The sequence below is a fragment of the Xiphophorus hellerii genome, chromosome 4 (assembly GCF_003331165.1).
Source record: "Xiphophorus hellerii strain 12219 chromosome 4, Xiphophorus_hellerii-4.1, whole genome shotgun sequence".
Taxonomy (NCBI): Eukaryota; Metazoa; Chordata; class Actinopteri; order Cyprinodontiformes; family Poeciliidae; genus Xiphophorus; species Xiphophorus hellerii.
Genome location: NC_045675.1, coordinates 14869315 through 15157672, shown reverse-complemented (window position 1 = coordinate 15157672; position 288358 = coordinate 14869315). Strand labels below are relative to the sequence as shown.

At 40.0% G+C, this 288358-nt stretch overlaps 6 protein-coding genes across 13 annotated transcripts; 2 read left to right on the top strand and 4 right to left on the bottom strand.

Annotated features, from left to right (window-relative positions):
• Positions 1-54830: 54830 nt before the first annotated feature.
• irf8 (interferon regulatory factor 8) lies at positions 54831-58401 on the bottom strand. Its single transcript, XM_032561567.1, has 9 exons — positions 58271-58401; positions 57872-58083; positions 57456-57639; positions 57242-57342; positions 56958-57015; positions 56465-56512; positions 55968-56360; positions 55720-55835; positions 54831-55595 (listed from the first exon to the last, which is right to left on the bottom strand). The coding sequence occupies exons 2-9, from the start codon at positions 58040-58042 to the stop codon at positions 55398-55400; spliced, it is 1269 nt and encodes a 422-aa protein (XP_032417458.1). The 5' UTR covers positions 58043-58083; positions 58271-58401; the 3' UTR covers positions 54831-55397.
• Positions 58402-62557: 4156 nt separating this feature from the next.
• On the bottom strand, positions 62558-77554 carry dusp22a (dual specificity phosphatase 22a). Its single transcript, XM_032560271.1, has 8 exons — positions 77443-77554; positions 77259-77355; positions 76407-76440; positions 74625-74707; positions 74217-74266; positions 69858-69932; positions 68486-68657; positions 62558-63740 (listed from the first exon to the last, which is right to left on the bottom strand). Exons 2-8 carry the CDS (start codon positions 77277-77279, stop codon positions 63570-63572), a joined length of 606 nt encoding a protein of 201 aa, XP_032416162.1. The 5' UTR covers positions 77280-77355; positions 77443-77554; the 3' UTR covers positions 62558-63569.
• A 1799-nt stretch (positions 77555-79353) lies between these two features.
• cox4i1 (cytochrome c oxidase subunit 4I1) lies at positions 79354-83699 on the bottom strand. The gene is made up of 5 exons (XM_032560273.1): positions 83592-83699; positions 82803-82879; positions 80144-80308; positions 79802-79933; positions 79354-79684 (listed from the first exon to the last, which is right to left on the bottom strand). The coding sequence occupies exons 2-5, from the start codon at positions 82876-82878 to the stop codon at positions 79548-79550; spliced, it is 510 nt and encodes a 169-aa protein (XP_032416164.1). The 5' UTR covers position 82879; positions 83592-83699; the 3' UTR covers positions 79354-79547.
• A 48-nt stretch (positions 83700-83747) lies between these two features.
• emc8 (ER membrane protein complex subunit 8) lies at positions 83748-86622 on the top strand. The gene is made up of 5 exons (XM_032560270.1): positions 83748-84249; positions 85053-85129; positions 85222-85291; positions 85365-85459; positions 85550-86622. Exons 1-5 carry the CDS (start codon positions 84037-84039, stop codon positions 85707-85709), a joined length of 615 nt encoding a protein of 204 aa, XP_032416161.1. The 5' UTR covers positions 83748-84036; the 3' UTR covers positions 85710-86622.
• A 1359-nt stretch (positions 86623-87981) lies between these two features.
• On the top strand, positions 87982-90983 carry gins2 (GINS complex subunit 2). The gene is made up of 5 exons (XM_032560272.1): positions 87982-88171; positions 88411-88525; positions 89638-89737; positions 89834-89960; positions 90614-90983. The coding sequence occupies exons 1-5, from the start codon at positions 88082-88084 to the stop codon at positions 90740-90742; spliced, it is 561 nt and encodes a 186-aa protein (XP_032416163.1). The 5' UTR covers positions 87982-88081; the 3' UTR covers positions 90743-90983.
• A 965-nt stretch (positions 90984-91948) lies between these two features.
• On the bottom strand, positions 91949-276078 carry gse1b (Gse1 coiled-coil protein b). 8 transcript variants are annotated; one of them, XM_032560137.1, is made up of 17 exons: positions 273191-276078; positions 221879-222011; positions 120911-121108; positions 112380-112588; positions 106459-106625; positions 105972-106172; positions 104438-104605; positions 103949-104319; positions 102394-102724; positions 100493-101136; positions 99483-99595; positions 99116-99386; positions 98076-98189; positions 97523-97897; positions 96165-96509; positions 95585-95688; positions 91949-95242 (listed from the first exon to the last, which is right to left on the bottom strand). In XM_032560137.1, exons 1-17 carry the CDS (start codon positions 275699-275701, stop codon positions 95102-95104), a joined length of 6396 nt encoding a protein of 2131 aa, XP_032416028.1. In that variant the 5' UTR covers positions 275702-276078; the 3' UTR covers positions 91949-95101. The 8 variants fall into 8 exon arrangements, with proteins under 8 accessions (XP_032416028.1, XP_032416034.1, XP_032416030.1 ...); XM_032560143.1 differs by lacking the exon at positions 273191-276078 and adding an exon at positions 224323-224400; XM_032560139.1 differs by lacking the exons at positions 221879-222011; positions 273191-276078 and adding an exon at positions 169920-170081.
• Between the last annotated feature and the right edge of the window lie 12280 nt (positions 276079-288358).

Below are 288358 nucleotides of genomic sequence, written 5' to 3'. Positions count from 1 at the left end.
GAAGGCTTGCAGGGTTTCTGCGATAGCGCAAAAAATGCAGCTTGTTCCCTCATGAGATGAAAGCCAGATGCAAAGAGAAGGCAACCCAAGCTACCTGTCATTCGTTATCATAAATGTGGTATTAAACGAGAAAGATAAGCGTTGAAAGAAGAGGAGGCAGGGTGCCGAGGATTACCGCTGCACAGGAGGGCGGCGTGTTGTGAGCGAGCAGATGGTGCGGTGCGGCGCTGCTTGGCCTGATGCTTCTGACAGCTGCACTGGATACTCTTTGGAGGTGAGCTTGGACTCACAGAACATCTTGTCTTTCCAGTGGAAAAGCTGACCTTGTCTTTTCTTGTTTGCGAGTGTGTGCGAGTGTGAGCGCTCACATGGTAAGATGATGTGAGGCAGGCGGCATGACTGGTGGCAGCGGGGAGTAATTGTGATTGAGAGCGCTACTCCTCACCCCACCCTATGTCAGAGTGATACACACAAACACATACACACACACACACATGCACAGGCTCTCCCATGGGTCATTCTGACACTGTCCAGATAAAGAAAAAGACTGATGGTCATGTGGACTTGAGGAAAGTGAGAGAAACAGGGTGTATGTTGTGTGTGTGGGGGCGTGTGTGTGTGTGTAAGAGAAGGCGAGTGGGTGTGTTTGTGTGGTACACACTTTATTTATTTGGGTTTAGCCTTGGAGTGTTAATATGTTTGCCAAGCTCCTAACTTGTGTGTTCAGAAGATTTGTGAAGCATGATAAGCTTTTTTTTCCTGCCGTCTCTGACAGCCTGGCTTTTTACATCACAGCTAGGTGGTTCATTTCTTTACAGTCAATGTGATTTTCTATTAAAAAAATGTAAAAGTACTTTTTTACCAACAAAAAGATGTCTCTTTTACAAAAATTTAAGGGTACTCATTAAAGCAGACAGTTCATATAAGAAAAAGGTTGCTTTAGGTCCAAATTTTAGGCATAACATGTTATATATCATATTAATGACAGGAGAAAACTACTTCAGTTTTACGAAGACAATTTAACAATTATTTATTTTGAACCCATCTCCTAGGAAATGTGTGTTTCATCATAGCTGAAAATGCTCCTCCACCATTGAGGTGGACTCACTCTCCACACTGCCCTTTAAGATTTGGCTAGGAAACAGCAGCATACTTGTGATTTTCTTCCTGTTTGTGTTTATGGCGCTGCTGCCTAAAAGGGATTAAGTCTGCAGTCAGCGGGTCGGGCGAGCCAGTTCTTCTCTCACGCAGAGGCCTGTGTCAGGGTTCATCCAGGCTCACTGAGCCCAGGTCTGTGCCAGTCTGTTGTTTCTCCATGCCGCTTCGCTGTGACCTGCAGTGTGTTTTTGCCCACAGGGGAACCCTGCCGATGGGGCGTGTGCTAGCGTGTATAGGCCCCTATGCTCTGGCCCCTGTGTGGTCTGGTTGTAAGTGTATGTGTGTGGTCTTCCCGCCCCCTGCTCATCTGTCCGAGGCCTGCTAACGGCCTGCCCAGTGACCACGGCTGTTTACTTTACTTCTGTCTGCACCAACTGAACTCTGATGGCCTGCTTCCTCCAGCTGGGCCAAATCAGGCCCCAGTTCAGGCTAATAGCGGAGCATGGAGAAGCCCTCATGTATAAGACAAGACAGGAGACTTGGTCCTGGTGAATTAATTGAGGCCAACCCACTTGTCCCATCTCTACTTCTCTGTTGACTCTGGTTCCAGACTTTTGGGTAACTGGTGGCTGTAGCCAGGCATATGGTTGCTGCAGGGCAAAGCTGCCTGTAATTATGCTGTCAGAGGCCCGTTCTCATTGGTCAGGATAATTGGTCTCTCTGTAACAGTCAGTATCAGTTCAGTCTGTCTCATCAGTGGAAAGAGACAGACTGGCAGCTTACTTAGAACCAGGCGGTCATATACTCAGTGTTTCTTTTGCTTTTTCCACTGCGCAGTCCTGCAGAGATTAGCATCACCGTGGGGATCCATTATCACAAGAGGCTAAATGTGCTGGAAGTATTTTTTTCGTAATGTGAAAAATGTCTTACCAGAAACATTAAAACTGAGCACAAATTAACTCTTATCCTGTAGTTTTAGATGGTGGTGTAAGAAGGTAGTTTTGCATTATCTAAATCAAATTATTTACAGAGCGGGTCAAGGAGTTAAGCATCCTTGACCCGCCACTATGCCACTATGCAAGCAGCATATGATCCTACGTAAACTCACAAAGTAATGAGGCAGGGATGACAGCGTACATGCTTCCCCCCTCTCCTGGATTTTTAGCCCCTGCTGGGGTAATTCCTCTTATTAAGGCTGGGCTGGTGTTGAGCGTGTGCATTAAACTGATGGGTCCTGGTTTTTGGAGCAGGGAGTTAATGGGAAGACGAGGCGCATCATGGGGAGGCTGGTAGTGTTTAAGACCTATGTTTGGCCAGGGAAGCCAGGAGAGGCCCTTTGGGGTCACCCTCTCCTGCTTTACAAATTGAGGGCTGTGCCGCCAGGCGCCAGCGCAGAGCTGAATGAGTGAGCCTGCTGACCTGTGACCCCTGTCCAGTCCGAGTGCAAGAGCCCCTGTAACCTGGGAGAGGGGACCACTGACCTCTGAGGGTCACATTCTTCTTCTTCCTCCTCCAAAGCTGCAGGGGATTCCTGGGTCTCCCAGCACCCATCCTACACAAATTAGATTTAACACAGACCATTCCAAAAATAAACAGCTGGTTTCAGTATGTATTTGTTCTGAAGACCTTCGTTGTGAGAAAAAATAAAGGATTTTAGGAACTAGCATCAGTGATAGAATAGAAAGACAACTAAAGAATGTGTTTTAGTGTTTTGCCCAAAGCAACCATCACAAGCGTTTACCGATTTTCCTAAATATACTGTAAAGTACATCGGTCTGGAAGCTCTTGCATGCAAAAAAAATTTAATGAACAAAATATTCCAGGAAAACAAATCTTTGACAACTTCAATAAATTGCTTTCATAAAGCACCAGACTAAAACTGAGAAACAGTACAAAATTAAAATTACAGTATACTGGGAGATACCACTTAAGAGATTTAACAAAAAAAATATATTAAACTCAAAAACTTTATAGTGGAACGTCTGAATGTAAATTTAAGTTAGGAATGTGTATATTGAAATGTAAAAGTGGAGACAAGTTTCTAAATAAGAGAATTTTTACATGTTTCAGTTCTGAGCAGCAGAAATGACAGAACTGCATTCTCACACTGCAGGGAGGCGTTTTCTGTAGCTTCTGCAAATCTCCATTTTCATTGTGTGCATGAATGAGCATAAACATAAATAGAATAATTGCTGCATTTATTTTAAATGCATAAAATTAACACTTAAAATCAAACCTTGCAGTAAAGTGGTCTGACTGGAATGCACTTTATTTATTCTGCAAACGGTTGCTGTATTGCAACTCAGAATTCTGTTCAAATTAACAGAATTTAAATGTTAATTTAAATTAACATTTAAATCCCAAATTTAAATGTTAATTTCAAGCTTAAGAAAATACTGGCTTGGTGGATAATGAATCCAAATTACTTCATAACATCAATTACTTCCATTGATGTTATGAATCTCAAATTATTATTTTTTTTACCAAACAGTTTTTTAATCTTGGCTTCTTTCCTCATTTTCCTCATTAAGCATCTAGTACACATCCTCCAGTTGTATATGTGTTTTCTTGCAGTCAGGATCTGATTGCTTATATCTCGATGTCCTACAGAAATCTGTACCTGCACATCCAACTGACCCCAAACTCTCTCACCAACCTACTGACATCGTGGATATTTTCTGGTGTGTCAACAGAACTACAAGTAAACAGCCTTTTTACCTCTTCAGTATATTCCATGCTACATTCTCTAGCGACAGCTGTTTAATAGTAGTTTCTTTAGGAAGTGCGATTTCCACGGTTCATATAATCCCTAATTCTATCATAGGGCAAAAAGAAGGGTGGGGAGGAGAGTGGGAGACAGGGAGATAAATAAACACTCTGTAAGAGGCAAGGAAAGAAAAAAGGAGAAAGAATGGAAAGACGTATCGCTGTATGATGACAGAAGGATTGTCACAGTCCATTAAGCACTGAAGTCATTCATAATATCTGTCAGAGGGAACCTACATGTGGTGGAATGGGAACAATTAAAATGCAGATTACTTTTAAATATAAATGACTGATGATTTTATCACAGACTTATATTTAGAAAGCAGCAGGGGGAAGTCATAACCTTCGCAGTTAAACTGAATGAATCACTCCTGCTGGTGTTATTAAGCTGTAAGACAACCACAGGGACTTTTATTGCTCCAGCAGATTGCCAAAGAGTGTTTGCACAAACAGAATAAAAGCCAAATAAAGAGGAAGAATAAGGCAAACTGAATGGTAACAGTTTGAACTGAATATGACATACCAGGCATATGTTCATGTTTGGCCAGCTGGAGTACACCTTTTCTAAAACCTAGGACACGAAGAGGCCAAGGGGTGCTGAGAATTTCCTCCACAGGTCTTTGAGCATGACAGCATGCATGGCTAAACCTCTCCACTGGAAACACATGCTCTCCCATCACGTCACTCCCTGACCACAGCCCTCCTGCACTGCCGTGTTTCCCATGGCTGACAGCAACACGCAGACAGCGAGAGGTGTGCAGCCGCAACCCTTCGGTCAGCCAAACGCAGACACTGCGAATGATCCCCCATTAGATGTCCATGTCAGTTTGTAAAGCATGTGTGCTACTCCAGTGCTTAGGTGTTTGTGTGAAACGAAAGTGTGCGAGTATGACAGTACAAGTCTCTCACCAACAAGACTCCTGTAAGCACCCTGTGCAGAAGGCCTGGTGACATATATAGAATAGCAGGAAGAGGGGACATCCGAGTAAAGCTGCTGGAATTTTGCCATCATGTGCGACTTTGGATGCTCCTTCGCTCCCACGTTTCATCTGTCACAGTCAGGAATAGGAAAAGCAGGTGACGGAAAACATCGTAGCCTTATTATAACCTGACGAAACCAATGTGAACCTGCAGGAATTTGTGTGGATGTGAAAGGGGTCAAATGACACAAAAACAAGTCTTTGTTCGTTCAGTATTTTTCCAATTTTTTAAGGCTTGCTGCAGATCTTTGATCAGATTTAAACTTCTTCACAACTTTATCTCTGACTTGTCTGATGTCCATCCATCCATTTTCTAACCCTTGTCCCTAGCGGGTACCAGTGCTGGTATCTATCTCCAGCTAAAGTTCCGGGTGAGAGGCGAAGTACACCCTGGACAGGTTGCCAGTCTGTCGCAGTTGTCTGATGTCCTTCAGCCTTTATGATGCTATTTGTTCCTTAAAATTCTCTAGGAAACCTCTGAGGCCTTCACGGAGCAATTTGGTAAATCGTGAGATTAGATTATTCGAAAGTATATTCCAGGTGACTTCTGAATGTCTTCAGTCAGAGACGTCTTCAAATTTGCTGTAATACAGACCACTACATTAGACCCTTCCTTCCCACAGCCATTCTCTTCAATAACTCTTTGAAGAATCTTGAATTAATGAGTTACATTTAATTTCTCTTTGAAGTCATGCATTATTTTCAGCTTCTCTTCCATGCAGTTCTTTGTGATGATATTTCAGTTGATCATCAGTGTTTCACGTTGTCATTGACCCAATGTGAAAAAGTTCAAGAGTTTTGAATACGTTCGCAAGTCACTGCTCTGAAAATTTGCAGAAGACGGAGGAGAGTGTGGGAGACTTGCAGAGAAACAAAAATCTATAAAGGGAAGCGGGACTTGGGGTGCTCTGTGAAGTGAACTGTGAACGGCCTTTTAGGAGCTGCACCACGAGAGTCCGTTCTGCTCCATATCTGTTTACGACCCCCTAACACCTTTTCAAGACTCGCCACAATATTACTGCAGCAATTCACAGACCTATGCATAAAGATATGTTTTAAATATTAAACAGAAATATTATGGTCTAAGCACAATAAATTAAAAGTAGCTTGATCAAGAACAAAATACAAGTATGAACATCAATAGGCAATTAAATTATTGTACAATTCATTTAAAGCCATAGTATTACATTCAAAGCAGGCAAAATGTCTGGGTAATGTGTTTTATTCAGATGTTTTTTGACTCTTCATAATCCTGGACAGATCTCATATGAAATGGAAATTTCTCCAAAGTTTGGGTTCAAGAGCTGAAAAGGACTTAAGAACCTGCAACAGTTGCTGGTTTGAGAACATCAGTGATTTATTAGTAGTGTGATCTGACATAATCAACCAAAAATGAAGTTTCAAAATGACTTTTTAACAAATTTGAAAGCAAGGAAGCTAAAACCCAAGTAATGTGGTCATGGCATAAACCTCGTCTCCAATTCCTGAAGGGATAAATAGACCTTGACCTTTGACAGTGACCTTAGCTGAAACCAGTTTGCATTAAATATATTTCCTTTTAAGACTGAATGTGTAAAATGTGAATGTATTTTGCAGTGAATGGACTGAAGGAGAGCTATTAGCTTGAATGAGCAAATAGATCTGTTGATTATGAGAAAAGAAGGGAGCTAATATGCATTCTTGTTATTTATCTCAGTGGTAAAACAAAATACAGTAAAAAGATTTTTGGTGCTAAAAGAAGATGCTGATTAAGAATGTTGGCCAAGATGAATGGAGAAGCTCTTTTTCAACAAATATGACTGTAACCATTGGAGTACAATGTCCTTAATGCCCAGAAACATTTCCAGACGAGGTAAAACAATGTCATGATTCTCTGTGTCAAAAAGAGCTGTGAGGTCTTAAACAGCAGAGCTAGTAGAGCCCACATTTCAGAGCACATCATTAAAAATAGCTGTTTATGTGTTATGGTGGGATTTAAAACTAGACCAAAACTTCTCAAGCATATCGTTGGATTGGAAATCTGAATTTTTATAGATATACTGGCTTTTGTTGCCACAGTCCATATTTCCACTTGCACTATTTTGACCTGTTCCTATATGGCACACAGGCATAGATGTGCCTTGGATCAGTGTCCAAGCGGATGACACCAATGGTGGTTTAGTCCAGATGTGGAGTCTGTTGTCTTTTGCTTTTGTAGACTAAATCTGTGGAGAGAGGAGCTCCAGACCTCTGCAGGACTCCAGCCCACATGTGCATCTTTTACTCTGGGGTGAAATACTACAGTTTAGCTGAAAGTAAATTCAGCTATGAACTGTAACAAATATTGATTAACATAGCTTGGATCAGGGAGTACAACCAAATAAGTTGTCAAATCTATTTTTTTACATTGCTGGAACAAGCAAATACTTGTTTGTATATTTCTTCCTTGTATCTTTCCTAAATGCCTTTCTTTCATTGAATTTTTTCTTTTTCCTAAAGGGACCTATTGTTTACATCTGTAGTTTTCAAAGTTGTGGTTGGTACTATACCTCAATATGACTTATAAAGCTCCAAGAGATGGTAATAATTTTAAAACATATTTCCAGCTGCCTATGTTTGTCTTAATTGTTGCTAAATTTAAATAATACAAAATTATTGCTAAAAATAAGATTATTGTAACTATTTTAATTCTTCCTTTGCTCAATTGACCCTTTAATATGTTTTTGATTCTTCAGTCAGTATGGAAGCATACAACTCAGATTTACAACAGTATGTTCACAAAACTCTACTGCAACATTGGGGCTTAGTTTTGGGTGGAGGTAACTTTGTGAACCATTGCAAAGAAGTGGACTGTACATGTTAATGCATGAAAATGTCCATATTTGGTGATCTCAAGGCATGGCAGTGGAGGTACAGATGTGGCCCATCAAGACGACAGAGTCACAGAAGTTTTTCCTCCCTGCATGTAACCTGTACTTTTTCACAAAATTCCATTCAGAACTTCACCCTGATTTAAACTGGAATTTGCTTTCATGTGGTTTTTAATTAAATTATGAAACCTTAGCCCAATGGGTTGAGTTATGGCATTAAAAGTTAACATCCAAAAGAGAATGAAATAGGTTGTCTCTGATTAAGCTGTTCAAGATAAAGAAGTGAAGAGACTGGCTAAGTCTTTCTCTAAGTTTTTTTGTTTATCATTATTTATTTAATGATATTATTTAAGAAATAAGTGAGCAAATTATATTTTCAACAAGTAGCCAGTGCAGGGCAAACGTGCAGTTAAGCCTAGGCTTATCTGTTCAGCTGGCAGATCTAGGCTTAAGGTGAACCTTTATCTTGTTTTTCTTGACTGGAAGTAAACCCAGAGCCAAAATCCTCTCTGGATTATGTTTTACCATCATAATTTACCTATGTGATGGTAAATTTGTGGAGGTGGAAGAACATTAGTCCAATGGCAAGGAGTCTTTCCAAACTCAACGACTTGGAATCAATCACCAAAGATCAATTCTTTAAAATCGCAATTGAAACATGCAAAACCTGTTCAGAAACTGGGGTTTGATTGGTCATTTCATTTTGCTGCCCCTAAACAATCCATATTAAATAAATCTTCTCACCCTGGGCATCTGCCCAGATGACATGAAATAAAAACAAACACCATTACCAATTATCAATTTTTGTGAGTTTTGTTTAGCACTATATTTGGAGCAACATGTTGATACACTTTTACATCTTGTTTGACAAATTATTCCCATTGTACTCCCGCCTTCCTTTGTCTTGTTTCCACAGACGTGAGCAACACGATGTCATCTAATTTCCAAAACACATGAAGCCAAACAGCAACAAAATAAGTCACACAAAAACCTTCTGCATTTACTTTGTGGTAGGAATGTATGCTCCACTCATATGTCCACACGTCATCACCCAATTGTAGCAGGTGTGAGCATTTTGATAATGAAAGACATAACAAAATAAAACAAAGAGTGTTGTCTTCATCCAAATCTAGTAATATTTTTCTTCAATGCTTTTCTTTGCAGTTCCTATGATTTCATTGAGCAAAACCCTGTGTTTGGTCATAACCTTAGCATATATTTTATTTTTAACAGAGATGTTTAAAAGACGGTCAGCGACCTCATACACTGTAGCAGAAAAGAAAAGCTTTATATTTTAGCTAAAGACTTCCCTATGTTTTCCAAAGTCAGCTTTTTTTTCTCTAAAAATCTCAAAACAGTAAAAAGCAGCACAGCACAATTTTAAGACTCCCTTCAGTTGTCTTGAGAGGAGAGCTATGACAGAATCAGCAGCTATCATGCCTCTGGACTTAAACATTTCCTTCCTTATAACAATTTGCTCCTATCGCAGACTTCCTGCCTGGCTTCTGCCTTCAGAGATACATGATATCGTATCTCAATTGTGATGCTGTAATTTAGATTATTTCGTTTTCTTTGTCCTTAGGGAAAAATTGCTACGTCAAAATTTTAATTTGAGGTCAGAAATGCTGCTTCCTTCACCCTCCAGATTATGTGTAATTGTGATTGAGTTTCAGGTGTTTTGCTTTGTTTATGTAGAGGTTTTTATCTTTAAAGATACGCAAATTTTGCTTCATTCCTCTTGTGTCAGATTTAGTGTTCAGTACTGCTATAGAGGGACCGTACAGCCAGATATCACTCTCCAGGATACTTGGATGCATCAGTCTCCTTCATTTTAGTCCCACCATTTTCAATTTAATTTTACTTCGCAAGTCTTATTAAGATTTGTGAGCTTAGATAGAGTTTGTTCGTATTTTGTAATTGAGACTAAGCAAAGTCAGTCAGTTCTTGATGCTTACCAACCGTCTCTGCACAGTAGAGGAGCATTATCCTCACCGCCTAGGGAGAGGCTGCATGTAGGACCAGGGGCTCTTGGACGCCCTCTTCAGAGAGCCAGGGGTACTGCTTAACTTCGCTGCAGTTTCACAGGCAATTGACATGATTAAATATATATACAATATGAAGAGGAAATTAACATCAACCATTTTGTGGAAAGTGAACAAATGTAACACATGCTTATTGAATCAGTACTGAGTGTAATGAAGTGAAAAAAAATGAATATGCAAAATTCCTTCATTCTCTCTTTCTTTCTGTCCCACCTAAGCTCTCCGCTTAGATTCAGTGGCTTTGTCCCAGCAGAATGTAATTCCAATAATGTTATTTTTAAGTTGTTAGTAATGTTGTATTTTTTTTTTCTGGATAAAACTGCTGCATCCTGATTTTAATTCTCATGAAGGCTACTTTAAAAATTCACCCTAACAAGGTAACCGTAATTAGTTTTCGTCATGTCATAATTTCATTTAAAGATTGAAAGCAGACAACTCAGCACAACCATCTTGCTGTCTCCCGGTCCCAGACACCCACTCGGTGTGGTGAAAGTCATTTCTTTTCTTTCCCCGTCGCTCAGACACCACTGCCATTGTACTGTAACCCTGCTGTCCCTCCTCCTTCCTGTCCTTGGTTTTGACATTTTTTGGGTGGTGAAAATGATACAGCAGCTAGTTGTTTGGCTGGGGCTCAGCGTCAAAGTCTGTTCTGGGAAAAAGGCTTTTGTGCAGGTCCCTTTTGCCCTTTGGGTGCATTGACTTATATTTATGCAGTGAGGTGGCCTTTACAGGTGAATGGCAGCTGGTGGGTTTCAGGGAGGTCTGTCAGAGCAACAGGTAGAGAGCAGACCGCTCTTCAGATCTTTCTCTGCTGGGGAGCCTCATGTTTCCCTAACAACCCCCAAATATTTGACGATGGAGAAATATTTTTACAACTGAATGTGTGTTAGGGTGTGTGTTTTTTTGTGTGTTCAAGCTGGAAGAAAGGTTGCTCCTCAATGATGTGTTCTTGAAAATGACTCGGAAAATATGTAAGCGCTCGATAACCCCCACCTTGTTTCTCTCCGTTGCGTTTCTCCTTTATTGGAGGGTATTTGTATTTCATGCCAGAGATATGGGGAGCAGGAATGGAATGCACTGAGACCTAGCTTCTGAGTGAAAGGCGTTGTAATACTTTTGACACTAATCACAAAGTTCACATATTGGTTTGATTTCTGCAGATCAGACCCTAATGGCCAAACACTCTCCGAGTTAATCAATGAGTGAGCAAGCGGGGGAAGGTCTGGAGTTTCACAACTAAACAAGTCACTATGTGTGAGCCGGCCACTGAAAATCCGGGTTTGCACTAAGCAGTTGCTCAGTGTGTGCTGCCTTGCAAAAGAAGGATAAAAAGCAAGTCAGGGGGAGCTGGAAATGTGCTATGGATCAGGTTTGTTGTCTGGCAGAAACACAGCTGTACTGAGCGGTAATGGGCTTGGAGTCAAGCTCCTCCAGCTGGCTCCACGGGAGAAGAATGACCACTGCAGTGCCTCCCATAAAATTAAGGTTGCAAGTTCACTCCAAGTTTCTCTGTAAAAGGGCATAAAATAAAATGCCTACTGGATCTGATGGGGGAAAAAAAAGAGAAAATACTTGTAGCTCCTTCAGAGATGAAGTAGTTTCTTCTTTTACCATGACCTACTTGAGCATAAATTATTTAATAGTGCTTTATTCTCTGTATCTACAAGGCTGATATGATGATACATCTCTCTAAACTGATCACACTTCATCAGCTCAGCCTCCTGTGCTAAAACCAGAGCCTATGTTTAAAACCAAGACCTGACCTGTTGTGGTTAAAGGTTGCAGACTGCCGCTGTCAGACTGTAGGATTTTAACACAAGAATGAAAACAACTGTTCTAAAGGAATATCATAGAAAAAATAAAATAACCAACACAACACAATACCACACAAATTATGATGACTGACAGCAAAACAAAGCTTCATACAAAAAGCTTTAATCCTAAAATGTTCATCATTTCTTACTAAAATGCATCAGTGCTACAAGGATGCTTGAGAGCAGCTGTGCGTTTGTTAAATGATCTATCAATTTTTATACATGAGATTTAAAAAAAAAATCCCCTATTCAAGAGCAGCTCACTCTGAAATATTATGTCATTCTATAAAGTTGATATATGAATGGAAATTTTAGCACATTTAAAAAAAATTTTAAGTATTGCAGTTATGAGAGGGAAGCCAGATTGTGAAAGATTAAATGAAGCAACCAGCAGGCCCGCTGTGTGGCCTGCCTTCACCGAGAGCCTTTAAACAGATATTACATCTTTCTCTTCTGACTGATAAGCACAAACACTGATACAGAGACACATAGAAAACCCTTCCCCCCCTCCATGTTTATCACAGGCCAGATACTGGGCAATAAAGCATGGCTGTTGTCATTGCGGAGCTCCTCTTCACTCGACAAGTACTCGAGCAGACCCAGCTTGATGCTCGAGTCAGACTAAGAGTCCCCCGTGTTGGAGGGCCTGGAGACGTTTAGCTGTTAGGCTGATGTCTGACAGCTGAAAAAAGCGTGTGTTTACTTATTACGGTGCTGGCTGTATGTTAAGTGACAGTGTGCATGAGTCCAAAATCCACAGAGATAAATTACTGGATGGCCAAGTGCCACAAGACCGAGTTAAAAAGCTCTGCTGCAGAAAAAAAAAAATTCCTGTGAAAAACGTGCGGTGGAATCAGTCTACTTCACTTTAAATGTGCGTGTGGCTGCAAGTCTTTGTTTGTACGTGTATGTTTACAACATCTGCTCACTGATTATCACAGTGTCACTGATTCAAATGACACTGCTCCTGATTCAAAACTGGGAGCAGTTTAATATTAGACCTAAACTTAGATGGGTGATTTTCATATTGTAAGGATATAGTGGTAGGAAAAGTTAGTATCATGATTATTGACAGCAAATTTATTCCAGTCAATTTATTTATTTATTTTTTTAAAACTGTGAAGTATTTGTGCCAAGAGGAATGTTACAATTTAAAGTTATTGCACAAACAATGAACCCAGCTTCAAATAATAGGATTTTCTTAATATAATGTGAATTCATTATATTTCTTATTAAAACACTGCTATTTTACCTTCTTACCTTGCTTGTAATTTTCCAAGTTTCAGGCAAACTACTTTTTCTGTGCGTAGTTAACATGGGTTCATGAATTATGCTGATAAACAGTAAATATGTTTTAATTACACTTTAGATCCTCTTAAAACTGTTTTAAATCCAAATTTACGCCAGTGGAGTTCTACAAGATGTGACACACTATGATAACTTATCACTCCAGATATGTCTTGTAATAAAATATTATCAAGGTAGACAGTATAAAATATCATGCAGAAGACTATATTTTATTAAAAAAAAAAAAAATCTGATTTGAAATGACCAGAGCCGAAAGGTTTTGAGTGGCAAAAGTTCATAATGACCGGTGCTTTGCTCATTAGCACAGTATTTAAATGCAATTTTACTAGTCAGGTATTATGAATTCTGTTATGAATCCTCAGAAATGTTCCCATTTTTAATTGGGAAAAAAAAGAGAAGGCAACAAAAAAATTTGTTTATCTATGGTCTTAATTACCACACATTTTACTATTGTAGTGTTCTACAGGCCAACACTGAAACCTCCTTTCATATGACGGAAAAAGATTGGGCGCATGCGCAGTTGGTCGCGTGTGTGTTTTGAAGTGCTGTTTATGTTAAATTGTGATTAACACCGTCCAGGTGCTCTCGCTGGCAGAGCTGTGCGCCCGCTGTTTTAGACTCTCACACATTTTCCCCCTGCCTGGGTCCAGTCAGCCATATTTACCAAGCTGCTAGAGCCAAAGCGTTGAACTGCTGACCACTATTTATTCTTAGACTGTCTCATAAACGGTGCTCCTCCATGGAAAGACGGAGCGCACGCGTGAAAGCGCAAGAAACGTGGGAGAAGAAATCCAGACTTACAATGAGCGGGTATTTCAGTGTTTGGAGGCAGCAGAGGGTGGAAGGGAAACAGAGTGAGGGGGTGGGATGGAGGAGACAAAGGTGTAACCAGAGGTGTGATGGTCTGCTTCGGGAGGAACGAACCGAGGATGGATGCCACAGCCAACACTCAGACAGCGTTAAGAATTTCATTAACTCTATCTCCACAGGTCTAGACAGGAAGGCCGTTCTTAGGCCCCACGCAACCGCTGCCCTGTGAGCGGAGCTGGTCAAATCTCTGAAACTATATTTGCCATCACCCCTGAGGAGCACGAGGCTGTTTATTTAGTGCCGATGGTGGCCAGTGATATGTGTGCATATCCTCAGACCTTTCTGTAAAATGGTCAGCGTGGTTTTTCAGATACACAGGACATCTGTCTGCGTCCACACTGAGCTCTGTGTTGACTGAATTCATCACCAGGAAGATGTCAGGAAGTGAGGAGAAACAGGAGGATGTGAAGAGGTCAGAAGAAGGCCAGGGTACAGAGAAGCAGAGCAGGAAGGTGCAACTGAAAACCAAGTTATTGTTATTGTATTGTTCTGCAACCTGGAGGAAGCTGGATAGAATTCAAAGAACAGCGAATGGATGGGTGTTTCTGAATTATTAGAGTCTCAACTTAAGAAGAAATAGTTAAATTAATAACATTTTCCAAAACTAGGACAATCCCTGACATTTATTGATTTAATCATGTTTTAATAACATTATTGTTCACCTGCCTATTAAAGATTTTAAAACTAGAAACATCAAAATATCAAGTCTCAAAGGCTACTTAGGAAAAATACATAAAATTCATATGAATCATTCTTGCCACATTGGTATGCCTTTTTTTATTGCATCTTTCTTGCATCTTATCCATTTATCCATCCATTGTAACTATTGATTATCCAACAAACATCTCAGTTTCAAGAAAACGTTATAAAAACTAAATCTGCCAGGGGTGTGATTACTTATCAATATATAGTATTTATTATGCTGAAAATAATACATTTTGAGTGATAGGCATTTTTGGGTGATAAAGATGGGAAATTGGAACAAATACAAATAATTTCCATTATTTTTAACCTGGAAAAAATGTCACATACAAATTTTCAAAACACAAATTGCCTGTTTTAATGAATTCAACGTGATTGCACTTTTTTAGAGGTGACTATTGATAACTCAAAGAAGCAATCATTTTGATTATATCTGCCCTTCACTTTGTAGGACTCATCCTCAGCTTCGCATATTCTTCTAATATGACTAACTGCAGAGGATGTTATCTAATCATTTTGTGCTTCAACAAAGAGACGGTGACACATTCAACTGTACCGCTGCTGAAACATTTGGCCACAGGAATAAAACGTAAAATTATTAGAAATGAATGCAGGAGCCTGTCACTGGTTGCTGCTGTCATCAATGCCATTAATCTACCAACAAAAATCTTCTCATCTTTGGATACATCCAATAAAATACAGCTGAAACATGGGCCGATTGATTGGCTAAAAAGTCTTTGCTTAAAAATGCCACACAAGTGGTTGAGGCTTTATTTTTTTAAATAAATGTGATGTCAAACAAAAATGGCATATTTCTAGTGTGTGTTTTAAGCCCTCAGCAGGAGCACGTTCTGTACCATCTGAATCATTCAACACATGGCATAATGCAATCTTACGCCAAACTTTCTCATCCAGAGACAGCGTTTGAGCCTAGCTTCTATTTTATTTCTAAGGGAAATCTTAAAGTGTCTGGTTGTGTTGTTTCCATCTTACAGAGGGCACAACCTGTGTACAACACTCCCATAACCCCGCTGCTCTGACAGTGAGAGCAGGCCGTGCACTTTTGATTAAACTACCACAGTCATGTGTTTACTGCAAGTTAAGTGGGGGTCACAAGTATTTTTTTTTTTGCTTCCATTCCTCTCATCCCCAATAAATCTATTTCCGGCTGGAGTAGAAGAGGCTTAGGCCAGAGGGAGAGAGGGACCCGCACTCGGTGGTCCTCTGCAGCAAGCGCTCGGGAGAGCCGGACCTAAAAAAATAAACTCTCCTCTCTGGCACAGAGGGTGGGCGATGCCACTCTGCGACAGAACACGGCGGGTTCTGGTGAGAGTAACTGAACTGTCACTAACCGCTCACCCCCACCCCAACAACTCCCCATCAATGTCCCTCTGGACTGGGCGGGGCACTCTGGACAAGGAAGGCATAGGGTCAGAGACGAGCATTCTCAGCATTCCCAGCCAGCAGAGAGGCGGCAGGTACGAGCAACAAGTTCACGCACAAACGCAACATAAGCAGCTGCTGCAAAATGCAGATCACTGCAGCACATGTCACCACCGTTAGATGCAGAGCTAATCCAACTAGTTCCAGACTTTGTATGAAATACACGCAGACACAAGCACTAAATTTGTACACAACAATCAACAAGGTACGCTAGTCAGATTAGACCAGAACTGAACTTTTCACCCTAAATATATAACATCACATGAGATGAACTGCCTATACTGTCTATTAGTCTGAAAACAGAGTAACAAGGTGGTGGCAACATTATGCTGTGGGAATGTTTTTCTTTAGCAGGGAAAAGGAAACTGGTCAGAAGTACTAGGAAGATGGATGAGCTGAAAGCAGGACAGTCCTGGAACGGAAGCTGCTAAAGATTTCAAACTGGACAGAAGATTCACCTTCCACTGGAACAACAGCCTTAAGGGGGCAGAATTACCTATTTTCCAAGCAAGTATTCTGCAATTTTATAACACAATCGAGTAACTATGTTACCTGCAGTAGTTATGAAAATGATGTTTTGACTTCGCAATTTAACACATTGAAATTGGGCCTCTGTCTTTTTGAAAGCTCCTGCTCTCTTCAAAACTCCGTCTTAAGCAAGTCATTACAACAACATTCCTCTATTAAGCCTTTAGCATTTTACTGAGAAGTGGTTTGTATGATGAGCTCTGCAGATGTGCAGTTCCACCAGGTGTTTGCTAATTGCTGCTGGCTAGTCTGAAGGAGCTGAGTGGGGGCAGGGTGCTCTGTCAGGCAGAAACTCAGCTGAGGAGCTGTGTGGAAAAGGCTGCGCCTTTAGTGAGAGCAAACATTTCTGCAAACGTAATGGTTACCAGGGGAGACTGAACAATTTCTCAAACACACTTGAAAGCATTAAGGCAACACACCAAGTATGTTTTTGATGAGGGAATAACAGAACATGACGTAAAGCTCAAAAAAGTTGAATTTACAAAATAGTGCCCCTTTAAACATTTAGCCAGAACCACAATGTGGAATCTGTGAAAAGACTTGAAAACAGAATCTCTCCATCCAAAGTGACTGAGTTTGAGCTATTTAGCAAAGAAAATTGCCAAAAATGTTCGTTTGGACTTGTCCAAAAGATGCTATGGACATATTACATAGAGCTCTAATGAAATATATTGAAGGTTTAGGCTTCAATATATTTTATAACATGACAAATGTTTAGCTTCTGCAAAGCATTGTGTGTGTGCTGATGTTTTTGATGCATGCATGCATGTGTGTGTTTTACCTTGCATGTTTCAGTGATGTAGAGAGAGTTGGAGGCAAGAGCAGCTGCTTAATGTTTAACTGCAGCAGCTCTTAGTAGACTTGGCATGCCCTGACAAAATCCATTTTGTGATGGAGCGGTGATTATGATGGGCCTGGAATTAAGATGTTGGCTCCTCCAGGCCTCATTTTTGCTTCAGCTTGAGAGCAACAGCTTTTGCACACACTCACCCACCCCTCCTGTAGTTCCCCCCACCCCGTGTTGATGCAGTGTATCTGTTCATTTCAAAGACAGAACATTGATTGTGCAGTGGAGCTCGGACATTTAAATGTTTGTAAACTCTCCAGTCCATGGTATAAATGAAGTAGTCTGGTTGAATTACATAACTAGGCCACTATCTCTGAAGGAGCACAAACCAAATGTAATTTATTCACAGCTAAAGGAGCATAACTGGACTTGTTTGAGATGCTTCAGGGGCTGACAAGTCGTTAGTGCTGTCGTCTAGCCGCAAAAAGGTTGTGGTTCAAATCCTGGCCTGGGATCTTTCTGCATGAAGTTTGCATGTTTCCACTGGGAACTCTGGCTTCCTCCCGTTGTCCAGAAGCATAACTTTTAGATTAATTGGTCTCTCTACATTGTCCTTAGGTGTGAGTTTGTGCTTGTCATTGTTTGTCCTCTGTGTCTCTATGTTGCCATGCGATGGACTGGTGACCTGCCCACGGCACACCCTGTCTCTCATCCAGTGATTGCTCTGCAAGGACAAGTGGTACATATGATGGATGGGATGCCTCAAGGAATCACTGCCTGGCAAAGATGCTGACATACATTTTTCCATTCATCTAGTTCAGATCTAATCACCTCCCTCTTTTCTAAAAGTTGGATCCAAACTGGAATAAAGCTGTAAAACTTTGTGAAGGATCTTGGAGTTTAGATAAGTCTGCTGCAGTCACTCTCTCAAATTCTTCCAGTTGCAGACTGTGACGCAGGCGAGGAGGTTGGTGGATGACCACGGATGATTCAGGATTTGAGCAGTTCTTATCAGCACATTGTTTAAACATGTATACATACACCTAATACAACACAAACACTCCCACACACTCTTCTCAGCCCTCCTCTCTCCATGCAGGTTCTGGGTGTTCCAAAATCACGCCCCTCCGTCCTCGTGCTGCGACCTTCCCCTGCGCACTAAATGTTATCCTTTTGGCTCCTAATTGCCTGTAATTTGCTCGTTGAAAGAATCCCTCTCTTGTCTGGAGCAGCGATGCGTGGTAACCTGAGAACCCCGAGGGGGAGGCAGAGGAGGAAGAGCAGAGGACATAAGAATCCAGGGGAAGTGGACAGATTATGGGGGCAGGACTCGAAGGTGAAGAGGAAGCGATGAGGAGAGGATAGGGATGAAAATGTGAGGCTGAAAAGGCAGGAGCAGTTGCAGAGCGGCGTGCATATAGTTCCAGTTCAGCAAAGCGCATATTCTGTTCGGTTTCTAAAACCTTTTGTATACTTAAAATAAAGGGTGCTCCTAGATTGACTGGTTTGCAAACACTAGCTTAAAATAGCACTGCACCAATGTGCTTTATTTCTTTTCAAATAATTTAGATTTACCATATGAAAACAACAAATATTTTAGAGTCAGGTTCTGAAAAATCTGCCAATAGGTGAGTCCACAAATAGGTGGCTGCGTGTATTTATAGTTTGATTTTACTTATTCAACTGCATGTACTGCACTCTTAAGAGACTGGAGAACTCTGATTTATTTGAATAATTTAACTCAAGGCTTCCCTGTTTTGACCCACTCTTAGGTGCACATCCCAACACACACAAACACACGCTGCTGCTAACTATTTTGATCTGAGTGCAGTGTGGTCTCCTGGACAGGATATAGGTTCTTGATTGTTTGCCTTAATTTCCTGTGGTGAGGGATGACGAGAGCCTGCCCGCCTGCTTTGCCAGCTTTTACTCTCCTGTTTCCTCTAACCAGTTTAACATGCCTCCTTCTCAAAGTACCAGAGGAGGCTGTGAGAAAGCCAGACACGCACGTTTCTCTGGTTCATCTACTTGAGAGGATTTGTCATTAAAGTCGACTCCCTTCCCCCCAACTGGTCGGCATCTAGTCTTCGGGCTCACCTAGCTTTCAAGTTGCTGCTGTGTGGACTCAACAAAGTGCCCGCTTTAAGCATACAGTTGATTGCTGTGAGATTATACTGCTCCTTTTCAGCCAGGGTCAGCGTTTTCATGTTTGACAGTTGGAATCACAAGCAAATTGTGTCATTTCCTACTTCTTCTAACTTGATGTGTATGTGTGCATTTAAGTGTACGTGGCTGTCTGGTATCATTAAAGAGTCAACAGTTTGCAGGCTATTAAATGGTCTTCGTATCTGAAGTTCACAGCAACAACAACCACTCTGCTCCTCAAAGTACGATGAAGCAAACCCCCCATGCTAATCTATTTCTGAACTTCAGTGACTCATCACATTTGTATGACTCTCCACGGTTTAGTGTCAGATTCTCTCTCATTATTGTTATGTCTTTCCCCAAATGTCAGCGCAGTAGTCTCATGTTGTTTCTGTGGCCAGTGCCGGCAGCATTTGGCTCATTTTAGAGTGGAGCTGGTTTACAGTTTACATCTGAATGTTTGCTTGTCCTCTATACTTCTCCTCACAAGGACCACCCAGGCGAGAGGTGAAGTGGTCCTACTGACATTACTTTTTCAACCTCGCACGGCATTTGTGTCATGTTCTTTCCAATGCCACTGAGTCTAAACAGTCTAGCTAAAGAGAGAGAAAAATTCAGTGCAAATACATTTTCATATTCAGTACACTTTTTTTCACCTTACATTCTGAGATGTCTGTAATTTATTTAAAGAGTTTGATCATAATTGCAAAGCGCACCTCTTATTTGGCTTTGTGGAAACCTTCCCCCCCTGAAAACTACAAATAGTTTTCTGTCCAATTCACAATTATCATAAAATACACAAAGTTTGGTGATTGTAAAGAAAAAATATAATTCTGAATGCATGCACCTGTTCCGGAGTAATAGAGGTGTCACTTTACTTTTTACATAAATCTTAAATTTCGATTCTAAATTAGTTTATCTTTAAATGATCTTTAATGGATATTCGAACATGCATAAATCTCATAAAAACTAACTCCAATCTTTCTCAAACTTTTCCATCTTCATTTTATGACTACAAATAAACTGGATCCTCTCAATAAAAAGTCAATTTCAATCCCTAAATATTGAGTGAAATTTGGGTAATAAAAATTTTGATCAGTTCTAAAATATTTCCTTTTCATTTATCAGTTACATCAGTTTTAAAATTCATAATAAATAAAACGTGCTGTAGAAAAAAATTATAACATTTTTCTCATATGAATTGTGTTAAATATGAAAATATGTACGATACGTCACAAACTTAAAAATAGTTAATGAGTGTACGTTACATTTCTTGAAATATAGTGGTGATTGTGTGTTTTAAAAGCAGAATGACGGAGTTTGTCAGACTGGCTACACAATTCTGCATCATTGTCCCTCCCACTGTTTACATATTAAGGTCATGGACTCTGTGACTGGAGATACCACTCATATCTTTCTTGACCGACTCCCCAGGGATGGTCCATAATAGCCCATCATTTTCCTACCATACATAGTAGATACCTTGAACAAGCCTTATGACACATCCCTTGAATGAAAGGACGTGCCTTTCATTTTCTGGTGCAGCCTGAATTACACTTAAGCATATCAGATGTGAAGTGCTTAGGAGACTTGGCTGAGGAGGCAGCAAAGTACTGACAGGTTGTTGACATCGTCTCATGGTCTTTTTTATGTCTTTTATTCTCTGTGGCAAAATTCCGATTAGTTTTAGTATGTTGGACAAGCACCATTTGTCTGTAGACAAGTTGAACACTTCCATACTCACACTCAAGCCCCAAATGGTTTTATGCAATCGGCGAGGCTCATAGAGGCGAGGCCAGCACTTTCAAAGGGTCCGTTCCAGTGGAAACAAAGAAATGTTGTGCTTGGACTGGACGTATCTGACTGCGATAGGTCCAGATGGGTGAGTGGAAGTGCAGGCGTCCAAATTGGAGGACGGCTAAAGGAGCTCACAATTGGTTTGCTGGCCACTTGTCATGTTGACTTTGTTCCAAAAATACACATGCAACCAGAGTTTTTGCTTGGAAACATCAAACCTGGAGTGCAACGCTATGCAGATGCTCGAATTGCAGATGGAGTTGATTTTTTAGAAAAGGAGGCTATGTTCATAAATTTTTGCTGCTCATGTGTAGCATTTTATTCTGTGAAATTTTACTGCACTGTAAGATGAGAAGAAGCTATGAAAAGGCACAATTGACAACTTTAGAATTAGCTAAAGCAGGCTGTGCATCATTTTAGGAATAACTTTGCTTGGAGTGTAATAAGAAAAGAGGAATTCTCTTTGGTCTTTGTTTGTTTTTTAATGTAATTATAACAATGAAGCTGCATTCCTGCTGTTTTGAGGTAAGTAAAAGTTAGAAGCTCTGGATCATTGTAAAAATTAAAAGTTATATAAGATGAAGCTACATTTATATATAATCTTAAAAGCTTCTAACTTTATCAAAAACAATGTTTTAATTAAAATATATATAGTTTTCCTCTTTTTTTAACAGGACAACTTTTTTTTTTTTTCTTTTGGCAAATATTACACTTCAGAAAATATTCAATACTTCATAACATCATGAGTTCTTTCAAAACACCGATGTAAAAATGTTTCCACCACTCTGATCGCTCTGCAGAGTATTTCCAATAGTGAAGCTGAAATTCTCATAAAAAATCCTTCGCTGTCTTTGACATTTTTAAAAGTTTTATTTTTATGCATCACAATGTGTAAAATGTTATTCACACATTAGTAAAAATTTAAATAAAAACATAAATATCTGAAACAAGACGTAGGACAGCAATTCATTTGCCTTTGGAAATTGTATAAGTTCATGTATATTTTTCAGAATGTTTTTCAGACTCAAATCCTGCCGGTGTTAAATCTGTCAAAGGAATTTATTTTGTTAGAATTAAGAAAAGTCTAACGGTGTTGTTAAAATTACAGTTTTGGTACCTTTCTTATTAAAGACAAAAATTTGAGGTGTTTTGTTTTTCATTTTTAAAAATACTTGTTTAGCTTTGTTTTGACTTTTTTTTTTTACAACTAGATTTTTGCTCAGAAACTTTCAATTGAAATGGGAAGAAATGACGAGACAAAGAGGAACCAGAGGACATCAGCTATTTCTAACACTCCTGCTTGGTAGCAAGTCTCTGCAATCTAATCGGCCTGTAGAGGGCTGTTGAGGAGCTTCCTAATTGCTCATTTTTTCCTGTATCTCCAACCACTCAGCAGCAGTGTGTTTCCAGCTTTAACCTGGAAACACACGCATGCACATACTGCAACTACTTTACTTCTGATAATAGGACTGGGTTGCAATATTTTAGATTCTCATAAAACAGTAACCCCCTTTAATTTCAACTCTTATGCTGCTGACCTACATTTTTTTTGAACAACTAAGCAAGAAGAGATAACCTCAAACTCTCTTTTTAATCACTACAGCGTTGCTGTTTCAGTTGCTGCAGAGGGTGAGAGTTCACTGAACTGGATTTCCTCCATGACGTTCAGTCACCACAGGGAAAATTGATGCATGAGCAAGACTGACACAAAGTGCAGTATCGAGCCTCACTTTTTGAGAATAAAATAAAAATAAAATTAGAATTTTATTTTTTTAAAATCTTTGTTTGCACTTCACTTTTAGCTAATTATTTTTCCTTTTCATAAAATGAAAGCATTCACCAGAATCCAACATTAGTCCAGTTCTATTTCTTTTATTTCTGTACAAGAATTATTTTATGCACATTAGAGTTTCTATGTGTTATTGTAAATTTTATTACATTGTTATAATTCGATGTGTGCAAAATCTGATTTATGAAGGTTTTAGGTAAAAATGTGCAACAAAAACAATAAACCAAGTAAAACTAAAAAAACAATGTTAAAAAAAAGAAATGACACTTAATCTGTTCCTCCAGACTTTAAACAGACATAATAACTAAAAAAAGAATGCTATTATATTCGTTTGGTTATTTATTGAAATAAAATAATGGGAAAACACATATATACAAATATGTTTTCTTGATTATAAACAAATGCCACATTAGAATAAGTAAGCCCAGCCAGGGCCTGCAATAACTGGGTCACAAGGTTAACACAAACCAATTACCCAGAGAGTTTAGAAGGAGACAGGAAACACAATATTTACCACATCACTGGCAGAGTGATGTACCAGTGCCAGACAGGAACAATTGTTTTAATACACTGTCTGTGTTTCTGCCCTCAAGTTTCACTGTAACAGTAGTGAAAAAATAAAAACAAAACAAAAGAAACGTCAGAGGTCAGACAGCGATGGGGAGCGGGGTGTATGATAAAAAGAACTGAACCCACAAACCCCAGATCTTTAACATAAAACCCTGGATAAACACTGTGTGTTGTCATAAAAGTGCTGTTCATTTTTTATCCTCTGGCAAGTCTAACCTCAAACTGTAGGAAAAAACGAAGCTATCAAAGCTTGGGACTGACATCACCAAATCTGGTTCTGTATCTAAGGAGACAACTTTCATGCTTTTCCTTTGATGTTTTGACAGGCTTGATAACTATAAATGTCTACGTATCGGACGTGTTTATGCTGGGGATATTTGCTGTGACCCTGGCGTGTGGCTGCGGGACACTGCGGGGGGTCCAGCTTCCTGTTTATCACATCCTCCATGCGAATGTCAAACAGTTTACCTAACAAGGTGCGCTCTCTATGTCTTCCCTCCGACTCAGTAGTATACACCAAGCAGACACACTTAGTACCATGCAACATACAAGTGACACTAACATACATGCCGATTCACTGTATGCACAAAACTTTCTCTCTTGAATACACACACGTGCACAATGGAAGAAATTTTTAGATTTGTCATGAGAATACGTGTATATTTATAGGACAAGTTCAGTATGAAATAGAGAAAATTACACAATGCTTACAAGAAAATATTTTTTTCTTTAAACTGAGAATGATTTGTAAATACAAATAATGCAGATATTATTGTAGTTTTGATGAAAAATTGTTATTACTTCCTTAATAATAAACTCCTCAATGTGGCAATTACTTCAGTTTATGGAATAAGCACCATGCAGAAAAAATTAATTAATAAATAAAATGTGCTTTATTTGGTATTGTGCCTGTCAAGAAAAATATAGCATATTTTGCACATTAACATGTTTATTCTTTTGTATATGCATATATTTTACAGCTCATGTTTTGTTTTTTTTTTACAACAAACTTCTGTACAACATTTTGTAGTTGTGGGAATATTCCCTTTTGGAATAAAGCAGAACCCGTGAGACTGTTCTAATTTATGTACAATCATTCAGATTTTATTTTTTACTAGCTCACCTTGCTGTACATGAGCAACGTTTTTCCCTCACTCATCTGCCAATAAAAACAATGTCACCGAAAAGCCTTTTCAGGAACTGCTCTCTGGTCTTCCTGTCTCTGTTCCTGGGCTTTCTCCAGACTCAGCTGTCTTGTAAACCCCACAAAATCTACACACAGTAACACGAGAGGCAGCATGACAGAGGACGAGGGAGGCGGGAGGAGAGAGTAGGACTGAATGAACGCGGACATGCCTCTGAAGAAGTGGAGGAGGTGAGGGTAATTTGTGAGCTTCGTTTTAAAGCTTTAGAGGATCTGCCATCTATCTGATATCCATTGTGTCTCTTAAATCCTCTGTGGGTGGCTGAACATGTGCTTGTGTGTGCCCTTCGCCTGCCACATGCTTTGATGTGCACAAAAATCTTAATGGAAAAAGGGTAATCTCACTTGAATTTAACTCAAGTAAATCTAATCAGATTCTTTTTACAAGTCAAAAAAGCTTAGATAAACAATTTTTTTTTTTTGATAATTTGTTAGTTTTATAAAACCTAAATTGTGTTTCTGTTAAAATACTGTTTACAGTTTTTAATTTAAAAAAGGAATTTTGGTTAAATTTGGCAGATCAAGAAAAAACATTTTGGAGAAGTTTGAAGCAGTGTTGAGTTATAAAACATTAATCCCCAAAATTGTTTGAGTTGCCCTCCACAGATCTAAGAGCAAAACATTGTTGAAAAAAACGTCATTAAAAGAAACATTAGGAGTTTCTACAAGCTGTCCAGGGAAAACAACAAATACCCGAAAAATGTGCTCTGGTCAAATCAGAGCAAAACTGAATTTGTTGGCTTACATATAAACGCAATGGACGAAGGAAAAGATAGCATCTCCCTATTCCCACGATGAAACATGGTGGTGGCAGCATCATAATATGAAGGATGTAGATGCTACAAAATGGTTTGAGATGACTTGAGGACGGAGTGAATCTTTCCCTTCAAGCAGGACAGCATTAAACATGCAGCACACTCCCTTCTGATGTTGATGCTGATTGAGCTGAGATAATACAGAAAAATATGTTTTGCCAGAAAATACAGGCTATGAAAGAGTTTGTCAAAAATCAAACTGACAACAGCGCCTAATCTGATAAATCCACAGGAGAGGGAAGTTTCTGGATATTAGATTAACTCTTTGTTGCAGGTTTTTTTCACCCCTTCTTCTCCCTGTTTATGATTATTTTCTTCTCAGGAATATTGATGCAAGTATGATTATTTTCCTGTTTGGACAGTGAGTTTCTGCCTTCATGAAGTGGCCTGCAGGCGGTGGGGAGCGAGTGAGGCAGCGGATGAATGTGTGGGTACGTGGGTGGTCTTCTGAAACCAGAATGCAGGGCCATGAAGGTTCTACACTGCAAATGGAAGTGAACTGTTAAAGGCCACAGGAGCAGCCCGAATGAAATCATAATATGCCGAAATGAAAGGGATAAAAACAAAAACTACACAGAGGAAAGTTGGGGGATGGGGAACAGTGTCCCACAGATACATGGTGGAGGTCTGTGAACAAGTCTGGCAGGTCTCCTCTACAGATGAACTCTTTCATTAGGAGAAACATGCATGAGATAGTTTATTCACCCAATAAAGCTTCAATAGATTGAAATAGCTGGACAAGCAAAGTCAGGTCGGAGAGGATTGTAGCAGACCTGATGCTTGCTGCTCAAAGAGTGACCATCTAAAGGAGAAACTGGGAAACAAGTCTGACTCACAGGATGACTAAAGAGAGACAAGTTACATAAATGAGTAAAAGTAAACTATGAATAGATTTCACTGGAAAGTTTGACCAAGAACGTTGGTTATGTACTGTAACACAAAATTCTATGAGGATAGGCATAGCAATGAAAAATCAACATCAAAAGCAACCTACAGATTAACTGTTGAAAAGCAGCACCTTGTAACCTGAACTTTTCCATTATGGTGAACTGCAGCAGAGTCTGGAGATCTTGCTCCACCAGTTTGCTTTTCTGCCATCTATGTCACCGTCTCCTCTGGCCTCTGACAGCCTTCACTCTCTCAGTCTCTCTGTCTCTGTGGATTTCCTGTGGCCTCAGGGCTCTGCTACATCCACCTCTCTCTCAGGACACAGCGTAGCCCTGAGAGCACACACACTAACACATGTGGACATGCGAACACAAACACACACAATCAGCTCAGTGTCTCTGGGGCTGCAATGATAAGAATCTCCACCACTTCCCTCTGGGATCAAAATGGAAAAGATGCTGCCCATTACCAGGATGTAAGTCGTTGGGTGTTTGGTCGTCGTGTCAGTCATTCTTTGTATATGCAGCGCTGTTAAACACATCCCTCTGTAGGGTTGTCTACTTTACATACCTACATTTTTATATGTACACTTGCGGAAAAACAAAGATGCATTGAAACACAAAAAAAGACAGAAGGAGAGACAAAACACGGATAAAGTGGGCAGAAGCTCTCATAGCTGCAGGGCTCCAGCTTCTGCCAATGGTTTCCAGATGGGCCTCGTTTGGCCTGTGTTGCTCCAGAGCATGGGCGTCTGTTCTTCAGTGGAGATGCACTCACACACAAACACAAAAAGTTAAGTGAAATATGACATACAGGCAGGGAGGACTCAGTATAACTACATCCTGAAAAATGTTTCTCAGCATTTTTCAGGATGCTGAAAAGCAAAACAAAAAAAAAAAACATTGTGTAAACATTTTAAAGCTTTATTTTATGTTCTTAAACTAGATTCAAGTGTTTATTACTGTTTTTGATTCATCATCTTGCAATTCCTCACCTTATTAAAACAAAAGCATAGAACACATGATATGAAATTTAGATGCACGTAATATACAACAGAACAATAATGTCGCCCATATAAAGCAAAACTGCTCAAAGCATGATGTCATCTCAACCATGCTTGCATTTTTATTTTATTATTTTACTAAATTTCGTCACAAACTTTTGGAAATGTTTTAAAATATATGAGTGATATCATTTTATTTCATGAAGTTTATCCATAAGCTTTCTTTCCAACATATATAATAAAATCTTTTTTAGAAATATTTCTAGTTATATAATTTCATACTTTAAAATCTATTAAGGTTTTATTTATATTTATTATTTAGAGTTTTTGGAGGCTAAAATATCCATTGTTTCCTTCCTCAGCGTCTTCTCATATCATAAAAATAAACTTTTCTCCAGTATTTTTGCTCCTGACAGTTGATATTTGATCATGATGTTCATAAGGCTCTCGTGCTGAAATGCCAATTGCCCTTTTTTTTTATTGCGTTTTTATCTCGTCTACTCACAAGTAGTTTTTAGGTTGCCCTCTGAATTTCTCCACTTAATGTTTAGAAATTAGTTGTCAGTAAATGCATTTTGAAGAGCTGTCAGATGAAATTGTCATCAAATTTAATTGTTAAAGTCGGCAGTGGGGAATGTCATGCAAGTGGATGTTTTTTTTTTCACCTTTTAAAATACTTTTAAAATATCGACTTTATGAACTTGACGTACTTATAATATTCCAGTAGTGACACATTTTATTTTGAAGACATTGTGTGGTGTGTGGCACCAGGCTCTTCCCACGCACTGCTGTGGCTGCACAAAGAGTCAGTGTTCAGAGACCTTACGGCGCAGCGATGCGTGACCTGACGGTGTGAAGCTGCCTGTAAAACCCACAGAAACAGGTACGGGTCACAGCCAACAGCAGACATGTTGGATCGCCCTCTGCTTTCTCACTGTTTCTGTTCTGTGAGTGTTTGTGCAGGGTGGAGGTGGAGGTGGTGACGATGGTGTGGGGTTGACTGTGTCTCCATAACTCTATATTTTTGGAAACCACATGAAACAAAACAGCCATGTCCTCTGGCACACATGGCCCAGCAGCCACCATGGAGGCCTCTGATGGCGAGAGCGACCATCCACAACACTGTCCTCCCACCCTCGACCGCTAAAGACACACATTCCAACATACAAATAGACTCATCATACTTTGAACTTCCCATGTGGTATCAGTTTTAATCTTTTTTGCCCTGTCCAAAACCAGAAGTTATCATCCACCAATGATGGATACATCTGTAAACTAAGGATATATCATTAGCAATAGTTAGCAGCCGCGCTGTGTTTACATCATTGATACACAGCTGTTCAGGAATGTCAAACAAGCAGAGTGGATAAATATGTTTTCCAGGTGGGGTTCTTAATCAGCAAAAAAATTGCCCACCCCCCCAAAATCAGTTTGTGGTGTTACACCTTAAGATCGATTGATATCCTCATTAGCCAGCTAGAATGGGCCGTAGCCCTAATGCGAGACCTGTGTTTGTTATTGTGCAAAAGAAACGAGTCCAGTGGGGATAAAGCGGGCTGCACTGATGGCGAACAGGAGGTACAACAAAAGAGGGAAAAATAAAGAGAGCTGAGAGGAAGAAAATATATAAAACTGCAAACACCGAGGGGTTCATTTCAGACTGAAGCAGAAAGCAAAAGAAAGACGAGCTATCGATTACATTTACTGGCGACATGTATATGCCTGAGCCTTTGGTTGTCTGTTGCTCTCCCATACATTAGATGCTGCGTGTATTCCCCTGCAGACCAGCCTAACATCTGGATTGGATGAGTGTCCGAGCAGACTGAGAGAATCCAAGTACATCGCAGAAGGTATTAGAGGTAATTTACTTATTAGAGAAGAAAGACTCAATCTCAGAAGCTGTGATTGTAAATGGAGTTGGAGCTTATCTGAAGGACTATCAGTATCCCTGCAGGGGAAATAAAAGTAGGCAAGCGGTGGCAGTTTAACACAAACACATGTACATCATAGCTTAACAAACACATGAATCTGAGCAGACACAACTAGACAATGCATGCAGCATAATCTGACATTTCTCTATTAGATTGTTTTCCCTCATAGTTCCAAATTTGATTACGTAAGCTGCAAACCTTTTTGTCAAAAATGAAAACATGGATGATGAATGAAAAGTACATTTTAACAGTGATTACTGAGAACTTGAAGAAGGTTTAACTTTTCTTTTTTTTCTCTTTTTTTTACCAGCCATCTTCTTTTGGCTTTTTGGATTCACAGAAGATGGAACAATGTTATTTTTTTTAATTACTTTATTTAACCTTACCAGAATAAAAACCCATGGCAAAGAGGCAAAAACAAATACAAAGCAGCGGTGGTAATTGTGCTGTGTCAGCTAAAGGCACTGACTAATGATGTCACAAGTGTGCGTCACAATCACACAAAAGGCAGGTTTAAAGCAGCAGCCTATAACTTTTATTTAAAAAGATATATTTTTTACATATTTGTTAAAACTTTCACTCTGTCATGACAGTACGGTATGGGACAGACAATCTGTGAAAATATCAAACTCCTCTGCCTTCTCCCTACAGTCCTGCTGTCGTCTGAACAAATACAACATTCCATCAGAAACAACTAATAGGAGCCAGGAGGAGAGTCTCAGGGCTGTCAATCACCCTTGTGTACATGCTGCTCACAACACTCTAAAACAATATAGTTCTAACATGATAATTCTAAAGCGCTTTATTTGATATAAAACTCTGCTAATCACAATTGCTGTTGAACATTAGAAAGTTAAATCTTTTTTTGATAATAACATCAAAAACTTAATATTTTATTAAGTAAAAACTTAAGTTTTGGATTTTAGTTCTTGTTTTCCACAAAAGCTTGTGACCACTTAGAGTGCTAAAGCTGTTTGGTCAGGCTATTTCATCCACTGGCTGATGTGGGATTCCAGGAGAGAGAAGTTTATTTAAACAGCATACTTATTTATTTTAATACTAAAATAGTTAACAAAAAAGAGAAAATAAGAAGATGTGCTTTACCTTGATTAAGCCCAGCTAGTCTAAGATTATACTACAACAATAACAACAAGTTTTGTGTCTGTTTCATGATATTCTGGGTCAACAAAGCCTTTCACTCCGTCCCACTTTCTGTTTAGTCTGTTATGATGGAGTTTTTTTCCATTTTTGAGCCCATTGTTATTCTGCGGTTCTTGTTGCCGTTGTTTGTATTTTCCTGTTTTACTCAGGGGCATCAAGAGACGAATGGCATCTGCGTGTGAGGATGATGTCACTGTTAATGTTCTTGTTATCTGCCTCGGAATCTGGTGACGGTTGTGTGGCGGGTTAGTCACCATCAGCCTGCCGTAAGACGGAAACATTTATAGCTTCCTACAAATCCTTTACAAACAACCGCTGGTTCTGCTGTGGAAGAATACCAGGAATAAGAATGGGAGGTAATCTGAAACCCCCACAGAGGAGTTGAGCTTTTATTATTGCTTTCTCTGGGGATCTTACTCTAATATCTTTATTTCGGACTAACCTCACTTGTTTTGTTTCAGCTGAGGTTAAAAATATGCTGTAGACATTGAACTAACTGAGAACTCACAAAATATCCGAACATCATCTGCTCTTCATCTTCATCTCCCACATATTTACGAAAGGGATGAAGAGAACAGCATGCAGGCATTTCAACATAAGTGATTATTATATTACTAATATGAACAAAATCTGTTTTTATGTTGAAAAGCTCCAATTATTGTTTATTATTTTGTTCATTTCTCTAGTGCATTTGAAATTAGTTGACTTTCCGATTATGAAACTCACATCCCTTTAAGTGTGTCATATCCTAAAAGCCATTTAAATTTTATTGAAAGCTGTTTTACAAATTATGATTTCATTTATTTAGGGGAAAAAAGCAATCCTGACCCTATGTGAAGATTAGTTATGGCTGTGCTCAGTAATAATTTAGTTGTGATTAACCATGGGTTATTGGAAATCTTAGTTCAACTTCACAAGCCAAACTTAGGCAGAGCTGTAGACAAATAATGTTGAAAAGCAACATGTTATGCCCCAATCTAAAGAAATCCAAGAACAGAAAAGAGTTATTAAAATATTCCTGGAAAAGGTTTGCATATTAATTTCTAAGGCTGTGGAACTTCAGCAAATATTGAGAACCATTATCCATAAATCCAATAACAGTGATGAACCTTCCCAGGTTTGTCCAACTTACCAAAATTACTCCAAGAGTTCATCCCGGAGGTCACAAACAAAGTCAAAGCAACATTGGAAGCACTGCTACACTTGATTCAGTTTGTGTTTTTTACAAAGAGACTGGGCAAAAACGACATTTATTTTTTCATTTTTGGGCATGAACTAAAAAGACAAATTCCAGACACCCTTCAATGTGGCTGATTTAAAACAATTATGTAAAGAAAACTCCCAAACACTTGATGGCAGTGTTTATATCTCACATAGGAATAGGTTGAGTTGGATCGCTTTTTACCTTCACGCTGAAAACCACCTGGTTTTTCATTCTTGTTATCTTTGTCTTATATCTAAATTAGTTTTGATGACACATTTCAGGTCAACAAAACAGCATAAACAGAAGAAATGAGTAAATTGGTAAATACTTTCTCACAGAACTGTATATGTGGCAAGCCTCGCTCTCCACAACACCCTCAATTCACCTCTGCTCCTTGAAGAGGTGGTCATTAGTGCAAGTGAGCAAAGATCTGTTGATGTGTTTGTGTGTTTGGGGAGGCAGGGAGGCCTGTTGAATTAGGGAAGAGAGTTTTTGGCAGCCAGTGCATTGATTGATGCAGTGAATTGGGTGGGCCAAGGCTCACAGAAAAGAAGGAGGAGTGTGTGGGTGACGCCTGCCCTCAGCTGTCTCCTGTCTGATTGATCCCTGCATGGTGGAGACCAGGAAAAAAAAATCCCACTTGCTGATAAAAATGAGCTCAGATACACCCACAGATTAAATTCCCATCCTCTCTGACTCAGAGTTCATGTGTACATCAAAATGCCTAACGCTTCGGTGTCGATGAAGGCATCTGTGTTAGTGTCACTCCATGGCTATTTGTGCCAGATCACTGAAGACTAACTCTGGAGTTTACGAGGGGGAGCTTTTTGTCTGGTCTCTGTCTCTGTGTCAGGGTGACTTTACCACAGTGATCTGGCTCGTTTCTTCCCCTCCTGCAATCCAAATAGTTTTTTTTTCTTGCTTCTTTTTTCTTCTGTTATGGAACCAGGCAATGTAAAAATCTTTAAGAAAGAATAAAAGTGTTGTACTTAACTCTGATGTCTCCGCATTTGCTTGCAGTTTAATGCATTGCTCAAGTCAGTCATGTGTAAATGTACGCCAACTTGAAAGCAAGCAGATTTTACATTGCTTTTTTACCCCTGTTTGCCATTTGCACTGTTAGTTATCTGCTGAAATCATACAACATTGAATGATCCCTTTCTGTATTATTCTGCTTTTATCCATCTGACTGTCCATGTGTCCAGAAAAAGGTACTAATCACCACTGTCTGTGTGGCCTCTGTTGTTGTAATGCTGGGCTGCTGTTCCTTTTCCAAAAAAAAAAAAAAAATCCATGGTGTACCAAAACCACAGAAACAGATTTGTGTTTACGTCACCTCAAACCCAACTTGTTTTGAAAGATGTTCTGAGGTGATTTCTGTGGAAAAAATGTTTCTTTTTGTTGGACTGGGAACAGAGGACACCAGGTGTAGGTGCATGACCTACTCTGGTTGCACTGAGTTTAAATTATAAATTATTATTTTGGACAGCTTTTGTGCTCCAAATGTTTTGTTTGTTTGTTCATTTTTAATTTATTTTATTAATGTCTTATTATTATTCTAGAATGATTGAAAGGAGAAAAGACAGTGAGCTTTCAAAGCTGTGCTTGGATGGGATGATGCCGTTTTTAGAAGGTTTGAAGTTTCAAAGCATTGGGTATGGCTCCCCCTATTGGCCAGAGGCTGCTGGTCTTTCACACTAAAATACATTTTACAAGTTTTGAAGGGCTCCCTATTGTTATTGATTCTTGTAAGAAACTGATAGTACTGAGTCTCAGCTGCTCTCTGCACACTTCTAAAGGGGTAGCTGGGAACATCTGAGTTCTGCAGCAACAAATAGTCTCTCTTTATTGTGAGCAGTATTGTTACAGTAAAAAAAAAAAAATTATGGAAAACACACATTTGGCACATTATCAAACAATGTGTGTGACTGGTGATGCAATTTATCATGCTTTACAGAAAGGTGGGCAGCCTTTATTTTAATTCAGAAAGAGAAGCAGCCCGTAAAGCCATGGACTTTACAACAGAAATAGGTTAGTGGCTGAGTATTCCTACTGACAACGATACCCATCATTTAAAAAAGCATTAATTAGTAACAAGATTCCAATCCAAAAATATTCCTATTGTTTTGGGATTTCTGGAATTCTGATAAAAATAAAAATGGTAAAATTCTTATTTTTGGTACTAATAAATAGAAATATAATACTAAACTTAAGTTGGGTCCCCTTGTTGGAGTCATGCTTTGCAGTGATTCAGTAAATTACAGAAAACAAAAAGAAGTCATGCACAATCTGAATTTTCAAGCATGAGAAGCTACAAGTGACACTCTTTTTGAAAATCTGGGAAAGTACACTTTGTGTAAAGCTGACTGCAAAATTTTTCCATCTTACTCATTGTTTCAAGGTCCTTTGCAAGAGGACAAAATAGAAGAGATGCAAACATTTTAACCTAACAATGTTCAACTCTCCCTCCGTATGAGGGTTGGATGAGTAAGCGACAACGAGTCTGAGTGTTTTCTGCTTCTTGATGAGTGGCTGATAAGATGGCAGAGGTCAAATCGGAGTGGTCATCTCTTCTGCACTCTCAGAGCACACTATAAATCACATGAGAGTGTCTGGGTGCTGTCAGGTCTGCCTGCTGCCCACCAGGGTTAAACCAACAGAGGCATGAAGGGGGGGAGGCAGACAGACAAAGGGGGAAAATCCTGCTTTGTCTTATTCAGAAACAATATGGATGAATCTTTAGATGTACATAGATTAGTCATTATTAACACTTGGTCATGAATAAAGGTTTCCCGTTTGAAAATCTGTTGCTGTTGTTTCTACACATTTTATTGATGCGTTGTTTGTTTTTGATTAACAATATTTCATTAAAAACTCCACACTCACAGAGGCGACTTTCTTCCCAAGAAGTGACTTAGTTTTTCTCCCCTGTTCTTCCCTTCCTCTTCGTCCTGCTATTCTGCCTTTAAGAGCCAAGTGGAGTCTGGAGCAGAGACAGCCTTACCCAGAGCTAAAGATAGAGCTCTTTAGAGCCTTCATCTGTCATTCTGTGACACTTTTGTAATCAGGCCTAGAAGATCTTTCCTAAAGTCCCGGACCTGACGAAGGACTTGAGCAGTCCTGGACAGCTGCCAACCTGCGGGAGGCGTACGAGTAAACGCAGAATAACCCTCACACTCCATCTAATGTCAGAGAGAGGGGAACAAATTTATACGTGGCTGCTGAGAACCGATGACCTGCATGATTAATTAGCTTCAAGCTGGACTTTACTGGTGACGCCTATAAATAGGTTTTACCCTGTTGAAATCAAAGGCAAAAAACAGGTTATGGAGATGTGAAAAAAATATTTGCCCCCTCAGAAATTTCCTCTGTTTTTTTATATATATACAGTACAGACCAAAAGTTTGGACACACCTTTCTAATTCAATGGGTTTTCTTTATTTTCATGACTATTTATAAGGCAAGAAATCCCACTTATTAACCTGATAGGACACACCTATGAAGTGAAAACCATTTCAGGTGACTACCTCTTGAAGCTCATCAAGAAAATGCAGAGTGTGTGCAAAGCAGTAATCACAGCAAAAGGTTGCTACTTTGAAGAAACTAGAATATAAGGGGTATTTTCAGTTGTTTTACACTTTTTTGTTTAGTGCATATTTCCACATGTGTTATTCATAGTTTTGATGCCTTCAGTGTGAATCTACAAGGTCAATAGTCATGAAAATAAAGGAAACTCATTGAATTAAAAGGTGTGTCCAACCCTTTGGTCTGTACTGTATATTAAGTTTTTTTAAACTAAATATATCATCAAAGAAAATATAAATATTGAACAGAGATAGCCTGAGTAAATGCTAAAAAAAAAAGTTTTGAAATGATGATTCAGCTTGTATAGGGAAATAAGCTGTTGAAACTAAACTTCATCTGGAAAATGTAAATGCCCTTGAAGCATAGAAACTGCCATCTAGTGGCTGCAACAAATGGTGATGAGTCTTTTACCTTGCAGTGGATGAATTTTGGTCCACAGGTTGGAGGGTTTTGTGAATTGGCTGTTAAAGGTCAATCTGATATAAATCCAGCCTTTGACTAGGCCCCTTCCCAACATTAATTTTGTTTTATTTGAGGCATTTAGGGATAGACTTTCAAGTGGGCTTTGGATTATTGTCCTGCTGCATAACACTTGAGCTTATGGTGAAGAACTGACCGCATAGTGGCCTCACATGTTTCCTCTGGATTTTCTGGTAGAGCCCAGAATTCATGGTTCCATTTCTTACAGCAAATCTACTAAGCCTTAAAGCTGCAAAACAGTCCCATTTAATCACCTCTACCACATATTTGACTGCCATTATCTTTTGTTCCTGAAAGGGTTTGTTTGTTTTATGCCAGATGATCCAAAGGTTCCATTTTTGTCTCATCAGACCCCAGAATAATTTCCTACATGTCTTGGGAATTGTAATGATATAATATTAACCTTTTCTGCTTCTTTCAGTCAGCTGTAGATGTGGCATTGGAATTCGTTTTCCCCAGTAGTTTTCTTATTGTTGAGTCATCTTCATCAGGGCATTAGATGTATTGGATTCTTTTTTGACTTTCTAAAAAAAATATTATTGCACTCTTGGAGTAATTTTGGCTCGACAGTTTTTCCTGGGAGTGTTCACCATTGTTGTATCTCTTCTCATTTTGTGGACAAAGGCTCTCCCTGTGGTTTGCTGAAGCCTTTGTGGCTTTTTCTGATGACTGATGGGTATATGTTGAATTTCGCGTTACATTTTGAAATATTTTAGCCAAATTCCAGTTGTCAGACAAGTTCAGTTTAGGTGATTTCTTGACTCTGTAGGATTGATGGTAATCAAGCTTGGGTTAGTTGTTGAAGTTGAAAATGTGATTAATCACACATAAATCATGATTTAATAAGGGTTATTAAAAATTTGTAAGGGTGCAAACATTTTTTCACTGCACTATTGAAGAAAGAGGTCAAGCAAACTGAAGAGAAGATCCTGGAGATTTTGCTTCTTTCTTCAAATTCTTAAACTCTTTAGCAATCAGGATAGGACGTCATCCTGCCCATTACAATAATGACGATTATGTGGTGCTGGTAATAAATCAAACAGGGTGATTAGAGCAGCAGGCATTTATAGCTATTCTTGTGGCCCATTACGAAATTCACCGACGCACATTCTCATCTTGTGTTGGTTTTCGTTTACCGAATCCCCGTCTGCTGTGTGTGGGTGGAAAGGTAGAGGGAGAAAGAAAGAAATGCACGGCCTTATTGAGAGAGATGGAGTTTTGCTGGATGTTATCAACATCCTGTGACTTGATGCTGAAGCTTATGCAAGACAGTAATCTGCTGGCTCTGCCGAAGCCTCCAGGAGTACAAGAAGGCTAAACACTTGAGGTTGTGTTCGTCATGGAGCTCCTACGCACAGAAGACTGCGGCACTATATAATGATGCAATGTAAACACTTGAAAGGTTGACGTCGAAGACGGTTAACACAAAAATGACAAAAAATACAAATTCTAATTTTTCTCTTAAAATTTTTGGATGTCCATTTTTTAAAGACACTTTTTCCCAAGAAAAGCTCAAGGGTGAATTACATTATAGAAATGTTTTTTGTTTTTCTTTCAAAAGTTGTTCAAAGGTCTGAAAAAACCTAGTAAACGACCAAAAAATCTCTTGAACTCACTCATTGTTCCCTGACTTTTCCTCTAGCTCCACCATGAGGAGGAAGTTTGAGCAGACTAGTCCATAAACTATTGAGCAGACGTAACTTTGAAACAAATGTTAATTAGTCTTTCACTTCTCTAATCCTAATCAGAGGATATATTATACAACTACAGTACAGCCCTTTGCAAACATATTCTCTCAGCTTGAACTTTTTTTTTTTACCTTTTGTCCTGTTTCAGTCAACTTCATTGTATTTTAGCAGGATTTTATGTGAAAAGCAACACAAAATACAGGATAGTTCTGAAGAGAAAATGGACAAATAATTTTCATAATTGTTTACAAATAAAGGTCTGAAAAATGTGGCTAGCATTGGTATCCAGCAATGCTAGCCGAACCATCTGTGCAGTGACAACCGGCTACCAGGCTACCAGGTTTGCAATCTAAAAAAAAAAATAAAAATTCTCCTATTCTTTAAAAAACAAATATCAAGCTTAGTTTGATGAGGAGCATCTGTGAACATCAAGCGTTGAGGTTTTACCACTGATCTTCAGTTTTGTAGAGTAGAAAAACTATTAAACTGAAAGTACTTTGATCCATTCGATTGTAGCTCATGTTTCACTGTATCAGATTGTGTTGTCCTGTTGGAAGGTGAACCTCTGCATTGGCTAACAGGTTATTATGAGTTATTGTCCTTTGTTTTGGTCCATCCATCAAGAAATATATCTGCAGCCACAGAAGAGAAAAACAAGAAGGAGATCTGTCAATGTGGGAAAGGTGAGACCTGTTAGCGGTCAAGGTTAGAGCAGGTCTGGAGCTACAGTCGGTCTGACTAATGCTCAATGTAAGAAAGAAAATTAGAAAAAGCAATCAAAGAGATGTTCTTTTCTTGCTTTACTAACAAAAAAAGCCAATCTGCAGTCATAAGCACATCCTTAAACTTATGCAACCAAACCTTTAACTTAATGCATTTCTTTGCGTTGTTTCACTGTTGTTTAAAAGTCTTCACAGTAAGTAGGGACAAAACAAGCCCCAAATGTTGGTGAATATGTTTGAGCAGTGTTTTTTGGGGTCATTCGAGGGAAGAATTCCCCGGTGCGCTGGGTATCTCTGGCTGGTATCGGCTTTCTCTGAGCTCATTGTCTCAAAGCGCTCTTCTATTACAGGAAATTGCGTTCAGAATGACCACCAGTCTGGCTCTCTGCACCACATCTGTACTGCGAGGGGGGTTGTGGAGGGAAACCCAGTGATGTAGATCACAATTAGAGAGTGGGGAGTGAGTTGATCTACCTACGTAAGAGCTGCGCTCATGTTTTACAGGCACCAAATATCCCACCGAGAAGACATTTTTTCCAAATGAATACATGTTTTCTCATGTGTACTACCTGAATAATAAAACGTTACTCTCATTTCCAACTTCGCACATAATGTAGGTATTATTCACAGTCATTGCCACCTCAGAGGGATGACTTTGAATTTGCGTGAGGTTAATCAAGAGTGTGTGTGCGTGTGTGTTTGTGTATGTCATGCATGTGTGTGTGGTCCTGCTGAAATGATAGATGATAGAGAAAGGAGTGTTAGGCAGGGGGTGGTGAACAGCAAGACATGTATGTAGGAGGTCTGGGGTCAGACTAAATCCAGATCTGTCAGGTTTCCAGACAGAGATACGGAGAAATCTCATCTTTTAGTCTACGCACAACTTTATAACTTTTCCACCTACAGCGGAGCTTAACGACTAGCAGCCTGATACAGGATCAGTTTATTGTGGGGCTCAGTCTATCTGTAGTCTCCAAGACAACTGTATCACACAACAAGGGAACTGATAGGTAACAGGAACATAAAAGCAGGAGTGGGTTTCTTTTAGCTCTTTTCCTTTTGGAGAGGTTTATTTGAGTTAGTCTGTTCAGACTTATCAAAGGTAAAGAGATTTTATCTCTTCTGTTTTTACTTAGTCTACCTATAAGTGTGCTTTTGTGTATCTGCGTGCCTGTGTGCGTGTGCTTCTGTGTGTGAAGCGCGTATGTTTTTGATATATGTGTATGAACATGAGGGTGGAAACCTTCCCTTGTCTGACCTTCTTAGTTCCCAGGGGTCACCACATTGTTCTGGAGGATGCAGACACCCTTATGGATGGCCATTCAGACCAATTTCCCAGGCCTCGCCGTCACTCAGGAAATCGTAATTCAGCCCCCAGAGGGGCTCAGCAGGATGAACATGGTCCTTTTTCTACTCTGCAGTAGATTTCTGCTGATTGAGGACGCAGTGAGGAAGTTGACAACCCCATCAGCTGCTTTGGCCTGACTGTAAGGATTGGAGGATTGAATCTATAAAAGACACAGCTCTCTCCTCCAGAGTTGTACAACACTAAGGGACACGATGGAAGGCAACTTGTTTTCAGTTGCAGGCAACTTTCTTTCTGGTTGCCTGCTTACTATTGGTAGAGGGTTTAAGGTCATACCATAGCATCTCAAACTGATTTCAGTCAGTCCAGACTTTCACTAGGCCACTTTAAGACCTTGATATTCAAAGGTGGGCATGTTGATGTGTTTTGGTGGATTTTCCATCAAAAGACCAAATATTCTCTTTTAGGGTTTTCAGGTAGAACAACCAAGACTCTTGGTTTCAACAATTATGTCACTTTGTCCGTGTTCTCAAACAGCAAAGCAGCCCCTCACCGTCACACTTCCAACACCAAATTTGCTGGTTTGTATAATTCTATTTCTCTGAAACACTGCTTTAGTTTTAAACAAGATGTAATACAACACACACTTGCCAAAATGTTCTACTTTTGTCTCCTCAGATCAAACAATATTTTCAAGACGTTTTTTTGGCCAATGTGAGACGAGTCTTTGTGTTCTTCTCATCAGCAGTGACCTCGGAGTCCGATGACACTTTCTCCCAGCCGCTTTCATATGGTTATATGATGAACACTGAGGCAAGTGAAGCCTGCGGTGCTTTAGATGTTATTCTAGTTTTTTTCTTGGGGGATTTTTCACATGGTGCCAGGTTGGTTTGAATAGTTTTTCACTTCACTTATGAAATTCTCTTTTTGAGGGAGTATTACTCTCTCAAAAGATTATTTGTCTGAAATTATATTTGCTTTGGTGGTATGAAACATTTACATTTGCCAAGAAAGCATAAATGGAAAAATTCAGTAAGACGGTAAGTAGTTTAATTCCCAGCACAGTTTATAAACAAATTTACAGTCACTCTTTATAATCAGAAAGCATGATAATATATTGTTAAGTGATGAGGGAGATGTGGTTGTGTTCAGTCCATTCAGCCATAGATACATCTATTATCAATACTTGATAATAGTATCAAATATTGATACTATTATCAATACTTCCTTGCAGGGTCACGAAGTCTGGTGCTTATCATAGCTGTACCATATTGCATTTTATTCGACACGAACGACAAAGTTTTAGTTTTCTTCAAACAAAAGACCCTGCTGAAATTTCACCTACTGGTTTTTGACTGAACTGTTTTTTGCAATAAAAAACTAAACTAAACTAAAAAAGACAACAACAAAAAAACGAATCTCTTTTCACACAAGGCACAAGCAAAAAAAAGCCCCTTTCTCATAGAAACATGCTTGTTCATACCACAAAAGGTAGTCTCACATCCCCAAAATTTGAAGGAACTCTTCATTTCATGCCACAAATAACACTGAAAAAACAACTGCGCCTACTTTTCCCACACAGATGCAACAAGGACACGTGGTAAAGGTTATCCATTAGTTGATTCAACTTTTCTGTGTAAAGACAGTGTCTAATGGGACTAAAAACCGTGACTGATGGTTTATGGACTGAGTGCACATTGTCGCCACCAGCACTCTCTGCCAACTATTCAATTAGGATCAGTGAGTCATTCCGTATAGATCAGGTAACAATTCTGGCTGGGATAATTATGGAACATCTTAGTAATTTAGTAAACAAATACTCAGAGACTCCTACAGCTGTGCATCAGCATCAGCAAGGTGTGTGAGTCAGTCAAAGTTTGGCAAATATTCAGTTTACTGATTCAGTCCAAAAGTCTTAAAACCTCACACTGCGTTCATCGGTAAAACAACGGTTTCAATATTCACTTTTGTAAAGATTCAAGTACTGATTCATAATGATTTTTCTCTTATCAGTTGTGGTTTTATGGGATGACTGGTTTGTAGAGAAGATCAGACTTGAGAATCCACAAAACCACAAACTGAGTTTCCTCCTCGATGGTTTAAACTTCAAAGAGAGTCTAAGTTATTTCTGCAGCTGAAAATGTCAAAAAATATAAGCAAATGCACCAACAGAGAGGAAATACATAAGAAGAAAATGTGCTTCAGCTATTGCAAAATACATAGTATCAATTGTTTTATCATTTTGATCAGTAAAAAGTTTCAGTCAATTAAAGTAAGACTGATTGTAAAGTTCATGCGTCATGGCTGACAGTGAGACATGTCTGTGTTGTTGTGGTCACATGTGTGACCTCTCTGTTTTTTGACTGCTGCAAAAATTACTCTGACCGCCTACACGAGATACAGATATGATCTGATTTTCCTGAGCTAAAACTTAAGGCCATTGATATCTTTTCATAATGACAACTTTGCTCCTCCAGGCAAAAATATGATCCTGTTCGTTTTCTATTTATTAATTTATTTATTTTGCATACCAATCATTTGTTGGCTTCTTTCAAATCTAAGTGAAAAATAAAAACAGGATAAAATCAATGGATGAAGTATTACAGAAAAAGGAAAGAAAAAACACATAAACAATAGAAAGAGAGAGAGAAACAAAGGAACAGAGTTTACATTTTTATCTTTTGCCACTAGATGGCAGTACAAAGTTGTGATGCACAACAATTCAGCAGCCAGTTAAAATTGAATATTTCTTTCACTCTGAAAATGTTTTGTGCAACAAAATAACTTAAAGATTAATAAAATTCCTCACACAGAGACCAAGTTTCATGAATTAGGTATTTCCCCTTTTTTATAAGTTTCACTTTGCCCTTGCCGTGTTTTTTATGCCCTCTTATGACATGAGCACATTTTCCAACCCCTAAGTTACATAAGTAGAATTTCCCCCCGTCTATTGATGTGCACGGCAAACTATGAGAACTATCATGATTAACCAGCCATAGAAGTTCTGCATCAACGCTTTCATGGATGCCGCTGTTGCTCTTCTTCAAGTGGGCCCAGCCTCACAGAGAAACATGCAAATTTAGAGATAAAAATACACCTCAGCAGCTTATAGGGTTGCTGTAAATTTTTCACTATTTTTCTTCTCTCAGCAAGACTGAGCTGTATGTTTCTCCAAATACACTTTACTAAATAAAAATACATTTCTTTGGAGCGTCGTGATTTTTCTCAGGCCACATGCATATAGCAAAGAAATGAACAGGCTCAGGCTGCCCAACTAATTTTTGATTTTATTAACAAAGCTCCTGCTTAAAAGGTGGTGGTATTAGCAGGTAATTCCACCATGATCATGTGTCGGTCATTTTTGGAGCCTGGTATTTTAAAGGAGGAAGTATGCAACGTGACTGTAGTTTCTGCTAAGGTCTGTGGTCGACAGCTCCTTCAGCTGCACTGGGACCAATTTAGAGCAAATTTTAAAATTCCATCAACACCTGCTGCCAGAGTCATGGCAGATAACTCAGAAGCAGGTTGCGTATTTAATCCGATCTATTCACTCACTCCTTATAATTAGAAACAGAGTTTTGAAAAGCCACAAGGATTCTGTTCCTCTATGAATCAAAAATTCGCCAGTTGTGAGGAACACATGAACAACAATACAGACAAGTAATCAAGATCGTGTAAAAAATCTTTACATAAAATAATTATGTAGGAAATTGCTGTAATGGGTATGTAGAGAAAGAAATTAAAATATAGTGTAGAAGAAAATGTTTAATCCTGTGTATCAAACTGAATAAACAAAGCTGAAAATTTTGAGAACTGGAAAAGTCTGTGGTTAAAAGATTTTTGTTTTGAATTTGAACGCTCTTACACTTCCTCAAACTTTTATTTATTTATTTATTTATTTATTTATTTATTTATTTATTTATTTATTTGTTTGTTTGTATAGTTAGTTAGTTAGTTAGTTAGTTAGTTAGTTAGTTAGTTAGTTCGTTAGTTTGTTAGTTAGTTTGTTAGTTCGTTACCTTTAGCAAATCTAGGATGAACAAAAACATAAACCCAGTATAAATATAAAATAAAGTAACCTACAAGGTGGCTCAAAGTTTCAAAAATCTTTGCCGTAAAATAATCAGGACATTTAAGAATATTTGTGTAAATAAAAAAATGAGCCACCAAAGAAAATTCCCTGATTTATGTTAATATAAACTAAATTGGTTGGAATAAAAATGGCTCCTGTCTGTACTGAAAGTCATTGTTTTGCTTCTTAAATTCCTGTGAACTTTGCCACCTCTGCAGTTAGGGGGAATGGCGTGAAGTGGAAAAATGCCCCAGCTCTTATGAATCAAATGTAGAAATTCCTTTTTGGAAACTATTGGACAGTGCCACCTCCAGGGAAGAAGGAGGGGGAATATCTGACTTGTCATCAGCATTACAGTCTCTCTCACTTACAAGAGAGCCTCATTGAGAGTGTGGGTGTGAATTGGAGCGCATGATCTGAAAAACTTGCACATTTCAAAAAGTACCAGGGAAAATGTAAACATGCTGTTGCGTAGATAATTTTTTTTTCAAGTAAGACTGTTTTAATTTTCTAGTAACATAATAAAGGGGTTCTGTATTTAAAATCAAGAAACTTCAACAAAGGAAAACAGAAGGCAAAACAAAGGAGGCCTGAGCTTGTAGAGGCTAAAAGCCTATAAACAAACAAAATATTTTCACTTTCAAATCAACACAAGTTAATCTCGGATCCCAAACACTGTTTAGTTGTTAAAAGAAGAAGTGAAGTGACACTGCGGTGCACAACCCCCATCACAACTTTTCTGAAGCACAGTGCAAGCAATTTAGCCATTTTCAGAATCTATTTTGTTTGCTTGTCTTTTTAATGATTTGCAACACCTCAGGTTTCATGTGATTTTTTCCTCTCACATTCCACTGCTTCCCAACTTTCATTCAAAGCAGTTCTATCTTTTTTTAATGACATTTTTAAATTAAAAAAACAGGCAGCGTGCTTTTATTTAAGAGGAAATGTTAAAATACCCATTTTTACCAGGTATCTTTCATTTACCTCATAATAATCACCTTTTCGGATACCCACATCCTGCCGTTTCGGTACTTTGCATGCACAAACACACAGGCGTGCTCATGCGCACACACACACACACACATATATATAAGAAGAATGAGCACTGAGGTGTGAGCGCTAACGTTCCCCTGCTTGGGCTCCTCTGAGACCTTTACCCCACCCCTGTTCTTCCCCTGCACCATCCAGAACCTTCGTCATCTCATAGGTTTTGTTTTTCTCAGATATGAAACAGAGCAGCTCTTTTCTCATACTAAATTACTCACATAATGGATGGAAGCTTTTATTTTTTATAGGCAGTCTTTATGTTCATGTCTGTTGAGGTAGTCTTTCTAATCACAAGTCAAAAACACTAACGTTTAGAAATCCGGCAGGTGGATTCCCTTCTGCTCACTAAAGTTTCATTTGATAAACAAGACAGTTTTTTTTAATTTAGTTTTTATTTTATAAAAATAAAAGGATTAAACAGTCCAACTCTTCAACTGGGCCTTGTTCCAACTGTTCCTCTTTTCGGGGCAGAAGTTGTGTACTGGATCTTCTTTTTGGGCTCCTTCCTGTGTTTCCTGTCCAGAGACAAATCAGGCGGTCAAGGATCACTGTTGTCAAAGAGTGCAGCAACAAGAGCTTAGAGTGATGCAATCTTCAGCTGTCCCTTCACCCACTCATTGAGATGTGATACATCCGGTGTCATGTCTCCTACATTTGCTTTGAGGGGTTCAAGTATGGCTCACTTTAAAGATGTAGTCATCTTTGTTTGTTTAATCAAGCTAAAATCCGCCATCCTTCAAAAACAAGTTCCTGTCTCCGGTAGGCAAAAGGCAACAGATCAGAGTTCATTTCAGGTTAGATCTTCCATGTTTTTTTTACTCACATGTTTTGATCAAATTCCTCCTTCGAAGGTGGTTTGATCAGCTTGACTTTGACCTTTTTGTGAGGTCATAACAGCAGGATTTAAAGTTTTTAGGGTTTTTTTTTCCCCCAACACTCTTTTAAACTTTTTAACACTTTTTATTTTGAGAATCTTGCTTGGGAAGGCGCACTTCAGTACCCTGTTAGGTTTGTATTGTCTGTGAACATTTGTCCTGGAAAATCAAATGCACCACTGATGGCAGCTTGGAACTCTCCTCCACAGCTTTTCATTTAGCTTCTTTGACATTTTTGAAGTTCTGCTAATCAATAGTTATTCTGATCAATTTCACCAAAAAAAAAAAAAAAAAGAAAAATAAGAAATAAAACAATCCCACTGGTTCAGCTTACACAGAGCAGGTCCAGGTTTCCTGCAGAACTACGGCCAAAAATGATCACCAGGCAGACAGAATTCAAATGATCCCAATCTTCCCAGCGCTCCCACCATTCATGCATCTGTAAACTCACAATACCCATTATTTCAATCAGCAGCATAGAGAAGAAGTAAAAAAAAAACAAAACAAACAAACAAAAAAAAACAAAGCTCAGCACTTAGAGAGAAGCTCTTTGGGTGAGTTAAAGTAGCATGAGTTCAGGCTGCATTTTGTGCCATTGTACATGTTAATACCACAACATTTTAATGGCAAATGCATAGAAACAAGCTGGATGGAAAACGTAAAAGAGGATTATGAGCTGATTAATAGGTGAATAAAAATAAATAAAATATTTTGGCCACTTAGAGGTCTGAAGATGTTCTACATATTTCTGACTTCAGTTCCACCATCATGTCTTTCAAATCTTCAGAGTAAAATCTGCATCTCAAACAAACAAGATTGAACCCCTTTTTTTTCTCAAGTCCAATTTATATTCTGAATCTGAGTCAAAATCTACTAAAGTTGTTCGCAGACCTACTGGTCAGCCAAGTTTTTATGTATTTTACTGTATATTTGACCCAAACTCACAATAAGCACATAGATTTATTTTTATTTTTTTAAATGCTTTTGTTTTGGCACTGTGATTTTGTTAAAATTTAAAAAAACACCATTGGGTTGTATCTTTAAGTATATTTATTATTTTAACAACGCCTTTATTCTACTTGCACAATGTAAACTGAATATGTAAAATACATGGACTGCAGTAAGAGCATCAGCAAATTAACTAAATTAAATTAACATTTGTAATCAGGAAAAATTAATGGTGCTGGATTACGAGACGAGTGGTTAAAGTTTGACGATTTGAAAGCGACACATGATCACTTTAAAGCTGGTTTACAACATTCATGTCTGTGCGTCGTGCTGTTGTTTGTCTACAGCTAACCCTGAAGAAGTCACCAAGGAGTGCAAGGCAACAAGGACCTTCTAGTGTGATGGACATGAACTGATACTGATTAGAGGATATGATCCTCGGTCAGTGGCTTCAGTACCTTGCTAGGAGTGTGTAGGTACACAACGTGTGTGGTTAGGTGGCCCAGGATGTGGGCTTCGCGTCCCACCTGCCTCTCCAGTGTCAGCGTCCTCAGCATTCTCCCAGTTCCTCTCTAAATACCTATTCTGATCTCAGCCACAGATTCTCAACCAAAGTTCTCCCCAGAGACCCCACCAACGCCTTCAGCACCTCAGCTTGCATAACGCAAGCTGCTCAGGGTAAATCATAACTTCCCACCGTATTCTCTACACTTGCAGTCGGTTTTTGCCCAGTTTGATATGAACGGCGCCTCGGAATCATTTGCGCCTTGAACTTCTTTATGAAATCTAATTTCTTTTTCGTCAGAATTTGTGCTTTGAGCTAACTTTGCAAATTCAAAGAAAGGTCAGTGCTGAGCCTGCAGCCACACTCTGGGACAATAACTGAGGAGTCAGCAATAACATAAAAATCCTGAAACATCAAAACACATTAAAAAGTATTTCCTTTTACTGAATTGAGAGGGAAAAAAAAGACTTCCAAATTATAGCTATTCCTCTTTTGGGTGGCTTCCTTGAAGCGCTGCTTTTCTGAAAAATCAGAAGTGCTTCCTTTAAGTCGTCCCTGCAGAGAGACAGGCAGCTGAAATGCTGGAGCAGAAGGCCACTGTTGCGTATGATGGCAACATCAGTTCTGTTTGTTGAGCGTCTCTGATGGTTTGTTGTGGGAAGCCTCAGACGCCACAGAGATATGTTGCGACACTAAGAGACCCAGATTGCAGACACTGAATGTGAGCAGAAATGTACACAAGCATTAGTTAAGTTCCTTCCCTTTCTGAGGTTTGAGAAAAATCTAATCCTTTATTACATTCATTAAGTATTACAATATTTTTTTTTTTACAAGTATTCATTTAAAAATGTAATTTAAGTGAAAGTAAAGAGCCATTTCCAAGAAATAAGGTGTCAAAAGTAAAAGTGTCACTGGGGAGAAAATGTTATTCCATGTTCAGATGGTTCTGTTTTTATTTTTTGTTTTGTTTGACATGAAAATGAATGCAGCACCCTTTTTGTAAATGAAAGTTTACAGTTTACAGTTTACGGTAAAAAAAAAAAAATCTTTACTGACGAAACTAACGTCATCACTACACTGCAAAAGTTTTTGTGAAAGGCAGTTTATCAACTTGTATTGTATGTTTCTCTTCTTTATATGTTTAAGCACATGTGCAGACTTATAAGACTTAAAAGATAATAAATGGCAATAGCCTTTGAAAATCCAGTCTTATATGGAAAGGATATCTCCTTGATTGCAGCTCTTTGTTTTTGAATGGATTATGTAGGACAACCCAATATGTCGGACATGAAAACTTAAAACGTCCTGCGATGGACTGGCGATCCGTCCAGGGTGGCCCGCCTCTCACCCATTGACAGCTGGAGATAGGCACCAGAACCCCTCCTGACCCCAATGGGATAAGGGTATAAGAAAAGTGATGGATGGATGAAAGCTTAAACATGCTCAGATTTTTCTCCAGTATTTTTGTCCACTGTATTTCTATATAATTAGCTATCAATTAGTGCTTGTTTCCCTACTAAAGAATTTAAAACAATTGCAAAACGTAACTAGACAATGAAATGCAGATTGGCGTTATCAGTGACATCACATGAGGCACAAAAATGTAAATGATCAGCCGGTACTATAGTGAACACCATGAGTGGTAAACAAGTAAACACATCTGTAGAGGAAGTTAATTGGAAAGATGTGAATAAAGAAAAACGATTTAAGAAAAACCGATGTAAATGAAAGAATGCTGAACTGTCGCCTTGAGCCTTTAAGAAGCTTGGAGGGTAGTTTTTACGTATAACCTGAAATACTGACCAGGACACGTTTTTCTATAGGTGACAAAATAAAGTGAGGATGATTAATTTAACGCTCCAAACTCAATAAATTAGAGTATGCTTTTCTTTTGATAATAACAACCTTTAAGGAGGTATTAAGAATGTTTTTTGCATTAAAATGTTTTATTTATATATTGGCCTGTATGAAGAAAATCATTATAACAGGATTAAAGACTAGAAAACATCAATCTTTGTGTAGTTGACCTACATAATGCTTTAGTTAGAGAATTGAATTACTGAAATAAATGAAGCTTTCAATTATTTTCCGTATGTAATACCTATATGTCCAGCTCTATTCTTTGCAGTTTTTTCTCATAATGGATGTTTGTTTTTTCTAAGCTCATGGTGGCAACAGCAACATGGTGATTTCTCAAGCTAAAGGTATTATTCCAACAAAGATTACACTGCACTGGTTTAATTTATTCACAACAGAAAACTTTTAGTTTTTCAGGTAATATTTCAGGTACAAATATTCCAGTAAGTTTTATTGCACTTTATAAACTAAATTCAATGAACTGTTTTCCCCTATTTAAATTAAAACATAAAATAACTCGTGCAAAATAAAAAAAATAGTGCTATAACATAAAATAACACCTTTACTATAGTTCCCAGATCAAGACAGATTAAATGAAACACATGTAAACACACATGTGAATTACAAAAGTTCCCTACAAAGATGAAATAAAAAAAGCAAGGCACACTAAAAAATGAGATTTTGTGATGAAATTAATTGCAACACTCCTAAACAATGACATGGCTGATTAGAGTAGCTAGCATCAGATCTTAGAAGTTCTATAGTATTTAAAGTCCCTTTGTGTCAAAGTGGTTCTGAAGTTGATTCCAAAATTTACTCTATTTAAATGCCATTTTCTCAACTCCGATTAAACTGCTGGTGCTGTCAGCGACAGCAGAAACAAAAATGTTTTAACCTCTACTTTTTTGTGGACTATAGGTTAGTGAATAAAAATAAGAGAACCAATAATTGCTTCAAGAATTAAAATGGGCCAGACTTTCAGTATAAAATAGACAAAGCAAATCATCCAATACAAGAGCCTTATTTATACAGAATGTAAACATAATTAAAAGGCACCATGACACTGGAAAAAGGCTGGTTCTGATAATAAAAAAGATAAACGAGGACCAAATCCCTGATATGTTTTGTAGGTCTGTAAATCATTTTTAGATCACCTTCCTAACACCAAAATGTTGAAGGAGTCTGATGTTCTAATTTCATACACATTCCTGATCAGTGTTTAATGCTATAATTAAACACAAATTATCAGCCAAGGTCACATTAGCCTGTTTCATAGAATTTACTGGAGATATCAGCTACATCTAAACACACTGTGCTCATTTCAAGAGTAGACAGAATCAGCTTTCTGAGACTGTTTCTGAACTTCCTGTTCTGCGGAAATTAGACAGTACAGACTCATTATAATAATACCACACACACACACACACACCCACACACACACACCCACACCCGCACACACACACACACACCCGCACACCCCCACACACACATACACACAGAGGGAGTGAGACCCCCTTTTCCATCTGTGTTTTTGTTCAATGAACCATTCACTCAGTATTCTAATTTAAGTGAAAGGTATTATCCAGAGATGTCGTACGAAGTCCACATGACTTCTTTAACAAGGTGATTTTTGTGACTCATTGTGTTAAAAAATAATTAGACACAGATTGTTTTAACGCATCAAATTGTGTTTAAAAATACATGCCTACTAACTTGCAGCTGCATTGAGGGTTTTTCATGTTACCACCGGAAACTTCAATGTATTTTCTTAAAATGTTGTATACGTAATGGACTAACACTAAGTACTACCATTGTTGTCCTGTAACTGTAAATAACAATCTAAAAACTGTGGTGTATAATTTTAATCTAATACACCTACATAAAATCTACTGCAACAAAAATCCTAAATAGCCAGTAGAGTCCACCTGTAATGATTTAATCACAATATATAACTCCATGAAACTCAGCTAAGAGTCTCAGCCCGAACTTCCACTTGTAAACATCATCTGTATAAAACCACGGTGGTGTCAGTATTATGTTGTGGAGGTGGCTTTCGTAAGTAGGTAGAGGAAAGCTGATCTGATTAATTGAGAGATGAGTGTGAGTTAATACTTTACTGTCATGGAAACACATCAATCAGATGTTGTCAAAGAGTTGAGATTGGGGCAAAGGCTAATCTTCCATCAGGACACTGACCATACAGCTATTGGCTCAAGAGGGCTGAGATTTTAAGCCACCCTTAATCAGATTTGTGTTTACTATAAAAACCGATATCATTTTTGCTCAGATTCAAAAATGCTCTACTTTGAGTTGGCTGATCCCATTAAATCACAGTAAAATCTACCAACGATGGTTATAATGGGACAAAATTAGCAAAAGGTTAAGGGGTGTGAATACAGTTCGAAAGGCCTGCATGAACATTGTTGTGTCTTGTTTCTGAAAGGAGTTTCAGCTCATTTGAAATCCGATACTTTTAGAACTTTTTCAAATACCTTGGTAAGTTTCACTGAAAGCTGGATTTTCATTAATTTGGGATTTCACTAAGTAATAGCGAAAAGTGTTCAAATGATCTGTAGAAACTAAAGCCTTTTCTGTAATGGGAACTGAAAAGAAACGCACACATACTCACCCCGACAATCATTTTAAAACTGTCACTGTTTGGTACCTCGTCACTGCGATGGAGGCAATTCTGCCTAACTGGAGTATGAGATTTTCAGATAGCTAAAATGTTACTCAATAAGCAAGCAAGAAGTACAGTGTAAGCTTAGGGTGTTTACAAAACACTTGTGAAACTGAAATAAAGATAGTAACTATACCTTTATAAGTTACTAAATATAGATAGAATAACTTACTGTACCTAAGTTACTAAACTTAGATATAGTAAAAAAAAAAAAACTACTTAGAAATGGGACACTTTTAAGAAGTTGGTACATCATCAAGTATTTACATGCACATAAACATTCATGACATGGGCAAAAACTGTTCATGTTCAAAAAGCAGAATATATACAGATGCTTGTTCAGGAGGGACATAAATATTAAGGTTGATGTACCTTTCAGACAAATAAATCTAATTTAAGTGTATTAATATGTTATTTTATGTAGTTCTTATGTACTGATGAAAACATATTAAAAGATATATAAGCCCTAAGATGGTCATTACTGGCACTCTTAGTCCTCATTGTGCTTCCTGTTTCAACTTAAGAAATACAACATTCCACAGGATCTGCCGATCATTGTCTGCCATTCTTCACTCTGTCCTGAAGACATTCATCAATAACACAGGACAGATCCAGAGCGCAACAAACAATTACATCTGCAGAGGTTAGGACAAAGGCAGCTAATCTCTCTGTAAACCCCACACAATCTGGACACAAACTGTTTAGACATTTACCTCTAGGTTGAAGCTACCGAGTGCTATTTGCAAAACACCAGTCACCACAGAAAGCTGTTTCTTTCCCCAGGATGTCACCCTGATGAATACGTCACAGTCCTAAAGCGCCCCGACGGGCAAAAATGGCAGCTGTGGGAGAGTTCCAACGCTAAAACCACTGCTAGCCAAAAGTACGCTCACCAAAAACATGTTTATGATGCTCTAAATTATTTTTAGAAAAATATTCAGCTGTCTGAGGAAACAAAGTATTTGGAACTATGTAAAGATGTGCCATCCTCTTATATCCGACATAAATCTACAGTATTTAAGGAAAATAAAATTGTACATGCGTTGGTAGTGTCATGGTTTGTTGCTGCTTGTTTAGTACCGGGACGACTTTCTAGTATCTAGTATCTGAAGCAGGAATTGTGTTCTCTGCCAGAAAATGTTGAAAAAGATTGTTAGGTCATTAGTTTTTGCCCTTAACCTCGAGTGTACTTGGGACGCGCAGTAGGTCAATGATACATACCGGCAGGTCCAGCTCTGAAAACATATTGTGTGTGGGAGTGTGTGCATGTTTGCCTACATGACGCATAACGTAAACACACTTCTTTTACAGTGTTGCCATTTGGCCTTTAGGTTAATGCCATCATGTCTTCCTTTGCACAACAAAGAGCAGCAGCAAGAAAAGCAGGAAAAGCAGATGAAGGAATCTCACTCTGAATCACAGAATCACTCAGCTTCACTTGGTCACCTCTCTTCCTGTCCTTTCTCTGTTAGTCATCTGGAAAAAGTGTCTAGAAGCTTCCCTGCCTAGATCCCTCTTTTACTTTCCGATAAGGTTTTAGTTTCATCCTTTTAAACTCAGTATGTGTTCATAGTAAGTAATGCATACCTCAAAGATTAAGGAATTCCCTTTGAGCAAAGTTTTATAATTATTTATAGTAAGAAATCCCCCTTGAATTTACTTTTGTTGTGTGATTAAAATATTCTTGGTCTCTCTGATTACACTTTTGTTCAAATATTTGGAAGAGAATTAAGTTATTTAATTTTAAATGTGAAAGTGGTGTTCTTTTCAAACCAACATAAATTGATGTAAAAAAAAAAATCTTTCATTTCTAGATAATATGGATAATTGCTCATTGCTAAATAACTTAAGAAAACTATAGAAAATGAACATTTTTGAGTGAGGAATAAATTTAAATGGCTAAAATTAAATACGTATCATATGGGGTGCTGATGATGATTGAAACTTCTGTCAGAAACCTTCAAAGAGAAGACTTTTGCAACTCATGAGTCTGGTAAAGATTCAAAGACATAAATATGAAATCAGTAATTTCACTCCTTAAAAGAAGTTTAAAAGTGGAGGATTTATAAAACAAATGCCATAGCTGTCATTCAAAGCAGAGAGAAGTATCTCACTGATTGAAAATACATTTTTGTTGATTTTGTCAAGTTTAAAGAGTAAAACAATGTTAATTGCTGCTGTTTAAGTAAAATTAAAACACTTTCTTTAGAAATAAAATGAGACAATATTGAGTCAACTTTTAATCAGATGTTGTTTTTTTTTACATAACTGCATATGTAAAAAGCAAAAAACAAATCAAAATATCATAAATGTAATTTATTTTATCTGGACAGTAACTTAGTTCAAAATGTGAAACTCCCGAGTTCACTAATGAAAAACCAAAATTAGGTTTCAAAAGACGTTTCAATACAACATCAGAGCAGTAAAACATCATATTCAGTGGCACTCTTCCTCAGGGAGGGTTGGCAGCAAAAGATTTTTCCTAAATACGCTGATGAGTTTTATATTGAGTTCTATATTGGAAAGTTGAGTCAAAGAAAAAAAATGTGGTAGGAACAGATGCAGTTGCAACAATGTTGATTTAAGAATTTGATGAAAATTTACAGCCTGGACTTCCTTAATATCTAAACATCGACAGCTGAACTGCTCTCTGCCACAATGAACTGATGCAGTAACTCAGACAAAAACGTTCCGCAAGCATGTATTCACTTTCCAGTAGCAAAACTCCTCTTAATTATTGATCTTATGTAATATTCAAAATATAGCTGCAAGCCAAATTTATTGAACCTACAGTATATATTAGTGTTGAATGGAATTACTGAAAATTTTCAGTGATGTTCTAATTTAGGGATACATCTTTATTAGTGTTTTGTGCATCCAACCATCATATGAAGCACATGTGTTAACGTCTCAGATTCTGCTGCAAAATTTAACATTCATTGTGCCGTTTAGAATAAAACATTGACATAAAAGGGAACATCCAAAATAATAATTATTATTTATAATAAAGGAATATCTTAGATCGAATAAATGCATTTTTGATGTTGAGGGAGGAAATATGCTTGACCCGCTATGCAGTTAAATTTTAAATATTGGTTTCACGCCTGATTAAACAAAGACTTTAAGAAGCAGAAACTAACATGTCACAGACATTAGTTTAACACGAAAGCTTGTCTTGTGTTTTTTTTATGTGGCGTTAGTTACCAAGACAGGTTTATATGAGTTATAAAAGCAACAAATGTGAAAAGAAATGTAAAATTTAACAATAAGAGAGAAAATTTTAATTTTAGTCCTCTCAACGGTCTGAAAAGTTGACCTAAAACTCAACTTGTACACTATTTGATAATTGTTAAAAGACAAGCACACGCGCATTTCTGTAAAACTCTTTATTTGAAATACAGTTTACTCAGAGAACAGTTTGATAGTAAAACCTATCTGTACTTTAATGCCACATTGCATCCAAACATTATGCAATTTTTGTCAACTAATACAAAAATATTTTCATTTTCTGTAGAAAATACGATAGTATGAAATGAGATATTATTCGACTGCTTTTTACTTTGACACACACAAGAATTAATCATCTAAGCTCCTGAAACTGTGAAAAAAAACAAGTAAAATCCAGTTTGAGAACATAACTGCCTACTTATATAAACCTAGTTTAAATGAAGCTTTGGCAATGAAAAGTATTTATCAATCCCTGCTTGTAGCATAATATCTTAAATTGATAAAGTTGATATCTCCCTTGCATGGATGCAACAGAAATTCCATGCAAAACCAAAATGGAAGCTTGCAAATTGAGCCTCCCTCTAAAAGTCCTACTGTCAGAGAGGAGATGATGCTTTCTTATCCTCAGTAAATTTCAGTTCACTTCTTTGGTGCACATGAAAATTCTATAGAATGTCTGATATGTTTATAGGTGAATCTTGTTGAGCTGGTCAGGCAGTGATGGGCATGTTGTCCCTATAGCAGGCCGGCCTCTGAGGAACACTGTAGCTGCACAAGTCCTGGTAGATTCTGGCCATCTGCTCGGTGGCCACATCATCGCTCATCTCCACATTTGGGCTGCTGGTGTAAGGCTGCGAGCGACGCAGGTTCAGGGACTCCAGCATGTGTTGGCAGTTCACCATGGTGATCTGTTGTTGGAGGAGAAGAAAGGAGAGAAGTTTTTTGTTTTGTTTTTTTTTTTGTTGGATTTTTGTGTCTCTTCAACAGATTCACATTTTCTCAGCTGTTCTGTTGTGAGTCGACAGGTCTTACCTGTAGAACAATCAGTTTGCTCTTGGCATTGCTAACATCATTCAGTTCTTCTCCAAAACACAGCGTCACCGAGGGATCCGGAGCAGCAATCTGACCGTCCTGATAGAGCTGTAGAGCTGCAACATTTATGACAACAACAGAAAAAAGAGCTTTAGGCCACCATATTATATCATCGCTCCTCTGTCACATCTTTGCTTGGAAAACGTGTCTTAATCATTGATCTTAGCTTTCCAAACATTGAGACTCACCTTGAAAAAACCTTCCTGTGTCAAAAATCTTGATTACAGAATCCCTCTCCAGTTTCCAGGGCATGGAGCCGTACTGGGAGCTGCCATCCCCCAGCCCGCTACAGAAGACTCGACTCTGGCACAGTCTTTTAATGAAGATGCCCTCTTGGTTTGCACGCACCAGCACGCCTCTCTCCAGGTGACCCAGCAGCTTGCGGGTGAAGTAGCGCTGCCTCTCGTACTCTATAAGCTCTGCTGGGGGGAAGTGAACGTTCTGCATGCTGTCTGAACTGTAGGGGGCGCCACGACCCAGGTGCTGCTGGGGGGAAATCCGGCAGCCTTCTGGATGAGTAACCAGTGTGTTGTACATCAGCTTCCCTCCATAGTAGAAAGAGATCATCAACTGGGAGAAACCTAGAAATGGAAGAAAAAAAGTTTAGAAATGACAGAATATATGATAACACTTATTTTAATTAATAGATTTTATAGAATCCCTGAAAAAGGAACTGTTTTCATACCTGAATTGACGTTGCCTGATGGCATGGGGTCCTGATGCAGAGAGAAAGCTGTGAATTACAAAAAGAAGGCATGACTTTTCTTGTAATTCATCTCTGCTTTACTGTAGTGGACTCAACCTCAGTGTCATGTCTGTTCTTTGCTGCATCATCAGAAATAGCATTCCCTTAGCACGATTTACAGAGAAATAATCACTTTAGTCAGCAGACTTAAACAGGATATTAGTCAATTGTTCCATTGCAGAATTCAACAGACAGACAAGCAAACAGCTTGTATGTAGCACCCACAGCAGCCGGGACAAACGGCAGAGCTTTCCACTGGGGTTATTTTTAATGGAAAAAAAAAAAAAAAAAGTCAATGTCTCAGAAATTCTAATTAGTCTTACAAAGTTGAGACGAAATTTAGATGCAGATAACTATTTGCATGTCCAACACATAGAGAAATGCTAACAGTTCAAATAATCAACATGAGAGCAATTTTTTTTTTTTTTTTTACCATTCATGCTGCTCTGGGGCCAATACTCTGGGCTGGCCTGGATGCTGCAGCTGTCCTCCTGCAAAAAGACACACAGCAGTTTTCATTAGCTTGTGGTGTACAACAAGGGAGGAGGGTATGCATGCTGAATGCAACAAGTGTTGAAGGAGAGAACAGCAGTGAGACACTGAAGGTGAAAAAGTGTCGCAAAAGGAGAAAAATACAAAGAGGTGATGAACTTGAGAGCATCAAGACGCTAAAGCAATGTGAAGATGAACTATTTCAAGTGAAAGGCAGTTCTGTACCTCCTTAATGAGCTCCTCTATTTCTGTAGGGCTGCAGGCCATGTCTGTGTGGTCACCAGAGCTGGCGGTACCTGTCATGGTCATCACTGGTATTTTACCATCTGAGGGTGAAAAAGAAAGAAACAAACACGTGTTATGATTCTGTTGAGATTTTACAGAAATAACTTAATTATGTATTATCATGACAAGTGAGCAGGTTTAAAGGAAAACCCACGTTTCTGCTCCTCTTCGGGTACGATGCGGTACACCTTGTATGGCTCGGAAATGTCCAGCTGTGACCTCTCTGTTACTTCCTCAAAGTCAGGGCTTTTGTTGAGGGCACAGCGGAGTCTGGTCTTCCATGTTGCAGGCTCAGCCTTATCCCCCTCCTTAAACTTGCCTTTAAAGACAGCCCAGGCCTGTGGAGAGGGCAAGAAGCAAAAAATATCAAGCAAGGTGTCAAAAGAACAAAAAAAAAGGAAAGAAAGAAGGAGAGCTAAAAAGCAAGAGAGAAAAAGAAATACAGAAAGATTTTTTTTATTTATCATATAAACAAAATGTTTCTTCAATATCAATTAAGTTTTAGCTGCAGCGCCTCAAGAAAAAGCAAACAGAAAGAAAGAAAAAATCCAGATTCCAGGAAACTCAAACCTTGAAAATAGATGCGTCAACTTCTTGGTTGTAATCCTGCTTTCCTGCGTGTTTCCACGGAATTCTGAACATGGTGCGGCTTTCATCCTCCCACTGCAGCCCAGAGTACTGCGCACTTTGGATCTGCTCTATCAGCCACTGCTTCAGTCTGCGACCACCCGAGTTTGACATCTTGACAGCGCGTCTTTTTGCCTCAGATTGTTCACGTTTACCTAAATAATAATAATAATAACAATAACAATAATAATAGTAATTATTATAATTATAATAAGAATAAGAACAAAAACATCTAAATTATTCCCATCACTCTTTCTGGCATCATCAAGTTAACTATTAAATGAGTGATTGTAAGTCGAGTCTGTCAGCGTTTTCTGCTAAACCAAAAGTAAAATCACTTACAGTAAGTCAGGCTGGTGAGCTCCTGGCTCTGTGTGAGATGCTGATTTATGCCTCAGGATAAATCAAGTGCGCTCCCCTGAACAAGCTGCCTATAAAGTTTGTTGTGCTGCATGAATGAAACAGGAGGGAGGGGCTTACCAGCGATGCCTCTCTCCAGCCAATGGCTGCGCCTCGACGACCCATTCAGGAAGGGTTCTTTCTCTGAACTGCTGGTATTTACAAGAAATGGCCTGACACAAGCGATGGTTGTAAAGCTTCTGCCCACGCCGAAAGCTCCGAGGACGGGGAGCACTGATTAAAAGCCGTAAAGTCACAAGTTACTGTGTGAAGAGGGGGATTTCTGTGCGACAGAACGAGGAGGTTGTGCGTTCCTATCCGCGCCCACGCAAATCTAATGTGAAACCGCAAAAGAAAAAGCGGCTGTGCTGCCACAGTGGCGCTTTGTACAGAGTGGACCAAAGCCATGTTCCAGATTTCTTCAGAAATGCACCTGCACGATATTAACCATGGAAATAGAGAACCAGAGAACACACAAGGGGCGCATCAGAAATAGACTTCAGAATTATTATTTGAGTTAAAAACGCAATAAATCACCTATCTTCATTATGTCATCTTAGTTCCAAAATAGGCTACATGTCTGAAATAATTTTAAGGTCAACACAGAGGTAAATAACTCAATTATTTGTCATTTATAAAGTTTTGTTCAATCATAGCAAATTGAGTAAAAACCAGCAGTTTAACAGCATTTATTTATATACATAAATTGCATTAAAACATTGAAAAGGCCACACAAAATTAAACTCTAAGAAAAAAACTGGTCAGTTGTATCATCTTTCATAAGGAAAAAAAAGAACAATTAGCCATTTTTTTTGTTTTAAAAAAAAAAACAGAGTCTATTTTTGTTTAAAAACAGTATAAACTGCAAAAAGAATGACTGAATTACATTCCACAGTTTTTCTGTAATTTCTTAGATTTGTCTGAGACACAACAAATCCAGGCCTTTGTTGAAATGCAACAAAGGCCTAGATTTGTCTATGACACACTTGATGTCACACAACATTTTTTTTTTCTATTAAGCTAAGGTCCAAGATGTGGACTGACCTCTCCACACCTCATTTTGTTGGTCTGCTCAGTTGAAGGTGTGCTTGGAGTCCTTGTCTTGTTGAAACACGTAATTCAGGAGCATTTCCTCTTTGGGATGAGGTAACACCATTACCAAAGAGGGAAACACTTTTACTATTTTAATGTGTTCAAACTGATCCATGATCCCAGGTGTGTGAGAGGTCTGACATCTTCAGTCCTTGTCATTGTTTTATAATTTGAGATCATTTTAGCTCAGCAGTCTTTTATTTTCTACATTATTTTCTTTTCTTCTGTCTAATCAATGTTTTAAGCAAAGCATGATCTTCTGGAAAAAATTCTGGAATCCCCATTTTATGATTTTAAGATAATCATAAAATGGGTGAGGGCCACCTTATATTAAAATCAAAAACATGCATGTCATGATTGTTTAATCTGTTGGATTTCCCTCACTCTACTGCTCCTACTAAACCAAGTAGAAACATAATACAGTGATTGATTTGGTTGGTGAGGCTGAGCTGATTTTATTTTTAATGCAACTGTGTGTCAAAGTAATGACACACACACACACCCTCAGCAAAGGTAATCTTTCTGTCTGAATAAACAGGCTTTCTCATATCCAAAGAAAAAGGTCAAACATTTCCAAGGTTCAACTTCTGACTTATCCATTCATTGTCTTTACCTCATTATCCTTGAAAGATCACAACAGTGGGGTAGGAGGCTTTGGTACCTCTTCTGAATCATGAGTCCTTCAATTTGAATTTGACCTTTTGTCATTAGTGCTATATAAAACAACAACAAGAAAAAGAAATAAAAGATAAATAATTAAATGAATGTACAAGATACACAACAACTTGAAATGCAACAAAGGCCTTCCCTGTCATCCTCCAAATAGTAATCACAATTTATTAAGAAGAGAGATGGAGGTTGGAAAAGGATTGCTTAAAACAGTTGGTTTGGCAACAAATGACTCTGTAACGTTTTCCTGGCATTATTAGTCACCAAGCAGAACATGAAATGGATCCGTCAAGATCTTTATTGCCTGTCTAATTACTGCAGTGTCATCGACAGACTGCAGTGGAAGAGGTTGAGAATTTGTCCTACTTATTTTCATCCAGGTTTTCACTACGCTAGCAAGTCTAGATTTGGACTTCAAGGTAAGCGAGCCAAACCAAGCCCATGGCATATTTAATTAAACTCCCGAAAACTGCGTCATAGAAAGTCAGCATGATCTTAGCTTGGACTCCAAACAACCCAAGTCTCTGCAGGAAATGAAGTCTTTGGGCTAATTTAGAGCAGCGATAATCAACATGATCCCTCCAGCCCAAACTATTGGATGTAATGATGCCAAGAAATTTAAAGATGAGCACTTTTTCAATAATATTTCCACCGAACATCACATGACCGAGTGCTCCCAATCCCAATCCCAAGGTTCCTTTAGTTTTACTGGAGTTCAACATAAGACGTTTATTTTCACACCAGGTTTCAAAATGTGCAATTTCCCTATGATATTGAAATTATTTGACAATGTTATGTTCCAGTAAACGGAGAACAATTATTATTGATAGTTTAAAATCTGAAAATAACCGGATGGACTGAGCGAAATGGGAATTTTCAACAGCTTGCCAAACTTACTGTAAGTATGTTTGTTTGTTTTTCCTGCCAGGAAGCTGCATGCCTAAACCTGTCCAACTGTCTCCATACAAATGTTGACAGTTTAAAGGCTAAAGACACAACCACTTCTTGAGCATCTCAATAAATTGAAACATAACCAATACGTTGGTTTATTTCAGTGAATGAAATAAAAAAGTGAAATTCGTGTGTTATGTAGCCTGATCACACATTAGCAACTCGAGCCAGGGTGTTTTTATTCAATTTTACCACTAGGGTTTATAGCTAACTGTTCAGCTAATGTGAACAAAACAAGATAAATAAAAAGAAACATTATTTGCTCTAAATATTTGAATTAATTTTGCATCAGTGCTGAGTAGTATGGAGGAGATCGACTCTGCTGTTCAGGAAGCTCAGGTTGCTTTAATATTGTCCTCCACTTTGTCTGCATTGTTCAATCTGATGTCTTATCTTTCTCTGAACAATACTCCACAGACTGACCAATCAAACTCAGTTAAATCATGGCTATCGAATCAAGTGTTTGTACCTTCAGCAGTGTGAGCAGGTGCAGAGTCCTCCTGGAAAATGAAATCAATATTTTCATAAAGCTTATCAGCAGAAGGAAGAATGATGTGCTCTAAAATGTGCTGGCAGATGGAGGCACCGACTGGACTTGATTCATCAGTGGAACAAAAGTGACACGGCTCCGTAAATGGTCACCGTTTGGATTCTGAATGTCTCCAGTCTTCCTCCAGACTCAAGAACATTAATTCCCAACTGAAATGAAACATTTCTTGTCTTCTTTTGTTTTTCTTTGAAAATAGAAATTCTGATCTTTGATATTTTCCGTTTTATTACAAGTAAGACCCTATTGGTGCTGCCTCTAGTTTAGGATTTGCTCGACACACAGAATAGGACAGCTAATGCCCAAATATATGGTGGCTCTTGAAGTTTGTTCTCCCACACCTTGTAATCTCTACTAAAGTCTTACATGGGCGTTGCTTCACAATCCTCTAAAAAGCTGTGATTTTCCTATTTGACTAAAATTTTCTACCACTCAATTTCCCATTAAGATCTCTGTAAACAGGTAGATCTTTAACAACAACCTTTCATGGAATTCCTCTAATTCTGGAGTTGTCTGCTTAATTACTGAAAGGTCACCAGCAGTTCTTCAAGGTTCTGCTGGCCAATACTTTAATATTACTGGATCATAGATGATTGTTTATCGGTCTCATCATGTCTTAATTTTCTGAGAAAACTGAAATTCGGGTTCAACTTTTTTACTGTGGGAGGAAGCCGGAGTACTCGGAAAGAACCCATGCATGCATAGGGAGAACATGCAAACTCCATATTGGTGCATGAGACTAAATGCTGTTCACTCCAAACTTCTCTCGAATCCCTTCTGGTATATTTGAAAATATATCAAAGACTAGAATGCCATCTCTAAATGTCTGCAATTTCTTCAGAATTTCATGAATAATGATAGTATAATTAAGTGTTTTTTTTTAAAAAAAAGGAAGTAAATGTTTAACATGTGATTCATTGGCCTTATCAGTTCTTTTTGTAATACATGATTCAACTTGGCTTACACACTCATTGCAAGAGCTTCAGATTTATTAGCAATTTTGCATTTCTTTATAAAACATAACAACAAAATAAATCATATATACATAATTAAAACAGAACAGAAATTTAACAATATATATTTTTTTTTAAATCCACAATTGCATTACAAAGAGGCATTAAAAGGAAGACAGGTGTTTGGAAATCAAAGGGTGATTACTCTTCAAAGTTCATTGAGTTTATTTTACCTCAAGTAACATTTTCTAAATGTTAAAACATTTTCAATGTGTTTATAGTGCCATAAATTATTGTGGACAATTAAAGCAATCTGTCACCAAATGTTACCTCCTGCTTTTATTGTTTAACTGTTCTCTTTTTTCTACTTACAGCCTGACAAGGAGCATAAAGTTCCCTCCTGAGCAGGGAAAGTAGAAGTTTGTGCAACACTCTGTCACCTACTACACATCATCATTATTTCCACCAAATCAGGAAGTTTCACTGTGGGGTCCAGGTAATGCATTTTGGTCTGTGTAATGTGATCAAATAATAAAAAAAAAAATCTTTCTCATTATCTGTTAATCAGATGCACTTGAAAAATGCATCAGTCCAATGCACATGATGATTTCACAAGCTGCGGTGTTAAATAGTTTATTTTGGAGAAACTGAAGGGATGTACGTAAAAATAAGACATTATGGCTGAACTGGAGCATCTCATTTTTCAAAAAGGCAAACAGTTTTTAATCGAAACAGCATTAATCAGTCAGATGTAAGGCTGCTGAGTCAATGGTAAAAAAATAAATAAATAAATAAACAAAACAAAAACAAACAAAAAAAAAAGATACATGGAAGTTACTCATTATGGCTAAAGTGCTGGGGTGTTTATTGTAAGGCGTCACCAAAACCATAGCAATGGCAGTGTTCAGTGATATAAGAAATCAAAGTTTGTAGCAAATTTCTAAATAAATATCCAGAGCTTAAAAAAAACCCATTTCTTTAATCCAAACTAAAAAGTTGCATTCGGTATGGGGGCTACGGAGCTGGAGCTTTAGCTGTCGCCTTCAGCATCAGCAGCGTCTACTCCCCGGTTCATCCAGCTGTGGTCCACCGCTCTGCCCTGGCTCTCCTGCTGCTCAGCATACTGGTTTAACAGAGCCTCCACCTCCTGCTGGTCATTGAACGGACTGGGACGAAAACTGGACTGAAGCCAAACTCGGTACTGGAGACATAAAAAGAAGCAAGCAATGAAGACCCTCATTACCCTAAATAATGTTGTGGTGAGCCATGCTCAGGAATAATAATAATGAATAAAACATTTTTATTGTATTTATCAAAGGTGAAATACATCACAACATAAAAATATCATGATTTTTAAAAAAATATATGTATTTATAATGGATTTTTCACAAATCCACTGAGCATCCAAATTAAACACCAAGGCTACATACAATACATACAACCCTCCCTTAACATCCAACTGGCCACAAACGGTTGGTTGTACAATCATATTTAATACAGTAAATATATCTCCTGATTGACTTAGACTAAATTTACTTAGTCTTGTTTGTCAAAAGCACCTTTTGAAAATAACCTGTTCATTAAGCTCACGTTTCTGCTTTTAAAAATAGTTTTTTATCGATCGGATGTAATATTAAAATATTAAAGAAAGCAGAAAAATCCCCATGGTTGAGAAATGCCATTGTTGCCACCCTGTTTTATGCATTCCAAAAATCGGTTTTGATGTGTCTTTTTGATCATTGTTCTGTTGGAACAATTGCTTCCATGTTTCAAACATCTGAGCTGAATAGATACCTGATATAACAGATAATAACCTAAGAATGAAACTTCTTAGTGAAATTGTAGTAGAACTTGAATTCTGTTAGAAGAGTGAAAATAAAAAAATGAAAGGATCGTAATCTTTTAAAAAAATATATTCTTAATGTTACTGTCCAGCTTACATGACTTTGGATTTAATTACATATATGAGCCTTTCTTTAAAAACTTTCTTTAACATCAAGAAAAGTTAAAATGATATTCAGGATTTATCCACTAACTTGTGCCATAACATATTATTTGAAGTGAAAGTCATTGTGAAAGTAATACATTCATCTTCCTTAAATTAGTATTGTCACATTCATCCAAAGAGCCAAACACCACAGCACTGACTCATTACACTAACCCAGCTGTAAAAGAGATGAATTTAAAGAAGATGAAACCAGAGTAAAGATAACGTCAAAAGAAACTAGCAAAATGTTAATGTGTCATCTTGAAATATTTTATAACTCCACAAAAGCCACAAAGTACAAGCAGGATAAGTCACATCTGGTTCATCTGAGTTGATATAACTCAGGCCCAGCAGCTTCTGAACAAAAACAGGATCATATTGACAAGATTCTTACATATTATTTTATAGTTCTCCAGATTTAAATGTACACAATATTTATTTAGAATGATAAAAAAAAAAAAAAGATTCTGGGCATTCAACTCTGAATCTGTTTAAATTGTAGTCAAGCCTTACGATCAGAAGATTTCACAGATAATAAAATAATAATGCTTAAATTGATGGGCTGGCTTTCAGAGTGTGCCAATGGACCGCTGCTTTTGTGGCGTCTGGCTTAGCAGCCCTTTTTCAAAATCTACAACTGTTACACATGTCAAATAAGGAAGAAAGTCTCCCAGGCGAAATGCTGATTCTGTAAAACATGTTTGTTGATTTTGACTAATGACCTTTTTCTTGTGTGGAGAAAAGTCTATCAATCAATATGAGGGATATGTTTGATATTTAGGCCCAATTTAGGAACCACAAGTCCAGTTTAACTTGAATTGAAAGTTCTCTAGAGACCAAATAGGTGGTAAAATGTTTCTTTATAAAAAAAAAATACTGACTGGAACTAAGTTAAAATCAATGTGCAATGAGAAATCATAAGAGAACGCATGTTATTTTAATATAAAGCGATGCAAAAACACAGCAACAATATCTTTCTGTCCTTTCAAAAGGGACATAAAAGAAAAAGGAAAATTTAATATTTTTCCATAATTAATTTTCCTTTTTCCTCAACCATACAGACCTGGAAAATTACTGTATAAAAGTAAATTAAATACTTTTCCAGACATTTCAAAACTCCACTGTTAGGCACTAACCATTAATTTCAAATACAATAGTTAATAAAAGTGTTTGATATTTAATAAACCTTTTAAAATGTCTGTTCACCCTTCGAAATGTTTTAATCATAACACAATGATCCAGTTCAAAGGCAGGGATTGGTTAAACTGTAATGATCTGATAACGTTATCAACGTTCAAGGTTGCTCAGGTCCGCAGGATCTTTAACACTTTCAAACAAATGCGTGTTTAGATAAATAATTAAAAGTTCTTGTTAATCAGATAATCTTAAATACAAAAATCATCTGTGGAGGCTTTACTTTCTCTCTTACACATGTGGGAAAATCACAGATGCAGAAAACACATTTCCTCTTTAATCCTAGAAATCAGTGCAACGTTTTCAAACAATGAGCAGGTTTCATTTTTTTTTCTTTTTTTTGAAGTCATGCTATGTTGCAAGATGCTGACAGTAATGCTTAACACGTGATGAGCAGACCCAGGCTAATGCAATCCAAGCAAACCCCCTGCAGTTCCCCTTCTCACACGGGCTGGTCATGGAATCACACACTCTGCGTGTCTTCTGCAAAAGATACAGGCTAAGAACAGCCAGCCGCTGCAAGATCACGTTGGACGCGTTCAATTCGGTACGGATCATATTCTTCAGATGAATCAAAGAAAATTTGTTGAAAGGACCAAACTGTGCACCAGTAATATTTGAATCCGGCACTTAAATTTACTTTAGATTTTCCTGGACTTTGACTTGGATTTTTCTGCCTTGAAAAATGTCAAAGCCAGATCAGATGTGCAGGTGCCCTACATAAGTATTCACACCCCTAATCTCTTAATTCTACTGGTAATTAGGAGACAGAGCAACATAAAGCACTGTAGAATTGTGAAGTGAAATGAAAATCACACGTGGGTTTTCAACATTTTCTACAAATAAAAACCTGAAAAGGATGGCATTGAGCTGCTTGAGTCAGTAATTAGTAGAACCACCGTTAACTACCTGGTCTCCACTATTTTCATTTTTCTACTCAACAAAATAGCTTAAACTCAGTCAGACTGAATGAAGAGCATCAGTAGACATCAATTTTCAGAGCAGAAGTTTAGCATTTAGTATTATTTATATTCTTGTCATTTTATGACTTTCTACAGTGATTCTTATTAGAGTAGATGGGGATTTTAAATGTATATTTTAGGATATTAGACTGTTTAATGAACTTATCTGCTCAGGGACAACAGATGGAAACTAGCTTAAGCTAAGTCTGGTAAAAGATCTTTTAGAGTCATTTTGCAAATTGACTCTGTTTTAAATTAACTAATAAAGTTTACTTTTTCAGTCTTTACACAGATATTCACTTGGATTTAGGTTTGCACTTTATCTAAACCATTCCACTGTAGTTCTGGCGTTTATGTACAACAGTGTTTTTACTCTGACAAGCTTCCCTATCCTTTCAGGAGAAAGGCTTTCCCACAGCACAACGTTGCTACCGCCATGTTCCACGGTGGCGATGCTGGTTTCAGTTTGATGTGCTGTGTCAGTTTTCCACCACACAAAGTGATTTTCCAGCAAGTCAATAATTTTGGTCTCATCTGACCAGAGCACCTTCTTTCACACGGTTGGTATGATCCCTGCTCGGCTGGTAGCAAACTACAAACAGAACTGCTACTTAGTTTAAAGTAAAATCTAGATTGTCATCTGCAGTTCCTCCAGAGTCACCGTGGCCTTCCTGGATGATCCTCTGAATAAAACTCTCCTTGGTCGCCTCCTGTCATGTTAGGTGGACAGTTGTGTCCGTTTCCATTTTCAGATGATGGAGTGAACAGAGTTTTGTAAGTTGTTCACGGCATAATATATTGTTTAATTACCGAAAAGTTCATTTGTTTCCTTAAATCAGTTCACTAAGTGAAATACATTAGATTAAATTCGTACAGACTGACGATTTCAAGACTTTATGAGGATTTTTCTGGATGCAGCTAAAGAAAACAAGACTATTAAGATTAGAATATTACCAATTAAAAAGAATTACGCAGAAAGGTGAGAGTAATAGAACCTCTGCTTGATACTTGCATATTGTAATTTGTTGAATATGACCGTAAAATGACTTAATTCAGACCCTGAGGTGTATAACTGTCGTTTTGTCTTAAAAATGTAGTGAAACAGAAATGCAATCTATAAATATCTCCGATTTCTTCAAATTTCAGATTTTAGTTTTACTTTGTTTTTGGTACAAAGAATTTTTGATAAGAATGCTTTGGAATTTCTAATGCTTTGCAAAAGTATTCAAATCCCTTAAACATTTTCATGTTTTCACATTACAAACAAAAATCTCATATTTTTGGGCCAGCTTAGCCCCCCGACTGTTATGAATTGCAACAGTCGGGTTTTCATTTTTGTTTTTTTTGTTTGTTTTTTTTTTTACCAAGAAAAATCTAAAAAGGGTGTCATGCATATAAAGTAAAGCTGAGAAGCAGAGTTAAGTTATATGTGAATTTATTGAACTGGTTTGTATTTATAACCTCTAGTCTTTAAAGGGTAACAAATCATAGTTGCTCATTGTCCTCTGCAGGAGACAGAAATTAACCCACTTTGGGAGACAGCTCAAAGTGTGTCTGAGATGGTTGCGATTAACAGTTGACAGGTTAACCACAGTCTGCATGTGATGGCTGCATTTGTCACATCCTGTCCCGGCCTCAGTACTGAATCACAATTAACACCTGAAACTATTTACAGAGCGCTAAATTGCTGCAGTTCTTAAGACGGTGAAAACATCTTAACTAAAGACCCGCATTGCGTTTAGTTTCAACATTCAAACCACCAAGGCGTTTGCTTCTCTCTGCTTTTGGGTTTGTCAGGTTTACCTCGGAGACGCGTGTGTTCTGGTACTCCTGCAGCTGCTCCTGGAAGCCGTAGTTTGGGCCGACAAACGAGCGAACAGCCTTCACTGCAGTCAGACATTCCTCCCAGCTGTAGTGGGTGACGGTCATCAGGTAGGCCACCACCATGGTGGTGCTGCGCGACACACCTGCAAGACTACAGCAAAAAAGGAACTGTGTAACTCAGCATCCAGCATTATGTCACACTGATGCATTTGCACTGGAATGATGATACAACAAACTACTTTCATTACTAAAAAAAAAAAAAAAAAAAAAAGCGGGGTGCATATGTCTGCATTCTTTATCGCATTCAGACTGGCACAAAGTTATACATGCAGACTATTTACATAACCATTAGTACCTGGTTAAAAATCCCTCAGCAAGTTGCGGCTCTCCAACACACAACAACAAGTTTCTGCCATAATCCTGGATTTCATCACTCTGTATGGCAGCATTCATTGAGTTCATTTAAATGGACTGGTTTCTTGCTTTGGACCCAAACTTGTTTTCCAGTTTGAGCAGTGCAGCATCACCCCTGCTGGTGAAACAGACCCTCAGCATGATGTTACCACCACCATGCTTAGGAGTTGGAACTGTGTCCACACTTTGACAACTTGAAACATATTATTTTGTGGACTAAGAGCTAAATCTTTCTCTCTCCATTTAAATCATTTTCATTTAGTTTATTTATTTATCAAGCCATTGCATGTTATTGAATATTTTAATGGAAACCTACTGTACTAGATTGTAGACGAAGCTGTTGCTACAATTATATTAAACAACTTCCATAGAAACAGCTCACAAAAAGTCCCCTCTCAAGCCTCTTAACACCACATACAGATTTCATTTATTTATAGAAATATTTAATAAAATCAGATCAACTGAGAGAAATAACCTCAGTTCCATTTCAGTTTTAGTTTCAATATTAAAGTCAAACTCAGTGTTTGGGGTGAGAGATGGAGGAACCTGGGACCCAATGGGGTGTTCTAACCTGATGTTGGGATAAAGTGGGTTTCCATAAAGCTTCAGAAATGGCCCTAACAACACTCTCATTGAGATGTTGTGGGCTCTTCTTAACAGCAGCGGTCTGAGCCAGGAATATTCAAATGAACTTTCCAAATGCAGCAGGATTTCTGCCAGACGCTTGTGTAGCAAAAACACCATGGCAACATTTATATGCACCATTAAAAAGGCCAACATGCCTATTTTGACAGCATGTAAACTTCAGACCCGAAGAGCAAGTCACTCATTGACAATGCTTTAATCTGGAAAGAGATTTTCTCATAACCCTTATTTAGAGAGCAGACTTGACATGCTCAGCTACCATGAGGAAGCTGCTCAAATCTTAAAAACCTACCAGTGAACCAAACAGGCTCCACCATTGAGGCGACACTGGTGGATGAAGCCGATGCACTCTTTGAAATGCTGCAGTCTGGAAAAGGAACACAAGAGAAATGTTGACAAGAAGAAAAATAGGAATTGTGCAACATGCAATAGCGTCTAAAGTAAAAAGCCAAATATAGTCACTCATAAATTAAGGGAAAGAAGCATCTTGTTTGTCAGCGATGCAGGTAGTGGAGCTAAAAATGGGTTACGTTAAATGGGATCTGAGAAAAGACACCTTGAACTGAAACCCCCTGTAAAGGCCAGAGCGATGCGGTTCCAATTTGTTTCAGAAATTATGACGATGTCCTGACTGTGACACTTGAAACTACAAATGCACTCCGAAAGGTTTACAACATAGCATGAGTCTGCTTTAATAGATTTCAGTCTTTTCTAAGAAACTGCTTATCAGGAGGGGTTTTTTTTCTCTTTCTACTTTTCCACTCATGTCATGTGAGAAAAGTATTAGGTTGGCTCAAACAGAGAGTTTGTGGTAGACCAGGGCACAGACAGCGAGGATAGAGAAGGGAAGTAACCGTCTACCTTTTCTTTATGTGCAAAGTTACATCACTTTGAAATGAATACAACAAAAAACAGCTCCAAAATACAGCACCAGGACAGAGCCGGTGTGGCTGTGTGACAAATGGTCCTCTGGCCTCTTGTGTATTCAGTCTGAAAACGATGATATCCTTTAGCTTTTGCATAATCAAGAAGTGCGTGGCTGATAACGGCGCCTCTGGAGGAGCAGATGCTGGTTACTCAACAGCAGACTCACTAACAGACTGGAGCTAAAATAGACTGTCACTTTTCGGGTTTTTTTCCCTCCTCCTTGAGATCCAAAGCCTTCTTTAAAATGTCTCCCTCAGCACTTCGCTTTGTTCGTCTAGCACAGAGGTTTCCGGCGGTACTTGTTCAATGTGCAGAAAACTAACTTGTGACAGAGAAGTTTGAGGTTTTAAGAAGACAGAAAAAGGGCAAAAACTGAGCTTTAGCAGATAGAAGTTGCTGTATGTTTGAAATGCATAACGAGCTTCTGCAAATCTGTGGTATATTTGGTATATGTTATGCTGATTTTTCCTTTTTTTTTCTTAAATTACAATGATCTGCCTATTTTTTGGAACCAGTTTGGACTAGGGGACAACTTGCACAAATGCAAATGCTGATGCAAATCAGTCGATGCCTTCATGGTCTGTGATTTCTATGCATTAAAACCAATGCTCATAAAAAACAAGATGAACTTCCGGTACAGGCTGCATTAGAAGAAGCCTAAGAAGAAAATTTATAAAGAGCAGTTGATGCGGTGTAGCTGTCACTCTTAAACCAGATAAAATCAGCAGCCCAAGACACCATTAATGCTGTTTTCTGTCATGCACTGAACACATAAGAAGGGCCATCAGGTCTGACCGTAGGGGCCCCTGTGTGATGGCAAGCAAGGCAAGACGGCGGTTGGCCTCACCCTCTCCTCTCCTCAGTCAGACCAGTGATTGTGACAGAGGGGGTTTATTATAAAGCCCTGGGTGGTCGAAGCAAACAGCCAGATGTCACTGGGAGGTTTCCTTCCTCTGCTGCCGGAGGGAAGGACGCCTGATTGCGACAGTGGAGGTCAGACATCCACACCCCACTCCACCACACCCCAACCTGGCCCAATCAAGAACAGCCAAACAGCCACAACAGTTAAATTCTCATTAAGAGTTTTACTTCAAGCGAGTTCCTCTTCAGAGCCCAGATAACTGAACCTACTAACGCTGAAACTGAGGTTAAAACGGAGAAACTCTGTTTCTTTGAGATTCTTTTATTACCTAGCAGAATCAATGCTTTTCTACTGTCAGGGCTTCTTCGGGAATGTATTTAGTTACTCTTGACACTTCCAACTCTGCTGGCAGAAACATCACCAACACCCTATAAATTACACAGCCCAGAGCTCTAAACAGAGAGCACTAAGTCGAGCAGTTCTCAGCCTGATCTCAAAATCAGTCATCAGTTTGCACTGTAACAACGCAGACGGCTCATTAATGCTCCAACTACTGACCAAGACCGATGGTTTTTTGTATCCTCTCTTTGAGCACGGTGTTTAATTATGAGTTAAAACAAACAGTGTCGTATGAAGTCACAGAGCTAATCAAAAGACATGTTACTGCTATGACTAATGTGTTGTGATAGCAGCCACTGCTGAGAGTGGAGGCGCAGCTCATGTCTCTGCAAACACTCAGCCTGGCTGCCGATGACTTGAAAACACAGAAGTTCCCTCCAAAACACATAGAAGATATAACCTGCTGTGGCTCGTTTAACTGTTAGTAGAGAAGCAGCGTTTTCCTCTCAGGCTCTACTTCTCTAGAACAGGATCATAGTTTGGGTCAAAGACGCCTCACATTCAATCCCTTTCTGTCTTATGTGTAGCTTATAACTTATAATTCTACCTCCCATAAATGCAGGGCCTGCATTAATAATAAAAGGGATCTGGATCACCCATATCAAAAATGACGTATCCGGTACATAATACTGAAAGTTTCAATGGAGGATTTATGTTCCGCCCGAACATTTGGCTGGAAAATTCAATGTAGGCCTTTTTTTTTAGCTCGCTTGATCAATCATCTTGATACAAGTGAGTCTGGCAAAAATATAGGCATTTCAGGAGTAACACAAAAATTGTAATATCTGTTTGGAATATTAAGAATTCAAGCTTGAAAAACTATCAAAAGAAGATGGTTTAATATGTGTAATAGAGGAAAAAAAAGAAAGCAACCATGCAAAAAACTTACCAATTGTTTTTTGTTCGGTTTAGCAGAACATTTTAAATGAACCACATAAGGACTTCATCTGCCTGTTTAGTAAATACTGAAAGCATTTAATTCAAAGTAAATAAAACTGCCTAATAACTTTAAAACCTATAGTTTTTTTACACCTTAAATATGGAACAGCTCAATCTGTCTTTCTTGTACAGAAAACATGTAGAAGCTTTCATTTCAGTTAGCTAACCAGCAGTGTGCAGCAACAGGCAACACTCTCATTCAATGGACTTTAATCCATAGGAATGGTATGAAAGAACCGTCAGATAATTACACCTCATCTTTCATATCTCTTTAAATCACATGACAAAGATGAACAAACTCATATGACATAATACCTTGTGTCATTACAAGCTGCAGAAGAAGCATATGCAAAATAAAGTTCCCCCTTGCAGCTCAAATAGAAATTAAAAGAACGAGTAGGTGCTTCCGAACCAATTTACAGACTGTTACAATTTCAGTCACAAATATTTAGCACCATTTGTCAGAAACAGAAGGATTATCTATCTTTGATAAGGTTAGGAATTTGATCCTCGAACTTGCCACATGTTGTCGTGCCCCGGATCGAGACGATGGGTCTCCGTCAAAGCAATATGACAGGGTAAAAGTGTCCGCTAAGCGACATGAATATGAACGTAAATAAAATGGCTGAAAATATTCAAGACAGCAGCTGTTCTTTATCAGAAGTGTGAAGTTCACACTCAGGTCAGACCATGCGATGTTCAGGGAAGTTACAAACTAAAGGCTTCCACCTGCGACAACACAGGCCTCCATCAGCATGTTGAAGTTAGAGAGAGCAGGAAGCTGACCGAGTGTGGTTACTTTAAAAAGGCTTCTGAGAGGAAGCCTGGTCTCTTTAAAATTAAACATTTTAATACAAATTAGATTTGTAAAACTGCATCTAAATAAACCACAAACCTTTCGGGAAAAATAGCATTTTCTTTAGATAAACAACCACAAATTTTAGATGTCTGATAATAACCCAGAGTAACAAGGCTGGTGAAAACCAGGTGAAAACCAACCTTGCTACCCTAAACAAAAACATCCCAGTTTAACTGTAAGGTACTGGAGAGCTCATAGTAAGGAAGTGACCATTTACTGCAATGAAATGTGAAAACATCCATTCAAAAGGTGATGGTTAGCTCAAATTGGGTCAACATAAACAGTAGAGTGTAGAATATGAGACTAATAAGTTATTCTAAGTTATTAAGTCACCTTTTATTCCTTGTTTATGTTAAATAAAAACATGAGGCACAGTAATGTTATCTTCACCTCAAGTTCCCCATTTGGATAAAGATGTTTTTTCCTCCAAAATTTCATAATACGCTAAACCTGAGAAGTTACTATAAATAAAGCTGATTTGAGCTAAATTTAATAGTACAGAAAAAACCTTGCACTAAATATATAAAGATTAATAGTAATGAAATTAGCAATGAGGTGGATAAACTTTTCTTTAATTCTTACACTAGCATTATTAACCGAGACAGTCTTAATGATACATACAAAACAAAAACAACAAGCACTAATAACCCCACTTGTTTACTCACAGGTTCTGACTGGAAGCATCAGCCGCATGAATACAAAGGTATGTCATGTCCTGAAAAACAAGGATTAAAAGCAGTCAACTGCAGAATTCAGATTGTGATTAAAGCTGGTTTTAAATCTTTGTTTAATGTGGTGTACCTTATTTATCACGAGCTTTGCATTTTTAGTTAAACTAAACCTCTTTTAACACACTGAATTTACACTTTAGTTGATGCCACAAACTCTTTTACATCAATCAAAGGTCACTAGCTCCCCCTGCTGGCTGACAGGCTGAACTACACTTACTAAAGAGACCGAAGCCTTTAGAAAAATCACCAGATAAAATTTTCCACAGGAAGCACTGGTTTGATGCATTAAAAACACACCACGCAACAGCCAAAAATACCGCCCAGGCTGGTTTCTTCACTAACCTCATGCACTGGCTTAGCGTTGTTGTATACTGAAAGGATGTGGGTGATTCCGTTTTTGGAGAGACCTTCTCTGTTTTCCGAATCTGCGAAAAGAAAAACAAGAAACACATCAGTCAAACAGTTGCTCAACTTGTGTTTACATGTTGTGAGCTCAACAGTAAGTTCTAATTTCAGAAACAGGCTGAGAATATTCACAAGGAATCACAGCATTAAATGGATTGAATTACCCCTCACAGACATTTTTGAATGTTTTTTTTTTGTAACAGGTTTTACAACACAGAATGTTGGAAAAACAGGTCAGTATGAATTCATCTGTGACTGGCTATCATCTAACAATAATCTCAGCTAACTCAGAGTCTAAAAAAAGTATTTCTTCAGGGTAATCTTGCAGCAACAACAAAAAAAAAAATCCTGTATAGACATGTCTGGTGTGCAAAGAGGCTGGTTCGACACAGCTTCCCTTCCTTTGTGACGCCTGGATCAAAACCCAGAACTCCATTCACAGGCAATAAGATACTCAGACAGTGGTTATGATTCTTCTATGAGCCTCTAGAATAAATATCATTAAAGAGTAAAGACAAAAGAAAATCAGTGTATGGTGGCTCTTTTTTAGAAATAAATGCATCTGAAGTTCGGTACACAAACTGCTCCAGAGCTGGATTAGATTAGGTCAGCATACGCATTGATGGCTGATACTGTAATGTTGCTGTCATAATACAGCCAGATTAAAATAGTCACTTTTGTAATACTGAGAACTCAAGCTTTTATTGGCAGTGTCTATCAGATTGCGGCCAGAATTGTAGTGTTTTTATTTTTATCCAAATCAGACAATCACCTTCTTACTTGATAAATGCCCATAAATAATTTTAGTTCCTCAGTTTGCACTCAAACTGTAGACTTTGCTATCTGTGCTTTCCATTTGAATAGGCATTGTCTTCTGCCTTGATACCAAAGTTCTGCATCTCAAACATTCTTCACTTTCTCGCAATATTCAGCTTCATCCACAACTGCTGTTTATTTTTTGCTTTTTCGTTGAAATGAACAGAACTACTGTGAGCTCCACAGCCAAACACAACTGTAAAGGACAGGTTGTAAAAATGAAGATGCATACTTCTGGGTTAATATTTTACACGAAACAAACATAACTTTGACCAGCGGTGCTAAAGGTTCAAATTGAGACAGAGCTGAGAACAGGTTCTTTGCAATAGTTAGTCCTATGATCACTTGATCCTGTCAGCTGGACTAATTTTAGATGTGGTGCCACTGCAATCGGGTGGAGGAGCTAAAATTAGTGGAAATGCAAATGCCAGCTTAGCTGGGCCGAGGGTGTGCACCTAGCCAAACCAGTTATCAGAACACTCACATGATTACTGATTCTTATTTCAGTCTCATCAGTCACTCTTTCTACATGATATTTATCCTTTCGATGAAACACAAACAGAAATCAGTTTGTAAAAGCGGCCAAAAAAGATGTCAGTTTGATGCAGCTTAACTGTTGGTTTGTTCTGTGCTACTAACCACAAAGAGCATACAATTTACTAGTGCATTTAAATGTGGAAGTACACTCCAAATTACCCACTGACACTGACATAAAACTAAATATTTAAAAAAGGATTCAATGGAAGACTCTCTGTGCTGCATCAATCAATAAGAAACAATCCCAAATAGGCTACGCTAACAGTTATCCAACGCAAATATGCTGATTGAAAGTCTAACATGGTCTGCCTGTTCTTTAAGCTTAAACTTAACGCGTTAACATATTTTGAAACATGTTTGTCTTACCTCTTATGTTGCCCAGGTACAGTCCATCAACAACCTGTGAAGCAACAGACACAGACATCTTGCATTACAATCACTCAATCATCCATTCCAACTCAGAGACCAGAACTCTGCTCGTTCCAGGTCAGGTAAGGCTGGATTTAAGGCTTAAGAACTTAGCAATGTCCTCACAGCCATACAAGGCTTGGAGCGGCCATGCAGGACAAAGTGATGAGCGGCACCAGAGTGCTGCTTCTGGACCACAACGGTCACCACTGAGTCAGAAAAAGGGGAATTCCAACATTAATAAACATTAATATCCTCTCACCAGTGAAGATATATATATATTTTCCCACTGTGTGTCATTAAATAAAGCATTATCATCTCCTCAAATGTACCTAAATTTCCTAATAACAGGATTTCAAGAAGTGAATGTATTTTCCAAGAGTGAAGTATTTTCCACATCATTATGACAGATATATTATTTATTTATCATTTAAAAAAAAAATCTAAATAATTTATAAGAGTATTCTTTTGAATATTCTGCAACAGCGCCCCCTGCCTAACAATCTGAGCCTTGCTATAATCAGATAGTTAGCATTTACCAAATGCATTTTGATCACAAATGAGTTTCAGTAATGGTTTATGTAAAGAGGTAATAAGCATTGACATTAGAAATCATTAAAGAATCTCCAAAATACCAGACAAGTCTACTCCATATCTAACTTGCATTTCCTTGGAGGTCTAACTCGATATACAATCAGCTCAGTCTGACTGACAGTGACTTGTCAGACTATCAGGAAGGCTTTTCACTGCTACATTAGAGGGACCACAAACAGCATAACTCCTGAGTAGGGAAGCAAAAGCACAACTGACCTTATTCATTCCATTCCCCATGATGTCGCTGGACCTGTTTACGGTGGAGCTACACCAGTTCGGATATCTGGAAAAGCTGCGCTATGTCAGCATGGACCTGCAGTGCAAACCGTAACACTGGGGTGTGTTAGTCCTGGCTCATAAAGCAGATAATTGCCGACACCTATTGTACATGATAACCCACAGGTTCAGCCGATTATATTTCTATGAACATTTGGGATCACCGTAGCCTTGACCTCGCCTCCGCTGAGCAGCAGTTCCGTCATGCTTTACCGTCTTCCGGATTGTTTTGACGTGAAACAACTGTTCATCCGGTAAGTGGCATCACGGCGTGCTGCAGTCAACTCAGACGCTGCTTATGGCAGGCCGTTGTAACATATATTAGAAACCACAATAAATCTTTTGTCGTTGTTCCAAACATTAATAATGGCATTCCAGCTACTTAATGGTAATTCAAAATACAGTAATTAATGTTCGATTCAAAAAAAAAAAATATTTGAAACCTTCAGTGCTTTTTAATAAACCGCGCATTCAATTTGCAATGGATAATATCTTCATCTGCCAGAAAGTCTTACCTTTCCATAATGAGCTTATAATCAATGCCAAACCTCTTGCAAAAGCCAATAATATGCATTGACTCACATAGTTTATATATACCGAAGATATATTTGATCCAAACTTTCAGTCCTTCTGTAAAATATGCAGTTATTTGCTTAGATTATTTATATCACTGTCGTAACAGATCCACTGATGGATACATTCCGTTTAAAATATGTAAGTGAACTTGTTTGGCGAGATCTATAGGGGATTATGAATCTTTTGTATGTTGAGTCTGTGTAGAATATTCTTTTTTTTGGTGATGAGGTGAAGGAGTAATGAGCACCAGCACATCAGCACCTCAACTTAAAAATGTCTTTAGCAAAAACTGTTTTAGGTGGCTGTCATATTCAAATAGAAATGTTGGATAGTACCTGATATTAGATGGTTAAATAAGCAATTTGTTTACACTATTTTCTCATGCATGGAAGATATTAACTCCTCAAATTCTTTCAAGAGGTCCCCGCAACAATACCATCTTAACTGTATCTACAATAAAACGTTACTGTATGCATCAGAACCAAACATCCTGGGTTTTTGTAATTAATGGCACCTATTTTTTCAAATTACAAAAAATATCAAATTGGTCAGTTTGGAGGACTAATAACAAAATCAGTGATGCAGGAAAAAAATTTAATCTACCTGTGATTTGCATTTCCAAAATAAAAACCTATATAACAATACAAACGAGCTTGCAGATCCAAGTTGTTGCATATGGCTTAACAGGAAACATGGCTTCAGAAAAAGAGCTGTGGAAATAATAGACAAAAGTCAACACAGAGGGACAAAAGATGTTTATTCCAAGACAGATGGGTCTGAAATATGACACATTTGGTACAATTAAGAATTATTGTGCCAACTACGTATGTTATACGAAAACCCTGAGAGTACAGCAGAAAGCTGTCATGCGTTTGACGGATCTAAGGGACCTTTACATTTTCATCTAGAATTCTGATTAGCTTTTTGTGCCAAAACAGCTGATTTAATCCAGTCATCACCATGGCTTGTAAAACAACCCTAAAGCATATTTGATGAAGCTGAGTTGTATGCAATGACAGTTGCAACAGAAACATCTGTTAATATGGCCATCCAAATATTAGTTCAATTGTTTAAAAATAATTTTAAAGTTTTACATAAATAAATACTGCTAAAATGGTAAATGGACTGAACTTATATAGCGCTTTTCCAGTCATTTTTGACCACTCAAAGCGCTTTACACTAGAGTCACATTCACCCAGTCGCACTCACAAACACGCACACATTTATAACACCGATACACAGATCAATAGGCAATTTGGGGTTAAGTGCCTTGCCCAGAGGCACATCGACATGTGGCAGGAGGAAGCTGGAATCGAACCTACAACCTTCCGATCACAATACGACTACTCTACCAAAGAGTAGTCTTAAATATGCTAAGCATATTTAAGATAACCATAGTGTATTCCTTGTCCTTAGGTTATGGATTCCTTATGGAAAAAGAAGACTCAAAGCAAAGAAATAACTGGAGAGGTTTTATTTGGTTGAACGCGTTTTTATTTTATTATACACAGGAACCTTAGGAGGAAGTGGTCTTCCACAATTCACAGATTGCAGTATTTTGAACAAATGATAAAACCAGAAATATAGATATTCTTGTATCTCTCAAGTTAGATTTGCCTGGATCTAAGCACAGGAGGTAACTGTAGAGACCCATTACTTTTTCCACTGCTTGTTCTCGTAGTCCCACTTGGCTGAGAAGCCCTCGACTGGGTTGATTCTCATGTCCAACATCCTTTGCAGCTCTTGCTCCTTGTACAAAGGGTCGAATGTATGTGGGACAGGTCCGTACACTACAAGTGGAAAATATAAAATTGATCAATAGACGGCAAGAAAGCCATTTTTGTTCTTCAAAACACTAAGATATTGTTGATAAAATGACATTTACAAATGAATATTTCCTTATTTACCATATTTCCTCTGCCAAAGAACAATCAGGCCAGTGAAGCCCAGGAAGAACAAGATGCCACCAACCACAGTCTTCCACTCCTCTGATCCCTGGTTCATCTCAGCGAAGCTGTCTTTGAAGCTGATGCGGTACACTGAACACAGACAAGACACAAAGATCTAAATTTATGAACAGCACAATAAACTTTATGTCTTCCCGGTCTCAACAAATGGGTGGCGGAAATCATATTGGCGGTACATGGCTGATAGGTGAGTTTCTGAGTGTTAAGAACAGCAAGATATATTTTCCTTATACTAAAATTGGTTTTGACCAGCAAAGAAAGGCTGTGTGTCACCAGTCTTACGTGCAAGCTTCTCCTCATTACTGAGAGCAGCCCAGGAGCCCTTCTCCTTCTCCTTCAGGGACTTCTGTTCTGCGGTAAGTTGCTGCACATAAGCCACTTCAGGAAGAGGGATCTCCCTCCTGTCAATGTAGGGGTGGAGACTGTAGTCCTCCACCTTAGCAACGCCTGCAGAAAAACAACAACACACTTGTGTGAAATTTTAAACCGAACACCTTTGTTCAAATCAATATATGTGTTCTAACATAAATACAAAAGTAACAAGCTTCTGACATGTATATATAGTTTTTGCTATATCACCATACACGATATACATCACAATATTCTTAAATGAACTCCAATGTCATTTTAAACTATACTCCTTGCAGCATGATGTCACCCATGCAAGTTCCCTCCCCCATTTTCCTGCTAGACTTAAATGTAAGCTTATTTAAAAAAATTATTTAAATAGTGTTTTGCTATGAACTGTCTACACTATGTCTAGATAACAAGGTGAGAAATAAGTTTTAACTAAGAAAAAAAAATAGGGAGAGTGAAGTAGTTCAGTTATGCTTGACTTTGACAAACTTAACACAGATGTGTTGTGGAATAAGGTGTGTTTTGGTTCAGCTTAAAAATAAAAAGGCGACCAACACACAAACTGACAGAGCATCAGTAAAGCAGGTGTTTAAATTAGCTAATCAACCGCCGCTGTGTTAGCGTGGCTAATAGCAGCGGTGGCTAATCTAGCACAGTGATCAGTTATTAATAATCGCAAAATACACATCAAGTCTAAAAGCATAAAACTGTAACAAACTAAATGTTCTGCTCTATGTGGGTTTGAGTGTTTTTGGTTCTGAATCCTAATACATAAAGTTGCTTTGTTCTCCGTTGTTATGGCAACGAGTCTGCGTGTATAGTAAAGCCGACAGAGAACAGAAAAAAGAATGGATGGCTTCGAGTTATTATTCCCATTGCATATCACTAAACGAATCATACCTACATCTCCAGGTTTCACTTTAACAAAATAGTTCTGCTGCAGCAGCACCGCTATGAACGGCATGTAAAAGAATAGTCTGATTCTTTTACATGCCGTGTAAAAGAATCAGACTAGGTGGTGATTAGGCAGTAAAATAAATTTATGATGCAACCTTTTGTCGCAATAGTTTAATAACAAATAACAAATTACCTCATTTTGTTCGACATCCTCCATATAAAATCCAAATCACTGCCAAATTATTGATTTAGCGCTGTTTCTCTTCGGAATTAAATGAGTTTATCTGATTCCTCTTTAGTTACTGTCTCATTCAGCCTCTCACCTCAAACTCTCGCTGTCACCATGTTGTTTGTTTTCTCCGCGGAGCGTAATTGGTAGAAATTTTTCAGGTTGGGGGGGGGGGGGGGGCAGTGATCCATTCGTAGGGTGTCGTATAAACCATACTCGCAGTGAATTTGACGGCGAAAGTTTATTATTTAAACGACAATTTATACTCAATGGTTGCGATATAGCAAACAATGCAATTTATTTGTATAGCCAGTTTATAGTAATAACTACCACCGCAAAAGACAGCATAAAGAAAAACAGCTAAATTCTTGCATCTGAATTTCAAGAATTTAATTTCAATTTCTTATATGAACCCTTCCATAGGTGTAACAGTACTACAACTCAGTCACAGGCTATGTATGTTTGAATTTGTCTACTAATTACTTTCAAACAAAAAACATTTTAACAAAGTAGGAACAAAAACAAGGAAAAAACATATAAGTATCTCCATGTTAAATGGGAGAATAAAAGTAGATATTTATTAGTACCAAACCTCATACAAGACTTCTCTGAAAACAAACAATGGAAACCATAAGAGGACACCTAACTAAACCGCTGGAAATGTTTATTTTATAGTTTAATGGGATTATTAAACCCTGGTGGCATATTTAACAGATATCTGAATGCAGCAGGCTTTGCAAACCACAAGAATATAAAACATTCATTGCTTGATCTTTACCGCTACAACAATCTGATCAGATGTCTAAAATTTTTGCATACTCCTGATTAAAAGCACACATGTGGGATATCAAACAGCTGCATACCAGCAATAACAGCCAACCTAGTATTCACTTTTTTGTCACTCTTATACTTTGACTAAGATTACACTCCTACTTGTTTTGACATGTGTCTCTGCTTCAAAACACCTGAGTCAAATAATGTCATTAGCAGAATTTGACTCCATAGTGAGGAGGTAATTAAGCCATTTGATTCAGGGACACACCAAAAAGTTTCAGGATATACGACCTTGAGGCCTGGATTTTGAGATCCCTAGTCTAAGTGAACGATCGTCTTCTATACCATAAAGATTTGGCAAGAAAACATCAACATGTACTATTAGAACGCCTACTGTAAAATAATTTGCTAGTGAAGGGGTTCCTAGTGACAAATCTAAAACTACACACAGACAACGTAAGATGAGGAATTAGATGATTTGTTAGAAATGCAGAGGACGCAGGAATCTTTGTAGCTGCATTCTGTGATAATTGCATTTATGGATCAATAAACTCTAGTTTTGAATGTTACAATTTAAATGAAGTTTCCAAGCAGTTAAATTTTAACAGGAACCAACTCCTTGTATTGTTATAATCAACAGCCAGGAAAGGAAAATATTCATTTCCTCTTGGCACCAGGACTCACCATGTGCTCCACGTACACAGACAGATGCAGAAATGGCTCGTTTGCCAATAAGGCTGAGGGCTCTTGATGCCAGCATTCTGTGGAAACAATAGGAAAATACAATGCAAAACAAGTTGTGGAACTTTACATCTTGTTATACTTCAACTTAAGGCAAAACGCAGCCTGTTTTCTCACAGACCCAGTGATAAACTGCATATGCATCAAATACTTAAAAGAAAGTTTGCTGTAGATAGCAAAAGATGACAATTAGTACATAAAGTACTTCATACTGAATTAAATTATTTATACATCAGGTCTATAATTGTTATTTGCGTACGGCCATCACTAATAAAACTCACTTAAATTAAATGGAAGCAGTTACATGGCTGACCAAACTAAAAGGTGTTCCGCTCATTGTGAGGACAAGCTAAAGTTAGCGTTAGCTACAAACACAAGGTCACAGTGCCCCGGAAAAAAATATCACAAAAACTTTCTGCTTATTTAAAACAACATCGTGGTATTATTTATTTTTTACGCACAAAAAAAATAATCATCATAAGCTTATGTCTGACCAGTGAAACGTTTTCTACATTCACATCTTCACCCTGTGCAAAATGTACCTGCGAATGCTAACGATAGCTAACCGGAAAATTAGCCGAGAGTCGCTCTACAAAGTAACTGAATAAAACTTCCGTTCCGAAGGAGGTATTGTATGATATTATATCCGCAACGTTACATTTTAAAATAAGCTGTAACTGTGTTATATTACCACACAATAAAAGAGCTGTAAGTAAATAACAGATAAACGACCTGCACCGTTCCTTTCTCCTGTCCGCCGACGGTCTGAAAAGCGCTGGATATCTGGACGGAAGAACGTAAGGCCTCCGCTGACATAAGCTGAAGCTCGACTGGAACGTAGGCACTTTACGACAACGTTTCACTTGTTTACGGCTCCACCGGTGCTACAGAAACCAATAGCAGGTGGACGTAAGATTAGCTCCTCTGACTGAACACGAGTTACTCATTTTACAGAAAATACTGTTATAACTAACAATAACTACAAAGAGTATAGGTACCAATCTGAATGCATAGCAGACTCCCTATGTTCAGACATTAAGGAAACTGCTGAGGTTGATTTCTACTTTTTTTCTGGCATGATCGGTAACGATAGCTAGCAGCAGCAGTCGCTCTTCGCCGCAACTAGCCACTCTGACACTTTAAAAGGAACTGTCCGTCCACCTGTTTTCTTACAGACATGCCTATTCAGTTGACTAGTCAGGCGTACTGTAAAATGCTTTTACATACTGCCAAATATCCTCACTGTGCTGTGAATGGGTTGCTGGTGGCAGAAAAGACAAAAGAGAAAAAGAAAGACGGTCACAGTGGTCCAGTTTTGTGCGTGGACTGTGTCCCTCTTTTCCACGGTACTCTTGCTCTGGCACCAATGCTGGAAGTAGCTTTGACACTGGTAAGTTTTTTTTTTTTTTTTTCTTTTTTACCAATTAAACTCTACATGCAGCTGTTAGCTTATGTTGCAGATCAGGTTGGGAGTAATGTGTTCCTCAAAAAAGAGGGGTACAGTGTATGGGCTTAGTTTTATTTAAAGCTCATTTGTTGTTGAGGTTATGTCCGTTCTATGAATGCGAGTCAGTCTTTGCCACCATCTTTTCTTTATTCGACTTGATGTTGAGGATTTTACAAAAAGGTGTTGGTGATAAGAATCTTTACAATAAATCCTTGTTGCTATTAGTGTTTTGATGTTTGGAGAGATGGTTGCACTGTGCTGTCATTAATGAAACTTTCTCTCTTGTGATCCCACAGATCATTTATAAACAAAATGTGACCGGTTTTTGAGTTGTTGTGCAATTTTGACTACATAAAATCTATATTAAAAAATAAAAAATAATATCTGGGTTAAAATATCCGTTGGTCAAAAGTTCTGGGGTTATGATGTTTTTATCAAATACACAAATCAGCTTTTTCCTGATTGATTTAAATTATTGTTTGAAATCAATTCCAATTTTTACCCACTCTAGTTTTGTTTCTTTATTAATCCTTAAGATCATAGAAATATCACTGCAGCTCCTAAAATTAAGTCCACAGATATAAAATCTAATTTTAACATAGCCATCATTTTGGTGAAAATGTTTTCACCTTTTTGCATTCAGTAAAACGAAAATTGTCTTGTTCTTTGTCTTTTGAAAATGTTCATAATCTAATCTCAGCTGTCATTCTGACCGTACTTGTTTGTTTCCTTCCTGTTTATGTCAGATTGATACTTGGTGTAAAGAAAACAACTACATCATTGTCGGATATTATCAAGCCAATGAACAGACAAAGGACTCAAGGTACAAAGATTTAAATGGAAATCCCAGTCCTGCTTTTTCAGTGAAACTAAATGCATTAAATTAAGGTGATGCATAATTTTTTCTTTGTTCAGACCAAATCAGGTTGCTCAAAAAGTCGCTTCCAGGATTTCGGAGAATTTCAGTGAAGCCGCTATGGTTATGGTAATCTTTTATCATTTAAACTAGCATGGCTTTTTATGCATGACATCAAATAATTTCATTGTGATTTCTACAGGTGGACAGCAGCAGGTTGACAATGAGCTGCTTTGAGCCCATTGTGTTTATCCACGATCACCATGAAAACAAGTGGAAAGTCAGAGAAGTCACAACGTAAGTACCTGAGACATAAACACTGTTTTACTAAAACTGAAGTATATTCACCGGAGTTTACTGGGTGGATATTTTTGGATATTTTTCAAGGGACGCTTTTGAGGATTGGAGCGAAGCACAGAAGATCACGTCTGCCCTGCTGGTGGGCAGGTCCTATGAGAACTTGATTGACTTTGACAACCACTTGGATGATCTAAGGAATGACTGGACCAACCCTACCATTAACAAATCGGTCCTGGATCTCTGTTAAGACTTTCAGTGCAAATCTTTGGAGTTCCGCGTGAAATTTTGCATCCATTTCTGCTCGCATGATGCTACATTAAAAACCTCCTGCACTGAAAGAATTGGTGGAGCACTGATCTTTCAGACTGAAGTCTCTCAACTGCAGCCGCCACACATGTACAGTTGGCCTCGGTCCACCTTTACAAGGTGATGCTGAGGGGATAAAGGTTATTTGTTCTTAAATGAAATATTTCCGTTATTTTGGTTTTGTGAAATTGGTTCTACAGATGCGTGCAAAAGATCTAGAATGTTTGACTTTTGTAAATTGAAAAGGTAGTAGCCATACTGAAATCAAGTTCTAACTTATTAATAAAGCATTTGTAATAATTTCTAATTTAAGGTGTGAGAATAAAACTATAGCGATGACTTCTAATTGTTATTTTTTAAGGTTTAAAACAAAATTCACATGTAAATGTACCCTGATGCTGGAAAAACCTACACTGACCTACTTCATTGCTTCATGCTAACAAACTTTCTTATTTATAACTTTCCACAATGTTTTTGGATGTTAGTTTTGGCTACAGATAGGTTTAAATTTACCGTACTTTTTAAAATGTCTGCAATGTATCAGGTCATTAGAATGTGTGGATTTTGTTTTTCACTAGATGCTTGTTTGAATAACTTGCTTACAGGTGTGTGTTCTTAATTGACTTCTAAATCACTTAAATATTGGAATTAGATAAAGATTTCGACATTATAGAGCTGCCTTCGTATTGGATAAAACTGTCCAGAATTAACTTTAAATTTGTTTAAAAACTTGGCATTTTTACAGAACCTTTATGAACTGAATGTAAAATGAAATTGGTTTCTTAAAGTGTCAAGATACTTGCTGAAGTTTTTTTTTTTCCATTTGTGAAATAAATTTGCAGTCTTTTATTCAACTGTATTGATCATTTTTAAGACTGCCTCAGGTAAGCAGTGCTGTGTGAAAGGCTTCTTGTTAAGATCTTGCAACTTGTGTTGAGTCCGCATCTTTTAATCTCATAACTCTGCACAATTACTTCTTTTATTAAGCTTTATTTTATTTCTGGAAATGAATTGTGTTTTAAGTTGTAATCACTTACAGCAAATTAGTATTTTTGCTATAATACACAACCTAATACAAAGTCAGAAGAAATCAGTGATGTTAGCTCAAAACCCTGAAATTTTTATTGAATACAAATAACACATTAAATTTAAAAATACTTTGTCGTTAAGAAAAGTCTGTCCAAGAACTTTCAAGGAGTCATGGTTGGTTATGATGTGTGCAGGAAGAAGCTCCAGGAGCAGTCAGTCTTGCAATGAACCTGAAGAGGCCTCTGACTAAAGATTTGTTGTATGATAATTTCATAGCTGTCATGACTTGCTAATGATTCAGTATCCAGGCAGCATAAATGATATTTTATAGTAGCATGTCCTGGATGACTCCATTAGTTGATGGCGAGTACATACTAATCTACCTCATTTGCTTTTGCCACTCCTCTTCAAATCTCTATCTTGTCACATGGTTGGAAAACCTGGCAGAGAGACGTTGGAGTTGGGATATGATCCTGCTTAGTATGCTCGATGGAGAAGATGGTTTGAACTTCCTCCTGTCTATACTCTTTGGTCCTGCTCTGAATCTATGAAGCCTCCTTTTCAGCTTTTGATTTGGGGTTATACTTGGAAGTATTTGATCATGATCTTCTCCTAGTTGTAAAAACAAGACTGTTGTCATAGTCTATGCGTCATAACAAATGTGCGAAAGCGTAAAAGTACAAGCAAAAATCTTTCCAGCTGCATAGCTTCCATAGATAGAGGGAATGGTGTGTTTTTTGTTGTTCACTGTCTCAACAAAAAAAACAACATTTTGAACAAGTCTACAGAAACAACACAACAGAGCTACTCTAATATGGCACCATATTCTAGAACAAGAAAATATGTGTATATATACATACATTTATTTGGAAACGATATGCTCTTGAATAAAACATATATATCGTTCCTGGTCTTCTGTTTCAGTCCTCTATAACCTCAGGCCCAATAAAATGAGAATAAAGGAAGGTTGAAAACATCGCCATCTAGCGGCCCTTAGCTGTGGCTACCTTCACACGGCGCTGGTCATTCATTAATTTATTTTTATTTTTCTAATCAATCCGATCCAACTGCTCAAAGGAAACATAATGACAAATAACTCTAAAATGTTTCAAACCTATTTCAGAGCACGACGATAAACAGCCTCCATCTTGTGTGTCGTACTTCCGGGAGATGACGCAGTTGTCCGCTCCTCGTTTCCTGTGCAGGCTTTTCACAGCTCATTGCGCGGGAACTCTAGTCAGAGTGTTGGTATGAAAAAGTCACGGAAAACAGTAACGATTTGCTATGGATCCTTCAGAGGTTGAATTTCTAGCTGAGAAAGAGTTTGTGAAAATAATACCAAATTTCAGCCTGGACAAGATCTATTTAATCGGGGTAAGTATGTGAGGAGAACTGCGTCAGATGTGTGTAGACTGTATATTATATTTTTAACCTCCATCTTTTTTATTCGATGCATCAAAACATTATTTTCACTTCATACTTGTTTACACATCGCTCATTTATATGTCCGCTCCAGACGCCAAGACAAATCCCATTGTGTTAAAACATGCTGCAATAAATTGCGTTTTGATTCTGATGTTTTCCTGAAAACTTACATTCATTTCTGTCTTCAGGGCGATTTGGGACCCTTCAACCCGGGACTTTCTGTTGATGTCCCCGTGTGGTTGGCCCTAAACCTAAAGCAGAGACAGAAATGCAGGATTCTTCCCCCTGAGTGGATGGATGTCGGTAGGTTTTCCATAAGAATACACAACACTTGTGACGTAAAATTAAACTGATACATGGGTTTGTTTTTTTGAAAACGTATTACAAACATACACTTGAAAAGTGTGGCGTGCATTAATATTCAGCGCCCTTGAGTTTATACTTTGTTTGCCCACCTTCACTGCAATAACTTCAAATCTTTTAAACCGACTTTACATCTAAAGGCTGGCATTTTCGCTAATTCTTCTGGACAGAATGGCTCTAACTCAGACAGACTGGACAAGAAGCGTATGTGACAAGCAATTTTTTTTAAAGTTTTGGCACAGATTTTCAATTGAAGTCAAGACTTTGACTGGTCCATTTTTTAAAGAGAAATATACTTTGATCTGAACCAAAAACATTCATCTCAGTTCTTACCACTGATGATTCAAGATACCCTGACACTAAAGATCATGCCAAGCTGTAAATGTTTTTTTAACATTATTAAGTGTTAAAATATATATATATTTTAATAAAAAATACTCTGGTATTTATAGTATTTTGCATGTTTATTTATGCAGATGATATTTCTCATTACTATTTACTTAGTGTTTTAGTTCTAAACAAATTGTTGACACAACTTTTTTTAAATCTAGCAGTATTAGTTTTGAAATAAATGCCTTCACAATTCTTAATTCAATGAAAAATGTGTACATTTTCTATAAAGTGTACATCCTATTTATAATAGCTTAAGTTCTGAAACTAAAAGAAGGATTTTCTCAAATAACTAAAGCTTTTGTCTCAGTGAAATTTTCCATTGTTTCACTTTTGCAGCTGCACAATGCAGAGCTTCTTTAATCTCCATAAACTATGAAGTACAACAAAAAATGGTTGGAAATAGACTCTGGACTGTGTCTTTTCAAGTTTGGATGATTATTGTTTTTCCTAGCTTGCAATATTTTTATTGATACTTTTTTTAATGTTTTTAAAATCCGAACGTGCATAAAAGCAGAAACACACGGCAAAGGAGGGAACCATAGATAAGACAAAGGAGGAAAAATCAGTACTAGCATAAAATAAGGGAATTCCATAACAAACGTTTTTGTAGTGAAACAGGGGAGATTTTTTCCTTCTAAACACCTTCTTCCATCATGCAGAGAAACTAGAGGAGATACGAGAGCTTGAGAGAAAAGAAGACACCTTTACTCCTGCACCCAGCCCATATTACATGGAGCTAACCAAACTGTTACTGAACCAGTGAGTAACACACATAAACATGCTGCATTGCATCCCATGTTGCTCTTTGTCGAGGTGATGCCAGACCTTCCGTTGCTGGTTTTTGTCTCTCCGTAGCGCGTCTGACAACATTCCTAAAGCTGATGAGATCCGAACTCTGGTCAAAGACATCTGGGACACTCGGGTGGCTAAACTGCGTCTGTCTGCCGACAGCTTCATCAGGCAGCAGGAGGCTCACGCTCAGGTAACGTGGGAATAAACCACAATGCTGTTAGATTAATCGACAAGCAGAACGGACGCACGTGTAAAACCCAAACACACACTAAAGCATTACCCAACGTGAAACGACAAGGAGAGTGCAGAAAAGTATGATGAGGTTCATCTTCAGGTGATCCACATTAATTAGGCAAACTTAAGCTTGCAGCACCTGTTTTTCCAACTTAACAGGATTACCAGTCATAGTCACAGTGTCTTGCAGAATATTTCGGATTATCCTTTTATCCCTTTAGCCTGTGTCTCGGCTGGTTCCTGTTTCGCTTTGATTTTGCTACAGGCTCTTGAGAGAAATGGCCACTTTAAGGTGCCCCAGTGTAACATAAAAAGTCAATAAATGTTTTATGTATATTTTTTAACAACTATCATTGTCAGTAGGCCCACTGAAGGAGGCATGTAGGTGTACAAACTGAACATTGTATAAAGAATAAAAACCTGCCTCTCAGTTAAGCTGTAGTACAGCTTCTGACAAAACTGTGTAATATTTCTTTAAGAACAATTTTCTCTTAAAAAGTGTGAATGTTACAGATTTACAAATAGTAAATACTTATATTAGATTAAGATATTGGCTGGCAAGTGTCACAGTGCTAGATCAGTGTCTTCATCCTGTGCTTTGCTCCGCAGCTGGACAACCTGACTCTGATGGAGATCAACACCATAAGAGAGTTCCTTCTCGATTCTCTCAACTGCATGTACAAGCTGCGCTCCAACCTGCAGCCTGGTGCCACTAAGGGCCAGTTTGCAGACTACTGATCCAAAAATACCAAGGTCTTTTGGATGTTTTCTGAATGTTTAGAAGACTGGACTTCAACCGTTGAACTCTTTTGTTTCATTTTAAGGAATCAGCTTCATTTGTGAAGAAGATTTGAGTTTATGGAAAGCAAGTTTTATATGGATTAACTATTTGTGATTAATAGTGGAAATTCACATGCTATGGTTTCTGAATGTACGTTTTTATCATGTGACAAAATAAATGTGCTTGTGTGTATGTTGAGTAGTTTTCTGTGATGTTTGAGTGCTTCAGCAGTTCACTTCCTCAGTAATTGATCTAACATCTACAGTAGTGTGAACATGTTAGTCTACTGACAAACTGAAGTATTTATTCAGTTTGTCAGACCTGTAGAATGAAGAATCACTTAAACAGAACAAGTCTGGAAACTGAAAGTAGGCTAAAAGATATGAAAAAGAAACGCATCGTGCTGTGATCTGAGGAAAATCATTGTTGACGCAAAATTTTACAAGCCATTGGGATTCCTGTGAACCAGTGATAGCCACTGGTCATGATTTAATATCAAAGAGACTGACATCCATGGGAAAGATCTAAGGTCAAAGCCTCTGCGGCCAGTCTTGATTCCCATGACTTTGGGGGAAAATATTCTGTGGTCTGTTCAGACAAAAGTGGAGCTCTGTGGACGATGTGGGCCACGGGACATCTGACAAAGAACTAAGCGTTTCAGCCAAAGCCATCAGTCAAACGTGGTGGTAGAATGATGGTCCTGGTCAGTTTTCCTGCTTCATGACTAGGCTGACTTGCCCCAACAGACATGACCATGAATTCTGGTAGAGCCAGGACAATAACTTTTTGGTGTGGCCTAGTCAAAGTCTGCATTCTAATGCAACTGAAATGCCATTGATGAATTAAAAGAAGTGTGGAAATAAGAGTAGAAGTAAATGTGGGTACAAGGATGACTCAACTAAAGTTGTGTCAATTAATCACATGGGGTCAGGCTGGCTTGGGTAGCTTTCCCTTATCAATGAACTCCTTTGAAAATTGCTTTTTCATATTTTACTCATTGATTAAATTATTTTAAGGTGGGGCAAATAATTTAAAAGCTGTAAGAAAAATCTCTTAACAGAGTTTGATAAACATAAAGTTTCCACAATAGGATCTGGGAATCTGTTTAGTTTTCCATTCCTCAGAGAATTCCCACCCAAGACAAACAATAACACATTTTAATGTTTGACATTTTTGAAGTATTTTATTTTCTTTTTTGTCAGAAATCACAGCCATATATTCATAAATACCTAATTACTACATTCAACAAAGAATATATTACATTACGATGAATTTAAACAAGTACATTAATAAAAAAAGAACCAAAAAAAAAAAAAAACAACAGGATTTCACAGCATCTAGACATCCTCCACTGAGTAACAGGGCTATTGCATGGGCGTGCGTGGGTTGGAGATGGAGACCCAGGGAGGCTGAGTAAGAGCTTTATCTTACTGCACTGTCCTCCCCAGCTAATTGGCAGCTTACCTCAGCTTGCATGCATCCTCATTTGCTGATAGGCTGCACGGGTGGCTCTTTGCTGCTGTGGAAAAGTAACAGACTGCACTTTTTAATTCTTATCTAGTTTAGGCCTTGCTCATTTAAACAAACAAAAAAAAACAATTAGTTTTGAATGAAGTAATTAGTGATCGGATAAATTTATTTAATGTCATCTCTAAGTCTTATTTTGAAGGTGTGACATACTGCAGACGCTTGGATGTAAAGCCCCTGATTGCTAATGTTCATCGTGTGGACTGCAACTCATTCACAGGCTCCCAAATTACTGAGGCACTTGGACGTGATATAGGGTTCGTGTGGCATAATTGTGCTTCAGTCTTAGTCAAAAATCCCCTTTTAGTACATCTAAAATTATTTCTCCTTTTTTGAAAGGCTTCATGTTTTTACATAAACACCTTAAAAACCACAGTCATGTCAGTGATGGCCTCCAGGGTTTCAGATGGCACATTCAGCCCTAAAACTCAGGCTGAATGATTCTGATGGTGAAAGTAGTCGGCGAACTACTGGACAGATTTCAGGGCAGAGGAAAAGTTGTAAACATGTATGCAACGTAAAAAAAACCCCCCAAAAAACCCCTTTGTAATCAGGTCCAGCTTAATTACATGTGTGATTTTGTGGCTGATATTTAGAACATGATGACAGCTTTGGGCAGCATTGGGATCCTTCAAAAAAGGTCAAGAGAAATGGAAGATTCTTGATGGAAAGTTTGGCTCTCCAATTACAATTTTAATCAAAGTCAAGATTATAAAATCCTTAAATTTTTTTTGGCACCGTGTCCTTTAATGGCTGTTTGATAAGGGCTTAATTTTGTAAGGTGTAATTATTAAAGTGGCTTCAAAGCTATGTTCTGACTTAAAAACTAAATGAGTCAATATTTAAAGTATTAAGAAGCAGTTTCATCTGCTGGCTGTTTATGAGAGTCCTTATATATAAACTGTAAAGGTGCATCCCAAAAAATTTAGACCATCACCGAAAGGTTTGTGTCTGTAATTCATTTAAAACACTAGCAAGAATAGTAATGGCACCCCAGTGATGATTTGGGGTGCTATAGCGTCTGCTGGTGTTGGTCTGTTTATTGTTTTTTTTTTTATCATGTCCAAAGTCAGCATCTACCATCAAAGTTTAGAGCACTTTATGTTTAGCTTTATGGAGATGCTGATTTCATCTTCCAGCAGGACTTAACCCCTACCTTGAGTAAAGTACCTGTATCTGCCTAAGGACTACTTACTGTGATTCATTCAGCAGCAAACTAGACTGAACATAAATCCAACAGGGAATATTTTTAGGTATTGTCAAGAGGAAGATGGGAGACCCAACAATTCACACCAGCTGACGGCCTCTACCAAAGCAAACCTCATCAGAACCAGAGGATCCATGTCACGTTGCACTGACAGAGTAATTCAAGCAAAAGGAGCCCTGACTAAGTTTTGAGTGCAGATACTGTACTGTAAAATAAAATAGGTTTTTTATGTCTGTTTTTAAAGTCTTTTTAATTAGCTGGAAGCCATAATCAACTTTAACCAAAAATATTTCCTTGAAATAGATCACTCTACATGTAATAATCTCTAAAATATGACTTTGTCTTTGTGAATTGAATAACTGAATTAAATTAAATTCTCCAGGATATTTTAAAGTGTTGAGATGCACCTGTACATCACTGTAAGTCTGATTTATGGGTGACGGTATGACTAACTAGTCATGCCAGCAGCAGTGAAGCATAGCAGAGGAGGAGGGGGAAACACAGGCATTTTTGCTGTGCAGCACGGGGGGCAATGTCTCAGGGCCTCTGAGCCAGCTTTGCTGAGCTCAGAGGCCAGATGAGGTGGGCTGTGGCTGGGTCTCAGCTGCTCTGAGTCAGGACAGGAAGAACGCAGGAGCGCATCCTGCTTTCACTCCATCTGTGAAACATCTCAGAGTGAGCTTTTTCTGGCCAGCAGCAGCAAAAACAACAAAAGAAAAACACTAAAAGCAAGGCTTTTTTTTAACCCCCTCTCTCCCCCCCAAAAAGCATAAACATATAAAAATGGCAGGCTTTTCTTTTAAAAGAACAATGATTAAAGTAATAAAAACATACAAAATTCATTTAAGTCTTCATATTATGTACAATACAAGGCTGAAGCACCCTTTAAAATTCTTATTTTCAAACTTTCTATTTTGAAATAAAACATTTCCTTAATTCTTTAAAAAACATGTACATTTTCTAGGTTTTCCCTAATTTGAATAGTTCTTTGTTGTAACACAGTACCAACAGGTAGTTCTTCAGCTTTAATTCTTAAGTGCATTTCCAGTTCAAAAGCTCACGTAGCCGCTGTGGTAAAAATCTGTCCCAACTGGCCGGAAGCCTTCGTTTGGAGATTTGGAGCTTTCAAGTCTTGTGATGAAACCCCTCAAGGGACAAAGGGGGGCAGATGCTCCTTCATTGGCAGGATTGTCTGTGTGGCTGTGGTGGTGAGGGATGCAGGAACTAAACAGCAGAGCAGCAGGAGCTAAAGAATGTGACTAGCAGGCATTTGCTTGTAACTGTGTGTTGATCTTCAGGTTCTCCTGCCTCTCAGGGTTGGCTACATTGGCACGCATCAGTGGCTTTTGGAGCAGTCCCTGGCAAGCCACAGTCCAAAGACTAACTGTCCTTCAATGAATGGTCCTGTCTCTTGTGCATTCACTTGTTTATTTATTCACTCAAGCCATTTAATTCACTAATCTTATCTAGCCAGCCACATACCCCTCCACGAAGCCACAAGGACGAGACCGTGAAAAAATAAACTCTAAGTCTGAAGGGGAGGCGGCCGGGAGCGGGGGGTCTTCAGGTTGGCATGTCGGGGTCACCTTGGAGGGTATCCTTTGTAATGGCTGCCTCTCGGCCAATGTGTCTGCGGGAGTGTCAGACACTTCCTGAAGTGCTCCAGCTCTGCTTGTAGCTTCTCCCGCTCCACTGCCAGCTTCTGTCTCTGCGACATCAGCTCCTGAGCAACAGAGGAGGAGTCAAGTGTTACAAAGGACGTAGATAAGGAAAAACTGAAAGTCACTCATTCAGGTCTACAGTATAAGATATTACTGAATGAAAGGATTGTTTTTTTTCAAGCAGCACTACAGGTTTATGTAAGAAATATTCTGCATCCTTATATGACTCTGAGTCAGTAACCCTTCATAACCAATTTTTTACCTCCGTTCTGTCCTTTTTTACATCTAAACTAATATTTTGTACTATGTTAGTTTTAAACTAATATAGTAGGGGTATACAGTAGATCCTGGGCATTATCATAATGTTCTATGTGTGTGTGTGTGTGTGTGTGTGTGTGTCTTACCCCCATGCTGTGAGACAGCTGCTCAGCAGTCAGACTGAGGTTGTAGTTCTGAGCTTCTAGTCTTCGACACTGGCTCTGTAATACTTGTCTCTCCAAAGTTTGCTCTGTCAGATAAAGCAGGATGTGGAGAAAGAAACAGATAACGGTGTCACAGTTAGAAGTTAAGAAGAAGGGCAGAGAAAAGTTTCCCATGTTCAGCTGTAGGTGCAAGTCTTCCTATTTCAAGGTGACAGGAAACCACCTATGAGAATGTGTCAGCTACACACACACCTGAAGAGTAAATACCTCCCTCTAGTGGCAGAGAAATTCTACAACAACATATGTTGACAACTTAAATTTTTTATTTCATTTCTAGAATTTTCAATATATTGACAGCAAGCTGAACTCTAAATTTATACCTTTTAACCAGTTTACAGCTGGTCTCTGAGAAAATACCCCAATGTACTCTAGTTACCGATATGAAAGGGATTTAATTGACCCAAATTTAAAAGTTGAAAATGGCTCATCTATACACTTTAAGAAGAGTTGTGAGATTTTATGTTGCCAGTATCATCACTGTATATGTTATGGTGCTGCTTACCTTCAACATATTCCTGATATGCTTCAAATATAGATTCGATTCCCTGCCACTTGGGAACCGGAGCCTCGTCTTCCTCCTCATCATCTTCCTCTTCTGAGTCATCTGGACCAGACAGGTCCTCCCTCATCACTGCTGCCTCCTTGTGGAGGGGCATTGGAAAGTGCTGTCCATTGGGCTGAGGGTGGGAGAGGGAGTGGGAAAGGGGCAGAGGAAATGGTGGTGCACTCGAGTGAGGCTGGGAAAGTGGCTGAGACGGACGGCTAGGGGCGTTCTGAAGCTCGGGAATGTTATAGTGGACCGAGGACTCCTGGAGGTGAGATGAATCTGACACATTTGCTGCCACTCCTGTAGATAAAAAAAACAAAAACAAAACAGGAGACAAAAATACAACTAATGAGTAATTTCCAATCAGATTTTTTTTCTTTATTGCCAGAGGATAACTCATGTAGTGGTAATTTTACAGTATTTCTAACAAATTATGCAGAGAATTTATAGATTTCGATTTTCTACATCAAACACCACATCTTTTCTATGTATACAAATCTTTTTGTTTTGAGCTGCAAGTGAGAGCACAACTAATCATTTACATTTAGTACTAAAAATATTATTGGATTTCTTGCACAAAATATTAAGAGAAATATTTACAGCATTATTGAAAATTTTGTTGATGAGACTCAAGCTTAAAGCTATAACTTCAGTAAAATATGAATCCTACAACATGTATTATCACAGAAATTATATTTAAACTGAAGGCTTACCATTTTTTAATGGCATAATAATTACTACGACTAGTTTGAAGTTGTCAATGTATATATTTGAAATCGCTATTGACTATTGTTTAGCAGCATTAAGCAGCAATGTTACAATATTTCAGAATTTTAAATATTTTACAACTACAGCAACCATCAGAATGACAAAGTATTAGAATAATTCTTAGTTTAAAATTATATTGTCACAGAAATAAACATCTAAAAACCAGAAATATTAATATTTTGATGTATTTTGAAACTTGTGTCTAATAGATGCACCAAATTAAATTTATAACTTTGTAAACCTTCAGGCAGCCAAACATGTTTGAAGACTATTAGACTTTTAATCTGTAATTATACAAAAAACTGTATATTATATTTATACACAGTAGTTTTTGATAGCACATTGTTGATAAATTACTATAAATATGAGAATATTAAATCATGTATGTTTACGAATCTGTGAGAATTTATGACGTTCATATTTTAGTTTCCAGCTGAATTAAGTGTTCAGTGATTGAAGTGACCATTGCAAATGTAATTAAGGCTCAGATTTTTACTGAACTGACATTGTGCATCAAAATTACTTTCGCACACAAAGCTTGTTACCTTTGTGTTTCTGCAGAGCTTTTTGAGTGGACTGAAGAACAGATTCATGGAACTGCTGGGCGAATTCCTCTGGGGTGAAGCTGTCCCAAGGTTTTGTGCGGCCATTGATGCTGTGAAGTCCCTCTTTAGCCTGCAGGGGGAGCGGCGGCCGCAAGCTGTTGAGCAAGCTGGAGTTCCTCTTCGGGATGGGTCCCTCACCGGGCCCCCGGGCCTTATCTGGGTAGACAGCTGGGGAGGGGGGCGCCTTTGGCCGTAAGGTATCCCCAACGGGTTTTGGATGACCATTGGGGGATGCTGGGCAATGTGACGGAGGACTATGCTGTCTGACATTATGGTGGTCTTCAGATTCAGAGGAGTGCCGAGTAACTGCTGGATCTGCAATTGTTTCAGCAAATGTTATCATGATGAGGTCAAGATCCACATCATCACTGCTGTGGCATGAATACTTCACATTTACAGCTAGAAAAATTTACTAGAAAAAAAGTTTAGAAAAAGCTTTTTAAATACTTAAGTGATGGAAAAGTGAGTGATTATTCAGTGACAAGCATCTTACCAGAAACATGTGCTGGAGGGCTCTTGCACAGTGGATGAGGTGAATGTCTGATTGTATCCAAGGTCACACTTTTTTCTTTAATGGCTTGAAGCAGTTCCACCACTCTTTCATTGTCTACAAGAAAACAGTTTACCATGATTCATGTCTGTGATGTTCATTTACTGCTACACTATAGTTAGTCTTCCTAAACTGTGACTGTAAAGATTCAGCCTGAACTCCCAGTTCAGACATGTATACGATCTTTAACAAAACCATTTAAGCTTTTAAAGACATTTTGGACACAGTTTAAAAAATGCAAGGTTTTGACGATAATTCTTCATCTGAATGCTAAGGAACAATTAAAGAAAAGCTGATAAATAAAGGGCTTAGAATTGTAATTCGACAAACGTGTGTGTGCAAACCGATTTGCCAAGTCCTCCCATCTAACTGGGAAAAAGTTAGTCATAGTGCACACACTGCTCAATACACGTTGCATATACTGTAATGTAGGGATATGTAGTTGACATCATTTTTTGACCCTTTTATAATTTCCTTTGAGGCTTGAGTCAGCATGTTCATGGGAGTGGAGTGCAAATGAGCCCAACAGAGCTCATCTGAAGTGAAGCATCAGCATACTGCAGAACAGAATGCAACTGAGTTTTGCTTTTTAAGATCCAAATGGGCATCGTTCTGCTGAAATGAGATGCCCAAGACAAAACAAGAGAAACTGAGGTATATTTTTTGGGTCAGGCTAATGACCCGAGTCAATTTGTCGTTCCTGTGTTCTTAACTCTAAAATAACTATTTCCGAAAATATATAAAAGCACAGCTAAAACAAAACAGGTCCAGTTTACCTGACTAATTTAAGATCGACTTTTTTATAAACTGCACAAATTTATTTAATTTTTGTCATTATTTTGTTTTTAAATTTTTGCCTAACAATTTTTAGAAGGACAAATGAGAAAATCATGCTACTCTATTTTATACTCGTTAGATTAATTTTTAATTATAACAAAGTAACTAAAAAGAGTTGTATAAGTGTCACTGCTCTACAGACTGACCTTTTCTCTCCTGCACGGTGACATGAGAGAGTTTGAACATGGTGAGAAATCGCTTCTTGTCCTCCAGTTCTGGTGCTCGGTCCATTTCCTCCGGAGTGAAACGCGTGCTGAGCTGAGCAGGAGGGGGTGGGGGCGTGCGCTTGGACTGTGAAGCAGGAGGCGAAGGGCTGCGTTCCCTGAGCATTCTCCTCCTTTTCCTTCTCTTTTGCTGCATGAGCTCATCACGCCGGCTCACAGTGGTCAGGCTAAACATGGTCAGAAACTCTAATTTCTGTATGGAAGCAAATCATACAGATCGTATTTAGTGTTGTACTATGATCACTTGTGTTTTCATTTGCCAGGTTAAAGAATAGAAAGCATATTTTACCTCTGTGGAGTCATCTAGTTTCAGTGGGGGCTGCTCTGCTACCCTCCTGAGATGGGCTCTCACCTCCTCCTCATCACTCTCATCATATGAGTCATCCAGCTCATAGTAGTAACCTGTAGAAACAGTGTCACAATATTTTACTGCCTCTTGTAAAAATGTCAGACTATGAGATATGACGTAGGAGAGACTGGGGCAAGTTGAGCCAAAAGGTAAGCAGAGCGACCCCTTGTTGCTAGGAAACGGTAAAAAAAACAGATCATTTGACCAAATAGTTGAGTCTGTGAAGTTAAGAATCACACTGTTAAAGTTGTTAGACTTTACCAAAAAACAAACAAACAAACAAACAAAAACATTTAGTGCATCATATGTTTCATAAGAATTGTGTTTAGAACATAATACATATTTTAAAATGTGTCTTACTACAACGTGAAGTCATAAACTAAAGATAAAAGCTTTGTAGCTGTAGGCAGAAAAAGTTGAAATGGTGGCTTTGGGGTAAGTTGAGCCTGTGGAAGAAACAATGATTCTGGATCGAGGATTCAGTTCTAGCACTTTCTTTCTAAAGGTTAATGTTTGCTTCCAAAGCTCAATAAAACATTTTTTAAAATTTTAGTTTACTAAACAGTTGTTTATCAGCAATTTGCAACAGGAACAAAAAGGTTATTGAACCCGATGAATTGTGTATAACAAATAAAATGCGCAGGATGGGAAAAACAGACTTATTTATGGAAGGAGGAGATGTATGATTGGTGGGGTTGAGTTGATGGGAGGATGAGTGTGTGTGTTTATGCTGTGCCATGAGATAACTTTATTGGACATGCTATGTTAGTCGAAACGGCCATCTGTACATTCATTCTGATAGCATGAAGGGATGCACAATATAAGTAAGTTAGCTATCAAACTAAGGTCGCCTTGATGTAGTGATCCTAAATATGAAAAATGGCTCATCTTATCCCAGTCTCTTCTACTTCCAAGCAGGGTCCATCTGATCTTATTCCTGTGATGAATACCTTTCTCTCTGGCCTCCCTTCTCCTCTTCTCCTCCAGGTCCAGTTTACTGACAGGCCTTCGGTGCTGCTGCAGAAACTCATCATAGATCAGCACCGTGTCTGGGCCCGGCCCCTGCGCGGTTAGTGGTCCGATCCCAGCTCCTGCCATCATTCCAAGACCTTGTCCATGCCTGCTGTACACTGGATGTCCCTGCAGGTTCTTCAGTCCAGCATGGATTTTTAAGCTTCCCTCCATTTCGTACTGACTCGGCAAAGACATGGACGCCCTCTGCTGGCTGAGGAGGGACTGGGTGGATTTCTCTAGATCAGCAAGGAAGGTTCCGTGCTCGGAGAGTACTAGAGGAGTTCTGTGAGGGGGGTATTTCTCAGTCACCGCCATGTCTCTCCTTCGAGTTCCATCTTCATATTTAGAGGGCCCCTGGGGGCCCCGACTGAGCTCAAAGTGGCCCATCCCTGAGGGCTCGTGGCTACGTCTGGATTCTGAGGCAGTTTCTATGAGAGAGACGGGGTTCCACAGGGTGGTTGGAGGTGGCGGGTGGTGTTCACGTGGGGGCTGCGGAGGTTTGGGCGAGATAAGGGGTGGAGGGGCGCCTAAGTGGGGATGATGTTCTCTGCTTCCTGGCTCATGGTGGTTTTGCATGGACCTGCAGGCAGGAAATTTTAAGATGTTAAATGCATAAATAAAACACAATTTCTCTCCCAAAAAATTTATTTCCTATCAAACACACAGAACAGAGACACACAGCAGAGCCCATGTGCTGTGCCTGCTTCCTCTCAGCCCTGTCAGTGTGTCTGCACTGCAGCGTTATCAAACCCAGACAGAGTAGCCCTGAGCAGAGTGAGGATGTGGCCAAGGCACACACTTTCCTCCAAACATACAGGCTGCTTTTTTTTTTTTTTTATCTGTTAGGCCTTTTGTAGTGTGGCATGCACAGCAGAGAGCTGTGTATAAAAGAAGAGGCCAGTGGAAATGTCCTCCTGATGAGGTGCCAGAAAAGAAAACATCAACAGATGAATGGTAAAACAAATGAATTTTATAAATAACAAACAAATTATGACAGTACTAAAAACTGCTCTAGAGATGCTAAATTAATGGTAACAGTCAAGAAGGAAGAACAGTTGGCCGATGGATATTTTTTTCCCAAGTATATTTCCAAATGAAAATGTGGAAGTATTACACACACTGCATGACTAGTTTAATTATCTATACACGCTGTTTGGGTGTATGTGAATAAGCAAACTGCGTCTTATCTGCAATCTGCAGCCTTTGAGCTGTGATTATGTGATTACACTGAAGGGTTACTGATAGCGTGTGTGTGTGATGTGTGTGTGTGTGCCTCTCCAGTCCTGCCAGCATTAACCACAACCCTTACCTCTGAATCACGAGCAACACAAACACAGTCACCCTCACAATGAGAGGTAGGTATCAGGCTAATCCTGTGTGTGGTTGAGAGGATTAGCCTTTGTGTGTGTCCAAGTAGTCTGACTCCCTACATGTTTGAAACCCTTATCAATTCCTGCTCATAAACAGGAGTTATAAAGATTCAATGTTACTACCGTCATCAGCTCCTATGCATAGCAGTGTTTTCTCCATTGCAGCACTAGAAGGAAGCCTAAAGGGAAGTATAGCAGATGCCATGTTCCAGAAATGGTTCATCTTTTTCCTGGAACTGCCTAAGCCAAACTCAATGCCAGCCTGGATTTAGAACTGCAGAACACAGCAATCACTGTCCCTACAGGCTGACAGAAGTGAACAAAAATCTCACTATTTGTGTGTTTTGTTGCAACAGATCCCAGAACGCTTTGTTTTCATCAGATAAGAGGAACAAAAAAATTGTGCAATCACTGAAAGAAATCATGAAGACACTGCCACGGCATGTGGTTTGAGAGTGTTAGCTCACCTGTGAGTGTCTGTCCTGTGATCCGGTACGTCAGCGGGCCGGCTCAGGTCCAGATGCTGCTCCAGAACCTGCTGGCGGAATTCAGACACCTGGGACTGGCGATCCTCTTTCTCCTGTCTCAGCCTGCGTTGCCGTGCCAACCATCTCTCCTCCTCATTGGCCCTCTGAGTGATCATTGAGGCGGTGAGTCCTGTGCCCACAACGCCAGAACCCATGTAGAGGGCATGGTTGGAGATCAGACTGGAAACGTGATGATGGGGTTGGACCATTGATGGGTGGATTCCAGGTGGTACTGGTTTGGGAGCTGGAAGAGCAGGCTCTTTGGCTTTTTCTGCAGCAAAGACAGTAAGAATAATTTTTATATATTTTTATAAAAATGTAAATATATACATTTTGCTTTTTGTATGATCTGTTGCTTCATACAAATGGCAACTACTTAATAATCTATTTTAGTTTTAGCCAGGCGTCATTTCTTAATAAAGTGTGCTTTGCTCATGCTACACTGTCATGATCTTTTATCAGTAGTGAAAAATATATTTTATCATATTTTGCTAGCTTGTCATTTCTGCATGCATCTCATTTGCATAGTTGGCACGTGGATTCCTGTAATGTAACCAACACATGCAAAATTAAAATAAAGATTAAAAATGTTGAAGCAAAATCAATATAATCATCATTAAAGATTTGTAGGTTACATATTTGTTCTCACTAATTTGAGGAAACTATGTCTGCTTAAGCAAACATTTAAAATAAGCAATTTTATTTTGTGCACCAGATAAAATTAGGTATTTGATTGAAATGAGTCATCTAGTGAGAATAACCCAAAACAGACGGTGCGATTGTTCCAACTATTTTTACTCCTTAGTTAAACTCCCTAACTCCTCAGTTTAATTTATGTAGAACTAAATTACAAATGTAGTCTGAAAACAAATAAATACAACTTATATCAAGCTCCATGAATCCAAATTCAGTATAAATGAATCTGCTTCATCACAGCAAACCTATTTATAAGGTAAAGTACAAAGTGATATGATCATACATACCCAATGGTAAAACATTAAGTAAGACAAGGCGATTGTGCTTAGCGGAGGATTTTCTAAAATCTGTCATCCAGAGGATATGGCAAGAGAAACAACTTTCATTTTACACCAAAAAACATCTGCTGCTACCATGAGAGAAACAAAAATTGCTTTTTCAAACTGTGATTTAGTACAGTCCTAGTGTTATGTTCTATATTGTAACTGATGTATAAAGTGGCCTACTTGATGTGTAAATTTTGTTTTTAAAACAATATGTTTGCTTGTGAGATCCTGACTATTCAGTAATAAATCCATACAAAATAAGAATTTGCTAAAATATGTATTTTTTTAATTTTCTTCCTCACTGTAAACAATAAGTACATCTGTGAGCTGGTTTTGTCTGAGTAACAGTCCAGGTCAGCATATCCATTTGTTTTCAGAAAATATTGAGCATAAGTTTGATCTAAGCTATTTCAGTGTTTATAAGCAACATGACTGCAGCTCTTGGAGGCGACATGGGGAGCATGGACACATACCAGCCCGGTTAGGGGTCAGCCTCTCAGGCTTGCTTCGTTCCTCCTGTCCTCTCATGGAGTGGAGCTCAGCCAGATAGTGGTTCTCCATGGCCTTGGACGCCTGCAGCTCCTTCTCTCTCAGAGCTCTTTCCTTCTGCCTCTCCAGCTCCTTCTCCCTCTCCTTTTCCTTCTCTCGCTCTCTCTCGCGCTCCCGTTCCCTCTCCCTCTCCCTCTCGAGCTCCTTCTCCCGTTCCCGTTCACGCTCGCGTTCCCTCTCACGCTCCTTCTCTCTCTCAGCCTCACGCTCCCTTTCTTTTTCACGTTCGCGCTCTCGTTCGCGTTCTCGTTCGCGTTCCCTCTCACGCTGTCGCAGCTCATCTTCCAGCTGGAGTCTGGAAAAACAAATTGCACAAGGAAACAAAACAATGTCAGCAAAATTAGAAGAAGACAACACTTAATTGTGACATACTGCTGAGATATGCTCTATGCATTTACCAAGGGAGACTTTACCTCTCAGACTGCAGTGCTGATAATGAAGGGTGTGCAAAATCTCCAGGGTAGCGGACGCCAGGTAGGTGCATGTGAACAGCAGAAGGATGGAGGGGGGGTAAAGCTCCCCCTGCTGGCAGTGGATAGAAAGGTGACCTTAAAGCAGAGAGGCAGAACGGGTCATCCATCCTGGGATATGAGGATTACAAGGAAAAAAAAGGAAAGGAAAAGAACGTCAGTCAGTCTCTTCATGTGACAGTGCAGCTTTTACTTTCATTAACCTGTCTGCCTCCCTCTCCCAAAGAAGCGACATCCCTGGGTCTTCCATCTTTTCCAGGAGGCAGCGGTATCTGTCAGCTAAGCTCCAGCACCACACAAGAACCATGAAAAGACAGCGCTGGATGTTGACGCACAGCTTATGTGCATGTGTGTGACATCCACAGCCCACCCCTCATTAAATCCATTATGGAGGAGTGTGTGTGATGGGTACTGCAGTCCTATGATGTTAGATGACAGACTAGGGGCATGCAGCCGGTTAGAGAGCCTAAAGCAAAAGAAGTCCTTCTCAGCATGCACACAATCATGAGGGAAATGCATTTAAAAGTGTTGCTGCACAAGATTTGGAAAATTACAATTACAACATTTTATAAAAAAGATTGTGATGATGACATTCGTTGCAATTCCCCAGTTTTTTCTCCACTGTTCCGTTTCATTTCTGCAATCAAAATGTTTCCGCAGCTTTTCCAGAGATTTCACATCTCACACACTAAAATTTATATCAGGTATGGGCACCAAAGGAAGAGAGGCCACTAGACAAATATACTGCTGGGTGACAGAGTGTGAATGCAATGAACTCTAAATGTGATCCTGAGAAATGGATTCAGGCAGACTGTGGGAAAATTGCACATGCTTCATTGCACTGATTACAGTGATTTGATATACTGAGCAGATTTCTTTTAAATAGGAATTCATTTAGAAATTTCAGATAAAATATTTAAGATAAATTAACACCTTGTTTATTAAAAAAAATCAAGCAATTATTTCATGGGGATATTACTTTAATACAAACCTTCAAGCATACATTGGTAGTAAAACAACTCTAAAACTATTCATGTCTTAATGTTACCTATGGCATCTGGGTAAAGAAAATATCTAAATTCAATGCCCACAGTCTTAATTGATATGTTTCTTCACCCTAAGTGCATTTTGATAATGCAGACCCAGAAATATCCAACACCATCTTTTTAGCATCAGCTTGTCCAGTGAAGGTGAGTATATCTATCATTTTGAACTCTGAACTTGTACCATACAGCTCAGTACCAGGATGGAGTTCTTCAGTCTTTACTTGCTAGTTTGCATGACTAAATACAGCAGTTTGTGTTCAAGTTTAATGTCGCTTGCATTACCACTGCCACTGAATATGCAGGCTCATAATTCACCGGACCATGAATCATATGCATGTGCACCAACACACACATATTGATTAATAATTTTGCACAATTAATAATCTGAGAGAAACTGAAAAGTCAACAAAAGGATTAAATAAGATGCTTACCGGTACGGTGTGAAAGAGGGGTGCGGCAGGTAGCTGGGGTGGTAGTAGGCGGCTGCAGCCGCTGCTGCTGCAGGGTCCAGGCCAAGGGGCAGAGACTGCATCCTGAGGGAATCCTCGGTTGTGGCGTAGGGCCGAAAACTCCGGAGGTACTCCTCTGGTATGGCACCAGGTGGCACCGCATTAGGCAACTGTCTGGGCAGGCTGGAGGGGGTGGATGGAGTAGCAAGGCACAGCAGGAAAAATATAGTTTGTTTTATTCTCCGTTTATAATTGTGTAGATTCATCAGGATTCAATAAGAAACGACATAAACTAATTGCTTTCAGCACTAATGTCAAAAAGATGAATGTGTGCTGTAGTTGCTTATTCCAGAGAGTCTGATATCAGAAATGGTATTGATCACAACATCCAAGTGAGCGGCTACTTCCTGTAATAAAACTAAACACAGATTTAGCAATTTAATAAAGGTGAGAAAAAGTATTTGCTTACTTAAGGGGCGGAAACCGTGAATCCTGCATGACAGCACCAGGGGTGAGACCAAAGGCATAGGGGTTTCCCAGGAGGTGAGCAGGGACCGAGGGGCCACCTTTTTCCTGGGAGAAGGTCCCCTCTGCAGCCAGGCGTTCCCTGCTGGCCCCACGGGGCCCCGAGTCAGCCTGCAGAGAGATACAGGGAAAGAATCTTGGTCATTGTTCGCTGGGACCTGTGACCGTCACGGTTGTCACAGCTCATGGAGCCAGTTGAGAGGGGAGATAGAAGAAATAATAGGCCTGTTTGTGGAGTGGCAGCCTCCCTCGCCCAGTCTGATTACCTCAAGCACTTTTAGAACATTTCTTACACAGCACCCTCTGTTAAAAACAGACGGCTTAACATTTCTAATAGTGAATGTAAAAGAGTAGAAGCAAGAGGATAGAGGCAAAGAAAAGTAGAGCTTTTTTCACTAAATGTAAACAAGAGCTGACATTCGTATGATCGATGAGAACAGTGATGTTGCAAACGATCATGACTCTGATCTGAGATAAAGAGAGTATGAGTCTGTGGTTGTATCCACAACAAAGTCCAAAAAGCTTCATCCCTATGCCTCTATTCCTGTTTCTTTCTTCTTTTCCTTCACCTCCATCCCTTCTTCCTTTCCTTTTGGCAGCAAGAGTTGTCTCACTTCTTCAATCCCACAACAAACACACACTAACACTCAGCAAGCGCACACACCGTTTCAGCGCTACAAAAGACATCCCGCTGAGGGAGTGGGAGTGCGTTTTCTGAAGCTTTGGTTTTCCTCGGCCTACAAATGCAAGAGCAGAGGAGAGATTTTTACACTCCTTCTGAGTTATACAAAGAAATTACTCAAAGGTAACGTACTGTCAAGGTTTTCCTGGGAAAGAAGGAGCATTTATCAGACATCTCGCAAAACCAGACTTAAAATTGGCAAGAGAACAAGTAGGAGGAGAAAGAGGGGAGACAGGGAAAAACAAGATGAGGCCATAAAGACAGTGAGCAGGAGGAGTTGGCAGTTCTTGAACCCACTAAATTAACCTCTGGGTTCCCTGGGAGTAGAAGACCTTACAGCAGTACTGCCGCCTCTCTCACCACTGCCTCTGATAAAACAAATCCCATTTACTGAACCATTAACTCCACAGCTACTGACCCAGGCTGACACTGATGCGCCAACATCCAATCTTAAATGCCTCTAATGGTCAGAATCCTAACATGACCCTTTGTTTAAGCCCCCGCTCGCACTTTCCAGTAGTCTAATGCAGCTATTTACTCCAAGCAGTTTGCTGCGCTCCACTAAACAACGTGGTACTTTATTCCCCCCCAAAGCAAGCACAGTCTCCTCGACCCCAGCCCAATCCCTTTTAAAGCTTTATGAGCAGTGGGAGAAGGTGGACGTCCGCCGAGGGCCTCAGCAGCCATGTGAAAAAGAGGGATAGATATGTCAAAATATGTCGGTATCAGCAGTTTATGGATACTTTATCCTGTCCTAAAATATTCAGATTTATATTGTGTCTGAAGAAGCAGATAAGTACAACAAACTTGACAAAAACTGAAAACACCCAATAGTTTCGGATGTGGCAAAAGTTTCAGTTCTTCTTCACTTGTTGATTCAATCATGTCAAAAGATTAAAACTGTTTGTATCATATATCTTGCCAGTTACAAAGTTTGATTAAATATGGCAATATTGTTGGATGCCAATTTGTCATTTCTTATGAATGGACTATTAAAAGGCAATTATTTTTTGCCCAGTTTGATAGACATCAAGATCTGTGTAAGCCAGATTTTGTTAGCAGTAACAGAGAGAGTGCAAATATTATGACGACTACTTTGCACCTTTATCAACAATGAGCAGAACATTTATCGTTGATGTTTTTCTCTACACTGGTTCACCAAAAGAATGATCAGACAGTAGACTGATTACATGGACATGCAAGAAACATTTAGGAGCAGTTAGAGAAAAAGTGGACTGAGTAGAATATGACTCTGCAAACCACAAAACAGTAAGTGCACAAAAAAGTCATTCAACTTTATGCCATGATCAATGAGAAGTTCAAAAGTAAATCATACCAAATTATAAACCAAATTTTGCACCTTAAATTATGCAATAATGTACAGTGTTTCCCTCTATTTTTAGCACTGAAGTTATGGTTTCAAAACCATAAACATTTGCAGTTTAAAGTACTGGAAAGTAGCATTTTAATGCATGACAGCAGAAATTAGAGTCTCCCAAATATCACATCAAAGAGCTCTCTTGCGATTGTAATAATGCACACACTCGAGTAGAAGTAATGACTGCAAATCAATATATTGGGAAGCTTTATGCATTAGTAACTATGTCATAATATTTTGCAGTAGCAGGAATAATTATTTAACTGAAATATGTTGATTATACATTTTTCTTTGTTGGCATGTCCTGTAAAACATTCTGTCTTTCTGAAGATTGTCAAAGTGTCAGAATTACATACTGACCCATAGCTAATGGACTGTGCCTTGTAAACAAGTTGCACTTTACACACAGATAAGGCTGCAATTCATGGATCTGAGTGAGTTGATAGCTTTTTGTTTTTTACATCACTGGAACTATGATGCAAATTTATGCTGAGGAAACACCTACCCATATAAGACATTACCTTTTATTTTTGCCTTATTCTCGTCACATATACACTATTTATTAAGCTGCTGTACTTTGAATCCACCTAAATCCCGGACCACAGCAAATATGAATTAACACCCTACGTCCCACTGCTGATGAAGCCATTTTGTAGATAACCTCAGACTATCTGTTAACCAGCAATTGGTATGAAAAAGTTGAACTGTGTTCCGCATCACAGAGGCATCTTTTCACCACCACAGCTGTGATGCAATTACTGTGAATTGGTCCAATCTCCAGACATAAATTGCCACTGAAATTGAATCAACTGTTCCTTTTCAACTATTTTCACACAAATCTTATAAGAAGATGGAACAGCAATAATTAAGCTGCTGACGCTGCTTATTAGCTGGTTCTATTTCTTGTTTTACAACCTATTTGGCCACTAAATGTGAGCCAATCAATCATTCATGGAAGATGGAAACAAAATGTGATATTACAACAAAGCATTTGTTATAAGATTTTCACAATATAACAGTGTTTAACTAATTTTTTTGAAAAATCTTAACACAATGGAGTGCTGTTTTAAAAAGAGAACATACAATCCTCCTGCTGTAAAAATAACATTAATTTCAGTATTATTTATAACAAAATGATATTACCTGGTTAATTATCTGGGCTATGCAGTCTATGTTAGACACATCGGTTGCCTACCTGCAGTTTTAAAATAGCTTATGTTAATTAGAGTGATGGGTGTCATTTATGTTGCACTGTCACACTCCGTCTTTTTTGCAATGGAAAATATTTTTCAAACAGTCAAATTTGTCTTGCTTATGAACAGAGAAAATGTTTAAGAACCTTTTCTCACCCAGTTGAATGGCAGTGCACAGCAACAGGTGGGGGCATGAAGTAGTGCATTAAATAAATACATTTTAATTCAGTTTCTTTGTAATGCACTAATTCACTGCAAAAGTAGTTTTAAAGCACTTTACTTAATTAAAGCAGTCAAAGGTTTCTATTATGGTCATTAGTAAAACTTTGCTTAAGGAACACTAGGAAACTATATCAAGTCACTATCTTTGCAGGAATTCCTCTTGCAGGAATGTGGAGACAGCGAACAGCTGATTGCAACGAGTCATAAACATTGTGGCAATCCCTTATACTGAGCATCCATCATCATTTCTCTATACTTTGTATATACATCCACTTTAAACACCTTGGTATACCATGATTCAAATAACTGACCAATGTCTAGTTATAATATCTCCTTACAACACAGCTTTGAGACTCTGTTCATCTCCGTTTCCTGACCTTGGTTCTTGGGATCCTGCTGAATGTATGTAGATACACAGTCAGAAGGGTATGCAAAGGCGTAGGTCTAACAGGTCAGACCTTTGGTAAGGCCCACAGCACTTATTCACTCAGGCACCTATACTTCCAACCAGTCATACCATTTGAGTTCTTCCTTACTGAAAATGCACTCTTTACCAGTAGTCCATCACTTTGCACACACTAACTAACAAACACAAGCACTCAAACTCCAAAGACACATCCATTAACAACCTTCTTCCTCTGTGCAATCTAGGCCCCTGTAACCCTCAGCTAGGGTGGGAGACCCCGCGCATTGTAGAGTGCTCGTTTATGCCTCTCAGATGGAGCCATGAATCCAAATTGCCAATTATAAAGCAATTACAGGCAGCAGCGGGAGCAGACTCCCGCAGTCATTAAAGCAAAATGCCAACGCACCAAGGCCTCCCTACTTCACTGCACTGCCTGTCACCCCCACCTCTGAAAGACTCATATCTCAGCAAGAGATTCTAAAATACCCTTCTAATGCACAAAAGAGGACACAAACATTTTTGCCCACAGGAAAAAAAAAATGTTTTTATCAGACACTTTACAAGGGATGCAGAAAACACACTTGTGCCTCTGAATGAGACCATTTCGTCTTTTTGTAACCATAGAGTGCTACCCTGTATTAAAAAAGCCTGATACACTATCTTCTTTGTGAAAAAATATTTTCGTGATGTGTGTTTTTATAGTCCTGAGGTTCACTTCATGGTTGCAGCAGAAATGTCGTAGATGCCGGCTTTCACGATGCATCTCTCCTGCTGTTCAACCCCAACCTCTGACCCCTTAGCCTAACCTCTTGCCACTATCACCTCCCTTAACCTCCTCATTCTTTGGCAACGTGGCCTTCAACTGCTTTTGGGGATAGCGCAAACCCAGTGTCCTGACCTCTTCGGTTTCAGTGTGACCTCTAAGAGATACAATCATAGCCGCCATGCAAAAGCACACACATGTGCATACGGTTAGGAAACATAAGCGGTGCACACACTAAGGTATGATGGGAGCTTTTGATGATATATTTTTTCCTACTGCTATGTGAAGCTGCTTTGTTCCAAGAATGGCAAAAATTATGAATTTTTTCCAGAGGACAGCTTCATTCATCCGGCCCCTCCTTGCACTGGCTGACCCTTGAACTGCAGACGGGTCATTTTGACAAAGCCGTGGTTGCAGATTGCGAGGTTCAGAGGGGCATTCAGGGGAGAGGACAATGGCTCAAACAACACTGCACATTGCTGTTAACTGACCTCTTTGCCCAGCGCTAACTGTCCCTCTTCTGTCTGTCCCCAGGGAATCATCTAAATGTCTTAGAGAATTTCCGCATGTTGTTGAGGGCTGTTCATGACCGTGCACTTGGCCTTAACCATTAGCCCCGAGCTGAGATAAGAAGCCTTAAAGTGCAGCCATAATCCATAATCCACTTCTTATCAAAGCAAGCAGCTCTCCCACTTTCTCTCACTTCCACGATGCAACTTAAGAGTGTGCAACGGGGTGATGGGGCTGAGGATCATTTTGACTGCTGAGGGTTGGGTTGGAGAACTACCAGTCTTAACCCTAAGACTGAGGAGAGACTGATCCAAGGACAGAATGGGAGTGGGCACAGAGAGGCACAGATGTTGGCTGCTAATATTGCCGTCACCTCGCTGTCCCAGTGGCAGCTGACATTGTTTAATGCATGGAGCCAGTGAGTTGGTGGAGCTACACTCATAGACCTGTCAGCTATGTCACAGACACATATGTCAAGTATATACTGACACGTCATGAGCTTCATGCTGCAAGAAAATCCACTGAAGCCTGAAAAGTCCATCTGGTGTGTGTAGATTGTGCTTGAAGGCAAGCTGAACAATGAGAAGATTTGAACACAACAGTAAGAATCAGGAAAAAAAGGCATTTGAAGCAAACTAAAGCAACTAGATATGTGGGGAAAAACAGATAGACACAATGTCAGTGTGAAAGGCTTTTTAAATGTTAATTTACCTGCCGGCCCTCGTTCCTCCACAGGCCGTTGCTTGTTTTTGTAGGAGCTATGGTGACTACAGGTGGAGTGTTTGGCACACTGTGACCTGCTGGAGGAACCAGCACAGGTCCTGGACCAAGAGGACCTCTCTTGGGTGTACTGACTGGAGAGCTGTGGTTGGTGGCCGGAGAGGAGACTGGAGACGACTCACTGCTGATGGAGGATGCAGCTGAAGAAAAATAAAAACAAAGCAAAGTCAGAAAAATATCACCTGCTGAGAAAGGTTTTTTTCTAAGAAGAAAAACAAGGAGAAAAAAAGCCAGATGTAACACTTGCATGTAATAAGTTGCACCCTGACATGAAATTTATCATAAACAAATCCGTATGACATATTTTGTTTGAACGTTATATGACAGACAGACACAGTGGTATGAATAATTATGAAGATGAAGGAAATTGATGCATAGTTTTACATTGTTTTTAAAAATTAAAATAGAAAATGATACGCATAGCATTTACGTGCAATATGCGTATGCATTCAGCCTCCCAGAGTGAATACTATTCGCCAGGCCAGTTTCAGATCTGCCTTCTACCCACGTTTCACTGCAGTTGCAGTGGGAAGTCATTTCGGGAACGTCTGTACCAGCTTTGCACATTTATAGGCAGACATGTTTACTCTTCTTTCCAAAATAACTCAGGGTGACTCAGATTAGCTGGAGAGTGTCTAAATAGAAATGTTCAAGTCTTGAAAATTTTCAAATTCCCCCAAATTCTCAATGGGATTTTGGTTCTGATTTCACTAGTTTAACACATGAATATGTTTTGATCCAAATTCTTCCATTGCAGCTCTAGTTGTATGTTTAGTGTTTAGCTGGATGATCATTTCCACGCCAGTGGCAAATATGTTGAAGCCTCTTAACTGTTTTTCTTTGAATTGTCAGCAAATGTCCCATCAACTCTGAACTGCTTCAGAGCACAACACAACAAGCACAACAAGCTCTTGTCCTGTAAAGAGATTCTCCCATCAGAGCAGTGGATCTCTGGAAATCCTCCAGATACCCTGGGCCTCTTGGTTGATGTTCTGATTAATGCTATCCTTGCCCAACCTTGAAAGGTTAGCAGTTACACAATATTCTTTCTATTTCTGCATGATGGATCGAACTGTTAGATGTTCAATACTTGGGATACTGTTTTGTAGCCAAAACCTGCCTTTAACTTTATCATAACTTAACCCGATAATGTTAGTTCAGAAATGTTCTCTAGCAAACCTCTGAGGTCTTCATAGAATGACTGTATTTATACAGAGGAAAAATTAAACACAGTTAGACTCTGTTTACTAATTAAATAACATCTAAAGGCAGTTGAAACACAAATGCAGGTCAAAAAGTTCAAATGTTTTAACTTAAAAAATGTTGAAAAGCATGTATCCCTTGTCTCCCACTTCACAATTATGAGATAATTTGTGTGTGACATAAAACCTCATTTTAAATGTTATCTTTTGCTTGCAATTTGACCAAATTTGGCTACAGTTAATGGATATTATTTTGCAAGGGATGCTATATTCTTTTCAAGCTGGATGGGCATGTTTGATTCAGTTTAATTAATCAAGACTTGCTGGACATAAAACTATAAGAACACACTGTATGAATGTCAACACCAATACTGTATTTATATGCTGTGCTTACAGGCACATATGTGCCCACCTCCCATTCCCTCCATACATGCACATGCACAGCAGGTGGTGAAAAGCTAGTCCAATGAGCTCCTCTGCTGTGATGTAGCTGTGCCACATTAACAAAGCCCTCCAGGGAAACCCTGTAGCGTGGGGTCACGGACTGGTCACATGCCTCACTTTCAGCACATCTCCCTTTCTCTCTCCCTGGCTACAAAACCTCCAATATGATGTCCCCACATTCACATGTCTTTGTTTAGACTTTCATCTTCCTAACCATAACAGCCTTAACCTCCGCTCCGGTAGCCTTCTGTTGCTCCCAACTACATCCTCTTTCTACTGTTCCTATCCTTCTATCTTCCTTTATTGACGTTCCTGTCTTCCCGCTTTTTTACTGATAAGCTGTCTTTGTTCTTCTTCTGCAAGCCTCTCTCCCCCTTCTTATGACAGCGCAGTGTGCTGTATATCATCAACTCTCAGAGGAAGTACAGCATTACACAGTCAAACTGGGTCACAACCCTCTCGGTGGGACGGCGCTGCCGAAAGGACAATGAGAGATGAGAGCTTTGGTGCGCAGGTAGCACGTTTTCATGCAACAGTGTGCTTATTTTAAATTTGTAAGGAGCAGAAACCCCGGGTCGGTTTCAGGTCCGCCTTCTATCCAAATTTCTTCTCAGCTTTGGTTTCCATGGTAACATAACCATAATAGACGTCGTCATTTCACAGTAGGTGCCGTGAAGACATGGGGGAGAATTTTACTATTGAAGGGATCAATGATAGCATCGAGGTAATTTCTAACTTAAAAAAAAAAATAAAAAAATCTATGAGTGGTGGAGCGGCAGGACTGGCAGGAGACAGCATGTAAAAAGACGTGTGATGAAGAGATGGCAGTGACATGTGTGGAGAGACATGAAAATGAAAAATGATGGGAGATGGGGAGTGATTTAGTTTAAAAAAAAATAGAAAAAAAGAGAAAGGTAATAGATGGGAGAGAGAGACCAGAGAGGAAAGCAGAGATAAGGGGTGCAGATGTGTGAGTGGTGGATGGGGTTGGGGTGGGGGCAGTCATATCTTGTCTGCACAATAGCAATTAGTGGCCTAATCCTCCCACCCTCCCCACCTCACCTCGGAGAGCCATTACTCTCCCCTACAAGACTAGGCCAATCAATAGCAGCCCACTCAGCCTGGGGAACAGAGCTACACTTAATACAGCTCTAGTGTCACAGCCTATTCAGTCATCACACACACATGCACACCCGCAACATGCATACACAAGGATGGGGAAGCAAATAAAGCCAGAGATGGGGGAGTTGGAGAGAGGTGGTGGTGGGGTGAGGGGGGGTGTTCACAGTGATACTCTACTGCTAAGCAACAGAGCTGCACTACATCTACCCCCACCTCCGTCTGATGCCCCCCTCCATCTCCTTGTCCTCTTCATCGTGGAGGCAGTACAGACCAAAGAAGAGGCAGGGCAGACTAAATAATTAAGAGCAGGAAGGGGAGCAGGTAAGGGAAGGGTGGAAATAAAAGAGACAAGAGCCTTCAACCAACAGCTTCATTCTCTTCTTACAGCTTGGAGAATCTGCGTATACTTCAAAGCATCCTTCCTCAATGGGCACACGCATTATACACTGAGAGGAAAAACACAAACACACCAACAGCTATTATTCTTTTATCGTTTCCAACTCCTCCTTTTGAACAGCACCCCTACACACCACCTCTTCATACCCCCTACTTCATTTTCCTTCTGTTCAGACACAGGGCCTGCCAACCAGACGAAGATCTGTCAGCCTTAAAGCTCAATTAAAAAATATGTATATACAATAAATTACTATTCATTGAGATTTTTGTTAAACTGGCTACATTACAGCATTCATTTGCAGACAGTGGCTTACGAAAAGGATCCACACATCTTGAACTGTCACATTTTGTCACTTAACAACCAGAAGTGTTGTTAAGTGACAAAACAACACAATTTTATTGGAGTTTAATATACCTGTGAAGCACGTTGACGTGAAAGGATGAGGACAAATGGTTTAAAGATTACTTTACAGATAAAGGTCACAAATATAATCATGTATGTGTTCAGCTCCCTGATTTAATGCAGTCCAAAATCTAAATTTTGCTCCAACTAGTGCTGCAAGGATCTCTACCAGTACTGAAGATCTAGAGACTGAAATTATAGCTCATTTTAGCTCATCAGAGCTGTTACTTAGCAAAACAGCTCAAGTTCAGTGAGATGGACATTATCTACTAGTCTACCCATTCCAGCTTTTCTATTTCTGCTAAAAAGAATCATCACCAACGTATGTTGATACCTTTACCACTTTATTTTTTAACAGTGCACAAAGTATCTTTCTACTCATCCCTAGTGGCCAGATTTGTGGAATCCATCTCTAATAGTTGTCCAGTCAACATATTCTATCTGAGCCATGGATCTCTGCAGAGTGTCCTTCCAGAGTCTATACTGCTCCTCTGAATAATTATCCCCATTTCCACCTAGCTTAGGTGGATTCATGGCTTTGTATGTTTGCAGTTATGCTATATTCATATTTTCTGTATGTGTTAAGGTTGAGATATTCTTGACCAACTGTGGTCCTCTGTGTTTAGTATGTTTTATGTTTCTGATAGCCAACTAAAAGAACCTGTCAGGACTTCACTTACCAACTCTATTTATACTAAGATGAAATTATAGAAAGGTCCACAAATCAGAATTTTATTTGCAAAAAACTTTTAGTCTATAAAATAAAAGCCCAATAAATACATTAATGCTTTGATTTATATACAACATATGAAAAAGTGAAGATTTTGTAAGTTTCTTTCTTTCTTCAACCTTCTGCTTCCATCCTTCCACACACTTCTCATGACTCCTCAAGTCTTTACCATCCTCTTAAGATTTCCTTGTGGACCATTATCAGCCCTCCTCTTCCCACTGCCTCTCCCTCTCATCACGCTACCACGTGATAGGCAAAAACCCTGCACGCAAGACATGTGACTGGCATCAGCATGGTCTCATCACTGCCATATGCTCCTCCCCTTCTATCTATAGAGGGAAGATGGCCACACATGCTGGGCCTGCAGAGAGCTGGAAGAGGAGGAACTCAGCAAAGGCTTTCATCCCTAGAGTCTAAAACGGGCTCATCAGCTCTCAACCTGCACTTCATTAACGGGACTGTCACTTCCTTGATATGGTGGGGTGCATGTTGTGTGATGATGAGGTCTGGAAGGAGGTTACAGGGAGAGAAAAAGGGATAGAGCAGCAAGAGACAGAAGGAAAAAGGAACAAAAGAGATAAAAGGAGAATCCTGTCTCAGTGCCTAGCTCTATATGATTAATGTGAAACTCCTTTCTCCATCGTCTCCTCTATTACCAGACCCCATTCTCTCCGAGAGCCTCCTCACTTGATTGCTCAAGCTGATCCACATGCACACACACACAATCAGGGAGCAGAAGCAATAAACAAACCAAGCAATCTGTGGTCAGACGCAGCGGCCAAGTGTCCCTGCACAGCCAATACATTTTACATTAACCAGTGACCCTGTAAAAAAAAAAAAAAAAGCCGCCCGGAGTTTTCAGTGGGTCCTTTCATTCACACACACCGACTCTCCTGTCCCTCGATAGGCTCTAAAGAGAAACACACAAAAAGGGCTTTAATGTTGCCCAACCCCTCCCAACCCGCGGCTGCCACCACCATCACCTCTGTCGGAACGACCGGGCAGGCATACGTCTCATCATGCCAAAAAGTGGCTGCTCTCCTCCACCCCCTCCACCAACACCCCTCCTCACCCCCACCTCCCCACTCCTCCCTCCCAGCATGCATTACAACAACATCAGCACTTAATTAAACAGTCCATTTCACACCTGGTGTGCATAGCAGTGCCCAGCCAGCCCTGCATCCATATGCCACCCCAAACAGCACAAGCCTCAACACGTGCACTCGTAACACACAAACACATGCTAACACACACAAACGCTGCACACACCTGCTACTACAGTCTTGGACATGCACTGACAACACAACACAAAGCCTGTAATCTGCATCACTGAGTTGGGGGGGAGGGGAGAGCATGCACACACACACGCACACAGACAGTATGTGTGTTGCTGTGCCAGTGAGAGAAAGGAAGACGGTACAAGATGGCGGGTGGAAATAAGAGCAGCAATACATAGTGGCTTCTGCTGACTGTACAAACTGTATATCCAGATAAATAATGCCTCATTTGTGATCTTACTCATGAGAAGGGTGCATAGAAAGACAGAGGGAAGGTAAAGGAAAAAAGCTGGTTTGTGAGTGTTTCAGGGACAGTAACAGCCTGAAGGGTTTCTGCCTTTGAGAAACACACACACACGCACACACCCCTACACTGAGCACAGCAAGGCAGTGCAAGCTTCAGGCAGGCTCCAGATGGAGAGGTCAGCGACACACTGCCCCACTGTCCCAGCATGCTCTGAGCTCCCAGAAACAAGGGAAGCCTCTGGCCACACACATGCACACCCCAACACACACCCCCACATGCACACTTTATAACCGACACTTCTGGTTTTCACAAATCTACTAATTACTTCCTAATCCTTTTATCTAGCCAGTTCGGTTCATTCCATCTACCCTGAATACCTTTATTCCCCCTCGCTTCATTTTCTCTCCAGCTGTAAAACTCTTTCCGTGTTTGTGTGCCTAAGCAGAGAGCGGAGAAGAAACAACCGAGATGATTAAACCCAGATCGGCTTAATTAATCAGATATCAGGAGGTCTGCTTTTCTGAGGCAGCGTGCTGGCTGCGTCTGCACGGATTTGCTTACACATGTGAGCGTACGTTGGATGAGAGTGTCCTTTATGCTGCTCCGATACTCATTATCCATCACCTCCCCTCTTCAACACAGCTCTCAAAACACAGAGCTATTCATTATGCTTGCCTCAGAGAAGTGACGATGTATGCGACTGTGTGCGTGCATGCACGTGTGTGTGGGTGTGTATATAAACAGCAGCCATGCTCCGGGTCTTAAATCAGTTCAGTGGCTGGTCGCTGCAATACTAGTGCTCAAACTAAGCTAATTCCTTAAAGCCTTAGAACGTGAGTCATTACATCTCTCATACATATATTGCCCCTGAAAGCAAACACCACAGGGTGGGAAAGAGAAGAGGAGGCTGAGTCAAAAGGTAATGAAAGGATAGCAGGCTGCAGCATGCAAAGAAATCACAAAGCTTATACCATTGCAAAAACAACTGTTTATACATGTGGGGGTGTTTGGGTGTGTGTTGGCTATAAATACAGACTGTAGACAGAAAAATGACTTGAGCTCAGGAGCCATATGACTCTCTGCCCACCCTGGAAACACAAAGCTTCCTACACAGGCAGTTGCACCTTGCTGTATGCCCAACAGCTGACTCACTGACACCTCACTACCTACTCCAACCAGGCTGTGTAGTCCTCAGAGATAACAAAGGCGATGTGCTTTTAGTAAAAATGAGCTACATCTCCTCTTGATTCAACAAAGGGAAAAAGGCACCTCTTTCGGCAGTCAATTTTGAATGACCAAAAGCGCTGTGCACACCTCACATAGTGTAAAACAAAATATTAAAAGTCATTACTATGAAAAAGGGGGCATGCAATAGAACTAAGATGGAACATTTTGAATGAAAAGAAATGGGTTCTTTATAAAAGTAAAGTGCAAGACTGAATTTTCTAGGTGAAATTTTGTATTTGACATACAAGGCTAAAGCAGCGAGGACAGATAAAGGACTGAAAGATGGAAAGGGAGGTAAAGAGAAGCTGGTTCTATAGAGGTAATAAATCATCTTAGAGGTTCTGGGTCCCAGACCTCTGTGGGTTGGGGAGCAAATTGTCCAGGGACTTCTAACTGGGAGGGGTCCTTCTGATTTAGGAGCAGCAACAAAGTCGGGAATAACGGTGTAGCACAGCTTATTTAGTGCCAAGGGAAATGGAGCAAAGATTTTCCTTTTCAGAAGGCACCTAAAATATTTCCACAATTCTTTGAATGATGAACTGCTCAGACCTTTTCTGGCCGATCGTAATTTCTTATTACCTTTAAGATCAGACTTATAACAGACTTTTTAGAAGATGTGGTGGTTTTAAATCCAACAAAATATCCTACATTTCTGCATCGCTAAAAGGCATAATATGGTCCCAACTGCTCAAAGGCTTATTGTTAATGGTTTATAGCCTGACACTGGAGAGAGTTCTTAGTTTTGACAGACTTCATGGATAGGATTAAAAAGAAAATCTGATGTTTTTTAGAATTTGATGCCCCAATCGCAGATCAAAGCTGATCAAGGGAAAATGAACTGATTTCCATCTCTGGATGATTGATCAGAGCATCTCTAAAGAGAAAAACTCAGTGGCCTCCTCTAAGCGGTGCCTTAGGGTATGGCTAGAACGGTCTCTTTAAAAATAACATTAAACTGCAAGAACAGGATGATGGAAAAATTTGGTTTCATCAGCAACTTTTAAAACCCCTTAATCTTAATGCTTTGTCTGATAGGTGAATCCAAAAGGGATGCATGGAAATCTTATGTATATCTAGTTTTTCTTATTTATAGAACTATTAGATGGGAAATCTGCCTTTTTGTGACAAACGGTCTCTTATGACAATGAACTGAAGAGTCAAGAGACACAGTGACAAGTGCATCCAAGCATATGGACTCGCACACAGCAAATTAAATGGGTCAGTTGGAGTGGCTCCTCATCACACCACCTATCTCCAGGGACAACATCAAATTTAATACAGCGGGGATACCATATAATTCATATTAGCAGTACATTCTTAATAATGGAAATCTTTTTTTCCTCCTGAAATAACTTCAAACATCCATTAGAACAAGGCAAGAATCGATCGTAGTCGCACCAGGTTTTAGCTTTACCTCGAGGTTCTTCTGCCTGTTTTGCCAGTTTACGGAGGGCTGCAGCGAATCCAGAGTGGGATGACTGGGCAGCTGGGCTTCCATTTGCTACGATGGAGCCGTTCAGAGGTGACGGGGTGAGGGGGCTGACCGTCGCCGTTGTACGGGTCGCCGTTGAGATCATTCCTAATGATGGTGACTTTGGCTCATGGCTCATGCCTAAAAACGCAAACAGAAAGAAAGGAGGGTGGGAAGTATTAATTATGTGCACAACTAAACAATAATAATAAAAAAATCTAACTTTCTTTCTTAAGTTAAACAAAAGCTACTTTGCAGATAAAAATAGCTTCCATGGAAATTAATATTAGAGGAATAATGCAGATAAACATGAGCGAGAAGTAAAAGGCATTTGGCTGTTTCCTTTGATAGAGTCAGGCAGGGCAGATTGTGATGGTGGGTGTCTGTGACAGCTGGAGAGGATGGGGATTCAGGGTCATACGTCCTACGGTCAGAGGTGGAAGGTTAGAAGGGCAGGTCACTCTTCTTTTGCTCAGAAAAAACCCTCAGTAGTATGCACGCATGGCCACCAGAGGCCTGCTGTCACAGTTTACACTATTGAGCATGCTCCATACCAACCTGACTTTCTCTCTCGCAGCCATAAATTTGAGAAAATTCACATCCAGTAGCAGTGGATCTCCACAACAAACATTATTTAAGAAAAAGGTCTGAGTAGAAATATTGAGGTTTTATGGTTTCATGACATTAACAGGAAGATTGAAGCTTGCGATTGAAGTTTTAAGCTAAAGATGGAACTCTTTAAGTTTCGACGTAGTTTTATTCTTAATTTTTTAACAGCCCAATTCTTCCTATCTGCAAGTGTGATAAAGAAAACTGTGTCGAGGAGGCTTGCTCTGGCTGATATTGATTTCAAGGCTTCTTTAAGGTCTGGCATGCGGGTTCTGAGTAACTCAGATATTCTTTTACTAAGGAATATAACACAAAAAAGATGTGCTGTAGATTAATTGATAGAGGCATTAGTTTTAAATTCACCAGAAAAAGTAAACAGATTTTCCACATTTTTGCATCAAAGCATATATCCCTGACCCTATCAAATTTGATCAATGTGACTGATCAGTCAGATACAAGTTTTTGATAAGAGATAAGAAAAACATATAACTATATTCTTCAGGCAGCTTAATTGGAATGCACAGCAACAGGTGGGGGAAGGGGATATTCTATAAACACCCAGAGGAAATTCCTGGGCACTTTCTCTTACATCTCATTAAAACTACAGTAATGGTACAATGGAGAATACCTTCCAGTATTAACACTGTAACTTTTTAAAAGGTCTGTATGAAAACTGATCCAGCATCTGCATATAAAAGACAAATATTTAAAAACAAATTCAAGAAATTAAATTCAAATTATTTTTAACTTGTCAAAAGAAAAATGTTAGTTAATCTGAAAAAAGACCAAGTTTTGCAGAAGACCTCTGTCTGTCAGTGACAGTGTCAGGAGAGCTATCCCTTCTCTTCCTGTACATATACGATGTGTGTCAGTGTGTGTGTCTTGTAAAACGAACCATGCTGACAGCCTCTCTGTCAGTGGAATCCCTAAATGCCAGAGCGGAGCCTGATAGCCCTACGTGCTCAGGCAAAACAAGCACACACACACAAATAGGGGTGGCTCAGAGGACAATGTAAGTTCAGACAAGATCAGGTTGAGCAAGCCAAAAGTATTATCAAATCACATAGGCTGGGAATCACTCAAGAAAACCCCTCAAAAAAGTGGTGAATCATCATTCACTAACAATATGACATTCATAAGAGAATAAAAAGTGGGCTGCGGGTTTATCAACAGCACAATTAGATTAGTAGGAGTTATATCTGGGTTTACCCCAGGGGTTGAGAGGGCTATAAAAAGATCATGTTCCGTCCTGAGAAGACAGCAGAAGCTCAGCACCTTGTGAGTGTTTGGACACACACTCACACACAGTAGCAAGTCAGGAATGAGATGGTAAATAGCGTTTTGAGTTGTCCTGCTCGTAACCTCCCAGTTACCCAGTGCACTCTGAATGAACCCAGCAAACAATTAATAATGGAATCAACAATGACTACTGTCTGCAGAACAAACACAGCAGTGCTGAGTCGGTTTAACAGACCGACTTTGTCAAGACAATGCACTTCAGGCTCCTTTCTCTTGCAAAAGAATCTGTCTGAAAAAGCCAGATACGGAAGTAGGAGAAATCTACCCTCAACTTTCTGTGACTCTAACCAGCCACAGAGTAATAAACCACACACATGAAGCCACAGCACAGACAGGCAAATGAGGGTAACAGCGAGAGAAAGATGACACAGACAAGAGCTTGATAAATGCACACATCTAGAGGTCTGGCAGCGGTTCATAAATCCCTCAGTGAGATCAAAAAGCAGATGGTGTGAGCTTCTTACTGCACAAAGAAGTGGAGCCGCCTGGATCCCCCACGGCTGCATCTTCATGTCGAGCCCATCCCAGCACACGCCGGTAGACACCAACAGGACACACACCATCTTCCTGTACTCCTCTTTCTATCTTCTCTCAGCCATCCACCCGCACCCTCCCGGCCAGCCTGCCTTCCTGCCTCTCGCAGACTGTTTAAAAAGCTTATCTAACAAAGCAACACACTACACAGCTTGCCTATCTCTCCCCTCCCTGTTCAAGCTCTCTCCCCAAGTGAGAAAACAGAAATTCTTAGGCAAGCAGCTGCTGCGATGTCACATGACCTCATCCCTTCGCCCCCGCCCTCCTTCCCTCACTCCTCCTCCTCCCCTCTCAACCTATAATTCCTCAGCCATTTGTAGATAACAGACACAGGCATGCATGCCCTGCCACGGCAGAGTGGAGGAGGGGGAGGGAAGAAAAGTCAGGGGAGGGCACTCGGTCGGTCACTATATGTGACCCCATTGCCAGGGAGAATCTCACACAGAATGGGTGGTGTACATAGACGTGTATGGGTGGGAGCCGGTAGGTTACTTACACATGTGAACCGCCCCACACGGAGCAACAAGAAAAAAAAAAAAAGATGACATGTCTTGACCTGTGTCAAGCCTGACTGCTTGGGAAAGAAAACCTTTTGTAATAAAGCATTCTTCTCATAAACAACCCAACTCCACCTGGAAATAGCCAAGAAATGATTTCTCTCCAATTTAACACTCACCACTACTCTCAAACCAGGAAGCTATGTCAAAAATGTGGACCGGCTATCTAACGACACACAACAAAAGATACTGATACAATTCCACACCAGCCCCCTCCATCCTGATAACAATTGCTTGTGAGTGTTTGTGAGGAGGAGGGCTCAGGAAAAAGGGTGAAAGCGTAGGTTAGACTTCCGCTTCACGGGTCCTGCTGTTATTGCAGGGGTGAGAATGAGTTGTTTCTTTAGTCATTTCCTCCTTCCATCAGTTTGCTGCTTTACTCAGAAGGGTGATAGAGCATGTGACTGATACAGATAGAGACACCCAGACCAGGGTTACACTGCAGACAGACACTTTAAAATACACCATCGTGCTTCACACCTTTACACCCTAATCTTAAAGAATCCTGATGGTTTGGGAGGATAGTGTCTGCTTAGTTCTTATTTAGTTGATAAAGGCCTTCATTTACAGAACATTGTCAATGTGTAAATCAACAGCAACATGATTTAAGTGATTTTAATTAAAATAGAAAAGTATTTTTCCTGCTTCTTTAAAATTTTTAGTTCAATTTTGAGGTACAGTCTTCAACAAAATTATAAAATAAATATCTAAAATTTATTATCTTTCTCAAATGCTTGTAGGTTGCTTGTAGGTCAGAATGACATACCTTTCTGTTGTCATCATAACTATCTAATTCTAGATGATTAATAAGTTCCAGCCAGCATTCTGCTGTTGAACTGACATGCAGCTCTAATGTTGTGATGAGGAGATTCTTCAATGCCTCATACATATGAAGACAGATCCAGAAATGGCAATGTCTGGCATTTCATTACAAAGACTTTAACATTTATACAAATGTTATAATGTAACAATTATGGGATAAAATAACTTTTTAAAGCAAAGATACACCAGTGACTGCATAGAGCTATCATAGCTTTTGCTTCTACCTGATTAGTCTCTTACTGGTTTCTTTATTTTTTTCTGTCAGCTTTTGACAGTTTAGACACAATGTAGGCAAGAAAATGATAAAAAGATAAAATAAAATAAACCTCTAACAGTTATAACCTCTAACAATAAGAATATTACTACACGTGTGAATAATGGTCTAACCCATCAAGCAATAGCAATCCTTTAATCATTTCTCTTTCAGAAGGGGAAAAGCAAGTAACACTCAAGCTAAAGCTGCCACGTCACTAGAACTAATGAGGAAATGTATGATATGATGCAGCTTATGGTGAAAAATTTCTAAGGAATTTCCATATAAGTGAGCAAACATTTAGGTTTCAACGTCACAGGATTTATCTGTTCTTCAAGCATCCAGCAGATGGCATTGTATTACAGTTAATCAGGCAGCTACACAGCATATGTCACAGACCTCAGAGCTACTGATACACAAAAGGAAAAACAGATTAAAAATGATACTGTTGGGGATTTTGCAAGGGACAAAGGGCAAATCCAATACCACGGCTAAAAATCCTAATGCAAAGCTCACATAAGTACGATATTTTGGATCTGAAGCCAAATGAAATAATAATTTCCTGGTAACCTAAGGGTTAATCAGAGGTCTTCCTGATGCAATTAACTCTTTGGGTGCTGCTACGCCCTCAGGGAAAACAAAACAAGCCGTTGAAAGAAGAAGTTAGATTACAACAGACATCGTGTAAACAGGATACACCCAAAAACGCAACACTTGGTTAATTTACACACAAACAATTTTGTGTTTCTACACACATAGGACTCCATATCAACTTCCATTCATAATAGTCACGTCATTCATGCTGAACCCAAACACTTATTCTAACCATTACCAGTTTATTCCTAGCTCTAGCCTTAGCTAAAACTCAACTGACATCATACTTCCCAACACTTACCCTAAAGAAAGGGGGTCTACCACATTAGGACCAGGCTTTGGCCCTCATGAGTCCCATCGGTCTTCAGAAGGTTAATGAATTTACCAGAGAAAGTTCTCAATACGTCACATAAAGAAGTACACACACACACACAATAGCAGATTGACTGGTAAACGGCATACAGTAAACACACAGTTTTAACACCCAGCTGGTAGAAAAGCCGATCGCTTACTCCCATTTTCAAATGCACTGACAGACACACTATGTTCCACCCTTTTGTGGTTGGAATGCAGATTACCCTCCCTCTCTCTTACACACACACACACAAAGCAAATCCCCCTGGCTCCTGTGTGCCTTGGCCAGTTGAGAGATAATGCAATGGCAGCTCAAGCGGGTGGTTAATCTTTAACCAGGAAGGGATTTGCCTATCAGCTTGTTAAAACTAGCAGCGCAGTGCAGCTGGCCCATCAACTCGATCCAGTCACTAGGATGGCTTGACAAAGTCTAACGCTGCACGGACCAAAGGTGCACCACCTCTAGCTACTGTGTATTGATTGCACACACACAACATAGATAAACCATTTTATAGAGGCTTAGAAAAGCACACTTTAGCTCCAATACTGAGGCGCTGCTTAGGAACAGAGCCAAGCCGGTGAGTGCCCTGCCCTCAAATGAGCAATAAAAATGTCTTGGCAATAAACTAGTTCGCGCATTGAATACTTCTGCAGCTTTGTTGCTTTGTTCCACACCTACGTCCCTGTAATTACTTTCCTCAAACACGAGACTTGATCACTGTTTTCTGATCATCCTTCCTGTAGTGTCAGAGCTGCAGTTGCCAGAATGAAAAAAAAAAACAACAAAAAAACCCCACACACTTACTGCTGCTTCAAATGTTATCTGAAGCATTTCTTTTCTGCCTTGAGGTCTGTAAAATACCTGTAGTCAATACAATATCAAAGAGAAAACGTGTGAAGCTGTTTTTTTAACAGAAGTAGCAGCTAAAAATGAAGGAATTACAAGATCATTCCTGTCTATGCATTAAAGCAATATGAGCCTCTATTGGATTGTTAACTAAGAAACTAAAAAAGGGTCAACAAATGACGTGGTTTAAAAAACAAAAAGCGATGGGAGTATCTATGTTTTGAGGAAATACATGAATGGAAAAAAAATAATAGATTTTTTAATATTAGACTAAGAGTAGCAATTGTTCAGTTCCGATCTTTGGTCTATTTGTGCCTTTCCAGACTAAACTGCTTATTTAAGTAGCTTCAGGTAACATCACACCAACATCCAACATGATGTGACATAGCAAACACACAAACTTCTCATGATTATGTTTTAGGTCAGTTTCTTAGCATTCAAAAAACGTGTCACTAAATGGAAAAGCATTCCTCATCCAGGAGCAGCAACTTCATGCTCTCTGCTGAAAGGAGCAAGTCACTCAGTCTCTGACTGCAGGAGGGATTTTACAGTCGGCCTGGTGAGAACATGTCAGCTAGGATGGTTGGCTGAGAATGTGCTGACAGGTGATTAAAAGGGCCGAGAAAAAGGTATTTAAGAAGTCCAGTGATCATCAAGGAAACTTCAGGCTTAAGACAGAGAAATGAAACTAAATGAGGGCGTCTAAAAATAACCAGCCAAACAGAGATGTGGATGAAACCAACTGAGCAGAACGAGATGTAACACAGGCCAAAGTCACACCTACTATAACTGACTGAATAACCACAGGAAGCACAACTTTGTGGCTGACAAAAATCAACTACTTGGGTGTCAAACTGCTGATAACTGTCACTTGCGTACCAAAGCTGCAACAAAGAGTAAAGGGAATATTTTCAAGTTGTGTGGACAAATATAAGTGTTTATACTTTTTTTTGCCGATTGCTAAACAATAAAACATTTGCTGCTTTCATTTTCTAGTAACTGAATTGATTAAATTTCCTCTTTAAGATATTCATTTCTGAAAATAAATGAGCATCTTCATATAAATGTCAAAATTTTACACTAGAGTACAGCTATCCAAATATTCCACCATGAATCATACATAGCTGTAGAACAGGTTCACTGAAAAGGACAAGGAAATAATCAAATGGGAGTTTTGTGCGTTTAGCTCGGCTGGTTTTATCATGATAGATAAATAAAACGAAACTGCTAAGTGTGCACAAAGACTGATCACCTCAAACAATGGCAATCAAACAATAATGTAATCACTGGCAGGTCTACAAAAATTATGTTGAGTATGAATTTGACCCAAAAATACCAAATCTTGCATACCAACTGTACATTTAGATGTTTGTGATCATCTCAGTCCTAAGCGCACGTAGAAATACAGACGTATCCTGGGGCACTGCAGGATAAACCTGCTCTGGTAGTTCCAGCTTTGTTTGACTTCTGAGATGAGATGTCAAAGCAATCCGCCCTCAGGCGCTATACAATAAACGCATATCGGTGTGTGTGTGTTTGCACGGGAATGCACACCTTTCGAGTGCCATCTCTGTTACCCTCACACAAAAGACAAAACCCCTAATATCAGAGACATCCTGAAACAGACGCACAGTGGCTGCAAAGCGACGCCATCAAAGAAAGCAATTCCACTGGAGAATAAGGGAAAAAGCAAAAGACAGACGAAGATGCCGAGAGAAAAGTGGTGCTGTGCTTGGAGGAGATCAATCGGGTAGACAAAAGAGTTTAACCACTGTCTGAACTGTCATTATACAGTAGCCCTCCATTATGGCGCTACGCTGAAGAACAAAGTGCACCACCTCCTGACTCGACCCTCCTCTCGCTGTCCTAAATGCAGGGACAAAAAAAAATGTCTGCAATAACCAAAAGGAGCTGTCCTCCTTCCTTTTAGCTTGTGTGAATTCAACTGACAAGTTTGTGTATGCGAATGTGCACAGCTTATTATTCATACCTCACCTCCCACTTCTTTCTTCTTCATCGTCACCCCCCACCCCACACCCACAACCTGCATGACAGCAGCTTGCAACAAAAACAGAGAATTCAAAAGACCAGCCACCATCCATCTCCCTCTTCTCACCTTCTTCCTTTCAATCCTCCAGCACAAACACACACAGCGTAGCTAGAGGAACGGTGTGTCTTGAGGGCAGGCACAAGCTGAGGTGACTTTCTTCGCTCCCTCCCACCCTGCTTCTGCCTAACCCACCCCAACAGGGCCATTTCCTCTGTCTGTTAATTACATATCAGCTGTGGTACGGCTCGCCGGGGCTGTGGTTGTGTGCATGTGCGTGCATGTCATCTGGGAAGTGTGTAGTTGTGTTCTCTGAGACACCGGCGTGGGCGTATGACAGAACAGTCTGGTTACGCTTCACAACGCTGCTTAGAGAGTGTGAACCCACACATGAAGAGGCACACATTCAGCCACACAAACACACATAAGAGCCTCCTGTCTGTGTCCCTGGCTCTTTGTGGTCCTTTTCCCCCTGAAGTCAAGCTGCTGCCTGGATGGCTGTGCCTTTCACAGTCCCCTTCCGAGGGGGGAGACAACAGGGCCACCACTCCCTGGAGGAGGGACTCATCTCTCACTTATCACCACAATCGCCACCATATCCTGTTTAAACTCTTTTTTTCCATCAACCTTATCTGTTACAGAAGAAGAGAAAGGTGGCAGTATGATTGTTTTTTGTTTTCAAAAGAAGAGGGAGAAATGACAGATGTTCCAGATCATGAACTCTACAAAGACCTGCCAAGGATCTTTGTGTGGTTTCTGCACCTGTGGTGTTCTTTGGTACACGTTACGCCACATAAACGTTAAACACACACACCTAGCCACTCATACACAGGCCAGCTTTCATGTCACACAGACCTGGTTGAATTGTACAAGTCTGCACTGCAAATCTCTCAGTGCCTGGGGACCCTACTGCATGTAACATATTTTGGTTGTTATCATCTTACAGCTCTCTCTCTCCTCCTCTTTGTCTCCCTCCACAGACCACCTCAGGAGATGAGCTGTGCTTCTGCTGCCTTCCCCTGCACACGTTCCTCACTTCAGCCCATCTCTCTGCTCTGTTCTCTCCTCCTCCCTGTGATATACTCGGTTAGGTTGTAGCTGCCTAATTAGCACTGCGAGTGCTCTGCATGGGCCCTGACTCCCAAGTGGCTCCACCAAATACACACACACACACACCGATACGCACAGACACAGACGCTCACTTGACTTTCCGTTGTTGGGTCCAGTTGTTGAGAGTTACCCTATTATAATCCTGTAATTGGTATAATCGGAGTGTGTTCCTGCACATACATGCATGTGCTTGTCCAGGAGTGTGGATGCCTGATGAGTGAATCGGTTTCATGTGGGCACTTGACACTACAATGACCACATATCTCCCAATTCTTCACAAAATAACTGTTATCCTGTTAAAGATGCCAAAGAATATGCCACACAGCGGTTTTATATTCTTATTTAGCACAAAAGCCTTAGTAGATGTTCAACTTTGTATGATGCCATGTTTGACAGTCAAGAGAACATGCTAGCATGTACGCTACATTTGCCACAAAAAAACTCATTGAAAACCTGTCACATTCATGTAACTGCAGGTATGAAAGGTGTTCTCATGACCTAAAGTGGAGCTGCAAAAAACCATTGTTTCTCTTATTCTTTTTACATTAATATTTTCCTACCACCTTCGAGCTTTAACATCTGCCGAGTTGAAATCTGTACCAGGTGTGGGCATCAAAAGTAGTCAAAGCCTACCCAACTCATATCATTGGCAAGCAAAGAATGACTGTATCTCTCTTTGAAAACCTCTTCCTGGAGACAATGGTATGCATAAGCTGGACACCTTTTGCATTTAGAACTTTGCTACCTTAATCCCACAAGGTGTTTTAGCATTTCTGAGAGATAATTTGAGTTTATCAGAAGTTGACAAACTCATTTTATGTCGTCATAAAGGGATAGAAATGGTCAGAAACAATCTTCAGGCAGGCTGTGGTGTTTTAAATGATGCTTGTCTGGTACTAAAACAGGGCAGTGATTATACACATTTGACTTTTCCCCACCTTGGATTAAATTGTTTCCAGTTCTAAGATAAAGCTAAAGCACGTGCTGTGGTTTGCTGCTGCTGTAGTCCATCAGATTAAAGGTTTGATGAGTTTCTGTGCATTCAGGGACGGATGTAAGACGTGGTTAGTTAACCCAACGTTTTCTCAGTTCAGCAGTTTCTGAAACAAAGATAGTCACATTTAAAGTCATTTAAATCCCTTTTTACTCCCGTTCTGATTCAGAGTTTGAACTTCACGACATCCGGACAGCTTTATGCACTGATTTTCTGCCATATGTTTGGCTGAGTCACCTATTATGGTCAGTAATCGGACACGTATAGAGAATAAAGTGGTCAGCGAGTGTATAACAGTTTACCATACATTGCATCAAACTAGTCCTATGACATTCCTGTAACGATTGCAGTTCAATACATTGTACAGATTCACTGTAAATATAGGCAATCAAACTGATTACTATAATATGATCTTTTCTATAAGGATCATCTTATCTTATTCTAAATTTGATTAATGCTCCATCAAGCCTATTTGCTCTCTCATCTAACATTAAAAACCGACTCGCCTATGTTTGTGGCTATGTAAGTGCAAACTTTGTTAATCTCTCATCTCAGACCTGAGGTGCTCCTTTTTTCAACGGTTTGATTTAGAGATGCACCAATCAGGTTTCACCAGATGGTGTTTGAGATCATTCTTTTTTCAAGATTGTGACGTAGGGAAAAAAAAGGTGCTGTGGGTTTAAAAAAATAAAATAAAATCATCCTTACATTACTGTCACATCATAGGTCAACATGTTTAAGTTGACCCAGAAGAAAAGATAAACCTATTTTAAAAAGTAATTGATATATTTTCCTACAGAAATGTCTTTTTAAAATAACTAAATAACACCCATTCTTTAGGAAAAACATGAGGTGTTTTATAAACATTTCCTTTAAAAAGATAGAAGGATGCCAAACATCCTTCTGCCAGAACATGACCTTACTGTACATTTCTTCTGCTTACTGAGTTATTGCACATCATGGCAGTCATCGGCAACAGCAACCGTGCGTTGCCGGTGCGTAGTCATCGGCAACGCACAGGGGAAACCCATATGGTTGATGTGAAACTGAGATAAGAGACGATGCAAATGAAAGATGTGAAGCAAAGATATAAACAGACACACACAAAAAGAGTCCAAAACAGAAGCTCTTTAGTTATGCAAATATCAGCCACATGAAGCAAGTTTAGCTGGCAACTGCAGGCCTTCTGTCAGAGCATTGACACAGCTCTGTCCAGGAACTGATTAAAACACTTGGCCACAGAAGCCCGCTTCATTTCTTCAGGCATATGACTGACCTTGCTCTCATACACAAGGAGGCAAGCTAACAAACCGACACATACAATATGACAGTCAGCTGATGTAGCAGATACCAGAGCGAGAGAGAAGCAGGGGAAACAGGAGAGACATGGAAGCAGAGACAGATAGAGGCCAAAAGAGAGATGATGATGTGATAGCAAAAGAAAAGGTGATTGTTGAAAAGTAGCCCCCTGGCACAATGCTGGGTTATAACAGAGTGTGAGACTGCAGGGCGTACAGAGACAATACTGATAAACACAAAGTATATGAGTCATGCTGAAATACATACACATACATAAAACAATTGGTAATGAAAGAAGACACACACTATTAGGGCAATAGTCAAGTATGGTCAGTATTGACCGTGTGCATGATCCGCTTATCTGCTGCTCTCATGTTGCCCATGTTGTGTTTGTTTGGCAAGCGCTTATCAGGTTCTGGGGTATGACAACGACAACAGCAAACATGAGCTACACAAACATACAAAAATCTAAAGTTATCCAAAAAGGAGCTCTTTGGTGTGGTTGTAGCAAGACTGAGTGGTGTGAAAGGAGGCATTTTACTTTTTCAGCTTCTCTTAGGAAATTTATAGCTGAGTTAACATTGCGGAAAACAGTTTCAGGCCCACTGCTGAGAACTATGCCTTGTTTTATAAAAGAAAACTCACTGGAGAAAAAAGCTGCATGCCTCAGATGCTGTTCAAAGGATCTAGGTTTGGATGTGCTGCAAAGGAAAAAAATGGACCCTACAAAGGAAGAGACACAATCAAGCAAAGTCAATGTATTGGATGTTATGTTCTGCTTCAGTATCTTGTATATGTTTGAACATCAGCTCACAACATTCGGCCATTTCAACAAATGAGAGTGAGTAAAAACAGTAGTTGTGAACCTGACTACATGATCTATCAAAGTTTCTTTTAGGAAATGCATGAATCAACTGACTTGAGATTACAGTTAATTTTTTCCTTGACTGGCTTTAATCAGAGATCAATAGCTCAATCAAATTTCTTCAAGTCAAACATCAAACTAATGATCCAAAAATAACAAAATGTGCACTTCACTCACTTCTACATGCTGGATGCTTGAACATAAAAATGAACACTATTTTCTTTCTTGTGACTTAAGACAACAAGTATCCTAAAACTTGAGGGTCAGTCAACTATTTATTATGGAAAGAAAATATTACAAATGAACAAACAACAATGTAATGGCACAGGAAATGTACCTGGTCCTGACACACCTGAACACTATGAATCCCAAGTCCTTGACCTCAATCTACTAGGCACTAGTCAAAACAGGACCACGTCAAAAATTACTTGACAGTTTTTGGAGGAAAAAAAAATCTGAATTAGTCAAAATCACAATTGACAGGTCAGACTTAAAAGGAAACCATAAATGGGGTGACCACAATAAGCCTGATTGGTGAGTCTATTCGTTTCCTGCTTCTCCAAACTATATGAAGACTATGTAGACATGCAGATGACAACCTCACAAAGAAGAGCCAAAATATAAAATTTGGTGCCAGGGTTTTGATTTAAACTAAGTCTGAACAGACGCAGACAACAATAGCAGGAGTATAAGCCAACTGTAAATGCACTTTCATGAAAGACCAGACCTTCTTTACATTTCCAAAAAGGCTTATTGGCTATCAGTTTTATTTAGTTCAGTCAAGGTTGATGAAAAGCAGGTTTAGTTTGTTTTGACATCCAGACAAGACATGAAAAATGTTAAGTGGCCTTATCAGTGACATAAGAAGCAAAACATGGAAGGTGTGAAAACAAACACAAAACAATGCTCTTGAGTTCTCTAAGTTATTACAGCTATTTTTCCCTACATTTGTTGAACTGTCTGTTTGCCTTCCCCTCAGTTAAATATTTTATGATCTATTTGTTCAACTGTCCTCATTGGTCATCACATTTACAGCTTACATTTATTTTTGTTATTCTTTTTAAACACCCAGTATGAGGATTCTTAGACACACAAATCCAATCAAATGTACCATATCATGCCTTCAACCAGAATTTAGCAGCACAAAGCACAAAGGTTTGGCTGGCAAAGCACAGTAACAGAGGGAGAGAAAAAAAATGGCAGAGGTGGAGGGAGACACGCTGACCAAGAAAAACCCTCATTTTATAAACATCCTACAGTGGTTTCTCTTCCAACACACAACCAGACCACACAGAAACCCTGAGATGACACACACAGCAGCAGTGTACGCTCCCACATTTTCATACCACCTCAGGACATTGTTATAATAGTAGTCAAAGCCAAGCCTCGCCCAGTCAAACACATCCCATTCTTTCCAATTGAGAGCTATGTAAACCCATGCAAAAGTCCCTCTACAGTCTGTGCTATTCAAAGCTATCAATGTGGGCTGTTGATAAGAAAATGCAAAGTGGGTCACCTTTAACTCCAGGCTCCTTGTGTAAACAGAACAGAGAGCTGCTTGGGACTCTCCTAATCACTCTCTAAACAGAGCCAGGTGCTGCTGCCACAGACAAACTGTCACCAACACTCTGCTCGGCACAGCTGCCGTCTAGCCCCCAGACATCACAGCACCACAGGCTACCATAGCACGACGACACCTGAAAACGTGCCAGCTTCGTAAAATCAGCATTGCAGTGCTAAAGGTTAAAAAACCTTCAAACGGCAGATTACTAGTAAGAAACTGCACCTCTGTGCAAAATCTGCTTAATTTGTCTTACTTATACTCTCGTCACATGCAGAGCCAGCAAATGCGTGAAAGTCTGATGAGAAAGATGAGAAATTCAACTAAAATCATTTAACCCAATTCATAATTATCTGTTTTGCAGATATGCAGACGACACTTATCTTGATCTGACTTTTTGACAAAGTCCATCACTACATAAATGGAAGAAAACTCCAAACTCCTGTATGTTGACTTTCCCGGAAGCTGTATCGCTCTATAAAATAACGAGCCACAGCAGACAGACACTGCTGCTTCAAGGTAGCAGTGATATTAGAGATGCACAAATCTGGCTTTTCCAGACTAACACTGATTTCCTGTATTCTTTAAAGTCTGATGTGCAGGTTCAGTTTTATTTTTTAAACCCAAAGATCTACAAACGCATGAGGGGAAATGTGCTGCAGGTTCCTAAATAAGAGGAGTAGATTTAAATCTAATAAATAAGAACATACAAGAATATCTCCATTTAAATATAGTAAAATTTGTTGGTTGACGTGTTTATTAACTCAAACTGGTAGTAGAAAAATATCTAAACTTTCAGTAACCTGTCAGAGCGTAACAAGAGAAAACAGGCAATTTAAATTTCTTTACACAGATTGATGCATATCTAGGTGACCTGAAGCTGTGGGGGTTCATGTTGTTTAAAAACAAGCATGCTAAATATTGTGAGTGAGCCCCTGAATCTTGAGTTAAAATGACAAATAGACATAGTTCAACTACATCTGTGAGGAAGACTGTGACTCAGGCCTTGGATCATGACGAATCCATAAGACTGACTCATGATCTTCCAACAAAAATCCCCAAACTTAAAAAGAGCACATCGATGTTTTTCATATAAGAGACAGAAGGACAGGACAAGAGTTTGACATGAGATGATATTCAATAAATCGGCCAGTTACAATGTAGGCAGAAGTTAGAGTATATGTTTCAAAGATTTGCAGATGTAATTTCTATGATCAAGTGATCATGTTCTAAAATTAGGTCAAGATTCATGAATGTCTAAAGAAGGTAATAACTTTGCTGCAGAGAGAAGTTATATTATTACGCTTGATTAAGATACAATTTAAGACTGTTGGCCTTTAAGATATGCTGCAAATAGCATGAAATAAAAACTAGTGATAAAATATGCAGAATAAAACAAACAAGCCTGTAATGTTTCAAACATGCTCATCTAAAGTTGGTTCACATTGCCTAGGGAATCACAAAAGGTTACAAAGTTACCACAACTGCAAAGTTGTGGCAAAGGTACAGGTAATTCAAGTGGTATCAAAATTATCAACAAACCAATTTATGAAACTGCCCAAACTGTAACACTATATCATCAGCAGTAGCACACTGATTAAAACAAGAGAGCTTTGTAGGTTTACTTACACCTTTCATGTATGTTGGCAGCTTTGATACATTTAATAATTCAGAAACTTAATAGAATGTGATTAAACGGTGATGTTTGTCCAAGCATATGAAAAATTTGGATTTAAAATGCAGTGTTTGTGTATGTAAATAAAGCTGGAAACTCAACCCCAACTACATGAATCCACAAAATCACAACTTGAGACTTCCATTTCAAGCATACAACAAACAATTCCAACAAAATATCATGAATACATAAATAAAGCTGGTAGAAAACTGTAGTTTGTTTCCTCAAACTGATTAAACGGCTTCCACTTACTTTTCTAAAGACCGTTTTAGATGCTTTTAGTTTCCAGAACAATGCTGATCAAGAAATCACCCTGTTGGTGTAGTGTAAGATGCCAGGTTCAGTGTTTTTTAACATATGAGGAACTTCCTGTGTGAAAGAAAGCAAAATAATCTAGCAGTGCTACCGGATGACTTCTGTGGCAAAGGGGAGAGCTAATGTCTAATTTTGACCTCAGCTGCAAATAAATCATGACATGTTTTCATAAAGTTCTTCATACCACATATACGTGTCAATAACTGCCTAACATATCTTAGGAAAAACTGAAATTCACACTGAAACGCCACAAACTGCTAAATGACAACAGAGGGCTCATTTGATAAAAATAATGCAAGTATGTTATATATGTGTATATTTAGAGCATGTTAAAATATTCTAATGTTGAACTCGTATACTTGGAACGAATGAAACAGGAAATCTGTTATCGTCCTGCGCTGTGTACTGTCAGCATTAAAGGTGTCTCCTCATTACTTATTAATTCACCTATAATGTGTCTTTCTGTACCTCACCCTTCTGAGCAAAAGGAGGATGTAAAATTATTTAAGGTACATTTACAAAATGATAGATAAAATCAGAGCACAAAATGCCATCGGGTATTACAGAAAGGAGGATGAAAATAGGACGCTGTGATAGGTATTTTGTTTATGCTCCAAATACTTGATGGGCGATTATGCTACTGGTTTCATTATGCCCTCAAAAATTCAGAATATCTTTCTTTATTATTTTTTGTTTCATTCCTGTTAGCAACATAGCCAGGTTTTATTGTTAAAGAATATTCTCAGCTGCTGTTTGCATGGTGCTTAGTGAAAAGTCACTACAATAATGAAAGTGACTTTTCACTAAGCAAAATGGCTTTTACAAGTCAGTCACAGTGGTTGCCACACCTTTTAATTTCTAGCCACCAAAATCAAAGATTTGTGAGATGACTTTTTTGAGAGCATACAATACTAATAAGTCAATTTAACAGGGTATTTTGACAGCACAAACCGCGTCAGATACAAATATAGTGTTTTCATTAGTGTTACTTTTAAATATAACTTGTGCGATTCTTAGCATGAATATACTTTTTATTTTTTGTTGCGTAATTTGATTTCTTCACAGAACTTTTCGATCCAATACATGCACTGATTTGCAACACAAACTCCTACTTTGGGAATGAATTAACTGGCATTTATTCCAGTGACTAAACTACATAACTTATCAAACATATAAAAATATATAAACCACTTCATTTGAAAAGCTATTTTTGGGGGGGGGGGGGGGCTGGGGGGGCTTTTGGTTGCAACTTCTTACAGGTTTAAATATAAAATGATTAAAATAAATTATCCAAGCATTTCAGCATTCAACCTGACATATTTTGTAGCCCAGGCATTTGAAAGCTTGGCAACATTTGAAAGCTATTTGAATTCTCTTTAAAGTAAAAAATAATAATCATAAGACCGTTTTAATAATATTGCCAACAAACCTAATGAAATCCTACAGAAAAAGGCTCCAATTTCCACATCAGGAGGAGCTAAAACACATAAGGTTCCTCCTGGCTGCAGGAAACCTCGGTGTGCTCAGTAACGCCTGTTGCTTCGCTGCTGTTTGTAGACCGTGTTTTAAACGTGGAGTGTGTGACGAGTCTGATGAGTGGTGGGTCTCTCACTCTCGGTGTGTGTTCACTACAGAAGCAGCTGTTGAACGCGCCTGCGGCTCTAAAGAAGTGAAGGAGCGCGTGGGAAGTGATTCAACAAGGTCCACCTGCCACGCGCACGCGCCTGACACACACTCACAAAACACATACACACACACACACACACGCCTTCTACCCCCAGGGTCAAACCCCGCATCCTGGGAGCACCAAATGGTCAAAACGTGTCACTGTAACAGTCAGTCACAATTACGCTGAGGAAATGCCCCTGTCCGTCTCCTCTGTGGGAGCACCTCAGACCAGACAATTTTAATGGAGCCAGCCTGACTGGAGTCTCCGCGCTACCAAGAAGACAAACAATACAGTTTTTACGCGAACACGCGCAGACAGTTAAAGGCGAAAAAACACTCCTTTGGGCTGGTGCTTCACATATAAATCGGCACAGTTCACCGGTAACATTGTTACAAGTTAATTTGAAGGGTGGGGGTCGCCCGCTATTCTTTCTAACCCCTTTTAGATGTTGTGCGCTTTTAAACACGACCACATGAAAACTCTCAGCGCTAAAACAGACAAATGTGAAATATAAACATGTAAATGGTCACCTGAAGGCACCGGAGCGGCTCTTTCTTTCTTTTTTTATCGCTTCTCTTTCTTTCACACGTCAGAGCGCGCGCGCGACAAGGGCTCATGCACCGACCTTCGGAAACACACACACCCGTTTCCTCGATATAGTAATGACTTCCTCAACAAAACCCCCGCCGTATGCTCGCTCGTTCACACGAACAACCTCCAACCTCCAAAACACAACGCAAGTAACAAGATTTACACAGAATCACTCACCGCAAACAAATATGGGGTTATTCCGCCGGTGTTCATAAATTAGACAAAAATAATAATAATCATAACAAAAATTCTCCTGTTAATAGTCAAAGCTCGGATCCATCTGCCCCGCGTCGAGAACAACCACTCGGCACTTATTGTTGTCACGCTAGAAGCTCCAACGCCCAGCGAGGCCACAGGGACTGAGTAGAGCGCAGCAGACCGCCGAGGAAAGGAGAAGAGAGGCGGCCGGCTGCTGGGAGCCGGGAGGTGGAGCTTCCGCTCCGGCGGGGGCCGGACACTCATGGGAGACAAGACGAGTCGGTGGACGGAGCGGGCTCTGGGGGGACGGTGGGGGGTAGGGTTGAAGCACCTGCTGCCCCTCCCCAGACCACAGGGCTCTCCCTCATCATTTTATTCACAAAATGCCTCACCCATGTCAAGCCAGAAAGAAAAGAGACACTTCTTGGACATTTAAATAAAGAAATCTAAGTTTAGGCCTTCCTTCATCTACTAATGACAAATGACAGGAAACATAAGAAATTAATTTTTCACATTCATCAAGCGTGGTGAATTATTTAAAAGTGCATGTGTGTTCTACTGATGTTTATACAGGCAACATTAATTATTTGTGTTTATGTCCTCATATTTTATGCTTTGCTTATTTTATGCTTTTTCAACACGCAGGCAGTGCCAACCTAAAGCATACCAGAAGAAATTACAACAGTGAGCTTGGACGATTTTTACTTATTATATTGTAATACAGTTGTAATTAAGGGGGGAAAAGTTATGCTTCCTCAAATCAAAGACGTACAGTTGTGTTCTGTCTGTAAACAAGAGTGTCCGTTTTTTGACGTCCAGTCTATGGTTTAACCTTATCTTGCTACAATCCAGCCATCAACTGTGATCAATTTCATGGGATACCACAGAGTTAACGACATCTACAACAATGATGTGAGGATGACAGGAAATTACATCACTCTTGGGTTGATCCTAAAGTTGTATCCTGGTTTGTAACAGATCCTAAGGACCAACAGCCACCAATAGAGTAGTTAAAAGGAAAGCGTAGTTCTGGTAAGTGTCCACAAGGGGACAGTCTGCTATAAAAAGCACAGACTTTTCAACTGAGTCTGAACCTCTGTGTGGCTTATCAATTGTTTTCCTGTGGATTAGATAGCAGAGACTGCACAGGCTGTAAAATCAAAGCCACACTTGTAAGCACTAAATGCAGGGTTTTGTCCAAATGCCAAGGATGAAAATATAGGGATTAAGCAGGTAATGACTAGTAAGGAGGTGGGATGAAACCCTTTGTACGTTGTTTGGTGAATTTGCTAAATGCATGATGCAGTGGATCAAATGTGAGCTTAATTGCATTTTGTTTGTGTCCCCTGGCCTATTAGAATTTTATGAATTTACAGCGAGCACAGCAGGAGATAGGCAAACATCATTAAACTAAGACAGCAATCCTCTTAACGCAGCACACATCCGTTTAGAACCTTCTGGTTTCTCCCAGCTTTTGTACAATATCTTTTACCTCCACTTGAACTGAGTGATGGAAGGAGCTGCAACAAGACTTCCTAAATAAAAATGGAGCTGTGAGAGCTCTGATGGACCTTCGGTATAGGCACAAATAAAATCCCCTCTTCAGTTTATGTACTCAAAGATACCAAAGTTTTGGTAAGCATTAAAAAAGTATTTCATACAGTTTATATTCTTGTCCAATTGTATAAATGTATGTTTCTTCTTTCATATCACAAATTGCTTACATTGTATTAGCCTTCAGTTATTTAATTAGATCTTTCTGTCAGGAATGTAGGCAAAATTATCATCTCTTGCATCACAATGCAATTCATTACCACATTTTGCTGCATGAGGAGTGTCAAATCACCATGCATAAATGTGCTAATAATCTGAAATAATTATATTTTCAATTATACGTACTAATACATTTTTGAAGATACAGTGACACTAAGCTTAGCTGCCAATCCAGGAACAAACCAAGCAGAGACAAAAAGTTTCATTAAGATGTACAGTGTAGGTTTATATAATCCAAAGCGTGATTTTGCATCTGTAATTGTCCCCATTCCCTGATTTTATTGTGCAGTTTTTCCTTCTCGCTGCATATAACTGCAAGGAGTCAGCATTTAGCACGAAGCGTAATTAACATTTGACTAAAGGAGTGTGAAAACAGCTTTGAAATGCCTGGCCCATTTAGATATGGAGTGGTTAAACATTTGCCTTTTTGCCGACAGTTTCTGGCATACTTTCAAAAACACACATTTAAACTGTGGATCTTTCACAGCTTAATTACTCAGCTGCAGGTGTACGGCTGTCTAACTACAGGAATCTGCAGGGTGTTCCTCCTCTTCTCCTCCTCCCGTTCTCCTGTATAAGCCTTTCTTCTTCACCTTCTCCACCTTCTTCGTCTGACACTGATCTCCACCCTCCAACCCACGCCTACCATTCTATCCCTCATTCATTTAACTACTCGCCATTTACACATAATCTCAACACTGCTCCCTCCTCCTCCTCTTCCTCTGCAGCCCTTGCTTCCTCTTGCACCACCTCCCTTATTCTCCTCTCCCCAGCTCACTCCCTCTCTCTCAGCAGCGGACCTGGCCTTAGGCATCGTTAACTTAATTTAATAAAGGGGCTTAAGCTTTTGAGAGGCTTTTCAAGGATCTGACTGCTGTTACATTCATTACAATCTATCAGCCACCAGAGACACAGCCTTGTTGCATGGCTGAGAAAGGGAGCAAATGTGTATGTGTACTTGGCGTGTGTCTGTGTGAAAGGGGAAGTTATACTAATATTGCTTTTAATTATTAAAGCCACAGCAGAATCATGCTCCTTGCTCTATTCCCTCGTGCTCTGGTGGGTAAAACCTCATGTTTAGCAAAGGTCACTGTGCAGCTTGTCACAGAATACATGTTTTTGTCAACTTGGGTAATTTGTACATATATCGAAGATTATGGGTCTAGAAAGCAATATGTGTTTGAAGTAGTAAACACTCCCTGCCAAAAATGTGTATGAAAAAAAAAAGCAGAACAACGGCCCCTTATGTCTATCCTTGCCTCCATTATGCTGTTGACAAGTGGCAGCTTATGTAGCCTTTGCCACAGGGGAAGCAAAGGCAGAGTGGACAGGCCAGAAAGGACTTCATCCACCCCCTTTACAGATAGCTTACGATGGAAGATATGCTGGTTTTGCCAGCAAAAACCAGCAGCTGTGTGCATAAGATATTGTGTGAGTGAGGGCTGGAAGGCATAAGCAATACCTATGAGGAACGCTTTCTAGATTCTTTTCATGCAGCCTGATATTAAATTAAGGAGAGAGGAGAGAGGTAATTAACATGCAGATCGGATGCTGCACAGAAGAAAGAAGGTCTGAACAAGTGACAGGTTAACTGGAAAACAGAGGCAAAACAGTGAGAAGAACAACTTGTACTGTTGCTCACTCTTCCAATATCACACATCTTAGCAGAGCAGTCCTACACAGATGAACGAGGAACTAAAATGGCCTGCATAATGTTGCTATTACTTTGTTTATAGCTTGTTTATTTTTTTCTTTACCAAGTCAAAAAATAGAACATTGTTTGTTGCTTTTGCAAAAACCTTTAAGTTACTTTCTAATTAATGAAATTATCAACAGCACAATTTCAATCAGTTTCATGCAGGAAAAAGGAAAATTCCATTTTATCACAATAAACATTAGGAAGAGCTCCGTGCAGATCAATATGTATGTACGTGTGTATGAGCACAGTACAAAACTGAACGTATAATGCCTTTCTTTAGACTTCACATTTGCCTTTAATGACAGAGAAAAACAATCAGTTTTTGACATTTAAACATTTTTAATACACATTTTTTTTGTACTGATTTAACCGAGACCTTTCCCCCTCTAAACCAAACACCCCCCAGGTTTATTCTAACTGACAAGTACACATGGCCAATCAGAAGTCACCTCTGTTTGCTTCAACTCATCAGAATAGCAGAGGATTGGTCGTCTCCAAGCTTGTGTGTGCTCGAGACGTCTTTGAGGAGATTAGATGAGTGTTGCACTGTAATCTCTTTCATGTTTATTTTACATGGCTGTAAAAATGCTGCTTATCTGCCCCTCGCCTTATTTACTTGCAAACACATGCTGTGTTTCTGCAGGCTAAGGCTTACTGTTAAACCGGGGCAAAGATAGCACAACGAGAACAATAAGGAAGTAAACCTGATAGATATATGGTGAAGTGCAACAAAAATGTGAGTTTAGCAAGGGAGACGAGAATGAGGTTGTGTGGAGTGAAAATGTGCGCTCCCTCCCATCGGTGTCCAACGATCTGGGTGTCTCTGTGTGTGTGTGTATACGTATATATAGGGGTGTGTGGGAGCAACAGGGGAGTGTGGTGAGGCCTATTAACAGACGTAGCGATAATAGGCATGGGGAGCCAGGATGTGTCTGAGCCACTGACCTGCCCATTAGCTCTCTCCAGTCCGCTAAGCCCTCACATCGATCACCCAACCACACATCATTGATCTGGAAAACCAGGCAGGAGCACACTACTCAGGCACACACAGACCGGTGTTGCTGTGTGTGTGTGTGTCAGAAGGAAGACAGGTTGGTCTTGTGTCTTTAATTTTCCTGAATGTTCATCAACAGGCCTCTGGGTATGAGTGGACACACCAATATCCGTTATTAGGAATCGCAATGCCTGTAATATCATTTATCCTATTATTCAAATGTATTCCACCTTTCCACCAGTCTGCCGTGATGTAATTAACAATGTACACTCCTCTATTAGCCACGCTGGCATAAGCTAATTGTTAGCTGTCACTGTGAATGTTCAGAGCACACAGACACCCTTAACCCTTCTCTATGCACATTGTCCACACATGCAGCACAAGCCAGAAGAGGTTTACAGTATGTTGTGTTAACACACGTCCTGCACTTTCTTGTCTTGTTCAACTGTACCTGGATGCAGGTTGTGCTCTAATTATTATAGCCGATAGTTAAGAGATGACTCTTTATGAGCTGCTAATTCGATCGAATTGCTTTTACCACCATGGTATAAATAAAGCATCACTTGCTGCTCCTTTCAGTAAAGCAGGTGAGGTACCAGATTTTATGCTGTAAAAAATTGAATAACGTAAAAACTGTGAGGGAAGGATAGAAGTAGAGCCATGCCATAAAAAAGGTGGTAACAACAGGACCACACCTTTCAGGCACCAGCAGAGGACAATTTATAGAGGAGGGAGAGGAGGACTTCATGCAAATGCTGAGTTATATTTATGCAAATAAACTCAATTTTCTTACTTAAGCAAATGTTGGGAGTAAGGTTATAACAACCTGGTGTTTTACATTTCAACAGCCATGTTCTCTGACCAGCAACCCTTCCGTGCCTAAATGTGTAGGCCCTCCTTTTGCTGCCAGAACAGCCCTGACCCATCAAGGCATGGACTCCATGGGACCCCTGAAGGTGTGTTGTGCTGTCTGGTGCCAAGATGTTGGCAGCAGATGCAGGCTGCAAAGTGGATTGAAGCTGTCCAGCACATTCCTCAGTTGCTTGATTGAATTGAGATCTGGGGAATGATCCTGGATGGGCTAAGTCAATACCTTATACTTAAACTTTGGTGATACCAAAACCATTCCTGAACATTTCTTGTTTTGTGGCATATCACATCGTCCAGCTGAAAGAGCCTGCAGGATTCAGTAGATGCAGTTTATATGAAAGGCTATATATATGGTCTTCAAAAATTTTAGGCTGGAGCTAGCAGTGAAACGTCTATCCACGTGGATAGCAGAACAAGAGGGTAACTATCAAAACATGACCCAAAGTGCCACAGCCCCTTCTGTTGGCCTGCCTGGTTCTCATAGTGCATCCTGGTGCCATGTGTTCCCCAGGTATGGGATGTATCCAGCCATCTACATGATATAAAAGAAAATGTGATTCATCAGACGAGGCCACCTGCCTCTGTTACTCTGTGGTCCAAATCTCACATGCCCAGATTCAGCCTGGGCATCCTGACAGGTGTGTGGCTACAAGCATCAAGCTGCATTGCACTGCCCACTCATACACCTTTTTACATAACTTCTTCACCAATTTAGACTACAGCAGCTCGTCTGTGAACAGCACAAAGGAGGAGATGTTCTGACCTATTTATCTAGCCGTCACAACTAGGCTCTTGTCAAACACGTTTAAATCCTTATGCTTGTTCATTGTTCCTGCCTCTAGCGCATCTATTTTGAGGATCAAATGTTCATGTACTACCTATTATTTTCTACCCATTAACAGGTGCCATGATTAAATAAAATCTTTTTTTTCACTTCGCCTGTCAATGATTATCATGTTATACTTGATCACTGTTAAATTACTGGATTAAACAGATTTCAAAGGCAAAAAAATCAATCAAAAAAGATACTAACAACCTTCTCTGCTTTCTTCTTCATGATTGTTTATTTCTGTCCTCTTCTATAATGGATCTACAGCAAATTAATATGTTGTTTTTACTACCACAAAAATATACAATAATTGTTGATGGTGCTTTGTTGAATTTGCTGTTTATTTAAGTTACTTTTTGATCTAAATACCACAAGGTTGGCAGCAACCTGGAAGGCTCCAACTTTCAATGCTAATGGATGTGCCCTGGTTTCAGAAAAAAGTACCAAAATAAACTCAGAAGACAGAGGAGGTGCCCAGAAAAGAAATGTGTGTCTCAGACGTTTTTTTGTTTGTTTTATGGATGCAGCACAAAATGCTTACAATTCAGCAAAAAAGAGAGAAAAAGACAAAGATGAATGAGCTGTAAGTGGTGAAACATTTACTGTAAAGAATAACTTGTAAAGTATGCTCTTGTCTTTTATTCCGATAGATTTCAAGAAAGACTAAATTAATGACCCTAATGGATGAGACAGAGGAGACGGAGTGTTATGTAAACCCCCAAGGAAAACCTTTGTCATTTGTTTTAAAATGAATACGTAATCCATAAAACCTGCAGATCTTTTCAATTATCTCCACCTTCTCACATAAACTCCCCATTTCTCTCACCCACTCCCACAAGCCCACTTACCCAGAGACAGATGGCAAAGGGATGATGGAAACCAGACCAATTATTTGTCTAATTATGACTTATCACTTAGCAGCATAATCCACTATACTGTCTAGGTTGGGTATTCATGTTGGGCAGATAACTGGAGGTTAGGTAAATCTACTCCACTCAAATGTTTTCCGACTATAAGCATTTTTATTTATTGGAAATTTTTTTTTTTGAAGAACAATGTCCAGCCTCAATGAGTAGTTTAGTATTTTAGCTACACTTCTGTGGTATTTTATGTATGTGATTATTTTACTTGCACATCTAAATAGATGTTGGTCTCCTTTGTCTACAAGACAAACCTGTCAAAGCAAAGTAAATATGTCACCTTACGTTACCTTTTACACATCATACGGCTGAGCATAGTAAGTGGTGTTTTTCATCATTTAGTAGCAGATATATTCACAATCTCTGTCTATTATTATGTACAAAGCACAGAGTGGTAAATGCATAGGAAATGAAGAAAGGGAGGAAGAGATAAATGTAGCAGGAGCCAGGGTGAGTTCAAGCCCATGCTAATAGGGTAATTGCATTGATTTCCATTTAGCTGCACTCTCTGATGTTATTTACAGCGTTTAGTCCTGCAAACAGCCCCCACCCCTTCCTCCTCTCCCAGTTTGCTTTTAACCAGCTGTGACAAGCTGTCAGCCCCTTTTCCCTCAACACCCTGCTCCTCTTCACCCTTCTCACAACTGCCAAAACAGACAAATACATTATTAGGCCATTATTAGTGGTCATGCTTACACATCCCTACGTCCTTATTCATTCCAGCTTCACAGTTTCTCCTTCCTTCATAGGAGAAACTGTTCTCCGCCATCTGGCCTGAGAACTGAGCTGCTTTGAAGTGGCTCCCTGAGTCCATAGAGTTTGAGAAGTGCCTGTGTGTGGTGCCACGAAAGGTCAGCTGGGTCCTTTTTGGAGCAAAGTGTAAGAAAACTGAAAGCCTTACAAGTGTTAACATTAAACTATGACTTGTAGGTCAAGGTGTGTTTCACCCCTGAAAGACTTTTCACAGGAGATCATAGCGTCATAGTAATGAGAGATGGAAAACCACTGAATTTGACAGATAGCATAGATTTAGTAACATTGTAGAGGTCCGTCTTTCCTTTTCTTTGTACAACAATAGGCAATATGAGAACAAGAGAGAGACTGCATGAGAATGAGAGTAAGCAATTAGCATGCGGCAGACAGTGCGCTGCATTAGTACTATATTAATGTGGTGGTCACGTCCAGGACAGAGACGGAGTGCATTAAGCTCATCATCACTCTTCTGCACAGATCAAGGACTCCGACAAATCCCACAATCGACCACACCGGTTAAAGAGCAGCAGGAGATGAGGTAGATTTTATTGTGTGTGATGTACAAATTATGTTTTAGGCTTGTTTGTGTACAGTTACAGAGTGTCAGGCTTCATCATGCACGAGAGTTTTGCACCTAAATATCTGTCATAAAAAAGGAGGAGCCTGGATAAATCATATATATGTAAGGTTGCATACATGATTATAGTACACTTAACCAGTTAAAATGTAATAGAGATTTGCGAAAGTCATAAAACGCTAAGGCCAGTAAATTTTATTGCATGTTAAAGCACAGATGGCAGGACCTTTTTGTCACTGTTTGACTAGATAGTCTCTGAACAGGATCTGGAACGTTTGCAATTGGATCTATGAGAGAGACATCTGTAAATACTGTCTAAAATTAAACATAATAATAATAATAAATATCTGCTTTGCAAAACACTAAGGGTAATCATAAAGAGCAAGCACAAAACAAAACAAAATAAAAATAGGAGTAAGGTTACAAATGTCCTTCAAGGTGAGTATCAGGGGTTCAAGTGATGCGGTGTTGGCAACTAAGGACGTTTTATATATAGTGCACCAAATATTTGGTTAAACTTTACTGATATATTGGGCCTGTTTGTACATGCATTCATGTATGTCACTCTCTCTGCAAGTTGAGAAAAGAATTGTTGATTATTAAAGCTACTAGCAAGACTTTTCTGTAAAATCAACCCAATTCACCTTCAATACAGTTTTTCACATGTCACTGTGAGTTTTTCTGGAAATGTTTAATTTTGCGTTTAATAATTTGTTAATTAAGGTGAAATTTACCCTCTAGAAACATATTTATGTGCACAAATGGTTCAAGTCAAAATGCTTCTGATCAGAGTTCTTTAGATTATATTTTTTATGTTGTTTGTTTTCTGCTCTTTGTTCAGAAATGTTTAATCAAGTTTCTCTTTTAAAGTTGTTCACTTGTATTTTGTTTGGCTGTAGAGGTTTGAGCCAATGGGACAACAATGTATGGATTTAGACACAATACTAAAATACTTTAAAGTGGACATGAATTGCCAGATTTCAATATCCAATATCCATTTAGATATCATCTTGAGCAAAATTACAAAAAAAAAAAAAATCCATACGGTCTGGTCAATAAGTTCCATTCAAGGGATTTTTAAGTCCCTACAATATTTAGATATATTGAGAGTCAAACTGTTTCAAAAACTGATAGGTTGGATACTTAAAACATAAAAATAAAATCCTCCAGTGCTTTAGAATCTGTAAAAATATCTCAAACATTTCTCTTCTATTATAACATTCACCAGTGCAAGATGATGAATTTTATTCCTGTGCCCTTGTGATGTCATCATCCTAAATAAAAAGAAAGCAGCATAAGCTTTTGACCCGTTTTAGGACTAATCATTTTTTAAAATCCAGCAGTTTAAATTGATTAAACGACATTGTTTTCATTGTGAGTGCACATTTGTTAGTAAAAAAAATGTAAAACTGGATAGAGTCTTTAACTAGTGCAGACTGATTTGAAAAGGGGGAATCTAAAAGTACATAGTCGTAAGAGCTAAACAAAGCTATTTAAATCCAGAAAACACAAATGGGAAAAATGTAAGAAATGTTAAAGAGAAAAGAAGGATAAGGGGAAAAATCATTAAAAACAGCTACAGTGAAACCCGGAGAACACTTAGTTCTACTTCATTACAAATCAGATCCCTAATCTTACTTTTGTCTTAACAGCAGAACAAAACTAAAAAAAACAACAACACATAACCCATACCTTAGATTGTTCCAGATATTTCTGAGACTTCCAGCCACAAGACCATCAGCAACAACTCTTTCACTGTATTTTCTTTTCTTTACTTTGTATTTGCTAAGCGTATTCTCATTTCATTAACAATGCTCTGTGTGGGCAGTACAGTGACTTGTTAACACTACAGGGACACTTGGTGTATGTGCTATGCATACATAGAATTGTAACACGAGTTTAGAGTTTATCTACATGATGCTGCAGTACAAGAAGTGGCCACAGAGTTTTCCACCATACCTTGTTTGTGACATGGCTATATAAGCACAATATGGGAGCATCTGGATTCATTAGTATGACAATCAGTTTCAGGGATAATCCACTAAATTCGCCATCTGTTGATGGTGAATTGTCTAAGAGGTTGCTTCAGAACCTTCCCTTAAAGTTGCTCAGGGCCAAAGGCAGTTAAAGAAAAAGGCAGAAGTTTCTTTAATTTAAGCCTATTCCATTAACTGTACTTCCTACTTTCTTTTCTATTTACCCCCCTTTTATTTTATTTAATTAAATATTGAAGGTCCATTTGCTGTGTAAAGCACCTTTCCTCCAGCTATTGGAAGCATCTTTTTTTATCTGCCAGCTTGCTTTCTTCCTTTTAGTCTTTGAGACATTGAATTAATTTAGTTGATAAAAACACAACCATACAGCAGAACATAATAATGTCGGACTTATATTGTGCTGTGCAAAGAGCTACCAGTACTAGCAGAGGGGCTACTATGAATTTGCTTTTACAAGCAAAATTAGCCTTGGTGCCTCTAAAAATCTGAAAGCACATGTAAAGATTAGGACACTGTACATTTGGTGTAGGTATGTCCTTTCACTACCCCTCCCTGCCTTACTTTCCTTCTCCCTAGGGGCTCAGGCAGCAAAGTGAGAACGGTACTGTAAGACGATAAAGGAGGCTAAGGCGCTTCTATCCCCTGCAGAACACACATACTCAAAGGGATAAGCTACGGGCTAGTCCAGATCCTCGATACACAAAAAACATGAAGAAGCAGACGTTACAAAGCAGAAGCTCTCGTCTCGGTGCTAAGCAAGCAGGGGAAAGGAGGGAGGGAGGAAGATGAGAGAATGGAGGGATTTAGTTTCCATCTAAAGGATGAACATGCCATCTCCTCCTCTCAGTTAGAACAGACTCTTGCATCCCTTTTGCCTCTGATCGCCAATTCAGCCCACTTTTCAGCTCAGTCAGTGTGCCCTCAAAACACCCACTATCATTGGACAACTGGGTTACTGACGACTGATACATAAAGTGTTTTGTAACACTTTGCATTCCAAAGCAACATAAGCTATGGCTACGAACACTGGAAACACGTTCTTCAAGCCAAGCACACACTTCACACTCCTCCGACACACTTTTCCCATGCAGATGGTGTGTTTAAAACCAGCAGGGACAGTCTCTGCATGTGTGTGTCGGCGATATGCATGCAAACCGGTCGGCGTACCCTCGACATCTCACCTGGGGGACAAGGAATTAACACGAGCAAATTTCTCTGTGCTCTTTTTTGTTTTGATGGTAACAAGACCATCTGCTTGCCATCCTGCTCCACCAAGGGGAAAAAAAATAATAAAGAGAAGCGGATTGCACTGCAGTCAAGCCCCACGGCCCTTCTCTCTTCACCGCACTCTAGATCCCATCTACAGTCACTCCAACACAACGAGGGGCAGAGATAACACCTCAAGGCCATAGTGTTGCTGCCCCCATTACATCCTCCTCTGTGGATTTCAGATGAACAAGGGTGACTGATCAGAGAACATCACAAGCACTTTCATCCACAATAACGCATAAAAGAGGAGCAGCATTCATCTGAAGCACACAAATTAAACTGATTATCAGTTTAATTTGAAAATCAAAAATTTTGCAAAGAAAAAAAAATCTCATGCAAGTTTAATAAATTCAAGCTTGTTTGCCAAGCAAAAAAACAAAACAAAAAAATGATCAAACTTGTTGTTAAACAACTATAATATTTATTCAGTTATAGATTTTATTACAGATGATAAGAGAATAGTGCGCAGGATTTATTTAATCATTATACATGGTATATTTTCTTCCGGATTCCTGCCAGAGAGTAACTAAAGAAATCTGCTCTGAGTCGCACTTTCAAATAATCCCAAAATATCGGTTAAAATGTTTTTTTTCTTCCATTAGGACGCATATGGGTGTCAGATCTAAACAGGAGACATGATGCTGTCATAAGCATTCACAGACTAAAGCCAAAATAATAACCCAGTGTATGCAAGAGGACGTTGATATGATAAAGTCAGTCATTGGTTTGACTCCCATACTGAAGTCTGTCACCTGCTCAGGCCATATTTGTCTCATTAGGATCCATTTTAGTTATGTTTTTATACAAGTTAGTGGAACAGGACAGTGTATTTCTGAATTAAACATAAATGTAATTTACATTCCTGGGTCTCTTCATGGTTGGTAGCAGACTGCACACAATGAGATGAGTAGATTACAGTTAAAAAAGTGCCAGAAAAGTAGAACTATGAGTACAGCAAAGAAAATAAAACATTAGGTGTTCTGTGGCCACCTGTTACACCTGGACAGTTTGTAGACCCTGGTCCTTTAGCTTGTTGCCAGTGGTGATCAAAAGAGAATCCATAAACAAACATGTATAAATTGTTAATTTCACATGCAAATCCAAAAAATAACGCTGAATCTGACTGATGTCATTCCCCTGCTTGGGTAGCTGTTTTAATATCCTTATGTGTGTGCCAGTGTCATCTCATGCTGAAAAGAGACTCTGATACAGAATGCAGCAAGGACTGCTTAATCTATAATCACAATATTAGTGTTTGCAAAGGGCTGGTTCTATTGTATTGTAATATTTGTTGGTTATTATTTTGAGTTTTTATGAATAAACATTTTGCACATCAATAAGATATTCGGTCTGTTGAATGGAGTCTCTCTCCTGGCACAGATGACAACACTCATGATTTTAAAGGCCACAGAGAGCACTAAAAGCAACAATGTTTTTAATTCAGTTTTCTATTATTGTACAGCTACCCCCTTGAAAAAGTCTTTATTCACTGAAGTCAAAGGTAGAGTGGCTCTTTTAGTGGGGAACACACTGTTGTTTTCAGAAACAATAGTCTCAATTAATATCACACTAACCAAAATAAAATACAAGAACCTTCATTTATTATTATTCACCTGCAACAACTATAGTTACAGCAGCCAATAGTGATTTTTTGAGTCTGTTATCAAACATATTTTGAATAAATTGAGATCAACCAATGTATTCAAAATAAATAATGACCACAGTGACTGACAGGACTTGTTGCAAAAAATGAGTTGCCCACCCCAATGTTAGACTATAGTGCTGCCCTATGACACTATGTGTTCTGATACAGCTGACCACGAATAAATACAAGCATTTGCAAGTTGGCAAAGTCCCAATGGCTTTGTGCAAGCTAGCATGGGAACCATGCCAAAGCCTTTATTCTCTTTACCAGCATTTAAATGAAATGTTCCACTTCTCCTACTGTATTTGAACAAAAATAAAAGAAAACTTACAAGTCAAAACAAGCGTTTCTATTCCAACCCAGCTTTAGAAATGCGCATAAAAACATGCTGAGAAGAAAAAACACATGAACTAATTTTTACGTGTGTGTTTATCCGTGTATTAGAATACAGATGGGGTCCAGTAGGCTGTTAGAAACCCTCTTTGACAGAGGCTTAACAAGGCCATTACCTTGTGGCTCCTGCATCTGTTTCAGTATTGAGGTGCCAAGAGACAAACACGGCAGCTTGGCAAAAGCTCAAGTTTGCAAGAACACACAAGCATTTCAAAACTTTTATACCGTTATTGTCCTTTTTTAGGCTTTAATAATAGAGTTGACTCTTTTTGTGCCATATGAAGGATTGTTTTTGTGCGTTTTGCTATTTAACTAGATAGAAGAAATATGAAAACCAGAAGTGAAAGAAAAAGTCAGATTTAATTAGCAGCTAGTTAAAAGCAAAACAGCTGAGTCCAATTAAAGTATGTATAGTGGTGTAAAGAACTGCACATTTTAAGTACTATCTTGACAATCAAGGCTATATGTTACTGCTTCCACCAGCAGATACACTTAGACCTGGCTTCTAAACTTTGACTAACATTGGATAAAAGGAAACCATGTTTATTTTTCACTAAGAGCTAGCTAAACACGCATCTATAGCTCTGTGTGTTTTAGAGGTGTGGCTGTTTGTACAGAAAGCGAGAATGTGAGAATGCACAGTAGGGTATTTGCAGTTGTCGGATACAGTTAAGATCCCTCATTAACAGCCAAACTCTACAGAGGCCATTTAGAGCAGCCCAAAACTCAGTTTTGCTGCCACAAAAACACGCTCTCCCTCCATCCCTCCCTCGCTGATCCCTCCACTCCTCCTGGCAGTGTCTCCCCCTGCCGGCAGGTGCACACTCCGGTGGCAGCCAAAGTGCCAACCTGCCCTCCATATGCCCGCCTCCGCAGTGCCAGCTTATTCTTGCCACTCCCCACTAGGATTCAGCTGGCCGGCCCTCCCCAAATCTGTTCACGCACCCCACCACTTGTCCTCCCTTCCTCCACACACACACGAGCGCGCCCCCCCCACACTCATCCCTTGCCTTTTTGTGTGTATCTTTCTCTCTCGTTGACATCTTTCCTCGTTTATCCCTTTTCTCACCTTACACTGCATTTCTCTGACCCTCATCTGATGTTCAACACTCTCCCGAGCATCCCTCTGGCCTCCAGTTGTCGAGCTCTTTTCTGAGACCTTCACTGACATGAGACTCAGAGACTGGAGCGGCCACAATCAGGTTGAGGATCCACATCCATCTGAACAGGAGTGCAGGAGAAGTGAGTGTCAGATCAATACATAATTCCTCAACTGCTGGTGCTCTGGGATTTACTTGGAAATCTGCTTCCAAACGAGTGACATAGGCCGATTTTTGTCACCAGCTTCTAACCCCACAGCATTACTGCAAGGTGGAGAGTGTGCTTGTATTCATGCACTGACACCAATAAACAACTTGGATCAAAAATTCCAACAAAGGAAAAATGTGTTGTGTCACCAACAACAGCTTTTCTGCGCATGATTCCAGGGTGGGCACTGACTATCACAAACGAAGAGGAGCAAGAATTGCATAACCACTACAGGCTATTTCAGTGGCACAATAGTTGGGAGGATTATGCTGATGCTAGCCTGTGAACAACAAAATAAAACTTCTGGTCAGAACAGGAGCAGAAATTTGCAAAACCATGTAGATGTACTGTAGCTGGATTTTTGTGTGCATTTGTATATTTGTTCATTTATTTTTTTATGCGAAGTTTCGTTGCAATAACTTGCAAATGTGATTTCTTACAGATTTACTAGGTTTTCAACATATTGCTTTTACTGTAAAGTATTTAGTGGTTTCATCTGTGAAATGTGCTACATGCTAATGTTATTTATTTACGTTCCTTTTATCTCTTCCAGAGAGTGTCTGTTTTTAGATTTCTGAGACAAGATTTCTCAAGGCTCCATGTAAACCTTCAACTAATGAACTCAAATTTGAGCTGCTGTCTTGGGTGACATTGTGCCAAGTTTTCCATTCCACATATATCATCATCAATATCTGGCTGCTTTGTTTCTTCTCTTTTTCTTTCATACTTTTTAAAAATATATTTCTCCTGTTTTTAAAAAGGATACTTGCCCTAAAATTGTGGAAAAAAGTAGATAAGAATAATTTTATATAATGCAGTGAGTAAGATTTACATGCAGTTCCTGATGATGTGCTATTTATTTTGTGGTTGCTTTATAAAGCTTTCATAAACAGAAAATGATGGAGCTGTAATCCTGTGCCTTCGCCTCATTATCCATCCGTCTCCTCCTGAGAAAATCATCTGACCGGTTCTAGAGTGTCTTATTCAGGTCACATCCATCTTCTACCATCCGTCGTCGAGCCTCTCGGCCTCGCACTCAGCACGAACGCAAATTTCCTGTGCAGCACTAATTCTGATAGGATATTAAATCCAGTCCTTGCCCCATTCAAAGCCACCATCTAAGAACGACAGGCAGCGAGGAAGAGTGAGCGGAGGAAGATGCGGACGAGGCAGGAGAAGATTGAGAGAGGGGGTAAAGAAGAGAGAGAGAAAGAGAGACCTCGCCTTGAGTCATCTCCTGTCATTAACAGGATGTGATGAGCTCTCGCCGCTCTCTTAATCTGCCTCCCATGATTCAATTCCACTTCCTGTGTGCCGAAAGGATGGTAGCTCGGCACCAATCATCCACACAAACAAGAGCACAACTCAGACAACAGCATCCTCTGCAAATTAAGTGGGAGACAGAGGTTATTCATTCATTACACTCCATGACTGTACCAAATTACACCTTTCGCTAATACAACGAGGTCTTTGGCTGTTCGTTTTAACCCCATTTTGACACTGCCACATGATGATATTGGCATTTACCAACTCATCTATAGACACCACAGCCCCCACTCTGCCTCCTCCTATGGACTCTAGATACTTCAAAGCACCCCACATGAATAATTATCATATGTCAAATGGCCAAAAGGCTGGATATTACGGAACAAAGACGGTGGAAAGTTATCTGTGAAGGAGGTGTGAAAACATAAACTGCACACAGAGGTCGTAGGTGAATGTCTGTAAAAGGAGAAGGAATAGAGATGGACAGGTTTTGAAAGGGCAAGTGTCATCATCATAATCAGAATAAGAATTCTATACAAAGACAAAAAAATACCACTTCTCTTCTACTTTCTCTCACCTGTCAAAACCCCACACTAGTTACAACAGGAAGTTAGTTATATCCCATTTATGTCATTTTTGTGCTTGTTTCACAACCAAAGGTTCATTTATTGCGCAGTAAAAAAAAAAAAAGGGCAAGGGAGATCTAATTTCATCAACATTTGTCAGCTCTGGAGTGTGTGCTGATTTGAGAGGGCTCACATTAAAGTGAGAGAGGCTTTATTAAAACGGTCAGGCGTGACGACTTAACTGCCTGGCCCCGGTCTGGACAGCAGGTGCTTTGCCAGGGAGGAAGTGAATAAAATGTTACTGAAGCTCTGCAGCAGAGCAAAGGACACTTATCCAGTAACTGCTGGAACATCCAATAATCAGGCAGAACATTATGACCACTGATGGGTGAATTAAATGGCAATGATCATCATTATGAGCACCAAGTGGACTATTTCTGCTCAGAGTAGAAAAAATGGGCAAATGTAAACATTCAATTAAGGGAACTGGTTTAGGACAACCCCAAAAACTGCAATTGTTGTGGGAGGTTCCAACTCTGCAGTGGTCAGTATCTTCAGACATGGGTCAAAGGAGGAACAGTTGTGATCATGAGTGACAAACACAAAATGTATTCGGGGAGCAAAGTTTGGCCAATCGAGTCCAACCCAACAGACAAGCTATTGCAGCTTCAGCTGCTCTAAAAGCTAAGGTTGGTTCTAATAAAAAGATGTCAGAATACACAGTACATGCCAATTTTTTCACAGTTTGGGGCTGCGTAGGTCTAGACCAGCCAGAGTGCCCAAGATGACCCTTTTGTATCGCCAAAACAGCAACAATAAGCGTCCGAGCTGGAACTGCCTGGACACACATTCAGGATGTAGCGGAGGCCATGATGGGTCTGGGATGTTTGTTTTTTCCAGTAAAATGGGATCATCACGAAATTAGTGATCATAATTTTATGCATAATTAGAGTTATCTTTACACATGTCTGTTAGGAGGGACATGAGGAATATATATTTTTTGTAGAACCACTCTGGGTTTACAACTCGCATATGAATATATTCAAATATGAACAACAAATAAAATATTTTTAGTTAAGTGATAAAAAGTCTAGCAGTTTGTCAAGGTAATGTTTAATTATACAAGGCTTAATAAGAAATGCTTTTTGATTAAAAGATTATTGGAAAATGTCAAGAGGTATCAAAAGTAATGTGCAAACATTTTTGTAAAATTGGAGAAAATTGATTTAATTAGTTTCTTGGCAATTATGTTCACCCTTTAATCTGTCTTTTTAAACAAATCTTTCTCTCAATGGGCGTTTGAAACTCACAAGGCTCTAGTTGTTTTTGCAGAACATATTTTCATTCATATTTATTTGAAGTGCACAGTAGATTTAAGTTTAATGTAATTATAAAACAAAAGCACCATTCAATTCCATAACTCACTGGCATTGTTTGCTGTTAAAATGCATTTACTTGTTTGTTAATGTTTTTACATGCAATAGGCTAATTTATCTGAAAAGCTGATGGGTGACTAAATTGATGAGTGGCTTGATGTGTAAAAGTAAAATTTTCCACAGGATGTGACCTGTGCATACAAGAAGCAGATCAGATAAACACCATGTGTCTAATGTAGGTTGTAAAAGTATTGGACAAAGACAACTCCCATTTTACAGAAGATAAGGGCATATACGACATGGCCTCTATACGTTATGTTCATTTATTATGCCAGACAAATGAATGGAGAGGACTGTGGCCCCAGTCCGTCTGGAGTAATAGTCTGTTTGACATGCATCCACCATCCTCAGTCTAACTTTGACATCCACTCATTAGAGTTTTGTTGAACCTGGTGTTATTGGGGAACACAGTGTCAAGCATCCTGCAGAGATTCTGTGCAGTGACTGTGCTGCAGGTCAAAATCAATAAAATGTTCTCACCTAAAAAAAAAAAAGACACTAGCACCTCGTCAGTTTTCACTTCATGTCTACTATTCAATGTACAGTAGGTGCTATTATCATCCATTTTTATTCTCAGATGGTCACAAATAAAAACACAAATTGTACAGTACATGTACATGTGCTAATATGTAATAATTTGCATTGTGTCAGTGTGTAAGTGTGGGCATCATTGCATGCAGGGAGGGCTTAATTAGAGTTCTCTATAGTCTAATTTGATTAGTGGAAGTGAAAGAAGATGAAGGCAATTAGGGCTCAGTTATTTCTGCTGCTGGAATAATGTTTCAACAGAGAAGTGACAAAACACACACAAACACGCAGACACACATATTAAAAGGCTAGTGAGCCTGCATTCTGGTTTCTCACATTTCACTCAAGGGGGTACACGAGAGTTTACAGTGACTCAACCCAGAAGAGCAGAGGTGAGCGTCCAAGTGTTTGACAAGCATGCCAAATGTGATATGTTCACATTGAGACGGTTGTAAAAAAAAAACGTCTACCAGCCCAGTGCTGCTTCCGTCTATACATCTGAATGTGTGTGTGGGCGTGGGGTGTGTGTGTGTGTGTGTGTGCACTCCGTCCACAGCCGCAGAGGAGCAGAACAAACAAACCCACATGCAACACAATGCATTACACAAACTGCATTGCGTCTCCCTGGTGCCAAATTGACAAGACTACAACAGGGAACATAAAGGCAGAGGGAGGACTGACAGAGGTCCATAAATCATAGTCACTGCTGTGATACCAGTATTTACCCCCCCTCCTCCCGTTCTAACTGCCCCCCCCCCCCCAACTCCCCACCTGTTACCACAATAAATGATAACTGTAAAATAGTTGTTTAATCTCCCCTTTTCACTGTGCAGAAAGATTAAATGTCTTGACAGAAAAGATACTAGTAAAAAGTTGTACAGTGAGACGATAACATGTTTAATATTTGATTGTTCGTAGTCGTCCAGTAAAAGAAGAAGAAAGATGTGAGATCTTAATGAGGTTTTAATGTGCTGGGACTTTGTTGTACCTTTTGGCAGGGCGTGTAATTTTTTTCCCCTCTGATTCTTGTCCAAAAGCAAATACAGAGACTGTTCTTCTTCCCAAGACATCAGTTCTTTAAATATGGATTTTTAGTGCACTTTTATTAACGTTTTCATTGAGGTTATTTATAAAAGTTTTGTAGTGTTATTAGTGTTTTTCAGAGATCCACCAATCAAATGCACAGACATTGAATGACAATCAGAGGGTATGTCCTCATATTTTCTGAGTTAATTTTAAAAACATCCATTAAGGTCAGAGACAAATGCTTTGATGCATTATTTATCAATCTTACAATTTCTTTGTTTTTGCTAGATTCAAAACTGCTGCGTCTATCAAACACCCAACAGTGTATTATTTGGCCTTTTAAATGCTCATAGCTCTTAGAGTACAAAAAAATAAATGAAAATCAGAATTGGTCATAAAAATAATTGGCAAAAACATGAATGGAAATCAACCGGTAAAAAAAAAAAAAAAAAAAAAGCAAGATCAATGCATATCTATTGTTTTCATACAAATGTGTGTGTTTGTTTCCGGATCTCCTCCTACACAGTTTCTGGTGGTGACTTGTGCCCAGAGACTGTTCAGGGGCTGCAGGTTCGGAGGGTCGGAGTTTAACAGCTCTGGGTTTATGAGGGGGTTAACGGGGCAGCCGGTGTGACGAGCCACCGTCGACCTTTACAGCTGTGACCGAGGCAGTGCCACCTGCGGACTGACGTGGAACAGATGCCACACTGTGTATGGGTCAGAGCTTTTATAGCAAGGGCAGGATGAGAAAGAGAGAGAGCGCGAGAGAGAAGGCGAGGGGGGAGGATGGCGAGGAGGAAGGGTAAGGGAGCTGGTAGTCTATCATTGTGACTGCTTTACTGCCATTCCTGCCATCTAATGACAGAGCTGTCTGAGCACATGGAGCGGGAGAGATGGAAGGATAGCAGGACTGTAAAGCAGAGAGGGGGTAAAACAGATAAATGGATACAATGATAGAGTGAAGTGAGGGATAAAAGCATAGTGGGAGGAGGAGAAGGACACAGAGAAATGGCCGACACTTGAGTAGATGCTTGCATAGAGAGTCGAAGATGCAGAGAAGGAGATTTGTGGGAATTGATTGGAGGAGATGGTCTCAGTTAGGAATACAGGGAAGGAAGGATATTGTAGTTAATTGGATCTAATGATTTCACTGCTGCACAGATAATCTTCTAACACAGTATGGATTCCTCTGGCAGATTCATCAATGGGATCTCTCCTGTGACTAATGTTACCAGCACATTCAGATTCACCCTTACACTGTATGAACATGCAACACTCGAGTTGTTTTTTTTTCTTCTTTCTTTCTTTTAAGCTGAGAATCATGAGTGATTAGTCCACTCTCTGATCCAGGACTTAACACCCAGCATCGCTCGCACACATATTGATTACCCTGGTAGGAGCTTGTCTTAGACATAGAAGAAAGATGTTTTCTCCATCTTGTTGGTTCTCTGCGAATTGATTACAAAAGACAGGCAGGGAGGTAGGAACATGGTGCACAGCAATAGTGAAAGTGGTTTGGTTGCAGAGTTTCTTGTTCCCTAGTTTCATTTTTAGGCATGGAAAGTGCTTTTTAAAAGATGTGTGATATGTTTATTTCTCATTTTCTATTGTGCATGTTATGTTGCATCACCAGACTCAACTAAGCCTGATCAGAGTTTAGCAATGTGAGGGAAACTCTCAGGTTTCATGATGCTCTGAAGAATGATGCACACTTGTAGGCCAAGTGATGTAAACCTGGTTTGAATTTCTCTATTTGCCCACAGTACACCAAAGAACGTTTTTATTTACAACTACCTCACTGGGTTCTTACTGCTATAAGACAACAGTGCAAACCCCAAGTACACTGTATGTGCACCTTGCAGTCAGTAATTTTAATATGTGCAGGCTAATTTGACAAGTAGTTTTTATGCAAAACTAAGATTTTTTCGGGAGTTCCAACAAACAGATGGGAAAAATGTTGACAATGATGCAAAACATGCAGAAATGTCAAAATATTCCTTTTCTTACAGCAATTTTTTAAAAAGTATCTTTCCAAAAATTATTATTCTTTTGAATTAGTTTTTTTGTTCATTTTCTTATTTTTATGTATTTGTTAAATATTTTTTAATAATATATTTGTACTGCCTCATTCACTAGTTACAGATTATTCATTTAATATGTTACATTCAATTTGTTTTTGTTTATTTTAATAAATAAATTCTATTTTATGTTCTAGTCTAATCTACTGAAAAAATTGCAGCATCTTTCACAGCTATTCTACTCATGTCAGTGTAATAGTTGACTCAGTGAAATGTCTCCTGACAATTACTTTTAAATGTTTTGTTTGTTAGGAAAATTTCAACTTTGAATGGGAGCTAATATAAAAATAAAGTTTGACTGATTGATGTAATTCTGACAAAAGGATGGGATTACTACTGGATTGCATGAAATTAGACTTGAATTTAAAAAGTCTGATAGATTTCCTTTCAGTCATTACTCCATTCTGTGATTTGCTGTAAGAAGACACCAGCACCTCTTGATTTGTACCTCACTTTACTTATTACCTCAGTGGTATGTTGTTTAAAAAAATTAATAAAATAAAAGGAATGAAAACAAATCGACTCCTACTTCCATATGTTTTTCTTTACTCCTTTTTCTCTTTCTCACTGATCAACCAAACAACTTTAAAGGGAACTACACATAAAAAAGGAGCCGGCACATCTAGGCATGGTTCAAGTAAAGGTACAGTATATGTGGAGGATGGATGTGAGAAAATAAAGAGAATTTTGAGTACACCATGAAGTGGGTAGAATGTATAGCAAAAAGAATAAAAGACATTAGTAGTGTGAAAAGGTGAGGTTGAGGAATATGTCGAAACATTGACACCACCTCCATTTTGAAGTGGTTGCTCTCTGGCTCTGCTCTCCCTCAGCTGTGATGTAAATGCGACCCAAGTTCAAGTGCTTCTCCTCTCCACCTTTATCTCTGCGCCCCGCGCCGTTGTTCGACCTTAATACATTTCTTTCTGCATTCCGCCCGCTTTCTTCCCATCAAAACCTCGGCCACCCCTCCCACAAATGCACGCACAGCCCATTCCTCTTTATTTAACCCAACCTTTTTTGTTGTCAAATAATCATGGGGAACTAGCATGTGTCTGACATGGTCTCCAAGGCAACGGCGGTTAAGACGGGAAGGCAGGCAGGGGCTCATTCAGTGGTTGAATGAAAGAAGGGGGAAGAGAAGAAGCAACCCACAGTGTCGGTCTCTCTCTCTCACGCACACGCACACGCACACACACACACACGCAACCCTGACTAGCTTTGGCCTCTGTCACAACGGAGACCCATCTCTCTGTGTCTCTAATCTGTGTGGCTCTCCTACAGCAGGTTGGTGTGGAAGGCTGAGGGGTCACAGGGAGAAACCTGTTTACACACACACTGAGCAAAAAAAAAAGAGAAAAAAGAGTGGGTTATGGGGCTGTAGATATCAAAAAGCAGGATTAGAAGAGGTAGATGTAGAAGATAATGAGGTGTAGAAGTCCTAAGGTGATGAAAAATTTGTTTATTTTTTCTGTTTTTTTAACAGAAAAAAGAAACCTCAAACATCTCTTATTTCACTTTCAGTCTCATAACTCTATACATACATATATCATATACATACTTATATCTTTACTGATTTCTACACCACTCTGTTTTGAGTATTCAGTACCTAGAGGGTAAAGAGCAGTCTGGCCAGAGGGTTAGACACATGTAGAAGAGAGCTGCATTCAACCCTTTGTCCCTGTCTGCAACCTCTGACACAAGCACCTCTGCACGTCTCTTTATGTCTTTATTTCTTGCACAGCAGGAGCTCTGTGGCCTTTAGCAGCAAATATCCATTTAAACCTCCCCCAATCCAACCCCTTTCTGAAAAAAAGAAATGTGGAGTAGGCTTCTGAATGCATGCTGTAAGAAAATTTAAAAAGCCCAAAAGAAAAAGAAAAGGATTGGCTGGCTTATCCTGCTGTAATATTATGCACTGGTGAGTGATTTATCAGTTATGCAATAAGTTTCCTCAAATATGTTACATATGTTAACTATGGATTTTGTCTTTTTCATCACTTCTTATTATGTCATTTACTAGTGAAACTTCGATTTCTTAGAAATAGTTTAATTTTGCCATAAAAATAGCTATTCTGCAGAGCAACATATTATGAGGTAAACAAAAACACATTTTCTCTCAGCAGTACAATTTATTACTTTTACAATAATTTTCATATTCAGTCTAAATACTGTAACCCAACTCAAAGGGCAGTTTGAGTGCACAGTTCTGTACAAAAAAAAAAAACTCATCAAATTTTGTAAAAAAAAAAAAAAAAAAAAAAAAGATGCAATTGAAATCTGATTTAAAGTAATAGATCAGTTTTACAGAACATACATAAAAGCACATGGCAAAGACTCAGACGTAAGACATTGCAGATAAAAGCAGTTTGTTGCTCTGAAAGATGCCAGATCTGTTAGAAAAGGCTGACGCTCTGTTTGGTCAACAGAGCCTGCAATCAAGAGCTGCAAAATATATCAAATCTCAGCTGTCATTTGAGCATCAAATGTCACCACTTCACAATTATGAAGACCTGGCTGGAGGCAACATTGGGTGGGCAGTTAAAGCTAAGGCTCCCTGTATTATTGCACTGCATGCTGAGTTTCTTGGACCAGTTGTGATAATGGAATAGCAAGAGAAGACTGAGGAAAACGTTCTCAATGTGGTCTTGACAATTTTCAACACTAATATTGCAGTTGTGTGTTTTCCTAATATGTTGCTACGTTGTAATCCATTCCAACTAAAGAGCAAAGTTAACACTCAGACAATCACATATAAATAAGAGCATGTTACCTCCATGGGATTTGTGTCTTTGCTTACATGGGAAATTAAAATTAAAGCAAATATTTAAATATTGTAAATTATATTAAGCATCTCTTGGATCAAAAGCTTAGACCAAAAACAAAACAGGCTGTCGTAGAGTGCAAATGTAAAATGCATTTTTCATTTAACAGGTGTGCACCGCGAACATACCAATCAAAAACAGTTAAGACTTTTCCACATTTATGGATATTTCCTTATACAAAAGCAGGAACAAATTTCAAGTATATCAGACAGCTTGACAGAGAAAACATTTTTTTCCATGAAGTTGATCTCTGTCTGGTTCTCCATTTCTTCTCCAGTCTGTTCGCTCTCGTTCTCTCCCTCACCACCTCTCTCTTGGCTCTCCTCTCCACAATCAGTGCCCAGTGAGCTGTGACACGCACTTAAGCACCGACCGGTGGTAACCTCACGCCGCCTTAGCACTCAGTTTTTTTCACACACACATACACCCCCCACACGCGCCCGCACACACACACGCAGATAACCACAGATCTACACATGAGCATGTGTGAACGCATGCACACCCCGGCAAAGGCAGGAAGAAACAGGCAACAGATAAAAATGCATTTAAAAACCCATACATTAGCCTTTGTGATTCTTGCTGCAAGGCTGTATTGCATAAAAGACACACAGTCAGTCAGACTCCTGTTTACCTGCTGACTTCTGATAAAAAGCTCAGGGTGTAAAGGAAAAGAGTGAGTGCTGCTGTCACACAGCATTACAAGTGCTCAGGTTCAGACCTCAAGACTGTCAGCACAAAGAAGAATGTGTCTAAAACGCAAGACGGCGTGAACACACAAGATTCATCACACTTTCCCACAGCAGAAAACAACTAAAATACACTGAAGTATATATAAGTGTGCAAAAACTGAAGTTAGCTTACCTGGTAAATAGTAAAGCGGTGCTTTTAGTCCGAACATTGTCACTGTTTACGTGTCATGAAGCGAGAGCAACTTGTTTAAAACGTGCAGGCAGCCGATCCTGTCCTGGATGAGTGAGCAGGAGAGGTACGGTGCCCTCACAGCCACCCAGAAACAAGGCTCTGTGTGTGGTGAGGCTGGGCTGGAGCTCAGCCTGTCATCCCTGCTCTCTGGTCCTCGCTAACCAAGCGTGAGGCTGGGACCGCCCAGCCGGCTAAGAAGACATACACACATACATAAACCCCCCTCAGACAGTCACACGGATGCACACAGACAGAGCGGTGCAAGGGTTAGCCCCCGTTCACGCCCCCACTCTCGACCCGCTCGCTCTCGCCCCAGATCCCCCCGGGAAAGGGTCACGCACTTGCTGTCCGTTTCTAAGCGGCAGCAGGAAGCTCGCTCTCTGTCGCCTTTTCTTTCATAAACCCACACGGGCACACACCCAGAGAGTCGGGACAGCCGGGGAAGAGATGTAAAAGCAGGCAGGTCCAGAGCCAGGAGGAGAACAGAGATAGAAGGGGGAACAAACCCAGGCTGGGTAAATCCAGCAGATAGGAGCAAGCCACTGATTCCAGGGACTGTCTTTTATCCTTCTGTCCAAGAAAGATGATCAAAGGGACGATGCTTCCTCCGCTACCGCTGTAACTATCTCTCTTTCCCTTTCTTGCTCTGTGATTTTCTCAACCTCCCTCTTTTTCCCTCTCTCTCTTTCTCTGCCGAAACAGAGGGAAGGAGGTGGAGGAGAGGAGGATGGAAGGAGGGCAGAATGAACTCCCTCCAGGCATCAACACAAGCAGAAAGCGAGAAAGGGTGTGTGTCGGGGTGTGCGGGTGTATGTTTGTGTGAGAGGAGTGGTGGAGGTAAAGTGAAAAAGAGATAGAGGGGGCAGCAGCAGGGAAGAGAAGGAACCACCAGCCAGGGCTGATGCTTCACCCGAGGAGGAGAGTGGTCACAGTTCAATTTGAAGTCAGGGTGACAGCTGATTGCACAGCCCCAGTGACAGCGAGAGGCCAACGACTATCAAGAGAGCATCTGTTCACACTGTATCAGACAGTAGGAAAGGATTGACCGACAGCAAACACACAGAGAGAAAGACAGAAAGAGAAAGAGAGAGAGAGGGCTGTGGGTCTTCAAGGGCAGCTCACAATAGAACAGCTACGTGTTTGGAGGAGGAAAATACAAAAGATCCCCCGCCTCCGTTCTCCTCTCTGAAAATGAGAGTCCTCGTCTCGGTCTGCGAGTGTGTGGGTGCGTTTGTGTGTCCGTCTAGGAAACTTGGCTAGTGCAGGCTGGTGCACAGACTGCTCACCATGCTGCTCCGACAGCCGACTATCCCCCATCCACTCTCTCTCTCCCTTCACACACACACAAACATGCACACACATAGGACGTCGTTCTATCTTAACAAGGACTTTTCATTGACTTCCATTCATTTCTACAGCCTAACCCTGACCATTTCGCTAAGCTCAATGTACACCTGATCCCCTAACCCTAAAACATCACATCTTTTTATGGGGTCCAGCCTTTGGGCCCCATAAGAGCAGAGGGTCCTCACAGCGTAATATTTGTTGGAAGAATGGGTCTCCCAAGGTGAGAAATGCTGGAGCACACACACACACCATCTTGAATAAACACACAAACATCCTGTGTTACTCCACTGCCTGCTCTGCACACAAACCTTACTGAGATGGAGGCAGTTAGAGGGTGAGGAGTTAACTATCTGCTGGGAAGCGTCCATGATAAACCACACACACGCAAACACACCCCGGCTCACAAAATAACAGGAGTGGTACAGAGGGAAAAGAACGGGATGGGGACAATTCGTCTTCCTCTCCAACCCATTCTGTGAAAACTCTATGGGGGAGAAAGACATGGGAGATTGGCAGCAGTTCAGTGCGGAAGAGGAGGGGGTGGTGGGGCACATCGAGGGGGTCCAATGCCTTCAGGAAGACTCAGAGGACAGGAAAAAAAAACCTAAAACACACATTCCACGAGCACAACAAGCACAGCGAGAGTGAGTGGGAGTGTGAAAGGCATGCTCACAACCAAATGGGGCAAATAATCGCTAATAGGGACCGATGACTTGAGAAGGAGACAGAAACGAGCAGAAATCAAGTGTGGAATAGGAGGAGGAGGACGGGGGGTGTCCACAGATCGAGATATAGATAGAGGCAGGGAAGGGGAGTGAGGGGTAGTTATTCTAGGAACAAAGACCTTTTTAGTAATACAAAGAAATCAGCAAATATTTAATGTGGCAACAGTGAGTAGGTGTGGACGTCACAACACGGAGACAGATGAAGCGAAACAGTTCAACGCATTCTCTTCTACCTCCCCAGTGAGGCTGAATGTGTGCTAACGGCCCACATTATCATCGCTCAAAGGTATGAGCGTGCCTCCGTGCCGCTTTGTTCAGGTGAGTGTGTGAGGCAGGTGTCGAAGCGTCTCGCACCTTGTTGGACAGGCTGGGAGGTGACGTGCAGTCCCCGCCTCAAGGCACAGCAGGTTTGACAACACGATGACAGACAGAGACGGACAGAAAGACAACTGAAAGCACGGCATCTTGCTCCTGCAAGGTGGACAGGATGAGAACAGGAAGCCAGGAGCAAGTTTTGAAAAGATTCAAGCAACCAAGAGAACCCGGTGGACGAGCTCAGAAACATTTTCCGGCGTATATTTCATTACATTGAGAGGAGCAACTCAGACAAAAGGAACAGATTTGCTGATGCAAATATATTTGAATTTGTTTTCAGTTTTCTAATTAAATTGAAAGCCCCGAGCCTATTGTTATTGTCAATGCATGAGTCTAGAAAGTTTGCGTAGATGTCCTTTAGTATGTCAGTGAGAATCTTAAAAACAAAAAATGAAAACTATGCACAAATTTAGCAGTGCTTATCATGTGCAAGAGTGTGATTCTGCTATACTATAAGTCATGCTCAGTATTTTTGTACAAAAACAATCTGTAATGATTTTTCTTCACTTATTTTCCATCTCAATATTTAAAGTCACTGCACTCTACAGGCATGAAAATGCGTTTGGACTCTTTAGTATGAAAACTCATTATTTTGTCAATGCTGCTTTTTCTGGAATTACAGTTAGTGCTGTTGCTCGGTGGAGGTGTTAGGGAAGCCTAAGTTGATTTTAATGGTGACTTTGTAGTTGTCTGCACTCTTGGGACTGGTGTTTCTCATCCTTCTCTTGACAATCTTCCATTAAGTTTCTATGGGGATCAGATGAAGAAAGTTTGCTGCCCAATCAAGCACAGTGATCCCATGTTAGATACACCAGGTCCTGGTACTGTTTGGTAGGTGCCAAAGTTAAATCAGCATCTATGTAAACCTTATTAGCAGATGAAAGCATGAGGTGCTCTAAGATTTCCTGATAGACGGCTACCACAGTGGACCAGGAACAGCAGATGATAAGGCTCCCTAAATCAGCCATGACTGCGGAAACCTCACTTTAATTTCTAAAAGAAAGGCAAAATCTACACTTAACTTACCCCATTAGTATGCTGGGATGCAGAACTCTGAACAGGCAGCTGATTTTGTAGAAACTTTTTGCTGTGAAAGGTGTGAATGATTGTCTTCTCTACTTGAACTGTCAAGTCAACAGGTTTGTCATTGATGGTGTAGGTCATTACATGGTCATTGCATTTGTTCTTATTCTAATAAATGGAAACTAAATTTTGGATTGTAAATTATAATCATCCAAACTATGAAAAAAAAAAAACACATTGAAGCATTTCTCAAGAGATTGTGTCTATTAAGACACTGAAAACACAAGACCGCCATTGTCCTTTGTTATTTAAGGTAATGTAATGAGTCACATTTGATGTGGTTTGTGGAAAAGCATAAAGCACATGCTCAGGCCTAAAAACACATAGCTCATACCTACTCTCTAAAAAGCTCCTTTCAGACCGAGGTTGTGTGTGAAACTGAAAACACTGATGAAAGAGTAAAGGAAAGAAGAGGAGAACGAAACAAGAGAAATGAGGATGTTAAAGAGGGAGGAAAACGGTGGGACAGCACAGTCAGCTAACAAATAACACACACAAACAACCCACTATTCCAACTTCAGTTGTCTTCCCTATATGATCAGTCCTCAAGCAGTGTGTGTATGTTTAGCTGTGTATTCATGTGAAGGGATTTGAAACCGTGTTTTTTTCTCAACAGCAGAGAAGGCAAAGACAAAAGCATCACTAATATCTTCCTGTTCATGCTGCACCCTGACACAATAGCAACATAAACACAAGAATATATTCACAACGTGATATTTAGGAAAGAGAACAAATCCTAATGTTTTATCACTAGCCAGCTTAGATTTACATATAGCACTCAGAGACGGTCCACCTCATGCGGCCTCTGCAAAAAGACCAAATAGACGGCCCTTCACACAGAATATGAGAGATTTTCCTTTCAAAAAACGAGCTGGAGTTCCGTGCGAATGCATTTATCAAATGTGATAAGAAATAAAATCTGGTAACCCCTCACTCACCCCTATTTGCTTAGACCCGCACCCACTCCACCGCTACACACACCCATTTAACCTGACCTCTCACTGGTGATTAGAGGCCCGCGCAATGTGTGAGCATGTGCATCGCTCTTTGTGTGCGAAATGCTTCTCTCCGTATGCTAATCACAGCCTTGCACTGAGAATTAATTTGCAAATGTGTCATTACCCATCAGGCTCAGCAGCAATAACCCTGCAATTACACAACTCGCGCTTGGCCAGCTGAGCACCACACTCTCAAGCACTCTCAAACACATTATACACACGCAGCTTCTTCAGGGGTAAACAGGGGAGAAAAAGGCTCTAATATAAGCTATATTTTGAGAAGTGCAACATCCCACTTTACAACCAAGGAAGAGAGAGAAAAAAAGGAACACAATTCTTTGTATAGTCAGAGTGTTTACAGTTTAATCACAGCCCCTCACCTCCATGTCAATAGGACAGCTACCGAGGTCGGCTGCGCACTTTCACTCACTTCTGTTTCTAAGCAACATTATCCAGGAGTGTGGCCTCGCTAAGAACTCCAACAGCATCACACAGAGCCTTCAGATTACAGATAAAGCAGCTGAGCAATGTGCATGTGTGTGCAAGAGTTCAGGCACTTACCTGTGAAGAGACGTGGAGAGACAGGCAAGAGTGTGGCAGCCAAAAGATGGTGCAAAGGTAACATGGAAGAAAACAAAAGAAAGACATGAAGTTGTTATCGTCTGTATGTATTCTTGTATAGCTGGAGGACTTGTATTGTTTATTATCCAAGGGTTTTTCTACAGCCTATAATGATTTTGTAAATTTATATTTAGAACGGACTGATTCTATGGCATACACAGCAAAGAATAAATAAAAAGAAAATCTAAAACCCAGATGCTATGTGTTGAACAGCCTGAATCAGGAGAGATGCTGATTTTATGCAATAAAAGCACAGGACTCAGTGCCATATTCACATACTAAAAATATATTTTAAAAACACCTGCGGTTATGCAACCCTTTTTTAAAAATCTACATTTGTTTTCTGTATTTATAAAAAATCCATATATTTTCTAAATATTGATTTTGCCAAAATGGTCACAAAATATAAATCTTTAATTGTTTTCATTATTAACTCAAAAGTTTTTATGATTTATTCAAAATGTGTCAATTACCTTAAATGTGTATATATTATTTAATTCCAAAATATTATATACCTTTATTCATTTTACCTAAATTTCTTATTTGCTATCAAAAAATTTTTATAAAAATATTCTAGCACTTTTTCTCTCAATCTTTTGCATCTTTGGTTTATCAAAACTGTTTCCATTAACACGTTCTATACTGTGTAGCATTTATTTACCTTAATTTCATTCATGTCTCTGTTGTTGCCGTTACTATCAATTAATAATTACAACAGCAAACAAAAAGGAACAATATTCTGAAAAGCTGACAACAATCTGATCTTCAAACAGTAGGAAATTGGCAAACTTCTATTTATTTATGGTTATCTTGATATTATTTCACTTGTGCTTGTAGTCTTGCACTTAACGTAGTGAAAATAAAATACTTGTAACAAAAGCAGCTGAGTGCTTTGTCAGGTGGTCAAGGAGTAATTACTGTTTATTACCAGGTTGCCCTAAAACATGATGTCCGAATCCTCTGTCGTTCTAAAGACCAAATGAACTGCAAGGCTAAATGTTTGCTCGATCACTTCATGAATGCAAACCACCTGCTCTCTAAGTCCACTTCACATGCCGGAAAACTTAATTTGGTTCTCGCTCAGTCCCCCGTCTCTGTGTCTGCTGCTGCAGGACACTGAGTCATCTCTGAGCATATCACGCTGCTGTCACAGATACTCCTCAACACTTTGCACACACACACATCTCTGACGCTGGCCAACAGCACCCGGTGCAGACACGTAGTGTGTGACAACAAAAACTGCAAAAGAAAAATGCTTGGTGCTTCTTTTTTAACTTGCTAAGAGTTCAACAGGTCTGACTTGAAATTTGAAAGATGTCAAAAAGGCCTTTTCTGCCTTTAAAAAACTGCACACCAATTATTTGAGTGGTATGATGAAAAAGTAGAAGAGAACTTGTTTGAGAGAGAGAAAGTGGTCACGCAATGCAAGTAGAAACTCAGACGTGTTTTTGGGAGCATCAACTGAAACGACACACAAAAAAGTAACGTAAAAGCACTCAATGTTCCTGAACAGTATGTAATTCTGAAGAGAGTGCAAATTCAGGTTGTGAGTTTTTTTACTTCTAAATAGCTGGTCCAAATCCCTCCAATGCACAATTTCCAAAGATTTTTTTTTAATTAAAAATATAGTAGAAATGTTTATTGCTGTTAACTTTGATTTACAGCTAATGGAAATTAAAAAATATTTCTAATAATGATGTGATGTGAGGCCATAACAAGTATTACAGAATCATAGGGGAGGTTTGCTGACTTGGCAGTTGCTCAGCAGATAGAATGAAACCTAATAGAAGGTTATTGCAAAAGAGGTTTACGCTTCAGAATCCTGAATCCAAGCATATTAATGGAAGGTTGAGTAGAAGAAGAAAGTGTTGTGGAATACAGTGGGTAAGCAGAAAGGAAAACCACAACCTTGAGAGGAATTTAAAGCAAAGTCCATTTAAGAGTTTGACGAAAGAGTTATGAGCTGCAGCTTGAGTCTGTGTCTTAAGAGACACAATGCCAAGACACCGGCTCTGACTGTGACTTTCCTTTTGTTTAAATACTTGTGAACTAGAGATCATGTCAGAAACTGGTTTAGGGGGAAACAGTGACTGAACTCTTGCTCAGCTGTCCAAAATCCTATTTTAAAATAAATTAAGTTGTGCGTTTATTGATAAACGAAGGTTTCAAAGTCTGGAGGAAGAGTGGAGAGGCACACAATTCAAGACACTTGAAGCTTTCACAAATAGTGAAGAATGAGGCAGCCATATCATCTGCTGGTGTTGGTCCAGTGTGCTTTATTAAGTCCAAAAATTACTACAGAATCTACCAGAAACTACAAAAGTATTTACTGTTTCCCTCGACTGAGAAGTTTTATGGAGATACTGATTTTATTCTTCTAGCAGGATTTGCCCTCAGTGCCAGTAACAGTTTTATCTATTATGATGTTACTGTACTTCATTGATCAGCAAACCTGCCTGTCTTAAATCCTGTAGGAAATTTATGGAATATTGTCGAGACGAACACCAGGAAGACCAGACCTAACAATGCAGTTCAGCAGAGTGACAGGTTGATCACTTCCATGCTGTGCTGCATTAATGCAGTAATTCATAGTAATAATTACCATGGATTACTGCTAACTGAACGCATATAAAATGCAGTACACTTATATGCTGTTTCATTTTTCTGCTAAAGGTTGGTGACTGTTTGCCACCAGGACTGGAAAGTGAACACGGACTCAGGGTGAAGTTGAGTTCGAGTAGCATTCCATTCAAAAACCAAAGGGACGTCTTCTAATTTCCAATTTTAAAAATTACATTTTGATTTTCTAAATCAAGCTGCCATCCCTCACCAAGCTCCCGTCCCTCCTGTTTTAAAGTGGATTGCATCCTCCAACACTATCAGACAGCAGGGAAAGAAGAAGAATAGGGAACCAGGTGCAGGAAGAGCTGGCCAAAGCTGACAAGCTGATGTGGAGTCTTATCATATCCACTCCCACCATGCCTTGTGGCACACCTGCTTTCTAGCACAGACAACAGAAGCGTCCCCGCTCACAGCTGAGGGAACACACTGCACCACACAGCTCTGCCCTGATTAGGCTTTTTGTTGTCACTCAGCTCTCTTAGCTGCATCCTCCAACTCTTCATCTGTCTCCGCATCAAACACGTCAGATCTCAGCGAGCTCCGTTGTTATTAGACAGCAAGAGCAGAGAACCAGACACGGCATAATGAACCGCAGAAGATTTAAGGAGGGGGATCTTTAAAAGCGTAACTCATTTGATTAACAAATGTGTGTACACATATGTGGTGGGTGTTCTTCTGCCATGTGTGGCTGTGTGTTTGTGTAATCGCCCAGGGGCAGGTGTAAGGTGTGCGAGCGCAGCTCAGGAAGCCTGGGGAGCAAACCCAGCGGGAAAATCCAGCAACATGCCAGAATAAAGCTAATGACACGGCACACTTTTTCTTTTGTTGTTGTTGTTTTAGTTTTTTTTACGTGCATTGCTCAATACACTGCATTTAATATTTAATCACGTTCATGCATCCACACAAGGCTGCCTCTATGCACACACACAAACAAAGAGCTGTTGGCAGTGTGTTTTTTCGCCTGACTTGTGCTCTCCTGTGACATTTCCTCATTGGCTTGTTTGTCTCAATTATCCCTGTTTATTGGACAGAGATGGTTAACCCATTAACTTACACACGTGGAGGAGCACAAGAGAAAGACAGAAAGAAAGGAAGCTGGAGAGAGAGAGCTGGATTACAGTTGGACCTGCCCGAGGCGGGATGTGAATCACACAACTGTATTAGGGAACAAACACGGGGGCCCTGGCCGGACGCCAAGCCAGCACACACACTGCACATGTATGAAGGCAGCAGAGGGCAGCTGAGGGGGCAACGTGGCACCGGCACCTCGGGGCTCGTTGCAGGGCTTGAACTGACCTTCACCACGCTTCGCTGTGCGTGCCGCTTTAACACGCTATTCTTCTGCAAGGGTGCAGCTTTGTGTGTGTGTGTGAGAGGACTGTAAGTACTGAACAAGAGAACAAATGAATGAATGTTTGTATGTTGAGAAAGCTGTGTGTTTTTAATAGTGCGTGTTTTTTGGGCGTGTGTGTGTGTGTAAAGCTGCCTTGCCCTGTGTCAGACCTCTGCTGTGCTCGGTAAGTGAGGCGTGCTAATACTGCGTGTGCTCAGGTTTCATGCATCAGCACACAGTCGAAGAGACTTACCCGAGGTCAGAGACAGTCAAACCCTCCTCCCCTTTCCCTGCTCTCCTCCTTTGACTCAATCCTTCCTTTTCTCTCACTAAATGCTTTACCTTTAGCCAAGCTTTGGCAGTCATTTTTGCATCCTACCCCCCTGGTGCACACGCACTCCTCCCCTCCTGCTCTCTCATTTGCTATCAGTCCTCCCTTTTTCCCTGCCTCTTCTCTTCTTCCCCAGAGGATTCCATCGTGCTCAGTCTTTTAGTATCTTTCATGTCTTTTACCTGTCAACAGAGGAGAGGATGTGCAAGCAGCTCCACAACAAAGGAAAAACACCCTTCTGTCATCTCAGAAAATGCTGCAGGGCGGAGGGGGAGCAGGGAGGGAAATCGACAGGGGGACAGAAGGAAGTAGATAACAGGAAAGAGAATGAAAAAGGAAATGTCGAGTGACGAGGAAAAAAAGAAAAAAGAGAAAGTGAATATTTTGCCTTTAATATACACATCTTTTAAATGGCAGCACATCTTAACGATGCGTTGTACATCCGAATGCCTCAAACCAAGTTCATGAGCACCCAACTCATGAACTACCTTTTGCTTCAGGATCCCTTATCAGACCCCCATATTTGAACAATAAAGAAACATGAAGTTTCAAACCAAAACACACACACACACACATGTGAAAGACCACAGATGTATTCACACATGACCTCTCCGCACTGTGCGAATCGCCAGCAGCTCAGTTCAGCTCCGCCACACTCGACAACAGAAACCGGCAGCACACATTCACACGGGATAAAACTATAAGCCGTACAATCCAATAGGCACCTAACTCAATCTGTGACTGCCTCTCCGCTCCATCCCCTGTTTGTGTGAATCCTTTGCTGGTGCTAATCTGCCGGTACAGTCCCTATCCTCAGTGTCGTCCTCGTCTCTGTATTATTGTGGGATTAGCTCGGGTGTTAGCCTAGCTGCAGCCCACAGCCCGAGCCTCAGAGAAGCGGCCATCTTAAAACAATGCCTATTGATGAAACACTAAGAGGCTTGATTGGATTAATCATCTTTCTCCCTCTATTTTCTCCTCTTTTCTAGCTATCTCTCTTTGTTTCCACTTTGCTTCCATCCTTCTGTCTTTTGCTTTTTCCTCTCTCTTCAAAGCTTGCTGATGCACATAGATTTGACTGTTTTCTCTCTGGCGATGAGATGATGCCCGCCCCCCAACCCCATCACTGGATAACGAGCTCAAATAACAGACTGCCAGTTTACAAGGGTACTCTAAGGTAAAAAGTAAACATCTAATTAAGAGGGGAATCAAATAGCTTCTAACCGCCTCTATGTGGTAGTACATTTTACATTACGGCATTTAAGTAGGAGCTCTCTCATTGATGAGAGCAACAACACTGGCTGTGATATTGCCTGATTGTAATTAGAACAAGGAATATAATTACAGGAAAAAGGTTCAGAAGAAAGCAGCCGCTCTTAGTGAGGGTTTGTCTTCATTTTTTTATGAGAAAGACAAGATTAAGTGTTAAAGATAAGAGATAGGCAGAAAGGAAAGAGGAATCTCCTCAGATCTGGCGTGTGTTTAGATGGGGCATTTTACCAAGTGGCAGTCGCCAGCCTGGGCGGCCTTTGGCCTCCTGTCCCCACCAATCGAATTCCCACTCCAACTACGCCAGCGTAGACCCACAGCAACCTTTCAGTCTGCTGCCAAACATCCGCACACACACACACACCAACCATAGCTCTACAAACACTGCAGCCAATTCCATTTTCAAACATGGATAACAACTGAATTAAGAATCTGTGATCCCCTGCCAAAGCAGCAGGATGCGCCTTTATACATTCAAACACACACTTAGATGTGCGTACATGAGAACAAGTGCTTACATCCTCAAAATCATTGGGTCGTTTGGGTGATGTGTGTGGTTGCATTTTAATTATTATTATTTTTTTACATTCTTACAGGAATGTAAAAAGTATTTGATAGATTTGATTTGTTTTTGCTTTAAATGTTAACTATTACATGACATTATTAGCTTTGATATTGATTACATTGTTACATGTTTATTTGTGAGTCACTTTGGATAAAAGTGTTTTCTATATCTTATGTGCCGCTGCCATCAGGCAAGCGGTACAGGAATATACGGACTACAACAAATAGACTGAGAAACAGTTTCTTCCCCACAGCCGTCAGAGCCATTACTCCCTGCCGCCCCCCCCTCCCACACATATCATAACCTCGCAGTCACACATACATATCCCCCACCCCCACACAGCCATATTGTTCTGCACTTTGCACTGTCACATCATCTGTACTTTGCCATAATTGGACCTACTGCTACTTCTTTGGTGTGGTTGAGTGCCTTTAGTTAATTTAGTTGTATATATTGTTATTATTATTATTGTGTGTTTGCTTATTTTTACTGTATATATTTGACCTTTTGCACGGGAGCTGCAATGGAAATTTCGTTGAATTCTGTTCAATGACAATAAATGCTATCTATCTATCTATCTTAATCATGAATTAACTCTGATTAACCAAATTCTTTGCTAGGTTCTTCAACTCACTTCAAGGCTTAATTACTACAGAATATAGAAATCCCTTACACAGAACTAAGGCTGAAACGATTAATTTGATTATCAAATTCATTTGATTAATTAATTGTCAACTAATTTAAGAATCGATTAATCATTAACTGGAGTATACAGATTAAAAAATGGCCATTTACTGAAAGAACAAATGTAAACATTTTCATTTTAAACATTCTCTATATGTAACCCAGAACTCCACAAGTGTCCTTTTTAGCTTCACCTGGTTCAAATTCTGTAAAAAGAAAAGTCTAATATAAGCATCTTTTAATATCCACTTTAAAAAAAAACAAAAAACAAAAACAAAACAGATTAGTAGACAGTTTTTTAACTTCAGATGAATGCTTTGCTTCAAATGTTCATTGCATTTCAGGCAGTTAAGATTGTATTTTATTAATGAAAAAATAATTTATTTATTTGCATATTTTCATGTATTTCTAATATTGTGCAAAAGTTACTTTAGTGGCTAAATAAAAAATCTGCCGAATGGGCCATTTTTTTAAATTCAATTAGCTGATGAATTGTCAGAATAATCGATAGAATAATCAATTATTAAAATAACTGTTAGTTGCAGTCCTACACAGAACTTGTCTGGCTACATGAAGAAGGTTAAGAAAATAAATTAAGGAGGAGAAAGAAATTAAATTTTAATTATCATTCTGTAATGGATTAAAAAGCCATTTCAAAGGTTTTGTACTCCAGTGAATCACAGTGAGAGGCATTACAAACAAGTCGTAACGTAAAATGTGCATTCTGTTACATTAAGCAACAAACTAAAGCAGAGTTTCAGAAAACACGAGGTGATGGTAGTGTAATAGTCTGGTGCTGCTTCAAGACCTGGATAACTGGCCGTGAATTCTGCTATTTAAAGACAAAAACCTCCAGGAGAATATCAACCATCAGTTCATGATCTTAATCTCAAGGCCGCTTTGGTCATGCAGATTCCAAAAAGAGCACTGGGATGTAGTAAAAATCAATTAAAATGAATGCAGCTCTTCTGAAATGTTACCAAAAACATAAAGATTTAGGTACAACTTTGGTTTTAAACATTAAAATGATGAGCCATGGGTATTTGGGTGTTATTTCTGTAGACATTTATAGAAAGAAAATAGCAAAAGAAAAAAGGAGAGGTAGTCACCTGACATTAAATGTACTCTTCCTGTAGAGCAGAGAGCTGTTTGGTCCGCTACCAGCCTGGGGAGAAAAGGCCTTCCAAGAATCCTCTTTTCTTGCTTTTCCTCTCTGTATTTTTCCGCAGATTAATCTGTCCGGCAGCCATATAAATCTCTGCGCTTGCCGTGTTGAAATGCTCTGTGCGGCTCATTTATGTATGACAGAAAAAGGAGATAAATCTCGCAAAGCCTCTCGAAGCGACTCGATGCACACAAAAAACCCCAAATGGGAATAAATATGGCTCTTTGATCAGTGAACCTGAATTTGCTGCATACATGCCACTGTGAGCCAAACATGAGCAGAAATGTGACAAAAACAAAACAAAGCAAAACAATAGTTTAGACTGAGGAGATTGCACTTTCTAGAGACATGGTTTTAGTGGTTTTACTGCTCGTTAGTAGACCATGATCAACTGAGAAAGGGGTCGAAACATTTCTCCTTTGCTAAAGATTTGTAATGGAGGGGGAATAAGGGATCAAGGGACGCTGAAAAGGGGGGCCTGAGGTGGTTTAAAGGGTTTTGCGGTAACCATGGTGCTACAAAGCTTGGTCTCTGTGGGAACAGACCTTCTGCAGAGCTTTTTGTAATATGTGAAGGAGGGCTGCTACCCCAGGACCTCTCAAGTCAGGAGTTCATGGCATACATAAAAGCATCTTGTGATATTCATTTAATTTCACAGTGCATCAATATCCTGCTGTTTACTGCCATTAATTATTGAAATAATCAATAAACAAGAGAAGCAAAGAATGTGTGAACAACAAAGTAAAATATAAACCTCTCAAGCCTGCATTTTATGTCACACATTTCATCTTAGGACTGTTTAGATTAACATGTGCTCTCTTCCTCAAGCATTTATAAAATAACAACTTATCCACTCTGCTTCCAGTAACTGATTAACACCACAACCCGCAAGATGGAAATACATCTATTTCACTTGTTTTGGCAGCATCCTCCCAGTGTGTGTAAATCTTTCTTGACAGTGAGATGGAAACAGCTTGCGTGTCATAGCAGAGACCTCTCAAATTGGTTAAAGATGATCATCAAAGTCTTGCAAAGATTTTATTTTCCTTTTTTCTCCACTAATATGGGCATGATAAAACAGCCGCTCCTGTTGCATGACTTTGTTTCTGCAAAATTTGTTTGATCGGTCTCACTGAATGAATTATCAAGGAACATTCGGCACCAAGTGGCAAAGCGGTCTTAATTTCTAACTGAAAGATGCTTAATAGCTTGTCTTAGTGGGTAAATTTTCTTATCAGGCTCTTAGCAAGTGCTAAAAATTATATGACTTCATCAAATAGTCATGGCACAGTTGTTCTAATATGTTCAGAGTCTGTACGCTATGGTAACTTTACAATGCATCTGATAAATGTAAAACTGTGTATTTCAGCTGCATAAAAAAGCATAATAAGGGGTAAAAAAGATTAAATTGTTCCCTCTAGCTTACCTCTAATAAATCAAAGGTTTAATCCGATGTCACCTGGTTTCTCTGGCTTTTTTGACCTCTGACCGTTGGAGATGGGAACAAGACCCCATGGAGCCCCATAGAGTAAAGATAAAGAGGTGATAGAAAATAGATGGATGAATGAATGAATGGAGCCCTGCAAGCTTAATGCTTTGTGATTGAGATCACTTCTGTTCAGACAAAAAAAGCACAAGATGTGTGTGTATGAGTGATTTCCTGTCCTTGTCAATAAAAAAACAACAACCAAATCAGTCAAAGCCCGTTTTGTAGTGACCAGTGCAGCAGGATTTACAGCAGACCTCAACGATCACACCTTCAATTAGATCTCCAGAGTAGTCTTTAGGTGTGTGTGTGTAAGCCTTTGTGCAGTGACGGTGATAATAACCGCCGTAAAGAAGAGTGGAGCGCAGTAGATATGAGTAAGTGCAGCAGCATTTCGATTTCCCCTCTTGCTATGATGTCACTGGATTTATTACCAGTTCCTGCTTGAAAACATACCTGCTGTAAATCAGACTCATGCAAACAAAAACACACAAATGTCGCTTTCTGCTTGCAACGGACTTATGATGAGGAGCGGCTCAAAGAAGGATTGTGATGAAGGGGAAACAACCGGAGCGTGGAGATGGATGACGGATGACTCTGCTCATTCAATGAGCCAGTTTGAGATGAACATAAGCTACAGCAGTATGTCTCCTGGTTCCACCCTCTATCTTCCTGTCCGCTCTGCTGAAACAGATAACCAACACTGTGGCATGTGTGGATAGTGGTGCTGCAAACCAAAGGCAGAAGGATGATCTTTAGCCGGACAGGCTAGCTGTTGCAACACCAGCAGTAGTAGAGATTTGGGCTGATACCACTACTGGCGTCTCCCACCGTGTGAGGAATGGGAGATAATAGAGGAGGAGCCCTTTCGTAGTTGTGCAGGAAGCGGTGGCAGCGGTGGGGAGCTGGAGGTGACCAGAAGGGAGAGTAATTGCCTCGCCACACTCAAGGTGCTCGAAATGATCTGTGACCTGCTCCAAGTGTGTGCGCTCTGAGGAAGAGTGAGGAAGAGAGAAACGAGTGCTGCAAATGCCCATTTCCTGCTGCTGTGGGGTCATGCTTGAGCCAGGAAGTGTGGGATGGAGTGGAAGGTGGAAATAACGTAGGGATAATCTTGTCTGAGCTCCAGTGAGAGAGGGCAGGGGGCTTGTTATGAGAAAATGAAAGGGGAAAGGTGGAGGAAGGGAGCGCCACGGGCCATTAGAGACACCTCGGCTGCACATAATGGCAGGTAGAGCTGAGAGGGTGCAAGTTGCTCAAAGGAGCTGAGGTGAACGAGGGAGAATGCGGGATATGTAGCATTAAAACGAAAGAAACATGCACATATAGCATGTCAAACACAACATTTGTACCTTAACATAAGCATGTACTGTGACTAACCTTAGCAATTACTGTCTTTAGTATCAGAGGATTCAAATGACTTCTATTTTTTTCAGATTTTGTCTATTTGCAAAACAGAATTCAGAATGCGTTACCTGGCATGTTTGCAAGAAAACATCATTATTTTGCATAGAGTTGACATTTTACACATCCCAGTTGTGGATGCTGCTGCCTACTATGATGATGAGCAAGTGCTAAGTATGGACCAGCCTGATCCAAACTAATGAAGGTCAAGTGAGATCCGCTCACTTCAGTGTAGCTGAAGAGTGGAAAACAAAGTGGAGCGGCACAGAAACAAAGGTCTTCTCGCTTTCTCTCCAACTGATCATCTCTTTAATTGATTTAAATTTGTTAAAAGATGAAAGCTATATTAGATACCTCTAAATAAAATCCAGTGCCTTCAGAGTGAGCGGATTTATGAAAGTACATTTAAATCAGAACATATAACAATTATGCAATTTCAACATTTAAATGCCTAAAGGGCCTTTATGCCCTGTTTAAATCTATCTACTATAAACTTTAAAATGAATATTCCAACTTGCACAAAACTATCGCCAGCATGCCACATCTGGAAGAAAGGGCTACATTTCAAAAGTTGATTACAAGGGCTTCTAACCTTAGCACGTTCAGCCAAAAAGGAGAAAAAAGCAACTTCTGGCGAGTATGACTGAAATAATTATGGTATATTATTTCTCCTCTAATACCAAAGCATGGTGAATATGATTTTTGTAAGGCTTAGAATCACCAATATTTCAAACTCACTGTGACATCGTTATCCACCCTTTAATTTACTGCCAATATAAAAAGCTTTACAACTTCATCCTGGTCTGATCATACAGGGTACTGACACTTATTGTTTTAAGGATGCTCCCAAGTGTATCTTTATTTGTAGAACCCCGTGTTTTTCTGTTTGGCCTCACAGCTGTGGAGCTGGTTCAGAATTTCCCGAATTTGAGGTTAGTTTGTCAGCTGAGAGTTTCAAAAAATAGCCAATAGCTTAAGGGGTTAAACCAGTAGCAACTGTCTTGGTACACCAGTGAAAACAGGATGCTCTGAAGGTCACCCTGCAAAACATAGTGAAGGAGAAAACAAATATTTTGGTGCAGCTGGTAGGCAAAAACAACAAGACAATGATGTCTCACAAGAATTTCACCACGAGCCTCGTGATTAAGAACTTATGAAAAAGGCTTAAGCAACTTAGAAATCTCTATCTAGTTAACCTTTTAGAAGCTAGCCTTGAATTTAATTAATGACTCTACATCCTAACAGCATGGAGCCAACACCTTAACTCGACATTATTGTAGTGTCTAACACTTCCTTGGGAATATCGTTGCACGTAGCAGCGTGAAGGATAAATCTTCACAACGGCATTGGTTGCTTGCGTAGGCTGGAAGTGTAGGCTGTGCATTGATCTAAAGCCGAGGCATAAATCAGTCTGCTTTCACCATGTGTTCTTGGTGTCTTTCTTCTCATTATTCTTTTAATAAGATACACATATGCTATCAGGAGGGACAGAAAAGAGATCCTGTTTTTTCAACCCACATAACCCTCAATTTTCTTAGCTCCTACTCATTTTGTCCCTCCCTTGCTCTCTTGGGTGTAAAAACCAAATCAGAAGGTATCTGCTTCTCTACAAGCCCTAAGACTTTTTTTTATTCTGTCGCCATAATGTTTCTCTAACTCGCTTTCATTATCCCTCGCTTACCTCTATGCTTCACTTGCCTTACTGTATTCTCTCCAGCATTTACTCAGCTAATTAATGGGGCAGAGGGCTGGGTGCTACTCTGTTTTAACAACTCCCTTTTTTGTCTTCTGCATACATGGATGGCTGCGAGATGAAAAACAGAAAGAAACGGATGAAGAGGCACGAGGATGAATAATGTGTGTATTGCTACAGTAGTAGAAGACGAAGTGGTAGTACGCTGTCTTGAGGAAAATGTCCAGCATCTTACCAACCTCTTGATACAGATGAGAATACGAGAAGTAAATCAACTTTGCAGAAAAAAGAGATATCTTGTTCAGCAAGATCGATCTAAAAGACATTTTAAAGGTTTGTCAATTCTTAAAAAGCTGCTTGGCAATAATAATCTGTACAAGGTTTTCTAGTTTACATGACTGTCATTACTGGGTCGATCCAGTCAAAAATGGGAAGGCATTAAATGGACTGAGAGAAAGAAATAAAAGAAAAGTCAAGAGAACAGCAATTGCAGTGAAGCGGCAAGAGAGTAAAAAAACTAGACTCCTATTTGGAGGCTGTGCAGAATAAAATGTCACCTTATTATAAGAGCAGAAAGAGACGCATCACTTTTTCCCTGCTATCAGAGAAACATGATACTTTCGCAGCATTTTGACAAAATGTGTGGATCAGTTAGCATGAGAGCATTTCAAAGACAAAAAGCATCTCTTGTGACATTTCCTCTCTTTTGCCACTCAGCAAAAGCCATATACCCCCCCCCCCCCCCCACACACATAGTGCTCTTCTGTAAAATAATATTGTTAAATAATGTCATGAAAGAAATTTGATTCTGGATGTTTGCTTTGATTGTTTTTGAAAATTAGTTTTGGATAAAAACTTTTAGTTTTTCTCTTTTTGCAAACAAAAAGTTTGCAAAAAGAGCAAAAATATTAGTGGCACTATTATTCTACCTTGGTGTGTATGAAACAAATCAAGGAAATGTATTGCAATTGTCGTTCAGCCAATCCTTGAATATTTGCATTTAAAATAGTATTTATGCTATTTGGTAGGACTCTAAAGTCCCTCACTGCAGTTCCATTCTCTATTATTAAATCTGTCCTTCATTTATCCATATTTACTTCATGACATTATTGGCTTACCATAATTTGTGATCTAAAAGAAATGTAAAATATGCATTAAGGGCTACATTACAGCCTAATGAGAAAGGAAGATGATGTTTACCTCAGTTTAATGCACCCGATTCTTTGTCTCTAAGTGCTTTGTCTCCTTTTTCATTTAGAAAAACAAATGCTATATTAATGAATCCATTTCCCCAGCTTTGTCTCAATCCGTTTCCATTTATGCTGAGTCTAATCGATGCATTAATATGCTTACACAACATGGGATCTTTATTACTGTCATGCTTATTGTACATATTCTTTGAGTGGCTGAAGCAAACACTGAGAACGAAAAACTAATCCAACGTGAAAGCTAATATTTTTTTTATGATACAACTACATCAGTTGAACCATGTCTGGTTTACTTTTTGTTGTCTCTGCTCGTCTGTAAACAACCGCAGAAGGTCTATGTGTGGTAAACAGAACATGATATATATTAGTTCTGAGACCACTAAGCAATATGTATCAGGCTGTGTATTGACAGCATCATAATTGTTGAATTTATATCAATATAGTATGGTATGTTTGGTACAGAAAAAGTTGATGTTCTTGTTTTGGTTTAATAACTCAGAGGCATTTTATTTTTGTTGAGTGGAAATAAACAAATAAAAATAAATTCATCTCTTTAAGAAAGAGATAGACAGACAGACTTGGGCATGAGAGAATTTCAGACAGAGAGAAAGAGATGTCTATGTCTATTTCATGGAATGTCATTAGTAAAGGTCTTTTGTAACAACAAAACTATATTACATCTACTTGTGTGGAGAAAATCTTGTGATTATAAGGGCTTTCTTTGTGCGTTCTTGCAAAATCACACAACTGATGATTATCTTGTATGTTTTCGAGGAAGAAATGAAAGGGGAAACTTTTCAGTGGGAAACGTTTTTCTGAAACTAATGAATTTTATAGAAACACCAATTAGGCAAGAGACGTATTGCATAAATCTATCAAACTAAAAATATCAGTATACTGCACAAAACATGCTCAGGTTTATTGTCAGTTTGATAACATATCACATCAAGATCTATATCGTATTCCGCCATGTGAGGGGAAAGGGATTCCTTTGAGCCACTAGCACAGACCCTCCTTACTGCCCTACTGTCCCTCAGCACAATTGTTTAGTTAATCCTTGTCTATAGCATTCTTACTTACACTCACACACACACACACACGTACATCTACCCATAATCCGAACACATTCAGGATGATGCAGGTGATGCAGCAGGAGCTGAACCCTGGGAAGTTTATTGATGTTTGCTCTCACAAAGCCAAGGTCTAAGCCATGAATTGCTAACTCCAGCCTCCGCTGGCCTCAGACATTAGCAGCCTCAGATAAGACATGAAGGATTGCTTGCATTATAGGAGAACAGCCTCGCTGCACCAAGTTTCTCACAGCCATTCTCGCTGATACTTCCACCACACACACACACACACACACACACACACCCACAGGTCCGATGGGATTTTTCATGCATTGCTCATCATGTGTTAGCTAAAGCCCAACAAAGAAAACCATGTGATGCAACAGCGTTAGTAACGCTGGTGTATGGAGATTTCAGATTCAAAACATAAAAACAGAGCTAAAAAATAAATAAAGTCTGAAATAGGGAAAAAAAACAAGTAAAGAGAAGTGGTACATCGATATAATGTATCAATAACAACTACAAACATGTAGGTAGGTCATGGTGGAAAAAATTAGCAGGATTTTACTTTTTCATGTACACTGTCAGGGAAAAGTCGATGAGTTTAAACATATGTGATAGATGGGAAACTGCTAATTTGTTAATCCGGAGACAGTAACAACAAACATATGGTGTCTAGTGTGCAAGGAAAACATGGATTCCAATTAATACCAAAGGTATTCAGAAGAACAGAGCACTAGCACGACCACACAGCATCATCAAGCTAGCCATACCTTTGACCTTTGACCCATATTGATTTAAGGGTCAGGGGTCTTGTTCTGGTGACAGTCTGGCCTCCTGCTTGGACCCTTCAGGTCAGTAGGGTTCAGAGGTCAAATTGCAGCCTCCAAAGTGAACAGACATGTGGTCTAAAGCCATTTGCTACAATCTACAACCTCTAGATAACAGCAGGCTTTAATGGCATCTGACCCTTCACCCTGCTGGCATAGAAACAGAACCCCGCACCTGAACCGTGAGCACATCTGAGACCCAAGCAGGCAGTCTGAGCAGAGGCAGAGGCAAAGGTCACCACAGCCTGTGGAAGGTCCTCATTTTTATGTAATTTGGGAAGATTTATGTCTGAGTGGAAACACAGAGGCGGCAGCACAATGGCATCATGAATGCCAAATTACAAACCTGACGAAAGGAGATGGCAAAGGCACAAGGCCACAATGTGATGCAGCCTTGCATTTTGCATGAGGCGCAGCAGTCCTGGTTGACGACAGTCAGTTTTTTGATCCCCGCTTTATTTTGGAGGCAGAAACAAAATGAAAAAAACCCCAAGATGTCTATATCGCTGATTGCTCATGTTGATTACACCTCGATAGATCTCATGAGAGCAGGCGTCCACAGAGGAGTTTTCTCGCCTTGCAGCTGAGGATTACCATACGCAGATAATTTTCTTCAGCACTCTTCCTGTCATGAAAACGCGCCAGCTAGGCCTTGATTGTGGTCATAATGGGCTCTGGTGTCATATAAGAGCAGGAAACTAGGCCTGTCCCTAGTGCACAGATCCACGCAGACACACGCCCTCATGAGCTCACATGATCTTGATCATCAGTGCCAAGCTCCTTCATTATTTAGTCACAACCACTCTTTGCAGTATTTTGAATTATTGAGCAAGTACTTGTTCACATAATCCCTCGCTGACAGGTAGTACAAGGGTTTTTGGATAACCGAACTACTCCCCCACACAGCAACCATCAAATGTCCTGAATTCATCTGTTCCCTTTCTTTGCCATCTTTTTTTGCTCTTTTGAATACTTCAGTCACAACCAGCAAGACAAACCAAGATAGTCTGGGTTAAATAATATTTAAATTATGAATTTATATATAACAAAAGACAAATATGATTATTTCAGTGTTTCAGTGGAGCTCGCCGTCCTTTTCTTGGCATTTTTTGGGGGGCTCAGAGAGACAAGCCTGCAGTCAAAAGGACGGGGACACCAGTTCAGGTTGCAGATGGACAGACAGACAGACAGACAGATGGGCCGAGGGAACGACAGGCCGATTTTCCCTCGCTCTTGGACGCAGAAGCACCCAGACTAGGCCTTTGTAGCACAACCCCTTCGTGTAGATCTGGAGACAGAACAACCAGCTAGCTCCTCCTGACCTTGTCTTCTCTAAAGCACAAGTACACACCCAACACACCTCATTCACAGGCGAGACACTGTATAGATTGCACCCTCACACTCACCCACAGAGGAGGCCCTCCCTTCAGGAGCCCCGTGACTATTCCAGGGACCAGACAGGTGGTAGGAGCAGAGCGGGCACACGAATGCCAGCCCTCTGCCAAGGGCTTCCTGCCAGCTGGCTCACAGTAAACAGTGCTCTCCCTCAATGAAGAGCACAGTGCATGCATGAAGATAACAGGCCTGCACACATGTCTGTCTTAGTGTACTTGTGAGAGCCTCTCTGCACACAATCTCCTATCTATATTTCACAATTAACTCTCAAGCCACTTGATGAATTCAAGACAAGCAGCTCAAAGTCTCAAAAACACAACATCTTCACTGTGTTACACAAATAAATGGCAGAACATACAGTACAGACCAAAAGTTTGGACACAACATACAGTACAGACTTTTGGTCTGTACTGTATGTGGGAAATAACCAAATGGGAAAAAATGAAGGGAAGTCATTCATATTTGCCTCTCGAAGTATCAATAGTCTTTGAGGTTTCTTTTTTTTTTTCTCGCAAACCAATACAGAGTTGTGCATGATTGTGAAGTGGAAGTAAAAACATTTTGTACAAAAATTAATGGGAAATGTGTCTTGTGCATTGTATTCATGCCTGATTGATCAATAATTTATAGAATATTTCACTGTAATTATGTTTGCAAGCCTTTTTTCTCTCTACCAGCTCTGAAGATCCGGACTGTAAGAAACTGAAATTGTTTACCCATGTTTTCTTTGCAAAATAGCTCACTCAGTCAGATTGGAGAGAAAGAATCTATGAACTGCTAAGTTTGAAGGATTGCCCAAAACGCTCAATTAGATTTAGATCTAGAAGAGTCTAGCAGATATATCCATCTATCTCAACCATCCCATAGTTACTATGTATCTTTAGGGTTATTGTTCTGCTGAAAGATGAACCTCTGTTCTGTTCTCAAGTCTTTTGCAGCTTTTGGCAGGTTCCTGTAGAGCTTCCTTGTATTTAGCCTCATTCATCTTCTCATCCACCAACCAGATTCTCAAACCTGCTTATGAAAAGCGTCCTTTGCTGTTGCCACCACCGTGTTTCATTAGGGACACTGTGTTCACCGCGCTTGTTATCCGATAATGCGCGTCATTTTTCATGGAAGCCAAAAAGTTTCAGTTTTTGTCTAATCAGAGCCCCTTCTGTCAAATGTCTGCTGTCCCCTCTTGGCTGGTGGTAAACTACTTGTCCTGGCTGTCGGTGAACAGTTTAAAAATCCTTTCACTATTTCATAAAGTCCAGAATCATGCAGTGAATAAATAATAGTTGGGCTGCCATCCAATTATCTGTAGTTCCTCTAGAGTTGCCATGGGCCTGGTGCTCGATTGTCCTCTTTGCTGTGTCTGTCATTTTAGGGAATTGGTGCAAGTTTGTTGCTGTGCCATGCTGCTCAGATTTTTAAATGATATATTGAACAGGACTCCGTGTGATGTACAAAGCTTGGGACATGATTTTTTAACCTAACCATACTTTAAGCTTTTCAAAAATATTCTCTCTGACGTCCCTGCTGTGTTCCTTGCTCTTAATAAGGCTGTTTGTTTTCTAAAAAAAACCCACAGAAGCTTTTGTGGAAGAACTTTATGGATAGATGAAATTACACACATTGAACTCATCAACTAGCTTACCTTTGAAGGTAGTCAGTTGCAACTTTTGCTTTTACCATAAAGTGGGAAACAATAACACACTTCACTTTTTAGAGATTTGTTTGTAAAAAAAAAAGAAAGAAAAAAGAAAACCTTACATTTTTTTCCTTTCACTTTGCAGTTGTGCATAACTTTGTTTCTGTTTAGTAAAAACAATCCAGAGAAAATATATTGAAGTTTTTGAATGTTAAAAATCAGATGATTTTGAACATTCTTCAAAATCATCTGCGTCAAATTTTCTCTGAAATTAAGGATGTCAGAGTGCAATTGAAACAATCAATACATGATGAGGCTATGGTTGAATTAATCTAAATAAAAAAAACATGTAGTTTTCTGAACTACTCCTCTATTGACCTGAAATGTACAAATAAATTAAAATGGCCACAGGCAAGAAAAAAAAATTTAACAAATTAAACAGTAAATACTACAAATCAGGAGAAATCTTAACATATTTCTTATTCAAGAATTGATGAACATTATAACAATAATACTTTAATGTATTACCACCACTAACATTGTTAATTTTGAAAGTGTTTTCAGTGTCATGTGTGTCTTCTTTAATTAAGAGGCCAAAATAGCAATTTTTTAAAAGTGAAACATCCCAAAACACATTATTCCAACTCAGCTCTCTGGTGGCAAAACGCTCGCCCCACGCAGAGACGTACATACCCTTTCACACATGTCACTGACAGATTTCGCGGCATGTGCGCAAGTCACCATATGCCAACTAAAAGAGACGCAAGATGTCTCTTATAACCGACAATCTCTGTGTTTGACACCCACACACCGTGCCATTTAAGTGATCATAGATGTATTTTCCTCCATATTACACATCCCATATGTAGGCAGCTATATTTACTCACAGAAACAGTTTGCATCTCTGAAAATCCCTTTGATGAATAAGGAATATATGATCACTTCTTTATGCTTTGCCAACTTTCAGGGTGTGTCCTATATTAGGCATCTCTGGCCTTGTGTTGTCAAATCTATACAGAAACTACTGCTTTTCTATGCAGGCTGAACTCAAAAAGGCAACATGAAGAGCATTATTCCTGTGGTAGCTTATCACTGAGTGCTTTTGTACCATTGCTCTTCAATGACAGATCTGATAGAACATTTACTGGAGGTTTTCTGAGATGAGAGAAACATTTTTTTGTAGCTTTAGTAATTCATGTTCTACTTTCAGACTGCGATTGCCGGTATGCCAAGTTCAGCAGAACATGGCAGCGAGGAGCAACACTGGCAGAGTGGTGCTGATGTACCGAAGGAGGCATCCTGGAAGGCTGAAGAAGTTTCTATACGAGATGTATGTAACTTGAAAGGGTGGCAGTGATACTTTTGCCTGAATATTAGTAAGTCTTATTACCTTTCTCCAGAAGTTAACAGGTTCTCTTATACACTACTTAAAGGCCCTTCAGTCACTTATTCACAGTGAATAAGTGAACAATTTGAGCATAGATTCAGGCTACAATGGAAGCAAGTAACCTGGTTTTTTTTTTGAACAAACACCTTTCAGCCGTAAACATGTAGATGTAAGCCAGCAGGCGGGAAGCAGGCAGGGTAACCGTTACAAAACCAACACCGCTTAATGGCTTCTATTCTCTCCTGTTTCCTTCTGTGGGGTGTTCAGTCACTGCTGTGTGAAGCCATCTCTTCTTCCAGGCCTCCCCCTACCCTCCCCGTCCTGCTCTTAAGAGAGGTCCTGTCCCCGGCCGGCAGAATTGTGGCCGACCTTTGACCTTCGCTCACTAATTACAGTACCATGGCGACACTTGAAGCGCCTTGCCGTACCCCCCAGCCCCAGAACCACAAAGCGTGAGTGCGTGTGCACATGCAGATAAACGCACACTTGTTAGACACACATTCCAAAAAGCAATGAGACCCAGAACAAACACAGGGAAACATGCAGATAGCTCACACACACACACGCCCACGCACACACACACATATTGTTCCAGCTTGTCTGCTCTACAAAGTGATTTAATTGGGGCCTCTTTCAATCTGCAATGGCACCAATCCCGCTGACCTCACCATTATAATAGAAAGCCCCCTTCCCTCCTCCTCACTTTACCTAACACCAAGATCCCCTCATGTTCTTCCAATTTTATTTTTAGTCACCTTTGTTTACAGAAGGCAGAAAGGAGAAAGGACACAAAAGTCTCTTTTTTTCTTCAATCTTTCAGCTAAAAGACTGAATCTTCATCTGTTGACCCTGTTTGCACTCAGTCGCTCATTGTTAGGAACCAGACATTTTGACACCTCCAGTTCTGGTCTCCTGTTCTCGTCTATGCTTGAGCTTTGAGCCCAGGACAAAGAAAAATTACATACCGCACATATCGTCCTTGACAAAAATGTGAATTTTCCTAAAAGCCACTTCCAGTTGAATTACAAATCACTCAGTGTCAGGTGAGTTATGTAGGGCTTTTGTTCAAATGTCTCGGTAAACGTCTTCCTCCAGGAAAGATTTGTGACTGAAGCAGGAAGAGGCGAAGCAACATTTGTTGTAGCGCAGCTAAGCGAGTACGATGGAGAAAAAAAAAAGACAGGTCTGTGTGTTTTACCACTTGAGTAACTTAGAAATTCATATGAGTTTCAAAGTTTAACATTATTTTATTTTTACATTTATGCGAGAGAAACTCTTTTGCTAAATATGCCTAATTTTACCCTGGTTTTTGTTCCCTTGATCAATTTTTTTCCCCCTGGTCATGATGAATCATGATGCCAATGAATCAAATTTAAAAACAAAATTTTTCCTTTGCACCATCTGTTCTGTCTTGTATTGGTTATTAGAAAAATAACCCTGTGATTTCTGTTTAATTAAAACCTAACATTTCTATAAAGGAACAGTTTATGTAAATAATATTATAAGTGCAATAGTATTTACGCAAAATCAGAATCTGCAAATCAATCAAAGGAAATGGACATTATCAAATGTTAATATTGGCCAGTAAAATTCAGATTGTGAACATAAAGAGATTTATTAATGACTTTTGGATTTTAAATATATTCATTTTTCAAAAGAAAGCAGGCTTTCTTTCAAACTTCACTGTGAAGAGCACGATGTTTTAACTTTTACTGTCGTCTTTCATAAAATAATAGCATTCCCTTTTTTGTGGTTGCATTTTTTTACTGTTTTGTACCTCAGGGCTTAGTGGGTGGATGAAACACATGGAGAAAGCCATAGAAATCAGAGCAATACAAAGGAGAAGAAAGCGACTGCACAGAAAAGAAGAAAAATGAGAAGAGGGTCACGCTGCTGGAGAAAGGTGATAAAGCTGTGACCGAATCTGACTTACAGAAGAGGTTTGGAATGATGCGTTCTAGATGTTACAAGTGCTTTCTCTTTCTGTCTGTCTGTCAGCCTCTCTGTCTTCTTGCAGACATTCAGCCAGGCGCGCTGGGATGGGAATTCCTCCTGACACTCTACACTCGTGTGTCTTTGGCATCCATTATGCAAGGCCCACACTCACCGTCTCTTTACATGGGTCAGTGCTGCGCACGCGTCCACACAGTCACATGAATGCAAACAGCAAATATGTGCTGATGCATCTGCAATGTGGCCCACACACAGATCTGAGACTCAATAGCTAAAACTGTCGATGTTCGTCTCCTTCCTTCTCAGACTCGCTGTGCTTCTGCTTTTCCTTTTTGTATAAACAGATATGAAAATTCAGAGGTGAGGTGGACAAGATTTAAAGATGGAGGAAGGGCATTTGGATTGGAATGAATGATTTGCCTTCAAAGATTCAGAGGAAATAAAGGCAGAACAAAGAGAGAGAGGTGGGAAAAAAAAATCCCCAGACCTCATTTTTCTATTACTATGACTCCACCCATCCTCACTTTCCATCCTTTGCTCTTCTGCCTCTAATAACCAGGTATATTGCTCTCGCCCTTCTCTCTTTTATCTTTGTTTAAGCATATCCGTCTCCTCTAAGCCTATATCCTGTCCTATCCGTTCCTCTCCAGCTTATCTGTGCAAATTCGTGTTGTGCAGAGGTTCTCCTCATCTTCAGCCTTCCACCGACTCTTCTCTTCTCACTCCTACCTCACCGCTCTCTCGCTCTCTCTGTGCTACTGGATGTCCTCTTTCTCCTTTCTACTGTGCTGACAGCAAAGCCACGTTAGGTACACTCTATGGAGTGTGCATGTTTTGAAGCGCTTGTGTGTGTGTGTGTGAAGCTCTGACCCTCTAATCAGTGTGAGGAGAAACAGAGGAGGACTTGTGCTGCCCAGCAGGGTCAGGGGCCGCGTAGAGTCAGCCATTACCCTCTTTCACTGGGACACACACACACACACACGCACGCACACACCCAATTCCTGGGCGTCATGCCCAGTGAGGCATCTGCCTCCAAACAATCAGCCAGCCCAGCAAGAAATACACACTTGCACACAAAGAGAGGAACAGATAGGACACACTGAGCCTGTCTCTATCTTTGCACTGTTTGACTGCTTCAACCCTAGATCTCCTTATCAGCTGTGTCTCAGCTATCACCATCGCGCAGAAACAACTCTCACTGTTCACACACTTGCATGTGCGCACACACACCTCGCAGGAGGCCATGTCACTCTGTGCTGACATGGCTCTAGTTTCTCCAGCCGACTGCTTACGGCTACAGGTTAAAAGCTATGTGTAAATAAGAGAAGCTATGAGTCACAACGGAGCCAAATTTGGATGACATGAAAATGATGCATTTTTAACCCCCATGTTCCTGAAATGCTACAGCAAACTTACTATAAACAAGCAAAAATGTCACCACTTTTTTTGGCCCTGAACTTAATTTTATACTAAACCCAGAAGAATTGTCCTGACTGAGGAGAATATTGTGTTCAACATACTTCCAATCTCCTTCAAACTTCAGTGCATTTTATTGTCATTTTATATAATAGACAAACACAATGTATTGCATAATTATCAATATGGGAAATAATACAAGGCTTTCATGAATCTTTTGTCACTGCATTTACATCTGTATGTTATTTCAGAGTCTCTCTTTACCAATTGTAAAATCTTTCACCATGTCTTATTAGAAACTCTAGAGCAGTGAGAATCCATGGAGTGCATCTGTAAATGCCTATTTAAGTCTGTTTGTTAGTTTAAGTCTGGACTTTGACTGGACCATTACAACACAGACTTTGATCTACAACATTCCATTGTAGCTCTGGCTGTTTATCTGAGGTCATTCTTGTGCAGGTTTTCTTCATTCTTCCCTTCACCAGATTTCCCGCTGAAGAAAACTATCTCCACAGCATAATGCTGCCAGCACCATGCTAAGGATGATGAGGAGTGCATCAGGAATTTAGCTCAGAAATTTAGATTTATAAAATTAACACCTTCTTCCACATACTTGATGGGTTTCCTGCATTGTCTGTGTTAAACTGCAAACTGCATTTTCTGTTGACTTTCTTTCTGCGATGGCATTTTTTTTGCCACTCTGTCATAAAGTCCACACTTATGGATTTTACAACTAGTAGCTGTCCTGCAGACAAAATATCCCACCTGAGCTGTGGATCAAATTATACATGATATACTGGGGATGCAGTGATCTACTTTTTTCACCTCAAATACAGATATCTGAGGTGTAGTAGTGGCCGATACAGAAAAACAGTTATGAATTGATTTAAAATATTTCTTTTTTTAAACACAGATGCAAATATACTGAACTACAAGTTTATTTGGTAATTCTGCATAAGTACAGCATAAATAAATACACCAGAAGGTTCACAAGCTTGGTTAAACATGTAATAACTCAACTTTAATATGTCCGGTCAACGCAATTAGGACTATAACAGCCGATGTAAAATACATAAAAAAGAAATTGAAAGTGATAAAAACAATAAGTTGGCAACCTTGGTCAAACATATCAAAAATAAACTGCACCACCTTCTTTTGAATGGTTCAGAAATTCAAATGACCAATTCTAAATATAATGTTAAATAAATAGTAAAGCATAATGTTGCTCAAGGCACAAAGCATAGAATTAGACTGAATAGATCTGCCCTTATGAATTGGGAAAATTGCCACGATACCCAATCTTTTTTTCAATATCAATACAGAGATTCATATCTGTATTGTGCATCTCTATGATATACCAACATATTTAATAAAATCCCAATAACATTTTTCTTCTTGCCTGTTGCTAAATGAATAAAAGTTTAAGAGATAAGAACATTTTGCTACAAGAGGCAGATTTTTTTTCAGTAGCTATTATTGTTCTAATTCATTCAGATTACACTTATGTTGAGGGTAGAAATACTCCCCATGACATTGTTGTCCCGTCCTCAGTTCTGCACCGCTGTTCTTCTCCTCCTTCCAGCATTCCCTTTCTCTAAATCTCTCTCCTCTCCTGCTCCTGTGGCGATCCCACAGTGTTCCCTACAGACTAAAAGAAAGGCCAGCTTAACATTGTCGCAGCTTGGCAACCAGCTACTAAAAGAGGTCTGGGGGTGTAAAAAAAAAAAGGGGAGGGAAAAAAAAGCCCTGCGTTTTCCCCTGAGCCTCCTCTTCCCTCCGTCTCTGACCCCTTGCTTCTCCACCCTCTCTCCGTCTCTGTGATTCTGTCCTGCTAAACCGGCTGATGGCAGCAGGGTCGGGGACCCTGGCTGAGTGGGACTCATTACAGACTCCCTTCATTTCCATTCTGAGTGGGGCCTGCAGAGAGAGCTCGCACCGAGGGGCGCTGAGGTGCGCCCGCGCGGGGAACAGAGTGAACACATTGAGCAAGACACTGCTTATGAAGACTGACCGCCAACAGAAACAGCCTTTAATACCCCCACAGAGGAATATGGAGAGAAGATGGAGGGGTGGGGGCAGCTAACCACAGAGGGATGGAAGGAGAAGGGGGAGAGACAGCGAGGCGAGAAAGAGCAAAGCAAGAAGCGAGTAAGAGGACGAGAGCAGGGCAAGCTGTGGGGCTGACACAACAAGCAGGCTTATTTAATAAACATGAGCTGGAGCCCAGCGCAATCGAGTGCTACAACCGAAAGCTTATGCAGATGAGAGCCGACCTAATGACTAAATGGAGTGGATAAAGAAAGGAAAAGAAAGGAGAGGAGGGAGAGATTAAACGCGAAATGGGAGGCAGAGGCGAGGGAATAGTGTTTAAGTGTCTGTGATGGAGTGTAAACAGAGGAGTTTCTCTGCTGTGCGGTGAAAGACTTTGTTAAACACAAGAAAAACGGGGAAGGAGATGGAGAGAAAACAGCTTTGCCCATCAGGCAGCTGTGCAGGTTGGCGGTGCACAATCAGGAGTAGAATGAAGATTCAGCTTTTTAGGGCCTTTTGAACCTCATCAACGGGAAGAAATGCTAACATGGAGAGTTAATTCTGAGTATGTGTCATGTGTCACTGCTGGATTTTAGATTTGTCTCCACATCTGGAGGGAACAAGAAAAAAAAAACTGAGATGCAAAAACACACAAATAAGATAAAAATAAGCATTTTTTTTCTTACATTTTTAAAATACTCCTACAGCTTTGCAATTTGGTTAGATTTATTGGCAATGTTTTATGTTGTTTGAAATATCATGTTTCACCCACTTATGCTTGACCATAAAGCATATCAGTGACTCAATATTTAGCCACACACCAGATTAGCCTCGCCCTGATCTACTCTGTTGTTTGTTGAATCCCCTCATCAGCCACAAATCAACAAACACGGAGCTAATTTGCATCAATTACAGAGCCACCTTTGTGCATTCTAACTTCTATTAAAGATAAGGAGCCCCAAGCGTTTAAGCAAAAGGGATTCTTGAAGGCATACTTTGATTCTGTGAGTGCAAGAGACGGGTCCAGGGTTTTTTTGGAGAGGGGAAAGCTGTTTACCTGGAACAGAGGATTATGGGACAACTCTTAGTGGCACTTTGGAAGCAAACGGGGCCTGGAAGGCCTGGGCTTTAAATCAGTTTAGTGAACAGTCACACCTCTCAGAGCCCCTCACCAACACGGTCTCCTTTTTTCCACCAACAACCACTCACACACACCCTAAAAAAACCCTCAAAGGTATTTATCTCTTCTTTAGTCCCATTTCCCCAATATGTTTAAGAAAAAGTTAGCTTTCCAGGCCTAATCCAGTAGACAGCTTTCCATTTTCTGCGTCCAGAACTCCCCCAAAAGCTCCAATATGGCGTTATTCCCTTTTTTTATGAGAAGTAAAATCAAGAAAATAAATTACAAAAATGAAAAAAGTCAGTCTGGTGGGAACAATAAGATTTTATTGAAATAAAACTAAGAGTAAACTCCAAGTGCTGCTTCAAAAAGCACTTGAGAATGTCAGAGAAGAGCTCCACATTCAAGTCGAATGATGGAGCTTTAATCTGCAACAAGGCAAACCATGTGCAGGTGCGATGTGTTTAATTTCATTTACTCTTTTTGTCTGCATTGAGGAAAGAGAAAAGTTTTGTTCAAGACCCTGATGATTTGGTCCATCTGACATAAATGACAGTTTAGTCACGAAATGTGTTGAAATCAGAAGAAAAACTGCAGTAATGTCAGAGTGAAAAGGAGAGCTGTGGGCGGACGCTGGAGAGAACACTCCTACTCTGAAGTGGGTTAGTCTGTTGGCAGCGAGAAGTCGCTGTGAGTCTGTGTATAAGCATGCTCTACAATTGTTTCTATCCCCATGTGATAGAATGTTTGCAATCCTCACTTTTGTCTCCTCACGATCCAAAGGATGTGGGTTGGTAATTCTACATTTGTGTGTGTCTATTTGTGTGACTGAATTCACACTGCTGATCGGAGCTGGCGCGCTCTGTGCGTCTCTCAGTGGGAGTGGGAGTAAAACTGTACATGCCACATGGAGTTTAATTAGCCTTTGAGGTGCTGGTGGGGCTGTGGTCAGACAGGTCCATGGAGCGGTCAATGAGAGCAGGTGTCCTCTGCCACCGCCTCACCTGCCCGTAAAAACCATGGCTGATGGGGCGGGCAGAGAGCTTATCTGCAAGCTTCTCTGACCTCCACACAGGCAGGATGATAGAGATCACGAATCGGATTTCACTCAGAGGGCAAAAATGTTCCAAGTTATTGAAACTGGTGCAGATTTCTGTTCCACTACAGCGGGGATTACGATGGAAGTTCAGGTCAAGAGCTGACAACAATATTGTTGCTCAGAGAAGGCAAAAGAGAGGACACATGGTGGTGAGTGCCAGGTGGCAGCAGTGGCATGTCTCTGCCACCTGTCCTGGGGAATACGATCCCCTCTCACTCCTCCTGTTCTCCCAGTGTGAGATGATACTGGCTCTCTGTCTGCCTGGCTGGCTCACTGGCTGTCAGCCTGTCCATCCATCCATCTGACTGCCTGTCTGCCTCCCTTCCACCTCACCCTCCCCTCACTTGCCGGGCTGTCTGCTAGCCCATCAATTTGCCAAAACAGCTTGCTTCTTCCACCTGTATTCCTCACCTCTTTTAAAGCTGCTGTTGTCATCACTATAAAGATAATTCTTTCTCGTTTCCCTATCTGCTTTTCTATTAACTTCACCCACACTGCCCCCCCCCACAGACACACAGACACACATTTCCCTTACCCTCTGGCCACAGTTCATCCAAGCCAAGCATGCTAACAAGCTTCGGCTATGCACAAGCTATCATGGCAACCAGTCATTTAAATTACAAGCAGCCACACGTGAACGCTGACATGCATGTAAATAGACAAGCACGAGCGGAGCACAATGCAACAGAAAACAACACCTCCAGCGAAACACGGAGATACAAGAGCTCGTTTCATTCTCTGCCAGATGCATTAAACTTCAAACAGGTCCTCCTTTTCGTTAATATGCGCCGTCTCCGCTCTCCTGTCTCCGAGAAAGGAAATGACTGCTACAACGCACTGTGATTGGATTGAGAAGCGCCTATGAAGAGGTTACGCTGGGAGTAAGGTTTTCTGACACCTCGCTTGGCAGCGGGAAGCAGTTGTAGAGATGCTCTCCTAAAGTAGCCTGAAGCCGCAGCTCTGGCGGTGTGTGGAGAACAAAGTGGTGTTTGAAAAATGCACAGGAGAGACGCAGGAGTATGCATGCGCACCAGCAAGAAGCTTGCATAAACAATCATCCAAATGCATATGTGGAAATGCTTGCACGCGCACACACACACACACACACCCACCCACCCACGCACGCACACACACACACACACACTCCTACACACGCGCAGAGGAGAGCAGAAGCTCCCCCTGCCAGCCTTGCACCATCTGTCTCTCTGTCTGTGCTTCAGAGCCGTGCCCAAACCAGGCCTTAGCAGAGCCAGTGTGAAATTAGCTGCCTTTGTGGGGCTTTGTCTGCCTGTGCATGTCTGTTTGGGTGTACCAGCACGCTTCGGTTTAGATGTGTATTTTAGAACATATTTCCAGTCAGTATGTCAAGAGGTAACCTATGCTGGGGCGCTATTTTGTTCAAGCAAGGGAGGTAGAAGAAGCAAGCAAACCATTTGCTGAGCTTTTCTGACCAACTTTTCTGACTTTTGATCCTTGTGACATACTTCAATGCAGTCCACCTGCTCCAGCCTACTACAGTGTGTGTGTGTGTTTACGCGTCTTTGTCTAAAAAAAAGTCAGCCCCTGCAAGTCTATCTAGTCCCCAGTCAGGCGTATCTAGCTCCCGGGGTGCTCTTTGATATCCACTCAGCGATCTGACCTTTCGTGATCTTTGACCAGACCTCGTGCCCCCAGGCTTTTGAGTGCAGTGTCCCCCTCCTCTTTGCCTCCCAATACGTTATAAATCATGTCTGCTCTGACACAATCACACACACACACACACGCCAACTATCCAGCCACCACATCATCACCTCACACTCCCAACATTAATGGGTCCAGAGGTTAAAGGTTGTTGACATACCTCTCGCGCTCTTGTCTGAACACACACACCCCGGCACACACACGGAAAAACCACAACAAAGGAAAGAGTTCCTCACAGACACTTCTGGTAATCTGAAAGCTGCAGATAAAGTCAGATCGCTGTGTCGGGACAAATCTACAAGTAAAACATTCAGTGATGTGAAAAGGTTTAGTTGCAGAGTGGTTTTTTTTAACGTTTTGTCATACTACAATGTTTTAGATCCTCAAGGTAATAATATCAGAATATACAGTATATACCCTGTGTAAATACTAAAGGAAACAGCTTTTAATGATTTGATTGGAAATTGTTTTGGATGTTCTTGATTTGAAATTGTTTTGGCTTTTTTATTTATTTTTTGTTATTCAGAGATGTACTTTCTGCTGTGCTTCAGATTATTGTCCTGCTAATAAGTATCTCCATTTGGTTTTCTGCCCAGAACTCTCTCTCAAATATGTCATTGTTGTCCAGTCTCTTTTCTATTGTTGAATCATGAACACTGACCTGAGGCATAAGAGGCCTGCCATGCCTTGGATGTAGTTCTTGGTTCTTTTGTGATCGCCTCGATGAGTCACCATTGGGAATTTGAAGTAACTTTGGAAGGCTAACCATTTGTGGGAAGGTTAATTAATTTCATGTTTTCTCCATTAGTGGTCAATGGCTATCAGTGTGGTGTGTCAGTCCCCAAACCTTAGAAATATCCTTTCAGTTCTTGGCAATAACTTTGTTTCTGGTTTGTTTTTATATTAAGGCATGATGTGATGCTTTTTGAGATCTTATCCCACTTTGTTGATTTTTTGATTCTGCATGTTTCTCAGTAATCAGGTCTTGTGCATTAAAACTCGGATTCCCAAAAGTCATGATTTTTCGCTTCATACAGGTAATTATCATTCCAAAACTGAATTTAACATACATTTTCTATTTACTTGTATTATTTCTAATGGTCTTAAAACTTGTTTGTTTATTTGAAACATGTAAGTGTGACAGCAAAGCAAAAACGGAAGAGATCTGTTGGACTTTTTCACAGCTTTGCATTTTCAGTTTGACGGCTACTGTTTTTTTGTTTTTTTTTAAGTTATACAACTCTTGAAGCTGATTTAGTGTGTGGTCTCAAGGCTTGCAGAGGCCAGTCTAGGCTGCTTCTCTTCCCAGAGTGATGAAGAACGCTCCTGCCTTGTGACAGATAATCATTGTGTTCTTCTCTACTGCAGAGTCTTGGCCAGGAGACAAACCGTCTGGCAAACAGACAGCTTTACAACACAGAGCTCAATCAAACTGTCTCCCCATACACACACACACATGCATTCAAAAAAGTAACCACACTAACACATCCAAACAGATGAAACAACCTAGAGCTAGCAAAGCCTAACCCAGATTGATAACACGAAACAAATCAGTCTGTCGATTCCCTCAGGATGCTTACGGGAACGCAGCTTTATCAGCAGTGACATTTTGATTGTTGCATACTTTACTTCCCTAATTAATTTAGAAGTGTTCCAATTCAAATGCTATTAGCATTGCACACTGCTTGATTTCAGCCATTATTCCTTCATAGGTGAGCAGTAAAGGCAGCAGTCAAGACAAAAAGAGATGGGAACCCCACTTCTCCTCTGTGCCAGGAGCCCTCTACTGGACACTGCTGTGCGTTTCAGCAGCAGGAGAATGGTAACATTCAAATATTGAGGCTTAGAGGCTCTGCTCTGTTGACACCCGATACCCTCCCTGAGGAGAGGGGGATTCTTCACTAACAGCGCGAAAGAGAAATAATGCACAAAAAAAGGCTGAGCCAGTCTGCTGTGTGTTGAGAGTTCAGCATAAGCTGTGTGTGTGCGGGTGTGTGTGTGTGTGTAGGTGAGTCAGGTCAACATGTATCTGTTTCTCCTTTCTTAGAAACCGGATGAAACAAATTTAAAAAGAAAATAGCATAACAAAAGTGATCAAATGTGTATTATAGATAGGGCATGCGAACAGATGCTACGTGTTTTTTTCAAAAAGTCCTTCTGAATCTAAATCTGATAAGCATATGATTTTTTTATTCTTATGCTGAAAGAGAATTTGTCTGAAGATTTGTCATTACTTGCCAAAGTAAAATGAAATATTTCTTTTGAGTGTTCAGTGCCTCACTCTTAATCTTCCCTTTAATTTATAATGTTAGAATAGACTTTGTTAGATTTGTGGTTCCTTTTCTTAACTACACTTTATGTGAATCCTAATGTAAGTAATAATGAACCATTTTTTTAAACCTTATTAACTTATAACTTTTGTTGATTTTTGTGTTAATTCTAAATAAATCTTAATCTTGAGAAATATAAAGAAATCATTTTGATGGGACAGTCAAAAAATCTTTAATTTATAGTCATTTTATCACCTTACATAGGCATTTTCCTGCTATAGTGTTTGTGCTCAGGCATGTGTGTCTCCTATTCCCTCCCTTCTGATTGCTGACCCTTCACCGCCACCTCTGTACCCAGCAACAATTGTCCCTTTGAGGCGCCCCAGGTCCCCTCTAACCCCCTGAGGTTGTGTGCGTGAGTGTGAGTGTGTGTGCAGTAGAAGGCCAGTCACGGCGGTCTGATCTTGTGCTGAGCTAACAGGATTAGAGGAGCCAGGGCTAAGAGGGGTGGAGTTCTCCACACTCCCGCCCCCACCGTCTGTGTCTCTTGGGGATCAGAAATGACAGACACCCTCAGCAGATGCCCTTAGAGCTGCAGACGACTAACTCCCAATACAAATTCAAAGGTGGGAGAGCAGCAGCAACAAGAGGAGCGGTGCAGACAGCTGCCACCTTGAATCCCAGGAGCTGTCATGAAAATCCTTCTGCAGGTGAAAGAAAAGCACCCAGTTCTTTTTGTTTTTGTTAACAAGACTCCCCCTACGAAGGTAAATCTCCATGATTTAGTTTCTCCCAGTGGAATGGCTGTGTCTAAAAAAAAAAAAAGAATTATTTTTAAAAGGTGCACGAGTGGCAAAGAAGTAACTGTTTTGTTTGTGGATTTCAAACGATGGAAAACTGCCGAGCTCCTGCAGGACAGATCTGAAGCATTTGACAAGCTCAAACCAAATCAGTCCACTTCAGACCAGTTTACATGCGGCTCTAATGACAGCTGGCTAAATCACATTGGGTTAATGAATTTAGGGAGTCTCTAATCAAATCTGTGTGATCTGGCAAGCAGACTGACATCCGTGTGTGTGCATGCATGCTGGCGTGGGCGTGTGTGTGTGTGTGTGAACTGATAAAATGAGGGAATCAAACCACACGAAGCCAAGAGAGGCAAATAAACTCTGGTTACATGCTTTGAATACAGAATGACACAGAATGTGAGGGATTCACATACAAACAATTAAAGAAATCAAAGATGAGGGTAGCCTGGCCAGTGACAGAGACTGTTGCCTTGCAGAAGGAAGTTTCTGGGTACAATGCCTAACCTGGACTACTTGTGAATGGAGTTTGCATGTTCTCCCTATGCGTGTGAGGGTTTCCCAGAGTCGAAAACATGACTGCTGGGTTAAATGGTCTCTAAATTGTCCTTAGGGGTGAGGTTGTGCATATTTATTTGCTCTCTTGTTTTTATGCTTTACTGGTGACCTATCTAGGCTGTATCCTTCTCACCCATTAAGAAAAAGGGTCCTGGTCTTTTCCTACTTTTGTTTTTTGCTCTAGTCTTCAAGATCCTGCAAAGACAGGTAGGTAGGGACAACGGATGGATGGAAGAAAGTCACAAATGAGAGATGAAAAGGAATAAAGATAGTAAGAGGACTTGCCAGCATCTGAGTGCATGTGTGAATAAATGATGGCACATCTGGTGAAATAAAGAGCAAGTTACCACCGTGATCCGCCAAAGCTCTCTGTAATAAACTCGCACTCTCATTACCACCCGGTTTATATGCACACCCCTACACGCGATACTGTACCCACAGCTCTCACTTATGCAGCCCTTAACCCTCCTGTTATGTTCGTTTCTAGGGTACAGCAAAAATGTTCGTGGGTCAATTTGACCCAGGGAGTGTTTAATCATGCAATAGTGTCAGAAACCAAAAAATTCCTCCAAAACATTTTTGTATCTGATTATTAACTCCAATACTAACCATTTCAATCAATATTTGTGCAATGATGTTTTATTATTTCTCAGAAATTAAGGATCAATGACGACAACCTGCCCATTTACTCATTTGGACATAAAAAATGGAATTTAGATTTTTAATGTCCAATGAAAAAAACCTAGACACAAAAAAACAATAATTTCCTTGAAGTTGACCTTTGGTAAATTATTTTATATTATACTTTTTTTTTTTTACCAAAGGGTGATCTTTATAATTGAACTTGAGACACACATACTGTTCTGGGTCAAATTGACCCGCTGATTAAAATCAAGATAAATGAGTCATGCAGAGAGTATTTATGTTTTTCTCCACTTCTGCTGAGTGTCACTCAGAGTGGGTGGAGTTTGTCCACAGGAACAGAAAAGATTCCCGTCAAAGGTTGTGTGAACACCTGCTTTCTCGCAGTTTCCTAGTGAAGTAAAGAGAATAGTGAGAAAGTGGGCTTGTGTGTGTGTGGTTGCGTGTGTTTGTGTGTGAGTGTGTGTGTGGTGAAATATGGTTCATAACTGCAAGGAAACATATAGAATTGGACATTTTAAAATCTGTTTTTGCACTTTAACCTGACTGCCGGGTCAAATTGACCCGAACAGTATCGATGTAAAAAGTAGACCTAGGGTTTGGTACAAATGTGTAAAATGAATAAATTTTCAACTTATGTCTAGAGTGCACCTATTAAGACAAATAGAAAACGTTTCATGCAAAAAAAATGCTTCTATTTATTTTTTTTTAATTTGTAAATTTTAAAACGGGTCAATTTGACCCGGAACATAACAGGAGGGTTAAACATTAGAGAGCTCTTTGAGACAAAAGAGAGGAGATCAAACAGGCTTGCAGACAGAAGCAAAAATAAAGTCAAATACGCTCTGCGTGCTTATACATATATACACACAGAGTAACAAAATGTAGTGTACCCCTCCTCTGACTGCTCTGATTAATAAATGTCAATTAGCCATTATCATTTCCATATTTAATCAGCCCCATGTGGTGCTCCTCTGTGGCCTGAGTTTTGAAAACAGGCTCTCATCGTTTTCCTTTCAGGGTTCAGTCACTTTCTCTTCTCGCTGTGTGTCACGCTCCTCTGCTCTCTCCATCAACCGTACATTACAACCAAAGCATTCCTCCTCCTTCAGCCTCTCCTGCAATATCATGTCATCCTTCTTTCTCCCCTTCTCCTTTCTTCCTTTATCCAGTCCTTCTTTCCCCTCTCTGTATTCTCTTTCTCTTCTGCTTTCTGATGAATGCGTCCCCTCATTAATCTTGATGTTTTTCCTCTCGCTGTGTTCGTCCACAGGCCTTCAAACCTCGCGCTAATTGCAATTAATCATGGAGGGAAACAGATGCTGGGAACAAAGGCAACCATGGTTGGGGAGTTGAGGGGGTGGCACAATTCTGTACATGTGTCTTGCTTGTTTGCGGGCTGATCGCTTTACATGTGTGTGCATCCACAAGTATGTACAACAGGGTGGAGGTTTTAGGGAGCTGTCAGTTTATGTGCCACGTAAAGCTTGGATACCTGTTGGCAGGTTGCATTTTTGCAGAAAACTTGGGATTTCTGCGGGGCTTTGGTAAAAGTTAGAAAATAAGAAGAAAGGACGTAAAAATAACAACACAAATCTGTGATTCTAGTTTAAATGGACTCATTTGAAATAGGTCAAAATTATGATCAATGTGACAACCTGTTGGTGTGTTTTGAACATCTCAGTTAAACCCATATAGGTACATGTCTGGTAGTTAATTTCGTTAGATGTTAAAATTAACATTTTTTTTGTTGTGTCTTATTGCTCCTCCTGTCACCAGCTTTTCAAATTTATTCAAAGGGTTAGAAGTAAACTTTTGCAAATACTGTTATCATTCCAAAATGATGACAGTATTGATGTCGTCATCAATACTGTCATGCAAACATTACAGCATAATCTCTATTGTTTTCAATGAGACTAGATTTTTTATAAAAGTAATTTTTCTAAGACTTTGATTTTATTTCTATGCATTTTAATTGCCCCTTTGTTGTTTTGATTAATTTTTTATTGTCTTCTGAAGCTTTCTAACATTTTAAAATCCATTAACTAACCCAATGGATAGCATGCAAACATTTTGAAGCTGACAGTTAAAAGGTTAACGGTAGAAGCTCCTATCCACTGTTACCACATGTTTGTTAAGTAAAAGGAGTTGCTGCAAAGTCAGTGACTTGACGCAATTAGTTGGGCTGCCATAAAGAGGTCACTTTTGACCACTTAATGTAATTAACAGAATTAGACTGTCTTGGAAAGAAAAGAGAGAGATGCAGAAAAGACTCAAGAAATGACAAGAAAGCTCCAGTCATCTGTTTTTCTGGGTATTACACTCACACATTTGACATGTGACATGAACATGAGCATCGAGAAACCCCATCAAATAGCCAGTGGGAGGTGATGCTCTGCTCTGTTTAAACACAAGCTTATCATGCTCAAATGCAAGGCTGCAGGACAGTGTAGAACAGATCCAACACTTCTTCTCTCATAGTGATCAGAGAAGATCCCTCTAAGTAGCTTTTGTTAATAGGACTTTAACTGTACAGTAACAAATTCAACATGACTGGATACATTTTCTAGAATTAACATCCGATGTGACCTTTGCATAACCCTGGTTAGTGACCGCCAGCCTCCAAGAGGAAGATGGAGGAGACAGCATGGATGAAGAGAGAGTCAGAGAGTGGAAGACAGAGCTGCACCACATAAAGGACGTGACGCAGGTGTTGGATGAATGCTTGTAAACCTGAAGAAAAATGTAATGCTCTCAGAAGAATCAAAGAAAAGTGAAATGCTGGATAGCACAAACACAGACAAGTGTTTTTTTCTTCCTTCTATTATAAAGAATGTTTTTTTGCGTATGTAGAACGAGTGTCTGTGAATTACTGATCCTGACAGCACAGAATGTACGGCCAGGCCTCGCGCCGCTCCTCTGCAAGAGCTTCATCAGTCACTACTGCTGTCATATTTTATAGCCCAAAGCATACTGAGCTGTTCATTTCTAGTAAAAGTATAGTGGGAGGAGATCTTTACAGAATGACTGTGAGAAAGCGCCATTAATTTACCACCGATCTTTACCTGACAATCCTATAAATTCAAGAAAAAAAAAACAAGACAAAGCTTTTTTCCCCAAACACAACACAAACCCCCCTTTCCCAATAGAGCCCAACACAGTCTCCTGACAATTCCTTCCCAGCATGCTCCACTCAGCCTTTATTCATTTTTTATACGATGTCTCTTTCGAGTCTATCACTTGGTGTGCTGCAATTGCCGCACTTAACCCATTATAGTAGGTAACGCTCCTCGGAACCGCCGCTCCCTCCCCAGGATAAATTATTAACTTCCTACACATCCCACCATTTATCACTGAGCCCCATCGAGGGGAGCGGGAGAACCATTGCTCATATCCATGGCAACAATGGCCCATTTATGAAGCAGTAGGATGCTGCCTATGATGAGGGGAGAGATGAGCAAAAACAAATAATACCTGTTATCAAGCCAGCTTTTGTTAGCGTCCGAGGATGCTCTTGTTTGAGCACTTGATTTCTCTCTCTTATTCGCAGTTACCCCTGTTTATGCCCCTGTGCCTATTCATATGTGGCTCCTCACTTCTCATTCACACCACCCGGCCCTCTCCTCATGTCTGAGATGGCAGCAGTGTGGGTAATTAGATCAGAGCTTTTCTTTTGTCTCCATGGAGATGAATCATACAGTCAGGGTGACAGGCTGAGCTTTAGCGCTACGCGGTAACCTAATCAGAACGTTTGAACCCCGGCCAGAGCGGCTGCATAACCTAATAATACGGCCGTGAACCTGCAGTGACCTGCATCCCTGTGCACAGCGTGGCACATAGATAGGGGTGATGAGCGGGTCTGGTTAAACACACCAGGTCACATCCCAGGCTGTGTTTGCGTGTGTGTGCGTGTGCATGGGTGAGTGTCTGAGCTACAGAGGAGTAGCCCTTCACAGGTGTCCTAATTCATGAGCAATCGCATCTCATGAATAATTTAAGACAAAATGCAAATGTGATCCTTTGATCATTTACATTCATGTCTAACAGCATTAATTAATCAAACAAACCTTCTCTTTATCCCCAGAGGAGCAAAATAATAAATAAAAAAAGGAAAAACACCAGCACTCTGTGCAGAGCAAGGCTTATGCACCCGCACTGAGAAGAATACAGACAGAAAATCTATAAAGGAAATAAGCACATTCAGAGATTATATCATTTAGTCTCATCAGAGGAGGCTAAATCTCTGCTGAGGAGGTTAGCATGACAAAACTTTTCACCAACAGTAAAAGGTGAAACTAAGTTCTCATTCTGTGGCACTTGTACCTCATGGTACTGATAGTCGTATGCAATTGTTGTGTTAAAAATCAGAGAAATTCTTAGCTACAATAAAGAAATGTCAACAAAAACAACCTTAAGATTTACAAATAAATATTTAACCTCAATTAACAAAATATTTAGTTTGAAACATACATAGTGAAAATATGAATTTGATGAATGAAAGTCAATTTTTTGTCTCTCATGATAGGCTAAATAGTAGTGAAGTATAGTGAAGTATTCCTATTAATTTCTGACTGTGACCCCATATGCTCCAAGGTTTCTATTTAAAAAAACATATTACATTATGAAATGTGAGCATGAGCATAACCAGGTATACAATGTGATGGGAGACAGAAACATTGAATATATGTTAATCTTTTCCAAAATCTAAATCAGACAAAAATATCCCCTAACGCCTTCCAAAGTCAGAATTACAACTTTACATGTCTGAGCTTCACCAACTTTAGCCTTGAAATCCAGTAATGCAGATGCAACTCCAATTGCATGCATCAGCAAACCTCTTAGATTGAGACAGCATGACGCAAAACGTAAAATGAGTTCTGTCACCCATTAGAAAGTGAGGCAAGTCATGGGTAAAGGCTCTGATAGATTATACACAAACACACACAAAATGAGGTGCTGATCACATTTTTATTGCTGTTTTGATATGCTTTTTTTCTGAGAGATGGACCTTATAAATTGCCACACTTCAGCCGACCTCTATTTATAGCAATGGGATCACACAAAGGGAGAGCTCATAAAGACACAAACAGATCTGCTCCACTTCCCGTCCTCCACATCTCTCCATTGTCTCTATCTCGTTCCATTTCCTCATTTTATCATTTGCTTAAGCTGAAACCCAGCTAACTTCTCTTTCATCCATTTAATAACTCTGCAACTGGTAGAGTTCTGGTCTCACTTAAATTCAGACACCAACACACACACGATCCCAGCTACTGGAGCTCCCTGCTGGTACCACTCACCTTCTGTCATCAGTTTCTCCTCTGTGACACAGAGCGGTGTGTCTGACTTATGGAGGATATCAACATCTCTGACATAAAGGGGAAGAGTAAGAGATGCTCACCTCAGGCTTCTTTTAGGACACCTCGTAAAGCTAAATGATAGTTGAGGGGGCTGTGATACGGAGTGGAGAGAGATGGAAGGAGGAAAAGTGAGTGGAGGTTGTTAACGTTACACCAGAAGGGAGCCGTAAATAACCGAGATACAGATCTGCAGCATGTGTGTAATGTTTGCATGCGATGTATTTTTGAGTGTTGATGGGGAGGTTAGAAGGAACAGAGTGGCTGATTGAGTGATTGTTTGTTGTGTGCATACAGTAATTTACATTTGAGCATGGCTGACAATGCGCATTATTTGGTAGCTGATCCAAGCAAGGGATTTATGCTAACAGCCAGTGTCCGAAGTGTCTACCGCAGGGCTGTAAATAGCTGTGCTGCTCCACTGACAGTGCCAAGCTGTCCATAAACCTGTCACCTTGGACACTTTCAGTCACACGGCACAGGAGAGGCCAGACAGCCATTAAACTATCAGTTTACGCGAGGAACGAATCACAGTGTGTGTAAACGCGTTTATAAGAGTTTGAGGTCTGTGATTCTTACATTTGTGTGTCAAATGGGGATGTTTGGGAAAAAACTGCAGCATATTTCCTAAAATAAAAACATTTTAATACATCATATGTCCAGTTTAGTTATTTCTCAATCCAAACATGCAGATCAAGGATCACACCTAAGAAACAGCCTGTTGTTTGGCATGTGGGTTAATGTGCTAAATTACCATACAGTTTGCAGTAACAGGTTCTCATTATTGTGCATTATTTTGATCTCATTGGGTTTGAATTCTTGCTGCGCCTAAACAATGTTGATAGCATAATTGTTATTTTAACAATGAGTTACTTACTGCCTCTAGTGAAGGTCATCGAATTTTCATTTTCCCATATATGAACATTTATAAACATCCCTCTTTAAAAGATTATTTTTAATGAATGAGGAAAATATACATTGCTGCTCTTTGTTCAGAGCCAATAAGCATATTCTTGATATTCCTCTAATGAAATTATAATTCCAAGTTCATTAATTAAAGGATTTTTTTTCACTGCTTAATAGTTATTCTGTTTAACTTAAAATGTTTGCTAATTATTCTAATATAGTATCACATTGCATCAAATAGGCCACAAAGAAAAACTGCCCCACAGTCAACTAAAAGATCTCAGTGCTCTGCAGGAGCAGTGAGGATGGGGATCTGCTGGCACCTCTACATATTCATGTGGTGCTGAAAATGGACAGGTTGACACCACTTGCTGTTTTCTAGTACAGTAAACAGATGCAGTACTCTAATTTATGTGAAGGCCTTTGACATGTGGTCTTGCACAGGCACGTTAGCTGACAAGGATGAGCATCCAGAGGTGCTTCAGAATGAGGTCAAGGAGACAGTTGAACTGAGGAGAGGATCAATAGAGCTCCGAGTGTTTGCGCACCTCTTGCTTCCCTCCCACATTTTCTTTGGCCTTTTGACATCACTCCATCTACGTATTTCTCTCCTTCTCTTTCACGTATAACACATGAACAGTGCCACTACGAGAACTCGCACACCGTACAGCATCCTTGCCTGGTGGTGTAGCTGTAAGCGTGTCTGAATGAGTTGCAGGAATTGTATTTGGAGACTCCCACTCAATGACACCCTACCAGCAAAAAGCAGGCCAGTGGTAGGCAGATGAAACAGGAACAAGTCAGTGACAGAACGACAAGCCGCAGAAAGGCAGAGAGAACATGTAAGGGACAAAATGCTTTCTTCCCCGGTTGGGAGTATCTCATTTTTTCTCATTAGGGGAACTCATCTAAGCTCAGAGGATAAAAAGAGGACTGATAGCCGGCATTTCTCTCCCTCCATCCCTCTTCTCCCTCTTTTTCTCCCACTGTGCACATGCCACCTAATTAATTACACCCTACCATAGCATTACTACAACAACCACTGCCGACTAATTAACAGCACGCCTCAATCATGACCCCTCTTCAAGTCTTTTGGAGGTGTGCGGGCGTGTGTAGGCGTGCGTGTGTGTGTGCGAGGGACAAATGGAAGAGGAGATAATGCGTGTGTTAAGTGGTGGAGGAAAAAGAAAAGAGGAGGTGTGGGGGGAGGGGGTAGAAATACGGTTAATAACGAGAGTTGAGAGGAGTGATGCTAAGAACGACTGCAGAAATGAGAAGACAACCATGTGACAGACAGATGCTCAAACGGAGGGAGTAGAAACACGGGAGACTGGAGCTTTTTCTATCTGCTGGGCCAGCTGGACTTTATCAGCCAGACTACAGAGACTAGCTCTGACCAAACTAAAAGTTTCTTTCCACTGCCCAACGCTGCACTTCTTAGAAAAATGTACCAGGTGAGGAATAGACAATATTGTCTAGGTATTTCCTGTGTACTACATTGGTGCAAAATCATCTGTTATAACTAAATGTACATACATAATGAAATTTTTAGCAACTTTATCTTAGCTCTTAGTAAAGAGATGTGTGCTGCACTGTAGGATGCTAGCTTTCATCGTTGCCGAACAGCAGGAATGGAACGAAAATTCTTGAATGGGATTAGCATGATCTTCCTGTCCCGTTCAGGATTTCTTCATGTGCTCTGAGATCACAGTCCAAAAACATGAATGTTAAAAATAATCTGGGCATGGTTCAGGGGGACACAAAACATATTGTGTGTTTTTATCAATAGCAGTAGAGAACTGCTCTCTCTTCATATTAACAAGACAGTCAGAGCTTTTAATCTTTAGATGCCCTATTATAGCAGGAAGAATATCATCTATACAAGAGATGCAAAAATCACAGGATAAAAATCATTTTCAAAATTGTAATTGGTTCCTTGAAAACAAACTGGTCAAGTACCTTTTTCCCCATGTGCATTAAATTTGTCACAACTAATTACTCCTATCAGGTTCAGCTGAAAAATTACATTTTGTACTACTACTCTTGATAAAATCTTGTTGAACTTTTTATTTTTCTTAAATCAGTGTCATGCATTGAAAAGAAAAAAAAAAACATTGGCAGCAATCTGACCTAAAACAGGCACGTCAGAGCTCAAAGAAAATCAGAAATCAGTCGGGAAAAGACTGATGGGTGCATCTCTGATATGTATATACTTTGCTCCATTCCTGTCCTTTATCTTGATCTCAGTGTTTGGGGAGGAAATCCAAATCATTGGGAGTTTCTTCCCAGAAACGTCATTGCCAATCCCTTTTTACTCCTCAAGAGCCTGGCCAGGCCTCAGCCGGGCCAGGCTCTTCTACCACCTCACACTGATTGTATCACAGCGGAAAATGGAGTGAGCCAGACCCTATGAAAACACACATGGGCTGTACAAACTGCAAATCATGTACACCACATGCAAAATCACCCCTGCATTTGGCCTGGGTGGAAGAGAAATACAGAGCGAGACAGAGAGAGGGGGGCCGAAATAATTTGTTTAGTGCATATGATCTCATTACTGTTAGGGTCATAACATTGTTCACCCACGTCACAAACAAGCCGTGTTGAAGCCTAAAGGACCAATTATAACATTAATATTGCTTGACGCTCGGTACTGCACATGCACCCCACCGGCCCCGACACACACATCAGACCTGTGTTTGTTCCTGTGAATCTGTATATGGCTGATAAAAAATTAAGACAACTGGATGTTAGTGAAGTGATGAACTAAGACAAGAGTCTTATAACTTATTGAGGCTCTTAAAAAACAAAATAAGAAATATATATATAAGGCAAAGGAAAATGGTGGTTATACCAGTTTTTTATTTTTTTTTTGCAATATTGTAACAAAGCGCTTAGAAAAGACACACACACAAGGACAACCATGTTCCGCTTCCTTTATTTTTATTTTTTTTATTGTGAAGGACTCACCTTCACTTGTAAAATTTCAATATTGTTTGTACTAAAATGTTAGAGACTAAAGTTTTGATGTTTTTTTACTTTCTAAATAAAACATTAAAAATTTTTTTCCAAGGGCCATGTAGATTTTGCAACTGAGATCCGTTGAGATTAAATTCAAAGGTTGAAATCTGTCCTGTTTCACTTATATAATCCAAATAAAGTACAAAGGCAGCATGGATTCTGCTGAAGCACTGAAGTACAGAACACTGACAGCTTTTCTTTACTTTCTTGCACTTTTTTGAACTTTTCCGACATACCAACTGGATCCACTCCATTTATCTGATTGGCTAAAGCTTCAAAATGACAGGTAAAGACAGATGGTCTATGTAATCACATGCTAAGAGATATCTGAAGGTGATAGCTCTTTTTCAAAACATTTCCAACAACATTCTGGATGGTTCAGTGTAAAAAAAACCAAACATCTGCTGTGTCAGATTACTTAAGAAAGATGTCTGTTTGTATAAAATACATAATGTCTATGAGACAATTGAATGATTTTGTTAAGTCTGCATTAAACCCAATGATCAAAATGTGATAATTCATGCTCCAAGAAGTCTGAGTGAAAAAAGCCCCTTTCTCACAACAAATTCTTTCTAAATTAGTTTACAGTTAAATCACATAGTTTTACTTTCTTCTTGAAATGAAAGTTCTGTTCAGAGTGAAATAGAAAGGTAAACACACAGTGATTTACAGAAGTATTCATATCTCTTGAACTTTCTCTCATCTTGTCATGTTACAAGCAAAGAGTCAAATGTATTTCATTGGAAATTTATGTGACAGATGCAAAGAAACAACTATGAAGTAAAATAACAATGATAAATGATTTTTTATACAAATTAAAATATGGACTGCATCATGAAAACCAAGTCACCCACCCAACAGGTCAGAGGTAAAGATGGGGGGAGGATTAAGTTTCAAGAAAGGTGAGGTTAAAAACCTCATCTTTCAAGAAAACTGTTAGAGGCTGCAAAAGACTTTAGACCAGTGGTTCCAAAAGATTTTCTTCTGGGCCCCCCAGTGGTTCCCAAAGATGTTCTGGCCCCCCCTTATGGATGACAATAAAATCCCCCCCAAAAAATAAAAATAAAAATCAACTGGGCACACACATCATTCAAGCAGACATAAACCTATACACATATTTTGTTTTCAAACTCCACTGAAGTTTATTTCACACTTTAGGTTGCAATAAAACAAACTACAAACCATCTTTACAGTGAAACACTTTTGTGCAACTGTTTTTTTTTCTTCATTCATCCATACCGCTTCCCGCACCCCTCCCACCTGCAATGGCACGGCGCCCCCATTAGGGGGCACGCCCCACACTTTGGGAACCACTGCTTTAGACTGAGGCAGAGATAGGGAGGCGCTAATGAGTAGAAATTGTGTTCAACAAGGTAAAGAAAAGTTTTAGCAGCATTTTTCCTTACCTATTTACTTACATTTAATTATGCTCAACTTGAACGATGTGGCTGAAAAATGCATCATAATATAAGCTGTTGTACTCATTTTCTTCTTTCACGCCACGCTGTTTATTTTTAAGCATGAGGCACTGTAGCCAAGCCTTAAACTCCTTCTGCGCAAGTTACTCAACAAGTTGTTGCAAGGTAACCAAAGAGTGGGTAAGTGAATTGTTGCTAGGTAACCAAAGACAGAGTGAGTTACTTGATACCACCAACCAACCTTAGCTGGCTGTGAGAGGTTGAGCTGCTACAACCTTTCCCTTGCCTACATCTCCCAGAATGCTGTGCAGTTCAGTGAAATTAGTGAAAATCCCATGGTATGTATTATCTATTGATATTGATCACATGTCTATAGTGACACATGTTGTTATTGATTTATTGGCCAGCCCCATGCTAAATTGGCAAATAAACAAAGTAAAAAACATACTTTTGAACGTTTTAAAATATACTCCAATGTGATAATTATAAAACATGGTTCCTCAATATTCTTGTAATGCATAAGTTATACAATTATTAGCCAAAATTAACATAATTAATAAATAAAAATGTGTAGATACCAACAAGATGACACGTGAAGAGAGGAAGAAAGTGAGAGCGAAACTGAAAGTGCTGTTAATGGACCGACTGCAGAGGAGAAAGGCTGCGTTAGCTGTCAGCCATTAACATGGACAGGACTAAATTATTCACAGCGCTCTGTCACCTTACACAAGCCCAGGCTAACATGAACCAAAGAGAGCTGCACGTGCACATGTGTGTGTGAGTGCGAGAATGTGTGTGTGAATGAAAGCCGGCTGGTAGAAGAAGGTTCCCTTTGGGCTCAGTATTGCCATCCTGTGGCAACAACAAGAAAGACAATGAGAAAGCTTTCTCATACAAGAAAATGGGTTTAAACCTGTCTGGAAACCCGGCATGCAAATAGAATATGAGCTGTTACCTCTAAAAGCTGTGTGAGGGTGGAACGAGCATTCACAATAAGACAAGCAAAGATGTACAGTGAGCACATGGTTTTAAAAAGAAAGAACTGTTTTGTGTAGAGGAAGCTGATTTCCATGTAACCTGCTGCTTTACGAGGGAACAAGAGCTGGTGTTAGGAGGAGCAGCTGGACAAACAATGCAAGCTCACCTGGGGTCATTTACATGGATTGCCTGTAAGTCTGTGCCTCTCTGCGCTTCTGTGTGTGCTTGTTACAAACAGACAAGTGTCTCCTCTTGCTGCTTCTCTTCATCACTATCCTGAAAGTGCCGTTGGCAAGGAAACCAGAGAGCTACAGGGGCATGAGACACAAGTCAAGGAGTGCAATGTCAAGTAAGAGCAGGACAAAATGGAGAAGAAAAGACAGAGAAGTGAAAGAGTAAAAATGAAAGCGCAGAGTCCTGGAGGAGAGTGGCGGTGGGAGGTCGGGCAATGGAGGGAGATGGAGGAGGGAGTTAAAGAGGGGAGGCAAAGAGCATGTGACAGCGCGACCCATGCCTCCTGCCGACAAGCTTTATTACAGTCCCACCTGCAGAGAGACACCAAAAAGCACTTAGTCTCGGCTGAGTCGCCTGACAGTGGAGGACGGTTTAAAGGGAGGCGAAGGAGAGAGGGATACAGAAGCAGCAAAACAAGAATGAGGAGGTGACAGGGAGGCTGGAGGGGAAGAAGAAATGAAGTCATGAGGGTGAGGGCGGCAAGACAGGTGGAAAGGAAGAAAACCTGACAGTAGCACCTAAAAGAAGCACTACAAAATTAATCCACATTTGTAAGACGTAGAAAGAATGTATAGCTAATCTATATAACAAACAACATCACAACAACATAAAACTGGCTCAATTTCCTCTATCTGCTGTGACATAATTTGCCACAAGCTACAAGCTTGGAAGCAGTAATCCTGCTAAAACACCTGTTTCCTGGTGAAAGGGGTGTCAAAGGTCAGAGTCAGGAGGTTTCTCCTGACTGCTCGTGTCTGACAGAGTTCCTGCTGAGACAAGTCTCCAGCCTGACCTCGGTGTTAAACGCTGAGCCATAAAGTCAGACCAAGGCTTGCCAAAGCCTAAATTAAACATTTAAGCAGTAATTTAAGTTGCTGAACAAAGATACATTTTGTGTTAAATACTTTTCAAAGAGACATGCTGACTTTTGTTAGAGCTGCATACATATCTATATAAGCAAATCACCTTGCCTGGCTTGAAGTTTTGTCCTTGTGGAGGAACAGTGATCTGGTCCAATTAGCACTCAATACAAGTATCTGCCGTCAATTACTACTGTATGTCTACATTAAGTATGTTTAGAAGAGAAATTCTTCATTTTGATGGCTGAAAACCAAACAGAAGCCTTTTCCTTGTATGTTCTGTATTTTCCTCCTCCAAATAGCTTTTACAGGAGATTAATTTAGAAACAAGTTCCTCTGGCTATGGTTCATTTAACTGTTTTGTTGGTGTTTGCTTAATATAGACTGATATATGGTTTAGCCAATCACCTGTAAAACAGCTTTTCAAGACACTTTCCAATAGCATGTTTCCCAGATGGTTCCAAGTAAAAAACATCTGGCACATCAGGTTAGGTGTGATCACCCCCAGCACTAATTGGTCTCAGTACAATTATGTAGAGTTTCTCTGTGCAGTTGAGTGGTAAGTTGTTCTAAGTATCTCTCAAATAATTTGCTACAATTTCCTATCATGATGCCAAGAGCTGTGCAGAAGCCCAAACTAGATACTGCAAGTCATTTTTCTGTTCCTCTGGGTGGCTCATCATAATTTTGACCTCATATTTTGGGTCATTTTACAGATGTAACACATAAGTTCATAAGGTAGACCTCATGCAATGAACACTGAACACTGTTCTAAAATATATGGTTTGCTTTCGTCAAACAAAAACTCTCTCTGAAATACTTTCTCCTGTCATCGTTTACTGCAATTTATGCAAAGTGTGAGGAGGAAATAATTAAGGGGATGAAATGATGAAGGGTTTATTACTTCCTGAATGCAGACAGCTCGCATCTATTAGAGCTCCAGCTTGCTGATGTATCTGGTGATGAGCTATGGCCAAGTAATGATATGCTCTGATGGCTGTGAATCTATAGGTCTCTGCGTAAGCGTACTGTCCCAGGCTCCAAGGCTCAAACCAAAGTCGCTAAATCAAACTCATGTGGATGTAAGACGAGAGAAAGTGATAGAAGTCAAGAGGGAAAGAAAGAGATGGAGACTGAAGCGGAGGGAGCGGAGTTAATAGTCTGTTTCGTAGCCTTTCAGGGAGAGGGATATGTTGGAGAGGGAACAAATCAACCAGGAGTGACTGCACAATAAGGTCAGTGTGACCATAAGAGAATCCCCAACTTGAACGCTAGACTAGCACACACACATGCACACAAACAAACACATAAAACACAAACAAAGTCAGTGATTGAGTCAAGGCATAAGCCCATGCCCACCCCGTGAGTGGCTAATAACCGTGGCACAGAGCCAAACCCACTGTCTCCTGACTAACTCCCACATGCCCGCCCGGACTGGCGCCACGCTGCAGAACAGAGGTCTGCTTTTCGAAAATCCTGTGATCAGTGCATTACTGAGTTACTCAAACAGATAAGTGAAGACACAGCCACACAGGCCATGCAGCACTCCTGCCACTCAAAGAAAATCAAATCTGTAAAAGACAACAGGGACGCTGTTAATTAATATCTGCTCGTCAGGGCTGCGGCTAAAACTTGTCACGAAGAGGTGCACACCTAAGCGCGTGCTCTGCTAACTTGGAAAAAGAGGGTAGCAAGGTTATGCTGAGCCAAGTGTGGTGATGCCAAGAGGCTCAGTATGTTCTTCAGCGGCATTTTAATCACTCTCTCTCACACACACACACACACACACACACAAAACAGGCTCCTCCATCTGCTGCGCTTCAGAAAGCCGACACAGGCACGTCACTGTCACCGGAGGCTAACCCGCCCTTCCTCACTTCCCCACTGATGGGAACAAAAGGAAAGACGAAAAAGAAGGGAGCAGAGGAGGGGGATCAAGCAGTGCCATTCCACACTATGCATCTTCAGTTATCCTTTAGTCTTATCCCAAAAAAGTCCACTTCCCTGCATTCACAGTCCATGGACCTGGAGCCCATTTTTCAATGAACCCACTTGCTGCTCTGAGCTAAACCCAACAGACAAAATATGTTTTACATGTGCACTGCATGTTTTATGGAGCATCACTAAACTTGCCAATTTCCAAGCTTCTCCTCTTTTTAAACATTTTTACTAAAACTCCTAAATCAACAGAGACCACCCCTCATCCCAGACGTGGTATGCCAAACATTATGAAACCTTCTCAGCCTGCCTCAGGCTTCAGCTGTACCCTTTCTTCAGCGGTTTTCCAGGCTCCCGCAGAGGATAATTGCAATTGTATTGAACTGGCCAGCGTCCAAGTGATTAACATTGGCAAGTCTGAGAAGTCCAGCTGTGCTACAACAATCAAAACACACACGCAGGACAATCACATCATGGCCATGTGTGATTTCTCTGCCAGGTCAGACTTACAACACAAGCAAAAATATTGATATGTCTAAATGTGTGGATGAAGGTATGTGTGTAAAGGCAGATAAAGAACTTCAGAATGGTACAGTTTTCCTAGCCATATAATTTTTTTACAATGTACCCTGGACAGCAATTTTATTAGTACCAAGTTGGACCGCCTTTCCTCTGCCCAATTGTTTGGCATAGAGTTTACAAATTGTTGGACATATTCCTCTGAGATTTTGGTCTATATTCAAATGACAGCATCATGCATTTACATCAGATTTGTTTGTGGCATGGTCCTTTACACAGGCCTCCTGTTCAACATTAAGCGAACGGTGCGCAATTTAATTCTGACCTGTGGGCCACTGGAGAACAGTGAGCTCATTGTCATATTCAATAAACCAGTGGTCCTGCTGTCATCTGCACAATTACATCGCTCCTTGGAAAACAACCAATCAGAGCCAGGGGGAGGGTCTTAGCTCTGTCAGTCATCATTGTATATGCACTGCTCACAACCTCCCACTTTCTGCTTTCTGCTATGCAACAGTTTCGCCCTGTTAGTAGAGCGTAACTGCTCAAGCCAGTTAGCCTGGCCATCGATGACAGCAGATAAACAATTTTCCTGGAACAGGAAGTTGTTTCTCTGCCATTAGTATATGCAGCAGCATGAGGTTGATTGACAGCGCTAAGACACTACTCTGATTGGTGGTTTTATGTTTGGGAGCGGTGCATGTCTTCAAACGGCAATTGTAGCACAAGGAGCTCGATGTTTTAACAGATTACTTGCTCTTATTATTGCCGTCACGAGTCACGACATGGTGACAATTTTAACAAATATGTAAAAGTTACATGCTGTACCATTAACGAAGTGAGTCACTGCCATTTTGGCTAATTCACTATTTATTTTAAATAATTTATAGGTAAGTAATTAACTGCTGAGTAAATGTGTGGTTGGTAAAGACCAGGTTCACAGTGAATAAAACGTGCAGGGATGAGATTTTGGTTTAAACCTTCTGAAGTGATGTTCAGTAAATCTGTTTGCTGCGGCTCCATCGTGCAAACTCTCACAAATTACTGTGACATGTCAGATCATTTAAACCAACTTTGTTTCAGTAAAAAAAACAAAAACAAACATACATGATATGGTAAGCAACAGACATATATTTTCTATAGATTCAGTGTTCACAGACTAAATCATATAAAACTATGCCTCTTAGATTCTTTACCTCTCTATTCCACTTCATGCAAACACCACAGTCATGCGTTATGCCATGTTTCTCGCCTGAGCGGGGGAAATGGTCCGTGTCATGTCGGTGGGAGCTGCAGCGAAACACTCATGATGGAGAACACTTAAATAACTCATGAAAACCCCATTTCAAACCCACAATGAACCACTGAGAGGATCGTTCAGTGTTATGCCTGTGTGTCTGTTTATTGTGGGGTGGCCCCTTTGTCATGACTGTTTAATCAAGCATGATGTGGTTGTGCAAGAGTGTCCCTATGTGTGTCCCACACATGTGTGTGTGTACATGTGAAGAATCCGTTGAAAAGGGAGCTTGAGATGAGTTTCTGTAAATGACAGGGGGGCCCTCATGGCTAAACAGAAATAGCCTTAGAGAAAAGGGAAAATGAGGCCTGAGCATGAGAGCGATGAGCAAAAGAGTTGAAGCAGCAAAGTGAAAAGCAAACGGTGGAGAGAATAAATTTAAACTTCACACAAAAGAGAGAGACAAAGAGAAAGCAACCAAAAGTCATCCAGCAACACTGATATGAGGAGACAGACTTTTCACTCTTAAAATCCAAGGCACAGACAGACTCCTTTGTGCACGCGTGTATGAAGTACAAAGTAGCATGTTTGTAACCAAGAGGTTGGGAATAAGCATCACAAAAAGGTTCACATTACCTCAATCTGATATACATTTTAAATAAAGCATTGCTAACAGTTTAACCTGTAATATTTTCCTGATCTGTAACGTTTCAAAAGCAGAGCTTGATTGGTTGTGTTACGTTTTTTTTCTGTCTGTGTTGTGGCTGGTTTTGCAGATTTGAATTGGTAGTAATTTAGAGCAGTTGCTACTTAACAATGCAGTCAAAGGCTGGCTAAACAAGCAGGAGCACCAGGTATTTGCAAAGCAAACTAAAGGCAAATCCCTACTGTCTCATCCGGAGTCAGAGTGTAGATAGGATATGTGTCGACGTATTGAGTTAACAGTTTGTTTGAGGAAGTGACAGATATTATGGAACTATATAGAGGTGATGGAGAGTGGCTAAACAGATGCATAAAGCTGACACGTCAGCACACGTCAGCCTCAAAACTATTATTTGTAACTTTTTGAGTTGCTTCATCTCTCTGGGGGCTCGCAATTTCTTGAGCTTCCACGCAGCCGGGTCAGAAAAGTGCTAACTGAAGGGAGTGACTTTTTGTGTGTGTGTGTATGTGACTCATTGTAGTAGTTAAAACTCAACTTCCTCTGCATGTTCTGCAGAGAGGTCTGTTTTAAAGTCATGGCAACAAAATACAAACAGGTTCCAACAACACAGCATTAAACACTTAAAGTGAGAACATGCTGCTTCTGGCTGGTAAAAAAGCAAATGTTAATGTATCTGTTTTGGGCCGTTGATCTTAGATCATCTCACTGGTATGCAGTGAGGGAAGCAAAATGAATGGATAACATGCAAACTAGCAGATTCTACAATTCTGTCAAATAGGGAATGAGTATTTACTACCACTCTGCTTGAATAATTAGTCAAATCTCAAAGGCTACCTACTCAAACTGAGGTTTCTGCAGAAAAGAAGCTGCGGCTCTTCTGCTGTTGGAATACTCTCATTTTAGAATCAGGACTGAACAACGCTAAGTCGACAGGGATCACAACTTAAAATAACTTTCTCTGATAGGATGTGCAAATCTCAACACTGAGTGGTAAAGTTTTTAATTCATTTTGCAAAAACATAACACAAAATAGACCAAACATACAGTTCAGGCAAAAAGAGAAATTAATAAGGTTGAATTTAGGAAAAAGGAGGTCATTTGTGCCTTTAGCACTTACTGGGAAGTGGAGCGTCTCCTCTCTCTGGCGCTAAGGTCAGAGGGCATGAAGGAGTGTGATCCCGTGCAGGTCGTGAAGGCTCTGAGTCTGTCTCTTTAGTGGCTCCAGTGCTACTTGAAACCAAAGCACTGGCCTGGAAAAATATAAAAATAAAGAAACATAATTAGAGGTTATTTTGTGCCAAAAATTTACCTGTTTGCGCAAAATATCAATTGCTAAGTCTTACGTCCAAAGTTTGTTTTTAGCCACATTAATGAAAGTGTGATCAGTGGCCACAAATTCTGCATTTTTGCGGCACTGATTTATTTTGTCTTTTGTGTCGCACATAAATGTGTCTGATCATCAACCAAATACAACCTAAATGAATACAAAAAGTTTTTTGAATATAATGTCATAAAAAGTTATCCAAACTAACCTGACCCGAATTTAAAAAGTTACTAAGCCTAATAACTGGTTGTGGTATGCTTGGCATCAACAATTAGAGCCAATTGTTAATAAGTCTTTCAAATTGCTGTGAAGGAATTTTGATCCACTCTTGTTTTGCAAATCGGTTTTAATTCAGTCACATTGACAGACCTTTTCAGATCATACCATGGCATTTCAATCAGATTTAAGTCCAGACTTTGAATAGGTCACTTTAAAACTTTCAAAAAGTTTCAGAATATTTTCTAACCTAAAGTTTATCAAGATGGTTTTATGGCAAAAATAAATATGGACCTTTGTGTTCTTTTTAGTCTGCAATAGTCTTTGCCCTGGATCTCTACCATCTCTGCCATTTTGCCCATTTTCTTTTTTCTTGTTGAATCATAAATGCTGACATCAGTTGAGGCAGGTAAGGTCTGCAGTGCTTTAGTTGTTACTCTGGGTTGTTCTGTGGCCTCCTGTGTTCTTTGAGTAATTCTGGTAGGCTAGCCACTCCTGGCAAGGTTCAGCTGTTCCATGTTTTCTACATTTGAGGAAAAATGACTCTTGCAGTGGTTTGCTGGAGCCTAAAAGCCTTAAAAATTACTCTGAAACCCCTTTTTGACTAATGGATGTCAATTTAGGCCTTGGTGTTGCTGTGAGACTGAAGCAAAAAAATCTGGACAATCAGAGTCATTTCATGATTATATTATTATATTTATAGTATATTATATTTTTCACATAAATGTGGGTTAGTTTGGATGGCTGTTTAGTTTAATAAATGAAATCATCACAGCTTTTTGCCTGTGGCATTAAATTGTGTCACATTTAAGTGTGACAAAATCAATATGTAACAGGACGAATGATTTTCATGGCACCGTAAATGGACAAAAATTGAGCATAAATTACCTAAGAGGACAGAAAGTAATGCAAGCTATCAGCAGTACTAAAAGAAATTAGTTCAAAATGCAACCCCTTCACTAAATAACCCAATTGGGATTCTGTGATTTTCAAGCATTATTGTGGCTGAAAAAGCAAAGCCAGCAAAAAAGGAAAAAAAAAAAAAAAAAACTCTCACCATAAATAGAGCCTGATGTTGCAAATATAGCCATTAATTGCAGATTTGTTTTGTCAGCGGTGCAACCATTTTTAGCTACTGTCAAAGCACTCTGATTCCTACTATAAAAAGACAACAACTGAAGGGGGATGCAGCTCCAGGTGAAAAAGTGCCCCTTCCCTGAAGTGACAGAGCTGCAAAATAGTCAGACAGACAGAATCAAAGATGGAGAGAGACACTGAGAGAATGGCTTCGCCTGACAGAACCAGTCGTTTTGGATGTGCTCTACTCCACTACGCTCCACAACAGAAAGAGGAAAGGGGGATGAGACTTCACGACAGAGACAAGCTGACCATGAAAAGCAGAGGCAAAAGCAGAGGGTGGCTGTCAAGATGGAGAGAGAGGAGTGGGATAGATAAAAAAAAGAGAAAAGTCTGTGATGGCTCCCTCCACTGATGATCAGAAGAGACAGGCAGGGGAGGTGCATCATATCTTAAGACAAAAAGGCACCCTGGGTTTATGAAATATACATAGCTTTCAGCAAGAGCTACAGCCACTGTACTACAGAGCAGAGCAGAGCCCTGAAGACTGACAAGGCTCTACTACCTCTCTTAAACACACTCTGCTAAAAATAAAACACACACACAAATTTCTAATTAACTCCTCCTGAAGAGTGGAGGGATGTGATCATATGTTTGCAGGTGTTTGTGAAAATCAAGGTATATGATTGCCTCTTCCTCCAGTTAAAAAGTGGGCAAAACCCACAACCGTAACTATGACACAAAAAAACCCACAAGTATTTCGGCTGTTGGCCTGTATGTAAATTCACCAACCGGTCATGAGATTTTTTTTTTTTTTCTATTCTGTCTCAACGGCCTCTTTCAGACCTCCCCACCTGCCCTCTCTTCAAGCCCAGACAGCTGCTTTACAGAAGCACCAGCAGTTAAAAAGCATTTAAAGAGACCTCACTTAACAGTAAACTCACCCTTTGTACAAGGTAATGATCCACTTCTCCCACGCACTGTAATTGCTGTGCCACACAGTTATTGGGTTCTTGTGTGACTAAGAGTTACCAGGAAGACAGTGACAGGGTGTACTCCCTCTTTCACTTTATTGAATTTTATTGTTTATCTTCCTCACCTGACAAGTTGGGTGTGCCTCTTTGGTTTACATCCTCATGTGTGAAAATAAAACAAAAAAACTTTCAATCAAATAGTCATGTCTGAGCCAGGGGATTAGCTATACTCTAAGAAAAATACACAAAAAAACTGATTACAAGTTTCCTTCTGCTCTTTCAACCACTTCTTTTTCTTTTCTTTATGAACAGAAGTGCCAAATGAGTGACTTAAATTCTAAGGGTAACGATACAAAAGTGAAACTAACACGGTTTCTAAACAGCAGTTCAGGCAAAGGAGGAACTTAAACCCACAAAATGTATCCACAAATCATCATAACAGATGGTGGAGAGTAACACATTTGAGATTTGAAAGCATACACATTGCTAATGCATCATATGACTCGTAGGGATCCATACTATTTATTTATTTAGCAATGGCATAACATGTCAGCCCTGTATGGAGTTGTGACAAATGACAAAGTGACAAATATTCAGACACCAGTTGAGTACGAAAGAAAATGAGAATCACAACAGATGCTTTGCCAGCAACACAGTAGTTACTTGAGCTAAATGTTAATGTAAGCATGCTAATTAGCTAATTAGCAGGTGATTCTGCACACAGGCATCTATTAAGAGAATTCATAGAAACTCCCTCAATTTTTTCAGCTTTAACACATTTGCACAAGGAATTAACTAAACACGCTGTAGTTCAGTAAAAGATTTTAAAAAGTTTAAATTCCCCTTTCTCACTCTTGTATTTACAACTACATGTGGTCAATAATTCAAATTCTTTCCATCTCTTCCGAAATTTATTTACTCCATGCCTATATTAAACATGTATGTAGCAACCACTGCTTGGTGGTTGATAAAGGAAAACACACTTCTGTGTGTCACCTCAACTAACGGTCTTAAAGTCAATGATTGGACTTCAGCAGTGGATAATTTAGCAAGTTCTAAAATAATCGTTTGTTGTCCTGTTCTGTCTGAACTAAAATGCAAGATTAAGATTAAATCTTCACTTTACTGGCATAAAACCCAAAATTCTTAGGGCGTGAAGTAAAATTACTACAACTGCTTTAACAACAGTATTGGCATTGTATTAAACCACACATGGCAATACAATTTAGGAATTAATTTTAGCAGCTGTTCATTACAAAAGTTGAATTCTGACCTACCTAGCAGCTCAGGCTTTAGTCCCCTGGCCAACTCAACATTTGCCTGGATCTCCACTACATCAGTATGCAGCTTTGTAAATGTTTGCAAATTAAACATTTGCATTACATGCAATTAAGAACTTTAAAAAGTAAACTGGTATTAGTGTTTTTACTGTTATGCACATTCAAAAGGCTTTCAACACTTAAGATCCTCTGTTCATAACTAAGATGTGTCATGTCAGGATGTGACAAAGTTTAGTATTAGAAGGACATTAACCCCAATACGAGAATAACTACTACTTGCATCTGTATTGTTTTATCTTCTGCATAGAGTAAATAAAGTAATGCCATATTATTACATTATTAATATATTACTCCCCATTCTGATAAATGCCCTCTCTATAGACCAGAAATAGACCAGGGACATTTAAGATGCAGAGCTGGAGTCATGAGGTGAAATGAGAAAGATCTACAGAGGTACTACTAATTGAGGTTAATTCCACAGTTCAGCATTATCTTCTCTAATCGCTAAGGAGGAAGCTGGTAATGGATGATGCTGCACTACATGGAGGGAGCCTGCCAGCAGGAATTAAAAAGCGGTGTGGAGTACTGTGTGTGCCCTTAAAGGATCACCAGACATTAGCAGCTGAGTGCCGACCTTGACAGGAATATACAAACATCAAGACAGCCCGCAGGTTTCACCAGTAATATGTACGTGGTTCTGTGTTTTTTTGTTTCTTTGTTTTTGACTTCTATATTGTTTTTTTTCAGTCAAGGCACTCACAACCAACATTTCATCTGTCAGTTGCATGAAACGGCATTGACACCATCTTGCTCACACAAACTAGGTTTTAGACTCGGTGCCACCTCAGAGGAATGATGGAGCATCATTCATAAGCACATCATTCAAAACGGCACCTTGAGAGAATTACTTTTTCTCCTCTGATCTCTCTGACCTAAAGCTTTCAGGTCCACGCCGGTCAATACTTCCATGGCACCTGCAGGTCAGCACCTGCCAGATTCATTAAGGAGGAGGCCAGGATCAAGCACTACATCAATAAGAAGTGGTGGGGATGAACATCTATGCGTGTGTATCTGCTTTTACAACATGATGTAACATAGTCTTAGGGGTACACTTCCTGTTTGCATGGGGGCCATGTTATAGCTTCTACTCTGTGTGTATGTGTGAATGTGTCACCAGGGAGCAGTGCCATCCATAAACACTGCTGACAGGCCAGACAGGAAATACACTTGAGGATGTCGATAAGTTAGTCAGCAGGAGTGAGGAGAGATCAATACGACCCCGGCATGATGTCACTGCCTGAAGATGAGATCACCTAAAGATCTACGTTTGAAGACTTTTGATTCACCGTATTTTCACATGGTGTTCAATATTTTTGTTTTATGGGAAAAGGTAAGAGCAGAAATTGTAAAACTCTTGATGGAAATCTCCTTTTGTATCGTCATAATCAACCAGGAAATACGTGTTTAGAAACTGTTTTTGAGCTAATACCTCACTCTACAATATTTTTTGTTTTTGAATACATTGAGTATGTTGGTTTATTATTGTCAGTTTCCAACATTTTTTATGCTTTTGTTTTGCAAATGTCTTGCTGTCTACTGTTTGGTTTTAATGTAAAACATTCTACTCTTCACTTTGCTGGTATTGCCATGTATTCCACTTATGCATTGCATCACTTGATGTTTGTGAGCACTAAAGCAGATGTTTATTTATGAGAATGTGCAAGAAGTTTTAAGGGATTAGAAGTTTGGCAGAACTGTGAACAACAACCAGCAAACAAAAGTTCTCCCTTTGGCTTTCTAAAAAATAAGGACATGAGACTTATTTTTACCCACAGGGAATGGATGCCTTATATCCCAGTGCTCTTCTTTCATGGCGTTGGCCGCGACTGCCTGTGTGCGTGCATGCTCTGGTCGATAGGTGTTTGTGTGTGTTCTCGGCTCTGCTGACATTTCCTCAAACGTGGCTGACATTTCCAGGGGATTTGAAGATTTGATCCCGTCTGTGTTTGAAGAGCTGTGAGCTGCCCTCCTCGCAGCACCGAGGAGAATAGTGGAGCAGAGCCAGCAGCATGGCCCTGCCTTCAGGGCCCTGGTCCCCGCTGCATTTGGAGCAACCCTTCCCCATTCAGCCATGGAGCGATCGGGAGAAGACCTGCACTCCACACTGCCAGCCTCTTAGAGATGATGGGTTCACTGCTTGGTCTCTAACTTAGTCTTGTCATTTTCCCCTGAGCCGCGGAGTGTTTCGCTTCTTCTCAACTGAGGCAGAAAAGCTATCACCAAAAGATACGAGTGAAGAAAGTGGAGAGATAGTTGCCAAGAAGGGAAGCAAGAGTGTGTGAGAAGGAAGGGGAGTGATCTGCTTCTCATGCTACAGGCTGGTTAGTGGAGCGAACTGACACATACTGACATCTCTCTCGCAAAGACACTGAGTTAAAAAAGAGCTTTGCTACTCTTTGTCCCTTTCTCTTTACTTTTTACTCGTTAAGCTGTCCCACTACTACCCTCCTCCTTTCTCTGCCTACCCCAAGGCTCCTGTGTCTTGTTTTTTTCTGCCTGGATGAACCATACAGCAGTCCTGTCCTAACCTGGAACTCAAATTACACCACCAACACAAGCACACACATACTCTATGTGCACACTCACAACAAAGGCAGAGGTCCCTACAATAGCTCAGAGGAGGCCCAGGGGCCAAACACAGGTCACATTTGGGTCAGTCAAGGGCAGACGCACAGGAAGCCCCACAGAAGCAATCTTTCCACTGAGGCTGATCCGGGGTTTGCTGGATGGATACACTTTGACACATACAAACTCAACAAACCTAAAGAGTGTACAAGAATACAATTTATTTTTTGTATTATTCTATCAACTGTCTTTAGGCTGATAAAATTTAAATATTGGCTGAACCTTTTAAAATTTCTAATATTTATGAAGAAAGACAACTTGGCCTGCATGCCCAGTTACAGATACTAGAACCCTCAAAGCTAAAAAGTATAAAAGTATAGTAAATAATCAAAATTCACTTTATCGCTCAATAAGCCTCTCCTCTGTAAGACAAGAACTGATCCACTGTGGATTATACAGTATGACCATATTTCAAGAGAACTCCATAAATGATGGTGGACATGACCTTGGAGCACACCATAATCAGCCTCAGCTCCATGTCTAAAGTAATACGTTAGAGAGCATTATAATTGCTAATAGGTTTCAGAATGACTCAGCAGACCCTTATACACTGTAGGTGGTGTACACAAGCTAAAGTAAATCCCCCTAGCAGTGCAGGATGCTAGAGGTCAGCGGATCAGCCAAAGCGAAAGCTGATGCAACTAACCCCTGGATATTATTCCGGCCTTCGGTTGCCGGGGATGTCGTCGATAAAACAAACATGTGTATCCTGAAGGACTGGGCTCAAAGGATACGAAGTACTAAATCTGAAGTGTCATTGTGAACATTTTGTCACTCATTGGGTTTGTTTTGCCCTGGGAACAGGATGTAAGGACACGAGTGACCCAACAAAGATACGATACTTTATTGACCCCTGAAGGTTTTTGTGTGTCCTCCTTCAAGGCAGGTTATTGTCACACAGACCAGGAAGAGGGAGACATTACAACTGCATGCATACAAAACATTATTGCACTGACAGTTACGTATACACCTCACTCTGTAGCAGATAATGCAAGGTTAATACATTGGATTTATTACTGGTATTGGCAAAACCTTGAGGTAAACTGCCAACTGTGAATGCAAAGAACCAGGATATGTGTCAATAAATCCAAATAAATACATATTAATTAGGAAAATGTGCCTAATTTTGCTTGGTCTCAGACAACATGCTAGCTTAAGAAAAATATGTTCTTGCTCACGCATGCACAATGAAGGAACATGCACAAAACACACACACACACAGCTGGAAACCACTAGAGGCGTGTCTTCCATCCAAGTCCACTAACAGCTTCAACAGGAAGAGGGAGAGTGCGATCGATTGGCCTCTTCCTGCTAAGCCCAGTTGTGAGAGCAGAAACAAGCAGACCGTTTTCCAGCCTGTTTCCCAACTAAATGTAAGAACACACAGCCATCCACCTAATACAAGCATCACATAAATCCCTCTTGATTTTCTGCTCCTCAGGATTTTGTGAATGTACTTTGCCGATTCAAATTTACATGCACTTTTGTTTCTTTAATGAGGAATGCTAGAAAGGTTTGAACCCTGTAAGATTACACTAACTAGAATCTGTTTAAAATTCAAACTCAGGTAACACAGTATGTTCTCTATAAAACAAAACTCTATGGACAGTTTTTCAATTTGTTTTGCACCCAAAGTATGACTACTTGTATTTTTCCTCAATGCTTTTCTTCAATTGTTACTTGTATTCTGTACAAGTGAAGCTAAAACCTTGTGACACTAGAAACATATTCAGATAATTTGCCAAAAAATGATGAATGAATAGAACCAAAGCAGACTGAAATGGACAAATTTGATTTTCTTAAGTACCAATAATAAATCCTGCCAGGAATTGCTAAACTGTTGCATCATCTGCCAAAACTGCCAAGAAAGATCAACAAGCAGACAGGTTTAAGGCCCATTCATGCTAAACGGTAAGTACATAGATGCAATACCAACTAAAAAAAAAAAAAACAATACCACTGGGGCGCAGTATAGCTCACATGCCATTAGTGAAAGAAACAAAGAGTACGATTTTCTTTTGTTATTAATATTGTACAGTTGTTGAAAAGGTCACTTACATCAGAATATTTGTTTTAAGTACATATTTCTACCTCGTAGCCATCTCGGTGTTGTTGAAATTATTGAATTAATTGCGAAACAGAGCCTTCTGAATTCAAGCAACAAGGTGGACTAGCCAGTGATCATGTAATTGAAAAAAAGACAAAGACGGAGGGCAGAGCCATCAAAATGAAAACACCTGTCACACACAACTAAAGCAAACAAAAATAATTCTCAGATTAAAAATCCTTAACATGATCTAAATCTTCCAACCTGTTCTTTGACTATATTAGTTGCAGCTTTTAACAGTTCATGTTAACAGAGGGTTTTATTTTATTATCTGGGTTTTAAGTTATTATGACAGACAAACCAGCTTTAGGAGATTTACAATAGCCCAACATGTTGCAAAACGCTGCAGCATTTTATTACACAATGAAATAGATTCACAAATCTATTGTGAACATAGTCAGTAAACACAAGAAAACAAACACTCTAAGCTAAAACAGCATTCCGTAAATATGTAGATCCGACTCAACACTCCTAATAATTTAGGAGTGTTGAGTCCTACATTCAACATTACATTAAACGCTGCCCTGTGTTTATTTTACGCAGGGCAGCGTTTATTTTAAAACACTCCCCTGCCCTTGAAATGGTTAGCATCATTACAATATCAGTTTTGCAGCAGGAAATATTTTGCCAATTTAGTTTCCTGCAAACTGCAGACAATACTTGTCTGCAATTCTGATGCGTTAAGAGATGCTAAATATAACCATATCACAGCGGAGGTTCAATATTTTCCATATATATGACTAACTGAAATTTTTGCATGCAAACTTTATTTACTAGGACCTGGAAGGTTGGAATACCTGGTGTCAGCCAAAACCAATGTTGTATTCATATATCTGTTTTCAGGCCTCAGGAAAAGATATACAGTGGGTAATATATACAGCAGAGCACAGCAAAAACAAGTCTAGTCTCAAGAGGGGGAAAGAAAGTAGGATCCAGGGAGAACAAGACAGAGAGAAAAAGAAATTAGGAGGGAGGGAAAGAACACACAGAGCTGTTTTCTGATGGGTGGGTAAAGTGTGTCCAGGGGGCAGATGAGTGAGCACGCACAACACAGAGTCTGTCATTAGTTCCAGCTTTCTGCAGACACAACAATCTCTGTATGTGTGTGTGAAAGGAGAAGACAGAGTGACGAAGCATGCAGGTGCTTCTCTTGGCACATGTGAATGTTTTGTGCATATTTCTGGAGTTTAAGACATTGATAGAACCCTTTGTTGTTGTGCTGGTCGTCTCTGATATACAGCTCCTCCAGGATCGCAATCTGTCCTCCCTCTGCCTCCTTGCCTAACTGTGTGTGGGTAATTATTTGCGAGGTAAAGAATCCCCGATCTCCTCTTTCCATCCCCCTCCCCTCCCTTCACTCCCTTCTCTGTGTCTTTTGCCACACACGCTGCCTCCTGTCCACCAGCTGCCCCCTTTTTTACAGCAGTTCATCAGAGCTATGATTAGCGACTAGAGGAATCTTGTGTTACTACGGCCGACTCCTCACCCCAGCCCTGACCTTTCACCTCCAGATAGCCCCCCTGTTGCCGCAGCTGTTTTTTACACTGGGATGATGGACTCTATTAGGCCTGACGCCTCCATCTACTCACATGGGACTGCTGAGGAATTCACACATAAATACGCATGAACAGACACATGCATGCAAAGATGCAAAAGCACAATTCAGAATAAGTGGATACACACACACCAAAAAAAAAAAACAAAAAACAACGGGCTTTGGACATGTTAATGCATGAGGGCAGTCCTTTTATGAGATTACACAGTCATTACAGAGGAAGGGTCATGGGGGGCACCTGTGGCTCCAGAGTCCATCAGAAGCCTCTGTGTGAATTTGTGTGCAAAAACTCTGACAGCATAAAAGCGTACTGTAGAAAACTAAAGAATGAGCAGACCTGGAGAAATTTTACACAGCCAATACTTCAACCATTCAGCGGGGCACTGTGCATATGTTCTGTATGCAATAAGACTCCTTTTGTATGAGTGTGTGTCCCTGCATGTGTGTGGGGGCCCTAGGCCGCCTCTGACAGCTCCATGGTAGCCATCTGCTGGCAGTCACACCAGGAGAAAGCAACCACAGCCACACAATGGAGAGCAATGACAGGCCAGGATTTGAGGGTAGTTTTGCAGGAGTGCGAGCGCGCGTGTGTGTGTGTGTGTGTGTGTGTGTACGTTTTCTCTTCAAGGATCCAAATGAGCCCCTCTCTATGAGCATGTGCAGAGGGGCGTGGCTGTTGTTGATAGGCTGTCTCTGTTACCAGGCGATAGATTAACAAGCCCAAATGGCCATCTGAGGAGGATAGATAGCATGGACAGCATGGACCAGTACGGGCACGCTTACTTTCCTCCCCTCTTAATGCATTTGCATGTCCTGGGTTGATATAGTTATCCACATGTGCTTTCTTTAGTTCCCAATTGATCTTTAATTTGAAAAATAAAAACAAAATGTTAGGATTTATGTTTTGCTATGCTTTTTTTTGTGCACAAACACAGACTTGCATGTCGTATAAAGGGGATGCTTTGTGTATCTGCTCAGGCATCGGTACAGTTTGCCCGACAGCTCCTCCCTGTTTGCTCCTCCCTCTGTGTGCAGGTAGGTTGTCACTGTGGATGCAGACAGATGGTCGGTGCTGGAAGGAAGCTGGCTCGCTGGATACGACACACCAGTCTGAGAGCAAGCATCATCCAGCTGGGCAGAGAGGCCTTCAGTGTTTTCTAGAAAGAACGTGCCAGGTGGCAGGGAGACGGGCTGCCGGTCTCCTGCGCACAGAGTCTTCCCGCTGCTCTTTCATAACCAAACACGGGTAAACTAAACTAAAGGCTGCTTCTGATGAACAAATGGGTTAAGGCTGCATGTCAGAAGCTGAGGGAGACTAAAAGCGAGAATGGCTGATTGTAAAAAGAATCCCTCACTCTGCTGCTCAAATTGGCCAAGCACATAGCTTGGTATGGCAGCTCTTCAAAGACAGCCCTCAGTAAGAGTCTGCTCCCAAACCTCATGCTGTTGCAGGTTCGCCTGTGTGTTTGTGACAACGAGCATGCAAGGCTTCACCCTCCTGTAGCTTTGAGTGGGTGTGGAGGGGGCCGAGAAAGGGGTGTAGGTCCGTTTGCCCCTACCGCACAAAGGCTGGCATGGCATGCCCGCTGGAGCACAAACAAGGCACACCTATTTACACAGAGCTAGGCTAAATGGCAGACATTGTCTGGTGGAGAATGCAACACTTAAGCTGCTGATTAAGGCAGAACAAAGCCCTGAGGGGGCAAGAGCGATGCACAGCGCAGGAGAGAGCCAGAAACAGGGAGGGAGGAAGAAATGAAGTGAGGCTCTGAAAAAGGGGGACACTCATTTGGTGCTGCTGTGGGAAGGTGAGCTGGAGAGGGGGAACATTTGAAAGAAATCAAGAAGAAGAAAAAGCAACAAAAAAAAAAAACAAAGTGAGAGGCCAAGAATTGGCAGAGGTGTGACTAGAGGCAGAGTCATCGAAAGTGAGAGGGAAGGAAGGTAGGTGGTAAGGATTAAAAGAAAAAAGGTAGGAAGAGGGAGAAGGCAGGGGAAGAGCAGGGAGGCAGAAGATAAAAAGACAACAGAGAGGGAGAGCTAGGCAGGGAGGTGATGAGAGAGAAGACAGGCAGGAGCTGCTGTCGAGCCATCCCCACTGATAAGGATAAAGTGATGCCACACCAGAACAGTGAGGAAGGTAGCAGGCAGATAGCACCCTCTAATGGTTGTCATGAACTAACCACATGCCCTCAATTCTGCCCCCTCTGGTCCATGTTTGCAACTACAGACAATTTTGAACTCAAGATATCCATTTTCAATAAGCTATAATATGATAGAAAAGTTCATTTATTTCAGTAACTCAATTCACTAAGAGAAACACATATAGATTAAATGCATGGACTGATGTTTCCAAGCCCTTAATTCTGTTTATTATGATGATTTTCATCATAAAAACGTGACATTTAAGTTTAGAATACTACATAGAACCAACAAAAAAGACAATATTTGATACAGGAATGTGGACCTAATGAAAACTATGACTAACACCTGCTCATAGGTTGATATTTTCAAGAGGTACTGTTAATCTGATAAAGGAGCCTAATCGCAAATCATATTCTAATATAATAAATATGGCTGTATGTTGACTGAACATTACTTTACATAGAAAACCTCAGTCCTCAAAGAATTGTGAAGCAAAGTCTATTCAAAAGTTAGTAGACAGCGCTTCAACAACCAACTGTGCATTTTATTTCGAAAGCAAGGCTACAGAGTCTAAGAGGCACAGAATCCACGCTGCTCTAAGTCCAGAGTGAAGTTTCCACGGTCAGTGAAGATTTCTGGTGCCAAGTCCTCTGCTGTTGGTGGTTCATTGTCTTTTATAAAGTCCAGAGTCCAGAAACACGTCATGCTTCCTCTTGTTCACAAGCTTTATAAAGATGCTGATTTCATTTTCCAACAGTACTTGGCACCTGCACACAGGGCTGAAAGTACCAGTTTAATGGCCGTGTATCGCTGAGCTTGATTCCCAGAAAGCTCTCCTTATCTAAAGCCAATAGAGAATCTATGAAGTATCGTCAAGGGGAAGTTGAGAGACACCAGACCAAACAATGCAGACCAGCTGAAGGCTCTTATTAAGGCCTAATTCATTCCTCCTAGTCCACTGTACCATTCTGTTGACCGTAAAGACATAGATTTTATCATTTCCTCCAGCCCAATTAAATTCACATGCAGCGAAGAGATTTGTGGCCACAACCACACAGCAAACACAAAAGTAAAAGCAATTCAAATTAAAAGCAGAAGAAAAATATGTAGTCATAATTTAGCAACAACAAAAAAAACATGCTCGGAATATGCCACTCTGGCTGTTGCAAATAACTACATAACATATAAAATTAAATTTTTGAATTGAAATATGGATTGTTACACCAGCAGTCTCGTATAGAAATGTCATACAAAAAAACAAACAGAAAAAAACCCTGAGTTCTGACAATGTATAATATGAGCAGGCATGTGGAGCTCAACATGGAGTCCATAGTGTGTTTTTGTGTGTTGATTTGTATGCGTACAATCAGTGGCATGTTGTTAACATATGGGGGAAAACAGACTGTGTGTGACAAGGGGTGAGGCGCTCTGTGAACGCGTGTGTATCGTAGCAACAGGACAATTGTGGTATCACAGCAGTGAGCAGCTGGCAGCTCAGGACACAAGGGCCATGATGGATTCAACATGATGTGCATGAGTGTGTGTCTGTGAGTGTGTGTTACTTGCAACAGCTGTGCAAGGTTTAGATGCATCTCTGGGCATAAACATGCTCACATCCATCTCTGGTAAATCCAAAGCTATTTCATTCAGTCAGTTTCAAAATATTTCTTTATATATTGCTCTAAAGATTTGACGTGTAAAAATTGATTAATATCTATTAGGACGACTACTGATTAACCTCAGTGTAGATCAGCTGGGTCCAGAGCCAGTCATCCTGGAGCCCAGCTGTGCACCAGACTGTGGAAGTTCTCCATGCTGGGAAGGGGCTAGCTTCAAAACCTCAGGCCAGTCACCAGGCCCTGGCCTGGGCAGAACTCTGTCGTCATGGGCTTCAGCGACTGCCAGGTTCTGCTCCACAGAGAAGCATCAAGCTGCAGCTAATAACCACCTCCAAACCACTTTTGGAGAGCAGAGCCAAGCCACAATAAGCGTATCACACATTTCACTCACACGTCTGCAATCATTTGGCCTCGTACCATATGTCCCCATGTTCTTTTCCGTCTCTCATTTGGATGCTGCGCGGCAGGGTGAAGGAGTCAGTGAGGAGGATTCAGCAAATTATGACATCCTCTCAGGGCTAACCATGAAGTGATTAGAATGTTTACACAAACTCATCTGCAGTATTTTTCTGTGCAAACAGTGATGTAAAAGAGAAAGCACAAAAGCTCTGAAAAGCAAATGTTGCATTCCGAAAGTGTAATTAAGTATAACATCCAGGACATTAAGCAGATGGTTTTGTGTTAGTTTTATAGACATGAAGGTGCAGATGTAACATGATGACAGAAAAGAGACTTCCGAGGTTGAAACACTTTGTTTTTGTTAGATTCTGTGTAGTAACTCCCTCTGGCTCCCTGTCTCTCTTCCCCATCATTTCCAAAGCTACATCACTCCCACTCCTCCAATCTTCATTCTTGGTCTTTGTATAAAAAGACATCTTACTACCAAACACAGTGCTTATAATAAGCGTGTGTAAGTTAAATTAGATTAATTTAAGTCATATTGACTACTCAAACCATGTTCACCCTAAATCCACATTTTCCCAGTACTTTGCCCGTGGGCACATTAACACGTGATGAAGGATATAGCTCAGGTGAAACCCACAACTTTCCGATTGCAGAGAAGCAGCTTTGTTTAGTCAGAGTAAACCTAAGTAACAATGGATGCCTGAATAATTATATCTTCTTACTTCACTAAAACGGGACTTAATTTGCATCAAACATGGCATGTTAATAATAGACTAAAATAATTGTTTATTTGGTCTCTAGAAGGGAAATTCCCAGTGATCAAAACAGAAGCACAAAGGTGCACAAGTTCAAATAAAGGTATTTATAACAATCTAAAAATCTCTACAGTAAAAAAGATCATGAGTTAGAAAAACCATACAACAAAGAAATTTAAAAAGTATTTAAATGAGAACATCTAGATCCATACTCAAATAAAATGTATCTGTCCAACCTGTAACTATGATATTGTGCAAAACTGTAGCGCCACATACTTGCCAAAAACCCAAGGAGCATATTAAGCTATCACAACAGCACTTATATTAATAAGAGTGTGTTTTACTACTCACTTTGCTGCATTCATGGGCCTGTGAATAAATCGAAATGCCGTCGAAATGCCCAACATAATGCGATGTTGTGATTATTTAATACACTCCTCTAGTTTTTGGCAGGGATGTAGCATCCTACGAAATTGGCTATTTGCAAGAATGAAGAATCTGTGAGGATAAGCTGTCAAATGCAAGATTTTTATTTTTATAGCTTTATATTGCTGTTACCATGGCATACGTAGAGTTGGAGACGATGTCCAGAAGTGATGCTGGTTTGATTGACTTTGACTACCTTCTGTCAATAATCTATTTTATCAAACTGGGTCTTCTGGGTTTTAATTCAAACCACATTTCTTTATGCAAACTAATGCCCAGCACTAGGCTGAACATTTTCCAGAAACAAGAAGTTATTCTTTGTCTCCACCTCTTCGTCCACACACAAACAAAACTGGAGTTTCCTTTTTTAACTAAAAAAAACCCTTTTCAGTGTAGAGATTTCAAAAAACAATGACATAAGGGTTACCTTTACAAATGCTCACTAGAAACCACGAGCCAATATTGAACTTCAAATGTACCCAATAAGTCAGTGGCACTGAGGAAAAGGTAAAACTTTATTGCTACCTGCAAGCAAAGGACAGGTTTTGTTTTGCTTTTGAGCGTCACACAGACCATAAAGACTCACATTTTTATAAAACTTGTAAGAAAAAAAAGATGTCCTTCATATTGTATTATCCGAACACAACGCTAAAGAAACACTAAAGAAAATTCTAAGCTAGTTTTGGGGATTTGTTTGACTGTTCACATGTTTATCCAAATGGCGGCAGGGAAGAAGGGAAGTCAGTTCACAAATATATATTTACTACAACCTCAGAAGACACAAATGCTGACAGCTGGCTCTCATACACACCACGAGAGGCAGACCTCAGCCTCACCATGAAATTCCTCACCACACGCAGACACACACAGACTCCTCGAGACTTCATGCATCACTGCACCACTTCCATCTCAATCCCATCACCCCCTCCTTCACTCTCCTTCATCACCCCACTCTCCCTGTCTCTCTCTCTCTCTCTCCTGTCCTTCTCAGCTGCAGCCACCTTATCAAAGCTCTGTCTCATCCTGATCTGCCAGGGTGGACGCCATGTATGTCATGTAGGCCACATTCAGATCAACCTATTGTAGCCCCTGTGACCACATTAAAGGGATGCTTTCTCCTGATCACACCAGTCTGCTCCCTCCCCTGCTTCCTTCCCCTGCAGCCCCCGTGAGTCTGTCCACAGGCCTAAGAAGATCGATCACCTCTAACTCCTTGTACTCCTTGCTAAATCAATGGTTCTTTGTCTCATTAAGAAGTGGAAGGAGGTGCATTCTTTGTGTGTCAGCGTGGAAGGGTGCGTTTATTGCATTGGAGGCAAAAAGGGAAGGAAAAAAGGAGTTTAGTGCTTTAGAGGTGTACTGCAATATAACGGAGGTTTATTCTGGGAGACTATTAAAATGAGCAGTGATCTACTGTACTTGCAGGGAGGGTGAGAAGGTAGAAAAGGTGGGCGCGTGTTGTCTGCAAAAGAAGTGGCAGAAAAAAAGCGGTGTAAGAGTGGAAGAAATGTGTGTCTGTATGAGCTCAAGACTGTGTGTGCACTGTGTTAAGAGAAGAGAGCCAAACCTCACCACTGACTTGGCCAGGGTCTCTGGAGCCAGAGAAAAAGCCCTGAAAACCACAAACTCTCTGTCTCACACACACACACACACACACCCGCGCGCACGCACGCACGCAAGCTGAAAGTGTCTCAGTGTGTGAATACGTCATTTCAAAACATGTGCTCCTGGCCAAGAGAGCAGGGGAAGTTACTTGTGAAATAGGGATGTTAAAAACAGAGAGAAACTCCTGCAGGCAAAAAAGTAAGTAAAAAAAAAGAACAATGCAGAAATTCACTGGGAATAAATACAAACATACCCTCTTGCTCCCCTTGTGTTGGCTTCTCTCATCCCTTGCCCTCACCCACTCCATCGTATTTAAATTCCCTTCACTGTGGCTCATTATGTTTCCCAAAAGCGCCAGAGTAGGTGGTAGCATTGCTGCACTTTAAGTCAATAGCGGGACTACAGAGCCATGAAAATGAATAAGGATAGGGGCTCTTCACACAACATCAATGCATAAAAAGGCCTGGGAGTGCTCATCTACAGCGTGGCTGCTCTTGCTCCATTTATATTTCACAACGAAACTACATTAGCTGCCCCTGGATGAGCAAGCATAGAGACGACACACAGAGCTCTGTATATATGCACGCAGATATACAGGAACTCTGATGTGTGTGTATTTCACTCCTTCAGCAGAGAAAAATATGAAGAAGAAAAAAAAGAAAAAGCAAAGAAGGTGACAGCTCTGAATGCAAAACGCCACACCCTCTTCAGGATGCTGACAATGAAAAGGGCAAGCAGGCATGCTTGAGAAAAAAAGGCAGGAGAAAAAAGGGGAACATTACAAAGGTATCTCACCTCAAAGAGGTCAGTTTGTCTCCTCGGAGCAACACTTTGTGAATGCACGAGCAGCAGACATAATCAGACCCACACACCTCCGTCTGTGTCAAAGCAAGCTTGTGGTAGGGTTAAGAAGTGGTGCTAAAAGAAGGTGGATGCACTCTGCCTTTCACATGTTTGTTTTTGCCGTTTTTCCTTTTTTTTTCAGAGGGCTGAGCAGTGTGCACATGTAAGTAAATGTGTGCGGGTGTATTTGTCTGTGTGTTAGCAGGCTGAGAGACAAAAGGAGCATATGGCAGCAGCGGCAAAGGCTGTAAATTAAACATAGAGGAAGATTAGATAATGAATGTGTGCTCTGAGACACGGAGACAGAGCCGAGCCGAGGGCGGAGCAGGCCACTACAAGACCAAAGCCATGTGTGTCCTTGTGTATGTGCTGTTAACCGCATAATAAGTGAGCAGAATAACCCAAGATGTTGATGTCTAACTGATATGAAACCAGAAAAAAACAAAGATTCAGAAAATTAAACACAGAAGGACATGTAGGAGGTTTTGCACAGACTTTTACCTATGACGGAACCTCCCAAAAGATGACCTTTCAGTCCATTTAAATGATTCACACGTGATGTACAAGTTGAGCATCACGGCAGCCTCTGCTTCGCTGTAGGTAATCTGTCACTGCCTCGTTACTGACCACAGGAATTGTCTTCGTGAGATAAGAAAACAAGAAGAGATGTGGTGATGGAGGGGAAAAAAAGAGGCCCTGCATATTATAATTCCCATAATGGAAATCAGTTTGATGCAGATGAAGCTGATGTGTATCTCACTTTATATTAATGCTGAGCAGCCTGGGTGCCTCAGAGCTCAGCGGGAGCAGCTTGTTGAAAAATGGGCTTCAACTAAGATTAAACAATTACTTGAAGAAAAATTTAAGGAGCTTCAGGAAAACTTTGATCAAATGAAAGAGTATTATAATTTAAGCAAAAGGAAAAACACTGTTTTACTGTGTTATACAGATTTTACAAAAGTACTATGCATTGCAAGAGGCTTGTTTATTATCAAAATGTGTACTTGAACTTTGTTTTACTTGAGCAAGTAGAACGAAGCTCAAGCAAAACACCTGTCTACTTACTCTACTTAACACCAACCCAAACAATGCAAGCTATGGCCTGAAGAGTCACTAAACTAAGCAATCACCAAATCGTGTGCAAAAAAACCCAACATTATTTTTGATTTTTCTCATCTCAATCATCAAAATAGGAAAAAAAAATCCACTTCACTGAAATTACTTCTAAATGAAGAAATTCTATGTGCAGACACATCCCTTTGTCTGCATCCATATGCATCACCGCTGTATGCATAGACATCAAGAAGAAACTATAATCACAAACCCGGGAGGTGAGGGCGATCCGCTGGAGCCATAATGAGGGAATACTGTTGTTGTGAGGCACTCTACAGCTCTGATTACAGCCGCGGTGTACAGTTTCTGGGCTTGGAGTAAACACACGAGAGCACCACTGTTGTGGGGATTTGACAGTATGCATGCAAACACACATGCACACCCCCTCCCCCCCACATACACACACACACGCACGCAGGTGACAAAGCAACACAGCCGGAACATGAACAACACGATGCTGTCAAGTGTGTAAGCTTAGTAGGCTGCAGCCCAACACTCACTACTTTCCCCGCTTACCTTCTGTCTGCCTTAAAAGACAAAGCATGGCCCTGCTGCCCTCAGCTCATTAGCAGTGGCAGAAAAGGAGGTAAACAGCCTATATGCAAACATATTTACATGATGCTTTGGTCTTTTATGTTTGACATCCTTTGGATCTTTGTGTAGATTTGCATTCGGCAGTAGGGAAAAGAGGGTAATCCAAATGCTTATATTAAAAAAAAAACAAAAAACAGATTGAAAATAAAATAAGGAAATTATTCAGTACTAAACTAGTTACTCCAAAACCAGCAATGCTAAAATACTGATGCAATTAAATATGTTGTTGAACTGCAGTATGGGTTCCTTTTAGTGCCAGTCAGGGCCTTTAGAGCGATCTGACTGCCACGGGGGATTACTCCAATTCTCCTCTCAATCTCATCACTAAACACGCTATAAGAAAGCGACTACATCGTGTGTGAGAGTGTTTGTGTGCGGTGCTGCACGAGTTTACAAAGCCTATGTGTTAATATGTGCACGCATATACACTCAGGGGTGATATTAGTTAATCATAGCCTTCACTCAGCATAAATAAAGACCAATTACTGCGCTTCCCTATGGGCCCTTCACTATTAGCACACTAAAGACCCCAAAGAGTGCTGCTCCACAGCTAATACAGCTTTAGTGCAGGAGTCAGTCAGCTGAATCACAATGATAAGAAGTAGACAAGGACAACACTTGCGGTATTCTAAGTGTCATAACAAAAATGCTTTGAATATTAAAGTGCAAGTAAATGTCGCTACAATTTATTGGTCTAGCACAACTAAAACGTTTTCTTTGAAGGACAATTAAAGAGATTTCACTTTATAATAAAGTCTTAATCTGATGCCTGCAACAATGTGCATGCATGACATTACACTTGTAAATAGTCCTTTCATTTTTTCTTTCAGCCCTTGCCCTGATAGTATGAAGTCATCCTGTCAGCTGGATGAAAACTTCTCTAAAAAAAAGTCAGGATAATGTACTATTGTAGACATTGAATAACATTTTCTAACATATTCTAATTAAAAAAATTCAAACATCAATAAATGATATATTTGAAAACAAATTTTCAAATTGCACATTTTCTTGACAGCAGTATTTGTGGGTCTTTGTGACAGTCAGTCAAAGACCAACAACCAATGGCCAAAAAAAAAAGCACTGAGCGAGAGCCAGTCTGATACGGGGCATATGGGCAGTTGACCGGTCCGGCATTAAACGGGTGGCTCATAAGAACTAGATTAAAAAAATAGGACCAATCTGTCTCATCTGTGTAGAACTGCACCACATTTTCTCGCACCTCAGATTTGAGATCATTTCCTGCACTCTGACTGGGCGGTGACAGCACTGTGAGACTAAATATCATGATAAACTTATGTGTCCATATAGCCCATCACTAGCACAAACTGCGTTCGAGAAGACAGAGTGGTATGAATTTTCCAACAACATAGTGGGGAACAGGATTTATAAAGATATTCAGCAACAGACTTTACAATCCAAAACATTATTGTGTTACACTTACATGCTTAAGCTAGAAAATCATGCGAAAAACATATTTATTAGTAGCACTATGAACATGCGGATGTCATTCTTGCTTAATGCTCCTTAGCATGCCAGCATCAAATTCTTTCAGCAGAAAGAGACAAACGATTAGCTAATAGCATTTACCACAAGCTGGGTCCCTGTTTTCCAGCATGCTCTGTATAATTTGCATTAAAAACAAATGACATGGGCTAGCCCAGAGGACCCTACATTACGACACACCCTAAGCAAAACCTGCTCTTTAGCTTCCGCTACTCATCTGTTGCACATTCAGCTGCCAGCTTTTGTAATGTGATATTCGAGTTAAACAAATATAAACACAGGTAACCAAACACTGGAACGCACCCGCCACATCCCTTCTAGTCCTATACGTTCAGTGGGTGTCTTCTACGTCCGTCAACATTGCTGCTGCAATCACACGCTTCACAGCTCATGCACGAAAAACAAAGCATACACACATATACAGTGAATCCTCGCTGGCAGCCACTCATCACTGGAGAGGCCAACCTAATTTGGAGGACAGGCTCCTCTTTGCCTGCTGGGGAGGCAGCAGGGATTATGAGCCTTTATACACACTAATCTAGTTTAGCCACCCTGGGAGTGGGAATGTGTTTATGTATATGACTGGGATGTGAGTGAGTGTGAAAGAGAACGGAAGGATATAGAGTAGAGAAAGAGAAATGGGTAAAAAACAGAAATATAGATTAATGGAGTGCATGGTAACCGAGTGTTGTTTTTTTTTATTAATTTGAAAATGATGAGCAGCAGTTTGTATCTGTGTGTGTTCTTGCTTGTCTAAACACAGTCTGTGCAAGCAGAGATATGAAGGCTCAAAAACTGGTGGCAATGTGGCTGAGCTGCTTGTCCTCCAGTGACTGCTGGAAAAGAAAACACACACACACACACACCCACACACACAAAGCACACATAAACAAACAGTTGTGTTAGTGGTACACAAGCAAGCACAACCCCTACTGGCATAATCCAACGAACAGCAGTGTTTGATGTTGATGCTCGTGTGAGAGAAAGATATTTGGGGCTGCAGGAGTCTGTGTTAAATTGAGGCCTGTGAGGTCAGAGGTCAAACCTGCTGCAGGCAAACATCTGCAGTCCCAGGTGCTGCCTGAGTTGAACTGACAGCTGGTTTGAACATGTGCATGCTCGTGTTGACATAGAGGCACAATGCTGACCGGACAGTTTCCAAACCTGCCTGGTATGTGTTAGCTCACTGTTTAAGAGGTATCTAAACAGAGCCGTTTGTATTTTCCTTTACTGGCAGCGCCTCTGTATATGCAAGCGTGTTACATGAATTATCGAAAAGCATCAATGCATTCCAGAGTTCAAAACACAGGATACAGATCTCATGGCCAAACCCGAGCTGAGACAACTCTGGGGAAAGATGAATGGATTGGGTGAAAGAGGAATTGAGAGTTGGTAGAAAGCGAGGACCACAGATTCTACAAGCTACATGTCTGCGTGTGTCAGTGTGTGTGTGTGCACTGCTTTGAGTAATTACAGACTTGCCTGGTGTGTGGAGCCGAAAGTCTACCACAACAGAGCCTGAATGATGACACCATACACCGCATGCATCTATGTAAAAACATACATCCACACACACAAGCACACCACACCAATTATCATACAAAGCGTTTAAACAGCCGCTCTTTGTGCCCGCTCTTAAAACCACACATATTGTACTTTCTGTGCACACTTTTTAAGTAGTTCAGAATGACTCAAGCTGTTGCACAAGTAGGCTCATTTGGAAACACGTAAATGGATATGCAAACATAAATAGAGACAGAAAAGCCTTTGGGTGTAATTCATATAAAATCTGCTTGAAAAAGTACCTGGACCCACTCCCTTATTGCACACCGTCTGTCTCTAATTTTATTTTATTAAGAGGAGATCCAGATCTCCTTATTTGCATCCAGATTATTCCTCTACTGAATGGAGCATTGCCACCATCTGGTGGTTAATAATGTAATTACAAACTCTAAAAGATGTTCTCTGTCTGACAAAAACCGTTAGATTTCTTAGACAAATTATAACAGCAATGTTATTGCAAAATCATTTTGTAATAAAAGCATAAGCAGGAATACATAATATATAGGAATAGGAATATTTTGTCTTCAAGTAAGACAAGACAGGCAGAAGGAAATCAAGTGGAGAATATTTCCAGACAGTGGTCATTTGGAACAAATCAAACAATAATGGCTGACGCCGGTTTTTTTTTAATGTCTGGAATCCATCACAAAATCCCAAATCTGTTCTCTAGCTAGATATTTGTCATTCACGTGGCACCTCTGGACAGAATGTACAGCAACCAGCATAGAAACAGAAAAAAGGAGAGATGAAAGTACAGATGGAAGAAGAAATAAAGAAATAGTAGTAGCTTTATCGAACATCAGTATCAAAATATGAAACACACTGCCCTAACCAAATGCACTAGGGAACGACCTGGGTGTTACTCGTCAAAATGTATTGATTTTAAAGCTGCTGATTTTCTGTCATTTCTTAATGAAGCATTTTGGCGCATAAATACAGACTTGTCTTGCAAAAGTTTTGCTACCATTAAAAACATTTTTTCATTTCAATGTGTTTCATTGGGGTTTCACATGATAAATCAACATAAGAGTTATGTATCACTGTGAAGTCGATGGAAAAAGACATCAGGTCTATATGAATTTTGATAAACAAAAAATTGTTTTATGCATTTGTATGTAGTTGCCTTGAGTCAATCATTTGTAGAAACACCTTTCTCTGCACAGCAGCGAGTGTTTTTAGGTATGTGTACACCAGCTTTTGCACATCAAGAAACTGAAATTTCTGCACATTTTTCTTTGCAAAATATCTCAAGCAGCCAAGATGGTTAGCATCTCTGAGTGACAATTTCAAGTCCTACAACAAACACTTTACGTGATTTAGGAAAGGCTTTGATTGGGTCAGTCTAACTTATGAATATGCTGTGATCTGACTCGTTCTCTTATAGCTCTGCATGTCTGATTAGGGTCATTGTTCTGCTGGAGAGTGAAGCTAGTCTTGAGTCTTCTGCAGCCTGTAACAGATTTTCTTCATCTTGTATTTATAGAGCCATTTGTCTTCAACACTAACCAACTTCCCTATCCCTGCTGCAGAGAGGCAGGACACTTGCCTCTAATGTGGTAAGATATTTTTTGTGCAAGATTTCATTCATGGAAATCAGGGTACAAAATTACCAAATAGAAATATGCACCACCCTTTTTCGTGAAAAAAAAAAAATTATGTATCGTTTCACAAAAATATACACTTGTTTGTGTTGGTTCAATACATAAAAACAAATTAACCCAATGACGTTACATTGCAATTTTTATTTTCTTATTGTCGACAATCAAGTGATTGTTAATCTGTTAGTAGGATTGAGACTCAGTTAACTGCAGAAAAGCAGTTATGTGCAAATGTCTTGAATCATCACTGTTATTCTGATTTCCAAGGGGAAGCCTGTATAAAGACTTTCTTGTAATGTTGTCAATTAATCTTGTGGGATATTTTCTAAGTTAATCAGATCTTTAAAAGTTGTGTTACATTTTCATTCAATAAATAAATTAGCATTAATTGGGTCTTCAAAACAAGTGCATTTGCCTTTTTACCACCTCTTTATTTCTTTGAGTCAGCAACACAGATCTTCATTCTGGTTTACCAAAATATTACACCAGTTCTCTGATTTGATCCATGAGGAAATTTTCCTAGTTTGCATGTCAATATATTATTAGCTATTATTAGTCATTAAATTGTTGTATACAAACAAAAAGACTGAACAGCCAACCAAAAAAGAAAAGAAAAACAAACAGAAAAACTAATTATTACAGCGTTTCTAAGAGGATTTGTGATCAGAAGTAAAAGACGGGAAAATCCATACAAGTCAACTCCAAAGTTGTTAAGGTAGAACATCTGTGAAAAAGAGAGAGGGGTGAGGAGGAGGGAAAGAGGAAGGTCAGGGTTAAACAGAGAGAGAAACAGAGAGAGGAGAGGAAGGAAAGGGGAAAAGAGCAGATCAAGGCATGAGAGCTTTGTGCTCCCTCTCTTGGCAACACTGCAGCTGTGTGTGTATGTGTGTGTGCCATTGTCTGTGTGCGGGCACGCTCTCTCTCTCACACACACCCACCCCCGCACGCCCACACACACACAAAAGCTTGTGATTCTGGCAGACCCAGACTAGGCATTAAAATTATTGGTGCCGCCAGCGTGCCGCGGCCCCTGCTGAAAAGGAGGGAGGTGAGCAGGGAGGGCAGAGGGAGGAGGGAAGAAGGAGGGGGACTCACCAAGTGCTAATCAGAAACATGTGTGTGTGGCCGACGAAGCTCTGAACAGCTGTTCCCATGCTGAGGGCCTGGCCACCACACACAAACCACTTACACAAAAACACACACACACACCACACATTTCCTGTAAAGCCATACAGGTATAATTAGTTAGCAGCTAACATAATCACAAGCACTGCTTGTATATATATATATATATATATATATATATATATATATATATATATATATATATATATATATATATATATATGTGTATATATATATGTGTGTGTGCGTGTGCGTGTGTGTGCGTGGGCGTGGGTGTGCATATGTAATTTAGCTAGCTCATTTTTAAGGGTGAGGGCATGTTTCCATAAGATATATGCAAAAAGAAAGGTTTAATGGAGGACTGAGACTGAAGAAGGGGGATGCAAAGATGATTAAGTGTGAGACAGTAAGAGATCCGTGGAAGTGGCATGTATTTTGCCCCCTCCACATACACACACACACACGCACACACCCCAACGGGACAACAGGAAGAGCCTGCAAGCAGAGGGAGGAAGAGCTTATATTTATTCTATCAATGGAGGGAGGAAGAGCCTTCCACATTTCAACCCATCCCATGGCAAAAACTTACACACGTACACACACAAAATCACCACACTCTAAAACAAAAAGAAGAAAAACCCATCCTTACTTTCCTGGTTTAGATAAGCTGGAGCTTTAGTATTTATTTGTTTGCAACAGCACAACGTTTGCATCACTGAACCTCTGACGAGCGTACTCCAAAGAGAGCACTTTGTTTTTCTAGCGCTGTGTAACAAGGCAGAACTGTGATGTGCCCTTTCAAAAACGATCCCTTTGTAGTGTGCGGGGAAGTGGAGGAATGTCAGGAATCTACCCAGAGGACGCAGAGTCTGTCCGGTCAACCATCTTTATATAACCCAACAGATGCTAGTCTAACCGAAAGATAACATGACTGAGGAGCTAACCTGAGGAATAAGTTATCTAGCTAGTTTTGTATTCTTCTAGACCTGTTCATCTCTTGCTATGTGGTCATTGATATCTTTATGTGATAACCTTACATACAAAAGCTATGTGCCTTCACCCTGAGTTTAGTAGGACATACTTAGAGTGCGGACCTTGAGAGGGATCTTCGAAAATACTGTTTTTCTGTCTGAGGATGGTCTGTTCAAACAGTCCTTAGGTAGACAGAGGAGCTGTCGTTTCTTCCCTGCTTTGGATTTTACAGTTAAGTTACTAAACTTAATAGGTCACATTTTTCAATTCTGTGTTTGCTAATCTCATTAGATTTTCCTCCCATATTTCAGGGAAAAAAACCATGAAATGAAATACTCTAAGAGTGTGCTCAAATTGTCAGTTATTTCTTTGCTTTATTAAGGAAATAAGGCTGCTTTCACTTTCAGACTCAAGAACTCAGCATGCTCATGTGAGTTATGACAAAGTGGTTCAGTCTGTGTATATTTCTGATTTAATCTTTCTATGGTTGGTCATAACGCTTTAATTTAAACATTCCTGTTTGTAACTTTGCTTCACTCACTGCCCCAGGTTTGTTTGCGGTAGCATTACGTTGCAGTTTACATCAATGTATGTGTTTTAGCAAAAGTTAACACTTCTGGACCATTGGATGAATATGAATGTTTCTTTTGTTTCAAGGTACATTCCTGATAAATTATTTATTTTTCACTCACCATTGTTTTTCCCTGTTAGATGTTAAAGCCTGAGAAGGTGTATGGGAGGGGCCGGCCCAGCATTTCCTGTTTAAATCTGTATGATGATGTCACTGATTGCATCACCGGGTTCTACCAAATGGAGGGTTTTTTTTTTTAATATTGCTTTTTCTTTTTACAGTAACCTTTTGAGTTACCCTGTATTAAATGTTTTATTTGGCAAAACCCTTTAGTTATGTAGATGAGTTTGTAAATTAGATTAATAATCTTATTCCTGTTTCTCTGTTTAGATGTTGTTATTTGGTTTGACCTGTTCTATTATGGTATGGTCTAATGAAGTGTCGGTTTATTGCCAGTTTTGTATAAGACCAGTTCAATTTCAGATGCTGGAGATGAATGTCAGCGCCTAAATAAAGCCAAACAATAAAATTCATGAGCAGAATCTGAAACTGGTGGCTGATGCATCTTTTTGTTTTTCACCTGTTTTAACCATTTGACTGCACTACCTCACATGAGTAAATCGGCATGGGATTAAATACTGCTGCTATTCATTTATTGCTGGAATATCTAAGTATCACTTGTGTGAATACTCTAGCAGTGGCGAACATATGTTGCACATAAGGCATATAAAAGTTTTTTTACATTTCTAAAAAAATCCATGGCAACCTAACCTATCTAGTTATCTAATAACTAACCCCATAGAATTAAATGCATAGTTTAAAAATTAAACATTATTGTTTCTTTTTATACCATTGAAGCACAAGAAACATATGCAACTATGTAATGGGGTATTACTTAGCAGCACAGCTCAGAGGTGCAGCTCTGAAGGATGATGCATGCGTCTGGCGTGCACACAGCCTAAACACAGCAGCTGAGATAAGCATAAAAAGATTTGCAGGCAATAAAGTTCACTAACAGCCTGGGAACAAATAAAACAAAGCTTTTACCAGTGGCCCCGGGCTGTGTGCGCGTGTGCGTTAAAAGGAGGGGATGAAAGAGCTGGTGGTCAAGAGCAACAAATGGCTTTACCAGATACATTGCATAGTGACACAATGTAGTGCTGCTTATGTGTCGCTATACCCCAGTCCTCATTGTCAAGAGACAGGTTCACCTTGCAGCGCAGCTTCTGGCATCCAGTCAAGAGTGGCATTGAGTTCAGGTCAGAGAGCAGGCAAGGACTATAAATAAATCTGCACTCAAACAGAATCACAGACTCAAGTGAACAGATGAGCATCATTATAGCTTCATTATATAAGACAGAGAATAAAGATAGTATATGGATGAGGTGAGGCAACATTTCAAGGGACATAATAGTCGTGGTGCCACACTGGAACGAAAATAGTTGCTTTAAAAGAAAAGGAAAAAAATGACTCAGGCAGATCTGATGGGTGTGGAGACAGAGCGAAACCACACATGTGTTGTATCATGCGCATATGTAAAGCTTTCACATGTCAGCACGCACAAATAAACACAAATGAGAAAGAAATCAAGATGTCCAGTGCAGCTTGAGGGCAGAGAGAATAAAAAAAAACGAAGAAAAGAGTGATTGTGTTTGTGAGTTGGATAAGTAAGTCCAGACTCCATAACAGATGCGTCAGACTTGATCCTCTCAGCATAAACACTTTTTTTTCAGCTTATGAAAAACCTAAAAAAAAACAGAAATGCATCAATAGTGTTTGTAATCTTAATAATTTACAAGCAGTCAAACCAAAACTAAATCTTATCAACCTGTTCATGCAATTAGCAAATAGACGACAGTCAATAGGAAAGAATAAGGCTCAGAGTGATAAGGTTAGGAAGGGGATTGGTGTGTTTTTCCAGGGACTCGGTCAAAGAGGGCATCTAAAGCTAGAACTGATCCAGACTTGCAAGCTACAGCCAAAGGACCCTGAAAGGTCAAAGGTAAAAGTAACAAATGCAGCAAAGTCAAACTTGGTATGTTGCAAAATGCAAATGATGTTTCCTCAAGTTGATCATTCAACTGGTGAAGACACACAGAAGGGAAACTCAGTTAATGCAGCTGCATAAAGATGGCCGCTTGACCTCCATCTGCAGCATTTTACAGTCCGCTAATGGTTTCCAACAGGTGATTTTACCAGGTTAGTAACTAATATTTAAGCAAAAAAAAAAAAAAGTGTAAAAAGATGCAAAATAATTTTTTTAAGAACACTCATGGCTTAAAGGACTTTGATGTTAAGGTTACAGCACTAGAGATGTTTGACATAGAAAGGCAATGTGCTCAAACATAATTTCCCCAGAAACAAAATTATGAGCTTTTGGAAACAAGGTGAATACAAGATATAAGTGAAATATCTTTTGATTCAACTGCCAAAAGAGCAGAATTTTTTTAACCAACAAATGTGACCTGGAATGGATTTTACATGAGAATGAGTGGCTACGATCTGAGAGGATTTAAGGACAAACTCAATGAACATCATGCATAAAAACGTGACGAATCTTTCATGTTTGGGAAGGGATCAAGTTGTCTGATGCACCGTCCAGTCAGGTGTTCTGGATAGCCTTATAATTCCTATTTTTGTCAAAATCAGCCATTGACAACATGAAAATATTACCATTGGGGGTCACACTATGCAAAAGTTAAACTAATATATCTGCCAGGAAATCATCCAGATCTAAAGATGCAGACAGTACAAAGCAGTAACTCCAGAGTGGAACTTAGTGCAAAACGCTGAGATGATGTGTGAGTCCCCCTTTTTTAAAACCTAACAAGGAGATATGAAAGTTACTTTACACAAGTTTCCTTTATTATAGCTGGGAGTGGGTTTCACAACATGACCACGATTAGAAATGTAGACTGAATGGGCTGCGTTTCTATAGGAACACAATAGAAGATAATCAACTGGATGTTAAAGTGAAAACTAGGCATAGATACCAAAAAATACCAAATATGATATTCAACACAAGACTTCATACACTAATCAATAACATTTTATGGATGACCTCATCTTATAAAACATTTGTCACAAAATATGAACTAATTCACTTTGTGGCTGTGAATTTAACTCAAACATAACTTTGTCTCTGCGAACTGAATATTCACCTTGTTCTTTTAAACAATAATCCCACCTTCTCCTGGCATCTTCTCAGAGCCAAAACACCTGTTAGCATTGCCTTAGAAATACTTGTTTTGGTTATATTTAGTGCTATTAAAGATTCACATAGAGAATCTGGTTCTTGCAATAAAAGTTTTCGTGGTGTACATATTGTCCTGAGTAAAAATTGTATATATCATAAAAAGTCCTTCACTCCAAATAGACTATAAGACAGAGCGCACACTTTGTAACAACTATCAAAGAGCTGTTTAAACAAGTCACATTTTTATATAAAAGCAAACATAAGAACAACTGTAGCAACATAGCAACCTGGAGGGCAGCAGAAAAAAACAGCAAAAGCATCTCCGTAGGGGGTATAAGGACATTATGCCAAAGAGCGGTGGTGACGTTAAGGGGTGGTGGGTGGAAAAGGTGGGAGGGAAGAGGAAAGAGAGAGGGGGAGGAAGAAAAACAGGTCCCACAGAGCTACCGTGCAGGCGCCAGTAAAGACAGCAAGGGTGGAAGAGAGGGGAGGAGGAGAAAGACCCTGGTGAAACTCTCAACAGATGCGTGAAGCCCTTGTCAGCATTCCTGCTAGGTAACGCAAGGTCAGGAGCAAGCAGGAAGACAATATGAGGACTATTTGGGCTCCCTGAGCGCCAGATGTGTTTTAATAAGACGGCTGCCCTCCCAGCTAATAAGGTCAGCCTCTGGCTCCAGCCAGACGAGCAAACAAGTAGACTTTTGGCAGGAATTCAGTTCCAGCTTGGCACAGCCTCCCTCCCTGCTTCCTGCCTCACTCTCTTCCCCTCTCCGTCTCCCTCTCTCGCTCTCTCTCTCTCTCATTTGGCTCACACACACACACAAGCTCAGAGAGATCGATGGAAGCCGACTCTTTCAGTGTGTATGACTCATGCCGTCTCATACGGCCGCCTTTTATTAGACACTTCCCTTTTTTTCTGAAAGGGGAGAGGGAGAACTGGTGCCTAAAACTGAAAAGCCTTTGAGAACATCTGTGCTTGGATTGTGCATGGACACGCACACACTCGCTTATTTCCAGACGCGTGCATGTACACAGACAAGCAGAAACACATGATCTGCAAGATTTGACCCGATGAGCAGCTTTTATTGACCACCTTTCACCACTGATTACTGAGAAGCAACCGTAGGTGATGAGAGATAAGAAATGAAAAACTAAAATTAGTTTGAAAAATAAACAGTGAACCAATAAATCTGACTCCTCCGGTGGGGAAAATAAAGGAGCAGCACTGGCGCCGGAAACATTGGCTGGCTTCACGCTGAAAGGGAGAAAGACGAAGAGAAGAATAAGGAGGTGGAGGAGGAAGATTTGGAGTTGACAGTAAGACTGAAACTAGACAAGAAAAAAGATTAGGGATCAAGATTGGGAACAAAATGTTCTGTCTACTTGGGTGGAGGTGTCTCCTGCTCTTTTTAAATCGGGTACAAAATAAAAATTACTTTTATCAGATACTTGCTGAAAGAAAGAGTGATTTTTTTTAATGTGCCTTATCCTGGAAGCCTATGCTAAGAGTACGGTGGGTCTGGTTTTCCTATGATGTCAAATCATATTTTCTCAACAAAAGGTATAAAGTGAGACGTTCACTTGAGACATTAACTCATATACACATAGTTCTGAAAATTTTTATTATTTCATTAATTATTCCATTACAAAAAAGTAGTCGTTTACCTTTTTTAATGTGATCCTAGGAACAGGCAGAAGAAAAATACCTTGAAAGTGGTGCCCAAGTATCATGTCTTTTGCTCATTTATAAAGTTTGTTTTCCAGGATTAACCTACATCTAGCTTCATCCATCCTCCTTTCAACCCTGATCAGCTTTCCTGTCCCTGCAGCGGAAAATAATCCCCAGAGCATGAGGCTGCCACCGCTATGTTTAACAGAGGGGATGGTGTGGGCACGCTGAGTTGCAGAGTAAATTTTCTGACACAAATAAGGCTTTGCGCATGTCTGCAAAACTGTCTGGACGGCTTATGGCTTTCTTTTAACAATGACTTTTTTACCACTCTTTCACAAAGGGCAGATTTGGAAAGTGAAGAACTGATAGTTGTCATGTCAACAGATTCTTCTTCTATGCAGCTCCTCTAGAGTTACCATGGGCCTCTTGGATGTTAATGTTCTCCTTGTTTGTGCTCTCAGGTAAGAGCAGTGGTTCCCAAAGATTTTCTGGGAACCCCTATGGATTACAATAAAATTCCCCCAAAAAAGAAAAAAGAATCAACTGGGCACACACATCGTTCAACCAGACCTATACACAAATTTTGTTTTCAAACTCCACTGAAGTTTATTTCACACTTCAGGTTGCAACAAAACAAACTACAAACCATCTTTACAGTGAAACACTTTTGTGTAACTGTTTTTTTTTTTAATTCATCCATACCGCTTCCCGCTCCCCCCCTGCAATGGCACTGCGCCCTCTCTAGGGGGCGCACCCCACACTTTGGGAACCACTGGGTTAGAAGATGGACATGTCTTATGTTTGTATGTGTGACATCATTTTTCCATGTTCAGATGATGCATTGAAGAGTGCTCTACAGCTTGTTGTGTTATAACCTAACAGTTTTAATCTTCTTGACGGCTTTATTGCTGACATGTCTGCTGTGTCCCTTGGTCTACATGACAATGTTTGTTCATTAACAAACCCCTGCAACCTTCATAGAACGGCTGCATGGAGACACTGTGATAAACACAGCTGAATTCTGAAAATATTTTGTTGCACTTCAATTTATTTAGGATTATTAGATCAAATAAGCTAACAATTATTAGGTTGCATAGATTCAAACAACTCACTTTTAAAATTTTTACTTATGAAAAATATGAAATGGTTGCGAGAGAGGGTGAAAGAATAAGGATGAAAAGTGAGTCAACCAGTTGTTTAAAACGGGATTTTCTGTCACAAAGTCACCTTCAGGTGATACCAGTGGAAAAATATATAGCAAGATGAATCATTTTTCTTCACAATAAGAGTACACACACACACACAAACTATTGAACCATATTCTATGTAGCGCTAGTCAGAATTCTCTCAGATAAGAATTCAACTTCTGTCTTTCTCTCTTTCCTCAGTCTCCGATCCATCGAGGTTAAGCTGACGTCATCCACGGCCTCACACAATTTCACCCCATCAAACACAGAGCTTCTCCTAGTGGTGCCTGCAGTTCTCAAATATTTACCTTAGGACTAAGCTACGCAATACCACACACACAGGAATTCTGCCCCTCTCTCCCCACATGGCCCTCACTCTCAACTATAACTCCTTTTGACACACACCAGGTGTACATATGGTCAGTCAGCGGAAATGGACTTCTCTTTCTATTGATTCTACACACTTTGTCCAAACTAGTGTTTAATATTTTAATGGATCTGGATATTTTCAACTTGGCAATTCAGACCAAAACATATCAGACAAATCCTAATTCTTTATTTATTGTGGTGTTTCATGATAGAGCAAAAAACATTTTCCCTGGTCCTTTTGGACTTAAAACCTCCAAATCGTCATAGGTTATTTGGAGGTTTTAAGATATATTGTGACAGCATCATTACATGAGTCCGTTCCTGTGTTACCACATTTGTTAGTCATTTTGGTCTATTTGTCTGGGAGTGCTGGACATTCGATTGGTCAGAAAGCTGTCATCAATCATAGGGATCTTCCATAAACCTTCCTGCTGCACACAGGGAACATTTGGTTGGGTGTAATTTGAGATGACCTCATCGCAGCAGGCTTGAGGCTACGAGGTCAGCAGGCCTTATCATTCAGCAGCAGACCCGGTTTCTGCTCTGCTCGCCAAAGTGTGTACAGACACACACACCCCTTCACCCAAACACACACGGATATGGCTGTGTTCCCACGGTTGCAACAGGTCTACTGCTTGATGTATAGCAGCTTGTAAAGCGGAGCCGTCAGTCAACTTTAACAACCTATCACAGAGATCCAGCAGTACCATAGCCATGCTTGCAGCCTCAGACCACTGACCGGCTCAGCAACACTCAATAAAAGCAACTTAGACTGCCTGCATAAAGCTGACTCAGCCAAGAGCAGGAAAACAACAGAGAAAGACGCCTTTGATCTATTCTGACAGATCCTCCAGGAGGCTCAGTCCGTCAAAACCTTCTTGTGTGTGTGTGGATTGCTTCCACTGTCTCTCTCAGACAATCACAAGCATATGCAGCAACTTTGAACAACTCTGGCACCTGTGGATCTGTGCGGAGTGGGAGCCCATCCAAGGCCAGCTATCAGTCCAACCCTGCACACACGTGTTCCACATTGAGTGGAAGTCAAACAGCATCTGATCGGGGCTCAGCCAGCGTCAGTCTGTCTGAGGCTTCAGTCTGTAGAAAATTTTTCGCTTGCTACTTTCCTCGGGGGAGGGAAACCAGCAGGTGGACGACAAATGGCACTGAGGAACCCCACCTGGTCCAGACCAAAAAGTAGAGCTATCACACGCATGGCAGCAAGGAAAGGAGTTAATATGTGAAATTGTTTTGTTCCCGCGGACACAACCATGTTCTTGGCACCAACACACAACGTAATTCATCTAAATAACCTTGGATTGGGATGACACAATCGCTTCAGTTGTTACAAAGTAATTCCATTAGAGGCTCAGCTGCTTACAATACTGTTGACCCAGGCATGAAACTTATAAAAAAGATAAGAGAATGTAAATTACCATTATCATTTGAGTTAGTATGGCATTCGAGAGCAAAATAACAATAAATAGACAATACTTGTTGCAGTACATATATTTTAGACTTTGGTTTTCTGCAATTTGATCTCAATACCCGCAGTGCCTTGTAAAAGTATTAATAAGCTTTAGGCTTTTTCAGTTTGTGTCACAGTTACTTTTAGAAGTCCCCTGTCACTCAAAGAATCCCTTAGATTATTTTGAGTAATCCATGTATTAGAAAGGGCCAGTGATGATAATGCAAAAATAACTTAATTGAGAATCTGTGGGGTTAAAACAAATGAAAACCACAGATTTAAACATTAAAACCATTTTTAGGTTTCCTTCTGCGTCACAATAACTTTTCAACCTATTGTATTGATAGGCTGAATTTTTTCAGCCTACCAAAAATCCCAATGAATACATTGAAGTTTGTGGTTTAACATGATGAATCTGAAAACAATTGCGGGATCTAAATGTATATAAGAAATATATATAACAATAAAATGATCTTATACCCTTCATACAGTTTCTTCAAGGATTTTAGAGGGGAATGTTTTGTTGAGTCTCTCTAATGAAGCTACAATGTTGATTTTAAGGCATAAGCTGGTGTACGCCATGTGACTGTAATGAGTGAACACGAGCACACTTAATGTAATGAGTCTGGGAGAGCAACATATGGGTCAACCAACTGTAACCTCGACCGATAAATATTCATTAGCAGGCAGCTAAACTACCTGACTTGTGACCCACTCACTTCCTCTGCATGGAGGCCATTGAGCAGGAGAGCAGAAGTCAGATAAATTGTGCCCTTCACCTGTCTCCTCTTTTGCAGAGAAAAGGACCCAAACATCACAACAAGACTTGTTTATTTTACTGAAGAAGAGAACAAATTGGGGTTTAGTTGAAGAATTTACAGACATTAAATACGGTTCATTAATCGGCTAAAGCAACAGCAAAAAGTTAAGATACTGAAACTGTTTGTTTTCATTTCTCTCATGCTACATTCAGACAGACATATAGATATAGATTTACCCTCACATTAATTAGTGTACAGTGCGTATGTTGGAAAATATAAAGCTTATGATCATACATAAACATTTTTACTTTTTTAGATTTTTCAGAAATTGTTTTTTTTTTTTTACAGGATTTAAGTTAAGTTATAAAATTTTGACAAATACATTTTTGAGAATAAAAGGTATTTTTTTCACATGCTGTTTTAGTTATTTGTCTTAAACTTTAAAAGTACACAAAAATTGTGGTCCTATTCATTGCTGCAGTGGAATATAAGGAGAAGCTTTTTCCTAAATGTTTAGCAAACGGGCTCTTTGAAAATAAAATATTGTTTGGATTTTAGTGAGTAGCTGATTGAACATAAAGGTGACCAATCACATATGTATTTATTATGCTATTATTTTCACAGCAGCAGTTAAGACTTTTGTAGTCAGAGTGATACAGATAAGTCTAACTAGTCAGACTTCTTTTCCAAAATGCAAAACTCATTGTATGTTTAGTTGCCATTTTTGTCATAAAAAGTTCTTCATGTCTGCAATTATTGTTTTTCGCATCACTGTATCCTAATTACTACAAAAAAGACATCTCTCCTCCCTCCTGAGAGCAATAACATTTAGAGATCTCCTGGAATACCTACTACTTTCACACAAGCAAATAAGAAGCATTTTCTGTCACTGCATCAAAAACTGTAATACTTTTCCATGTCAGTGATATGAAACAGGTAATAGATAAATACAAGTATAAAGCCGACATTGGAACAAAGAAACTTGGAAATGAAATGAGCAGTTTAAACATTTTACTGCTACGCCACTTAAACTATTGCAAGTCAATGTCAAATCGAGTAGAAAAAATTTCCTCTAAAAGGTTTAGAGGAAATTCTGAACTGTGCCGAAGCACAATGGTCTTGACAGGCACCACAATTAGTCATACATTACGTTGGACATGAGAACTCATTACTCACAGAAAACCTCACGAGGATGTCACTTCATTCAGGTCTTTGTGTATGTATGATTTGATGCTCCATGCATCAGTTTTTTCATGCCTCCTGCTTAGTTAAATGTAAGAATAACTTAAACAGAAACAGGAAGCATCCACCAAAAACAGGCCTTTTAGAAATAATCAGAAGGAAAAGAATTGTGCTGAAGTATTGTGTACAGGTGGATGAAGATAAAAGCACAAAAATACTAACAACAAAGCAATACTAAAGACAAACACAACTACAATCCATGCACAACACGAAACTTGTTACTGTGTTGTAACACACAAACTTACAAGTTTGTGTTGTAACTTACAAAACAATAAATAAATAACAGAAACATAAAGATGCTGCAAACGTGTTTGGAACGCCTGGTAAAGATTTGGAAACAGCTCTGAAAAAAAATCCTTTTTAATTGAAGTTTTCTGATTTTGCTGTAAAAAATGTTGAAAATCCAACCTTAGCATTTGACATGGTTGGAAGATAAAGAGAGTGGAATCTTTGAGGATTCTTTTTCTCACAATTTCTATACCTCCAAGGTGACAAACATCAGCTCCTAAGGGTCAGTGTCCTGCATCTTTAAGATGTGTACCAACACACCTGAATCAAAATTCTGAATCACCTCCTCAGCATGCTGCTGTGTTAGATTAAAGTGGGTTGAAGGAGATTTACATATGTAATAGAATGACAAAAAAAGTTTTCTTCTTAACATTCCTCTCAGAAACTTATCAACAAGTAAATGAACAAATTTACAACCTCCAAAAACATCTATTCACCACCACATGTTCTTCTTTCTGCTTTGATGTCCACTTCTTCAATGGATTTAGTCACACTGACCTTTTTCTTATGTGGCTAGACTCTGTCTGCAAGATGAATATATGAAGACGGGGGAAAGACAAGTGAAGGACACGAGGGAGATTAGGAGAGATAAGTGGAGTTGATGTGTGGAGGAAGAGGTCGGGAGTTATCACATGGTTGACCTGAGGTAATGTGACAGAAACTGTCATCACCTTCTTCAACACAGAGCCTGGATCGTCTGTACAGGAGAGGAAAAAGGGCAGTGCAGGCAAATCAAAGTCCAACTAGATCTTATTTTATAAGTCATCTACTGTGTGTGTGCGTGGTAAACTTGTGGACGACTGTTCATGTGTTGATCTGTTGCTGTTTATGCTGAGGAGATCCATCTTTAATCTTGTGTGGGAGGCTAAGTCCCGGTCATATGGTTGTGCTCACAGGACCCCTGCAGAACGGACGAGTCCTCAGTCTTCAGTGCCCCCCTCCTGAGGTGTGAGATCATGTCTGCACCAGGGATGTTGCCAACAGAACAGAGAAGCAAGTGAAAAAAAACCAGTGTGTGCGTGGGCGTGCGCGGGTGTGTGTGTGTGTGTGTGTGCAAGTGGGGGAGAGCGTGCATATGTATGAAGGCATGTGTGTCGAGCAGATGGGAGGAAAGAGAAATTAGAGAGGGGTAAAAGGAGAGTAGCGACAGAAAGTCTGCAAGAGCATGTGTGTGTGAGCGTGTCTGTGTGTGTGCTGGACTGTGGGGGCTGTGGAAGGGTTCGGGGGAGGCTGAAGAGAGAGAGAGAAAGAGAGAGGGGGGTGGGGGGAAACAGTGTGGTTAGGCATCCAGAGTCAGTGAACATTTTTCTGGCAAGCCTCCTCCATGCTCCTGGCCGCTTGCCCGGCTCTGAAGCAAACTTAAACAAACTCCTGTTGCAGCCATCTGCTGGGCCCGCGGGATAAATCACAGCACTGCTCCGCTCTGTGTACAGCTCAGCCGCACCACTATCAGGTTACTGTGTTAGCGGCCTCACACATACACACACGCACTCACTGTTAGGCATGCAGGAACACATTACAGTCCTCCATCTCATCCGCACACAGACACACACACACGCCGAACTATGCGTCAGCCTGGAGCCAGGGCCTGCCATGGGGCTCACACCACCAGGAGAGGGCCAGCAACATGTGGCCCCACTAATACCACAGGGGGAGATGAAGATGAGGAGCAAGATGAGAGGAGAGCGGGATAAAAGGGGGAAAAGTGGGAAAAGGAGAAGAGTGATGTGATGGGGGAGACAAGGAGAGAGGTGACACAGCTGGGAAGATGAGAAAGAATGAAAAAGTGGAGAGAAAGAGAAGAAGACCTCTGACACTTCTGCTTGAGCCAAGTGCTATTTTTACAACCCCCTGGAGAAGAGAGGAATATAAAAACATCTAGGACCCCTCTGTGCCTGTGGACTCTCATAACAACTTAATCATTTTATGCTCTAGATCAGGGGTCCTCAACTCCACACCCAAAGGGCTGGTGTACGGCAGCGTTTAGATGTGTCTCCGCCTCAACACACCTAAGTCAAATAAGGAGGTCATTAGCAGGACTCTGGAGAACTTGACTTCATACTGAGGAGGTAAATTTGACTCAGGTATGTTGGACACATCTAAAAGTATCTCCCTATGGGCCTGGATTTGAGGACCCCTGCTCTAGATTTCTATAATTTAGATAGTCATTTGATGTTACACCATGAAGCTAATTCTACAGTAAAGAAATGTTTTGAGATTGCTTAGGCCATTTAAACCTATACTAGAGTTTGTACATTAACCGTAACTAACACATTGTACACAACCCAAGTCCATGTTGGGAAATGGCACTGACTGAGCTTGCTAGCAAGTCTTGCAGCGTCAGACGCGGCTAGGTCTGCTTTCAATAAGTTGTAAACATCAGCAGCCATGGTGAATGACCAACTGAAATCTATATTAATAACATGTCACCACAGCAGATGGCACACTTGAAAGGGATACAGAATACATTATGAGTAATGGAATCCATGGGATCTATCTGCAGCACATAAACTGTATCAGTTTATTTGTGACTCATGGCATGGTCATGTCTCTGTACCCTTGGAAACTATTTCAAAAGTCTCATTGTCCCAGTATGTGTTCAGAGGTTAGTCACTGAGGCCATAACACTGAGGAAACAGGATCAACATTACCAAACGATAAATGTTAAAAACCCTGGCAATACCTCCTCAAAGTCTAAGCCAGTCACTCCAATTTGGATGTTTTGTGCATTAGTGCAAAGCCCACATAATGCTAAATGAGTCAGAGTAACTATATCGTCAGCATTCTTCTAGAGTCATCAGAGTCTCTAGTGTCATGTGAGGCTCCGTACAAAGCTAAACTCCCCATGCTGTCTCAGTCCTCCCAGCTGTCCTGGGGCTGGCAGGACAAGCTGAGTATGCGAGAGACCAGGTGGCGAGGGGGCAGCTAGGGGTGCACGGAGGTCAGGGCCAATGCTTGAGGATGATTACAGACAGAGGAAGAAATCCAAGAAGGGAACGTCTTCTTCTGCCAAAATAATCTCCCAGAAGATCATCGGCAGTGCTCATCTCCTGCTCCTCTTTGGTTGGAGGACAGAAAGAGGTGAAGAAATCAGGCAAACGGCTGGTGAGAGCTGGTGGTTCTGCTGTATATTTAGTCTTTGACCTCCAGTTGGACTGACACCAGAGTCAGGGAGAGCAGAGGCAAGTAGGAGTGCAGGAGTACGACACAAGAGCAAAGTGGAATGAAGTAAATAATGGTTAAAGTAGCTAAAGAACAAAAACCCACAATCACAAAAACCTGCAGCCGCATTTGGGGAGGGGCTACAAAGAACATGACTAATGAAAAGCGCTTAATCACAATGAAAAATGAAGCCAAGTGCAGAAATTACATGCTAAATGCCTGGTTAAGAAAATAGGTCTGCTGCTAGCTACTGTGCAGCTACATCCTCTGCTTGGGTCCAGATGCAGAACCACACATACTCACAGAGCACATACATGTGCAGCTGTGGTACAATGCAGCTGCGTTTCCCAGAGAGAGAGAGCAGACACCTGCCAGTGCTCTAACCACCTGGCAGATATGCACGTGCAAAAAAAAAAAAAACATACTCATGCACAGCACACACAGGCATGCAGCTGTTCTTAATGACAATAATAACAGAAATTACACAGTTTTTATGTATGTGTATTTGAGTGCAAGTCTGCAAATATGCATTTACAGGACAATGTGTAAAGTATGTGTTATGGCCAAATGGCAGCTGGCAGGGGGAAGGCTGAGCTGTTGTTGTATTAACCTCTGTTCTCTGTAATTGCCACAGTGAACCTGGGTTTACTACTATTGAATAAAGAGTACAGGAAAGTACAGAAGCAGCTTTTACAGCATAACCATGCTATGATACTACCACATTATGCCTCAGTGCATGATGGCAGTGGAAGGGTATAATACAAGGCAGATGTACAGCATGGGAAGTGTGCTTATATGGAAAAAGATAGAACTTAGGCCTCTGTACAGGCTTGAAAAATGCTTCTAAAAGCTTTTTTTTTGCTAGAAATCATTCATTTATTCTGTACCATTGTGTCTGTCTGGATCAGTAAATCCCTTAGAAATGCTCTTGTCCATTTTTCCCAATGAATATATGAAGATGAGGAAAAGAGAAGTGAAGCACACAAGACAGATTAGGAGCAATACGTGGAGTTGATGTGTGGAGGAAGAGGTCAGAAGTTATCACATGGTTGACCAGCGATGATGTGACAGGAACTGTCATCACCTTACTAGTCTAACATTTGTTAATCTCTAGCAGATTCAAGCCTTTAATGACTGGATACTCAGCCACAACTCACAATGCCCAGAAAAAGCTTATTATATTTGATATGTGGTATAAAAACGGTAGGTGGTTTTCAATCTTTAAAAAAAAAAAAAGTAGAAACACTTTCTGCTGCTTTACAAGTCTTTTTAGAGTTTGTCTCGCCACCATCTTTGTGCTAAGACTAAACAGACTGCAAGAACTGAACAAAGCTGCCCATTTGGATTTTGCTTAGTACGGTACTCCTACTAACCAAATTAATATTATTTAATCTAAACTACTAGTGTAGATAGGGTTATGTGGAACCTTTTTTCTCATTTTCCACCTCCACCTTTTTCCCTCTCCCTGCTTGTTTTTCTTGTCTGTTCATTTCCTCTTACCACCAGGTGAGATCCACTCCAAATTGCACAAAGTGCATAGGTTCTATGTTAAACTTTACCTCTAAGCTAACTTCTTTGAGTTTCCCAACAAACAAGATCTCCAGCTTTCTCTAATCTTCAGTTTGTTCCAAAGTTCAAATTGCTGAAACTCATCGTTCTATGCAGCCCATAAGGTTCAACTCACTGCACAGCAACTTCTTCCTGTGTCCCTACAGGGTTTTTAACAAACATAAAATGTGACTTATGACTTTCTTTTTGCTAGTAAAGATCAGATTCAGCGTGTTAATAGTCCTCTGTTGCCTCTTAGGTTTATTCACTCTGTTCTCAGTCTGTCAGCTTAAATAGACAAACACGTCTTGGTAGCTTTGCAGTTATTCTACACGGTGATAGTTTGATAAGTGCTCCAAGAAATGTTCAAAGCTTGGTGTATTCTTATTTACCCAGACCCTGCTTTAAACATTTATAGCAGTTTATCTCTGAATATAATGCAGTGAACAGCTGGAGATGAAATGGCACAAATATCGAACCTATTTACTAATTCCATAGTTCTGAATGGAGTTAGTTGCACTACCGTTCTTTTAGGAGTTACATAAATATGAACATGTGAAAACTGTCTTTTTTTCATTCGTAATTATGCATACTTTGTCTTGGTCTATCACATAAAATCCAATGAAATACAAGTTTGTGGTTAAAATGTGAAAAGGTTCAAGGGGTTTCAATACTTTTGCAGTATAACAAATGTTTACAAACTACTTTATGTTTGTCTAACGTTGTGTAAAACTAGCAGATTTCAGTTTTCCTCCATCCACCTTTATGTTCAGTGTTAATTTGTAGCTTCCATTAAGAGCATTGCCATTCTTTTTTTTTTTTTAAGGTTTTTTTTTACGGCTTTACTGGCCTTTATTTGCACAAATAGACAGGAAAGTGGGTAATGAGAGAAGGACAGACATTTGGCAAATGTCATCGGGTCGAGACTCAAACCTGTGACATCCATATTGAGGACTATCCATACTTGCCATGTATGCCCCACAGCAGCACCTGAGCATTGCAATTTTTAATCAACCTTAGCCCGGCCATTGCTTTCCTTTGTATTCTGCTTGATTAAAATCTCATTCACAGACAGTCTGGGCTTTTTCCCATTTAAAAGTTTGCCTCTTGTAGATTTCTACAGGCCCAATCTGAAAAGAAGTAATTGTGAGCAATGACCACAAATTTCTGCGCTGTTTTAATATTGTAGTCTGCCTGTAGTTTAAGCAATGGCAGTGGAGGAGGTGAACGAAGCCGTTCAGTCTGAATGTCCAAATAGTAAATTAACATTAACAGCCGCTTCGTTCAGCTCGGCTCTTCTTTCTTTTCAGTAGAGGCTGTTTGCTCACAGCATAAGCAATGTCTGGCATTCAACTGGCGCATTACATACATCATGGGCAATTGGGTAAAATTTTAAACCTCAACAAAGTTCACACCTCCAGGAAGAAATTGTTTCTCAATAGCCAAGAGCCCAAACTCTCTACATGAAGTAAATAGCGTAGAACAAGGGGCTGTTTTTTACCAGGCTAACTCAACCAGGTTCCACATCCAAAACGAGGAACAACTGAACAATGTGGGTCTAAACTGGCACCCCGTTAGTTTTTGAGTGGTCTTTCATCAAAAACAGAGCAGCAGTGATGTCAATCCCATGAAGAAGATAGACTTCATGGGATTTTATGAAGTTTGTCATAAAACTTCACACTGAATGTGGAACATAATAATGCACTACAATTGCTCTTTGGTTGAGGATCTGGTGCTGGGTTCAGACGATTCTGAAACACTGAACTCACCCTCCCTTCTCAGACTACAATTGAAGATCAGAATTTACAACTAGGCCATAAAACTCCTTTGTTTGGGCTTCAGGGAGACTGACCAATTATCAAAAATAATTATGATTTGTTGTCTCTGTAATGTTTGCAATAAAATTAAATTGTTATCCAATGAGTGCATTACAAAAACAAACAAAAAATAAAGCATATGAGAACATATACAACACAAACAGCATTTTTTTTTCACAGATCTTATGCCATGTATTCACAGCTTTAAGTGTGAAAACTGCTGTGGGATAAAAACTGTTCCTTAGTCTATTTATCTTTGTTTTTATTATTTTTTACCGTCTCCTTGATTGGAGGAGTTCAAACAGTGAGTATCCAGGGTAAGAAATGTCCTTTATTAACCCATTTAAACCCAAATTTTTCCCAGACATGAAAATATAAAATCAGATGTCATTGATAGCCCTTTGAACTAATCAAGGGGAAACAATTTTAAAAATTGTGGAAAAATATATGAAAAAGTGTGTTTTATGATTGGTCAGAATTGTGACCGGTGGGATAACATGGTGTTCTTACTAAGATTAGCTAAAAGTGCTTTTTCCAAATAGAAAAGATCATAAAAAGTGAACATTGTTTATTTATTTGAATATATCTTGTCACAGCGTTATTTTAGTGCAACACTTGCTCTGTAAAGTACAAATTTGACTATCTGTATATTCTAAACCAAGGTAAATTTGAGTGCTTGAGTGTTTATGCATAATTACATTGAACTTCAGTCTGTTGTAGTGTTATGTTATCATGTTAACAGAGATCATAAAGATAACATCTACGTATAGTAGAAGCCTTCATTTATATTATTAAAAATCATGAATCATCAGTCATACTGTCATACAGTAATAAACTTAGTCCAGGGATCTTCAACTCCAGGGATTGAGGGCCCGTGTCAGAAACCGTTTCCATCCGTTTCTGCTTCAATACACCTGAATCAGGTGATTAGCAGGACTCTGGAGAACTGGACTGCATACTGAGGAGGTGATCCATTTAATTCAGGTGTGTTGGACTGGGAACACACTTGAAAGCTGCAGGATACCGGACCCCAAGGCCTGGAATCAAAGGCCAGTTGTATGGCTCCTACTCACCATTTGGTGACTTTGGTATTATTCAATTTTGGGTTATTTCATCCCCTCCTTATTTTCCATGACCTTTCTTGAAGCACTCAATGTGCAATAAAGCCTTGAATTTCTCCCAGGCATGGGCGGTGCAAAAGCAACATCTCTGGAAACAATTCTTGCATTGACTGATCAGTAAGTGTGTTGATCACGTCTTGAAGAGAAGTGTCCATTGAGAACTATTTCCATGATCTACTGACCTTATGCCAAACCTTTGCGTAAGATAATAAGCCACAACCCATGAGAAGATTGTCTCAACTATGACATATTTTTAAAATAATATCTAAAAGGTAAATTGCCTGTACTTGTACAGTTCTTTATCAAGTCCAAATGACCTGAAAGTGCTTTTCACCACACTTAGTCAAGTAATCACACACACATTCTCACACTGAAAGCAGTAAGCTACTATATTGTAGCTACAGCTTCCCTGGCACAGTTTGACAGAAGCAAGGCAGTCATACCCTGGCACCACCGGGTCCTCTGACCCGCAAGGCGGGTGAATTGTCCTCTTGATCAATGCCACAATGACTGACACAGACAAAGTGGGGGTCCAGCAGGCAACCCACCAGTTACAAGATAAAACTGAACCTCCTAATCTACACTCAACCTATTTACAGGTGCCACCACCACTTCTTGGACCTGATCATTATTCTGTACCTTGAGGTGTTTGGGTCATGAAGGTCTACACCTCTCATGTGCTCATTGATCTATTTGACATCAGGCTCTGTGTAGTTCTTTCTCATCTTTGTTTCTACTGTGAAAATATTGTTGTCTTTCTAGTGGACCAGCAGTTTTTCATCTTGTGTCGGAACCTAATTACCTAGAACCTCTTTAGTTTTAAAGGGTACATCAAAGAGACAGTTGTCCCTTCATCATAAACTTTGCAGGTGGTAACAGAGTGCCACATGACTGGTGAAGGGGGAGATCATCCTCTTTACCCATGAACTGATCATATGCATTCAAAATCAAGCATGGATTATCCCTGTTTAAGCCACCACTACCAAAGTCAGTAAGGAATCCACCTTTCTCATAACTACATTGTTGTATACTTTGTCTGGCCATCACCAAGTCTAACAAATCAAGAACCACACTCGAAATTAATCTTAAAAAGGAAGAAGTTTGGAATTGGAAGAATATGGTATGTATTTAAATAAGCGTACCTAGATCAAATGTATTATCCCACCCGTCACTATTGTGACCGTCAACATGTTTACACATCCTGCTCACACACCAAACCAAGTTTTGTAAATGCAAAGGTGTATATCATAACTGTACACATATTGATGTGCACCAAAAATCTTTGTTGTATGCTTATTTAAACATACATTGGTAGCAGTCTTCCTCTCGCCAAGGTGCAACCGAGATATAAACAGCTCTGGTCATGTGATAATTTACTCTAAACATGTGATACTGCATCAGTACTATCTAAACACTCTAAACTTTCAATATTTGCTGAACATTAACTGAAAATTTTATCAGTGAGCTTTTTGGAGTCCTTGAAAGTGATATAAATTTCTTTATCACTATTGTGACCGGTGGGTTTAAATGGGTTAAGTGTTTTGCTTTCTTGGGGAACTGTGAAAATGCAGCTCCTGCAGTGTGATCTAACTATTGATAAATGTTGGACCTTTAAGTAGGAAAATAAAAGAGATTAACTTCCCTTTAATACGTAGCAGCAGAGTCAATTTAGTGTAGTATCTTTGTTTCGTTTGCTCAATTAAATAATCGGTGTTCATTAGAAACAAATCTTTTAACCTGAGTAATACAGTCTCCTCATGCTTTCTATCTGACAAATATAACCTAGAGAAAATAGCAAGGAGTCATTCTACAGGTTTATTTCAATAGATTGTAATACAAACATGTTAATAAAAATTAATATAGTTAAATATAGCCTAATCAAGCTGACTATGAATCAACATGTTAGACTGTAACAATCTGAAATCTCAAAAATATAACCATATGGCACTTTGCTTTACGTCTACAATCAGCGCAAATGCAGACAGGCAGGCACAGAAACCTGAATGACATTTTATTGAAACTGAATTACAAATGTTCTCTGTCTGTGACATAACACTGGAGCAGTTACTACAAGTTCAAGAGTGTAATAGGAGTGTAAAAAAATGTTTTCTCTGCAACACCAGATGATTTCATTTTCATTTAACCTTTATTTAACCAGGTTGCAAAACTAATTGATCATAAAATTCTCATTTTCTGAAACAAAATCTCATGATGAAGGTCAATCCGTTTTCGTCTGTTTATGGACCAGATTGTCCAAAAAACCTCAACTTCCTGAGTCAATGTTGAATGTATTTTCCTTTCAAAATTAAAACCTTTTGCTCAAATAAAATTAAACACAGCCGTACCCTGGCAGCTCTCTCACAGATCACTCACCACTATATACTTTATGTCAATTTACACCAACAAGCAAAGAATGGCAGAAAACCTAATCACTCTCTCTCTCCTAAATATTTACCAACATCAGCCGTCTGCCAGGAAATTTTCATTTAGTGACAATGAAAACCTTATTTCTTTTGTGTTTAGTCGCATTTTAACTTTACTGTAAACTTCTTGGAAAGATTGCAATTTAAGCTAACGTTGAGTGAAACAACAGTAAGTACTGAAAAAATTACAAAGATACCACATTGGACAGCAACAAACTATTAAGTGAAATGCAACTTCACTTAAAATATAAACCCTGAAGGACATTTTTTGGAGCAGAACCAAAGGCTTCACCTAGTTTAAAGAGTGTTATGCTAGTACTATGACCAGCATTATCACAGGTAGCCTCGTATATAGGATGTAGCTAAACCACCAGGTTCAGATATGACAGAAAAGACAAGAAAAGCTAGAACACCTCAGTCTCATCTGCTCCGTGAATGATCTGACCTCTCCATTGAGACGTGGTCAGGAATGCAGCACAGAGTCAGACTAGCGGGAAGAGAGCGATTAAAGCTTTGAGAGCTAATCAAAACCCACCTTCAACAGCTTTCACATTAAACCCCTTTAAATCCCAGAGAATTCCCACTGAAACGCGAGGCCGTCTGTCAGACCACGGCGCTGAGAGTGGAGCACAGCTGCAGCAACTTTATACGCTACACGCGATACAAACAGTTTTTATGAAACATACTCACACATGAACATCATATTCATAGCCACAACACCTTTGAATATCCTTTCTGATACTCCATGCTGTATTATTAGCTTTAATAATTAAATTATGAAATAAAAAAAATCCTCTCTTTTATTTTCTTCAAGATGCAATTTGAAGCCAATTAACCCCACAGATCCTTTTTTCCTCCTACTAATCTTCTTTTTTCCATCTTCAAATAATTAATCCTGGCAGCTTTTTGTCACCCTTTCTGACATCACATCTAAATTTGCTCTTTGTTTTTTTTTTCGTTTTTTTTTTCCGCTTCTCCTTCCGTTCTGGCAGCATCATAAGGGGATCAACATGTTTTTTGGGAAAAGATAAAATACATTCTTTAAATGATGAAGACTAAATCTCAATAGTCCACATTAATCACACATGCTGAGAACAAATGAGTAAAATAATAAAAATAACAATTCAAGTAAAACCAGAAAATAATAGAACTGTGAAATCCAGAAAGGGGATTTTTTTTCCCCTGATCACTGCCAGACACAATCATGATAATACCATTGTAATATACAAGAATAAATATTTTCCTTTCAAGTGCAAACCTGCTTACAATATAGTACTTCAGCCAGTTAGAAATTAAAATCCTGGACAGTTTGCTCTTAGGACTAATTTAATAATGATCTTTGAATATTTAACAAATAGTATAGTTTATTCCTTCAAAATGTTTAATTCAACCTACAAAACCTGCTCTGTTGATATTTATCCTATTGGAAATATTAATATGCATTATTGATTTTTTAATGAAACAAAGTAAACTTAAAAGAGTCTAGAGTTGGTAGCATGGCAGATGAAGACACAATTTATTTATGTTTTACAGTTTGTCGATTTAAAAGTTCAGTATGTGGGATGTGGTGACATCAAGTAGCAGTAGTTTCACATTGCAATCAAGGAAAGGAATGAAAGGAATCCAAACAATCTAGGGGTGAACCAAATTATCAGCCAGCCGATTTATTGGTGCAGATTTCCTTAATTTTGGGAGATCAGTGATTTTTACATGTGAAGCCGATCCTATGCCCCGATCTTATCTACCTTGGCAAAAGTCAAAAAATCAACCACTGTCCTTTGTTCTCCCATCAGAGAGGTTTGACTGGCAGACCAGCCCACCAGGTCACATCTGTACTTTTACTGTTAACAATACTAACCCCACTGTTGCCAATTCAGCAACTTTCTTGCAATATCGATTAACATTTCAGACAAAAAAAATTGGCATTGGACAAAATCGGAATCGGTTAGATTTATTTTTTTTTAAATATTGGTAATCGGCAATCAGACAGAAAACTACAATCGGTGCACCCCTAAAATAGTCCTTTATTAAGTAACAATTTTCTGTATTCTGGGTATTGTTTTGACTATTATTTTTATTGCTTTAACACATTTATACCTAAATAATTTATTTTACTATTAAAAGTTAGAACTTATATCTAAGTGTCATTACAGAACAGTTACAATACACATTTATGGATGCTCTAGTGTTTGCTGTTCCTATTTTAACATTTAACACCTTAAAAATATGTTTGCTTACAGAATTCTAATAAAATCAAGCATAATTTCCAGCTGAGCGTGAAATGATTAGAGCTATATTTTTTAACAAACTAAAGTAACATAAAGCAGGAAAACAAGTGACTTATGGTCGTGTCAGTAGCTGTTACTTTCTGTGCTACTCTTTGGATTTGATATGAACAATTAGGAAATATGAAGACTGTGTAATCCACTGTCTTCGAATCTCTCATTTATTCTGTGAACACATCAACCTAACTATAAGCCTCAATCAAAGTTTGAATATTTCTTTCTTTAATAGCTTCTACCGTCATATTTTTCAAATTTAATTCTTATGAATCTCTCGGTAAAGTACGAATCTGCAGCCGTTTGACATTTTGCCGTGCAGCTTTTGGCTTGAACTCAACCGACCTAAACCAAACCCTGGATGTGCGCTCACGGAGTACTAAAGGGAACCAGATGGGATCTCTCTACTGACAGCTCAAACCCCAGCGATGACAGACTTTCTCCAGCCAAAAGCATGGCACTAAAGCACCTGTTTCCCTGCGGCTATTTTGCAGCACCTCCTCCCAACACCACTGGCTCCTTTTTCAGCTATGAGGTCACTTGCTTATCAGGCCAAAAATGTCCAAAGCGGTCACTTAAAACTTCCCCCGCCGAAACCCCCCAACTATTATGATCCCCATAACCCTGGCAGAATGAATAACTAGTCCCATGATCATAGCAAAAATTTATAAGTGCAAAGTCTGATTGATAATAAAGGCTTAATTTGGGGTGTAATAAAAATGACAGCCTGTCCAACACTTATTTAAGGAGCAGAAGGAGAACTAAGTGGACAGCTCCACACAGAAGAGTGTGAGTCTGTGAAAGCAGAGGCTGCTCAGGGGACTCTGAATGGCGTCCACAGATGTTCTTCACATGTCCAGCGTGGTTAGACAGTCAGTGTTTGTTTGCATGAGAGATCTGTTCATAGGAGCAGCTGGCTGTCTAAACACTCCTCATTTCTTCATTTACACATCACCCATCCCTGACTACCCAGAAGGTGTGCTCAACAAAGACCCACACACTCTTCAGCTTTGCAAATCATCTGCTGGAAAAATCAAGAATCTGTTTCGAAATTTAATTTGTATATCTTTGAGGGAAGTTTAAAAAAAAATGTAGAAAGAAAAAGAAAATCAAGTGAATGAATGATCTAACCTCGGAGGAAGTGTGTGCACGTACAGTTGACTGAGCCAGCCCATCTGGAGCACTGATGAAAAGGTTGTTTATAACTCACCAAAATGACTCCAGTTTGTCATTTAAATGAGGAAAATAAGAAAACAGCCCGAACAACTGCTGAGATGTAATGGCCTGTCGTCAAACATGAATTACTGCCAAACTTCTTTTGATATGCACACACAATGTGGACACGGTAGAAATCCAGCCATATTTCTGAAGGATTAACTTGACCTCAACCCTTTCACCTCCTTGCAAAGAGATTTTTCAACGTTGTCACAATAAATACAATAAAAGTTAGCTTTAAACTGCATTCCTTGAAAATGCTCCTCAGTGTGCTCAAACTAAAACAAACTGTTTAGCACCAGGTGACACATACTCAGTCATGCTTGTTAAAATAAACACATGAACGGAGCAAACACTGGACTGGCCATGGCCTCCGGATCCCCATAGTTTCCCTCTTTTGTTTATAGACGTAAGTTCTGATAATAAAAAAAAAAAGATTTTAGTTTCCTTTTCTTTTCAGTCAGAGACGCACACATGAGAATTACTCTTCTGTCCAGGAAAGAAAAAAGTATTGCACAGAGCAGTGAGCAGTTTTGATATTATATTGCTACTTTAAACCATAACTATTGGTTTAAAGTAGAGGTTATGCCCAAAACAACCCAGGAACCACTACTTCGTTTTGTTCTTACCTTGTTTCTATGTGTTGGGGAATCCAATTCAGGATCATTCTTCTCTGCAAGTGCGGCTCCATGTCCTGCCATGGCTCCATCCTGCTGCATGCTCTGTCCCACCTGCACCACCGCTTTGCAATCCACACACGAACCTATCACCAGCCTCCTGCCATCATCCACCAGAAGCATGCGAGGGCTGCGAGGCGCATACAGGAACACAGGTAGCCGAGCCACTGTGACAGCGCACAGCCTGCCTTGCCTGTGCTGCTCCTGCCTGCAGAAAAAGCACACAAAGGCCTCACAGCTGTACTGACGGGCCCACTGGGAGCTCGGCGGGTGAGAGTTAGCACCAGGTAAGCCAGAGGTAGAAGGGCTGGAGGATTTCAGGGCCTTGCTCTCATGTTGTGCCCACTGAGAGTGCAGGTCATGGTAGCAAAGTTTACAAGCGGACACGAGGCCTGTGGCATCAACTGGTTTAGCACCTGGTGCAGGTGGGTAAACTGTGAGAAACGGGAAGAAAGGCTCCCTCTCCACAAAACGACTGGGGGGATTGACATGCAGCTGGTACTCTGCACCTGCACTCAGTTCAGCTCCACACAGGTAACACACCGACAGAGAGCTGCTGTGGCGAGAGACCACCCCCACCTGAGAGTGGACGGGTCCAGACCCATCGGCGGACAAGGAGGAATGATAGCGAACGAGAAAGGAGCTGACAGATGTGATGAGGTCTTCACTGAGGCTGAGTCGATACGCGCTCCAGATATCCTGCAGAATAGTGTGGCATTGTGGGCAACAGTGCACACGGCCGTTCTTCACCGCTTGAGCATTAGGTGGGCAAGGCAACAAGCCAATGAAAGGAAAGTACATCACAGCACGGGATTTCCCTACACCAGCTTTTGCATACACGACCCTCAAATCCCCTCTACCCTCTTGGCCACAGAGGAAACATGCTTCATGGGAGGGCTTTGGTTCAGGTGTGACCTCCAGGGAACCTGGAGTTCTTCTGTCAAGTGTGTTGTGTTGGGATGGATGGAGACCGGAAGCACTGGAAGTTTGATTCAGGGGGACGACGTAGAGGCGCTGAAGGACAGGCACATCAGCCAACTGAAAGCTCTCCCACTGCTGCATGAGAGAGGAGTGGCAACTGCCACAAACAACGGTTGTACCTGAGGGGTTGATGGGCACCGCACCTCTGGGAGCTGAGTGGAGCCACAGGAAGGGGAAGAAGGGTTCTCCCTGCGCCCTCTCCTGTTTTTGAACACTGATTTTGAAATGGGCACTATTTCTGAGTCCACTACCACAGATATAACAAACCCGTTCCTCTGGAGAGGAGCTTGCAGTGTGATGGGAGACCCTCCTGGCGGAAGGATCTGAGGCAGCTCTTAGCTGAGTTGTTGGCCCTGGTTTGGGACCACGAATGTCCCGCTCATCATCACTTGTGATGTTTATCTCGTCTTCTCCGGAGTTGTCAGAGTTGATCTCCCTCGCTACAGCCGAGTTGCATTTGGGGATGACAGGAGACAGCGCAGCGCTGGAGTTGTTTTCGGCTCTCCCTCGATGCAGCAGAGATGGATGTCTGGACGGAGCGCAGCTGCTGTCGGCAACACGCTGGATCTGACGCTGCTCCACATGTCTGACACTCTCCTCCTCCAACCAGCGCCTGTTGCGCATAATGACCCCGTTGTCTCGCACAGGTGTGTCAGTTAGAGAATTGCCACAGCACCGCTGAAGGAGTCTCTCTTGGGGCTTCAGCAGAGCTTCTGATGACTGACTGACATTCATAATTTTAGCCCCGCGCCTAGCCGGCTGCACACTCTCAGCTTTAGGCAATTCCTGAGTGTCATAAACACCCACCGCGCAACGTACTGCCCGCTGTGAATCCGGGCTGCTTTTAATACTGATGACATTGTTTTTCCTGCTACTGTCTTTTGGGAATTTGACGGGCGCTCTCAGACACTTGTCCTTGCCCACTCTCTCCACCAGATCCATCTCCTGATCTGAAAGGTTCTCGTTTTCAGAAAAAGATGAGAAATCAGATTCTGCGCCTCCGTCGTAGTTGTGGCTGCCCACGCTGATTCTCCTTTCCAGATCGTAGGAGATGTTCCACTCTTGTGGGACCCGCCTGGAGTCGCACTGGTAGGGTCGTTTCAGCCAATACATGCGCTTCTCGATGGGCGTCCTGCTCCGCTCAAATGAGTTCCACTGCTCCGTCAAGAAGCAGTGGCACACGGCGCACACCAGCGCACAGCCATCCGGGCTGAGTTCACACGCACCCGGGGCTGGCTCTTGATTTTGGAGAAACGGGAAAAAAGGCGACCTCTCTTTCTGATATGTCACTTGCAGCCTTAATTCCTTCCCAGGTGTGACCCCGCTCCCGCATATAAAACAGTGAACAAGACCCCCCAATCCGTTCCGATCAGCCCTGGAAGTGCTACGGGGCAATGCGCTGTCCTCACCGGGCATTGATGCAGCCATGAGCCGGTGTTTGCGAGATAAGGGTGCCAGCTCCTGGTCGCGGGGAGAGTTCATTGTTGTTAAGCCCCCGAGGCTAGGCTACATAGCAAAACGTCAACAAGTTAGGTCATACTCGTCTTGAACACTTGTCTCCGAGCATGCAATAGTTTTTGTCCAACTTACAGAGTGATAAAACCCACGGCAGTCCATTGAAACAAACAGCGTGCAGCAGCGAAGCCAGCAGTCCCGTTAAGCGTTGCTCTCACCCGCAAGGACAAGGAGAAAAATCCCTCAAAACTTCCATGTAACTGCACGACAGTCCTTATTTTTTAAAGTCCTTAGTCCACGTGTTTGTTCTGAACGTCCGCATGACAGAAGTTGAGATCATTTGTATCCAGCAAAACTTTCCTGCCTGCGCTGTGTAACTTTGGCTGTAAACTCACTCTCACTGTACACAGCGCCATCCCCGATTCATGGGACCCGCTCAGACACCCCAAAGACAACCTCCACCCCCAGCCAGCCCCCCAGTATTAGTTTAGATGTTAGATTTCCTGATTAGAATCACACTGTCAAATAAAAACAACAATGCATCACCTGCAAACAAAACTCTTACAGCTATCATAAGACTCATTCAAGGAGTGATGAGCAAAAATAGTTGGAAAACAGTAAAAAAGTGCACATTACTTAGTATGATATCTATCTATCTATCTATCTATCTATCTATCTATCTATCTATCTATCTATCTATCTATGGTTGTTAATGATATAATAAATCACAAATATCAGGCTTATGTGATATTAAATAATAAATCCTTTAAAACGTTCCACATATTACACTTACCTTGCACAATTTAACTGAAAACAAAGCTGTTTAGAAGAAATATAAATATATAAAAATGTGATGTATCTTGCTTGCTGAAACCTTCATACCCTTAAACTAATATTTTGTTGATGCATCTTTTGATTTGATTCCAGCATTCAGTTTTATTATAGTAGTTTATAGTTCATAATTCATAGTTCAGCACATCTGAATTATGAACAACTTACTAACTCTTGGCAACTTACTAACCAGTCTTTCTCACCTTTTTACTAGATTGTGTGTTATTGATAAGTAATTATCAGTAGTTACTCCAAACTACAGCTGATTCTGATTTACGCTTCACTTAGAAAGAAGTAGAAAGAGGACACAAGTACACCAAGCTTTGCTGTTAAATGCTGAAATGTCATGTTCTTTTCTTAATTCACACTGCAACCACAGTACAGGTCTAACAATGAACAATCATACCACTTTTGCAATACTGTTGTGCTCTGACAATCCTTGGTAATATGCCAGATTTTGGCACTTTTTCTTGGGACTAGCTTCAGGTATGCTACAACTGAAATATTTTTTTGTCTCATCTTCTACTAGTCACAGCTCATATCTTTTGTCTATGCAGTTATTCACTACAAACCACTGTAATTATAAACATAAGAGCTGTCATGGGTTTTTTCTGAGGGTTGTGGTGGCGTACTGCAGTTAAGTATTTATTTAAATGTCTGTTGACATTTTTATTTTATTTTCATATAAGTCAGGTGGGCCATTCTCACGGCTAACTTTTGCACAGCTCTACAACATATTCTCTTTGGTCAGACATATGAGATCTTTTGAGGGGTGCCTGATCATGGCTGGTTTATGGTGAAATTGTTATTGTCACTCATGGATTATTACTCTAGTGCTGTTCACTGAATGGTGCAGAAGTTTAGAAAGTCATCTATAAGATTGTCATTTGCATGGTTTTCAACCGTAAGATCTTTTGCAAAGTTTGTTTGGATTTTACAAATAGTCCAGCAGTTATTAAATTAGCTGATATTACTTTGCATATAGCTACAGCAATGCTTTCTAACTACTGACAGATTTCAGTCTATTTCTTGTTTTTCTATACCTTTTTGTACACTATTTTCTTAATGTGTTGTTTACGTATTCCTTGTACTGTTGCATTTTTTTTACACATAGCTAAATTTCTAGGAGTAAATGTTATCCCAATGGAACTATTTCACATATATTTAGTAAGAAAAACATTGACATGTTCAACACTTATTTTACTAGTTTTATGTTGGAAGCAGAGGGTAAAAATGTGTCTGTATTTTTATATAATAAAGAGCCTGAGGTTTAAGTGAGCTGGTGTTCTTTTTGCTTCCGGTGTGAAAAGAGATTAATTAAGGTAGAGTATTAGCATATCTTTAAAAACAAATGAGGAAGTTAGCTTGCAGAGATAAAGGATATGAACACACATTTCGAAACAAAAACTGGCATATATAAATATGCACAAAACTAAGGGAGAAGATACAGGCAAAATTCACAAAAACTGTTTTCCTCCTGTCACATTTGCAAATTGCTAATACAGATAATCACTAGTGGGTCTGATTTCACATTATATGACCATGGTACTAAAATTTGTGTATGCACTGTCCGAGGGTCTGGTTGTAGTCATTACTGCAAGGTACTGTATGTGCTTGGTTTTTTCCATGGCCATATGGGAGGCATTATTTTACAGTTACACAACAGGACTCCATACCTCACCACAGACACCCCCTGAAAATTGGACTTGTCCGAGGAAATGTTAAGAACAGACATTTTATCTTTTGCACATATAAATAACAGCATTGATCAAGCAGCAACGGCTCACAAAAAGCTTATGAACCTTTTTTAACATTTACAGAAAGGGTGCTGAGGTAGAGCAGGGGTAAAGCACAACCCACACATGGAAGCCTTAGTCCTTGATATGGCTGTCACAAGTTTGAGTCCCGGCCTGATGACCCTTGCTGCATGTCTTCCCTCATTCTCATTACTTAATTTCCTCTCTGACCACTCTCAAATAAAGGCCACTAGAGTCAATAAAATAAAAAAATAAAATAAAATAAAAAATAATGGTAAAATAATATGTCCCATTGACTGCCTTTGAAGCCCTGGACTGCATAGATTGGAACATGCTAAAGTTAAAATGCATGTATCTGTAGAGGTTTTGATTCCCCAAGCTCATTTTGAACTTTAGCTTCCTAGTGAGACCAGCATCGAATACAGCAAGCAGCCCATGAAAAGCAGATGTCTGTGGTTATTTTTAAAGAACAAACCAACATTTTTAAAACCAATGATCAAATCCCCTTTAATTAACCTGACGTTATTATCAATATCAAATATGACAACCAAATCCTGTACATGTGGTGTCACATAGAGTTCATGGTTACCTAGCTCCATATGAGAAGTGCTGGCACCACTGGGTACATATGCAACTGGTTTTCAGTATCAGCTGTGCCACACAGAGGTGTGTTTATGTGAACTTAATTCACCACATCTGCACTATGGTGTTGAGTTCAGCTTACACTTATAGTCCCTTCACACAGGAGTGTGAGACCATGCCATGGTTCCCATGGCCTGTTTACACATGGCTGTACAGCAACAAATTATAGCGATAATCATGAAGCTGCTATACTCTTACAATTTGCCAAATGCCAAGTTTTAAGATTATTGAGATTCTGAATGTGCTATATATTTGCAGCACACTTGTAAAACAATCCCACCTCAAACACCCAATTAAATTTTCCCGAAGCGTGACTCTTTCAGTCTGGTGAGGATGCAGCTATGAATTAGAAGATTATTCCAAACTACCGCAAGAGGTAAAGTGCCTTGCATAAGCTTTTTCTTCAAATTTTGTGATGTTAAAACCACAAACTTAAATATGTTTTATTTGCATTTTTATGATAGATACACCAACAAAAACGTAATACAGAGTTTAGAAGTGGAAGGCAAATTGGATACAGTTTTAAAAATTTGTGGTATGCACTTTGAACTGTTTTATGCACCTTTTTCTTTTATGCTTTAGGTAAAATAAGCTTCTAGCTTTAAAGAAAGTCTTACGTCTTTTCATGCATTCACTGCTTTTCCTCTCAGCTGTGGCAGAACATGAACCCTTGGACAAACCATCACTCTGCAGCAAAGCATGGTGGTAGAGTGCACAGTTTCAATTTTCCTGACTGTGCCCAACACAATGTGGAGTAAAATAAACATATAATTCTAGTAGCAAGACAAAAAAAGTACCAGTTAGCTAAGTTGTTGGCAACCTTTAATATTGCTCCATTTCCACTCCATGCAGTCTGAGTATAATGTCAACTTTGTTTTTTTTGTTGTTGTTGTTTTTTCTTAAGATAAGCACTTCAGCATGCTAGACTTCAGTAGGTGGCGGTAATGCACATCAAGCATTCTGAGCTGGTTCCTGTGCTCTTCAATGAAGGCTGTGATAGAAAACCTTTCGTCCCTTGGTTGACTCTCCAGTCATGTAAAAGATTGTTCTTACCATCAATGGAAGGGGCTGGTTGTTTGAAGGAGCCGTAGGTTTGTTTTTTAGCCTCCGTGCAAGCGAAAATTCTCATTCTGTTAGGATCTTGGATTGGTGAGTTGTTTTGGAGTTTGATTTATTGATTCTAGATTTATTCTGCTAGTTTTATAGTCTATTTCTCTGATTTGATCTGTCTTGTTTCTGTTTTACTTTAGTTCAGTCCTTCAGTTTATTTTTATTTCTTGTCTCTACTTATTCCTTGTTACTGTAGCTTAATTGTATTTCCTAGGCCTAGTTATTCATTAGTGTTAGATGTACTGTATATCCTAGACCTTTATGTACTCTCCCTTGCCCCTGTGCCATTTTTTCTCTCTCTTTCCCCCTGTCTGCCTTCTGCTCTCTCCCCTCACACCTGCAACCTGTTTCTAATCAGCCATCGTTTGCTTGTTCAGTAGTCAACCTTGCTGGTTTCTCTTGTTTAATCCTGTTACATTTTTTTACTTCCCTTTTGTTCCTTGTTCCTGTGAAGTTTTTGTTCTGCTCTGACTCTCTGTGTTCTCTGTGGATTTTTTTTTGTTGTAATTTTTATGTTTTTTAATTTTATATTCTTCATTAAATCCTCAAATCAACTCTTCGCCTCAGCCTGTCTACATTTGGGTCCACTCAACTAACACATCGTGACATATTCTATGTTTTTGTGGTGCTGCTTCAAATGCATGATGAGGTTGGTCTTATTAAACTTCGCTGGTTTTGTGCCACAAGTTTTGCACTCAGCTGTAATATCTTTTTTGGTCTTTAAAGAAAAGTACTGCCATCGCCTCTACTCTAGTAGTGTCATCTACCACTGTTAACAAATTCTGTTGCTGTGATCATGTCTGCTCTGCATGAGAAATACAAGCACTACTGAATAAAAATACTGGGGTGGACTATTTGCTGGAGCAAAATTCTGGGCCAGACTATTTGCTGAAATGGATTGCTTCTATTTAGATGCAGAGCAGTAAAATCCCATTCTGTTTTTTGGTTGATATCAGGACTCCCTTAGTTTTGTGTAAAATGTATTATGTCACAAAATAAACCCAAGACTCCTTAAAGACTATCATTACACTATCTTACACCATCTGCCATATTCTCTCTTGGTGAGCTTTTCAAAACTGTTGTGTAAAAGGGGGGAGATTACACCATTCCTAACATGATGCCAAAGTTCTAGCCAAGACCCAGTAAAGACTGCTCACATTTTATCTGATTTGTCTTTAAGCTGCAGCACAGATGTCATCTAGTGTGAAGGCTGATAGAGTACAGTATTTACTGTAATTCCCAAGTAGTTATTTCTGTGAAGCGTACTCCCCCAAGTTAAATGTCACTGTTTCTTGCAATGAGTTGGCATGTTCGAGGCAACTTGATGATGCAAAGCCTGACTGACAGCCCTGACTTCTCTGTGACCTTTTGCTACACTATTCTTTACTACTTCCTTCCCTTTTCTGTCATGTTTTTTTTCCTCTGATGCCCTTCTTTATTGGTTTGCCTTTTTTTTCTCCCAATGTAAGCCCCAAACTCATTTTAATTATTAACTTGCTAATGCCTTAATTTTCTGTGTACATGGCAATAAAGTATAGCCAGGAATCACAACCAAGTGGTTAAGAAATACAAGTTTACAACATTTCACAGTCTTCTCAAACATGCACACAATGAAGGTTTCTCAGAGGCATGGCTGCTCATTTACCCACACTTCTTTTTAAGTTGGTTTGTTTTAATCAATCAATCAAGCCTTTTTAGTCAGACATATACATACTGTATATGGTCCATAATAAACAAAAACAGACAGAACAACAACAAAAAACAATAAAAATAAAATGATCCATCCATTACGATTTAAACTAAGGCAGTAGTGATTCCACAAACCAGAGAAGAACCTAACTGAGTTATGAACAGGGTTGGTCAAAGTGGGTATGATTGTGTTTACAGAGTCTATTAACCTACACATATTCTGAACATAAGGTTTCGAACCACAGCAGTACAAGTTGGTACACTAGCATTTGCAAACATCTGACTGGTACTACTCCATTGCGGCACCTTACGCAGCATCCTTATGCCATCATTGTGCACGACCTGAAGTTCATCCATGCTGCTTTTTCTGTAATGCTGCCGCAGGTGGGCAGTACACATTGGAATACAATATCCTTTAAAGAGTAAACTTAAGAGAATTTCTGAAGAAGCATGTTAGCTTGTACATATTTCATACAGTGCTGCTTGTAAATGTTTCTATCATCAGACAGGTCAGAGGTGATGTAACCTCCCAAATATTTTACCTCATCACTGACTTGGAGGATCCTGCCAGACAGAGCAAAGTCAGGGAAAGATAATTTAGTGTCCTCTTTACTCTTCACAATCATGATGTAAAATGTAAATTTAAAACAAATAAAATAACAATCCGTTCTTAAATCCAGTCTTTATTTTTGTATGTTTGTGTACAGTGAAGGCTAGGAGCAATTTGCATTGCCAAAAAGCATGTACTGTAATATTGGTATATGGACACGACCTGCTAAACCTTCAGGCAGCATCGCTGCTGTAAAACAAGCTGAACTTTCATGTCCCTAATGAATCAAAACTAAGATTATTACTTTACGCTGATTTGGTTGCAAATGCTTTAAGACCCCACCAACCAACAGTGGGACTGTTATCAAAAGAAACAAAGAACATTTGTTTACCTTCCCAAACAAAAGCTTGAGGCTGTTTTGTGGCTTTAGGTACAAAAATTGTCATAATTGACGGAGCCATCATTTCTCCTGTCTATTAATAAGAAGAGGAAGAATGTTCAGCCATCAGTTTCAGACAATGTTGATGATTGCAAACACGTCGTAATTTCTAAAATACGTTTTTGAGTTGTCTAGTCAAAGTCCAAACTACAGCAAGGTAGTTTGTTTTAGGGGCAAATCACCCATAGAGAGATATTTTCTTCAAGTAACTAATTTAGATTTTAACTAAATTTTTTATATTTGTCTGTTTCAATAATCGCAAACTCACAGAAATATTCATGCAAGATTTGGTACTTAATGTTGCTGCGCATAAGCCAGCAAAACTTCAACAAGCTCATGGGTTAAACATTATTCCTGTGATAGGTAGTTCCACTGCTCTTGGTTATCAACAGATCAGGAACCAAGAACTAATGTCATTGAAGAATCTGAATTTAAAGTTATCACTAAGAACCATCTACTTTAAAACCCTGAAACCAAAGACCTTCTAAAGATGAAGGTGTAAAAGTTGATTCTCTACCATTTTAAAAAAATTGTTTTTGATTTGCGAGAGACCATCTGTTTACATGTAAGAATGTCACAAACATAATTCACCTAAACTGTCGTGGGTTACAAGAATAAGGTGGATGGGGTGTGAAAGCGAAATATAACTTTGATGCTAAAAAATAACAGCAATGTATAGCTACCAGCAACAGTTTTCATCCTGCCATGGAGGAAAACTCCATGGCAGGAGTTGATCATCCATTAGATGCCATGAAACAGTGAGGTAGCAAAGGAGGGAATCCACCCAGAGAAACAGCAGCTCAATTGCTTAAAGGAGAGCAGGGAGTAGGTTCCCAATTACGAAAACCTTCAAGCGAAGTTTACAACTAGAATGAAAAAGGAGGCATCATGTAATTGCCAGAAAAAAAGTTTTGCTAAGTAATTTTTATCTGCAAATGAAGCCTATTGTGCTCACACAAGAGGGAGAGAGTTCATGTAACATCTGGAGGAAAGCCTGGACTCTTTGTTATTTATTTATTCCTTTATTTCTGCAGGATCTCTTCACTCTCTCCAAGGTCAGAGGTGCAGCCAAGGAATGTGTTTCCTCTGTACAAGAAAAAAACCCATACAGTGTGGGTATGCCATTGCTCAAACCATTTGTTAGTTCAGCCTGGGTTATCTAACTCTGACAGAAGCTAATGAGGAAGAAGCTAAATAAGCCCTGGCTTCTAGTTTAATCCCCCTTTTTGTTTTTTTTTGTCTGGTTACATGTCATTGAGCCTTGTGACGGGCATCTTGCTTTTTCGTCCATGTGGAAGCAAAATTAATGCAAATTCAAAACAGAGAAGGCTGTAGATCAAGGCAGATCAAAAATAGTCATGTGATATCGCCACATGACTTCTGGGTCAGGAAGCATCTACTTTCCCGTGCAGTGAACCCAGTCACAGCTGTGGTTGATCTTTCCCCTCTTTCCCACAGAAGGCATAGCCCGGCTGGAGCCTGTTGATATGTGTGCATGTGTTTGAATGTGTGTGTTTGTCCTCATTGACACAAGGACGACCTGAACTACTTTCACCTGTACTTGTCAGTCAGCCCGTAAGTCAGGAGGTCCCTCCCAGGCCCAAGGGCCCTGACCCCTCCCGGTGGAGACTTTTTTTTTTAAAGTCATGACATTCTGATCTGAGCATTCCTCCCTTGCCAGGTCACCGAGACCCAGATGAGGAAGACTGAAGAAAGAGGAAGAACGGTGTGAAAACTTGGACCGAGGACAGAAGGTAATGAGGAGAACCAAAAGCATGATGAAGAAGTAAAATATTCACGTGGAACACCTGCTCACTGCTGCAGGTTCGGATGGCAGCATTAGTGAGACATATTTAAAATGCTTGTCTCGGTCTTGTAAAACCTAGACACGCTGTCGGTTTTGATTAATGATAAAAAGGAAAACACACACTCAAACACTGGGGAAGGCTTCAGAGTGCGTAAAATCACTCTTTCCCTCCCGCTTCCTTTTCTCTGGCACATCCCCATCATTCAGCTGGGCAGCAGCAGCTAATAACCAACAAATAATGACAAGGATGAAAACACAGGACATCAGGGGCAAGAGGGAAGGCCAGCCGAATCCGGGGATGGTGCTGCTCGTAAAGAGACGCCTGGAATAATGGGAAAGGAATGCCGTGCAACGACTCCCACGGGACCGAGTCCAGCCGAAGGCCCTCTGGCTCGCCGACAACAAACGGGAACGCTTGAGGAGAGCAGGGTGCACACATAAGGGCTTTAACAGCACATCCCACCCGTCCACCCCCCCTCCCTCAAAACACACACATTCACAGATCCACTCTCTTGCCCCCTCCTCCCCCTTCCTGTGCCGACCTACTGGAGTCGGCTGTTGTTGTTGGCTGCCTGCCACTTTCGGAAGAAGCTCTCTCTCCACTCCATCTTTCTTTCTTTCATGCTGCAAGGGAATTGCTGATAAAATGTCATCTTCAGGGAGCTCTTATGAAAAAGTTATTGCCATCCACTTTTGCCCGTATTAAATAATTTTGCACCTTGTCTGCTCTCTACATCTTCAGATATATTCACTGTTCAATAACGATCCCATAACGTCCTTATTTTCTCTGTCGCTCTCTGTGTGGTTTCCCATTTTTATCGGCAGAACAATAACTTGTTTTCTGCCCCAAAGGAGAGTGCTTAACTCCCTACAACCATATTCATATGTACATTTTTAGCTTTCAAAAAGGAAAAATTTCTTTTCATGTTCTACCTTTGAACTCAATTATTCATGTGTGTGTCTGGGTCTTGAGCGGCATATATGAGCCAGATATAGGAAAACCGGTTGCTTCGCTTTCATTTTGCTTCAGCAAGCAGAGGTGCTGTCTGATACATGAGGTGCCTGACACATGCACAGCTTGTATAAGGAGACTCTGATTCCACAAAACACGCACGCCCATGTGTATATTCGGACACAGAATATCCTCTCATGGCTCGTGTGGGTTCCTGGGGTGTGTAGGTTGCTCGAGGAGCCGTGTAAGAGTCAGCAGTCGTACAAGTTGAAGGGAGAGAAGTTCAGTGGCGATGGAGGGAGTCTGGGGTGCTGATCTCAGGCCGGAGTCGCCTTCTGCTCCTTAAATCACAATCAGGGTCTCCTGTGCCAAAAATGATCCCACTGCAAACTTTTTAATATTCAGGAGATGCTCAAAAACACAGTGGGAAACAGTCATCCTCTTCAGAGAGTAAATTTCAATACTTAAAATGATAGAAAGTAGATATAAAATGTCTACGTTTATGTTTTAGACAGTATATAATTCAGTGCAGTCGTAACTATATGAAATAAGGAACAGAGATAATCCGGCTCAGTGAATGTCTTTTAAAACACTTTGTGTTCAGTCTTGCAACTTTATGTGAAGCATTCTCACAGTCAATTAATATATATGTGTGAGTTGCATTATTTCTACAGCCGTCATTTAGAGGCTTGGGATTTATAATCTAAAACTGTGAAGATAAAAACTACTATTATTTGTGACTGCAGTTTTTTTTTTTCCTTTTTCTTTTTTTTGTCCAGCAAGAAAAGGACGTGGGCAATAAACATAAACAATAACAATCCCAATGTTAAACTTTTGCAAAGCGCCAACATTTTTAACAAGTGACATTGTTTGTTGCAGAACGGTTCATTCTTTGGAACAATTTATATCAAATGCTGTTTATAAGCCCTGTGCTGGGTATGCAGTGCAACTTGGCTACACAATAAAGCAATTTCTGATCAGTCATGTTGTCTCTTTCTTTCTGCTTTGCTTTTCAAGCCAAATAAAAAAAGAAGGCACAAAAAAGAAATCAAGACAGCAAATCTTCCTCTCTTCGCCCTCTAGTGCTTCTCCTTTTTTCTGTTCTACTGTTCTCTACCATGACAACCTCTTTCACAATACTTTCTCTCCAGTCATTCTGGGACAAGGGCCAGCGTGGTGAGAGTGAGAGTCTCTTTATATTCCACTTTCTTTTACTAAGACAGCACATTTCCATCGCACTGAGAATGCAGTTTTAGTATTTATAGGTGTTCTCTTTTCATAGGACACCCTCTGTTGGCAGGTTCCCACCAAATGGAACCAACAATGGAGAAAAGTCTGGCCGTGGGAAAAGAGAGCGAAAAAAAAAACTTGTTATTCTCTAGAGTTGATTCAAAATTATTTGAAGCCTGGAATTAATAATTTATTGTCTTTCTACGTCTCAACTTTAAACATCCACAAGGCAGTTAGATATGGCATTTATTTTATTATGACTTACAGTTCCTTAAAAAGGTATTCAAACTCTGAACTTTTTCACATCTTGCCACATTACAGCTAAAAACTTTGTATTTTATCAGGGGTTTTATGTGAAAAACTAACACAAAGTAGGGCATAATTGAGAAGTTGAAGTAAAAGAATAAATGTTTTTTTTTTTAAATTAAAAATTGAAAAATGTTGTATGCATTGTATTGAGCTCCCCTGAGTCTATATGTCATAGGAACTTCTTGCTGAAAGTAAAGCCAAAAGGCTTTCTTTCCCATTTGTATCTGTTCACCTCATCTTGACTTGACTTTACTCAACTCCACTCGATTTGGGTGTTGACGTGATTTGTATCTAACAAACCAACACCTAGCTCCCTTTGTATTTCCTCATCAACCACCAACCACAAAAATGTCTGTGCCTTATTGTTGGACCACGGTGTCGATTTCAGTTCGGTCATTTTCCTTAAAGCTCTGAATACGCTCAGTCACTGATGCTGTTGATTTTATCTGAGTGATCATCTGTTAAAGGAAACATAAGGAAGTGTGCGTATACATGTTGTGCCCCCTGACATGCTGAGCAGGTGGTCATAATACGCTCTTTGAGCTGAAATGCAGGAAGAGATGGTGGCAGCTCACTGACACATTCCAGTGTGGCACAATTTATGTCGAGACAGGACGAGGACGGAATTAAGCTACAGCCTCTTTATGTTCAGAGCTCACCTATGTACCGTATTCACATCTGTCCGCTGGTCCCGTGAGCACGCATGATTGAGCACATGTGTGCTTCTCATGATGCCTCACCTCACCTCTCCCACAGCTTCCCAGCAGCTTCCAGAGGATGAAAGCGAGTGAAACCCCAGACTAGTGGGGCTCCACAGCCAATTACGACTGTTTATTTAGCCAGCCACGGCTGCCTAACAGAACAGGAGCACACAGCCAGCCACACAGCCCTGCAGGGGAAACCTCGCTTGTCTTGATTTTTCTCTTTTTCCACTCCTTTTAAACTCCACCGGCTTCAGCCTCTCTCCATTTTTTTTAAACGTTTTTTTCAGACATTCATTTTTCTTGCTTGAGAAAAACTTTAATGAAAAAAGGAGGGTAACTATCAACCACCATCTTCTCCCTCATCCATCACTGTGATCAGCCTTTTACAGTGCTTTCCCCATTGCCTTGTTCTTCATCTTTAACCCCACATCTGTCCTTTTCTTCCTCACTCAGCTACACTTTTTTTTCCACCTCATCACATCAACACAAATGTCCTGTGATGGATTGGTTCACTGACTGATGCCCATGGGGGGGCTTTAGCTGTGTCTGTGTGTGTGCGCGCACCAGGATGTATATTTGGGGTGTAAAGTGGAGAGGCATTGAGCTCCATGTACAGAGATGGGGTGAACCAGCAACACGATATTCATTCACAACACATTTGTCA

Bases quoted from the DNA above. Each gene is read 5' to 3' on its own strand.
- emc8 (XM_032560270.1), top strand. From the start codon at position 84,037: ATGCCTATTCAGTTGACTAGTCAGGCGTACTGTAAAATGCTTTTACAT. The intron at 84,250-85,052 runs GTAAGTTTTTTT...TGTTTATGTCAG, and splicing joins TGGAAGTAGCTTTGACACTG to ATTGATACTTGGTGTAAAGA. The intron at 85,130-85,221 runs GTACAAAGATTT...TTCTTTGTTCAG, and splicing joins GAACAGACAAAGGACTCAAG to ACCAAATCAGGTTGCTCAAA.
- gins2 (XM_032560272.1), top strand. From the start codon at position 88,082: ATGGATCCTTCAGAGGTTGAATTTCTAGCTGAGAAAGAGTTTGTGAAA. The intron at 88,526-89,637 runs GTAGGTTTTCCA...TCCATCATGCAG, and splicing joins CCCTGAGTGGATGGATGTCG to AGAAACTAGAGGAGATACGA. The intron at 89,961-90,613 runs GTAACGTGGGAA...TTTGCTCCGCAG, and splicing joins AGCAGGAGGCTCACGCTCAG to CTGGACAACCTGACTCTGAT.
- irf8 (XM_032561567.1), bottom strand. From the start codon at position 58,042: ATGTCAAACTCGGGTGGTCGCAGACTGAAGCAGTGGCTGATAGAGCAG. The intron at 56,513-56,957 runs GTAAAAAAAAAA...TGTAATTCACAG, and splicing joins GCCCCAGAGCAGCATGAATG to CTTTCTCTCTGCATCAGGAC. The intron at 55,596-55,719 runs GTAAGACCTGTC...CTCCAACAACAG, and splicing joins GCAAACTGATTGTTCTACAG to ATCACCATGGTGAACTGCCA.
- dusp22a (XM_032560271.1), bottom strand. From the start codon at position 77,279: ATGGGGAATGGAATGAATAAG. The intron at 76,441-77,258 runs GTCAGTTGTGCT...GTTGCTTCACAG, and splicing joins TGGGGAATGGAATGAATAAG to GTTGTTGATGGACTGTACCT. The intron at 63,741-68,485 runs GTAAACCTGACA...TTATGTCTCCAG, and splicing joins AGAACACACGCGTCTCCGAG to TACCGAGTTTGGCTTCAGTC.
- gse1b (XM_032560137.1), bottom strand. From the start codon at position 275,701: ATGAACTCTCCCCGCGACCAGGAGCTGGCACCCTTATCTCGCAAACAC. The intron at 104,320-104,437 runs GTAAAGTCTCCC...TTGTTTTTCCAG, and splicing joins TCAGCACTGCAGTCTGAGAG to ACTCCAGCTGGAAGATGAGC. The intron at 102,725-103,948 runs GTATGTGTCCAT...TCTTTGCTGCAG, and splicing joins GCTGACCCCTAACCGGGCTG to AAAAAGCCAAAGAGCCTGCT.
- cox4i1 (XM_032560273.1), bottom strand. From the start codon at position 82,878: ATGCTGGCATCAAGAGCCCTCAGCCTTATTGGCAAACGAGCCATTTCT. The intron at 80,309-82,802 runs GTGAGTCCTGGT...GTTTTTCTGCAG, and splicing joins CTGTGTACGTGGAGCACATG to GCGTTGCTAAGGTGGAGGAC. The intron at 79,685-79,801 runs GTAAATAAGGAA...TTCCACTTGTAG, and splicing joins TCTTTGGCAGAGGAAATATG to TGTACGGACCTGTCCCACAT.